The sequence below is a fragment of the Amblyomma mixtum genome, chromosome 7 (assembly GCF_055824585.1).
Source record: "Amblyomma mixtum isolate Tamu chromosome 7, ASM5582458v1, whole genome shotgun sequence".
NCBI lineage: Eukaryota > Metazoa > Arthropoda > Arachnida > Ixodida > Ixodidae > Amblyomma > Amblyomma mixtum.
This window is the reverse complement of record NC_143018.1, coordinates 19,447,425-19,735,782: the sequence shown is the minus strand read 5'-3', so window position 1 is coordinate 19,735,782 and position 288,358 is coordinate 19,447,425. Positions and strand designations below refer to the sequence as shown.

Sequence of the window (288,358 nt, the reverse complement as noted above, 5' to 3'; positions counted from 1 at the left end):
GATTATATCTACATTACTCGCGGGATGTAATTAAAAATCCTTTCGGAAGTGATCATTTCCCCATCCTCCAGCAAGCTGCAACTCCAGGCCCAATTCTTCGCGTTAGACCTCCTCTATGGAAACTAGGACAAGTCAAATGCACCCTTTAAAAAATGTGCTATAATAATGCACGAAGATTTGGTAAATTCTATTGTAGATGAAGCATATACTACGGTCCCCAGAGTAATCATCGATGCAGCTTCAATATCCATCCCCCGTTCCAATGGGAATCTTCTCCATAGCAGGAAACGCAACCATGAGTGATACCTGCATGCAAGATGAGAATTCCTTGCCAGTACTATAAACGTAATAGTCTGACGCCTGAGTCACACTGCACAGAATCAAAAGCGCTTTATTGAAAGAATACGACAGCTTAAATAGCTACAGCGGTGGCCAGTTATCAGCACAACCGGTGATAGTAACACAGGCACAAAACTGGTGCATGCTCTCTTGTTGCACACCTACTTCACAGTGCATGACTGCACAATCTATCACATCCCTTCCCCCTTAGTCATCGATGGCGTAACGTCGCACTGGGTTACGTTGGCGAGTGGTACGCTGGAGCGGCTGCGACGTCTCGGGCTCCGGAGGTCCCAGTGCGCGGCTTGACATAGACGGCAGAGCGAACGAGCGGCAGATTTGCTGGTCTGTTGCCGGGGGGATCAGAGCACCATGCTCTGCGAACGTGGTTGCGGTGGCGTCGGTGCACAGCTCCGTCTGTCGTCCGCAGCTCGTACATGACGTAGCCTATACGTCGCGACACGCTAGCAGACATCCACTCGGGCCCTGGCCGGAAGTTCCGCGCGTACACGGCGTCCCCGGACTGGAAACCTCGTGGTGGTGGCTGCCGAAGGCATCTTGCGTCACTCTCGTCCGGGTGAAGGCTTGATAGGGCGGTCCTGAACTTCCGGCCCAGCATGACTTCGGCTGGCGATTTCCCGGTCTCGGCGTGCGGCGTCGAGTGCTGTTTGAACATAAACCGTGCAACCTTGCATAATACGGTGCCCTGTCTCTGTTTCCGTAAGGCACACTTCAGTTCTGGGACCATCCGCTCCGCCCCTTCGTTGCTCGCCGGGTGGTACGGCGCTGCATACATATAGCGTATACCATTTAGTTTGTGGAAAGCCTGGGTTTCTCTGCTTGCAAAAGCGGTGCCATTATCCGACACAACCGAGTCGGGCAAACCATGTGCTGCAAACATTTTGCGCAACTTTTCAATTACTGTTGATGAATGGAGAAATGGCATCACTTAGATTTCCGCCCAGTTCCACAGGGCGTCTACCACCACAAAAAAAAAAAAACACTCCCTAGACAGGTCCTGCGAAATCCACGTGTATTCTACTCCACGGTCGTTCAGGCTTAGTCCAGAAATGCCTTGGCGTCCTTGGTTCACTCTGCCTGTTTTCCTGGCATGGCGTGCAGTGCCTGACAAACTCGACGATCTTTTTGTCCATCTTCGGCCACCACACGTACGACCTAGCGATTGCCTTCATGGCCGTCACTCCCGGATGGTTAGCTTGCATAAAACTTAGAACTTGCTTCTGCAATGCCTCTGGAATTACTACCCGGCTCCCCCAGAGTACACAGTCACAATGTACGGATAACTCGTTTTGTCTTACCAAATATGCAGAATACTTCAGGCCTATCCGTTCTCGCGGCCAGCCCTCAAGGATTCATTGCTTCACCTGGTACAGCTGGGGGTCACCCCCGGTGAATGCTGCCACTTCCGTTGCGCTCACTGGTGGGTACTCCACAGCTTCCAGAAGGAGTATGTCGCCTGGCGCCACGGTCTCTTGGCGGGTTAAGGGCAGTGTTGCCACGACACATAAAGAAATAGTAGTAGATTTTTTCGCGAAAAATCAGTAGAAATCAGTAGATTTTTCATTTCAATTTTTGTACTCAGTTTATGAGCCCACGAATTCAGCGCTTATATTAGTACTCTGTTGTATTGTAGCTTCTAAGAAAGAGTACAAAAATTGGCCACGAGATTCTTGGCGATACTTTTGAAAAACCCGGGGATCCATAGCGCCATTGTCAAGCATGAAGTGAAAAACAGTGAAGCCCTCTGATGGCATATCCAAAGGCGTGAGATGGTAGTTAGTACCTGAGATCTTTAGAGTATAGTATCTTCCAGACAGGGGTGATTGGGAGATCGCTGGGAGAGGCCTAAGTGCTGCAGTGGACATAAATATATCCTCGACGGGTGAATCACTAAATTATTAGTACTAACATATCGAGAACTCAAGACATACAGATATTACTTATCCGGTGAGCTCGTAATGAAGCGCGCACGTTGAACTTAATGCGTGACCTGCCACACGCGGTATGTACTGCGCCATTGGTTCTGGTTCGATAGTTTTGGTTTCATTGTTGTGGACTTGTGGTTTCATAGTTGTTGGGTAAGGTAGTGAACCCACTTTCACAAATTCACCGCCTCACCTTTTCCCCACTTTGCTCAAAGACAGAGGTAGCGCCACGTTTGAGAGTCTGGAAACGCAAGAATGTATGTTAACCATGGAGGAAGGAAATAATGATGTTAACCTCGGAGCCAACCGCATTTTACTGAAAAAGTCATGGAGTTAATATAACCAACTGAAAAAAGTAACAGCTTTTGCTTTCGTTTCAGTAGAAAAGCAAGAAAATCAGTAGATTCAAACGCTTTATCACTGAATCAGCAGAAAATTTTAAAAATCAGTAGATCTACTGATAAATCAGCAGCCGTGGCATCACTGGTTAAGGGGCCCGGTAACCTGCTTAGGCAGTCGGCGTTTCCATGGTCCTTGGTTTACCTGTACTCGAGCACGTAATCATATGCTGACAGCATTAGCGTCCACTGTAACATGCTGTGTGTGAGAGAGAGAAAAAACTTTATTGTGCATGGAATTCGGGGCACGCCCCAGGGTCCCCGCACGAACCCACTGCAGTCACGTGTTTATGTTCCTAAGGTCCATTGCTCGAGGCTGGAAAATTCCTAGCAGGGGTTTGTGATCCGTGAGAATGAGGAAATTCCGCCCACAAAGGTATTGGTGAAAATGTCGAACCAGAAAAACCGCGGCAAAGGCCTCACGGTCAATCTGAGGATAATTGCGCTCCGCCCTAGATAGCGTTCTGGACGCATACACCACAGGCTGCTCATTTCCTTTGCTGTCGCGATGAGCCAAAACTGCTCCCACACCCACAGATGATCCGTCGCATGACAACGCTAACTGGACATCTGTCTTAAAATGCACCAGCAACGAGTTAGATGTTAGCAACTTCTACAGGCTCTCAAACGCTTCCATATGCTCTGCACCCCAGTTCCATGCTACGTGGCTATCCAACAAACGATACAGCTTTTCCGCTGCTTCCGTTGTGCCCTTCAAGAGCGGATTATAGAAATTTATCATACGAAAAAAGGCTTGCAGTTCCTTTTTGTTCTTGGGTACAGGGGCCTGGTGGATGGCCTCGACCTTGACTTTCGAGGGGTAGATGCCCTTTGCGTCAATCCGAGGCCCTAGAAAGTTTACCTAGGCAAAAGCTGCAGGTAAACTTTGTGAACGCGTACGATCATCTGTGAGCCCTGCTGCGGAGGGCGAGACCGTGCCCTCCACGGAATATGCTGTAGTCGCTCCTGGAGTGCGCCTCCTTCCATTCCAGGCGTTCGTTGCAGATTCGGTCATGGGGCTGATTTCTGCCACCGTGGACAGCCTCTCGCTTAGTCAAAATTTCTCTGCAGCGAAACAGCTCAAGAAAAAAATATCTGTTGGGCCAGAATTGTGTTGCATTACAAAGACAAATGACGTCGGATGGCGTTGACGGTTCATCTAGACACAAACCATCTCAAAGCTCATTATCCTCCCAGGCTGACGTTCCCCGAAGGAAATTTCATACAAACACGCAATTCCACAACGCGTATGTCCGGGCCATACAGCCTGTTTGCCTGTGCGTTGCGAGAAAACTAGGACTGCGACTCTTCAGCAAAAATACCATTAGATCATGGTCCCTAATATTTAAATGCCGCTACAATGGTTTGATATGATGTTTTCGTCGGGGCAGTTTGCTGAAGGTTTCCCTTGTCACAGCCAAGAGGCCGCCGTAGCCATGCACGGTGGGAGGGAACTCCCCGCCCGCTTGACTCGTGGCAAGGGCCAGCAGTTAGCTTTATGTTTATGCGGCGTTTATTTTTACATCGAGTTATTAGGGCGCAGTTGTAGTTGGTTACGCCTACACGCCCTAGTTTTCTTGTGGCTTGGCATTGTTGAATATTGGTCCCCTTAGTCACTCATAATGCGCAACATTTTACTTTCCCATTCAATTTGACCAAATGGAACAATATGCATAATCAACGTACCGTGAGGACAAAACCAAACAGCACAAGTATTCGGACCAATATTAGAAATGGACGGTTCATTCAGTGCTGTTCCGTGGGACCGGACTTCGCCAATACAATTCCAATAATTGGCCGACTAGTAGTGCTCCTTGGGAAAGCGCACGTTCCTGTGCAGCAGTGCAGGTGGCGGATTATGTCCCAGTCCCAGATATAATCTCGTGGGCAGCGAGTGTACGTCTTCAGAGGGTAGGAACAACTCCTCGGTACTTGATATTCCGAAGCTCGTCTCTATGCGTGCCGCATTAGAAGGCGTTGGGGTATAGTACACGCGCAATGTCTGCAGATGCTTGACGTTGAAGGACCCTTCCCCCATCGGCTCTCTCGAAGCTCTACGAGGCCGGGAGGTTCCGCGTCGACCGAATTTTTCGTGAGGTCGAGTACTATATGCCTCACATTTGCTCCCGTCAGAGAAGCTCGAGGACACGTAGTGTGCACGCATGCAGTGTCACTTTATTAAAACCGTATTAAAACATCTGGGAGGGGGGGAAAAAAGACTTAAATAAGGCCCCTCATGGCCAGAGAAAGGTCCAGGCGTCGATTAGTCTTGACGACGCCCAGGAAGTAGCCGATTTCCTCCCGGGCCGTTATGAGTCTGTTCCCGGGGCCCGTGGCAGTGGCCGCAGCCCAGGGCGGGGAATCCGCTGGTCTCGAAGCTCTACGAGGCCGGGAGGTTCCGCGTCGACCGAATTTTTCGTGAGGTCGAGTACTATATGCCTCACATTTGCTCCCGTTAGAGAAGCTCGAGGACACGTAGTGTGCACGCATGCAGTGTCACTTTATTAAAACCGTATTAAAACATCTGGGAGGGGGGGAAAAAGACTTAAATAAGGCCCCTCATGGCCAGCAAGAGGTCCAGGCGTCGATTAGTCTTGACGACGCCCAGGAAGTAGCCGATTTCCTCCCGGGCCGTTATGAGTCTGCTTCCCGGGGCCCGTGGCAGTGGCCGCAGACCAGGGCGGGGAATCCGCTGGTCAAGAAGCTCTACGAGGCCGGGAGGTTCCGCGTCGACCGAATTTTTCGTGAGGTCGAGTACTATATGCCTCACATTTGCTCCCGTCAGAGAAGCTCGAGGACACGTAGTGTGCACGCATGCAGTGTCACTTTATTAAAACCGTATTAAAACATCTGGGAGGGGGGGGGGGAAAGACTTAAATAAGGCCCCTCATGGCCAGCAAGAGGTCCAGGCGTCGATTAGTCTTGACGACGCCCAGGAAGTAGCCGATTTCCTCCCGGGCCGTTATGAGTCTGTTCCCGGGGCCCGTGGCAGTGGCCGCAGCCCAGGGCGGGGAATCCGCTGGTCTCGAAGCTCTACGAGGCCGGGAGGTTCCGCGTCGACCGAATTTTTCGTGAGGTCGAGTACTATATGCCTCACATTTGCTCCCGTCAGAGAAGCTCGAGGACACGTAGTGTGCACGCATGCAGTGTCACTTTATTAAAACCGTATTAAAACAGCTGGGAGGGGGGGAAAAAGACTTAAATAAGGCCCCTCATGGCCAGCAAGAGGTCCAGGCGTCTATTGCTACGAACGACGCCCAGGAAGAAGCTGATTTCCTCCCGGGCCGTTATGAGTCTGTTCCCGGGGCCCGTGGCAGTGCCCGCAGCCCAGGGCGGGGAATCCGCTGGTCTCGAAGCTCTACGAGGCCGGGAATTTACGCGTCAACCGAATTTTTCGTGAGATTGAGTGGTATATGCCTCACATTTGCTCCCGTCAGAGAAGTTCGAGGACACGTAGTGTGCACGCATGTAGTGTCACTTTATTAAAACCGTATTAAAACAGCTGGGAGGGGGCAAAAAAGACTTAAATAAGGCCCCTCATGGCCAGCAAGAGGTCCAGGCGTCTATTGCTGCGGACGACGCCCTGAAAGTAGAGGATTTCCTCCCGGGCCGTTATGAGTCTGTTCCCGGGGCCCGTGGCAGTGCCCGCAGCCCAGGGCGGGGAATCCGCTGGTCTCGAAGCTCTACGAGGCCGGGAATTTACGCGTCAACCGAATTTTTCGTGAGATCGAGTACTATATGCCTCACATTTGCTCCCGTCAGAGAAGTTCGAGGACACGTAGTGTGCACGCATGCAGTGTCACTTTATTAAAACCGTATTAAAACAGCTGGGAGGGGGGGGATACTTAAATAAGGCCCCTCATGGCCAGCAAGAGGTCCAGGCGTCTATTGCTACGAACGACGCCCAGGAAGAAGCGGATTTCCTCCCGGGCCGTTATGAGTCTGTTCCCGGGGCCCGTGGCAGTGGCCGCAGCCCAGGGCGGGGAATCCGCTGGTCTCGAAGCTCTACGAGGCCGGGAGGTTCCGCGTCGACCGAATTTTTCGTGAGGTCGAGTACTATATGCCTCACATTTGCTCCCGTCAGAGAAGTTCGAGGACACGTAGTGTGCACGCATGCAGTGTCACTTTATTAAAACCGTATTAAAACAGCTGGGAGGGGGGAAAAAAACTTAAATAAGGCCCCTCATGGCCAGCAAGAGGTCCAGGCGTCGATTAGTCTTGACGACGCCCAGGAAGTAGCGGATTTCCTCCCGGGACGTTAAGAGTCTGTTCCCGGGGCCCGTGGCAGTGGCCGCAGCCCAGGGCGGGGAATCCGCTGGTCTCGAAGCTCTACGAGGCCGGGAGGTTCCACGTCGACCGAATTTTTCGTGAGGTCGAGTACTATATGCCTCACATTTGCTCCCGTCAGAGAAGCTCGAGGACACGTAGTGTGCACGCATGCAGTGTCACTTTATTAAAACCGTATTAAAACAGCTGGGAGGGGGCAAAAAAGACTTATATAAGGACCCTCATGGCCAGCAAGAGGTCCAGGCGTCTATTGCTACGAACGACGCCCAGGAAGAAGCGGATTTCCTCCCGGGCCGTTATGAGTCTGTTCCAGGGGCCCGTGGCAGTGGCCGCAGCCCAGGGCGGGGAATCCGCTGGTCTCGAAGCTCTACGAGGCCGGGAGGTTCCGCGTCGACCGAATTTTTCGTGAGGTCGAGTACTATATGCCTCACATTTGCTCCCGTCAGAGAAGCTCGAGGACACGTAGTGTGCACGCATGCAGTGTCACTTTATTAAAACCGTATTAAAACAGCTGGGAGGGGGCAAAAAAGACTTAAATAAGGCCCCTCATGGCCAGCAAGAGGTCCAGGCGTCTATTGCTACGAACGACGCCCAGGAAGAAGCGGATTTCCTCCCGGGCCGTTATGAGTCTGTTCCCGGGGCCCGTGGCAGTGGGCGCAGCCCAGGGCGGGGAATCCGCTGGTCTCGAAGCTCTACGAGGCCGGGAATTTACGCGTCAACCGAATTTTTCGTGAGATCGAGTACTATATGCCTCACATTTGCTCCCGTCAGAGAAGCTCGAGGACACGTAGTGTGCACGCATGCAGTGTCACTTTATTAAAACCGTATTAAAACAGCTGGGAGGGGGCAAAAAAGACTTAAATAAGGCCCCTCATGGCCAGCTAGAGGTCCAGGCGTCTATTGCTATGAGTGACGCCCAGGAAGAAGCGGATTTCCTCCCGGGCCGTTATGAGTCTGTTCCCGGGGCCCGTGGCAGTGCCCGCAGCCCAGGGCGGGGAATCCGCTGGTCTCGAAGCTCTACGAGGCCGGGATTTTACGCGTCAACCGAATTTTTCGTGAGATCGAGTAGTATATGCCTCACATTTGCTCCCGTCAGAGAAGTTCGAGGACACGTAGTGTGCACGCATGCAGTGTCACTTTATTAAAACCGCATTAGAACAGATGGGTGGGGGGGAAAAAGACTTAAATAAGGCCCCTCATGGCCAGCAAGAGGTCCAGGCGTGGATTGGTTCGGACGACACCCAGGAAGTAGCGGATTTCCTCCCGGGCCGTTTTGAGTCTGTTCCCCGGGGCCCGTGGCTGTGTCCGAAGCCCAGGGCGGGGAATCCGCTGGTCTCGAAGCTCTACGAGGCCGGGAGGTTACGCGTCGACCGAATTTTTCGTGAGGTCGAGTGGTATATGCCTCACATTTGCTCCCGTCGGAGAAGCTCGAGGACACGTAGTGTGCACGCATGCAGTGTCACTTTATTAAAACCGCATTAAAACAGATGGGTGGGGGGAAAAAGACTTAAATAAGGCCCCTCATGGCCAGCAAGAGGTCCAGGCGTCGATTGGTGCTGACGACGCCCAGGAAGTAGCGGATTTCCTCCCGGGCCGTTATGAGTCTGTTCCCCGGGGCCCGTGGCTGTGCCCGCAGCCCAGGGCGGGGAATCGGCTGGTCTCGAAGCTCTACGAGGCCGGGAGGTTACGCGTCGACCGAATTTTTCGTGAGGTCTAGTGGTATATGCTTCACATTTGCTCCCGTCAGAGAAGCTCGAGGACACGTAGTGTGCACGCATGCAGTGTCACTTTATTAAAACCGTATTAAAACAGCTGGGAGGGGGGGGGAATACTTAAATAAGGCCCCTCATGGCCAGCAAGAGGTCCAGGCGTCTATTGCTACGAACGACGCCCAGGAAGAAGCGGATTTCCTCCCTTGCCGTTATGAGTCTGTTCCCGGGGCCCGTGGCAGTGGCCGCAGCCCAGGGCGGGGAATCTGCTGGTCTCGAATCTACGAGGCCGGGAGGTTCCGCGTCGACCGAATTTTTCGTGAGGTCGAGTACTATATGCCTCACACTTGCTCCCGTCAGAGAAGCTCGAGGACACGTAGTGTGCACGCATGCAGTGTCACTTTATTAAAACCGTATTAAAACAGCTGGGAGGGGGGGGGAATACTTAAATAAGGCCCCTCATGGCCAGCAAGAGGTCCAGGCGTCTATTGCTACGAGCGACGCCCAGGAAGAAGCGGATTTCCTCCCGGGCCGTTATGAGTCTGTTCCCGGGGCCCGTGGCAGTGGCCGCAGCCCAGGGCGGGGAATCCGCTGGTCTCGAAGCTCTACGAGGCCGGGCGGTTCCGCGTCGACCGAATTTTTCGTGAGGTCGAGTACTATATGCCTCACATTTGCTCCCGTCAGAGAAGCTCGAGGACACGTAGTGTGCACGCATGCAGTGTCACTTTATTAAAACCGTATTAAAACAGCTGGGAGGGGGCAAAAAAGACTTATATAAGGACCTTCATGGCCAGCAAGAGGTCCAGGCGTCTATTGCTACGAACGACGCCCAGGAAGAAGCGGATTTCCTCCCGGGCCGTTATGAGTCTGTTCCCGGGGCCCGTGGCAGTGGCCGCAGCCCAGGGCGGGGAATCCGCTGGTCTCGAAGCTCTACGAGGCCAGGAGGTTCCGCGTCGACCGAATTTTTCGTGAGGTCGAGTACTATATGCCTCACATTTGCTCCCGTCAGAGAAGCTCGAGGACACGTATTGTGCACGCATGCAGTGTCACTTTATTAAAACCGTATTAAAACAGCTGGGAGGGGGCAAAAAAGACTTAAATAAGGCCCCTCATGGCCAGCTAGAGGTCCAGGCGTCTATTGCTACGAACGACGCCCAGGAAGAAGCGGATTTCCTCCCGGGCCGTTATGAGTCTGTTCCCGGGGCCCGTGGCAGTGCCCGCAGCCCAGGGCGGGGAATCCGCTGGTCTCGAAGCTCTACGAGGCCGGGATTTTACGCGTCAACCGAATTTTTCGTGAGATCGAGTGGTATATGCCTCACATTTGCTCCCGTCAGAGAAGTTCGAGGACATGTAGTGTGCACGCATGCAGTGTCACTTTATTAAAACCGCATTAGAACAGATGGGTGGGGGGGAAAAAGACTTAAATAAGGCCCCTCATGGCCAGCAAGAGGTCCAGGCGTGGATTGGTTCGGACGACACCCAGGAAGTAGCGGATTTCCTCCCGGGCCGTTTTGAGTCTGTTCCGCGGGGCCCGTGGCTGTGTCCGAAGCCCAGGGCGGGGAATCCGCTGGTCTCGAAGCTCTACGAGGCCGGGAGGTTACGCGTCGGCCGAATTTTTCGTGAGATCGAGTGGTATATGCCTCACATTTGCTCCCGTCGGAGAAGCTCGAGGACACGTAGTGTGCACGCATGCAGTGTCACTTTATTAAAACCGCATTAAAACAGATGGGTGGGGGGAAAAAGACTTAAATAAGGCCCCTCATGGCCAGCAAGAGGTCCAGGCGTCGATTGGTTCGGACGACACCCAGGAAGTAGCGGATTTCCTCCCGGGCCGTTATGAGTCTGTTCCCCGGGGCCCGTGGCTCTGTCCGCAGCCCAGGGCGGGGAATCCGCTGGACTCGAAGCTCTACGAGGCCGGGAGGTTCCGCGTCGACCGAATTTTTCGTGAGGTCGAGTACTATATGCCTCACATTTGGTCCCGTCAGAGAAGCTCGAGGACACGTAGTGTGCACGCATGCAGTGTCACTTTATTAAAACCGTATTAAAACATATGGGTGGGGGGAAAAACCTAAAATAAGGCCCCTCATGGCCAGCAAGAGGTCCAGGCGTCTATTGCTACGAACGACGCCCAGGAAGAAGCGGATTTCCTCCCGGGCCGTTATGAGTCTGTTCCCGGGGCCCGTGGCAGTGGCCGCAGCCCAGGGCGGGGAATCCGCTGGTCTCGAAGCTCTACGAGGCCGGGAGGTTCCGCGTCGACCGAATTTTTCGTGAGGTCGAGTACTATATGCCTCACATTTGCTCCCGTCAGAGAAGCTCGAGGACACGTAGTGTGCACGCATGCAGTGTCACTTTATTAAAACCGTATTAAAACAGCTGGGAGGGGGCAAAAAAGACTTAAATAAGGCCCCTCATGGCCAGCAAGAGGTCCAGGCGTCTATTGCTACGAACGACGCCCAGGAAGAAGCGGATTTCCTCCCGGGCCGTTATGAGTCTGTTCCCGGGGCCCGTGGCAGTGGGCGCAGCCCAGGGCGGGGAATCCGCTGGTCTCGAAGCTCTACGAGGCCGGGAATTTACGCGTCAACCGAATTTTTCGTGAGATCGAGTACTATATGCCTCACATTTGCTCCCGTCAGAGAAGCTCGAGGACACGTAGTGTGCACGCATGCAGTGTCACTTTATTAAAACCGTATTAAAACAGCTGGGAGGGGGCAAAAAATATTTAAATAAGGCCCCTCATGGCCAGCAAGAGGTCCAGGCGTCTATTGCTACGAACGACGCCCAGGAAGAAGCGGATTTCCTCCCGGGCCGTTATGAGTCTGTTCCCGGGGCCCGTGGCAGTGGCCGCAGCCCAGGGCGGGGAATCCGCTGGTCTCGAAGCTCTACGAGGCCGGGAGGTTCCGCGTCGACCGAATTTTTCGTGAGGTCGAGTACTATATGCCTCACATTTGCTCCCGTCAGAGAAGCTCGAGGACACGTAGTGTGCACGCATGCAGTCACTTTATTAAAACCGTATTAAAACAGCTGGGAGGGGGCAAAAAATATTTAAATAAGGCCCCTCAGTGCCAGCAAGAGGTCCAGGCGTCTATTGCTACGAACGACGCCCAGGAAGAAGCAGATTTCCTCCCGGGCCGTTATGAGTCTGTTCCCGGGGCCCGTGGCATGGGCCGCAGCCCAGGGCGGGGAATCCGCTGGTCTCGAAGCTCTACGAGGCCGGGAGGTTCCGCGTCGACCGAATTTTTCGTGAGGTCGAGTACTATATGCCTCACATTTGCTCCCGTCAGAGAAGCTCGAGGACACGTAGTGTGCACGCATGCAGTGTCACTTTATTAAAACCGTATTAAAACAGCTGGGAGGGGGCAAAAAAGACTTATATAAGGCCCCTCATGGCCAGCAAGAGGTCCAGGCGTCTATTGCTACGAACGACGCCCAGGAAGAAGCGGATTTCCTACCGGGCCGTTATGAGTCTGTTCCCGGGGCCCGTGGCAGTGGCCGCAGCCCAGGGCGGGGAATCCGCTGGTCTCGAAGCTCTACGAGGCCGGGAGGTTCCGCGTCGACCGAATTTTTCGTGAGGTCGAGTACTATATGCCTCACATTTGCTCCCGTCAGAGAAGCTAGAGGACACGTATTGTGCACGCATGCAGTGTCACTTTATTAAAACCGTATTAAAACAGCTGGGAGGGGGCAAAAAAGACTTAAATAAGGCCCCTCATGGCCAGCTAGAGGTCCAGGCGTCTATTGCTATGAGTGACGCCCAGGAAGAAGCGGATTTCCTCCCGGGCCGTTATGAGTCTGTTCCCGGGGCCCGTGGCAGTGCCCGCAGCCCAGGGCGGGGAATCCGCTGGTCTCGAAGCTCTACGAGGCCGGGATTTTACGCGTCAACCGAATTTTTCGTGAGATCGAGTAGTATATGCCTCACATTTGCTCCCGTCAGAGAAGTTCGAGGACACGTAGTGTGCACGCATGCAGTGTCACTTTATTAAAACCGCATTAGAACAGATGGGTGGGGGGGAAAAAGACTTAAATAAGGCCCCTCATGGCCAGCAAGAGGTCCAGGCGTGGATTGGTTCGGACGACACCCAGGAAGTAGCGGATTTCCTCCCGGGCCGTTTTGAGTCTGTTCCCCGGGGCCCGTGGCTGTGTCCGAAGCCCAGGGCGGGGAATCCGCTGGTCTCGAAGCTCTACGAGGCCGGGAGGTTACGCGTCGACCGAATTTTTCGTGAGGTCGAGTGGTATATGCCTCACATTTGCTCCCGTCGGAGAAGCTCGAGGACACGTAGTGTGCACGCATGCAGTGTCACTTTATTAAAACCGCATTAAAACAGATGGGTGGGGGGAAAAAGACTTAAATAAGGCCCCTCATGGCCAGCAAGAGGTCCAGGCGTCGATTGGTGCTGACGACGCCCAGGAAGTAGCGGATTTCCTCCCGGGCCGTTATGAGTCTGTTCCCCGGGGCCCGTGGCTGTGCCCGCAGCCCAGGGCGGGGAATCGGCTGGTCTCGAAGCTCTACGAGGCCGGGAGGTTACGCGTCGACCGAATTTTTCGTGAGGTCTAGTGGTATATGCTTCACATTTGCTCCCGTCAGAGAAGCTCGAGGACACGTAGTGTGCACGCATGCAGTGTCACTTTATTAAAACCGTATTAAAACAGCTGGGAGGGGGGGGGGGGGGGATACTTAAATAAGGCCCCTCATGGCCAGCAAGAGGTCCAGGCGTCTATTGCTACGAACGACGCCCAGGAAGAAGCGGATTTCCTCCCTTGCCGTTATGAGTCTGTTCCCGGGGCCCGTGGCAGTGGCCGCAGCCCAGGGCGGGGAATCTGCTGGTCTCGAATCTACGAGGCCGGGAGGTTCCGCGTCGACCGAATTTTTCGTGAGGTCGAGTACTATATGCCTCACACTTGCTCCCGTCAGAGAAGCTCGAGGACACGTAGTGTGCACGCATGCAGTGTCACTTTATTAAAACCGTATTAAAACAGATGGGTGGGGGGGGGGGGAAAGACTTAAATAAGGCCCCTCATGGCCAGCAAGAGGTCCAGGCGTCGATTGGTTCGGACGACACCCAGGAAGTAGCGGATTTCCTCCCGGGCCGTTATGAGTCTGTTCCCCGGGGCCCGTGGCTGTGCCCGACGCCCAGCGCGTTGAATCCGCTGGTCTCGAAGCTCTACGAGGCCGGGAGGTTCCGCGTCGACCGAATTTTTCGTGAGGTCGAGTACTATATGCCTCACATTTGCTCCCGTCAGAGAAGCTCGAGGACACGTAGTGTGCACGCATGCAGTGTCACTTTATTAAAACCGTATTAAAACAGCTGGGAGGGGGCAGAAAATACTTAAATAAGGCCCCTCATGGCCAGCAAGAGGTCCAGGCGTCTATTGCTACGAACGACGCCCAGGAAGAAGCGGATTTCCTCCCTTGCCGTTATGAGTCTGTTCCCGGGGCCCGTGGCAGTGGCCGCAGCCCAGGGCGGGGAATCTGCTGGTCTCGAATCTACGAGGCCGGGAGGTTCCGCGTCGACCGAATTTTTCGTGAGGTCGAGTACTATATGCCTCACACTTGCTCCCGTCAGAGAAGCTCGAGGACACGTAGTGTGCACGCATGCAGTGTCACTTTATTAAAACCGTATTAAAACAGCTGGGAGGGGGGGGGGAATACTTAAATAAGGCCCCTCATGGCCAGCAAGAGGTCCAGGCGTCTATTGCTACGAGCGACGCCCAGGAAGAAGCGGATTTCCTCCCGGGCCGTTATGAGTCTGTTCCCGGGGCCCGTGGCAGTGGCCGCAGCCCAGGGCGGGGAATCCGCTGGTCTCGAAGCTCTACGAGGCCGGGCGGTTCCGCGTCGACCGAATTTTTCGTGAGGTCGAGTACTATATGCCTCACATTTGCTCCCGTCAGAGAAGCTCGAGGACACGTAGTGTGCACGCATGCAGTGTCACTTTATTAAAACCGTATTAAAACAGCTGGGAGGGGGCAAAAAAGACTTATATAAGGACCTTCATGGCCAGCAAGAGGTCCAGGCGTCTATTGCTACGAACGACGCCCAGGAAGAAGCGGATTTCCTCCCGGGCCGTTATGAGTCTGTTCCCGGGGCCCGTGGCAGTGGCCGCAGCCCAGGGCGGGGAATCCGCTGGTCTCGAAGCTCTACGAGGCCGGGATTTTACGCGTCAACCGAATTTTTCGTGAGATCGAGTGGTATATGCCTCACATTTGCTCCCGTCAGAGAAGTTCGAGGACATGTAGTGTGCACGCATGCAGTGTCACTTTATTAAAACCGCATTAGAACAGATGGGTGGGGGGGAAAAAGACTTAAATAAGGCCCCTCATGGCCAGCAAGAGGTCCAGGCGTGGATTGGTTCGGACGACACCCAGGAAGTAGCGGATTTCCTCCCGGGCCGTTTTGAGTCTGTTCCGCGGGGCCCGTGGCTGTGTCCGAAGCCCAGGGCGGGGAATCCGCTGGTCTCGAAGCTCTACGAGGCCGGGAGGTTACGCGTCGGCCGAATTTTTCGTGAGATCGAGTGGTATATGCCTCACATTTGCTCCCGTCGGAGAAGCTCGAGGACACGTAGTGTGCACGCATGCAGTGTCACTTTATTAAAACCGCATTAAAACAGATGGGTGGGGGGAAAAAGACTTAAATAAGGCCCCTCATGGCCAGCAAGAGGTCCAGGCGTCGATTGGTTCGGACGACACCCAGGAAGTAGCGGATTTCCTCCCGGGCCGTTATGAGTCTGTTCCCCGGGGCCCGTGGCTCTGTCCGCAGCCCAGGGCGGGGAATCCGCTGGACTCGAAGCTCTACGAGGCCGGGAGGTTCCGCGTCGACCGAATTTTTCGTGAGGTCGAGTACTATATGCCTCACATTTGGTCCCGTCAGAGAAGCTCGAGGACACGTAGTGTGCACGCATGCAGTGTCACTTTATTAAAACCGTATTAAAACATATGGGTGGGGGGAAAAACCTAAAATAAGGCCCCTCATGGCCAGCAAGAGGTCCAGGCGTCTATTGCTACGAACGACGCCCAGGAAGAAGCGGATTTCCTCCCGGGCCGTTATGAGTCTGTTCCCGGGGCCCGTGGCAGTGGCCGCAGCCCAGGGCGGGGAATCCGCTGGTCTCGAAGCTCTACGAGGCCGGGAGGTTCCGCGTCGACCGAATTTTTCGTGAGGTCGAGTACTATATGCCTCACATTTGCTCCCGTCAGAGAAGTTCGAGGACACGTAGTGTGCACGAATGCAGTGTCACTTTATTAAAACCGTATTAAAACAGCTGGGAGGGGGCAAAAAAGACTTAAATAAGGCCCCTCATGGCCAGCAAGAGGTCCAGGCGTCTATTTCTGCGGACGACGCCCTGAAAGTAGTGGATTTTCTCCCGGGCCGTTGTGAGTCTGTTCCCGGGGCCCGTGGCAGTGCACGCAGCCCAGGGCGGGGATTCCGCTGGTCTCAAAGCTCTACGATGCCGGGAGGTTCCGCGTCAACCGAATTTTTCGCGAGATCGAGTGGTATATGCCTCACATTTGCTCCCGTCAGAGAAGTTCGAGGACACGTAGTGTGCACGCATGCAGTGTCACTTTATTAAAACCGTATTAAAACAGCTGGGAGGGGGCAAAAAAGACTTAAATAAGGCCCCTTATGGCCAGCAAGAGGTCCAGGCGTCTATTGCTGCGGACGACGCCCTGAAAGTAGTGGATTTCCTCCCGGGCCGTTATGAGTCTGTTCCCGGGGCCCGTGGCAGTGCCCGCAGCCCAGGGCGGGGAATCCACTGGTCTCGAAGCTCTACGAGGCCGGGAATTTACGTGTCAACCGAATTTTTCGTGAGATCGAGTGGTATATGCCTCACATTTGCTCCCGTCAGAGAAGCTCGAGGACACGTAGTGTGCACGCATGCAGTGTCACTTTATTAAAACCGTATTAAAACAGCTGGGAGGGGGCAAAAAAGACTTAAATAAGGCCCCTCATGGCCAGCAAGAGGTCCAGGCGTCTATTGCTGCGGACGACGCCCTGAAAGTAGCGGATTTCCTCCCGGGCCGTTATGAGTCTGTTCCCGGGGCCCGTGGCAGTGCCCGCAGCCCAGGGCGGGGAATCCGCTGGTCTCGAAGCTCTACGAGGCCGGGAATTTACGCGTCAACCGAATTTTTCGTGAGATCGAGTGGTATATGCTTCACATTTGCTCCCGTCAGAGAAGTTCGAGGACACGTAGTGTGCACGCATGCAGTGTCACTTTATTAAAACCGTATTAAAACAGCTGGGAGGGGGGGGGAAAAGACTTAAATAAGGCCCCTCATGGCCAGCAAGAGGTCCAGGCGTCTATTGCTGCGGACGACGCCCAGGAAGTAGCGGATTTACTCCCGGGCCGTTATGAGTCTGTTCCCCGGGGCCCGTGGCAGTGCCCGCAGCCCAGGGCGGGGAATCCGCTGGTCTCGAAGCTCTACGAGGCCGGGAATTTACGCGTCGACCGAATTTTTCGTGAGATCGAGTACTATATGCCTCACATTTGCTCCCGTCAGAGAAGCTCGAGGACACGTAATGTGCACGCATGCAGTGTCACTTTATTAAAACCGTATTAAAACAGCTGGGAGTGGGGGAAAAAGACTTAAAAAAGGCCCCTCATGGCCAGCAAGAGGTCCAGGCGTCGATTAGTCGACGACGCCCAGGAAGTAGCGGATTTCCTCCCGGGCCGTTATGAGTCTGTTCCCGGGGCCCGTGGCAGCGGCCGCAGCCCAGGGCGGGGAATCCGCTGGTCTCGAAGCTCTACGAGGCCGGGAGGTGACGCGTCGACCGAATTTTTCGTGAGGTCGAGTACTATATGACTCACATTTGCTCCCGTCAGAGAAGTTCGAGGACACGTAGTGTGCACGCATGCAGTGTCACTTTATTAAAACCGTATTAAAACAGCCGGGAGGGGGGGGGAAAGACTTAAATAAGGCCGCTCATGGCCAGCAAGAGGTCCAGGCGTCGATTAGTCTTGACGACGCCCAGGAAGTAGCGGATTTCCTCCCGGGCCGTTATGAGTCTGTTCCCGGGGCCCGTGGCAGTGGCCGCAGCCCAGGGCGGGGAATCCGCTGGTCTCGAAGCTCTACGAGGCCGGGAGGTGACGCGTCGACCGAATTTTTCGTGAGGTCGAGTACTATATGCCTCACATTTGCTCCCGTCAGAGAAGTTCGAGGACACGTAGTGTGCACGCATGCAGTGTCGCTTTATTAAACCGTATTAAAACAGCAGGGAAGGGGCAAAAAAGACTTAAATAAGGCCCCTCATGGCCAGCAAGAGGTCCAGGCGTCTATTGCTACGAACGACGCCCAGGAAGTAGCGGATTTCCTCCCGGACCGTTATGAGTCTGTTCCCGGGGCCCGTGGCAGTGGCCGCAGCCCAGGGCGGGGAATCCGCTGGTCTCGAAGCTCTACGAGGCCGGGATGTGACGCGTCGACCGAATTTTTCGTGAGGTCGAGTACTATATGCCTCACATTTGCTCCCGTCAGAGAAGTTCGAGGACACGTAGTGTGCACGCATGCAGTGTCACTTTATTAAAACCGTATTAAAACAGCTGGGAGGGGGGGAAAAAGACTTAAATAAGGCCCCTCATGGCCAGCAAGAGGTCCAGGCGTCTATTGCTACGAACGACGCCCAGGAAGTAGCGGATTTCCTCCCGGGCCGTTATGAGTCTGTTCCCGGAGCCCGTGGCAGTGCCCGCAGCCCAGGGCGGGGAATCCGCTGGTCTCGAAGCTCTACGAGGCCGGGATTTTACGCGTCAACCGAATTTTTCGTGAGATCGAGTGGTATATGCCTCACATTTGCTCCCGTCAGAGAAGTTCGAGGACACGTGTAGTGTGCACGCATGCAGTGTCACTTTATTAAAACCGCATTAGAACAGATGGGTGGGGGGGAAAAAGACTTAAATATGGCCCCTCATGGCCAGCAAGAGGTCCAGGCGTGGATTGGTTCGGACGACACCCAGGAAGTAGCGGATTTCCTCCCGGGCCGTTTTGAGTCTGTTCCCCGGGGCCCGTGGCTGTGTCCGAAGCCCAGGGCGGGGAATCCGCTGGTCTCGAAGCTCTACGAGGCCGGGAGGTTACGCGTCGACCGAATTTTTCGTGAGATCGAGTGGTATATGCCTCACATTTGCTCCCGTCGGAGAAACTCGAGGACACGTAGTGTGCACGCATGCAGTGTCACTTTATTAAAACCGCATTAAAACAGATGGGTGGGGGGAAAAAGACTTAAATAAGGCCCCTCATGGCCAGCAAGAGGTCCAGGCGTCGATTGGTGCTGACGACGCCCAGGAAGTAGCGGATTTCCTCCCGGGCCGTTATGAGTCTGTTCCCCGGGGCCCGTGGCTGTGCCCGCAGCCCAGGGCGGGGAATCGGCTGGTCTCGAAGCTCTACGAGGCCGGGAGGTTACGCGTCGACCGAATTTTTCGTGAGGTCTAGTGGTATATGCTTCACATTTGCTTCCGTCAGTGAAGTTCGAGGACACGTAGTGTGCACGCATGCAGTGTCACTTTATTAAAACCGTATTAAAACAGATGGGTGGGGAGGAAAAAGACTTAAATAAGGCCCCTCATGGCCAGCAAGAGGTCCAGGCGTCGATTGGTTCGGACGACACCCAGGAAGTAGCGGATTTCGTCCCGGGCCGTTATGAGTCTGTTCCCCGGGGCCTGTGGCTGTGCCCGACGCCCAGGGCGGGGAATCCGCTGGTCTCGAAGCTCTACGAGGCCGGGAGATTACGCGTCGACCGAATTTTTCGTGAGGTCTAGTGGTATATGCTTCAAATTTGCTTCCATCAGTGAAGTTCGAGGACACGTAGTGTGCACGCATGCAGTGTCACTTTATTAAAACCGTATTAAAACATATGGGTGGGGGGAAAAACCTAAAATAAGGCCCCTCATGGCCAGCAAGAGGTCCAGGCGTCGATTGGTTCGGACGACACCCAGGAAGTAGCGGATTTCCTCCCGGGCCGTTATGAGTCTGTTCCCCGGGGCCCGTGGCTTTGTCCGGAGCCCAGGGCGGGGAATCTGCTGGTCTCAAAGCTCTACGAGGCCGGGAGATTACGCGTCGACCGAATTTTTCGTGAGATCGAGTGGTATATGCCTCACATTTGCTCCCGTCAGAGAAGCTCGAGGACACGTTGTGTGCACGCATGCAGTGTCACTTTATTAAAACCGTATTAAATATATGGGTGCGGGGGGGGGGAGACTTAAATAAGGCCCCTCATGGCCAGCAAGAGGTCCAGGCGTCGATTAGTCCTGGCGACGCCTAGGAAGTAGCGGATTTCCTCCCGGGCCGTTATGAGTCTGTTCCCCGGGGCCCGTGGCTCTGTCCGCAGCCCAGGGCGGGGAATCCGCTGGTGTCGAAGCTCTACGAGGCCGGGAGGTTACGCGTCGACCGAATTTTTCGTGAGATCGAGTGGTATATGCCTCACATTTGCTCCCGTGAGAGAAGCTCGAGGACACGTAGTGTGCACGCATGCAGTGTCACCTTATTAAAACCGTATTAAATATATGGGTGCGGGGGGGGGGAAGACTTAAATAAGGCCCCTCATGGCCAGCAAGAGGTCCAGGCGTCGATTAGTCCTGGCGACGCCCAGGAAGTAGCGGATTTCCTCCCGGGCCGTTATGAGTCTGTTCCCGGGGCCCGTGGCAGTGGCCGCAGCCCAGGGCGGGGAATCCGCTGGCGCGAGCCAGGGTCTGAAAAATATGAGGAGTAAAGGAGTTTGTAAAAGTACGACGTGTACGGCGCAGTATCGGTCTCTGAGCTAGCGCGGTACAGGCTGAACAACAGTATGGGTCTACTGGGCCGGGGGATACGCGACGGCGGATGTCCTGAAAAAGCCAGAAGGTGACACCAAGGGGATATCCCTACGCTGTCCCGCGAGTGGCCATGCGCTGACTGCGGGCAGAATTAGTCAGCGGTGCAATATCGCTTTCGCTTTATAGACTTCTGCACCGTTACGGTAAAAACAGGGAATGAAAATACGAACCCCGTAGGCGGTTGGCCGTCATCTCGCTATCGGAACCACTGCACTGAAAGGGGCGCATTTAAATCATCCATGAAAGCTTCGTCATGAGATAAAAAAGCTACCCCGCGCCAATTTTCGTGGCCAATTGAATGGGCGGTCAAGGCAATACGAAGAATTTACTACAACCACACTATTTGCTTGGTCCCGCAAGGGCACCTTGTGTAACGAGGTGTTGGTGCTTGGCGCCACCACGGACCCTTAGCCCCCATACCGAAGCTGTCATCCGTACCGTGGCGATAGGTTGAAAGGTGGAGGGAAGAAACCTTGAACGGTGGCGGTCGAGGAAGTGGTCAATCCTCGGCCGATGGGCTCCTCGTCTGTCTACCAGGCGGGGAGTCCCGGGGACCTTCCTCTGTGTATAAGGGTGAATCAGAGGCGACGAATTATCAGGAACCCTTAGTTTATACATGCCGTATGGAAAAATCTGCAAACAAATCTGATCGGCCCCCGAAAAGGGGTCGCACCGATGTGAAGAAACTAAGTCCACAGAAGCCAGAAGCGTTTGCGAAGTTTTTTATGCTTCACTCAAACACTGATGTACCGGTAGCCAACCTATCTGCATTTGTCATCGCCAACACCCTAAAAAGTTGTGTAGGCAAAGACTACAAAGCAAAAAAGCAACGAACGGGAGACCTCCTTGTAGAAGTAAACACAAAAGAACAGAGCACCAAACTAATGTCACTACAGAATCTTGGAGAAATGAGCGTACAGGTAACCCCGCACCGCACCCTAAACCACTCGAAGGGAGTCATATCTGAATATGAGCTCCTACAGAGTACCGATGCGGAAATGGAAGAACTAGCTCAACAAGGAGTAATAGCAGCCCGAAGAATAACCATCCGGAGAAACAATGCAGAAATCAAGACAAAACACATTGTCTTAACCTTCAATACCACAACCCTGCCTGACTCAATCCACGCCGCATACCTCCATTGCAAAGTCCGCCCATACATACCAAATCCGAGACGATGTTTTAAGTGCCAGCGCTTTGGACACAGCATGTTGGCTTGCCGCGGTAAACCCACTTGTGTCACATGCGCAGAAGACGCACATACAGAAGAAAGATGCGAACGCACAGCAAAATGCGTCAACTGCAATGGCGCACATGTCGCGTACTCCAGGTCGTGCCCAGTCTGGAAAACAGAAAAACAAATTAACTTTGAAGACCACAGAAAACCTGTCCTACCTTGAAGCAAAAAAACGCGTCTCTTTCCAACAGAAAGGGACATACTCTGAAGCGGTGACGCGGGGACGGCCGCCGCCTTCAGTTTGTCGGCACACAGGTCTATCCGGTGGACCTGGTGTCGACACCCAAGTCCCCACCACAGAAGTCGGTGGTACAGTCCACAGGGCTGAAAGTTTCGCGAGAAGACCACGCGATCCTCGCTGGAGGCCCTCAGGCCCCACTTTCAGCAGCCACATCCTCGGCGACAGACACCCAGAATAGCTCTGCTGAACTGGACCTGTCGCCCCACCCCTCTAAGAAGGCACCTGCTGGCCCAAAAGACTGTGCCGCTGGAGCAGGGCGTGGTTCAGCGGTGCCAACAAAAAAGACGAATGCGAAGGCCACGGGCCACCGCAACCAAGAAGCATCCCCCACGTCCACCGTGGAGGATATGGATGTCGGCGAAAGTCCGCCGACATCTAAAACACACACATCCGCGGCGTCTCCGCGGAAATCCGGCGCCACGAAAGTGGCGATGGATACAACTCCTGGTTAGCCACCGCTGCAGCGGCGGCGAGACTCCCTAGAGAAGAAAGGGAAACCACGAATCACTGCTCCTGAGAATAAGTAACTTTCCCCAATCCCCAACTTATCACAATGGCGTATCTAATACAATGGAACTGTAGAGGTCTACAGAGAAACTACACAGACATAACCGATATGCTCAAAACAATGGCACCAACAGCTGTGTGCCTGCAAGAAACGAACCTTGGGCCACAGCACACAAACATCTTTAAAAAATATAATATTTTCCGGAAAGACCGAGTACAAGCTAGCCGACTCTCAGGAGGCGTCGCTATCATTACGCAAATCGATGTCCCTGCAAGATAGGTATTATTAAAGACGAACTTAGAAGCGGTCGCAGTAAACATCATTAGCCATAAAACAATAACAATATGTTCTGTGTACATACCACCACACAACACAATTACCATGCATGACCTAGAAGAACTTCTGGGACAGTTGCCTGAGCCGTATGTCATAATTGGATTTTAACGCACACTCCTCATTCTGGGGAAGTGAGCATACTGATTCCAGGGGTCAGCTCATCGAGGATTTTATTCTTTCACATAGCATATGTTTAATGAACACAGGAAAAGCAACGTACTGCTGCCCCAGCTCTGGAAAAATGACCTGCCTAGATTTAGCGTTTGCATCACCATCGGTTTTTAATGATTTTATTTGGGATGTTTTAGACGACCCTCGGGGAAGTGATCACTTACCTACGGTTTTAAAGCTAACATCAGCTACCTCCATCCTCCCTACTAAGCCGCGGCGATGGAAAATTCACCTCGCCGATTGGGCACTTTTCAGAACGAAGGCCACACTAGAAAAAGAATATGCCGAAACCCTTACCATAGAAGAAATAAATGAAAAATTTTTGACATGCTTAACATCTGCAGCAATAGAAGCAATCCCACAAACATCTGAAATTGCACGAAAAACACATAAAGTTTGGTGGTCAAATGAATGCACATTAGCTAAAAAGCAGCAAAACAAGGCTTGGGGCAACCTTCGCAGATATCCCACTGCAGGGAACTTGCTCACCTTCAAAAGGGCTAGAGCCAAAGCACGATACATTAGACGCAACGCAGAAAGGGTATCATGGCAACAGTACATATCCTCGATAAACAGCTCAATAACATCCAAAAAAATGTGGGAGCAGGTGCGGAAATTCACTGGAAATTTTACTCCTTTCACATTTCCAATGCTAACAACACCCGGTAGTCAAACAACATTAGAAGAGCAGGCCAACATATTAGGTAAACATTTTTCTACAGTTTCAAGCTCATCCAACTACACACACTCCTTTCAAAAGCACAAAACAATAGTAGAAAAACAAGAACTTCCCTTCAGAACATGCATACATGAAGACTACAATCACCTTATTACCATGCAGGAACTAAACGCAGTACTAACATCCGGTAAACAGACAGCACCAGGCCCAGACAATATACATTATGCCATGCTTGCTCACCTCTCGGAGACTGCCACAGAGGCTCTCTTAAAATTTTTCAATAAAATATGGATGAGTGGAGAAATTCCCAATGCATGGAAAGAAGCAATCATAGTACCCTTCCTAAAACCTGGCAAACCACCAACTAGTCCCACCAGTTACAGGCCAATAACACTCACTAGCTGCGTAGCAAAATCATTCGAAAGCATTCTAAACATCAGACTAACCTTCATACTTCAGTCCCAGCAACTTTTAGATATACACCAGTGCGGTTTTAAAAAGACATGTTCCACAACCGATCACCTTGTACGCTTTGAGAACACAGTGCGGGAAGCGTTCATCCACAACCAACACTGTATCGGGGTCTTCTTCGACCTGGAGAAGGCTTACGATACCACGTGGAGGTTCGGTATCCTCCGTGACCTAGCGGACCTAGGTATCCGCGGCAGGATGCTGAGCTGTTTGAGCGACTTCCTGACCAATCGAACGTTCAGAGTACGCCTAGGCGCAACCTTCTCCAAGACTTTTATCCAAGAAACTGGTGTGCCCCAAGGGTGCATCCTCAGCACGACCTTATTTGTCATCAAAATGAACTCCATAGGAATAGTAATCCCAAAATCCATAATGTACTCAGTTTACGTAGACGACCTCCAAATAGCATGCACGTCTTCCAGCATACCTACCTGTGAGCGGCAAATACAAATAACAATAAATAAACTGGCTACCTGGGCAGATAGAAACGGATTTAGATTTTCCCCTCAGAAAACAGTAGCGGTTCTGTTCTCTTTGAGACGAGGCCTACAGGCCGACCCCACACTAAATTTAAACCAAACCCCATTACCGTTCAAACAAGAGCACAAATTTCTAGGGATAACTTTCGATAAAAAACTCACTTTCTTGCCACATATAAACAGCTTAAAGAAAAAAGCTTCCCAAGCCCTCAATGTGCTGAAAATACTATCAAGAAAACGCTGAGGGTCTGATAGAGCTTCCCTGTTACACATATATCGTTCTCTGGTTCGCTCTAAGTTAGAATATTTGTCCATAGTATATGGCTCAGCAAGACCGTCCTACATAAAACGACTCGATCCTGTCCACAATCTTGGTTTAAGGCTGTCTTCCGGTGCTTACAGAACTTCCCCAATAGCAAGTCTGTATGTGGAAACTAATGAACCTTCCTTAGAAGATCGAAGAACTGCACTAACTTGTACATACATCCTAAAAATCATTTCACAGCCCAAACATCTCTGTTACCCAATTGTCACGAAATGCCCATCCCGAATGCTCTTCAACAAGCCCCATGCGATTAAGCCGTTGCTCTTGCGCTTCGAAGAAAAATGTCAAACTCTGAACTTACTAAATGAAATAAAAAATATTGCCCCAAGCCACGAAGCACTTCCACCGTGGTACACTCTCCCCACAGTGTGTAACGTCACACTAACACGCCTCAGTAAAACCTGTACACCACACGACCATATAATACAAGAATATCTAGCACTACAAGAAAAATACAGAAATTACACTGCATTTTATACTGCAGGGTCAAAAACCCATGCTCATGTAGGAAGCGCAGTAATACAAGGAAAAAATGAAAATGCAGTACGACTGCCCTCATGTGCTACAGTTTTCACCGCGGAGTGTTAGGCCATTTGTGTTGCGGTACAGAAAATAGCAAATGAAAACATCAAAAAGAGTATCATTTATACAGATTCACTGAGCGTCCTTACAGCATTAAACTCCAAAAATGCCACGGAGCCACTGATTGGAAGCATCATACACAATATAGTAAAGGTCACAGCACAAAAACATGTTATAAAATTCTGCTGGGTTCCCAGTCACGTTGGCATTAGGGATAATGAGAGAGCCGACACGTGTGCTGCACAAGCCAGAGCCATGGAGGTGAAACATGTGGGCCTGCCTCCGAGGGATTACATGAAGTTAGTGCATAGCGAACTAAGAGCCAAATGGCAAGCTTCTTGGGAAAATGAAAGAAACAACAAGCTGCATACTGTAAAGCCGATTTTGAAAGAATGGAAATCATGCCGTCATAAAGAACGTTTTATCGAAGTAATTTTATGTCGTTTACGCATAGGCCACACACACATCACCCATAACTTCTTATTAACAAAAAAAGACAAACCTATGTGTGAAATGTGTGGTGAGGAGCTCACAGTGAATCACATTTTAATCTCTTGTTCGCATCTCGAAGAACTTCGAAAAAAATGTTTTACGGTATTTTACAATGAACACATACCATTTCATCACGCATTGCTTTTAGGCGAGCAAACACTCGTCGAGTTTTCACTTGTTTGTAAGTTTCTAAAGAAAGCCAATGTTTTAAATTTAATATAATGTAACTTCTATACACTTAACATAACATCATCTAACCTTGTGTTTGGCGCATCATAGCCATAGTTGCTTATGCGCCATAAAACCCCATATAACTAACTAACTATTTGCTTGGTAGATTTGAAGTTTAGAAATTAAATGTCATAAAATTTACTCCACTTGGTCGCGCTAGGAAGAACCAAACACTCGCCAAAGCGTAATTGCAGCGACGTAAAATCAAGTGGCGCGAATGAAAGAACACCAAATATGAGCTGTCGTCAAGAATATTCTACAGTATAAAGAATAAAAGTATTGTGATGCCCATTATTAACGAGATTGATTTTTTGTAGCTTATCAAAAAGGATGGGCCATCCTTATTTGCAGTAATAATATAACAACTTTATTTTAGCGCGCTCTATCGGTCTTGTTAACGCAGTATCTGCAGTTTCAGCGATGCCACAAAATTGTCCGAAAAGTCCGCGAATTCAAGCAGATACAGATACCTACCTGTAAAATGGACTACCGATGTGAATTCTTGGAACATGTATTCGCGTATTGGTAAAGGTGATGAGATTCAGCCTTTTTAAAAACTTAATCCAGCGTCTAGCTGAAGTGGTGCACTGTATGTGTGTCGTAAAAAATTCGTATATTAATTTTAGTGGTTTATTGTAAAATACAGGAAAGTAGGAAAATTTTTGGTGGCTACGGCATCTTCCACTGTATCCAGAAGCACCTGAGCTGTGGCCACCATTGATAAAAGGGGCGAGAAGAGAGAAAGACAGTAAGAGAAAGGGTGAAGCGAAAGGAAGGACAAGGGGAGGGTGCTACTGTACACAATATATAAAAAAGATGGATTGGTGGAAGTTTGGAAGCTTGGATAGATTGGTGGATGCGCCATCGCATAATCAGCCCCATCAGACTAAACAATTTGTAACAAATAGAAGACGTACACGGTCCGGTTTGTACTCCAAAGAGTCACAAAATAATCAGACGGTAAGAGGGCAGATACATCCCTTGACGAAATAACAAGTGGTATTGTGATCACTTGCTAGGACTGACCACAAACTTTTGGAAGCGATCATGGACGTCCGAATTAGGGGCCGAGATTTCTTCGAGCGTAGTCATTGGTCGTACTCGCGCCCTTGCGAGTCAAGTTTGTTCTTGACTTTTGAGATGTAGAAAGGCTTCCGGCGGAACCCATGTCAAGACTCTGCAGATATGTCTTCTCTCAATTGCGTCTGTATTCCAGGGGCGAATTTTAAGAAGTCCAGACAAGACTTTCTTTGCTTGTTTCTATATAACAGTGCATAGTGCATTAGTATAAGTGGGCCAAGTAAATATTTTACAACTGCATTCTTTCTTTCACCCTGTGTCTATTTCGACAGGCGAGTTTTGGCCGCGACGTCAAAGTTCAGTATAGCTTACCCGTGGCATAAAAAAAAATCTGGTATCATCACTTCTTCATTCGCTGTCAGTCACGTTCTTGAGAAAGACTGTCTTAAGCATTGCAGTAAATTAAAACAGCGAGGAAGGGATGGGATATGGGATGTAGACATGTAGACATGTAGTTGTTAGAATTATGTAGAAAGAGGGACATCGGAGTTTGTTCTGTATTTCTGATCTTTTTTCAGCTCCTTTCCAGGCCTCCAATAGGGCGAGCAGTCAAATTTCAACCGTTAGTCCAGCTCTGGGCTTCCAACCGTACTTCTATGCCACAGAGAACGCTGCCAAGGTCTCTGACCCTCCAAGACGCGGTAACCTAACAGGGGCTCGGGTTGCATCCCCTCCCCCAAACCACGTTCTTCCACCCCGTCCTTCCAAGTGTACTAAGATGTCAGTTTTCCCTCGCCCGTTCGGTGCTTCGGCTCCAAGGTAATCAATCGCTCGCAGTGGGAAGTCTTTTACGGTTTTCGAATGGCGCTGCACTGCATTCGCCCTATGACATAATCATTGAAACTCCTACCTCCCTCCAAGCTTCAACGGCTTGGAGTCTCATTTTATATCCGCGGCTCACACCTCACGTTACCGCAAGGTCTTTCTGCGTATGCCTTATCAAGGCTCGGTATCGTTCTGCGATTTAGTTCGGTCAACTAACCGTTACACGGTATTGACCACCGGGCTCCCCGAATTTCGGGGCTTACTGGCCTCCCCAGTGGGCTACTAACTCTGTCACTTTTTATTGCGAAAGCAATACTGCTGGCACTATTCTGCCGTCGGTGGAGGTCGTTCCTTCGCTCCGGTGCAGCTGCGGCGCACGATCACGTGACAGCGTGACGTCACGACCAGAGGAGAGCAGGGGCCCCAACTCGTCTCTTCGGCCGTAGTCGTTCTTTCGCTCGGCGCTGCGGCTACCACGTGACGGCTTCCTCGGCCCGCCGCGTGAGGGCGCTCGCTAGGAGAGGATAAACGGGGCGCCGCAGGCACGCTCCGCTTAGTCATGTCTGAGGAGTTGTACAAGGCGTCGCTGGAGCGACTTGCTGCGCGCAAACGCCGGCGCCGTGCCGAGGATGAAGAAAGGCAAGAGCGGTTGGCTAAGCAACGCGCCTATGCCGCAGAATGGCGAGCCGGCGGCGTTCTACAAGTTCAGTGAGCGAGAGTAGTTTCATGGACTCTGTGAATGCCGAAGAATCGTCGATGAGTAGTGCAGAGCGATATAATTACCACAGAAGAAAGGCCGTGTAGTAAATCCTTTAGTTGCACAAAAGGCGAAGCCATGCCAAACCACCAGCAGAGCCAAGCGCAGCCAGGGAGCTATTACTTTCGCAATCACTCAGGCTTAACCAGAGCTAAGCCACAGCTAATTTTCCTATCTCGAAGCTCTACGAGGCTGGGAGGTTACGCTGCGACCGGATTTTTCGTGAGGTCGAGTGGTGTGCCTCAAATTTCCTCCCGTACACCAGTGAAGTTCAAGAACATGTGGTGTGCGCGAATGCAATGTCAATTTATTGAAATCGTTAAAAGTGGGTGGGAGGGAGGGGACTCAGATTTGGCCCCTCATGGCCAGCAAGAGGTCCAGGCGTTGATTCGTTCTCACGACAACCAGGAAGTACCTGATTTCCTCCCGGGCCGTAATGCGTCTGTTCGCCGGGGCCCGTGGCAGTGGCCGCAGCCCAGGGCGGGGAATCCGCTGGTCGCCTGAAAAATATGAAGGGTAAAGGAGTTCGTAAAAGTAGGACGTGTACGGCGCAGTATCGGTCTCCGAGCTATCGCAGCACAGGCTGGACAACACTGTAGAGTCCACAGCGCTGGAGGTACGCGACCACTGACGCCGTGATGCAGTGACAGCACCTTAGCAGGCCCAGCCGCACAGGGAAGAGCACGGAGAGGACCAACTGTTTAGGGAGAACTAGCAGCTGCTTGGAGTGCCGCAGGCGACGGAAGAATTTGTAGACCTCGCATTGTGAACAAGCTAGCAGGGGAAATAGGGGTTCAGAAATATTCACCCCGGCAACACTGCACGCAAAAAGCTCAGCCTGCGCCAGGGAAGAGTGCGGGCTGAACGAAGGCTTTCAGAGGAACCAGCGCAAAAAAGTACAAGGAAGGACCACACGCACAGAGGCGCTGAATTTCTACCTTTATTAGGGAAAACTATTGAAATGTATGTATACAGATTTAGGTCAGCGACAATAACACACAACAAGAGCAAGCCTAATTTTTTTTTAAAAACATTGACTGGAGATCTAAATGTGTGACAAAAAGAAAAGAAACCTACCGACGTCTTTTTTACAACATATCAAGGAAATAGGAAAGAAATGTGATGAACAACGGCCAACAAAGGACGCGCCATAAACCAACGAAGATAAAAGCCTGATCTTGAAGGCTAAAAACGATAAAGAGTTGAAGGGCCAAAAAGTAACACGGGATAAATTTAAAGGTTAAAACAACTACTCAAAAATGAGGCGAAGTTATGCCTAGAGATCCACAAAAGGGAAGCACAAAAGTGATGAAAGTGCTAAAGAAACAGTAGACATGGTGGCAGGGCTGCACAGCTGACGCCTCGAATTTCTGGTCAGATAGGCAAGTTCTTTTTCTGATAGCGAAATTGAAGGCTTGCTTATGCGACCTTGCTTTAACGATAGTATGTTGACTGCTTAAAAGATTTCACGGGGCATCTTTCTCTTACCCGCAAATACTAAAGTTTTTTTTTCCAATTGGGGCAAGCAGCCTGTTTCCACAGTTTCATAATCCCGACAATGGATACCAATGCTGGTTCCTCTGAAAGCATGGCTTACCAATCAGCCCAACATGTTTTGCTAAAAGAAGGCGGCTGACTTCCTAACCGCAGTGTATATTTGCCGGACACTGCTGTATAGGCCGGAAGCAGATGGCATTCCTCGACACAAGCCAAAAAACGCGATTTGCATAACGGCACTAGGTGCACGAACATTAGTGTTCCCCCCGCATTTCCGGGGCTAAGAAATACTAGGACGTATTAGTGGACGATCGCAGGGTGGCAAATGTGATCGGCCCAAGGCGATACATCTCTGCCCCTCCGCCACATGTTTACTCGCACGGCTAAGGCATGTGCGTACAGCAAAGCACGACACCAAATCAATCAAGAAACAATAAGAAGCTGACCGGCGCTAGTTATCGGCCGCATTACCTGGTGGCCCTCTCCTGCATCGTCGGGGCGGCCGCCTGCTGAGCCGGGGCATACGCAACGGCGGCAATCCTGAAAAAGCCAGAAGGGGTCACCAAGGTGATATCACTACGCTGTCCCGCGAGTGGCCATGCACTCACTGCGGGAGAATTACAGTCGGGGGTGCAATATGGCTTTTTCCGGACGGAAGTGCGAACATTGTACGCGGGAACATGTGCCTCGCAGACTTCTGTACCGCTATGGTAAATGCACCGTTACGGTAAAAAGAGGGAATGGAAATACGAACCCTGCAGGCTGTTGGGAGTCATCTCGCTATCTTGCCCACTGCAATTAAAGGGGGCATTTAAATCATCCATGTAAGCTTCGTCATGTGATAAAAAAGCTGCCCTGCACCAATTTCTATGGACAATTGAATGAGCGGTTAAGACAATATGATGAATTTGCCACAACCACAATATTTGCTTGGTAGATTTGAAGTTTCGAAATTTAATGCCATTATATTTACTCCACTTGGCCTCGCTAGGAAAAACCAAAGACTCGCGAAAACGTAATTTCAGCGACCTAAAATCAACAGGCGCGAATGAATGGACGCCAAATAGGAGCTGTTGTCAAAAAAATATTCTACAGTATAAAGAAGAAAAATATTATGATGATGGCCATAAATTAAGGAGATTGAGTGTTTTGTAGCTTAACAAAAACGACGGGCCAACTTTACTTGCAGTAATTTTATAGCAACTTTATTTTAACGCACTCTATCGGTCTCTTTGACGCGTGTGAATCAAGGGTCATGCTGCAACCTTTCTGCATTTGTGCAGAGAGCGGCGGTGGTTTAGCTTTGCTGCTTATCGTCGTGTTACTTTTTTGCACGTGTCTGCGTAGTACGCGGGTTATCTGTCTCCTCCATTTTCGTGTTTCGTAGAGTTGATCTTTGTGAAGTGGGTTCTGGCAGCAAGGCGAAAACTGTCAGCGCGCTTTGGGAACTGCTGCTAAGTGCGTGCCTTCTCGGTCGGGTCGAGGATTCTGCGTGAGCGCTTTGCCTCTCGCAGATTTCGTGCTAAGTGGTGGCGTGTTCTGTGGATGCATTGTCACGCTGCGCTGCTTTAGTATTTAACCCCGACGTTTTATTGCTCCCAAGACGCGAGTCTGGGAGTTTTAAAGCGATAGCTCTACTCCTACCCCCTTCGGCGAGCTTCAGGGTGTGACCTCCGCAATCTGACCTCTAAAGATCCACGTGTGTTTATAGTCACGTACGCTGCTGTGCAAAGCTGTGGAGAGGGTAGTCACGCACGTCGCGCGCGCCGCAAAGAGGAGGAGGGTAGCGGCATTCCAGCAGGTGAGCGCGCCTCTGTGAAAAGCAGGAGGGTGGTTGCCGCACTACGCATGCGCGTGCCACTGCGGAGAGCTCCGGCAGAGGTGCGCTCCGCCGCCGCGTTGCGAAGGGGAGGAAAGGAGGCATCAAAACTCCCTCCGTGACGTCACATACCTAGATTTAGTGGAGCGGGGAAGGTTCGTTTGGTTTATTGGTATTTAACGTCCCAAAGCTACTCAGGCTATGAGGCAGCCCATAGCGAAGGGCTCCGGAAATTTCGACCAACTGGGGTTCCTTAACGTGCACCGACATAGCACAGTACACGGGCCTCTAGTATTACGCCTCCATCAAAATTTGATCGCCACGGCAGGGATCGGACCCGCGTCTCTGCGGTGAAAGCGTCTGCCGGTATGGCATAGGGTCCCAGAATTTTGTCCTCTTCCCCCCCCCGCTAGGCGTTAGCCGTAACCCCTTGGGACTCGGCGGCGGCCAAAGCTTGATTGACGATCTTTCTTTGACCTTATGGGTCTGGGTTGTTCATCAGAGCCTCCCATCGGTCTGGTGTGCGTGTGTTGGTTCTTTATAACGTGGGCATGTCCGCATCATGCGTACCATGGTCGCACATCCGTCACAGGTGTTATACTAGCATTGAATTGCTCTGCATATACAGAGTGTCCACGCTAACTTTAGCCAAGGGTTAAGAAATAAAATATTTGAGGTACGCCAGGGAAACCACTTACATTCATCTACCAACCGGCTTGCGCATCACAGGCAATTTTTTGTTTTACAATCAATTAGAAATTAAGAATTTTTCTAAATTCATAAATATTGACTTTAGGCAGAAAAATTCAGGGGGCACTTTGACTGTCTAAAGTGGGTAGAGGCGGAAGCGTTTGTAGAGCACCTTGAGAAACCCCCATTCCATTTGTTTGCGGTAAAGAAAACCTCACGTGTATCTTTTTCCGAGCTCCAAAGAAAGCCCGCGAAATACAAAAAAAGTCACGTGACTAGCGCATTCGCGCGCCACGATTGTGCTGCTCTCAACCGAGGCTTGAGTGAACGAAATCAGCTGCTGGCAAGGCGCGACGACCTCAGCGCACCGGCAGGCCGATATGTCAACGGTGGTTACCACGCCCGCGCGAGCCAGTCTGCAAGCGTGACTGTGCAAGTTGCAGCGAATGCGCCGGGCATTTGTGAGCTATGACATGGATGGCCGAAGGTGACGCGAATAAAACTCGTCGCATTTGTGTTTGTCACCTTTGAACATTCCATAGCTCACAACTTGCACCGTCACGCTTGTAGACTGGCTCGCGCGGGCGCCGCAACCACCGTTGACATATCGTTCTGCCGGCGCATTGAGGTCGTCGCGCCTTGTCAGCAGCTGATTTCGTTCACTCAAGCCACGGTTGACAGCAGCACAATCGTGGCGCGCGAACGCGCTATTCACGTGACTTTTTTTGTATTTCGCGGGCTTTCTTTGGAGCTCGGAAAAAAGATACACGTGAAGTCTTCTTTAGCGCAAATAACTGGAATGGGGATTTCTGAAGGTGCTCTCTAACTTTGCTATTCACATTTTCTGCCTAAAGTAAATATTTACGAATTTAGAAAAATGATCTCAATTGCTAATTAATTAATTGCAAAAAAAAATTGTCTATGATGCGCAAGCCGGGTGGTAGATGTATGTAACTGGTTTCCCTTTCCTACCTCAAATATTTTATTTTTTAACCCTTGGCTAAAGTTAGTGTGGACACCCTGTATATTGCTATACCTTTATGGGGTTTGGAAACACCTCGACCTCGAGTTTCCTCCACGCTGTCTCTTCCGCTTCACTAAGTTTGCTATCCGCTTTTCCGTTCTAGTTAATCTGTAGTACTATAGCACTTAAGCCACCTTACTTGTAGCAAAGTGATAGCATTTCTGCTATCCGCTCTGCGTGGTTGGCTTTCCTTGTGTTGGTTGTCTGGCTTTCGTGGTTGACGCCCAGACGCTTCTTTATCTCGGAGTCTCTTCTGACGCATCCATTCCGCGTTCTTAGCTTTGTTGGCTTGGTAGGTGAATCTTTCGGTGAACTTGAAGTTACGACATACTACACCTTCCATATACCCGATTTCGAGTTACGACATAAAGTTTCGTTACACCCGGTGTGTTCGTTATAACCGATCTCGAATTAGGACATACACCACTGCACAGCTAAATATTGATTTAATAATTGGTTGTGCAATTGACTATCCTCAAATCACTATCGGTTGAATACTGCTTAAGAGGTATTCAATAGTGACCTTGGTTGACCTCTGAGTTGATTGACAGGTGGAGCGGGCACTTCCTGTCCGCCTATCTTGCACACAGTCATGACGCAGGTAAAAGGCTTTCGACTTAAAATGAAACCATGCGGAAAACTTGCTGGTCAACACTTGACTGTCCGAAAGCCCTATGTCAGCGTTGAGCAACCGAGTCCTCACTTGGTGCCGGCAGAGGCGAAAGCGGGTGCTTGACTCGTCCATTGCGTACATGAACACTCAACACACTTAATGCACCGCGCTTTTCTCATACACGTCACTCGGGGCTGGTTCGGACTCACCCATCTTGTACTTGCTTCCAAACGACTAGATGTTCCCGTCGATGGTGACCGCATTGGAAAGGAATGGGTCTGGCACGCATCTTCCTCACCATCTACATCTTGCAGCGACAGCGAATTCCCCCCTGGACGTGTTTCGGGGCTTCTGTCCTGCCCTGAACTGCTGCGGCACGCGCTGAGAATGGACAGCTTGACAATTTATAGAATGTCGAGCCACGCCAGCTCCACAATTTTGAAACCCTCGTTCGGAGGCGGCAATCTCGAATTCTTGTTCCAAAACGGAGGGGGGAGATGGCTTTTTATCTGCATGAGAGGAAAGTTGTTGAAAGGACTCAATAGAGCAGGGGTGATAAGGTACTCCTCAAGGGAATGCATCATTGTAACTTTCGAACTTCCCTTTACGCTTTATCTTGAAAGCTGGTGGCGACCGTCCAGGCTCCAGGTTCGCGCAGATTAGGGGGTAGCTCCGTCATCTTTTGATGAATTGGAGTTTACTGGTGAAAACGAAAACAACAAAAGGTCCTCTGCATGCCATAATTAATTATAATGCTGACGTATCAAGCTTGTATGAGGAAGTGTGTGTCGTGCTTTTTTTTCAATTCTGTATTGAAAGGATTCAGGTTCCTTATAAACATTTAAAAATGTCTTCGAAGCTGCACAAATCACGGCCACCAGATTCGTTCACTCCTCATAATCATGTGCTGTTATCATATTATCTCGAAATATTCTAGCCTTTCTCTTCGTCGTCGCACTGCCAGTCTAAACTCGTTTCAAAAGTTATTTTAATCGCCGATAAGACAGGAACCATACATTTGCGTACCCTCATCACGCAGACCCCATCGCATCGGTCACCCTCTTCAAATTCCGCGTTGGTGTGCTCGTAATGCTTGCTTCTACCAACTCTTTTTTTTTTTGGCGAGCAGCAGCTGACTGGAATGGCATTCTCCTCCATATCGCTGCCATGACCTCGCCTTAAAATTTCCTGAAAGTGGTAATATCCTGCATTCATAAAACGCATCCCTCGTTTAACACCGCAGAAGTGCTCTAAGGAAAACAAGGTGGTGCGACGTGATGATGAAGCAGTAAGAAGAAAAAAAAAAACACTGAGAGCACGGAACGGTCATATGTAGAATCAGACGAAAAGCAAGCAGTTCCTACCCGCAGATATCTTTTTAAAAAGTCTGAGAGTTTTCTTTTTGTTTTGTTTTTGCAGGTACTCGTATACTAGTAATATTGCTTCTAACCAACTTCGGAATCGCTCCCTTCAAACGGAGGGCGGTGAACGGAGTGATGAATTACGTAATGTCGAGTGCTTCAAGGACAAAAAGAATGCCCTTCCGCGAGACAGGCGAAGGGGAAGTGAATTGCTCGCGCTTGTAGGTGGTTTGTCCCCTGCCTTCCGTGTTGAGTCGGAGAGAGATAGGCAGAGGAGTAAGTGGGGGCGGAAAAGACATGACCTTCCTTAGCCACGATCAACTTCCGTCTGGACCCCCCCACTAAACGACAATCGAGGAAAGGGCAAAACTCGGTGCTCACGGTAGCGCTGACAGATCCAGATAATTTTTTTTTGAATTATGCATATTTGAGCTTATGAGTGAATAACGCATATTTGTTAGAATTTTCACCACAGAAAGTAGCTAAAACGTCGCTTTATGCAACACGTACAAACCCGCCAACCAGCGGATATACGCTGAGGGAAGCCCACTTGACAACATGCAAACTTGCCCTTCGATCAGACAGCCTAATCTAATGAGAAGCCAAAGGCAAATATGGAAACAGATTATCAGGCCGGCAACCGTGTGATTCGAGAAAAAAAAGGCAGTGGCATACCTGTATAGGTCAACAAAATACATATATCGACCATAATTCACAGCAATACTGGTCCATTCTCAGCTGATATACTAACGCAAAATGCTAGTGCTGCCCAAGCCGATCAAACTGGAATAATTTTAACAATCAAACGCTGTTGTAAGAGTCGTTTCGCCTCTTTTGGATATACAAATTCCGGTGTACGGCCGTCCCACCATATCACGGGAAAGTAATGGATTAATGCATATACGCAGAAGTGGTCTTTTTCCACTTACCACGCATAAATCCTTGAGAGTGCTCATACGGCTCTTGGCGCAGTGGTGCAGGTTAAGCGGTGTGTCACTGCCCTAGGATGGCAGGTGCCACCACTTGTGGGACTTGTGCGATCAACCTCGTGCAACCAACATCTAACTGAACCGCCACCTGCCAGGTTGCATGAGGACGCCATCTTTTATGGGTAAAGTCGAATGTTGCCACACACACGCTCACAGACGGAAATAAGGCTTACGCCTTAAAATCTGTCCCTTAGGTGTTGGTACAGCATCACTGCAAACTCAGATCAGTCAAGGCCACACAATTGCCGCACAAAGAAATGCTGCCTTTGCGAAGAAACTCAGTACAGAAAGGGCGCTAGTACAGTAAGTAGCATTTATTGATGGCTTCCAAAGCTGTGATGTCATGTACACTGAATCGTCGTCCTCTGTGGCTACACCGAACGCGTTCTTAGCTTTGCTTAGCGCTGTGCTTGCACTCATCGTCATCATCATCAGATTGGTCCGAATCAAGGTAGTCCGAAGTCACGGCACTAATCGCGTTCCTCATTCCAGGTGGTAAGAGTTCGGTGTCTATGCGTGTATCTAAAACAGCAAGCAGGGACATGGTGGACAAAGACGGTGAGAAGTCCAACACGTGCAACTCGTTCACTCGTCTGTATCGCGGATCCCCGAACACAAACAGCTTTTCGTCCGTCACACAGCACACCGCCCCATCCCATCCGTCGGACGCGCGTGCTCGATCTGCTTGAACAATGCTCCAGGACGACGTCATCGGGTTATGCTTGTACAGCTCTGCTACGGATCTCCTCAGGCGTTTGTGGTAACCTCCGAATATGTAGAACTCCTTGTTGTACACGAAGGAAGAGTAGGAGTGCCTTAACCGAAATGGGTCAAGGCCTTCCTCATGCGGCTCCAGCCAGGTCGAGGTTACAGTGTCGAAAACGAACAAAGCGTTTGGATTCCACTGAGATTCCGAAGGATCTGAACCCGGGGCGCCATACACGTATATTTGGCTACCCATGGCTGAAGCCGTGTGGTACTCTATCATTCCCGGATTTTCACCTCTGGTGGGCACACGATCTCACTGAAGGGTCTCCAGGTCGAGGATATCTATGATGTCCTGCGGGCGCGTGTGCTCGCCATCCCAGCTCGATCCACCGAAGAAGTACACTCGATGGCCGACCACACATGCCGTTTGGGACTGGCGTGCTTCTGGCACTTGTCCAGACTAATCCAGGCGGCTCCATGTCATGGCCCTGGTGTCAAACCGGGAAATGGCGTTGCGGGCTTGAGGGCTGCTCTCGGCGCCCCAGAGATAGGCACAGTGGCCATAGGCTACGACCGTGAGCTTCACGTATGATTCCTCCAATGCTCCAACGTCGGGTAGAGTCTGCGTATCCAGTAGATGCCACCTGTAGGATCGAGGGTTAAGGACGTACACGTCGATCGGGGCTGGTTTGGAGTCACCCATCCTGTACTTGCTTCCAAACGAGTAGATGTTCCCCTCGATGGTGACCGCATTGGACAGGAATGGGTCTGGCACGCCTCTCTTCCTCACAGTCCACATCTTGCAGCGACAGCGAATTTCCCTCCGGACGTGTTGCACTGCTGCTTTGCTGTCCTAAACTGTTGCGGCACGCGGTGAGAATGGACAGCTTGCTTGACAGCTTCAGAATTTATAGAATGTCGAGCCACGTCACCTCCACGATGTTGAAACCGGAAAGCGTCGTTCGGAGACGGCAATCTCGAAATCTTGTTCCAAAAGATTCCAAAAGAGAGTGGAGAGATGTCTTTTTATCTTCATGAGAGGGAAGTTGTTGAAAGGACACAATAGATCATGAATCATTGTAACTTTGGCACAGCTTCTTTTTGTGCTCTATCTTGAAATCTGGTGTTGACTGACGGGGCTACAACAGAAAGGGAAGGGAAGATGTTTTTTCTATCTGCATGATGGGGAAGTTGTTGAAAGGACTCAATATTCGCTATCTCGATAACTGGTGGTGACCGCCCGGGGTCCAGATTCGCGCAGATTAGGGGTAGCCCCCCCCCCCCCCCTCCTATCTTTTCGAAGAAGGCTACAGTGGAGAGCTACTGACTCATCTCCTCTCGCGTTAACCCCTTCACTCAGCAGAGCAGGAAGGAAAAACGTGGTCTGTGAACGAAGGTTTTTGTCCTCTCCCGGCCTACGTCATGAGCGCACGTGTTCCTGGTCCGATATGCAAAACATGCTGCGTTCCGAGAAGGCTCTCACCGGGAGAAGACAATCTGCGAGGCGTCTCGAATCTGAGAACAAAGGCTGCAGGGGGAGTGCTACACGACAGAAAAACCGATTCACAACCGGAAGTGGACGATTTTGCCCATTGGGTGACGTCACACTGTTTATGAAAGGGAGAAGTCTAATCTGCAAGTTGTCCATTCCAGAAAAGCTGACTTATACCGCTGCCACACGGGAAATTTAATGTCATTCCCATGGAATGACGTTCGTTCAAAATGACATTATTTTGCTGCCACACGAGAAAATATGTCATTGGATGAAAACGACATTAGGCATCCAATGAGTTTACAGAACTCATTATCCAGCGATCTCCGAGCGTATGTGTTATCTCTGCACCAGAGACTTGGTGAGAATGTACACCGAAAAACACGATTTCAAAAGCGTCACAAGAACTGTAATACTTCCGCGTCCGTATTATTGTGGGGTCGTTCATTTGTGTATATAAAAATGCCAAATAGAATAGGAAAAATATAAAACTCAACCACGCAAGGCTGGTAGCGAGAGTAACATTCACAACATGGCGACGCCCAGCCCGCCCGCTTCGGACCGAGTACTGCGCCGCCACTGCATTTTTCGACGCGAGAGCTTGCTCTGAACGGTTGTATTCGCTTTTATTTGGTGCATTCTCATCCCTCAATAACAATATAGGTGTGAAATATTAATCGTTTTTGAGATAAATTTAAGAATTTCTTGATGCTAGGCTGAATTATGCACGGCGTACACTGTCGTCATAGCAACGACCCCCGGCGAAGTATTTCTCCAACTTTGAACTCGAAACTACATCTTCGCTTCATCCAATTGATTTACATAAAAAAACAAAGCCTTTGAATTCATTCATTACTGCCGTTAATAAAAGAGAAAAACGTCCCTTCGGCACACAGTTCAGGAATGTTTGACTTGCTGTCGTCTAGATCCATATGTATCAGCAGCGCGAACACAACACAGGAAGAATGAGAAGAAGGTAAACAGCGCTCTTTACTTTCTTCTTATTCTTCTTCTTCTTCTTCCTGTGTTGTGTTCGCGCTGCTGATACATATGTATCGCAACCAACTAGCCCGGCAGATGGTGTTATTGTCGTCTAGATGCCGCCACAGTATGTTATGCTTCTCGCGTGCTACGCTAGTCACTCCCAACCACCGTGCTCCCAACTAAAACTTGTGAGGACTGGCGGCAGTACGCGCAAGGTGCGCGCGTAGCATGCGCAAAGCTTTTGCGGACGCACACCTAATACTGTCTAATTTCACCATAGAGAGCATTTCACAAAATGACGTCCGCCATTTGCCTGCCGCCGCTGGCTGAACTTTGGCTTGACTTGGACTCGTGGTGTAGCAGTGATCAACACGTTATTGAAATGAGGATTATGACTTGAAAGTCGGTTTCCATTAGCAAAGCAATACTTCTTGCAACGTATTGAAGCATACATCAAAATTTTTGTATGCTGTACTCTCTTTACATCGCAATCGCCATCATTTGCAAATGACATTAGTTCTTGGCGTGTAGCAGCCCACAGAAAAAAATGACAGTAAGTCGAACAAATATCATTCGCTGAGAATGACATTAAATTTGCCGTGTGGCAGCGGTATTACGAAGGTTCCTTTCAACCAAAAGCCTTGATCCACACCTACGTTTTCACTTCGTGATCTGCTGACTAAAAGAGGTTAGCGCCAGGTGAGATGAGTCAGTAGCCCTTCACTGTTGTAGCCTTCTTCGAAAAGGTGAGGAGGGCTATCCGCAATCTGTCCGAACCTGCGTTTAGCCCCGCAGGTCACCAGCCGCTTTCGAGATTGAAAGCAAAATTCTCGAAAGGTTGGAATGATACATTCCCTTGAACAGTACACTTTCAAACTTCCTTTTCATACAGACAAAGGGGCATCTCCCGTCTCCCTTTTCGATCAAGAATGCGATATTGCCTTCTGCGAACGAGGATTTTCGGTTGCAAAATCCTCGTTCCTATAAGGCTTGTTTCCCCACGAAAAGGTCTACCAAAATAAGGTGGTGCGATGTGACGAACACAGAGCACAGAACGCTCATATCTGGAATCAGCCAAAAAGCAAGCAGTGTCTACCTGCAGATGTCTCCTAGAAAAGTCTTATTTCTGTTCTGTTTTTGCAGGTGTACTCGTAATTGTGTTTTAACGAACTTCTGAATCCCTCTCTTCCAATGCAGTTAGGTGAACGGAGCGAAGAATTTCATAATTTCGAGTGCTCCAGGGACAAAAAGACGGGGGAGAAGGAGGTCGAGACGGGGGAGAATGAGGTCAATTTATTGCACTTGCAATTAAAGGCCGGTTCGCACGACGGTCCGTTCGTCCGCGGCCTGCGCTTTACGTGCTCATGCGTCACCGCACTAAGAGGCGCGCTGTCGGCCCGCGGTCTGGTCAAAGAAGGAAGCATAGGTACCTCTCCCCTCCCGGGAATTAGCGGCGGCCCCCGAAGATGCGTGCACGAGCTCCGGCAACTGGGCTAGCAAGACGGCCCAGGCCATTGAGGAATTGGACAAAGGGCCCTACCCGCACAGCAAGACTTCCTCTACTGTTCAATAAAGTTGTTCTTTCATTCAATCTCACATTCATGGTCGGGTGGAAGAAGCGGTTCGACCAGCCTTGCCAAACAGTTTAAAATAATCTGCGTTAACACGTTTTTGGCGGGCGGGTTGGTTAAGCCTCTTGAATAAACAGCGCGAACGCCGACAAGCACATCAGACGAGGAAGAGAAAATCAGCGCTGTGTCGTCCGCTTCCTTGTCTCTTGTGCTTGTCGTCCTTTGTGCTGTTTATTCAAGATAAAATAATCTGGCAACTATGGTACACCCAGCGCGTCGTCTGCTCTTTTGGCCCATCGCATCTGCTTGACGTCTTGGGATCGCAGGCATGTTTTTAGTGGCGTATGAACACGTGATGCGCGGGCTACGGCCGAACGCATCGTCTTATAAATCGGCCTTAAAGGAAAACTTACGCGGTTTTCGAATCAACTCATCTTCTAAGGCTTTGAAGTAGTGTCGTTGATGATCATGTCTGTAAAGTTTTTTTGAGGCAAAATCGAAAAATTGGGGCGCAATAACCGATTGAAAGCGCGATGTTCAAATCTTCCGCGTCCCGCGTGAGCGCAGGAGAGAGCAGCGGAGGAAACCACGTCCATGTTGGCCAACGTGACGTTACGTTGCTTGAGCGAGCTTTCAGCGAGCGTCGTTTCTCGTACTGCTTGCGTTGTGAAATACAAAGCGTGTCAGGCGAGCTTGAGCATCAGGTTCAACACGAGGTACTACTCTGCGTTCGTGTCCACGAACAACTACGGCAGCGACTGTATCGTCTTCCACTGTTGTCCACAAGATCATAGGCTCGCAGCCCAAGCGCTTGCTCCTATGACGAGGAAGAATTCAAGCCGACCAAAGAAGCGTACTCTGCTCGAAGCATTTTCGTCAGAGCGGCTGTATGCAGAGCTTGTCCCTAATGTGATCTCTAGAGATTTGTGTCAAAAAGGCACGGCCGGACCATTACACAGTTCCTTCGATTTTCTCGCGCATGAGAGGCGTGTCACCATTCCCAAGAAGTGCCTCTTCTAAAAATAGAAACATGCTCAGTTTGCCCCTGAACAACCTTCATTAGGGCTCAAGCATGTGTCTTTCTAATCAGCTTTACCGCGGCTAGACCACCAGAGGCGTGCTTAGCAAGACTCGGTACGACGCGCCCAAGCAAGCAAGCATGGAAGCTATTCATATGCGGCATCTCGTTTTTCCCACCCGTTGCTGTCTTGTCACTATAATCATAGTTCAGCGATTAAAATGAAAGCGTTCGGCAGAAGTCTGTCTCATTTCGGCTGCAAAATTTAGATAGAAATGAACTCCAACCAAGTTTGTGCAAAAAAAACACGACATTTCGAAACCTTACTTGGTTTCGTCGTCAAGTTGTGGCAGCGGGCGAGTTGCAGCTTGGCATTTAAACACACATATAATTTGCCACCAGGTCAGTGAACCTAAACGGCAGATCTAGGAAGGGCGAACTTTTTCGAGGAAGCGATTAATATTACCCGGCGTCTGCTGAACGCTGCATGACTGAAGCAGCAGCCTTCTGTGCTAATTTGTTTCCAGCGCACAATATTTATTTTTATTTATTTATTTAAATACCCTAAAGGCCCAAGTGGGGATTACATAGGGGGGGGGGGGGGGGGACGGCATGAAAACAACACAATACAGATTATTGGCACACAGTAGTTAACAAATACAAAGAATAACTATATATACAAATTTCAAGTACACAGCACTGCAGTCGCTGAAAGATACATACGTTGAGCGTATAAGACTTAAAGGTGGGCTGAAGAGGAATCTGAACTCGTCGTTATGCCGCGGGAACTCGATCTACACGTTCCGAGCATCCTTAGAAGCTGCGATTTATAGCCCTATGCGGCCGATTTCCCTAATTAAATCGAATTAACGCACGGCTCCCGCCGTTTTTTTTTTTTTTTTAATTCTGCCCCGTACGGTGGGCGGAGTCGACCAACGCGGGGAGTGCCTTTCACCCTCCTTGCTTTCACCCAGTCCCGTGGCGGCTTGCCGCTCTGCCATCGGCGGATTAATACGTAGTAGTCCGTAGAAGCAAATAGTCCGCGCGTATTTTTATTTCTGCGGGCTTATTTTGAGGTTATGTTATCTGCAAATGAAACTATTTATTCGCGGAAACCTAAAAAACAAAATGAAGCGAAAGCAAAGCCTCCACGGAGCTGGCTGAAAGGCACTCCCCGCGTTGGTCGACTCCGCCCACCGTAGGAGGGAGAATTAAAAAAAAAAGGCGGGGGCCAGGCATTAATTCGATTCAATTAGGGAAATCGGCCACACAGGGCAATAAGTCGCAGTTGCTAAGAATGCTAGGATCGTGTAGATCGAGTTCCCGCGGCAAAAAGACGCGTTCAGATTCCTCTTCAGTGCACCTTTAATGCTTCGACGATACTGAAAATATCACGGTGAGTTCTGTAGGCCAAGGGGCGCTAAAAGTTTTGCTTGGAAATGTGAGAACTCAGTTTCAGCTACTATGTCAACCGGTAACGAGTTCCACTCTGCCATAGTAAGGGTGATGTTTGATATTTCAGTGTTCGTGCGAAGATGGGTTGCACTTTGTGAGAATGATCAGACCGGGATGAAACATGATGGGCAGGGGCGATGCGATCAGATGTGAACGGAGAGTCATCGTTGTACAAAGAATGAAAGAACGATAAACCAGAGAACTTGCGTCGAGTGATAAGGTCGGGAATATTGATAGTTTGCTTCAATAATGACACACTTTCATACGGTATGAAGAAAGGGTGAACCTCAAAGCTTTATTTTGCAGAGATTCAAGACGGTTATTTAATGAAACGCTGCTTGGACTCCATATTAAAGACCCGTATTCTAAAGCTGACCTTATGAGTGTAGTATACGCGCGAAGCTTTGTCTCGGGGTTGGCAAGATATAGACGACGTTTGATGAGTCCCAGTTTCTCGAATGCTTTGTTTGTGATGTGATTTATGTGGGCGTTCCAGCTTAAATCAGCACTGATATAAACACCTAGCTACTTAAAACAATCCGTTCTTTCGACTATATTCTCATTAATTGTGTAGACATTAGAAGGTGTATAGTGCGCGTGGAAAAGGTCATCAACTTTGTTTTTTTTTTAATATTAATTTCCATCTGCCATAGCTGGCACCATTCTTTTAGGCGCACTAAGTCGGTCTGTAGAATAACTGCATCAGGGGGGGGGGGGGGGGGCGACTATCCTTCTATAGATTACGTAGTCGTGAGCGAACAGTCGAACGTTAGATGATATGTCCCATTTTTTATGACCTGACTTTAATATTGTGATCGTTTTGGTGCTCTTTCTTCATTTAATTAATTCCCTGTTGACCATGTTCACTGATGACTTGATAGTAGTGTATTTATATGCCCCAAACCTTATTGTACTTTTTTGCTGTGTTACGTCATTGAGCCTTTCATTTTTGCTGTTGTGATTTTGTTGCTTATTATTAATTTGTGGCCTTTGTACTTTTTTTTCTTAATATTTGTACTTACCTATTTTCTGTATGCTCACCCTGCGAAAATCCCTTCCTGGGATTGCAGTATTAATAAATAAATAAATAAATAAATAAATAAATAAATAAATAAATAAATAAATAAATAAATAAATAAATAAATAAATAAATAAATAAATAAATAAATAAATAAATAAATAAATAAATAAATAAATAAATAAATAAATGTTAGATGCTATGTCATAAATGTATATTAAAGATAGTAATGGCCCTAAAACGCATCCCTGTGGGACTCCCGATATGACTCGTGAACTGCTCGATGAGTACTCTTTAATTTTGACGCTTTCGAAACGATTGCTTAGGAATTCTTCGATCCAACGGGTGATGTCGTGGTGCAGTTGTATGTTGTTAACTTTCTGCATTCGTCTTATATGGGGAACCCGATCGAAAGCTTTTGAAAAATCTATAAATATGGCATTAGTATATATAATTTCGTGTACCGATTCATGAAGATCTGTTAAGAGCTCAGATAGCTGTGTTTGACAGGACGTTTCTTCCCTAAGGCCATGCTGGTTAGCAATAAGCAAGTTATTAGCGTTTGGGTGGGTCATTATGTTTTAATCGAGGATGCGTTCAAGCAACTTGCAACAAATCGATGTTAGTGATATGGGGCGATAATTTTCCGGTGACGTGCTATCACCCGATTTAAAAACTGGGCTTTAAAAACTGTTGCAACAATAGTTGCGTCACTATCCTGTGGTCATGTCTCGCAGTGCTTGGCTACTGCGCTTCGCTCATTTCGACGTCAGCTTTGTGCTGCTTCGACGTTTCCTTGAAATACTTTCTTGCGCCAGCCTACAACGCCAGCAACTGAGAGCTTGGTTTGTGCACGCCTTGGGACTTTTCTTTAGTATGACTGTCTTTGGGGCGAGCCATTAGGCGTCTGGTGCTGGTATCTTGGGGAAAACACAGCGCACTCCCAAGACAAGGACGAAGAAAGACAAGACGATACAGCGCTGACTTCAGCTGATTATTTTGTGGTGGAGCGACATATAGAGGGTGGGAAGACATGGGTAACAGCTGCTGAGTTTGCACTCGACCTAAAGATAACATACTAAATATGAAAAAAAACACATAATGGCAAGGGTGACCCTTGGAGGCAAAAGAAAATGAAAACTAAACCTGATAAAAAGACAAGTGGATGGGTGATTAAACGGATGACGCGACAGGCAGTACAAAAGAGACAAAAAACACTACGAGATGACAACAAGAGAACAAAATGCACTAAAAGGCCAAAAAGACCATTAAAAATAGGAAGGAATTTAAAAGCGGTAAAAGAACCAAAAGGGACATTAAAAGCCGAAGACAGAAAACAATTTTGTACAAAAGGTCAGAAAGGCTAACGGACGTGTTTCGGGATCCTACACATTAAAGTTACTCCGTGCTCGGCTCAAACAGTCTAACTCACGTTTCGTTAGCGCTGTCGAGAGTGTGCTCACACTATCTTCACCTAGCTTTAGAATGTGGGCGGCTTCAATGATTTCGCGTGTGGTTTGATGCGCATTTCTCGCGATGACAAAGCATTCATGAAAGAAAGGCTCACAGGAACCGGAGGAGCACTTTAAGCAGCGAACACCCGGGTTTTTCTTGATGGTGTTGAAAACATTGTTTGATGCCTGAAAGATTTCATGTCAGACCGGTCTTTTCAGGTGCGCCTCGGGTCAACCCTTTCGAAGAGCTTTGTCCAAGAGAATGGGGTAACGCAGGGCTGTATCCTAAGTACCACTCTTTTTGTCGTGAAAATGAATTCCATAGCGAAAATAATTCCCAACTCCATTATGTATTCCGTGTATGTCGACGACCTTCAGACTGCTTGCACGTCCTCCAGCCTGACAACGTGTGAGAGGCAGGTACAACTCACATTAAACAAGTTAGCAATCTGGGCAGACATTATGAACGTGGGTGGCGCTGATGAACATGTTAGGTTACTTGTATACATAAATACCCCCGAAAGCAGAAGGTTTGACAGCCGTCGCCGTAGCTCAGAGGTAGAGCACCGGACGCGTAATTCGGAGGTCGTGGGTTCGGATCCCACCGGCGGCATGTGGTTGTTTTTTCTTCTGCTTTTCTAATCAATTAGCATTAAGCGAAGACATATTCAGTAATATTCTAAATTGATCAACACCACAAAATAAATAAATTAATAAAAAAAAATCCTCTGTGCCCCTTGGTTTCTGTGGCTGTTGGCTTCTGTCATATTTACAACGAGCCCCTCATTCCCCTTCCTTGTTTGCTTATTTGATAAAAAACTTACATTTCTGCCGCACATAAACAACTTGAAAGTAAAGGCCTCCCGTGCAATGAATATCTTTAAAGTACTCTCAAGGAAACGCTGGGGATCTGACAGAGCATGCCTCCTTCATATCTACCGTTCTCTAGTGCGCTCATGTCTAGATTATGGGAGTATAGTGTACGGCTCGGCAAGGCCTTCATATCTAAAAAGATTAGATCCAGTTCATAATCTAGGTGTCCGCCTTTCTTGTGGAGCATACGGAACGTCTCCGGTAATGAGCCTTCATGTTGAAGCAAATGAGCCATCTCTTGAAGATAGAAGAAAAGCACTTACATGCTGATACATTCTTAGAATTAGGTCGCGAACAAAACACGTGTGTTATTCAATCGTCACAACATGTCCTTCTCGAATAATATTTACAAATAAGCCTCAAGCAACCAGGCCTTTGCTAATGCGGTTTGAGGAGATCTGCCGAGAACTTGACTTATCAGAAACATTACCAAATGTTGCAGAACGTTGCGACGCATTTCCCCCTTGGTACAGTTTTCCATCGGTCTGTGATATGTCTTACACAGTTCAACAAGAGACAAACTACAGCAGAACACATCATAAAAGAGTTCCTTACACTAAAGGAAAAATATGATAGCTACACCGAGTTCTACACAGACGGATCGAAAACTACAGGTTATGTTGGAAGTGTAGTAGTGGAAGGGAAGTGGGAAAAAATAGTAAGGCTTTCTCATTGGGCATCAGTTTTTACAGCCGAGTGTTATGCTGTGTTTCTTGCTACGGAGAAAATAATAAGCAAGAACATCGAAAACAGTATTATCTACACAGACTCCCTCAGTGTACTGAAAGCACTACAGTCCAGAAATGCAGTCATGCCATCACTAGGTACTGTCATATATAACATAACAAGGATCGTAACACAAGGGCATAACATAAAATTATGTTGGGTTCCAAGCCATGTTGGAACTGATGGTAACGAGAGAGCGGACGCATGCGCTGCTCATGCCAGCAACAAGGAAATACAGAAAATAAGCATGCCACATAATGATTGTGTGAAGCTAGTTCAGAGCAGACTGAGAAAAAAAATGGCGGAGCATATGGAATAGTCAGATAAATAACAAGCTACACTTAATAAAAACAATATTAGGAGAATGTAAATCATGCACTCATCAGGAACGCTTTTTTGAAGTTATTTTATGTCGTTTACGTATTGGACACACGCACCTTACCCACAACTTCCTACTAACAAAACAAGACAAACCTACCTGTGAAAAATGCGGAGATGAACTCACAGTAACTCACATCTTAATCTCGTGCAGTGAACTTGAAACACTGAGAAACAAGTTTTTTACCCCGTTTTACAACCAACACATCCCTTTTCATCTGTCATTGATTTTAGGTGAAGAAGCTCTTGTTGATAAGTCAAGCGTGAAGGAGCTAAACACCGCAGCGGACACGGGACAGAGAACGAAGACGACACAGGGCGGTACTTGCAACAAAAATTTTATTTGAAACTTCATGGCTTTTTAAAGACAGAGGCACGTGTAATCTTACAATCAGGTAAAAAAGAATGAATGAAAAGCAACAGATAACAAGACCTAACTGACAACTATGCACGGGGAAGTTATGCAATGCTCATCATGCGAGTCACAATCTAGATGTCAGAAGTGTTAAAACCGTCGACCGCATGTGGAAGCATGAAAACCACAAGTCAAAAGAAGGAAAAGAACGTCAAAAGGAAGCAACACAACCTGCTACCTGTCAAGGAAACCCAGTTCTTTTTGTAGGATGGAAACCGAAGGCGAACTAACGCATTCATCCGGTTGCGAGCGCAAGATGGCAATGGCCTCTACAATCTCTCTCTCAAGCTGCCCCTTCCTTCTTCCAACAATCTGGGTCTGGCTGAACTGAGGGCAACAACCCCGACACCAGCGGCAATGAACAGGCAGATTCGAACCCCCCGCCTCCCCCAAGGAACGCGCGTGTTCTCTCAAGCGATCATTTAAGCACCTACCGGTTCGTCCAATATAAAAACGCCCACAACTGAGCGAGATTTTGTAGATTACCCCGGTTGCACATGCGACACGCTTATTTTCTTCGAAGTGTTTCTTGCCGCATGTTCCTCGAATCGAGTCCCCTTTTCCCACTAGATTGCATAATCTAGAGAGCTTACAGGGTGCCGAAAATACAATGTCGATACCATATTTGCCTGAAATCGTTTCAAGATTATGTGAAACCCTGTGCAGGTAGGGAATGACTTCCACTTTTTTCTGGCCGGCTGGTTCTTGGGAAGCAACCTTTTTTTTTTTTTTCGGAGCTTATTGGCCACTGTTTCAGCAACCGCAGTTAACAAAAACATCAGGTACCCTGCCTTTTCCAGCCGCTCTACTTGAAGGGAAAAACTGGACTTCAACATATGAGTGCATGATTTTAAAACTGCGGATCTAAAACAGGAGGAGGCAATACCCCGCTTTGCCACCTTGGAGTGGGAGGAATAAAAAGGCAGCAATGCTTTCTTTGACCTAGGCTGGAAGGCCCAGCACACATGATCACTTTGGTTAAAAGATAACTTTAAATCCAGGAACTGAATGGATCCGTTTTGTGCAAGTTCTAGAGTGAATTAAAGAAATTGTGAACAGTTTGAGAATACACTTAAGATCTTGCCAGCTACTTCTGTCAAAGAGTCATGAGAAGAAAGTTTCAAAATAATTAAAAAGTCGTCTACATATCTGATGATTTTTGCTATGAAAGGTTGGGTTAGCTTGAGCTCGAGCACTCGGCCTAGTCGCGCAAGAAAGATTTCACATAGCACTGGCGCGACACTGGTACCTATACAAATTCCTTTTTTCTGCACATACAATTTCTCGCCAACGGAAACAAAAGTAGAATCAAAATAAAAACCGAGCAGCTCCATAAAAGAATCAGGCGACACACCACAGGTATTCTGGAAACCAACCACGCCGGCAACGTCAATCAGTTATCTTACTGTACTGATGAGTTCATCGTGCGGAATCGAGTAAAACAACTCCTCCACATCGACGGACAACGCACAGTTGGCACTTGGAACACCAGAAATCAATGCTGCAACCAAGGTGTCAGATACAGCTATCTTGAAAGGATCCTCAGGCTTTAGTTGTCCCAAATGTGTTTTAAGGAACTTGCTGACTTGGGCCTGCCAGCTTCCTCTTTCTGTAACAATAGCCCTGAATGGGCACAGATCTTTATGCGTCTTTGCCGTGAAGATGATCAGAACGTTCAAATCACATCCCAGCACCTGTTTTGATAGCTTCTGTAGGTTGAGTTTATCTAAAAGAGCCAGAGCCCTGCTCTTAACTTTGGAAGGTTTTTGAGATACAAGTTCTTACTCACGGCACTGATGGCTTTTTCTTGAAATAGGCTCTGCGGAAGTACGGTGAAGCCACCTTCCTTGTCAGCCTGGACAAGAGCGAGGTCATTCTCCCGGAAGTATCAGGCAACTTCACGTAGAACTTTTGAGCTACCAGACTTCTTGGTGAAATTCTTTCGCAAGCTTTCTACGCTTTCTACTTCTTTCTACGCTCTCCTCTGGCCTACACATCTACCCTCCTAAGATAAGTCAAGCGTTTTAAACATTTTAAAAGAAGCCAATGTACTTGAAAAACTCTGAATTCCTACCCCGTGCTTTACAATTTATTGACACACCTCATCCACCTTCTCCGTCGTGAGAAGACGGCTGAGGTCCCTATTCCATCGGGTGGGAACCTCGAGATCCTTGCCCAGCCAAGGATGGCTGCCGAGGTTGCCGAGCCTCTTTAAAGATTTTACCATAAGTCGCTTCTAAAATTTTCTCACATTTTTATTAGGTTGCATGAATTAACTTTTTAGGCCCTTTACACCGCAGTTCATTTAGACTTTTGTATAGCATCTATATAAAACAATTTTCATACCCCGAGCTTGGCGCATGATAGCCTTAGTCGCTTATGCGCCATTAAACTCAACTCAACGCGAAAACATTGTTTGAGTGCTCCAAAGCACGCTCATATAGGCAACGTCCTGTTTGCCCCGCATAGGATTGCCACAGCTCAAGGCAAAATTATAAACTGCACCAACCTCGCAAGTAACGAAGGGTGCATGGTGCCTAACAGGGCAGGCTGGCTCTCTCACAGCCGGGGCATTCACTCTGCGACAAAGCTTGGATAGCTTGTCGGGCTGTCGGGATGTTTCTAACACCGTCAAGAAAAACCCGGGAGTTCAGTGCTTAAAGTGCTCCTCCGGTTCCCGTGAGCCTTTCCTTCTTGAATGCTTTGTCATCGCGAGAAATGCGCATCAAACCACACGCGAAATCATAGAACCCGCCCACATTCTAAAGCTAGGTGAAGATAGTGTTAGCACACCCTCGATAGCGCTAACGAAACGTGAGTTAGACTATCTGAGCCTGGCACAGAGTAACTTCAATGTGTAGTATTCCGAAATACGTCCGTTAGCCTTTTTGACCTTTTGGGCAAGGTTGTTTTCTGTCTTCTGGTTTTAATGCCACTTTTGGTTCTTTTATCGCTTTTAAATTCCTTCCTTTTTTTTAATGGCCTTTTTGGCCGTTTAGTGCATTTTGTTCCTTTGTTGTCATCTCGTAGTGTTTTTTTTTCTCTTGTACTGCCTGTTCGCGTCATCCTTTAAATCGCCCCTCCACTTGTCTTTTTTATCCTGTTTCGTTTTCATTTTTTGTTGCCTCCAAGGGTCACCCTTGCCATTATGTGTCTCTTCAATTTTAGTATGTTATCTCTCGATCGCGTACAATCTCAGCATCTGTTACCCATGTCTTCCCGCCCACTTTTCGAATATATGTATACGTCGCTCCACAATAAAATAATCAGTTGAAGTCAGCTCTGTATCGTCTTGTCTTTCTTCGTCCTTGTCTTGGGAGTGCGCTCTGTTTTTCCCCAAGATGAACTACCAACTAGCCCGCTCTTCCACCCTTGCATGGTGGTGGTAGTCGGATTGAGTATTGTTCGCACCCCGTCCTTTCTTAAGAGCCGAGGTTGTGCTGAGGCCCTTTGCGCGTGGTCTGCATACGCGTCTTTCACGCTGGCGTATGCCTGTGATAGGCGTAGAATTTTTCTATTGCGTCTTTTTGGTTTCAGCTGATGCTTGGAATGAGCAAACTGTAGTATGCTTTTCTTTGGAGATAAGCGAAAAAATAGTCGCCGTATTCGCTTTTGCAACACCAGGGAAAGCTGCGATCTGCACTCAACTCAGCGCCTGATCCATATCGGCAGCTTCTTCGGTCCTCAGTGTGTCGTCACTACCTCTCTTGACCAATCACGGGCGGCGGCCCGCCGCACGGTGTGCACCTCGGCGCAGGCCGAATATTTCTGCTAGAAAAAGCAATGCGCGCATGTTTTTGACATATTTGGGTTCGATATTCGAGCGTACAGCATGGAAAACTAGGACGCCGCAGCCAGCCCGTTTTTCACTAAAAGTGCTTCAGTGTACATTTAACACGCAGGGGTCTTCATCTTCTCTCCGCCCCTGCCTTCCATGCTGACTCGGAGGAATATAGGGAGAGGAAGTATGAGGGGAAGGAAAAGCCATGACTTTGGTTAGCCACGGTCAATTTCCGTCATGACCTTCATCCCCCCCCCCCCCCCCCCCCTCTACACCACGAGTATTAGTGGGCGTGAGGCCAATTTCGTATCGCGGTTATGTGCGAGGGCATACATTATAGTTTTTCCAGAACGCTGACCCTGCGCTCCTACGTATGCTTCCCGGTTGCTGCTTTACTCAGTTGCAACGATCGGCCCCACTGAAAGCTTTCCTTGGACGCATTTCTTTTGCTTCTCGTGTATTCGCTGCGCACGGTGCAGAAGGGTTACACGGGGGATTGATTCTGGCCACACTGCTCTAAACCGTGTGCGGAGCGCGTTACCAATGAACGTCCATAAAGCGGCAGCAACAGCGAGTGATTAAGCTACCGTGAATACTAATCAACGGGGCAGTCAATGTTGTAGCGAATACCGAATGAGCAGCACGCACACACAATCATGCAAGTACGCACCAAATTGCATGTATGCATACAGGAGCGGGACGAATGGAGCCAATCTTAAACGCGACAGGGCTCTCTCGGGCAGCGATACGGACATGTCGTGTGGCGAAACATATAGACGAGTGTCATTTGATGCACCCTTGCTGTACACTTGCACTAATTGCAGAAGCCTTAGGAAAGCGAGTAATTTATTCTTTATATTATTCCGCTGGAAGACGCTGGCTGACCTCCATAATGCCTTGGAGGAGAGTATGACCGTGCGAGGATTGGGCAGGACAGCCGCTTACTAAGGTCAGAGCACTTGCAGACGCAACGGGCGCATCCCAACCGGTCACGAATGATGTTCTCTAACATGCGGAAGAAACAAAAACAAAACTGAATACAGTCGATTTCGGAGGCACAGAAACAGCGTCAAGACTGTAAAGACGAAGCGGTGGCTAGTTTTTATTTGCCGTGTGTTTCTGTGCTGTTCCTCCTATTGTCATATACTCATCCAACATCAATATGTTGAGCTAATTTCATTTAAACGAGTTCAAAAATCCTTTTCCAAACTATGAATAGTAGTACCTTCATATGTTTTCTTCACTGATGTATCGTTTCTCTTACATTTACGTTGTCTTGGATTCAGTTATGATTGTATAAATCTAGTTTTATGCCAATATGTATGCATAATGTATCCCTGTCTTATTTCTGATAGCGTTGCAAACTAAGCTTGTTCGTGTTTGGAAACTATGCATTTATTATTGTACAGTCTGCTCTTCTCCCTCTCTCCAGTGTTCTGTTAATTATTGTTGTTATCAATTATGTAAGCAATGGGCCATGTCAAGCTGTATTTTACAGCTTTTAGCCCAGGTATCCTTCCAAACTGCTGGTAAAATAAAATTGAATTGAATATCGCGTATGGCATTCGGCTCGCTTCAGCATATAACGTACTCGGAACTGTACGGTATTCGCGTGGCGTGTGCCTGGCGTGGCTGCCGAATGGGCAGTATTTGTCAGTCGGGCCTCTAAAGTGTGTAAAGGTTTAACCGACGAAAACATAAGCACAAGGTGTTGATGTTCAGGGTAATAGAAAAGAACTAACGTATAATTAGGAGTGCACGATTGGTTGGGATCCTCGATATCCTTGCCCAGCCAAGGATGGACGCTGAGGCTACCTGACCTTTTAATGTTTTTACCTTTAGCCATTCCTAAATCTCTTTTTCTCTGTTATTAGTAGGTAGGTAAACTTTTAGGCGCTTTACACCACTGATCACTTTTCACAATTTTATTATATCACGCTGAAATTATTTCCTATACCTTGTTCTTGGCGCATGATGGCTTTAGTTGCCTATGTGCCATTAAACCAAACACAACACACAACACAAATTAGGAGTGCACATTTTATTTCCACTGTTAAATCCAGGTTACGCGGCCCCTTCGCAACAATCGTAGCTCGAAACGGAGTAGAAACAGGCGAGGCTGAGCAAAATTTATCGCTTAGTGCGTTAAGCTTTGCTGTAGAGTTAAAAAAAACAACTAAAAGCGGTGTGCTAAAGCTCAACCAAATTATGTTCGGACAACAGTTGATGAAATATTAAAACGTTGGCAGAGACGCCAAAGACTTTTCGTCAAACTCCGCGACAACTGCGTTGTTGCCAAAATAAACCGAACTTAAATTTCCAGACTGCTTACGTGTGAGAAGGCGTTAGACCCCCGCTAACAATCTGAACGTAGTCACCGCGTGCTGCGCCGTGATGTAACCCGATTCCATGCATCTGGGAATTCTACCTCTGCATGGCTCTACGTAGCCGCCGCGACACCGCCGCATCATTTCTGCTCTGCGCGCTGACTTCTTGAAGGCAGCCTTAGCGTGGCCCGCGATCCTCCTTGAGGGTATGACGCGATAGCTAATGGCTGAATGCAGAATGATTACGCTATACTCCCCGACTAAGCCGGTGCCAGTGAGAAAGCAGCAGAACGCTGTTCGACTCTCCCGATGATCGATTTGGTACCTCGGAAGACGGATCACAAAAATTACCGAAGACACTTTGGAAATTCTAAAGAGTGCTTGCCGAAAGCCTTGTGGTCAACCCACTGCCGCTTCCCCGAACCGCTTTGAGCGGAATCACCGGGACGCTTCGGAGCCACGAGTCTCACTCAATCGATTGCAACGAGACGTCTGGCGAAGGAGCGGCGGTGTAGCTGCCACCGTCGACGCACGCGCTCGTTCTACCGCAACTGTGTGACGTCACGGTTGCTATGCACAGCTGCGCCCCCCACCGGCGCGCTGTTTCCTAAGGAGGGGAGGAGGTTGCGCCGCTGCGCGGAGGAGAGGCCACAGTTGGCACGATTCCAGCGCACGGACGGACACCGCGAGCATGAGCCATTAAAGGCTTTCGCCTTAAAAGAAGAAATTGAGAAAGGAACAAAAAAGCCACACTGGCTTCTGATAGAACCACACAATCCAAGCATCGACATCGGAGGCTTTGAGAAGAGCAATCTTAAGGTGAAGGTGGATAGCGGTAGATACAAAACTGAACACCGCGGGAGCCGTAACAGACATAGGCCTTGGGCTGGGAGAGCGACGGTTAAGTTAATGGCGAAGCGTGACCGCTTGGGTACGCGTGCATGCGTGTGCTGTATATGGTGTACTCCTTAAACGGTGCGAAGTGGGAGACGTCTCGCACGGCCGCTTGATGCAAAACGCTTGCGCTTTGCATCAAGCAGCTGTGCGTCTGAAACCGCTCCGATATCTCGAAGAATTTAAAAGCGTTATGGAGACAAAATTCAAGGGGAGCCCTGAAATCACCTTACATGCAGCAGGGCGAAAGCCTTTGTACCACCCGCTCTGCATTCTTGGCTCTCCTTTTGTCGGGTGAGTCGCTTTCGTGGTTGACTCCCAGACGCTACTTGATCTCGGAGTCTCTTCTGACGCATCCACTACGCGTTCTTGGCTTTGTTGGCTCGGTTGGTGAATATTTCGGTGAATGTGTAGTTACGACATACTACACCTTCGTTATATCCGGTGTGTTCTTTATAACCGATCTCGAATTAGGACATACTACACCACTGCACAGTTAAATATTCATTTAATAATTGGTTGTGCAATTGACTATCATCAAATCACTATTGATTGATTATTGCTTAAATGGTATTGGTTGACTTCTGAGTTGATTGACAGGTGGAGCGGACACTTCCTGTCCGCCTATCTCGCGTACAGTCATGCCGCAGGTAAAAGGCTTTCGCCTTAAAACGAAACCACGCGCAAAACTGACTGGTTAACAGTTGACTATCCGAAAGCCCTATGTCAGCGTTGAGCAACCGAGTCCTCACTTGGTGCCGGCAGAGGCGAAAGCGGGGGCTTCACTCGTACATTATGTGCATGAACACTCAACACACTAAATGCACCCGCGCCTTTCTCATACACGTCACTCGGGGCTGTTTCGGAGTCGCCCATCTTGTACTTGCTTCCAAACGAGTAGATGTTCCCGTCGTTGGTGACCGCATTGGACAGGAATGGGTCTGGCACGCCTCTCTTCCTCACCGTCCACATCTTGCAGCGACAGCGAATTTCCCTCCGGACGTGTTGCACGGCTTCTGTGCTGCCCTAAACTGTTGCGGCACGCGGTGAGAATGGACAGCTTGCTTGACAGCTTGACAATTTATAGAATGTCGACCCACGCCACCTCCACAATTTTTAAACCGGAAACTCTCGTACGGAGACGGCAATCTCGAATTCTTGTTCCAAAAAGGAGGGGGGAGATGCCTTTTTATCTGTATGAGAGAAAGTTGTTGAAAAGACACGACAGAGCAGGGGTGCTAAGCTACTCCTCAAGGGAATGTATCATTGTTACTTAGTGCGATTGGAGCGACTGGAGCTTAATTAAGCGAGTGGAGCTTAGCGCGATCAGATTCGTCCGAGTCAAAGTCGTCCGAAATGACAGTTATCGCGTTCCTCATTCCTAGTGGCAAGAGATCGGTGTCTATGCGTTGATCTACGACAGTAAGCAGGGACATGATTGTCAAAGACGGTGAAAAGTCCAGTGCATGCAAATCCGGTAATTTTCCGAGTCTCGCAGTTCCGATGACAAACAGCTTTTCGTCCGTCACACAGTACACCGCACGCCATCCGGCGGACGGGCGTGGTCGCCTTGCAGTCACCTCCCACCAGGACGCCGTCATCGGGTTGTACTTGTACAGGTCTGCTACGTATTTCTTCCGGCGGCTGTGGTAATCTCGAAATATGTACAACTCCTTGCTGTCCACGAAGGATGAGTAAAAGTCCCTTAACCAATACGGTCCAGTGTCGTCGATATGCGGCTCCACCCAGGCCGAGGTGACAGTGTTGAAAACGAACAAAGTGTTTGGATTGCATTGAGATTCCCAAGAATCTGAACCCGGGGCGCCATACACGTATATTTGGCTACCCATGGCAGACGCCGTGTGGTACTCAGCCATTCCCGGATTTTCGCCTCTGGTGGGCACACGATGCCACTGAAGGGTCTCCAGGTCGAGGAAATTTATGATGTCCTGCAAGGCCGTGTCCTGCAAGAGCGTGACATCTTAGTCCCATCCACCGAAGATGTAAAGTCGATGGCCGACCACACACGCCGTTTGGCAGTCACGTGCTTCAGGCACTTGTCCTGACTTATCCAGGCGGCTCCATTTCATGGTCATGGTGTCGAAACGGTAAATGACGTTGCGGGCTTGAGGGCTGCTCTCGGCGCCCCAGAGATAGGCACTGTGGTCCTAGGCTACGACCGTCAGCTTCAGGTATGACTCCTCCAATGCTCCCCCGTCGGGTAGAGCCTGCGTATCCAGTGTATGCCACGCCGATCGGGGCTGGTTCGGGGTCACCCATCTTGTACTTGCTTCCAAACGAGTAGATGTTGCCGTCTATGGTGACCGCATTGGACAGGAATGGGTCTGGCACGCATCTTCCTCACCGTCTACACCTTGCAGCGACAGCGAATTCCCCCCTGGACGTGTTTCGGGGCTTCCGTACTGCACTGAACTGCTGCGGCACGCGCTGAGAATGCACAGCTTGCTTGACAGTTTGACAATTTATAGAATGTTGAGCCACGCCAGCTCCACAATTTTGAAACCCTCGTTCGGAGGCGGCAATCTCGAATTCTTGTTCCAAAACGGAGGGGGGAGATGCCTTTTTATCTGCATGAGAGGAAAACTGTTGAAAGGACTCAATAGAGCAGGGGTGATAAGGTACTCCTGAAGGGAATGCATCATTGTAACTTTCGGACTTCCCTTTACGCTTTATCTTGAAAGCTGGTGGCGACCGTCCGCGCTCCAGGTTCGCGCAGATTAGGGGGTAACTCTGTCATCTTTTGATGAATTGGAGTTTATTGATGAAAACGAAAACAGCATAAAAGGTCATCTGCATGCCATAATTAATTATAATGCTGACGTATCACGCTTGTATGAGGAAGTGTGTGTCATGCTTTTTTTTTAAATTCTGTATTGAAAGGATTTAGGTTCCTTATAAACATTTAAAAATTCCTTCGAAGCTGCACAAAACACGGCCACCAGATTCGTTCACTCCTCATAATCATGTGATGTTATCATATTATCTCGAAATATTCTAGCCTTTCTCTTCGTCGTCGCACTGCCAGTCTAAACTTGTTTCAAAAGTTATTTTAATCGCCGATAAGACAGGAACCGTACATTTGCGTACCCTCATCACGCAGACCCAATCGCATCGGTCACCCTCTTCAAATTCCGCGTTGGTGTGCTCGTAATGCTTGCTTCTACCAACTCATTTTTTTTTTTTCCGAGCAGCAGCTAACTAGAACGGCATTCTCCTCCATATCGCTGCCATTTTCTCGCATTAAACTTTCCTGAAAGTGGTAATCTCCTGCATTCATGAAACGCATCCCTCCTTTAACACCGCAAAAGTGGTCCAAGGAAAACAAGGTGGTGCGATGTGATGATGAAGCAGTAAGAAGAAAAAAAAAAACACTGAGAGCACGGAACGGTCATATGTAGAATCAGACGAAAAGCAAGCAGTTCCTACCCGCAGATATCTCTTTAAAAAGTCTGAGAGTTTTCTTTCTGTTTTGTTTTTGCAGGTATACTGTTAATATTGCTTCTAACCAACTTCTGAGCTGAGTCGGAGAGAAATAGGCAGAGGAGTAAGAGGGGACGGAAAAGCCATGACTTTCCTTAGCCTCGATCAACTTCCGTCTTGACCCCCCCACTAAACGACAATCGAGGAAAGGGCAGAACTGGGTGCTCAAGGTAGCTCTGACAGATCCAGAGAAGTAATTTTGAATTATGCATATTTGAGCTTATGCATAATGCGTGGTGTGGGATCCTTATACTAATACCAATATTAAGAAAATTGAAATAACCCAAAGAAAAGCCATAAGATTTATTTATTCTAAATTTTCACCTTTTGATTCTTTGTCTGAGCTAATGAAATCTAACCGTATCCAACCTGTTGAGGTAAGAAGAAAAAATATTCGACGAGAATTTCTTTCCTTGCTCATAAATAACAAACTGGCGCTTGATCCTGCACCCTATTTATCGTGTTTAGCTATACGCATCACCCGTCACCATCATCCCGATTCACTTACCCCATACTTTGCTAGAACTGACACTTTAAATTTTCCTTTTTCCCGCGTACCATCAGTGAGTGGAATTCTCTTGCACGATAAAATGTAAGCGGATAGTCATCCTGCATGCCTTTTTATTTTTTTATTTTTATTTTACTTGTCGCCCGTGTATCTGTTATCTAATATGTCATTTGTTCTGCTTGGATCTGTAAAATAATCTCCAGTATGAAATAAATAAAATAAATAAATAAATGACGCATATTTGCTTGAATTTTCCGCACAGAACGTAGCTAAAACGCCGCTTTATGCAACTAACTCGAACAAACCCGCCAACCATCGGATATACGCCGAGGGAAGGCCACTTGACAACATGCAAACTTGCCCTTCGATCAGACAGCCTAATCTAATGAGAAGCCAAAGGCAAATATGGGAACAGATTATCAGGCCGGCAACCGCGTGATTCGAGAAAAAAAAGGCAGTCGCATACCTGGATAGGTCAACAAAATACTTAAATCTACATTAATTCAAAGCGATATACTAGTCCATTGTCAGGTGATATACTAACGCACAATGCTAGTGCTTCCGAAGCCGATCAAACTGGAATAATTTTAACAATTAAACGCTGTTGTAAGAGTTGTTTCGCCTCTTTTGGATATACAAATTCCGGTGTACGGCCGTTCCACCATATGACGCGATAGTTAATGGATTAATGCATATACGCAGAATTGGTCTTTTTCCACTTACCACGCATAAATCCTTGAGTCCTCGTACGGCTCTTGGCGCAGTGGTGCAGGTTAAGCAGTTTGTCACTGCCCTGGCATGGCAGGTGCCGCCGCTTGTGGGACTTGTGCGATCAACCTCGTGCAACCAACATTTAACTGAACCGCCACCTGCCAGGTTGCATGATGACGCCATCTTTTATGGGTAAAATCGAATGTTACCACACACACGCTCACAGACAGGATTAAGGCTTACGCCTTAAAATCTGTCCCTTAGGTGTTGGTACAGCATCACTGCAAACTCAGATCAGTCAAGACCACACAATTGCCGCACTAAGAAATGCCGCCTTTGCGAAGAAACTCAGTACAGAAAGGGCGCTAGTTGGCTACAGTAAGTAGCATTTATTGATGGCTTCAAGAGCGCTGATGTCATGTACACTGATTTGTCGTCCTCTGTGGCTACACCGAACGCGGTCTTAGCTTAGCTTAGCGCGGTGCTGACATTCATCATCATCACATTGGTCCGAATCAAGGTCGTCCGAAGTCATGGCACTGATCGCGTTCCTAATTCCAGGTGGTAAGAGTTCGGTGTCTATGCGTGTATCTAAAACAGCAAGCAGGGACATGGTGGACAAAGACGGTGAAAAGTCCAACACGTGCAACTCGTTCACTTGTCTGTATCGCGGATCCCCGAACACAAACAGCTTTTCGTCCGTCACACAACACACCGCCTTATCCCATCCGTCGGACGGGCGTGCTCGATCATCTTGAACAATGCTCCAGGACGACGTCATCGGGTTGTACTTGTACAGCTCTGCTACGGATGTCCTAAAGAGTTTGTGGTAACCTCCGAATATGTAGAACTCCTTGTTGTACACGAAGGAAGAGTAGGAGTGCCTTAACCAAAATGGGTCAAGGCCTTCCTCATGCGGCTCCAGCCAGGTCGAGGTTACAGTGTCGAAAAGGAACAAAGCGTTTGGATTCCACTGAGATTCCGAAGGATCTGAACCCGGGGCGCCATACACGTATATTTGGCTACCCATGGCTGAAGCCGTGTGGTACTCTATCATTCCCGGATTTTCGCCTCTGGTGGGCACACGATGCCACTGAAGGGTCTCCAGGTCGAGGAAATCTATGATGTCCTGCGGGCGCGTGTGCTCGCCATCCCAGCTCGATCCACCGAAGAAGTACACTCGATGGCCTACCACACATGCCGTTTGGTACAGGCGTGCTTCTGGCACTTGTCCAGACTGATCCAGGCGGCTCCATGTCATGGCCCTGGTGTCAAACCGGGAAATGGCGTTGCGGGCTTGAGGGCTGCTCTCGGCGCCCCAGAGATAGGCACAGTGGCCATAGGCTACGACCGTGAGCTTCACGTATGATACCTCCAATGCTCCAACGTCGGGTAGAGTCTGCGTATCCAGTAGATGCCACCTGTAGGATCGAGGGTTGAGGACGTACACGTCGACCGGGGCTGGTTTGGAGTCACCCATCCTGTACTTGCTCCCAAACGAGTAGATGTTCCCCTCGATGGTGACCGCATTGGACAGGAATGGGTCTGGCACGCCTCTCTTCCTCACAGTCCACATCTTGCAGCGACAGCGAATTTCCCTCCGGACGTGATGCACTGCTGCTTTGCTGTCCTAAACTGTTGCGGCACGCGGTGAGAATGGACGGCTTGCTTGAGAGCTTCAGAATTTATAAGAATCTCGAACCACGCCACGTCCACAATTTTGAAACCGGAAACCCTCGTTCGGAGACGGCAATCTCAAAATCTTGTTCCAAAAGAGGGTGGGGAGATGTCTTTTTATCTTCATGAGAGGGAAGTTGTTGAAAGGAGACAATAGATCACGAATCATTGTAACTTTGGCACAGCTTCTTTTTGTGCTCTATCTTGAAATCTGGTGTTGACTGACGGGGCTACAACAGAAAGGGACGGGAAGATGTTTTTTTTATCTGCATGATGGGGAAGTTGTTGAAGGACTCAATATTCGCTATCTTGATAGCTGGTGGTGACCGCCCGGGCTCCAGTTTCGCGCAGATTAGGTGTAGCGCCCCCCCCCCCCCCCCCTTCTATCTTTTCGAAGAAGGCTACAGTGGAGAGCTACTGACTCCTCTCCTCTCGCGTTAACCCCTTTATTGATCAGAGGAGGAAGGAAAAACGTGGTCTCTGAATTAAGGTTTTTGGCCTCTCCCGGCCTACGTCATCAGCGCACGTGTTCCGGGTCCTATGTGCAAAACATGCTGCGTTCCGAGAAGGCTCTCACCGGGAGAAGACAATCTGCGAGGCGTCTCGAATCTGAGAACAAAGGCTGCAGGGAGTGCTTCAGGACAGAAAAACCGGTTCACAACCGGAAGTGGACGATTTTGCCCATTGGGTGACGTCACACTGTTTATGCCAGGGAGAAGTCTAATCTGCAAGTTGTCCATTCCAGAAAAGCTGACTTATACCCCTGCCACACGGCAAATTTAATGTCATTCCCATGGATTGACGTTCGTTCAAAATGACATTATTTTGCTGCCACACGAGAAAATATGTCATTCGATGAAAACGACATTAGGCATCCAATGAGTTTACAGAACTCATTATCGTCCCCGCAGGGAGGCGTCTGCAGCATGCAGACGTTGGTGAGTGGCGACACCACGGGGTTAACCCGAGCATCCGCAGGGACATCCCCGCAGGGGGATGATGGTGAACAATGCGTCACCAGGGACCCGAGCATCCGCGCTTAGCCGTGCGTGGCATCGCCGTGTCCGGGGAAAAGGGGATCCTGGTGGTTGAGCCGATGCCGAGCGTTTGGACCCTTAAGGCCCCTCGGCGGAGGCAACACACCACTTTGGCCCCAGCTTCCTGTAGACGGCACAACCGGCCTGACCCGACCGGGGGAAATCGGCAGTCGCCTTTTCCTATCCTCCCCTCTACCTTTCACTTTCCTATCCCTTTCTTACAACTCTCCTGTCTCCTCCTTTTTTCTTTGTTTTTTCCTCTTTTTCCTGGCGGCGAGGGTTAACCGTGTGTGACCAACTACCCTGAGTTGAGTCATATTAGGTTATAGTTAAGGTGTACAGCTGGCGTGGGCAGGACTTGCTCGCAAGTTCCTGTCCCGTCCCCTTGTTGGGCTCCATGGTGGGTGGCTGGCACCATGACCTAAAAACTAGAATTTTTATGGCTCCCCCTTTTTCCAAACTAGATCGCTCTCTCAAGAGAGGGCGGAACGAAGCAGAAGAGTTTTTTCAAAAAAGAAAAGTCAGTTTTCCTAAGTACCATGTGATCCATAGTGAAGTACAAGATAAACAAGCTAGAATCCGGTCCCCCTTCCTAGTGTCAAATTGTTTGACAGAAGCCTTGGGCATTGGCTACAAGGTATCTAAAATGGCTAGCGGTGACTTACTGCTCGAACTGCGTGACAACGTCCAACACTCAAAACTCGTAAACATTGTATCTGTTGGGGATATTCCTGTCTCCGTGACGTCACACCGATCTCTGAACACCGTCCGAGGCGTTATATCCGAAAATGACTTTGTCCACATCACTGAAAAAGAGATGCTCGAAGGTCTGAGTGACCAAGACGTGACAGATGTTCACAGAATCAAGATCCGGAAGGATAATAAGGAAATAGACACAAAACACATGATCCTGACGTTCAACACCAGCGCACTGCCCGACACAGTCGAAGTAGGTTATCTGAAAGTTAACGTAAGACCATACATTCCCAACCCTCGCCGATGTTTAAACTGCCAAAGGTTCGGTCACGGCTCACAAAGTTGCCGCGGCCGGAAAACGCGCGCGAAATGCGCCTCGAAGGATCATTCTGATCAATGTGACGCAGCCCCGCACTGCGCAAACTGTGACGGAGACCATGCAGCATACTCCAGGGCGTGTCCGTCCTGGAAAAAAGAAAAGGAGATAATCACCATGAAGACAAAGGAAAACATTTCATTTAAAGAAGCGAGAAGGCGTTTTGCACTCACTAACTCATTCTCCTTCACAACAAAACAAAACTTCGCCGATGTGCCGCCGCGGTGGCTCAGTGGCTATGGTGCTCGGCTGCTGACCCAAAAGACGCGGGTTCGATCCCGGCCGCGGCGGCTGGAATTTCTTTGGAGGAGAAATTCTAGAGGCCCGTGTACTGTGCGATGTCAGTGCACGTTAAAGAACCCCAGGTGGTCGAAATTTCCGGAGCCCTCCACTACGGCGTCTCTCATAGCCTTAGTCGCTTTGGGACGTTAAACCCCATAAACCAAACCAAACCAACCAAAACTTCGCCGATGTGGTGCATGGGCGCGGCGCACCACACCAGGCTTCGGCACCTCTCCCGGTCACACGTAGTGAGCCTGGGGCGGGGCCATCCGCGCCGTCTGGTGGAGCAGCTCACGCTACTCTGCCAACTCCAAGTCAGGCTGCGCAGACCCCCGGGTCGGCGGGCCTCAAGACCTCTTCCCACAGGTCGAGGTCAAACTCGAACGTGAACGTGCCTTCTGCACGGTCATCCAGCGCCTCTGCAGAGGCGATGGTCACGACCCCGGGCAGCCCCGCGCCGTCCACGTCGGACGGTCGGCGGAGCTCTCTGGATCGATCAAAAAAAGACAGGCCCCGAGTCACGGGGCCATCAAAAACTTGATCTAGTTTTTCACCCGATACAAACACAAAAATAAGATGGCTTTCATAATACAATGGAATTGTAGAGGACTTTTGCACAATTACAGTGACATAAAAGACATACTAGGAGCACACGCTCCTGTCACCTTATGTCTACAAGAAACAAATTTAGGTCCCCAAAAAAATAACTTCCTTAAGAATTACACTGTTTTCCGCCGCGATCGGGAACAGGCGAGCCGACTATCGGGAGGCGTAGCCATCATAGTGAAAAGCGGCGTCCCTGCTCAAGAGATCAGACTGAAAACAAAACTTGAGGCAGTTGCAGTCAGCATTGGCAGCTACAAAACAATTACAATCTGCTCTGTATATATTCCTCCACATCTCACACTAACAGTCCACGATCTACAAGGCCTCATTGATGAACTTCCAGAACCATATCTAGTAGTCGGGGATTTTAACGCTCACTCCCCTTTTTGGGGAAGCGAGCACTGTGACTCTAGAGGTCAAATAATATAAGATTTTATCCTCACAAATAATGTATGCCTTTTAAATACAGAAAAAGCCACATACTGCTCCCCTACCTCAGGAAAATTGACCTTTTTAGATTTGTCGTTTAGTTCACCTTCTGTTTTTAACGATTTTAACTGGGACGTCATTGACAATCCATATGGCAGCGATCACCTCCCTGTACTAATCACTTTAACATCACCACCGGAAATAATCCCCACAAGGCCACGGCGCTGGAAGCTTCACCTCGCCGACTGGTCACTTTTTAGAGCAAAGGCAACTTTAGAAGATATAGTTTTAGGAAATCTTACCGTTGACCAGATAAACGAAAAGTTCACTAATTGTATCATAACTGCCGCACTCATAGCTATTCCTCAGTCGTCAGGAGTGGCGCGACAAAACAATAAAGTATGGTGGACCAAAGGCTGTAAAGAAGCGAAAAAACAACAAAACAGAGCTTGGGGTAAATTCCGTAGGTATCCGACGCATGAAAATTTCCTAAATTTTAAAAAGGCAAAAGCTAAAGCTCGGTATGTCCGTCGCAGTGCCGAAAAAGCTTCATGGCAGAATTATGTTTCAACTATCAACAGTCAGATCCCATCTAAAAAAATGTGGGAGCAGGTTCGAAAAATAAACGGTAACTTTTCACCATTCACAATTCCTTTTTTAACAACACCCGGAACACAAACAAGTATAGACGAACAGGCAGACATATTAGGGGAACATTTCACTGCAGTTTCAAGTTCATCTCACTACACGCAGTTCTTTTTAAAATACAAAAATACAGCTGAAAAACAGAGGCTCCCAACAACTGGAGGTGCAAATGAAAAATACAATAGTCTAATTACCCGCCAAGAAATCAACAGAGTACTGTCTGCCGGAAAAAAAACTGCTCCAGGACCCGACCATATACATTATGAAATGCTCGCACATCTTTCTGAGCCTGCCATAGAAGCACTTTTAAGATTCTTCAACACAGTTTGGATGTCAGGGAAAATACCTGAAGCCTGGAAGAAAGCTATTATTGTACCGTTGCCTCGCCAAATCCTTCGAAAGTGTCCTAAATATCAGACTAACCTTTGTTCTTCAATCCTGTGAACTGCTTGATATCCATCCGTGTGGATTTAAGAAAGGATGCTCCACTACAGATCACCTAGTCCGTCTCGAAAATACAGTCAGAGAAGCTTTTATACACAAACAGCACTGTCTTAGCGTCTTTTTTTATTTAGAAAAAGCATATGATACAACCTGGAGGTTCGGGATTCTCCAGGACTTAACTGAGCTCGGCATCCGTGGCAGAATACTGAACTCCATTAAAGACTTTTTGTCTAACCGCTCATTTAATGTCCGCCTAGGCTCGACCCTTTCGAGGGACTTCATTCAGGAAAATGGAGTTCCTCAAGGGTGCATTTTAAGCACAACTCTCTTCGTTGTAAAAATGAATTCTATTAGAAAAATAATCCCAAGGTCCATTATGTATTCAATGTATGTTGATGATCTTCAGATAGCGTGCACATCTTCCAATATATCCACATGCGAACGACAAGTACAGCTTACAATCAACAAAATGGCAACATGGGCAGACAAGAATGGTTTCCAGTTCTCAACACAGAAAACAGTGGCCTTACTTTTTTCACTCAAACGAGGCTTGCACACAAATCCAACATTACACCTCAACCAATCCGAGCTGCCTTTCAAAAACGAACACAAATTTCTAGGCATCACCTTCGACAAAAAACTTACTTTCCTGCCTCACATAAACGCACTGAAAAAGAAGGCTTCGCTAGCACTGAACATACTGAAAGTCCTTTCACGCAAACACTGGGGTTCTGATCGGGTATGCCTTCTACGGATTTATCGCTCTGTAGTACGTTCCGTTTTAGATTATGGCTGCATAGTGTATGGATCAGCAAGGCCATCGTACTTGAAGCGACTGGATCCTGTGCACAATTCGGGATTGCGCCTTTCAACTGGTGCATAGAAGACGTCACCAATAAAAAGCCTGTACGTAGAAACCAATGAACCACCACTTGGAGACAGACGAACAATGCTTACATGCTCATACATCTTAAAGATCCGTTCCCAGCCTAAACACATCTGTTACCCACTCGTTACAAAGTGTCCATCTCGAACACTATTTACCAATAAACCTCTAGCAATCAGACCACTTCTTCTCCGCTTTGAAGAGAAATGCCAAGAACTAGACATAATGAACATATTACCTAATATTGCCCGCAAACCTGATCCACTCCCGCCTTGGTACTGCCTACCATCTGTGTGCAACTTTACATTAACACAATTTCGGAAAAAACACACACGGCATGAGCAGATATTACAAGAATATTTAGCACTAAATGAAAAATACGGAAAATATGAAGCATTTTATACTGATGGATCAAAATCAGCACACTACGTCTGAAGTGCTGTAGTTCAGAATAATTGGGAAAAAATAGTACGGCTACCTGAGTGTGCATCCATTTTCACTGCCGAGTGTTACGCAGTCTCGGTGGCTGTAGAAAAAATAATAAATGAGAACATTCAGAACAGCATCATTTACACTGATTCTCTGAGCGTACTAACCTCACTTCACCATAGCAATGCAGTGACACCACTAATTGGTGATATCATATACAACATAACAAGCGCCACAATACAGGGACAAGACATAAAATTTTGCTGGGTTCCCAGCCACATTGGAATCGCTGGCAATGAGAAAGCAGATGAATGTGCTGGAAAAGCTCGGAACAAAGAAATAAAGAAAGTGAACATCCCCTACAATGATTGTATGAAGTTGGTGCAGTGCAAGCTAAGAAATAAATGGCAGTCGCAATGGAATATTGAAAGAAAAAATAAGCTACATTTAGTAAAACCGATCCTAGGCGAATGGAAATCATGCTCACACCAAAAACGATTCATCGAAGTTATTTTATGCCGTCTCCGTATTGGACACACACATCTCACACACAACTTCCTACTTACAAAAGAAGACAAACCTGTTTGTGAAAAGTGCGGAGATGAACTAACAGTAACCCACATATTATTCTCGTGTACAGAACTTGAATCACTAAGGAAAAAAACATTTCACTACCTTTTACAAAGAACACATTCCTTTTCATCCAGCATTGATTTTAGGCGAAGATGCACTTGTCAGTATACCCTGTGTTTTTAGCTTTTTAAGGGAAGCCAGTATTCATCAACTCTAATTTACTCACCCTGTGCTTCACTGCATACAGTTATACACCTCAGCCACTTTCTCAATCATGAGAAGGAGGCTGAGGTCTTTATCTGAGTTGTTGGGAGCCTCGAAATCCTTGCCGAGCCAAGGATGTCTGCGGAGGTAACCCAACCTTTAAAAGTTTCTCTATCAGACATTTTTAAAATTCTTGTCTTTTATCAGCTAGTTAGTAAAAATAAACTTTAGGCCCTTTACACCAACGTTTTTATCCACTTTATTTTCAAACTCTGCTCAAGCATATTTTTTCCATACCTTGTTCTTGGCGCATGATAGCCTTAGCTGCTTATGTGCCAATAAACCGAACACAACACGAAGAACTCATTATCCAGCGATCTCCGAGCGTATGTGTTATCTCTACACCAGAGACTTGGTGAGAATGTACACCGAAAAACACGATTTCAAAAGCGTCACAAGAACTGTAATATTTCCGCGTCCGTATTATTGTGCGGTCGTTCATTTGTGTATATAAAAATGCCAAATAGAATAGGAAAAATATAAAACTCAACCACGCAAGGCTGGTAGCGAGAGTAACATTCACAACATGGCGACGCCCAGCCCGCCCGCTTCGGACCGAATACTGCGCCGCCACTGCATTTTTCGACGCGATAGCTTGCTCTAAACGGTTGTATTCGCTTTTATTTGGTGCATTCTCATCCCTCAATAACAATATAGGTGTGAAATATTAATCGTTTTTGAGGTAAATTTAAGAATTTCTTGATGCTAGGCTGAATTATGCACGGCGTACACTGTCGTCATAGCAACGACCCCGGGCGAAGTATTTCTCCAACTTTGCACTCGAATCTACATATTCATTTCATCTAATTGATTTACATAAAAAACAATGCCTGCGAATGCATTCATTACGGCTGTTAATAAAAGAGAAAAACGTTCCTTCGGCACACAATTCAGGAATGTTTGACGTGCGGTCGTCTAGATCCATATGTATCAGCAGCGCGAACACAACACAGGAAGAATGAGAAGAAGGTAAACAGCGCTCGTTACTTTCTTCTTATTCTTCCTGTGTTGTGTTCGCGCTGCTGATACATGTGGATCGCAACCAACTAGCCCGGCAGATGGTGTTATTGTCGTCTAGATGCCGCCACAGTATGTTATGCTTCTCGCGTGCTACGCTAGTCACTCCCAACCACCATGCTCCCAACTAAAACTGTTGTGAGGACTGGCGGCAGTACGCGCAAGGTGCGCGCGTAGCATGCGCAAAGCTTTTGCGGACGCACAGCTAATACTGTCTAATTTCACCATAGAGAGCATTTCACAAAATGACGTCCGCCATTTGCCTGCCGCCGCTGGCTGAACTTTGGCTTGACTTGGACTCGTGGTGTAGCAGTGATCAACACGTTATTGAAATGAGGATTAGGATTTGAAAGTCGGTTTCCATTAGCAAAGCAATACTTCTTGCAACGTATTGAAGCATACATCAAAATTTTTGTATGCTGTACTCTCTTTCCATCGCAATCGCCATCACTTGCAAATGACATTAGTTCTTGGCGTGTAGCAGCCCACAGAAAAAAATGACATTAAGTCGAACAAATATCATTCGCTGAGAATGACATTAAATTTGCCGTGTGGAAGGGGTATTACGAAGGTTCCTTTCAACCAAAAGCCTTGATCCACACCTAAGTTTTCACTTCGTGCTCTGCTGACTAAAAGGGGTTAGCGCCAGGGGAGATGAGTCAGTAGCCCTTCACTGTTGTAGCCTTCTTCGAAAAGGTGAGGAGGGCTACCCCCAATCTGCGCGAACCTGCGTTTAGCCCCGCAGGTCACCAGCCGCTTTCGAGATTGAAACCAAAATTCTCGAAAGGTTGGAATGATACATTCCCTTGAAAAGTACCCTTTCAAACTTCCTTTTCATAGAGACAAAGGGGCATCTCCCGTCTCCCTTTTCGATCAAGAATGCGATATTGCCTTCTGCGAACGAGGATTTCCTGTTGGAAAATCCTAGTTCCTGTAAGGCTTGTTTCCCTACGAAAAGGTCTACTAAAATAAGGGGGTGCGATGTGACGAACACAGAGCACAGAACGCTCATATCTGGAATCAGCCAAAAAGCAAGCAGTGTCTACCTGCAGATGTCTCCTGGAAAATTCGTACTTCTGTTCTGTTTTAGCAGGTCTACTCGTCATTGTGTTTTAACAAACTTCGGAATCCCTCTCTTCCAATGGAGGTAGGTGAACGGAGCGATGAATTTCATAATTTCGAGTGCTCCAGGGAGAAAAAGAAAGCCCTTCCTCGAGACGGGGTAGAAGGAGGTCGATTTATCGCACTTGCAATTAAAGGTTGGTTCGCACGACAGTCCGTTCGTCCGCGGCCTGCGCGTTACGTGCTCATGCGTCACCGCACTGAGAGGCGCGCTGTCGGCCCGCGGTCTTGTCAAACAAGGAAGCACAGGTACCTCTCCCCTCCCGGGAATTAGCGGTGGCCCCCGAAGATGCGTGCACGAGCTCTGGCAACTCGGCTAGCAAGACGGCCCAGGCCATTGAGGAATTGGACAAAGGGCCCTACCCGCACCGCAAGACTTCCTCTCCTGTTCAATAAAGTTGTTCTTTCATTGAATCTCACATTCATGGTCGGGAGGAAGAACCGGTTCGACCAGCCCTGCCAAACAGTTTACAATAATCTGCGTTAACACGTTTTTGTCGGGCGGGTTGGTTAAGCATCTTGAATAAACAGCGCGAACGCCGACAAGCACAAGAGACGAGGAAGAGAAAATCAGCGCTGTGTCGTCCGCTTCCTTGTCTCTTGTGCTTGTCGTCCTTCGTGCTGTTTATTCAAGATAAAATAATCTGGCAACTATGGTACACCCAGCGCGTCGTCTGCTCTTTTGGCCCATCGCGTCTGCTTGACGTCTTGGGATCGCAGGCATGTTTTTAGTGGCGTATGAACACGTGATGCGCGGGCCGCGGCCGAACGCACCGTCTTATAAATCGGCCTTAAAGGCATAGTTAGGCGGTTTTCGAATCAACTCATCTTCTAAGGCTTTGAAGTAGTGTCGTTGATGATCATGTCTGCAAAGTTAATTTTTCGATTTTGCCTAAAACAGTGGCGCAATAACCAATTGAAAGCGCGATGTTTAAATCTTCCGCGTCCCGCGTGAGCGCAGGAGAGGAGAACCGCGGAGAAGGAAACCTCGCCAATGTTGGCCAACGTGATGTTACGTTGAAAAGCCGGGGATACCTCGACGCACCTGAGCAAGCTTTCAGCGAGCGTTGTTTCTCGTGCTGCATGGGTTGTTCCTCGTACTGCGTGCGTTCTTACGTACAAAGCGTGTCAGCTGACCTTGAGCATCAGGTTCAACTCGAGGTACCACTCTGCGTTCGTGTCCACGAAGAACTACGGCCGCGACTGTATCGTCTTCCACTGTTTTCCGCAAGATTATAAGCTCGCAGCCCAAGCGCTCGCTCCTATGACGAGGAAGAATTCAAGCCGACAAAACGAGCGTACTCTGCTCGAAGCACTTTCGTCAGAGCGGCTGCATGCAGAGCTTGTCCCTAATGTGATCTCTAGAGATTTCTGTCAAAAAGGCACGGCCGAATCATTACACAGTTCCTTCGATTTTCTTGCGCATGAGGGGCGTGTCACCATTCCCAAGAAGCGTCTCTTCTAAAAATAGAAACATGCTCACTTTGCCCCTGAATTTATTAAGGCGGAAACTTGGGCTAGTTGGAAAGCGTTTGGATTCATATTTGCTAGCGCTTAGTGAACACACGGGATAAGAACACAAATACACGGGACAGTCGCAAGTCTTCAACTGCCGTTTATTCGAAAAACAATCAATATATGACATCTCGAAATAGCTGAACTCACACATGCGCAGTAGCAACGCCACGCCTCAGGAACATCATTTCTTTTTTTGACAGATTAACAGACGGGGTGCTGACGCATTTGGAACCTTCACTATCAATGCACACAGCTTAAAAAATTTCACGTTCTGCTTGGGTTTTCATTGTACCTAGAATGATTGTTTCTGGAAAGATTGGTGTGCAAGGTACAGGGTCAGGGTCGCCAGGGTACCGTTCCATAAAACAGCGTTTGCAGTGCGCAGCGAGATTTCCCCCCGGCGATATGGATTCCGTTGCCAAGCGGTGCTCTCTCAGTCGTTCATTTATGTATCTTCCTGATTGCCCAATATACGCCTTGCCACAATGAGCGGGATTTTGTAGACAACACCGACTTTGCATGGAACGAACTTCTTTTGGTGGTTCGTAGAGCACACTGGCTTTCTGACCTCGCCGTTCACGAGCGGGCACAAGCGCATAAGTTTCCTCGGGGCAGTCAATACAAGATCGACGCCACTCTTCTTCGCCACCTTTTTTAGACGGTGCGACATTTTTTGCACATACGGCATAGCCACAAGTTTAGTGCGTCGTTGGTCGTGCGTCGTGCGGCGCGCGTCATAGCTCAGCCCCTGAAGAACCTTTATAAGGGCTCAAGCATGTGTCGCTCTCCTCAGCTTGGGAGCGGTCAGACTACCTAAGGCGTGCTTAGCAAGACTCGGTTCGACGCGCCCAAGCAAGAAAGCATGGAAGCTTTTCATGTGCGGCATCTCGTTTTTCCCACCCGTTGCTGTCTTGTCACTATAATCATAGCTCAGCGATTAATACGAAAGCGTTCGACAGACGTCTGTCTGATTTCGGCAAAATTTAGATAGAAATGAATTCCAACTAAGTTTGTGCAAAATAATCACGACATTTCGAAACCTTACTCGGTTTCTTCAAGTTGCGGCAGCGTTCGAGTTGCAGCTTGGCTTTCAAACAAAGATGTGATTTACTACCAGGTCACTGAACCTAAACGGCAGATCTAGGAAGGGCGAACTTTTTTCGAGGAAGCGATTAATATTTCCGGGCGTCTGCTGAACGCTGCATGACTGAAGCAGCAGCCTTCTGCGCGGATTTGTCGGTTTCTGGATTGTGCACAACGCCTTGGGCCTTTTCTTTAGGATGACTCTCTTTGGGGCGAGCCAGGAGGCGTCTGGTGGTGGTATCTTTGGGAAAACACAGCGCACTCCTAAGACAAGGACGAAGAAAGAGAAGACGATACAACGCTGACTTCAACTGATTATTTTATTGTGGAGCGATGTATATATATGTTCGAAAAGTGGGCGGGAAGACATGGGTAACAGCTGCTGAGTTTGCACGCGACCGAAAGATAACATACTAAAGTTGAAAAGACAAATGATGGCAAGGATGACCCTTGGAGGCAACAAAAACTGAAAACTAAACTTGATAAAAAAGACAAGTGGATGGGTGATCAAAGGATGACGCGACAGGCAGTACAAGAGAAACAAAAAACCCTACGAGATGACAACAACATAACAAAATGCACTAAAAAGTCTAAAAGACCATTAAAGATAGGAAGAAATAAGACAGAAAACAACCTTGTCCAAAAGGTCAAAAAGGCTAACGGACGTATTTCGGAATCCTACGCATTGAAGTTACTCTGTGCCTGGCTCAGACAGTCTAACTCACGTTTCGTTAGCGCTATCGAGGGTGTGGTAACACTATCTTCCCCTTTCTTTAGAATGTGGGTGGCTCCAGAAAGGCGGTTGTTGTCCCGCACTTCATGCGGAAAAAAATCTTCTTGTTCATCAATTAGTGCGGCAAGGAATGATTTTGTGTTTGGAGTAATCAACGCACGCAAAACAACAGGATAGCTTAGTTACTACGAAATATGCATAGTTCATCATCATAAAATGATGCGTGGCCTATACTGCAGTGCTCCGGATTAAGTTAGGCTTTCTGGGGCATTTTAACGCGCGCTGAAATCGCAGAGCTCACGGGTGTTTTCATAGTTGTCCTTTTTCAAAAACACCGCCACCGCGGCCCGGATTGAATCCGCGACTTTGAGATCTGGAGCCGAACGCCAAGTCTCTCAGCCACCGCTGCGAGATAAAGTTCCTAGGAGGAGGAGGGGGAGAAAAGGCATGGAGGTTAACCAGTAGCTGGAACTAGTTTGCTACCCTGCACGGGGGGAAAGGGATGAGGGGATATAAAGGTAAGGGAGGAAAGGGAGACATGAGAAAAAGTACAAGGCGAAAAGGCTTCGGCAAAGTCAGAGCTTGTCGTGCAGGCCCGACACTCTTAAGAACCGCAGGAGGGCGTGGCAGGCCCTCAACGTCGATGATCTTCGCGACCAGTGTCCCAGAAACTGGAACTCCGTTAGCGGGCGTGAATCGATGTGTTCCAACGCAAGGCGGAGAGAATGTCTTGCAGAACTGTACGCTGGGCAATAAAGCACCTAATTAGTTCAGTAAACAAGGGTGGTGTGTGTTTGTGTTGAAGGGAGGGGTGGAGGGGGAGCACAGTCCCCAACAGCAGTATACAGCCCAAGAAGTTCGCCTGTGAGGCCTGCAGCGTGCCTCGTTTTGCATTCTGCGGGGGCCGAATTTCGATGGAGGCGAAATTCTGGAGGCCCGTGTACTGCGCGGTGTCAGTGCACATTAAAGAACCCCAGGTGGTGGAAATTTCCGGAGGCCTTCACTACAGCGTCCCTCATAGCCTGAGTTGCTTTGGGACGTTAAGCCCCTATAGACCAATACACCGATCGTTATGCATCCTCAGCGACCGTAAGCTCTATTAAGAGGAATGGCTTCGAGTCATCAGTCCTCCCAAGCTTTGGGCTGCTAGATGTGCTAGAGGGCCCCGCTAAACAACCTAGAAGCAAACCCCTTAGGCTGTATACTTTATCAATATTCCTCAAAAGAAAAGTATACAACAGCTGTACCTTACCGGTACAGCTGGAGGCTAACACAGAGGGTTCAGCTTAACTTAAGGACAACGCAGTGAGCTATGGAAAGAAAAATGATGGACGTAACGTTGAGAGATCGGAAGCAGGCGGAGGAGTGGGTGAGGGAACAAACGCTGGTTAATGACATCCTAGTTGAAATCAAGAGGAAGAAATGCGTTTGAGTAGGGTATGTAATGCGAAGGCAAGACAACCGCTGGTCCTTGAGGGTAACGGAGTGGATTCCAAGAGAAGGCAAGCATAGCAGGGGGCGGCAGAAAGTTAGGTGGGCGGATGAAATTAACAAGATTGCGGGATACAGTGGCCGCAGCCAATACCTCCTAGAAAGCCGATGAGAAAGCAATGTCAGTTAGGGCGTTTAAGTTTCTGACGAGCAAACGGCCTGAAAAGCAAATAACGATCAGTTTACAAAGCAGCACTCATCACTAATGACATTTTCTAGGACCCAGGCTTGAACTTGCCTATTACAGAAATTCTTATTCTCAAGATTAACAAAATACCATTAAGATACCGAAAGTAGCCAAGCAACTAGTCTTTGTTTCTTTGCTGCGTAGCCTAACACTTATGGAATTTCTTGAGCGTTAAATGTGTGTAAGATAACACATGTCCTCACCTTTCCATACTTTTTGGCCTTTAAAGGTGCCCTAAGAGCTTTGATTTACGGCGTAGAAGCAAACGCCGTTTACCGGTTACTTCTGGCAAGGACGGTAGATAGCCCATGACCTGTGGAAAGCTATAGTACTGAAGGTAAGATTAATTGTATAAAAAACCGGTGGCAATTATATTAGCTACAACATCTTGCAAGGTAGTCAGAGCAGTTTTAAAGCGTATAATGACTTACGCTTGATTCTGCTGCGTAAGTCCAATTACGTAATTATGTTTTTAATAAAGGCAATCTTACTATGCAATTGGACGTCACACAAGAATCACGTACCAAGAAAAAATAAGTAAGATCGCAAAAGAAATGATGTCGTATCCTTTTATAATCAACAATCGCACTGGGCGACCTTTGCGTCCGCGTGTCTGCTGAATCCGCTGACCCTGAGCGACCTAGTCGGCCGGTTCAAGTTCATCCATTGTGAAGCCAGAAGCGAACAAATAAAAAAAAACACGGCCCCCACATCACCCCGCATACACACAATCAGGTTCACAACACGGGTCAGCCGGCCATGGTTGGTCAAAATCATATCTCGCTAATCAAATTTGCGGGCACGCGCGCGCGCGTGTCCACGATTGCTGTGATTCGGGACCTCTTAATGCCCGCCCTACAGTTTTCCGTTTCAATGTCTCGCGGAAGTAATCAACGTGGAAAGGGCCGGCGGTGTGGTTTTCGATGACGGATAAGGATGACCGCAGGCGCTAGCAGACGAAAAAAACAACCGTCCGCTGCAGACGCCAGCGGACCGCCTCCAAAGTTATCGTCTGCTAATCCAAAACTGCGTCGGCTGCTTTTCTGCTTGGCTTCGGTCGTCCCCTCAAGTTGGAAGGAGGCACAGTACGTGTGTTGGGAGGGCGGAAAACTGAACGACAAAGATGAAATGCCCCTAGGCGGAGGCCGAAAGGGCAGAAGGCTTGGCGGGTACAGGACTTTCGGGCCGTGGCGCGAAGCGCCGAAAAAAACTGGTTTCGGGGGCGGCATCGCCGGCGCTACCGCCGCGAAGGCCGGACTGAACCGGCGGACCGACCGACAGGGCAGACGCGTTGTTGTCCATTGAAAGCGAAGCGCCACCGCTCTTTCCCTTTTGGCAGAGTTCGGTGCGAGTATTTCTGACCTTGGCCGTGTAGTACATCATCGCTTACCAGAACAGACGGACTACACTAAAATGCACCTTACGCACAACTCCCTACTAACCAAACAAGACAAACCTGTTTGCGTAGAATGTGGAGACGAACTTACGGTTAACCATATTTTAATCTCTTGTGTTAAACTTGAAAAACTAAGAAAAAAGTACTTCAGTCAATTTTATAAGGAATGCATTCCTTTCCATCCAACACTGCTCTTACATGATAATGCCATTGTTGACATACCTTCTATTTTTAACTTTTTAAAAAGCAGGCTTACTCGAAAAACTGTAAACATTGAACAACTGGCTCGCTTTATTGCATGATACACCTCAGCCACTCTCATTCCTGAGAAGAAGGCTGAGGCTTTTATTTGATTGGTTGGGATCCTCGACATCCTTGGCCAGCCAAGGATGGCCGCTGAGGCTTCCTGACCTTTTTTTTTTTTAAAGCTTTTACCATTAGCCATTCTCAAACCTCGTTTTGTCTGTTATTACTAGGTAGTTAGTTGAACCTTTTAGGCTCTTTGCACCACATTTTTATTAAATCACACAGAAAACATTCCCTATTACCTTGTGTTTGGCGCATGATGGCCTTAGATACCTATGTGCCAGTAAACCTAACACAACACAACACGACTACACTAAAATGGATTATGCCAGGCGACGCCGACATGATGCTGGTCTCCATAGAGTTGGAAGAGTTTCGGGATATGTACGAGGTTAGAGGTCAGGAGAGGTTAGAGCGGTGTTCGAGTTGAAAACATGTTCAGAGTCAGAAAGGTCTAAGCTGCGTTGTAGTTGAATAGACGTTCAGTGCCTGCAGTGAGTAAGGGGCAGTTGGGGCCGTTGAGGTTGTTGGTGACAGCGAGCAAGTGAGGCCCCCCTGCATCAGTAACGTGGTCACACGAGTGCCGGAAGAAATGAGTCGCTCCTTTAGTTTACCCGCGAAATAAACCAGGCACATTCGATTACCATGTCAAATCGGAGAAACGACTCTCCTTGCGATATTCTTAATAAAGGTAGTCTTCGGACCATCAATTGCCGAGCCCGTTTTTTACGCCTTAATTTCCTATTTTGCATTTTGAGCGGAACACGAAAAGTTGACGTAAATCAGTACTTGTCATCCTTGTCGACAAGAAACAAGCGCTATGTAGATTGTAAAGATTGAAGAGAATATAGATTTCAGTCGGACACATTTCGATTTTCCTACTTTCCACAAGCATGGAACGCACTAAGAAATGATATCAGCTGGCAGTCACTCAACAAATTTCTCTCGAGGCCAAGTTCTGGTCTCCCTTAACTGTCGCGAAGCGTCGTTTTTATTTGTTTTCATTATTGTTATCCTTTCCTGTTTGAAAACAGTCGAGCCTCGCTATAGCGAAAAAATTTATTGGAAAGTACTGAATATAACTGAAAAATAGCAGTATCCTCTTCGAAGCGCACATCCTGTCTCGTTCGCTGTCCTCGAGTGTTATCGCTATTCTTTTTGTGACGCAAGGATACCAACTAGCCCAGCTTTTCGCTCATACTACCGAAGACAACCGTTTATCTCATTTTTAAAAAATCAAAATTTCCCTGTGACAGATTATAACAAACCACGTGTGAACGACTGTTCAATTCGGGCTGAGTGTATATGAACGTGGTGTTTGCAAACAAAGGTGGCGCTGCGGTCGGCTGCGATTCGGGGTGTAGGCAGGAAAAGAGCATTCCTAAACCATACACCACGCCTTGGTTTGGTTTATGGGGTTTAACGTCCCAAAGCGGCTAAGGCTGTGAGAGACGGCGTATTGGAGGGCTCCGGAAATTTCGACCACCTGGGGTTCTTTAACGTGCACTGACATCGCACAGTACACGGGCCTCTAGAATTTCTCCTCCAAAGAAATTCAACCGCCGCGGCCGGGATCGTACCCGCGTCTTTCAGGTCAGCAGCCGAGTGCCGTAACCACTGAGCCACGAGCGCCGTAACCACTGAGCCACACTTCCGTTTGCCAAGTGGTTTCGCGTGTGTCTTTCTTCGTGGCACAAAATACAAAGGAAATGTAGAAAGCGACGGGCGGTGAAAAAAAGGAAAGCCGGGGGACTTAACTTGACGTCATCAAAAACCAATACGAGCTCTCCACCGACCTCGGACTTGTAGAAGGAGACCAGATTGTTTTTTTTTTCTTACCCGAAGGGGTCGCACCGGTGGGCCTGCTCTCTTTCTATATCATCTTCCTTCTTTCATTTTTTAGCCTTTCTTTCCTTCTTTCTTTCTTTCTTTCTTTCTTTCTTTCTTTCTTTCTTTCTTTCTTTCTTTCTTTCTTTCTCTTCTTTCTTTCCTTCTTTCTCTTCTTTCTTTCTCTTCTTTCTTTCCTTCTTTCTCTTCTTTCTTTCCTTCTTTCTCTTCTTTCTTTCTCTTCTTCCTTTTTTCTTTCTCTTCTTTCTTTCTCTTCTTCCTTTTTTGTCTTCTTCCTTTTTTCTTCTTTTTTTCTTTCTTTCCTTCTTTCTTCCTTTTTTCTTTCTCTTCTTTCTTTCTCTTCTTCCTTTCTCTTCTTCCTTTTTTCTTTCTCCCTTTTTTCTTTCTTCCTTTCTTCTTTTTCTTTTTCTCTTTTTCTTTTTTCTTTCTTTGTTTGTTTGTTTCTATCTTTGTTTCTATCTTTCTGTCCATTCTTTTTTTCTGTCCATTCATACTGGTGAACAACGCAAAAAGGTGGGACAACGACAAGACAAGCGCTGACTATCAACTGGGTTTATTGAAGGACGGAAGGGGCTGTTTACCAGTATGAATGCGTACCAACTCGCCCAGATCTCAGCTTTATTTCTGTCCATTCTTTTTTTTCTGTCCATTCTTTTTTCCTGTCCATTCTTTTTTTCCTTCCGCCTGTGTTTCGTAAATATCTTTCCGCACTCACGTGGTGCGGGGGACTGCTGCTGCTGCATGCTTATAGTATAGCGGCCCGCAACGGAAGGGCACCGGAGACGACCGTTACAAATCGCGCGGCCGAATTGCCCTCGGAACTAGTTCCCCCTCCGCGGGTGGAGTGCCGGGCGACCTGCGGAGGAGCAACAGCTCCAGGAATCTATTACTCTCCGCGCACTCGCAACGCGAAGTGCTGGTTTTCTGTAGATGCCCCGCGAGCATTTGGCATTAAACAAAAGGAAATAAACAAAAAAAACAAGAAAAAGCCCGAATCAGATAGTTTGCCTCACCGTTGCACTGGCGAATCGTTTCCTCATCGATAACATCACTTTCTGTCCTATAAGGAACATGCAGTCGTGTTTGATTATAGGTATCTTTCGGAGAGGCCTACTAAATCGGTTGCTTGTTCCGATAATTGTACCCTGGTATCACTGAAGCATTGGCTGTCGCTATGTTTCATGGGTGGCGATGAGGCGCTGGCGTGCCTAAGTTATTGACGATGACGATATTCTTGATAACGGACGTGAAAAATCGCGAGAAGGGACAGTATTAGCGCCTAGCCGCGATTTTATTGGGGAAAAAAGGACGTGCACAAGGACCGGAGTAGGTTCTATTGATGACTTATACAAAAGCCCCCATGGCTCTTGCCGGAGTTGGTTCGTCTCGTTTGTAGGTGTGGTATGACCCAAGGCAAACTGTGTTGAGGTGTGTAAGTACAGATTTAGATTGAGTTGAAAATAAAATATACTTTAAGTACTTTCTACGAGTCAGATGTGTTATGGCGCACGCTGCCGAGGGTAACGTTCTGGCGGTCTATGAACAGATTACTTTTCAGTTTCACTGATATCTGTAGCTGTGAACCGCTTTCAGTGCGTTCACTTCGTTCACTGCCTGCGGTTTGTTGATTTAGATACGCTGTCATTCTAACTAACCTCATCCCCCCCTCTTTGCCATTTGCAGGGCCTCTGAGAGAGTTCAGTGGCCTGATACATGCATAATCTGTCCTCGGCGACAAAGTACAGCGCACTGTTCTGTGTCTGAAGCCTGAAAGAGGCGAAAATAGGCTTGTGTTTTCGGACCTATTTGAAAAAGCACATTTGTTAGCAGCTGTATTAAACTAATGTCCACACGGGAGAAACCATAAAATAAACTGGCTGAGCATACGTCGATTAGTTTCAAGTAGTTGCTGGCATTAATCTCCCTTTTAAGGGACTACAAAAATACTAAAGAACCCTATCAACAGACAAGGAATTTCAGGATAGCCATTCTATTCGCCTCCACAAGCGGCTTTTTATTTGATTTTCTCAGGGCCCGTAATAAACAAAACACTTGCGTTATCTAGCATGTTTAAAAATGCTAACGAAGGGTATTTTTATTCGTCGAAAAAAAAAATGACGCAAAAGGGCCATTGGGAGGCAAGAATGAACCGAAAAAGTCTTGTCAGGAGCAACTTAATGCGCAATCGTGTCTCCGTCCACTCCTGGCATAGACACATTTCGTATCCGTCGCTCCCAGATCACGTAATGAATTAAATCAACGCTGACCCCAACATCTCGGCGGCTAACTCAAAAGCTGTTCGTGCACTTTCTGGGTGTGACGCTGAGGCCGTGTCTTGAGCTGCTGTTGCTGCTGCTGCAGCCGCTACGCCCCATCCGAATCCCGCGAACTTCTGCGGGCGCTTGTAATGGGATTTCTTTTCCACTCGGACTGGGAGGACCAGTGCAGGAGCAGCCACAGTTTCACTTCCTGGTGCCCTCCAAGCCAGCGGCAGGCTTTCGCCGGATGACGTCACGTAGTACGCGGAGTGGCCGATGGGGGTACCATCCGCAATGGCGGACAGTTACGGATTGCCGCGGAAGTGTCGGACGCTGACGCGCGCGGCCGCGGTCAATTCGCGATGCCGAGCGTCGTCGTACGCCTCATTCAAGGTCAGGCGTCTATGGTCGCTTCCTGTGCCTCCAGCAACGGGCCCTTCCCTGAACCGTATTTTTCCTTTTTTGTTGTTTGATATCTCGTTCTTATACTTATAGAACGCCTTCTTCCCGAACTCTTTTGTATTGTTTTGTCCGAAGGTACAGCGATTCTGGCCGTCATGTAATTCTGCGGGCCGAGATGCTGCGTCAGAGGTGTGGGCCATTTCGAGTTAAATCGATTTTGGTTCCTTCTCTGTGTCCTTTCGCTGCGCATATTCTGCCTGCGGTGGAGTACAGACGCAGAGATTGCTGCTGGTTCCGCGGAGAAGGGCCTGCGCACCAGCCATTTTAGTGCCTGAGCATTTATTCAAGTTGAATTACGGCCTTCGAGCCGACTGTGCCCATGGCAGGCGTCGGCACATAAGCGAGTACCAGAGACATTATGAATTTCTCTATTCGCCTTGGTGCCAATACCGTCAAGATTTAATAAGACCCCTTTGTACGGAGATAACAAAACGCCATGTTTTAAGCAGGAACACTTGGATGTATATAAAAAAGATGCGGTGTGTAGACGACAAAGTTAAGCGAAGCAACGGAAGATGGCCTTAGATTGGTCGTACTTCCAAAAAAGCTCGTGTTTGACTTTCTATGCTTGAATGCCTGACCGCCTCTACTCACAAGCGTCCCTACTCCAGGATTAAGCACTATACAGTCTGCTTTACTCATAGATCATCACACACCGTTCTTTTACTTTTTTCCATACGTGCGTCGTACCACAACGGCAAGCACTATCCGACTTTATCTTGCAGAATTGCACTATAGTCTGCAAATTGCACTTCAGATTACATGGCCTCTCTGCCACCTTGTGGGTACGACACAGCGTACCGTTATTTTGTGACCGCATCCCACGAACGCAGTTTCTACTCTGCCTCCTGAGCTGTGTGCGCCAGAAGCGGGGCCCTGACTCCGCATCCAAAGTTGACAGCGCCGCGAGAACTGCGGCAATTTGGGAAACGAGCACAGGTTGCCTGCGCACGCTCGTGTATCGCCACGGGTGGCTTATCATACGTACTCTTCTGATCACAACTATATCGTCCGAGCTTGATGCATCGATACACAGCCTTTATGAAACGATTTCTCCCACCGTTCACTTCCAATTCACACCACAAATGCTTATCTACTTCACGTCGCCATGCACACCATTCGGTGCGCGGCTAGGAGGTAAATAAACCAGCGGTAAAAAGAGTCAGCAGTAGGAAAAGAGGGACAAACACCGTCTCTCTTTTTGCTTCGCGTTGCATGGTTTTATTGCCAGTACATTTGTGTGTCACCCATCTATAAATTGCGCCAGCTAGTAGCCTACTCCCTAATAAAGTGGTCTGTAGACAGTCATAGACTTCTTATAGGCTCTATCGCCTTCCTATAGATATTTATTTTTCTCTATTCATTGTGTATAGACTGTCTATAGAAAAAGTCTACTAAAAGTACATGGCAATAAATCTATAGGCTGTCTATAGACTGTATTTGTATTGACCATATACGGTTCTCTAGGATTTGTCTATAGAGAGTGTATAAACTTTATGACAGAAGTCTACAGACTGTGTAAAAAAATGTTTGTAAAGGCTGGGTTCTATTTTCCCACAAGGATGAATTATAGTTCAGCCACGTACACCTTATCCACCGCGTCAGACAGCTTTCGCGCTCACACGGCGTCGGCAGTGAAGGCCTTTCGCAAACACTTTCGCTCTGGAGAAACCATCCTTCTTCGTCGGCCGTCCACCTGCGTTGACGGAGCCACGCACGACAGGAACGGAAGTCGTCCCGGCAGGTCAACAACGCTCCATTACGACTCCGTCAGCATCCGCTGAGGCTCGCGGTGTCATGACGTCCGCGTCCCAACACGCGCCACCGGCGTGCAGCCTCCTGTTGCCGCAGCCAGACTAGAACAGCCACAGCGCCTTCCGGCCTCCGAAAAAAAAAAAACAGCGTCTTTCCGCGTAACACCGTTTCCACCAGCTCCTTTAAGTGTACCTTCCTACGCCACTGCTCTCCTCTGCCCGTTTCTGCTTGGCTGGTGCCCGCATCCCCTTCCGTCCTCATTTGTGGCGGGTCACTGGAGTAAGGCGGTAGGCAAATTCTATTTCCTCCGAGCCACCCGCGGGGGACAAGTTTGTGGCCGCGTGCTCTGCGGAGTTGGGGGTGTTCAGGCAGGACGGCGATTGCAGGTAATGGGCTCGTTCCTCGGAAATAACGTATACAAACTGCATTCCTGCTAACCCATTTCCGGTTAAGGCTTTGCGCGCAGGCTTTCGTGCACAGAAAAAACTGCAAGCGCGTGCCTTTCAGCGACACCGAGGACGACGGAAGTAATTCGTCGAGTTGCAAATGTTTCTTTTATTATGGCATTCTCTAAGGGCGAGGAAAACGCCACTAGGAGGTGAAGCATTATTCTTTACTTTGTCCTGGACGTAAATGCGCAAGTTAACGGTGTCCTGTGCTTGGTTGAGCCGCCGAAGCCGCTGAAAAAGGAAGTTTCATAGACATGGAGCGTACTTGAAAATTTTGCTTTGCTTTTACCCGTGTGTTGCGACAGCCTCAATTTTCTGTTGTGAAGCACACGGTTGGTAAACTGAATGCTTTTACAAAATTTGCTTAATCTAGGTAATAATTAAAAATAAAACGGTAATAACTTGAGGTCATTTACATCATACCTTAGAGCCCTGTAACGTGGTAATTTGGCCGCTCTTCGTCGGCGGGCGCCTTCTGGTCGGAACATGCTCCCGCCAGCCTGTCCGTCCGGCCCTTGCCCTAGCGTGGGCGAACATTCGCTCGTCACCATGCTGGTGAGTCGGACGTCCTCGATTCCTCAGCGTATTTTGTTGCTAGCTGGCGTTTTTGTTGTTGTAACAATAAATGCCTCGTTTGTGTCAGCCAGTGTATCGTTCCTTTGTTCCTGCAGAGCAAGGCCCGCCGGGGTCAGCGTGCGCTCGGTAGCGTACGCGACCACGGGGTGGGGTCCGGCGGTTCTGAACTGGGTCAGCCGCGGTTAAACGGAAGATACGTATTTATCTCGCCAATTAAAACCCCACATCTGGCAGCCCAACGTGGGGCCTGCTCTTGGAACATTGGTCGACTGTCTGTTCGGTTCGAGGAACGCACTTTGTCCGGACTTGACAAGTGCTAGGCCTAGCGTGAATCATGATCGCTGGGACCTGCGGCATGCTTTCTTGAGTGCGAAGTGTATAGCGCTGCAGCATGTTTGAACTTTTCGACATGCTCAGCAGATTTTTATTCGAGTTTTCTTGCCTGGAGTTTTTTCAGAAGAGTACGAGAGCTACGTGGTCCGCATCGAGGGAGCGCGAGGTCTAGCGCCCGCGGAGTTGCCGAGCCCGAAGCGAGTGAGTATGGAAGCCGCGTGGGTGGTCAGAGTTTTCTGTATATATTTTCTCGCTGTCTCTTTTTTCGACTCTGGGAGTCGCGGATCCGGAGCCGTGTGGCCTGGGGCCACGGGTGCCGCTACGAGCTCGCTGGCATTGCAGCTCGGCACCGGGCGCTCCGACACCGCCCGATACGGTGAGCGCTGACCGCTCACAAGCTGCTTCGTGCAGTGAGCGGGGTAGGACCACCCCATAAAGCTGATGTCTCCTCGCGGCTGCGCGCACGAAACCCGTTCCGGATCTTTCTTTTGTTGAGGGTCGGTGTCACAATGGTAGTGAGCCATAAGGCTTCTCAGAGCTGCCTCAACCTTGTTGGAAGAGACACGACCACCAGACCGTGGTGTTGAGAGGGGGCGCACTTTGCTGCCCACCCGTTTCTAACCTCGCATGAACTGAGGATTCTCGTTCAACTAAAGAAAGGGCTTTGTTCACTCGAACTTTCCGTTGCACAGCCGCCCGACACGTTTTGCTAGCGAGTTGAGCATTGAGCCACGAGGCCCTTGTGGACGCCGTTTCCCATCGGAAATCTTGCAGATCCAGTGGAGCCACTGCGGCTTGCTGTCCTGTGCACATCGCGCTGCCGCCTGCAGCGACGGAGCGGCCAGTATCCTGTTCGCCGCATCCATCCGGTCCCCGCAGGGAGGCGTCTGCAGCATGCAGATGTTGGTGAGTGGCGACACCACGGGGTTAACCCGAGCATCCGCAGGGACATCCCCGCAGGGGGATTATGGTGAACAATGCGTCACCACGGACCCGAGCATCCGCGCTTAGCCGTGCGTGGCATCGCCGTGTCCGGGGAAAAGGGGATCCTGGTGGTTGAGCCGATGCCGAGCGTTTGGACCCTTAAGGCCCCTCGGCGGAGGCAACACACCACTTTGGCCCCAGCTTCCTGTAGACGGCACCTCCGGCCTGACCCGACCGGAGGAAATCGGCAGTCGCCTTTTCCTGTCCTCCCCTTTATCTTTCACTTTCCTATTTCCTTTCTTACAACTTTCCTGTATCCTCCTCCCTTCTTGGTTTTTTCCTCTATTTCCTGGCGGCGAGGGTTAACCGTGTCTGACCAACTACCCTGAGTTGAGTCATATTAGGTTATAGTTAAGGTGTACAGCTGGCGTAGGCAGGACTTTCTTTCAAGTTCCTGTCGCGTCCCCTTGTTGGACTCCATGGTGGGTGGCTGGCATCATGACTGAAAAACATCAATTTTTTATGGCTCCCCCCCTTTCCAAACTTGATCGCTCTCTCAAAAGAGTGCGGAACGAAGCAGCAGACTTTTTTACGAAAAAGAAACCGACATTCACTAAGTTTCATGTGATACACAGCAACAGTGACGAAAAGCAAGCCCGAATAATATCCCCATTTCTTGTTACCAAATGCCTAACAGATACCTTAGGGCCTGGCTACAAGGTATCCAAAATGTCCAGCGGCGACCTACTCCTTGAACTACGCGAGAGCATCCAGTGCTCGAAACTTGCAAACATTGTTTCTATAGGGGACATCTCTGTCTCTGTAACTCCCCACCGATCCCTCAACACAGTCAAAGGCGTGATCTCAGAGTCTGACTTTATCCACCTTACAGAAACCGAAATGCTTCAAGGACTCTCCGACCAGAATGTAATTGACGTCCATAGGATCAAAATCCGCAAGGATAACAAGGAAATAGACACTAAACACATGGTCCTTACATTTAACACCAGCAGCTTACCCGAAACAATCGAAGTAGGGTACCTGAAAGTCAACGTAAGACACTACATACCCAACCCCCGTCGCTGTTTCAATTGCCAGAAGTTTGGCGATGGCTCGCAGAGCTGCCGCAGCCGCAAAACCTGCGCGAAATGCGCATCAAAGGACCACCAGTCTGAGGAATGTGACGCAGCACTACGCTGCGCAAATTGCGAAGGAGACCATGCTGCGTACTCCAGGGCGTGTCCGTCCTGGAAAAAAGAGAAAGAAATCATTACCATAAAGACAAAAGAAAACATTTCATTGAAAGAAGCCAGAAGGCGTTTTGCAGTTACAAATACATTCTCCTTCTCAGCAAAACCAAACTTCGCTGATGTGGTGCGCAGGGGCGTAGCACCACACAGCACTCCGGCACCTGCCGAGGCCAGTGTCACTGTGCCTGTAGCAGGGCCACCCACGCCCCAGGCAGGGACAGCGAAAGCTGCTCTGCCAACTCCAAGCCAGGGAGTGCCGGCCCATGGGTCGACATCCCGCAGGACCTCCCCCCGTCGGGGGAGACCTGACACTCACACACGCGCGGCTTCCCCGCGGTCGTCCAGCACCTGTCGCGAGGTGATGGACGTATCCCACAGTCCGCCTGCTTTAGAGCGGCGGAACAGCTCTCTTGAGCGGAAAAAAGGCAGGGCCACTATAACGGCCCCAGAAAATAAGTAAACTCCCAATCGTTCCTATCCCAAACATAAATATGGTTTTTCTAGTTCAGTGGAACTGTAGAGGAATGTTGAGGAACTACAATGACATAAAAGATATCCTAGGGTCAATCTCGCCCGTAGTCTTATGTCTTCAAGAAACAAATCTAGGTCCACAACATACAAATATCCTGAAACATTATAAAACTTTTAGACATGATCGTGAGCACGCAAATAGACTATCTGGAGGCGTTGCGATTGTCGTGCAAAGCGGCGATTGTCGTGCAAAGAAATCACACTCAAAACAAAACTTGAAGCCGTTGCGGTCAGTGTCGTCAGCCATAAAACAATTTCTATCTGTTCTGTATATATTCCTCCACATTTTACATTAACAGTCCACGATTTACAAGAACTGATCAATCAACTTCCAGAACCGTATCTAGTAGTTGGGGACTTCAACGCTCACTCCCCTTTTTGGGGAAGCGAGCGCTGTGACTCTAAGGGTCAAATAATCGAAGATTTTATCATCACAAACAATGTATGTCTTTTAAATACAGGAAAAGCCACCTACTGCTCCCCTACCTCGGGGAAAATGTCCTTTTTAGACTTGTCATTTAGCTCACCTTCTGTTTTTAATGATTTTAAATGGGATATCATTGACAACCCATATGGCAGTGACCACCTCCCTATACTAATCACTTTAGCATCCCCACCGGAAATAATCCCCACAAGGCCACGGCGCTGGAAGCTTCACCTCGCCGACTGGTCACTTTTTAAAGAAAAGACAAATTTAGAAAATATACTTTTAGATAATCTCTCCATCGACCAGATAAATGAAAAGTTCACTAATTGTATCATAACTGCCGCACTCACAGCTATTCCACAGTCATCAGGAGTGGTGCAACAAAATCATAAAATATGGTGGACAAAAGACTGCAAGGAAGCAAAAAAATTACAAAACAGAGCTTGGGGTAAATTTCGCAGGTATCCGACTCATGAGAATCTCATAAATTTTAAAAAAGCAAGAGCTAAAGCTCGGTACGTCCGTCGTAGTGCCGAGAAAAAATCATGGCAAACTTACGTCTCTTCTATAAACAGTCACACCACATCTAAAAAAATGTGGGAACATGTGCGAAAATTAAATGGAAACTTTTCACCGTTCACAATTCCTTTATTGACAACACCTGGCACACAAACAAGCATAGGGGAACAGGCAGACATATTGGGGGAACATTTCGCAGCAGTTTCAAGTTCATCACACTATGCGCAGTCTTTTTTAAAATACAAAAACACAGCCGAAAAACAAAGACTTCCAACTAGTGGAGGGGCAAACCAAAAATATAACAGTGTGATTACCCTCCAAGAAATAAACACAGTACTGTCTGCTGGTAAAAAAACCGCACCAGGACCCGACCAAATCCACTACGAAATGCTGGCCCATCTCTCTCAACCTGCCGTAGAAGCACTTTTAAAGTTCTTTAACAAAGTTTGGATATCGGGAAAAATACCTGAGGCCTGGAAAAAAGCTATTATTGTGCCGCTTCTTAAACCTAGTAAACCCCCAACCTCTCCTAGCAGTTATAGACCCATAGCCCTGACTAGTTGCCTCGCCAAATCCTTCGAAAGTGTCCTAAATATACGACTAACCTTTGTTCTTCAATCCTGTGAACTTCTTGATATCCACCAGTGTGGTTTTAAAAAGGGATGCTCAACTACAGATCACCTAGTCCGTCTCGAAAATACAGTCAGACAAGCTTTTATACACAAACAACACTGTCTTGCAGTCTTTTTTGATTTAGAAAAAGCATATGATACTACCTGGAGGTTCGGAATTCTTCAGGACTTAGCTGAACTTGGCATCCATGGCAGAATGCTGAACTCCATTAAAGACTTTTTATCTAACCGCTCATTTAATGTGCGTCTAGGCTCAACCCTTTCGAGGGATTTTATTCAGGAAAATGGAGTGCCTCAAGGATGTATTTTAAGCACAACTCTTTTTATTGTAAAAATGAATTCTCTTAACAAAATAATACCAAGGTCTGTCATGTATTCACTTTATGTAGATGACCTCCAGATAGCTTACACATCCTCCAACATATCAACATGTGAAAGACAAATACAGCTAACAATCAATAAACTGACAACATGGGCAGACAGAAATGGTTTCCGATTTTCCCCACAGAAAACAGTGGCCATTCTGTTTTCACTCAAACGAGGCTTGCAGGCAGACCCCACCCTACACCTTAATGAAATAGATTTACCAGTAGAAAATGAACATAAATTTCTAGGCATAACATTTGACAGAAAACTCACTTTCCTGCCTCATATTAACACGTTAAAAAAGAAAACTTCCCGATCACTGAACATACTCAAAGTCCTTTCACATAAACACTGGGGTTCTGACAGGGCAGGCCTTCTAAAAATTTATCGCTCTGTGGTACGATCCTCATAAGACTATGGCAGTATAGTATATGGTTCAGCAAGGCCATCGTACCTGAAACGACTGGACCCAGTGCACAATTTAGGTTTACGTCTTGCAACTGGCGCTTACAGGACATCACCCATAAATAGTCTTTACGTTGAAACAAATGAACCCTCTCTTACAGATAGAAGAAGCATACTCACATGCTCATACGTTCTAAAAATCCGTTCCCTACCAAAACATATCTGTTACCCTATTGTTACAAATTTCCCATCGAGAACACTGTTTAATAACAAACCACTAGCTATCAGACCACTCCTGCTGCGTTTTGAAGAGATGTGCCAAAACCTCGGCCTACAAGATGCATTACCCGACATTGCTCGAAGACAAGACCCACTGCCTCCATGGTACAATTTTCCTAAAATCTGTGATTTCACCCTTACTCAATTTCATAAAAAACAAACTCCACGACAACATATACTACAAGAATTTCTTGCACTCGAGCAAAAATACAGTAAGTTCACAGATTTTTATACAGATGGCTCAAAAACAGATGTTTACGTAGGAAGTGCAGTGGTGCGAGGTAATTCGGAGAAAACAGTAAGACTTCCAAATTGCGCATCCATCTTCACTGCAGAATGTTACGCAGTCTGGCTGGCCATAGACAAAATATTAAAGGAGCACCTCACAAACAGTATAATCTACACAGATTCCTTAAGTGTGCTTACAGCTCTCCACGCTAGAAACGCTACCACTCCTATTCTTGGTGACATTATACACAGCATAGTAACAGCCGCAGCTAAAAGACAAAATATAAAACTCTGCTGGGTCCCGAGTCATATCGGAATAAAAGGGAACGAGAAAGCAGACTTGTGCGCTGCTCAAGCTCGTAGGATGGAAACGAAAAAAGTAAACATACCTTTTAACGATTGCATAAAATTAGTACAACGGAAATTAAGGAAGAAATGGCAGTCGGCTTGGAACAATGAAGTCAATAATAAGCTACACTTAGTAAAGCCGGTTTTAGGGGAATGGAGGTCGTGTGACCACCAGGAACGCTTCAAGGAAGGGATTCTCTGCCGTTTCCGAATAGGCCACACTCACCTTACACATAACTTCCTGCTAACAAAACAAAAGAAACCTGTTTGCGAAGAATGCGGAGATGAACTTACCGTTAACCACATTTTATTCTCTTGTGCGAAACTGGAAAAACTAAGAAAAAAATACTTCACCGAATTTTATAACGAATGCATTCCTTTTCACCCAGCACTGCTTTTAGATGATAATGCCATTGTTAACATACCTTCTCTTTTTAGCTTTTTAAAAGAAGCAGACGTGCTTGAAAAACTGTAAATTTCGATCCGCTAGTTCACTTTATTAGGTGATACACCTCAGCTACTTTCTCATTCATGAGAAGAAGGCTGAGGTTTTTATTTGTCTGGTTGGGAGCCTCGGGATCCTTGCCCAGGCAAGGATAGGCGCTGAGACTACCTGACCTTCTTAATACTTTTAACATTAGCCATGTCTAAATTTCGTTTCTTCCCTTATTACTAGGTAATACAGTATTATTAGGCCATCTACACCAGCGATGATTTTTAACATTTTTGAAAATTCTACAGAAAACTCATTATATACCCTGAGCTTGGCGCATGATGGCCTTAGCTGCCTATGTGCCAAAAAAACCAACACAACACAACACAACGCATCCATCCGGGGCAGCCGTGGCGAGACTAGACAGCAGCCACCTCCGGCTGCTGTTACCCTGGCGTCTAGTGCAGGATCCTGGCCTGCAGTTTCCAACCGGCCTTCCTCATCACGGGCCTGTAGACACATAGTCCGCGGGCCATGCGAGTCGTCCCAACGGAGACCTTCACGCCGCCTTCGGAATACTGCGGAAGACTGCGTGCACGCTGTCGGCGTGACCTCCGCTGCAAGACCTGCTTCAAGTTCATGAAGACCAGGAGACTCCTCCATAGCATGTAACTTGCAGGCGCGTGGGTCTATTTAAGGTTGGGGGGATGTGGGGACGCACTCGTCTCCTGTGGTTCGCTTTCCTGCAATGCACCCTCATCTGTGGTTAGCCCTCCCTCAACGAGCTTTCCGTAGTTGTGTTACTTTAACTAACAGGGAAGGGCGCTCGCGTCGCAGCGACACTAGCGCCACGGATGGCGTGTTTTGCTGCTCGCGCGCGCGGGAGAGACGGTTCTCTTATGCTCGGCATCGGGAAAGCACACGGACGTGTAGCGCGCGGCTCCGCTCTTCGTCGGCGGGCGCCTTCTGGTCGGAACCTGCTCCCGTCTGCCTGTCCCGTCCGGCCTCGGAGTTTTCCCTTGTCCTATAGCGTGGGCGAACATTCGCTCGTAACCATGCTGGTGAGTCGGACGTCCTCGATTCCTCAGCGTATTTTGTTGCTAGCTGGCGTTATCGTTGTTATAGCAATAAATGCCTTGCTTGTGTCAGCCAGTGTGTCGTTCCTTTGTTCCCGTAGAGCAAGGCCCGCCGGGGTCGGCGTGCGCTCGGTAGCGTACGCGACCACGGGGTGGGGTCCGGCGATTCTGAACTAGGTCAGCCGTGGTTAAACGGGGGATACGTATTTATCTCTCCAATTAAAACCTCTCAAGGGGTGGCTTATGTACAATGGTGACGTCCTTAGGCTTAATGGCACATAACAACGGCGGGGGATTGGCCAAGGTGCATAGCATTCAAATTATAGCATTCAAATTATAGCATTCAAATTATAGTATTTGGATAATTTTCTGTCTTTGACTAGAATTTGTACAAAAAATGAAACGCAAACAAAAGAAAGAACAGTGAATGCTCATTTTAGCAGACGAATCTACCTTGTGTAATTTTTATAGTCGCGAATATAATCGCGCACTGGTTTCAGGGCATATCCCTTGGCGCTTGGCCCGAATGACAGGAGAATCTGAATAGATAGAGGAAGCCCGAGTCGAGCGAGGGTGATCTCCAAGTAAATTCTACTGAGGGCAGTGAACCGCCGGCAGGAGAGGAAAGAGTGATCTACAGTCTCAATTTCGGCCCTACACTCCCGAAGGATGGCCATAGTTAACCCGATTGATGTAAATAAAAATTTAGCTGCATATTGACATGATGCGTTTATCGTCTTCATTCTATAGTGGGACCTCGATCGCGCCTGGTTCGTGAGGCGAGAAAGCTGAACTGAATATCCAGCTGATGCTATTGCGTTTTTTGCCTTGCCGCCGTCAATGCCGAGCGGTTCTCCCTATTTGACATTTTGCACCACGCGTCACAATACTAAACAGCGTCACATTATTAAACAGGGTCATCTGCTGATGTGCTTTGGCGGCTGCCGTACGCGGTTGGCGGAAGCGCTAAGGTGTCCATGCAGGGAGAAAAGCCTCAATTGAAATTTCTGTAAAGCGTATAAATGTCTCACATGGAAGGCAATCAGTGCCATACGCGTAGCAGTGCAGCGTCAAAAAGCTGACTATAGGAAAAACAAGTAGAAGCTACTGACATCCCATAATACGTGGTGAATGATCAGGGCGCGATAACGAACACCGCAACGCACCGCAACGAAGTAATAAGCTGTCCTAAAATGGTGTCGCGTGTGTAAAGCAGCGCAAATTCCACAATCGAGTGCGCTTTCGTAAGGGAAAGTGGCGCCGCAGTGCCCACAGCAGTCTGTGAACAAACGGAGCCGAGTATGAGTGGTGTTAGACAACAATGAACGCATGTTAACTCTATGCGCGCTGTCAGACAAAGCGAGCCTTGGTTCAGGGGCCTCCGGCAAGGGGCGGTCGGTCAATCTTCGCACATACGCGGGAACAGAAAGCGCGCCCAAGACAATAGCCGCGTCACCGACACTTCCTCCATCAGCAACGGTACCTTTCCTTCTTTCCCGCGGATACGCCCCGTCACAGCCGGTCTTTGTTGAGGCCTTGCTCTCGCTAAATCCGTGCACCTGTGTGGAAGGTTGGCCTATGGCTTGCAGCTTAGGTGTTTGGGGTCTGCATCCACAGTGCACTGAATGAGTGAAAATTGTTCGGGGTTCTCCTAAGACCCTCACTGGTTCCGCATGATACCGTTCACTACAAGATACTACCAGTTACTCCACTTGTAACACTCCCGACACACAGAGAAAAAGAAATGAGGCGAAGCTTTATTAATGCGATAGCATTACAATCCCCGTCAGGCCAGAATGCGTTGTCGGTCATAAAATTCGCTCATTGGCTGGACGCTAGTGACGTCACCAGACGGGAACATTCCTATTGGCTGGAGAGAGGTGACATCACCAGACCGGAACATTCCTATTCTTAGTGACGTCGCCGTGCCGGAAGTGACGTCACTTTCGATAAAGGAATCTGCAACTATTAATGCTGCTGCATTGCCAACGCATAATATTAGGTGCCCCTGTGAATTTTTTTCACTGCCACTCTAGGCGTCGAGAAGATATACCCACTGTCATCAGTGCCAGCTGGTCACTTGTACATTTTTTTTTTCGGGATATTAAAAAATATATAAAGCCGTTCCATGGTCACAAACTCAGCATACCCCCAATCAGATGGCTTCACCGGCCGGCGTCGCCCGCAGTAGGTTAGAAACCTTGATAGGGCATGACAACTGTACATAGAAGGGGCCGGGCTCTGTCAAGCCGCAGTTATGCGGCTTTTACCCGTCACCCCCTTTTCTCCTTGAGAGAGAAAATAAAGACGATTTGATTTGAACAGCTGGGTTAATTTTCGCTCCTGGCAGAAAGGGGATGATGGAGATCATTTGCGGATTACTTTGTCCTGGAGTAGGCCGATTATCATGGATTATAATGGCAAGGATAATATATTGTGCACATTATTTGGTTTTCTTAACAGCGCGCCCATTACCGAGGCACGCATTTGATGCTTACAGCGGTCTTCCGCCGACTTTTACAGTGCATAACGGACAAATATTCGGAGCATCTGTTTTCTTTTTTTCATTTGTTTCGCCGACTTTCTGTATCTACAGCTTGCACCAGCTCTGCAGCTCCGAAGCTTATTAAGACTCGTGAAAAAACGCGAGAGGAAGACAACCGCGCAGCGCAGAAAGATGCCAGGCGCTGCCATCAGGCACTGTGAACTTTCGCGCTGTTTTACAAGCCCATAGCTTGTATGTACGGCGAACTAGATCTCACTCCAGAGCACGTGCGTCTGCACACCAACCGGACACCAAAGACCGCGACACCAAAGCGGGACCCTGCAGTGCCGCCCAGCCGCCGGAGCTTCGGGCGATGGCCCCCCGCAAGCTGCCTCACTACCGGAAAACGACAGTGCCGGAAACACTCCGCCGCCGCCTCGCTGGGGCCACGCGGATAGCGTCGCGCGCAGTGTGTACTACAAGACGGGAATGGCTCGGTGCTGGATTCATGTTCTTATTCCGGCTGCGAAGCACGCACCCCTTGCAAAGCTGGCTTTCCCTCCTCTCTCTGTGTCTGCCTGTCTCGAGCACGACTGGACGCGGCCAGTGCGGAGGTGCACCGCTGTATAGTTTTGCCCGAGCATCCGCACTTGCCTCGAATCTTGCGGTTGAATGGCGGAAGCAGAGGAAAGGACAAGGACTTGAACAGCAACTGCAAAAATTAGCTAGAATGGTAAGCGTAGAATGCTTCATCATTCAGGAATGAGGTACGACAGCCACAAACACGATATAGGGGACCCACAGAAACAGACGTACGAAACGGTGAAGGAACGGGTGGGCCGGACAGATGGACGGAGGTGGACATGTCCGGGAAAGGATGTGTTTGCAAAGATAGCCGGCGGCGTATAAGAGGGAGAAAGAAAGTGAGAAGAAAGGTGGGGCATTAACTAGAAGAGGGATCCGGTTGGCTACCTTGCACCGAGGGAAAGGGAGGAGGGAACGTAAAGAGGGGTCGATGTAAGGACCAAGGAGAGTGGAGCATCTAATGGACGTATGCTTAAGGTTTAGAACTGAAAGGCAAGCGCTCTGCTGTGCTCTGGAATGCCTAGACTATATCCCGCTTCTAGAGGACGAAGTCTTCTGGTGGAGGTCATCAGCCCCGACGCCATGCCCGGCGCTGTTCCGGTTCCGGAGGGTGTCGTGTTTGCACGGCAAGTTGTGACTCTGCGCTCTCAGGTCCTTAAGCGTGTGGTCAGAAGCACCTTTGTTGCGTATAAGGCTTAAGCAGCACTCCTGCAGTCGCCTAGACTATCCCAAGAGCAGATACTACCTCATATGCTTGAATGATGTGGTTAGCTTGAAAAAAAAAAGAAAAGCGAAGCAGTAAGCGAGATCGTAGAATAAGTACAGCGTGCTTCAGGCGTTGGTTCTCCGTTTAGCCGTGGTCTCAGGGTATCAAATTTTTTACCACAAGCCATAGTTCCTTGACCCACTGTGGCAACACCCTTTTCCGTAGCCTGAGTTATCAACGTCTGAGGTCCGCAGAACGGCATCTGCACTTGCCGGAGGTGTCAGCAGCCGGCTTGTACCTCACGGGCCGGACACGAAGAACCTTAGGACGTCTACTTTGCTTAGACCGCCAGACGTCTCCGCTGGATATATGGTTCAGGTGTTGTTGTGGTTAATCCTTCCAAATACCTCAGAACTGTCATGATGTTACGCTCGAAGTTTGTTACTTTTTACGCATGACTGGACTTCATGCTTTTTGCAACGTTTCATAAAATTCTTTACCACAACAAGTTTGATGCCGTCCGGCAAGTTTAGCGTCACAAATAAACAATGTTCCAGGTGAGATGCTGAGTGAAAGGAGCTGGGCCCTGAAATATGGCATGACAATGGTACACCCCAGCCAGAATCACAGCTCCAAGGACAGGGTCTGCTTGCTAAGACAAATCCGAGAAACCAAAATGCCTTCTGTGCTCCCGCATATGCCCAGATTTCCCAGAAAGTTGGTTTTCAGGTTAGACCTGCAGTTCACCAAAGGACCACATGCCACTTGAGAGTCAACATATAGCGTCTCTCAAAACAACGTAGATATTGTTGTGTTCCGCCGTCTGCTGACAAAAGAGATTAAGTCCGAGTCAGAACATAGGCTCTAACTGAAGGCCATCAAGTTTCTTTGAATTTTTCAAGCTGTAGCGTAGAAATCTCCGCGCCATCGACAGTAGCCTCACGCTGTTTGAGCAGTTTTGTTCAGTTTTAACACTGTGGACAATGAGATTAATGCTTCTCCAGTTTCTTCGGATAAATTTTGAATGACTGGGTTTCTTCGAAGCGCCATGAAAGGCGTTCATGTGGGTGTTTTCCCACTAAGTCACACTGCCGCATTTATGACGTCACTGGACAGGTTATTTATTTACGTCGATGGGCTGGTAACGGGGTAAAAAAACTCATCTAGTGTGCTTTAAAAATGCACACAAGCCAATCCCGAAAAACGCTGCGGTTTTTTTGCACAGCTCCAGTTGCACTGCATGTTCTTGCTACCCCATTACATGTGTTCCGTCCGTGAAATACCTTGGCATTTACTTTGACAGTGATTTATCCTGGAACACGCACATGGCACACCTCAGTAAGAAGCTTAGAGGCGTCGCATGCTTGCTCTATGCTCTAAGGGCCTACCTGCCATTTGCCATAAGACGTTTAATTGCACAGTCTTTGGGGTATTCTCTGCTGAGATATGGCATGTGCTGTTTCTTCAACTGTTCTGCAACATGGAAAAATAGGATAAACCGTATTCTCAAGAATATGGCTAAGAGTGTCATCTATTCAATACCCCATAAACAGCAAAGTGTATTCCTTTCTTCAGGTCTGCCTTCCTTTGACATTGTGTTCAAACAAGTCACTGTACTCAGATATTTCTGGAACTCTGAATTTCGGTTCCACAACGTTAAACCAATCCCATTAAGAAAAGTTTCTCGATATATTGTCCCTGCAGTGCGAACTCATTTTGGTATGTCTATGAGGTCATATTATATCCCATGTATATTCAATGAGATGCCTGATAATGTTTTCAACTTGAACACTCGCAGACAGTTACGTGATGCTATTGCCGAGCTTGAACAGCTCTAGTGCATATGTTTTAATGTACACAAAACAATGAATTGATTTGGTAACACAGGTTGTTGCTGCTGCCGGACGGCGCCCTACAAGCCCAATTGAGGCTTTGGCGCCTCCGCGTCTTGTATTGTTTCTTTGGTGTGAATAAAGTATTTATTTATTTATTATTTTTATCGAGTAGGAGTATTTAGCTCGGCAGTGCTTCTTGAAGCCAGTGTTCTTGAAACAAAGAAGAATAACGCAATGACCTTACTGCTGTCATTATTTCCCAGCAGTTCTTGTCCTATCGTCAAGGCATTCTAATAAATCATGTGTGCAATATACTGAATACTAGACACTGGAGTGCTCTGAAACTTCTTTTGCAAGCTGTTGCTATGATAAAATAGGATGGCCATTCTAGCCTTCCTCTCAAAACACGCTGAAGTTCGCACTGTCGGTCACTGGTGGGTGGCTTGTTCTCAAAATAGTCCTCAAAAGTGCTTCACGGTCGTGTTTGGGTTATTTAGAAAAGCTCACTTCGAAATTCGATATCTCACGAAGCAAACACTGAGCGCTGCCCAGTGTCCAACATAGAAAGGGTTTCGGTAATGGCGCATCCAAAATAATGCTGCTTTGAGTTCTATTCAGGACCAGTTTGCACACTGCTCGCAGCTAGGTACAAAATAGGCAAATCCCTCGAGGAGTGAACTGGAAAACATGACAACCCAAAATGACCGTCTTTAAAGACTTACGTCCTAATTTAAGCAGTAGTTTCCCTGTGAACCTTCACGTGAACAGCTGTTTTTTCATTGTCTAGTAATGCGCCCTAGCAACTGATTCTTTTACTGCTTTAGAACTCGCGCTCCTCTAATTCTGCCCGCGACATCCCGATATCCACGAAACGAACTCAGGACGTCAATATTGGTCATCGAACAGTACAGGTGGCGGCAACGCTTTTGTGAGGCCAAACCCCTTTCACAATAAAACCTTGCTGTGAAGCAACATAGTGGGCATGTAACTAAACACCGTTTACTCTGAACCAACTCTCACACTCAGAGGAGCTGTTTGCAGCTACGGATCTGTAGTTGACGCCGAGGTTATGCCTGGTCACCGCTAGCTTCGTACTGCTACCATAACTATAGCCAGGCTAGAGGATGAGACTAGGCCAATTTTTTTGAATAGGGTTTCCAATGCCATAGAGCTGCGCAGGGCTATTGGGGATTTGTGGAATGGGCATTTGTCCTGCTCTGATGATGATTTCCACCCCCATGCCACCCCCATGCTGCTGCTACTGCTACTACTGCTACTGCTACTGCTACTGCTACTGCTACTGCTGCTGCTACTGCTACTACTGCTACTGCTACTGCTACTGGTACTGCTGCTACTGCTGCTACTGCTGCTACTGGTACTGGTACTGCTACTGCTACTGCTACTGCTACTGCTACTGCTACTGCTACTGCTACTGCTACTGCTGCTACTGCTGCTACTGCTGCTACTGCTGCTACTGCTGCTACTGCTGCTACTGCTACTACTGCTGCTACTGCTGCTGCTGCTGCTGCTGCTGCTGCTGCTGCTGCTGCTGCTGCTGCTGCTGCTGCTGCTGCTGCTGCTGCTGCTGCTGCTGCTGCTGCTGCTGCTGCTGCTGCTGCTGCTGCTGCTGCTGCTGCTGCTGCTGCTGATACTGCTGCTACTGCTGCTACTGCTACTACTACTGCCGCCGCCACCACCACTATTACTATACTACTATTGCTGCTACCCTATTACTGCTTCTACTGTTAGTACCTATACTACTGTCGAAGCACCGAAGAGCTCTGCTACTACTAATACAAGTATACTCCCGCTACAAACTGCTACATGTACTTACATCCCGCTAGTATTAATACTTCTGATACTTGAAAAACACTATAAAATGTAGACTTTTCCCTAAAACTTGACAAGTTCTCCTAGTCTGCGTGAAAAAGAGATGCTCCCTTTCGCACTGCTGGACGTGTACGATTGGGAAGCTCAGTGCACGGAGCCAGGCGCACACGTATCGGGGCAGCGGCGTCTGGGGGCGACATCCGCTTTTCTGCTCACGTCGCTTTCACCGTTTATGAGATACGAGCGCCAGGCGAAACCTGTACAGGCAGCTGCTCTTAAAAGAAGGAAAAAAAAAATAGGAGCGATTCGAGCCGGTGTGCGCAAGGAGGCAGTCTCTACTGCAGTCCAGCGAGCACGTGCGGAGCAGCCGTTATCGCAAATGTGCTGCGCTACAACCGGACGGAATCCCAAGCGCAGGCAAATTGGCGCATTATCTGAGCGGGAACCAAAGACCGTGGCTGGGCTGGAATGTAGAGTCCGGAGCAAAAATGACAAACGCGATCAGGAAGCGGAGACAGGCAGGACATAAAGCAGCCGAGAAAGCGAATTTGTAACTTGAGACGCCGGAATGGCATTTGCGGTCAACGATAAGAAGACTCCGATCGGCATTGACTTGGGAAGCATCTTTGCATTCCTATGCAGACAGAAAGCGGGAGAGAGGGGGGCGGATGTTCGTTAGAAGTAACGGAAAGGCGGATCTCAGGCATTGAACTTGCTGCTCCGTATAGTCCTTGTGCTAATAACACAAACAAAGGCTTTGTCGGTTTTGTAAAAGAAATGTGGTGAAAAAAATTAAACGCAATATTTAAGCCATTCAGATCTTGTGGTACGCTGTGCACATCAAGCGAGCCAGTAGAAACGCATGAGATCTGCTCAAGCGCATTACCACAGCCTGTAGTGCATTTGACAATTACTATATTATAAATATTTGTGGCAAAGAAGACTTCTTTACGTTTACAGCTTTTTCCAGTGACACCTAATGTTCACTTGGAGCCTGCGAGTAGCAGTAGTCGACCATCCATTGTCTTTGCGTACAGACAAAGCCGCTTATGTCCACCTTTGCGCTCCCTGATGCCCCATTGGGACCTTTAAGGGAAAATAAATGATGATGATGATGATGATGATGATGATGATGATGATGATGATGGAAAGGCTAGTTTAGTGACGCGTACCTGCATTTCATTGGCAGACGTGAATACGCGAGATCTGATTAAGCTTCAAATACTGCTTAGAAATCAGCGTACCGGTCGGCACCGAAATAATAAAATCTGCAAGAATTTGACAACCCCATTACGAGAATAGAGTCACTGTGAGAAGCCTTTTAGGGTCTACCAGGGATACATAGCAGAGCAACGATGCAATAGCATGTCTGATGCATATTGAGGCGGCTTTAGTATCTCAGTGAACTTAGCGACCGAACACAATGTCTTTACGCTCTCTCAGCCCTGCTGCTATGCACTAGTTGCTCGTTGGAAGAATCCTCCTTTTCCTTCGTAGAGCCTGCCAGCACCCAGTTGGTAGAAGGTCTTCGACATCGGTGCAGAAGAGGGTTCGCTGCCTAAATTCACACTGATGTGGTGCCTCTTCTATCCTGTGTTCGGTGCACTGCGGCAGAAAGCACGAACTTCCTCACAACGGCATCCTCTCCCTCTCATCCTTCGTGATTGTGTCTTCTGCAATAGAAAAGGGAGAGGAAGGGCATCGCCTCGGGCAGAGATGAGATATCCGGCGCGCAGCGCACCGCTGCTGTTTGCCTGGCGCTCGGTCGTGAACCGGCGGCGCCGGCGTCGTAGCAGCGCCGTTACCTGCGCTCGCTTCTACTTCTTTTCACTCTCGGAGGTGCGGAAGCGCACACGGCTTACCTCAAAGTCGTTCGCCTAACGACGACTCCTCCTCCCCCTGCTCTTCCCCCTCCTCCTCCCCTTCATTCATCCCCAGTGCGGACTGAGTGTGGTGTGGTCCCTTGCCTCTCGAAGGTGAACTTGCAATGCGATGTGGCAGCGGAGGACTATTTACCACCGGGCTGTACAATTTTCCTGCCGTCCCAAACTGCGTGAGAACTCGTAAATCCCCCTTCTCTATTTCCTCCCTAAGGGTGCTTGGAGTAATTATTTTTAATTAGGTAATTTCGGGCTTCATAAAAGCACCGGCTGTGCCGCTGTCCGTAAATCAACGAGCAGGAGAGACAGAAGGAAGCAGAAAAGTTAAGCATGCGTAAGGCACAGATGTCTGCTCTGCACATGAGGAGAGTATAAGAGGAGTGTGAGGTGAAGGAGATAAAAGGAATGTTTAGCCCGAGGTGTACATGGGACGTGACCGCAGTCATATGTTACTTGTGTCCAACAGTAAGTGGTAAGGTTTTAAAGTACAGTCTTTGTCAAAAGTAACCAGGCTGCATGGTTTGCTTCTAGCTTGTACAGTGGAGCCCTTGAGGCTTTTCTAGAGTTCAAAAGGTGTTGGAACGTAAGAAGACCCCCAGTCCTTACCTTTAACGACCATTTCAGCTTCAGGGATGCTGTAAGGGCTCCACTGTACGAGCTAGAAGCAAACCATGCAGCCTGGTTACTTTTGACAAAGACTGTGCGTAGTTAAACCGAGTAGACGTGCGAAAGCATGTGTTCCGCCTGGTTTGGCTCATGGTTTTGCTTTGCTGGGTCGTCGGCCCGTCTGGCGAAGGTATTAGACCGAGGTTAAGCTCTGATCGAGGTTAAGCTGATCTGATCTTTTCGCACTGCTGATAGAAGCTGATGAAGACGAAGATGTGCAGTGCACAGCGTGAGAGTGTGTCGCAATTTAACACTGAACGTGATAGCGGTAATAGCAAAGTGTTCTCATGCAATGACCAGCGAAGATGATCTGTTCGTGGCGCATGGGTTCGAAACCGAGTCGCAGCAATATTTATTTTATTTCGGCATGGCTGTTGCTACGTTAGGTTTGGCTAAGGTCACCCTCAAGGTCGCCCTCCCATTGACTGCAGCTTGCGCGACGCTCCTGCAAACTAACCGAAGCTTACTCGAATTACTCGAAGCTTCACACAAGACTGTTAGTTGGGAGCAAGAAGCAAGAACTCAATTGTGACCTGTCTATGGCCAAAGACAATGGAGATATGCATTTTGCGGTTGCTGTCTCGTAAACCCGATTACACGCTCTTACAGATGCCACTGTTATATTAAACTGCATCGAATGTGACTGATAAGAAAGATTATGTCACGTTAATCTTTAATGCTGCTATCATACACAATTAAGGAGTTTGGAACAGCGAACGACCTTCGGCTTAAAGTCAACTTGAACCACGGAATCCACAACCAAATGTGCTAGCAAGGTGAGCAACATGTCAACTTCCCCGGCACGCTGACAATCTGCCCAGGCCCCTAACGCTTAACTGGAATACGGCGTAGCAGGCGTCGTATCTGTCATTATGAGAACAGCGTGGTCCAGTGATTTTTTCTGTATTGCGGTAAACCAGTAGTATGTGGTTTCGTGAAGTATGTGACACCGATGCTGCGAGACCGCCGGAACCCGTCGAAGATGTCCAGAGGAAAATCCCACTTTGGGTGATGGTAAGGGGCAGGCAGGATTAGTCCTACAGTGAATACGGTTTGGTTTCGTTTATGGGGTTTAACGTCCCAAAGCGACTCAGGCTATGAGAGACGCCGTAGTGGAGGGCTCCGGAAATTTCCACCACCTGGGGTTCTTTAACATGCCCTAACATCCCACAGTAAACGGGCCTCTAGACTTTCTCCTCCATCGAAATTCAACCGCCGCGGCCGGGATCGAACCCGCGTCTTTCGGGTCAGCAGCCGAGCACCATAACCACTGAGCCGCCGCGGCGGGGTACAGTGAATATGTCTGCAATTGGTCAGCATGAGTCACATAGCATAACAAAATATAACTCGTACAGTGCTCCGTACGGCCAGTATCTTTTTAAGAATTTCGAAAGCAGTCTTGCTACCACGCGTCATTAGTTCGTGGACTTTCGGGAGCACCACGTCAGGGGCGTTGTGCACAGACGCACCCCACCATCTCTGGTTGTGCAGCAACACTTCGCTCTTGGGACAAAAATGTAGGCGCACTAGAAAGAAATTAACGTCACCCACAACAGCACAGCCAATGGACAGAAGCGACGGAGCACTTGGAACCTATAGCAACCACACCGGTATAGAGGCCGAGTCGATCAACCGTGTTGGCCATGATGTGGCACTTCTATATTTTTCTCATTTGCCCTCACTACCTCATCGCTGCATGTTTTCTTGTATTTTGGCGGCTGAGTTCGCTGCCGTTACGCTGGGGATCTCACGTGAGCCCAATAATGGCTATGCCTAGTTCCCTTTCCACTACGTATGGAAAGCTCTTCAACGGCTGCAACTTTGGCCCCACAGCAAGGAATTTCCATTTTGGTGGAACATAGGCAGGTGCCTTGACATCTCTGAAAGTTTAATAAATTTCTCTTACTTTGCGAAAGATTCTTTTCTTTTCACACAGGGAGTATTAAAAAATATAGACAATGAGGAGTTATTCCGTAAAGGTACAGCTCTCGTTCCTCTTAGCGCAGACCCGCCGTGGCTCTGAGATGCAAATGTACCGAACCAGCACAGGCCCAGTTGAGCAGGAAACTAATGATCGAACATATAGGAGTTCTTCCTGCTCAGACAGTACACATCGTTGCTTCCATGAATATTGTCGCTGTCTTTATCTGCATGGATTTACGTGTTCTAAGACGTCTCATTTGTCCACTTTGTCTAGACGAATGCGGCCTTTAATTCCTTAAGGCATGAGGCAGTGTTCGAGGTGAACGCAAAACAAACACGATAGCTAAGCAGATATGCGGAGCCTGGCTATGTTGAGAAAGACCGCTATCAACAGACGTCTTGTCCACACAAAAGCAGGTGCTTAGTATGCGATTCGCTGCAGCTGTTTAGAGGGTTATATCTTGGCTCGTTATCTGTGCCGTTAGTCGGCTTGCTTTTCGACGCTGTAATCGCCGCTCCTTGTCTCTAGAAATGATTTCCTGCACTAGCCGTAGACCGTTGCGAGCATGTTATCAAATGCACCCGCTTTTCTTCATGCGTTCGAATCTGTTATTGTTAAGTGCAGCACTGTGGAGGCAGTAGGCACAGCGTTCGTATCAGCTTGGCTTTCTTTGGTTTGCCATAGCACAGACACCAATCAATGATGTTCAGCTCTTTCGTTCAAACATCTTAGTTAAATTAACCCTTGATTGGCTCCCTTAGCTCCATCTTCCACGACGCTGCACATTTTTGGGATAGATGAACTGTGGCTGCCAAGCTCCGAAGCTTGTTAGTTAACGTTGTGTTTCATTCATGGACGAACTGGTCGCGGCAGGTTGCAGACGAATACTACAGGCACGGATCGCCGCTGAAACTGTTTTTTCACTAGCAGTTAGGCTCATGCGTCTCTTAAAATGTAAAGAGTGAGGGAAAAGCGTAGATACAGGAACTAAGGGTTGTCCATCTTTCGAAAGCACAGCGTACCACGATAAGACGAAGAGTAAGCGTCTTGCTCAGCGATAGTCGAAGCGAAGGTGTTTAAGTGGCTATTGACCTGTCCGCCTAACGTCTTAGTTGAATTTACAGTGCTAGTTTCTCTTGTCCCTGAGCGGCCTTGCGTCAGCGCGGTGATACCACTGAGTTCGAGCTACTGAATTCTTAGCACTCGATTAGCGGCTCTTTGCGACTTGGTTGTCGTGCATGCGACGTGTGTAGACTCACATTATGCGCGGAGGACTTTTTGTTTAGAATACACATTGTGAGATTGAGAATTATCGAAATTTTTGCTTAATGAGTATGGCAAGATAAGCGTTCGAGCACTTCTGGAACATAACGGCGTTTTCGAAGCCCTACCTGTCACTTTTTTCTTCACTGTTTCCCTATACGTCTTCATTGTTTCTTCCTTTTTTTTATATCTCCCTGTCTATTTCTATTTCCCCCAGTTCAGGGCAGCAAACCAATGCCGGCTTTTAGTTAATCTTTCCCCCTTTCATTCTAGCTTTTTTTTTCCCTATCTCTGTCGGTCATAGTTGACGGCACATTGTGTCCACCAACTTTCGGAGCAAGTGGCACCCGGTTAATACGACCCTTGTTAGAGTGGACTACTTGAATTAAGGGCGTTTTTTTTTAGGACCAATCTTCCTAAATATACTGACACCTCCTTAATTCCGGAGCCCTTCACTACAGCGTCTCTCACAGCCTAAGTTGCTTTGGGACGTTAAACCACTACAAACCATAAACCAATACGGAAACTCGCTGTCCGGCCAACAGACAAGCCCGCCGCCCCCTTACTCCCCCCCCCCGAAATCACCATACATTTTCTACTTATATTTTTTTATGCCAAGTTCTTTTTTAACAGAGATCATCGGAACGTAATAATAAATGCACAGAAATAATTGTAGTTTCTCTAGGAATTCACCACTTTCGAGCGTATACGGTTACTACGAAAGATTTTTTGTAACGAATACGCTTCCCATTGTTTTCCTCGTTTGCGTTTCACCGCTACGGTGATACAGCCATGTGCCTTACCAATGGCAGCAGCTGTGCGTGTGACCCCCCCCCCCCCCCCCCCATTCTTCCTGCCTCAAATAAAACGAAACAAAAAGAGCCACTCGTCGAACTCAGCATGACGCCGTTCCTCCTGTTATGGTATCCGCCTGCTCCACGCGCGTCTAAAAAAAAATAAATTGTGGGCGCAGCTATGTCAACGCACGCAGAAACAACAGCGATGCGGAAGGGCTCCCCGCTTCCTAGTGGGCAGCGCGTCACGCGAAGCCGGCAGCCGGCGAAATGGCCAGAAAGGAAAACACGACGCCAGAAGCTGCTGCCTCGCTCCTCTTCGGGTGGTCCTCGAACCGAGCGAAACCGGCCCGTTTGTTCTTGGCCGAAGAAGTATGGTGCGCCGACAGACGTGCCCGCTGTGGCGGTGGTCTGGGAGACGACGACGACGGTCGTCTTCGTGAGAAGTCGCGATGAGCGCATGTGTGCGCCTCGGACTCGTTGGGCGCACGGGCAATCAGTCGCGTGTCGCTGAGCACGGACGAGTTGGTAGGTATGGGAGCGACGGGAGGCGGATCTGCGCTCGGGAGTGACGAGTAGCATGGAGCAGAAGAGGTTGAAAAAGCATCTGCGGGGACGGCATTCAAAGCTGATCGATTTCGTTAGCGGACTTAGCTTTTTCTTGCATTCAAGCCGAGGTCTTTTAGTGGCCCTGGCTGTCTGTCGCAGTCACATAAAGTAGCGTTTTCGATTCCCTGCCACTGGCCGTCACAATTACAAAAACTGGTGCAAGAAAATTAAATAAGAAAACCACGGTCATACTAGGACTGTACTGCATAGGAGAAGGCTTAGGATAGCCGGAATTAGTAACCCTCCATCTACGTTGCGCCTAATTTAGCTGAGTGGCAGGTTCGGAGCGTAAAAACGCAGTATCTTTTTCTGTTTTTCTTTTGTATTTTATAAAAGGATTTATGGTCATTAAACGAGTGGATCACGGCATGTACATGACAATAACTCAGTTCCAGCAGAATCATACGACTACTTGTGAAAATTGCGTAGCTGCGTCAAATTTCAACAGCTGGAGAGAAGTGGAAGTCGAATCTGCCGGCAACGAATATGAAGTCAGTGCAGAGTACTGCCCCGCCATAACAAACTGCGATAGATACCACAGTGATATAGAATGCTGATTTTACCAAAAATTATGCAATCCGAACAACTAAGTGCGTGTTGCGGTCACTGTAGCACATAGTCCTTACGGCGAGCAGTTGTGTCGCAGTTCCTGTGTAGTTAATCTCTCAGGGAGTAAGAGTTGTTTTAGGGGACTAAGGTTGCGGCAGCGCAGTTACTCCCTAGTCGCAAAGGACTAACCCCTGCGGTGGTTTTGCCCCTTTCTGCCTTAAAGCGAAGCAATAGTCAGACTAGGTCATGCTCATACATGTTCCTCATAGAAGATTCTGTTGCGTTGTTTCTTCACGTCAAGTCTTTAAGAGTCGCGAAGAGGGACTTAGTATTCATGTCCTTCGAAAACGTCTCTTCGATATTGTGCCTTTATTGCGTAACGAATGACGCAAAACAATTGCAGTGACGAGAAGAAAACATGGAACAGGGAGGGAGTGAAGTAGAGCGATAGGACAAAAAAATTTTGCGAGAGCAACCAGATAACCTTTCTCCAAAAATAACGACCAACTCTCACGGATCCTTCGAAGACCAAGGGCTTCCTTGTAAGAGCGCTTTGAATAAGAAGCCAGCAGGAAATGCACAGAGCCCAGTTTAACAGCCATGTGTCATACTGCCGCTTTTGTTGCCATGAGAGAAAGGCATGGTTGGAAAAACGTTCTTCTTTCTAGTTCATTATTTTTTTTACACTTTTTGAAATTGCTTCTTTCTGATCTTTTGCAGCACCGGTTTCCTTTACGGTGTTTTCCTCGTGGACAATTCTGGGACCTGCAACAACCAAGGCGCCTGAGCGAGCAAAAACGTGTCGACGTGACCCCTACCTTTTTCACTGTCTTTTTTTTTTCCCATCTGTGCATGGTGTGAAAGGAAGACAAGAAGGCGTTCTCCTTTTCTTCCTTTTTGAACGTCCGGACCGGTATTAAAGCATTTTGAAACAGCAGGGATGTACTATTGTAAATGTATGCCGGATAATTAGATTCATCATGCGCAACCTTAGTGGGATGCCTCCTGCGCATGCGTAGTGGAAGGTGGGTGTCCCACCTGGGTGTGGAACTGGCACTATGCATGCGCAGGAGGGATCCGGTTATCCGGCATAAGTCTACGATAGTACGTCTCTGCTGCTTAAAGGTTCTGTAATACCGGCCCAGACATTTAAAAAGGAAAGAAAACAGGACCATTACTCATCAGGCGAACGAAAATTAACAAGGCTCATTTTTTACCATTGTCAGAAATGAAAGGAAAAAATATTCGGCAGGGAACATACGTATAGTAGCTTGACGAGAGCAACCCCTGTCTCGGCATGGGCGACAAACAGACATGGCACACTGGTCCCAATTTACTCTTGAGGAAACAAAAGGACAAACAAGCAATGAAGTGGCACTCGTACACCCCATTCAGTTTTCGAAAAAAAAATATATCGAATGAAAAGATAGGTTCTTGACTCAATATTTATGTCTGTGGCCATGTACACACACATGCACATTTCTTACTCTTCCGCATGATGTTTGTTAGAAATAAAGATGCAAAATTAGTAGCGTTTAAGCTGTTTTCAATGCTTCCATGCCTCTTGATTTTGCCACCTCGTAGTCTATAGACGCTCCTTCCGCTGCGTGGAAGAAAGTCCGTCGACAAGCACCTCTGAATGAGCAAGGACAGCCTAAACTACCGGCACCATTTCACAATTGTGGAAGGGGGGGGGGGGGGGGGGTGTAATTCCGTGACGGTAGCAGCAGCAGCAGAGGCGGCGGGAGGAGGCCGGACGCCGAGACGGACATTGAGTCCGAGGACACCGCGTCGCCACCGGGTAACGCGCGAAAACGGCATAGGACGACCATTGTCTTTCGTCGCCGACAAATGGCGTAATTTGGGGCTTGGAGGCGCCTTCTTCTTCGCCGTCAGCGGCTGGGCTGCCAAGCAGGTGTGCAGCGAACATATAAGTATGTAGGGTCTGACTGAATACTAGAACGCAAACACGGTTTACGCGCTGTTATCAACTGTGAAGCCGTGATCTGGTTTGTTTGAAGAAGAAAAGTTCGTTACATATTTGGTGGGGTGAGAGCAACATTGTTTTACGAAAAGAACGAAAGATTCTCAAAGAGGCTCCTACTTGTCCAAGAGTCCACCGCCCTGGGCCTAACGGAGAGCTCTGTCCACGAGCCATGTTTGGACAGCTGGTTGAGTAACTCAAACAGCGGCCTCCAATGAGGTTGGTGGGATGGCTGGGTTGGACCTTCCCACTGTGCTCAACATGTGATGCTGGCATGAGGAATATGACGGAGGAATTGTGTCAGTTATAGGCATCGAAAGAAAGCGGAGACGATACGGGAGATGGAGAGAACGGTTGGAAATATATCTTAGACGTAAAAGGATATACGTGGGTGCAACTCAGTAGGAAATGAAGAGGTGGGCAAAGATTAGTAACGGTGCCCCTACAATGACAAGCGGGATAAGGTGAAGGACGAAGAAGAGAGGGAGGAGAAGAAGAAGACAGGAGAACAAATTCTATGCGGTTATATCGGGCTTTGAATTCTGCTTTGTGTGGCCAATCACCCTCGTGGGAACGTGCCATTGATCAACAGACCAACAAACAAGTTTTGAAAGAGACAGAGAAAGAGAAATGGGTGGAAAGGCGGGGAGATAGAGATACGCTATATGTCCAAGGCTGTTGGCCCTGGGATCTGTTGTCCTGCTGTATTTGACATGATTGATTTAGAAGATACTAGAATCCGACAATTTTTTCTTGAAGCATCGTTGAAGTTGCAGCAGCAGTAGTCCGCGCTTTGAATTTAGCAGATACACAACGGGTCGATGACATTTCAACAAAGAATTAGAAAACTGACTGATTCCCTCAGACATTGCTCTCCTATGTAATTCAGAGGATGAACCATAGCACTTGCTAGACGACCTTAACACGCACTATGCCAATGTAGATTAAAAAATTAAGCTGGAACATATTATTGATGTTCAACAGTCTAGCAAGGGGACAACACTGCGAAGGTAGCCAGGAATTCGAACCAAAAATGAAGTTGAACTAGTGATCGCAGATTCAGATCATTGGAAAGAAATTGGCTTGAAAATAAGAATGGTTCGGAGATAACTTTGCAGATACTCTATCGCTGTAAACTGCAGCCCAGATTTCTCTCCTAAAGAAAAGCACAGAGCAGTTGTACCTTGTCGGTACCCTCTTGTGGCACCAAAACTGGAAGGCTAACGAAAAGAGCTCAAATGGGATTGAGATCAGCCAACGGGATATGGAAAATAAAAAGATAATGCTAAGCTTGACAGACACAAAAAGAAGAACGTCTAAGAGAGAAAAAAACTCCATTTAGACATTACCTTCTAAGCAACATAAAGACTCCATTAGATAAAAAAAAAAAACTCTTCGCGTGCTCACGTTTTAAACAGCGGAACCGAAACAGGAAACAAGTCCATATCAAAAGGAGAAGGAAACAGAAAAAAGCATCTGACAAGAAGCAGGAAGCTCTCTCCGTTACTATCTCGCTCGGCCGGAATGTCAGACACACCGCGTGGTCAGAGATCAAACAAGCAAGATTTCTCGCGGGGCCAAACGGCGCAGATAGGCCCTCCCCTTCCTCTCCCACTCGCGAAGTAGCCTTGAACTTCGTGTCGGCGGCGAGCGCGCGGCACTACATCCCTTCACTCTTCCCTTTGGCTGCAAGCTCTTAGACCGGCAAGTGGAAGGGGGCATCTCTTCTCGTGCTGTCTGCAGTGCGCTGCCATGCTCTTTATCCACTTGCTGTTGCGCAAACATCCATTCGCCTCTCCCCATCTCCGGCATCCACGAGAGCCCTCCAGTCTACATTATAGTCGGATACAACTAAAAAATGAAGCGGCTTATCCCCGTCAAAGGTCCCCTTCCAGCCATTGGCATCGGCCGATTCTCAAGAGCCTGCTAGAGTGACCATGCAGGGAGCGGCAGATGAAAGGGGATAGTCCCCTCCCTCGGGGATACCCCTCCCTGCGTTGTCGGAGAGTTCTTGAGTTGTATCTGACAATAGAGTATAAGCCTCGTACTTTCGCCGCCGACTGACTGAAGCAAGGTTTAAATGTCTCTGTGCAAGTGCGCACCTCAGACAGGTGACATACGTTAGTTCACGTTCGTTTGTTCACTTCTTGCTTTCGCGCATGTGTGTTTGTGTGCATCGTGGTCTTTCTGAGAGGTTCGCTTATGGGGTAAGACCAGGTCTAGGAAACTTCCGAGGAAAGCTTTGTGAGAGAAGAAGTGCTAACCGAAAGACTTCCTGCTCTAGCTGTCTTCTCCTGCTGGTGTGGCGCATATCCGGTCGTCTGCAGTTACGGCGTCGTCTGCCGAAACGGCCTGGTCTACTGTACCGGCTCCGTATCCCGGAGGGCTGCTTTAAATGCACACCCGATCGTCATCGTCTGCTTCCTCATTAGGCCTTGGTGCGTGCCAGCGTCTCTGCGTTTCACCCAGTCGTTTGTCAAGCCAAGGGTTTCAAGACTTAAGTAGACTTGCCCTAAACAAAAGAGGCGCGATTTCTAAGCGACTGTGAACGCAGTCAGTAGAAAACCAGTAGGTAATTGCCGCAGCGCGCGATGCCAGCCTTGTTACGACTGAAAAGGATTAACCCAGCGGTTGGCCACCCTTCCTTCGAGGCCACGCTGTGAGAATATATAGTCACTTTTATTTACTCGCCTCAAATTAAGTTGACATGTTCGTACTATCAAGAGCAAGCAGCTAGCTTTTCCTAGGTTAATTATTATCATCATCATCAGCGGCAGCCTAACTACGGTCCACTTCAGGACAAACGCCTCTCCCATATCCTTCCCATTACTGCGGCCACCAGCTGCGGCCACCATAGCCCCGCAAAATTCCCAAACTTATCTAGACGTTTTCGCTGACTCCCGGTCAGGTGTCATCGAAAGGGACACAAGTTGGAATACGGGTACAGTTTCAGTTTATTTTCACCGCACATGTACACAATATCGACCACGACATGTGGTGCCGAGAGCGGGATAAACGCTGCGTGTGATGCAGCATGACTAGCCCCGCCCACTTCTTAAAGTCGGCAAGCAGAAGAGCAAAGCAGCCCGCATAACATCAACATACCATAACATCTCCAAGGCATGTCATCACACACGAGCAGTAAAGAAAGAAGAAAACGAGTAAAGTAAGTCAGTCTTTTACCTTAAACATGTAATGGTACACATCCTTTGATAATAAGGCCAGATCGGATAATGCACGTTTAAACTGATGTGCAGGCTGAAGACTAGACTACAGCATCTGTCGAACATAAGTGGTACGTTGAAAAGGTGTGTACATGAGTTTTCTATACCTAAAGCGGGATAAAGTGCACAATGTCGTTTTTTCTATGGACTCATGAAAAATAGCTATTCATCGGAGATAAGAGGACTTTATGTGAGTATCAAATGCTACTCGACTGAAAGGACGGAAGAACGACAACATATGAAAGGCAACACAACACCTGTGTTGTCTTTCCTGTGTTCTCTTGCACGCGCACCCTTTGAATCGAAAACATCCAGCAATTCTCCCAACAGTCTGCCGTTATCAAATGCTGCATAGCTTCGAAAAATATGTACACACTATAAGCTCGCAGTTTCCGGTGATATTACTTTAGGGTGGTTGGGTTGCGAGTGAACGACCTGCAATGATAAAGCAGATATAATTACTGCCTTCTGCACTGGCTACTTGTGACATGTCAAGCACCTGATTTTTATAAATCGGTTGCGACGTAAAGGGGCAGTGAACAAAAATTGGTGACCTGTATCGTTAGGATGCCGCGTTCTAATCACGAAGAGACCACTGTCAAGAAAAAGAGAGCTTTTATAAACTGTAAAAAAAAAAAACTGAATAAAATACGAATACAATGTCGCCATCGGCGGCCGATTCCGCAAGCAAATATGCGTGCGTCGAAACCAGCATTAGATCGCGGATCCTGGACGCAACGGTTCACCTGCATTCACTTAAAAATAGTGACAACCCGTACTTTTCCCTAAAGACATCACAAGATTCAATCTAATGGCGGGAACATTTTGGAATACAATTTTTTTGTCAGTAAATGCTTCCTTTGCTGCCGGACAGGCGTCAACATATAGCCAGAAAGAGCAATATAATGAATTTCGACTGAGAACGATAATTGAATGAAGGTGTGCTCAGTGCGCCTTAAAATAAACAGATGATGGTCTGCAATCCAAGTCCCCGGTTCAAATGCTTCACAGCCATTCTGCACCTGTTACGCAATATTGCATCATCCATGTCTCTGCATCATGTTGGTATGTTTATCTAGACTGCTGGAAAAAATTGTTAGAATGGCAGACTTTAAAAAAGCGCGGCACATCGTACAGTAGATGTTGTTCGGCTTGAATGCTTAGTTGTAGAAGGAATTGTATTGTTGTTTCTAGTGACGTATTGTAACCTTTCGGGCTACACTGGACGTCACTGGGGAATATTCACCCTACTTATCTGGTAACATGATTGCAAAAAAAAATTAACAAAAAACTCTTTGCTACAGTATAACTCTGTGTCGTTGTTAGAAACATCTGGTCCCAAATGTTGCAGTACATCTCTCAGAAATATGCACAACCGTTATGTGAAATGCGCTAAAGGAGTGTAGTAGACGGAAGAAAGCAATTAGCTAAACTTCCTCCCAGCTTTGCGACCTTCGCCCCGCTATGTCGCATTCCAAACGAGAATTCCTTGTGCACTTGCCTATGCAGTGCACAAGGAATTCAGCTTGTGCAGTGTTTAGCTTGATTTGCACTTGGTTATGGCAAGCCCAAGAAAACTGGACGAAGGCTCTTGTTAGCGCGGCTTCCACCACGTGTCGCGTGGAGCTGAACACTCAAAATCCCGGCGCCAAATTTGAATGTTCGGTATATCCCATTAATTTTCTACGGCCTTCGGAAATAGTTGGTATGATCGCAGGCATCATTTTATTAATGAGCTTGAGAATTTATTTATTTATTATCATTTTATTAACGAGAATCTCCCGAGACCCTCTAGCTTTCTCAAATTTACAAGTTTCAAATATCTCCACTAAGTTACACGGTGTTTGCTGCGGACTGCAAACAGATGGCGTTAGTCGCTGAATGTCCAGGACAGCTGGTCATGGTGATTTGCCGTGCGGCACGCTCTAACCTGGTAGTAGCTGGTTTCGCCTCGTGCTTTGTTGTTTTAGTAGGAGATACTTTTGCTGTCTTAAATTGCCGAACGCGTGCTGCCGGAAAAAATATTTCGGACAACTAGGGCTGCAGTTTGCACCATACCAGACTGACTCACACCAGGAAGCGTAGCTAACGCCAAAACTCAACATGACAAGTACATATCAACTTCTGATACACATCAGAAACGGTGTTAGTCGGGGCGATCACGTGATATCAGCCCACATTCCGGGGAATCGCTCCTGGTTCATATAACACTGTTCACAAAGGCTCGCATCGGAGCAGTTGCACAAGATGTGTGGGATCACTCGGACCAAGTGCCACGTGAGTTTGTCCAACGAAGCGCGCACCAGGGAAGGAACAGAGGCGGGCTACGAGATCGAGTCGTACACGGAGTCACTGTCCATGTGCGACGTGCCGTAGCCGTCATCTCCCACCAGCTCGAAGGCTCCGCCCTTGATGGGATTAAGCACGTCCCGGGACAGCAGATAGCGAAGAGTCCGCGTGGGGCGGGGCCTGGGTATCGACTCGTAGATGTGGTCCGTCGTGGACGCGAACAACCTCGTCGACGCGTTCGGCCCGCCGGTCCGGAATACGCCTAGCTTCTCGAATTCGTCGGCCGTCTCTGAACCGTCTCCCCCGGAGCCCAGTTTTGCCGCCGCCTTCTTCGAGGATGATCTGTGGAGGGACCATAGCCTCTTGAACGGGTTGCTCGAGGTCGAAGACCCGGAGGACTTTTTGGACAACGTGGACATCTGGGACTTGAGCGTGGGCACCCCGGAGGAAGTCAGGTCGACGAACGAGCACGCTGACTTCTTGCTGGCTGAAGAGAGGGACTTCTTGAGGCTGACTCCGGCGCGACCCGTTCCTCCGCTGAGCTGGATCTGGTGCTTCGGTACCACGTGGTGCGCCACCTTGATCTCGCTGCGCCACCGGTCCGCTTCCTCGAGGCAGTGCCGCAGCATGCGGTTGTACAGCTGGCTCGACTTGCCCATCTTGCGGGAGTCGCGCTCCGGCACGAAGGAGAAGGTGGAGCCCATGTCGATCTCGAGCAGCGTGGGACGGCCCTCCTGTAGGCTGCAGGCCAGCACCACTTCTTGCTCCTGCGCGAATGACGTTGACGGATGAAAATACGGTTAAGTATCTGCGGTGAAGTTTAAGGCAGGCCAAGATTCCTGTGCTGTGGCTGTTCTTTTGGTATAACCACCGAATTCTGCGACCAAGTATGTCATATGCCAGAGAAGCTGTAATCAAAGAGCTAGGATGGCCACGGGAGCTCATGTTCATCCTTCCTGACGGTCCTGTTTGTTGGGGCTGTTCATCTACCTGACATACGATACGCGAATGAGCCTAAGCATAAACTATCTGCCTTTTTTCCTTGGGACCTTTCTCAAAAGAAATCACGTTCAACTCTCTGTACTCTTGGTTACATTCTAGACAGTCTAGTGATAACGATGTGTGAGTGTACATCATTAGTATTGAAGCGTGAGCTCTTAGTTTCGGAACGATTGAAGGTTCATGTTAACTGGGTCCCCATGTGTATACGTGAACTTGGTCTAAAGCAATCGGTGGAAAGTGCTTTCACTGCACCCATTATGAAGTATACGCGAAGTGCACTTTTAAGCAGGCTAAGAACAGCTTTGTCAGGTGCAACCTTCTGGATGCTCTAAAGTTCGTTTATATTTGAAACATGCTCGCGGAATAGCATACAGCGCCGGCGAAAAAGTGAATTTATGTACTCTTTATAAAATACATTAAAACAGTTATTTAGCACAATCAGTAGCATATCCGATGTGAGAGGGAATGTCATGCACTTCCTTAACCTGATTCCCGAATTGAGCACAACCTTCTTTGGTATCCTTGACATTCAGGATAAAGAAAAGAAGTGAAAAGAAGACAAAGAAAGATCAGAGCCGTGTCGCAGCCGTTGTGCGCACTGAAGCAACAACGACGACTGTGTGAAAAACACCGTTCCCCGTATTCCGATATCGTAGCCTTGAAGAACGCTTTGGTGGCGCTCTTAAAGACGCGCATTTCATAACATGTTCCGAACGAGTTCACGTCAAGAAATTATCGCAATAAAAAAGCGTATTTTTTCAGAGTACCTGATAAAAGTAGTAATGTTTTAACGTAGTTGAACCGAGTAGACGTGCGAAAGCAAGAAACCTTGAGGGTGTAGAGGTCACCCTCAAGGTCACCCTCCGATTAGCTACAGCTTGAGCGAGGCTCCTCCGAATTTACCCGAGCTTAGCCGACTTACTCCGAGGCTTCACACAAGATTCTTGGTTGGAACCAAGAAGCCCAGTGTTCTGGATTACGTTCTACCAGTTTGGACTCTTTAAAGCGCACCGACATCATACAGCACACGGACTCACTCGCATATGGGCCCCCGTCGGTTAATGCGAACACACACTGGTGGATCATTTACGCCGAAGCATCTATCACTCTAGTCGCTCACTGCAGCAGAACGTTAAAACAATACTCCTCCCACCTACGCCTTGCTCGCCATTTTTTCTGAACTATCGCCCCGTTTAGAATTTCCGCGCCATACAGAAAAGCTCTAAAGGAGCCATGCATACAACAAGCTGTGTTAAATTTATAGCGAAGTTTCAGTTAAGAATCTACTGAATTGTTTCAGTTTTTCCGTCCCAGTTCATCTGAAAGTTGTGTGATCACACATCAAATACTAATCTAAATTAAATGTGTCAGTAACATATACAGCCACTTTTAATCCCGACTAGACCTCAGTAAGATGTTTATTGAGCCGTTAGAGCTGTCGTAACGTGCAAATCCTCTGCTGAGATCGTTCTGCACTAGTTATGTCTGTCTGTTCGTTCCTGGCAAGAGCCTAGACACTTTTCTGGTGACCCTTTCGTCAATAACGTCACTGAAATTTATAAAACAAGCGCGATGAACTGGATGAGGAGTACGGGTGCCCATGCCTGCACGTGTTCGAGCCTGAGTATGCCGGTGAATCCGCACGGGGTCCTGAGCAGCGGTCCGCACACCAGGCGCACGGTGAGGGGAACCCGGGCGAAGCGAAGCAGCTGTGACAGCGGGAACACGTGGTTTGGCGAACGCGAGGACCGGCGCGCCACGGAGTAGAACTTTCCGCGGGACGAGATGGGCACGAAAACCACGTCGCCCGTGGTCACGTGGCAGCACTTGGCGTAGCGGCACTCGGACACCGAGACGCCGCGCAGGACGCCGACGCAGCCCGCCGCGCGGATGTTCACGTCCTCGTAGACGCCTAGGAAGCCTAGCACCTGGCCCGGGATGACCTGCGTCGCAGCAGGGCACACAGAGTACGTAATCACCAAGATCATCGCCATATCCGTACGCCATACTGAAGTGTGTTTTTGTTCATACCACCACAAGTGGCTGCGAGTGGACACAAACATGACAAGTGTAATTCATTCATTCAATCAATCATTCAATCATTCAATCAATCAATCAATCAATCAATCAATCAATCAATCAATCAATCAAGCAAGCAAGCAAGCAATCAAACCATTACTTCAGAAGAAGAGTTTTTGCCCGCTTATCCCCCTGGGTCTGTGTTCTAGTTTGCGGCAGAATATTTCCGAAAATGTTGCAGATGGGAGAGCGGTCTGCAGTGTATACACCTTAGATAGCTGATACCTAACAGATTCGAGGTGAGAACCGCCCTCCAGCGGAGTGTTTTGTTAACATGCTAGGCATTTGCCACCACAGATGAAAAAAAAAGTGGATATGAAAGACTATGCGAGAGAAGACGCAGGCATGATTCTGTCTCGTTTACATCCTTCTAAACTACATTGTCGTCAACCATACACACAGCTGTTTTTTTCCTTGCAGGACTAGCACGTACGCAGGGAGAGAAAGCATGCTTGGACGTTTGGGCATAAAGTCATAAATTTAGCATTTTCATGCCACTGACACAAGAATTTCGCAGCACCAAGTTTAGAAAGCCAATCGAGAATGCACAAAAAATTATTATCCTGTTATTACACAGGTGCGCCAGAGTGTGGAAGGGAAAAGTCGGTGCTGGTGGTGCTGCTCTGGTGGTGCTGCTCTGGTGGTGCTGCTCTTGTGCGAAGAATATGCGCAACCAAGTAGCAGTACACCACGTGATAACTTTCTTCTGTTCATTCAATTTATCGTGATCACGGCCGCGATGACGGCAGTGCAAGCCCTTCAAGACAGGTGTTCGTGCAGTAGTGTTGGAGGGACGGGACCACGCACCACGGTGCGGCTGTACTCTGCCCTTCCGGTCTCGTGGCTGTGCCCCAGCAGTCGGTACCCCTGCAGAGGCTCCTTGGCCAGGAAGTGCGACACGTGCGCCAGCGCCACCTGCTCCAGGCTGCTGAAGTAGCCCGCCGTGTGGCCGTCCTCCGAGATGATGGCGAACCAGCCTGCGCATGGCAACAACAACAGCCGCGGATCAGGCATATGATGAGTCCACAGAATACAGCGTTCCTCTAGCTTTCTGTCTAGCAGCAAGGGACGCGTTCTTATAAAATAACGGTGCAACGCTAGCGCGCGAGCATCGTGTCGCCTTGAATCCATCCGTAACCCATTCATAGATCCGTTTTTTCCACAGTGAAAAAAAAATTGAAAACAAAAAGTGAAGCTTGTTATTTCTGTGGACGTGAGATTGCTTACAATGCTCCTTGCCTATTCACATTATGAACAGCGTTGATAACTTCCACATTCAAACTGATTGTCTGGATATAACATCGAATTGTTAGTTCCCAACAGTTCGGCCGTGCGTTCCATAAATATGCTCCTCGCAACATACGCGATCATGTCAAAAACTGAAGCGGTGTGCAGTCTCTTTATTTTGAGCAAGGCTTTCACTTCGTGAATGTCGAGTTTATGTATACCCAGTGGTACAAAAAGCAAGCACCATCTTGCGCTTTACATTGAGAGCGCTGTCTACACGCCTCTCACAAGAGCTTGGAATGCGGGTTGTCAATTGAGATTTTGAAAGAAAAAAAAGAGAGGAAAACAGAAAAAGGACCCAACGGCACAAGCGGAAACAAACTCAGCACCGTAGATTAGTATAATTCAATTTACTTTGGCGCTTGACTCTGTCACTTCTGGTGCGTCTTCAGCCCTACGACGTTTGGTACACAGCGACACAATGGCAGCGAGCGTATACGCGTGCGGGATCAACACGTTCCAGAATGTTCCTGAAGAAAAAAAAAAGACATTGAAAAAAAAAAGAGAGTGGTAGTGAATTTCTTAACTATGTTGACATAATTGTGATATCACCGCGCGCTGGTTATAGAGCTGAGTCCCTGATGTTTGCACAAGAAGATAAAAAGATCAAGACAAAAAACTAAGCATCAACGTTTTGAGGGCTATAACCTTCAACCTGACCTTTGCGCGAAAGGCTCAGGGATTGAGTTATATATTTCAAATGCTGGAACAAAGCCATTAGACAGAACGCGGGCATACCAGTTACGTACCGCTCCTCATTATCACTGCCGTCAAGCAGCGTGACGGGTGTTTCACAGACCCTGCGCTGAAATACACAAACTGCGTCTTTGGACCTTGATGGGAGAGCATCATCACACTGTCCCGAAGTTGAAGGAGCCGCGGAGGTTCGGCCAGACGCGTCGTTCGCGGCCAGTCAGACGGGCCCGTCCGAAAACGAACATGACGGCTCGTGCCGCACGAAAACAAAAGAGAAAAAACAAGAAGAGCAGCTGGTGTGAGGAGCGAACGACGGTGTGAGCAGGGAGGAGGGACTTGTAATACCGCACTTTACCACACATAGGGTGCAGGGCTCTTGTCACTTTCGTCAGTAGTAAAATTCAAAAGCAATAAAAGAATGTTTTACAAGGAAAGGAAAGGAAGACCAATCATTGCACTCTCGGTGGACACTCGAACCACGCCATTAGGGTAGGGCGAAGGAGGAGGCGAAAGAAGGGAGGGATAAGAACGAAACTAAAAGGAGCGGGCCGGGTTAATTTCCGCCGCTTGAAAGTTCATCGACGTGGGTCGACATTGCACAGTGCACCGGCGTTCTTGTTTCGCCTCCATCCAATTACGGTCGCTACGGCCGGGATTCAAACCTGCGACCTCGTTCTCCGCAGCCGAATGTAATGATCAGCTGAAACACCGTGGTGGGTGCATTTGTGAGCGTGTTGTTTTACAGAATGCACCTCGTTTAAAACAGCTGCCCCGCAACGCATCATAAGGTTTTTGCAATAAACTTAAGCATTTTTCAATATGGTGTAGACCTGCTGCCAAGATCTCGAACTCGCATAACGGTTTCTGTATCAACTCCTGCCAGTCACGTCCCTCGTACTTTAAGCGTGACGTGTTTACAGACAGCCTAACGCAGGCTCCAGCCTAAAACGTTTCAAGACGTCGTTGAGAGTTCCGCAGGTAGCCCATTGCGCGATTTGAAAAGCAAGGAAGTAACACGCAATTAACAACTGGTCCAAGCCTGCGCGCCATGCCGCTGCAAGGTTCCCAGTGTAAAGTAGCACCAACGGTGCCGTAGGATTTTGGGCCAAAATAACACAAAGGCACAAATCACAATGAGTGCATTACAGCGCTTCCGCCGTTTTCTTCCTTCTTTCATAATATGTTTGAGCAGCTTTTGTTCAGAAAGGTACCGAATGTACTTCGCGCCTTGGACTACATCTGACTACTCGACTGGAATTTTGTTCCGCAGCGTGTGTTACACAATGACGGCATCATGTCTCCGTTATGACGAGCTGTTGGCTGCGACCCGTGCGGGTTGCAGAACGAGAGATGCGGTATCTCGCCTGCCGCGATATGCGGAAGTCAGGCCGAAGGCGTCGCTCTAAGCGCGCGTGCACGCATTGCGTGAAGACACCAACGCCTCGCCCACCGCTATTCTTCGCCCATTGTCCCCCCTACTGGGAGAGAAGCGGCAAGCAGAGGAGGAGGAAAAGAAGAGGGCCGTGCAACGCCCCTCCCGATCTTCCCACACAACAGAGGAAACCGGTGTGTTCGTCGTACACAGTACGAGAAACACATTGCTCCTCCCGCCTCCTCCCCTCTGAAATGGCCCGCATATAAATATATCAATAACTGCATTTGTTTCCTGAATAGTTTTTGTATGTTTTCCCTATGACCGATGCCAAATACGTGTAGTCTACGATCCCAAACTGTACAGATCCCAAAAACGATGTCCGCTGTTTTTTCGCCACCGCCGATGAGTGCGGCCACCTACCTACACGTGCTGGGACACGTGTCCTGCACGTCAGCCGAGGCGGCGGGGAGTACAGCGGAGCGCGCAGCGTAAGATGTTATATCCGGAATAAGAGAAGAGGTCCGGGCTGTGCAAAGTGTAATACACGCACAACCTCCGGGTCAACCCCGCCTGTCACGCTATGGATGCAAATGGGGATGCGCGTGTCTTCGAAGAGACGGTTGTCTATAGTGTACAGGCGGCAAACGCGAAACAAAGTAACACCGACAAAATCTGGGAGACCAGCTTATACAGCAATTATGAGGCGTGAGTAAAAAATGCAACAAGGTAGGAGATGGATACGCATGCTCTTATCTCATCACGTGAATAGATCAATGAAACGGGTACGTCTAGAAGCACTCTAATACAAGGAGATTCGCTAACTCTGACAAGCGGGCTCAAAGAAGACAGGGAGAGGCGCCTCTGCGCCATTTGTTACCGTTTTGCGCTTGAATTAAAAAAAAAAAAAAAGAAACTGGTACCTTCGTTACTGTCCCGTTCAATACTCGTACGCATTTTTTGCAAGCTTAGACTCCTCATGGACAGGATCGAACTATAAGGGAGTTTAAGCATTTCGTACGGATCGAGAATCTCTTTTGACGGGTGCAAGAAATAGAAGGCTTAACTCTGATCCCCATCTTTGACGGCGTCCCCCATAGCCTGACTCACTTTGGGACGTCAAACCCCAATAAACCAACAAACCAACCATCTGGTGACATGCATATAAATTCCGTAGAAATGAACAGGAAAATGGGCAAAAAAACATGTGACAAGGAAAACCATATGCTGAGTAGAGATAGTATACCGTACACACACTGAGATAATATACCGCTATACACTAGACGAGTCCAAGTCGAACGTAAATCAATGTGTTTCACGTAATCTTTCCCCTGATTGCCACTACCTTCACCTTATAATAATCGCCTAGTACCTTCATTGAAACGACAGCAGCCATAAAGGTAGCCTGTATATTCAACAGGAAGCGGTATGCCTTCGTTCATCACTAGCCCCGATTTTAAGTGATATGTTGCTCGTGTAATTTGACGGAAGTTTTCATTACTGCAGTTGATGTGAACAACAACGTCAGATTGGCTCGCTATGTTAATGGTTGCTTAATATTGTACAAACACTGCGGAGACGGCAGGAACGACACGCCAGCCACTTATTCGACTAGCCTTCACATACCATAAATAAAGCTTTTTAGGGGGCTAGTTAGTCGTACATACTGAGACTGGGGAGCGCTAGGTTCTATAGACAAGGGAACAACACACACAAAGGAACAACACAAAACACTCGAGCGCTCGTGTCTCGTGTTGTTCCTTTGTAGGTGTGTTCCCTTGTCTATAGAACCTAGCGCTCCCCAGTCTCTGTAAGCTTCACTTACCTCTCGGCAAGTGTAGTCTGGAAGCATGGCGGCTTGCGCCGGCATAGGGATTAGCTACAGCCTAAGCAGGGCTACAGGAACGTACAGGATTGGTCAAAAGTTCGTAGGCTACAGGGTATGCTTTTCTTCTGCATATCCTGGCACTGAAGATGCCGATGAATCTAGCAATAGAACTTGGTGCTGGGCTAGTTGGTCATTCGTTATTTAAAGATTGAATGTAGCGCTATTAGGCAGAACACAGAGAGATGGCGACACCACAGAAAAGCGTTCTTCTTTGTTGTGTAGCCCTCTCTCTGTGGCCTCCTTAATAGCCCTACATCTAATCTTTCTATGAAGCTATCTAGGTAGTCAGAAGTTAGACCGATACTTCTTGTACCCTGCACAGATATTTCAAGCTCCGCGGGTGTCGTAACTGTCTGTCTATACTGCTCAAAAGCAGATCCTGTGGACTGGGAACTTTTGGCACACCCTGTCAAGCATAACGTAAAGATATTTCTCATCGTCGCTTAACTCTACAAGGCGCCGCTTAGTCAACTTTAGCGCTCTGGCGAGCACTGGGAGTGCGTTTCCGGCAGCGCTAAGCACGCAAAAAAAACAAAAAAACTGTTGGAGTGCGATGACATCATCACGCGTGCAGCCAGGCATCATCGAACAAAGAAAACGGGAAAGCGCTGCTGAAAGCGGAAACAGAAGATGGAGGGAACGTGCGCGTACGCGAGGTGAACGTCGGCCACAACGGCGGAGAGACCGTGACACGCATATCGCTCCGCTTTCCCTCATGCCGCATCTTTTTCTCTCCGTTTCTCGCTTCTTCTTTCTCTTCTGCCATAGTGTGCGCCATCACTGAGGGTCAAGGGGTTCACTAGACACGAGAGAAGCGTCGTACGTATATCTAATGACTCTGGCCGAAAAAGAGACTCGCACCGCCGAAGAAGAGAGCCATTTAATTTCTATTACTTCTCAACTCCTCTCACGCAAAACGGGACTGGAAATTGAAAAGAGAGAGCTTTCTGATAAACAGCTCGTGCGTTGTAGAAACCTTAATACGACGAAGGACCCTCTGTCCTTGGCATAGATGAGCTGTTGCGCTGAGCGATGTTGTATGTTTGGTGCTGTGCGGAGGGACCTGAGCAGGATATATATATATATATATATATATATATATATATATATATATATATATATATATATGTGAATGACGCCAACAGCCACAGAAACCAAGGGGCACAGGGGATTTTTTAAAATTTATTTATTTATTTTGTGGTGTTGATCAATTTAGAATATTACTGAACATGTTATCGCTTAAAGCTAATTCATTAGAAAAGCAGAAGAAAAAACAACCACTGCCGCCGGCGGCAGTGGTTGTTTTTTCTTCTGCTTTTCTAATGAATTAGCTTTAAGCGATAACATGTTCAGTAATATTCTAAATTGATCAACACCACAAAATAAATAAATTAATTAAAAAATCCCCTGTGCCCCTTGGTTTCTGTGGCTGTTGGCTTCATTCATATTTATAACGAGCCCCTCATTCCACTTCCCTTGTTTGCTGTATATATATATATTGTCACGTGCTTCCACAGAATCTCGACGGAAGAAGCAGAAGATGAAGGACTGACCGTGACCGGCAGGGAGAAAGGAAGAAAAAGAGCTGAGGAACGCTGGTAGGCTGCCTGCTTCCATCCTGCTCCGACCGATCCCCTCTGTGAATAAACCCCCGTGCGTGCTAAGCACGTAACAGTTTGGTGGAGGTGCGGGGTATCGACCACGGAGCATTCCATCTACCGAAGGAGCCGTAGACTCGCAGGCTTCCCACCACTGCCATCGGACATGCCTGGAGACGACAATGCCGAGCAACCGGGGATATCCACAGCGAACAACTGGCCACATTATCGAGAGCCCCGCACATTTTTTGGTAAACCTGAAGAGGACGTTGACGAGTGGCTGAAACACTACGAGCGGGTGAGCAAATACAATCGCTGGAACGCTGCTACTAAACTGGCTAACGTAGTGTTTTTCCTTGCCGCCACGGCCCTTGACTGGTTCGACAATCATGAGGATACACTGAGTTCATGGGCTACATTTACGACCGAGGTCAAGAAAAATTTTGGGGATGAATCGGCTAAGAAGAAGCGTGCGGAACAGACATTGCTTCACCGCGCGCAAGTACCCGGAGAAACTTGCACGGCATACATCGAAGCCATCTTAAAGTTATGCAAGCTAGTTAACTCCAGTATGCTTGAAGAAGATAAAGTCGGCCACCTTCTAAAAGGAATTGCGGAAGATGTTTACAATTTCCTGATTAGTAAAGAGAGCCTGAGCACCACCGCTGACGTTATCAAACATTGCAGAACATTTGAAGCTCTTAAGCTGCGTCGAATCACCCCTAAATTCGGAAGATTGGCCAATGTCACCTCTATAGCCAGTGTTGAAGCCTGTCCTCCAAATTCTATGGCTGATATGATTCGAGAGATTGTGCGCGAGGAATTGTCAAGATCCCGGGACACCTTCTGCCGCACAGAATATCCGCGGCACAGTTCTGCACCGGAGGACGATGTTGCCGCCCTGTCGACTCCGTGGGCTCAACCTAACGGCACTTTGCCCATGGAAGATCGGAACATTGCCCAACGTTATGGCCACCAGCCGACGGAAAGGAGGCCCACTTACCCAGAAGACGTGGTTCGTCAGCAGCGAGATCCTGGCTCCAGCCAACGTCGCGACTTTGTTCGCCAGGACTTTTATGGCGGTCGCTGGCGCTCTCAACCTTTGTGCTACCGGTGTGGTATTGCAGGGCATATCGCTAGATATTGCCGCCGTCGTTTCCCGACTTCTCAAGACTGCCAACCCCCGGCGCCTACTTACGGACAACGGCACACCGCGCAGCAGCGACCCCCAACGTCCGCTTGGGACCCGTACCGTCCGAGCACTTTGCGGAGTTCATCACCTGCATCTGACCGCAGTGTGACGCCGCCACCTCAGCGCCAACGGCGGTCACCTTCTCCTCGACGTCGTGCATCCCCTCCGCCTCCGGGAAACTAGGAGGCGCGGCCGATGGAGGTGAGGCCGCCGGCGAGTCGATGACGTCCAATATACCTCTGCCCGTGTTTATGTTGAAGAACAAACTGGAAGTGTTTATTGATGGTGTGAAAACAATGGCTCTTGTGGACACTGGTGCTACCGTATCCGTTATGAGTTTGAGGTTTAAGAACCGTTTAGGTAGGAAAGTGATGTTTAGTGGTGACCGTGCAGCGTTATTCCGTGGTGTCGGTGGTGAACCTTTGGTTCCACTTGGTGTGTGTGCTTCGGATGTTGTTATTGGTGGTCTAACGTTTAGAACAGAATTCGCAGTGCTACCACGGTCAACGCATGATGTGATTCTTGGGATTGATTTTCTGCAAGAGTGTGGTGCAACTTTAGACTGTCGTACGGGAGAAATTTCTTTGAATTCTTCACTACTTTCAGCTCTTGTGGATAACTCGACACCGGATTTTGGAGCATTTGCGGTGGAAGAAGACACTATTGTACCAGCTTTCTCCGCAGCATTCGTGCGGGTTTCCTCTGTTCACAATCAGTGCGAATCTTTTGAAGCTGTGGCAGAGCCTACGACACTCGCCTGCTCTAAGAAGAGTATCGTCGTGCCTCGTTGCGTCGTTCCCGTGGTGGGAGGCCGTACCGAGCTGTGGACAGTGAACCACTCTGAAGAGCCAGCTGTGTTGCCCCGGGGCCTCAAACTCGCCCGTTTCGAGGAAGGTGTGTCAGGTTCCGTCGCGACGTTAACCAACTCTGTCAGTGAGCAGCACGTGAAAAGAGATATGGAGACCCAAGTTAAGACTATGATTAATCAGGCTCTTCCCACAACCGAGCGTCGCACTCTAGTGGAACTCCTTCTGAAGCACGTGTTCGTGTTCGACTTTGCCAAAGACGATTCTACACCACCGCCTACCAGTCGTATTCATCACACGATCAACACCGGCTCCGCACCTCCTATACGCCAGAAACCCTATCGAGTCTCAGCCACTGAACGTAAGTTAATAGATGACCAAGTTCAAGAGATGCTAAAGCGAGGCATAATTCGAGAGTCTTCCAGTCCTTGGGCAGCTCCAGTTATCCTTGTTAAGAAAAAAGATGGCACATGGAGGTTCTGTGTTGACTACCGTCGCTTAAATACGGCCACGAAGAAGGACGTCTACCCGCTTCCACGTATAGATGACGCAATTGATTGTCTGCACTCCGCTTCGTACTTTTCTTCTATTGATTTGAGATCCGGCTACTGGCAAATCCCCATGCACGCTGCAGATAGGGAAAAAACGGCATTCATAACACCAGACGGACTTTACGAGTTTAACGTCATGCCTTTCGGATTATGTAATGCACCTGCAACATTCGAGCGGTTCATGGATACAATCCTGCGTGGCCTCAAGTGGCAAATTTGTTTATGTTATTTGGACGACGTTGTAATTTTTGGCAAAACGTTTAGTGAGCACAACAGCCGCCTGGATATTGTGCTTGATTGCATGGAACGAGCTGGCCTTATCCTCAATTCCAAGAAATGTCATTTTGGGAACCGTGAAACAATTGTTCTTGGTCATTTAGTTGATAAAGAAGGTGTTCGACCAGATCCAAAGAAAATTGAAGCTGTCAAAAGTTTTACGGTGCCCCAATCAGTGAAAGAGCTGCAGAGTTTTTTAGGGCTCTGCTCGTACTTTCGACGCTTTATAGCTAGGTTTGCGGACATTGCTTACCCACTCACGTGTTTGCTGCATAAAGATGCACCGTTCCATTGGACCAGCGAATGTGACGCAGCTTTCCGACATCTGAAATTTCTTTTGACCTCGGGCCCCATCCTACGCCACTTCTGCCCATCTGCACCAATTGAAGTGCACACTGATGCAAGTGGTATCGGTATCGGCGCTGTACTTATACAACGCCATGGTCACGATCAGCACGTGGTAGCATATGCCAGCCGTTCATTGAGTAAGAGCGAAAGAAATTACACGGTTACTGAGCAAGAATGTCTCGCCGTTGTTTTCGCTGTCCAGCGCTTCCGCTCCTATCTGTACGGGAATGCTTTCACCGTCGTGACCGACCACCACTCGCTTTGCTGGCTAGTGAGTCTTCGTGACCCCTGTGGCCGGCTTGCTCGATGGGCTTTGCGCCTACAAGAATTTAATTTCACTGTGGTGCATAAAAGCGGCCGTAAACACTCAGATGCCGATTGTCTTTCCCGCTTGCCGCTTCAAACGACTGATGACGACGCAGACAACTTTGATGAATACTTGGCGTCACTTTCACAAGCCTTCCCCGATCTTGAAGTTTTCCGAACTGAGCAACGCAAAGACCAAACATTAACCTCTTTGTTTGATGCCGCTCAAGATTCTGTAAAGAATACTTTTTGCATTCGCGACGGTTTGCTTTATAAGAAGAATTTCGCTTCTGGAGGAGCACGCATGCTTCTTGTCGTACCCGAAAACCTACGCATCACAGTTCTTGAAATGATGCACGACGACGCCACGTCTGGGCACTTGGGAGTGACACGCACACTCCACCGCACACAACAACGATTTTACTGGCCTAACATGCGTTCAACCATCCAGCACTATGTAGCCAGCTGTGTGCAATGCCAGCGCTTTAAGCTGCCGACTTCAAGTCCACCGGGCAAACTGCGGCCAATCACACCTCCAACAGCCCCGTTTGAGCAAGTTGGCATTGACCTCCTTGGACCTTTCCCACGGTCCTCGAAAGGAAATCGATGGATTCTTGTGTGCGTAGACCACTTAACCCGTTATTGTGAGACAGCCGCGATACCAGCTGCTACTGCGTCTGAAGTATCTAACTTCTTACTTCGATTCGTCATTCTTCGGCACGGCCCTCCTGCAGTTCTCATTAGCGACCGTGGACGCCAATTTACAGCGGACGTTGTTGAAGAACTTCTCCGCCTCAGCAGCTGCAGTTTTCGCCACTCCACGCCATATCATCCCCAAACGAACGGGGTGGTAGAACGCACTAATCGGACGCTCACCACCATGCTCGCTATGTACGTCGCTGCAGATCATAAGGACTGGGATGGCGTCCTCCCGTTCATTACTCATGCATACAACACAGCGCAACATGAGACAACAGGCTACAGCCCCTTTTACCTGCTCTATGCTCGCTCACCTCGCTGCGGCCTTGACACCATTCTACCATTTTTCATCCACGACGAACCTTCTCTTGCGACCACACTCTGCAGAGCTGAAGAAGCTCGCCAGCTTGCCCGCGTTCGAATTTTATCTTCTCAAGAGCGTTCCAAGAACCGCTACGACGTCCAACACCAAGAAGTTTCTTATGTTCCTGGTGACATTGTGTGGTTGTGGACCCCTCTACGCAAGCGTGGTCTGTGTCAGAAACTGCTGTCCCACTACACTGGACCGTTTGTTGTGTTGGAGTGCATAAGTGACGTTAATTACGTTATATCACGACTAACTGCTAGTGGTCGACGGTCACGCCAGTCTCAGGTGGTGCATGTAGCCCGTCTCAAGCGATTCCATCCCAGACGGTCTACGTAACTCGCCCGACGGGCTCCGTCTGCGAGGAGGGAAATGTCACGTGCTTCCACAGAATCTCGACGGAAGAAGCAGAAGATGAAGGACTGACCGGCAGGGAGAAAGGAAGAAAAAGAGCTGAGGAACGCTGGTAGGCTGCCTGCTTCCATCCTGCTCCGACCGATCCCCTCTGTGAATAAACCCCCGTGCGTGCTAAGCACGTAACAATATATATATAGCGAAGTATACGCTTCGTTAAAGGAAACATATTTATTCAACTCGACGTTTCGATCGGAAGACCGATCTTCTTCAGGAGTCATATATATATATATATATTGATACATGCATTCGAAGAAGAGACAGAAGTAGTGCCTGCGCTAGAAGAGGAAGAAGTTAGTTGGCTCTCTCGCGCGCGCTCGAACCACTGGGTGACCGCCGCAGGTTTTTCGTCTCTGCGCGGGTGTTCTTTTTGGCGTTGCACGCTACAGTTTGGTGGAGGTGCTGGGTACGCTTCCCGACCTGCAAACTCCGTACAGCGTCACTACGGACCTCACACCGGTTCACCAGCGACCCAGCCGCCGTCTCCGCGGAGAGTCGCCTGAATTTGGGCCCCTTCCCCCGCCAACAAGGACGACGCAGCCTCGACCGCCGAGTCCAACTGACATGGCCACTGACACCAGGACCCAGCCGCCGATCCAGCCTCTACCGTCGAGTCCAACTGCCATGGCCGCTGACACCAGGCCCCTGGCGGTGATCCTTTGCCACCCACCGCGAACACCGCCATCTTTTCACAGTGACGTGTTCGAAGACGCTGAGGACTGGCTGGAGACGTTCGAGCGGGTCGCACGCTACAACGGCTGGTGCGACGAGCGCAAGCTGAATAACGTCTACTTTGCCCTGGAAGAGTCTGCTCGGACGTGGTTTGAAAACCACGAGGCTACACTTCCCACCTGGGAGACGTTTTGCCGGAGTCTCCTGGCTACGTTCCCCAACGCTGACCGCCGGGAGAAGGCTGAAGCTGCGCTGCACTCCCGAAATCAGCGCACGAACGAAAGCGTGCGCATGTACACCGAAGACATGGCCCGTCTTTTCAAGCGCGCCGACCCCAACATGACAGAGGAGAAGAAGCTGCGCCATCTCATGCGTGGGGTTAAGCAGGAGCTGTTCGCGGGCCTCGTGCGCAGCCCACCCCGCACGGTGGCGGAATTTCTAACCGAGGCGACCACGATGGAGACGACGCTGCAACAACGGGCCCGCCAGTACAACCGGGACATCAACTGCATGGTGCCCGAAGGCTTTTCGTCGTGTCTCGGCGGCAGTGCAGACACCTTGCGTGAACTAATTCGCTCCGTTGTCCGGGAAGAACTGCAACGGATCCATCTGCCTCAGGTTGCACCTGCGCCGCTGGCAGCGCTGTCCGAAGTTGTCAGGGACGAGGTGCGACAGGCTGCGCAGGCACCTCCTGTCCCCGAAGCGCCATCCCGGTTCGATGACCGACCCACGTACGCATCTGTTGTACGTCGCACGACAGGCTACGGTCCCATTACCCCAACGCCTGGCGTGAGCAACATCGGCACATGTCACGCAAGCGTGCCTGGCTACGGTGTGACCCCGTCGACCTCCGTGAGTAACATCGCCACGTATTCTGCAACCGCATCTGCTACAGCTGGGCCACGCCCTCGCAAGTCGGATTTGTGGCGTACACCGGACCGCAGGCCTCTCTGCTACCACTGTGGGGAGCCTGGTCACCTCTACCGCGCCTGTCCGTACCGCCAAGTGGGCCTTCGCGGTTTCCATCCCGACGCACCCTGCCCTCAGAACGGCGAACGACCGCATGAGATTGCACAGCATCTCTGGGCACGCCAGAACCCTGCCTACTCTGGAAGGCGCGAGTCCCGTTCCCCTTCGCCTCTCCGTTATCGCTCTTCCAGCCCTGGCCGCCAGAGTAGCTCTGCTGGCCGTCGCTCGCCGAGTCCGCGTCGGGAAAACTAACACCAGCGACCTCTGGAGGCAAGGCCGCTGACGTCGGGACGTGTCAAGATCCTCCATCGCGGAACCCTCGAGCCGACGATACCCGGACAGAGATAGGCAGCGACAGTATCAGATACGCTGCATCCGATTTGTGTGTGACAATTGATGGCACTGACATTACCGCGCTGCTCGATACCGGTGCTGATTACTCTGTTATGAGCCGTGCCTTCGCTGGAGAACTTAAGAAGGTTCTGACACCGTGGACGGGGACCCCCATTCGCACCGCTGGTGGCCACCTAATTTCCCCTGTGGGCAAGTGCACGGCTAGAGTTGGGATTAGTGGTTTTACGTACGTTGGTGAATTTGTCGTACTCCCCGAGTGTTCCAGAGACTTGATTCTGGGGATCGACTTCCTGCAGTCGAACGGCGCTGTGATTGACTTTCAGGAGGCACGTGTCACGTTCTCGACCAAACAGGCCGTGGCGCGCTTTGACTCCCGCGATCCCTGCAGCAACGCTCTGCGCATTGTCGAGAACGACGTCGCGGTGCCGCCGCGGTGCAGTGTTCTGGTGCTCGTGCGGAACGACCTCTTTCATGACTACAAGGGCCTAGCGGACAGCCATAGTCCACTGCTGCTTAAGCGGGGACTTGCCGTTGCAAGAGGTCTCGTCCAACTACGTGACGGCCGCACCCACGTCCTCCTGACTAACTTTGCCAACGAATATCAGCACCTGGCCAAAGGCATGGCTATTGCCTTCCTCCACGACGTTGCTGAGGTTCCAGGTTTGTGCACCGTAGGAGGACCCTCTCCGGAGTATGCTGGCCCACATCACGTTCTTCAGTCAGTCAGAATAAATCCTGCCTTGCCGTCGGTTCAGAGGGATCTTCTGTCGGCCCTCTTGGCAGAATTTGCGGACTGTTTCGCTACGTGCTCGAAGGTCGGCCGAACTCCACTTGCCAAGCATCGTATCATTACTGACGAGACTACGCGACCCGTCTGCCAGCGCCCATATCGTGTTTCCCCGGTGGAGAGAGAAGCCATTCAGAATCAGGTTGCCGAGATGCTTGCAGACGATGTCATTCAGCCGTCCACCAGTCCGTGGGCATCGCCTGTGGTTCTTGTCAAAAAGAAGGACAATACTTTGCGTTTCTGCGTGGACTACAGGAAACTTAACAGCGTGACCAAAAAGGACGTTTACCCGCTGCCCAGAATAGATGACGCGCTCGACCGATTGCGGAACGCCAGATACTTCTCGTCATTGGATCTTAAAAGCGGGTACTGGCAAATCGAAGTGGACGAGAGAGACCGGGAGAAGACGGCTTTCGTGACGCCTGACGGCCTCTATGAGTTTAAAGTGCTCCCATTTGGTCTGTGCTCAGCACCGGCCACTTTCCAACGCATGATGGACACTGTCCTCTCCGGCTTGAAATGGCAGTCCTGCCTGGTGTACCTGGACGATGTCGTTATATTTTCGCCCACCTTTGACCAACACTTGGAGCGGTTGCGCATTGTGCTACAAGCGCTCAAATCCGCGCAACTCACCATCAAAGCCGAGAAATGCCATTTTGGCTTTGAGGAACTTCGCTTTCTTGGTCACGTTGTCAGCGCACAAGGTGTTCGCCCGGACCCTGACAAGACTGCTGCCGTCTCAGGTTTTCCACGCCCAACTGACAAGAAGGCCGTTCGCCGGTTTTTAGGCCTGTGCTCCTATTATAGGCGCTTTATTCAAGATTTCTCGAAAATCGCGGAACCGCTGAACGCACTGACCCGTGACGACACGCCCTTCCTGTGGGGGACCGACGAAGAGGTTGCATTTGTCGAGCTTCGCAGCCGTCTGCAAAGCACTCCGATACTCGGCCATTTCGACGAGCATGCTGCCACGGACATCCACACTGACGCCAGCAATGTTGGCCTTGGTGCAGTACTGATCCAGTGGCAAGACGGTGCAGAACGGGTCATCAGTTATGCTAGTCGGACACTTACGCGCTCCTGAGACCAATTATTCTACGAAGGAGAAAGAATGTCTTGCAGTGATATGGGCCATCTGCAAGTTCCGACCGTACCTCTACGGACGACCCTTCCGTGTGGTAAGCGACCACCACTCCTTATGCTGGCTGGCGAGCCTCAAAGACCCCTCAGGACGCTTGGCTAGATGGAGCTTACGCTTGCAAGAATACGACTTAACAGTAGTTTACAAGTCTGGCCGCAAGCATCAGGATGCGGATTGTCTGTCGCACGCGCCTATCCCAATCAATACCGAAGAAACCACCGATGATTTTCCTTTCCTGGGCTCTGTTAGTACCACCCAAATGGCGCAGCTTCAGCGGGCGGACACGGAGTTGGCGCCGCTCATCGATTACCTCGAAGGCAGTGAAGCTCCCATTCCGCGTGTTTTTCTTCGAGGGCTTCACACCTTCACTTTACGGTCTGGTGTTCTCTACAAGCGCAACTTTGCCAACAGCGAAGAAGTGTTCCTACTTGTCGTACCATCACAGCTGCGGTCTGAGATCTTGAGTGCCTGTCATGATGCACCATCCGCCGGCCACCTTGGAGTCAGCCGTACACTCGCGCGGATTAGACAAAAGTATTATTGGCCCAGGTTACTCCCATCGGTGCGGGCCTACGTCAAAACATGCCGTGAATGCCAACGTCGGAAGACTCCTCCATTGAAACCGGCCGGATTTCTTCACCCCGTCGATCCACCGAAGACCCCTTTCCATCAAGTGGGCATGGACCTCCTTGGCCCATTTCCGAAGTCTTCGTCTGGAAAGCGTTGGATAGTCGTTGCGACTGACTACCTCACACGGTACGCTGAGACCACGTCTCTTGCAAAAGGCACTGCTGCTGAAGTGGCGCAGTTCTTCGTCCACAACATTGTCTTGCGTCATGGAGCACCCGCCGTTGTTGTTACTGACCGGGGAACTGCTTTCACGGCCCGCTTAACCCAGTCCGTGATGACTCTGACGCACACTAGCCACCGACGTGCTACGGCGTATCACCCGCAGACAAACGGGTTGGTAGAGCGACTCAACCGCACACTAGCCGACATGCTATCAATGTACGTTGACGTCGAGCATCGAACTTGGGACGCCATTCTGCCGTACGTAACGTTTGCGTACAACACCGCCCTGCAGGAAACAACCCGACTGACCCCCTTTCAGCTTGTCTTCGGTCGCCAGGTGACCACTCCGTTGGATGCTATGTTGCCCGTCGACCCTTACTGCGACTCTGACGCTGACATCGACGTAGATACCTTCGTTCAGCGTGCTGAGGAAGCGCGTCAACTGGCCCGCCTGCGCATCCACCGTGAACAGGAGGCTGACGCCACTAAGTACAACTGTGGACGCCGTTTCGTCAGTTATGCTCCCGGCGACCTTGTGTGGATTTGGATACCTGTTCGTCGCCGCGGGCTCTCTGAAAAGCTGCTGCGCCGATACTTCGGCCCTTACGAAGTAGTGCGCCGCATCAGTGATGTGACTTATGCAGTTGCTCCCGCCCCGACAGCTTGTTCATCGCGCCGGTCGCACCGAACTGACGTCGTACACGTTGTTCGCATGAAGCCTTACCACGACCGGCTACCTGACTGAACTGCGGTCCACTGCAGCTGTGTTCTACCCTTTCGCTGACTTTTCTCTCCTAGCCGCATCGTGTCGATGCTGCAGAAGAGGGGGGCAGTGATACATGCATTCGAAGAAGAGACAGAAGTAGTGCCTGCGCTAGAAGAGGAAGAAGTTAGTTGGCTCTCTCGCGCGCGCTCAAACCACTGGGTGACCGCCGCAGGTTTTTCGTCTCTGCGCGGGTGTTCTTTTTGGCGTTGCACGCTACAATATATATATGTCGTGTCCGGTCGCTGTGTTGAATGCAGCGAAAGACGCACACGGTACTTTTAGACTTCGTTTATTTAAAGCCGATGAGGGTGCGACCAGCGTCGACCGAGGCAGGAGCCGAACTGGCCGCCCGAAGAAAGGAGGGAGCGGAGAAGCGTCCACGGGAGGGAGTGGCTTCCCAGAACAGGAGGAGGGTGCGGGGGCGCACCGTGGGGGGGCATCTGGCGACAGCGTGCGACGAGGGGCGAGTGGTCGTTAGGAAGTGGTCGTTAGGAGGAGGACGCGGGGGCGCACACACACAAAAGCAATAAGGGGACACAACAATATATATATATATTTATTTATTTATTTATTTATTTATTTATTTATTTTTTCTTCTGCTTTTCTATTCAATTAGCTTTAAGCGATAACATATTCAGTAATATTATAAATTGATCAACACCACAAAATGAATAAATAAATTAAAGATCCCCTGTGCCCCTTGGTTTCTGTGGCTGTTGGCTTCTCTCAAATATATATATATATATATATATATATATATATATATATATATCCGCACAGGCTGCGGTGGTGTGACGCCGGTGACAGCTTGAGCGGTTGTTACATGCGCCCGAAAATACGCGAATCCACGTCATGACTTTACATCGTAGTAGAGGCGGATGCGGAGGTAAAGCAGTAAATCTATGCGTAAATATTATCGGTCGCGTCTTTCGGGTAGACGTCTGAATGTGACGTAAGCTGATGTATTCAGGAAATGAGCTGCACACATCTGCTTTTGTGGTGTACGCAAGTAGTGATCATTCATCATGGTAAATTTGTTTCATGAGGTTTGCCTTTCATGAGTGTTTTTTTTTTTGTCACAGAGAGATAAATTTTATTATCAGGAAGGTTGGATGGGTGACTCTACCTTCCCCCTCGACATCTCTAATTTATTTTCTATTTCTTGCCGATGAAACGACAACCATCTTTGGCTTATATTGTGCGAGTGGCGCCGCAGCGATGGGACATTAATACCAGTCGATGATAAAAGGGGCACGTGTTCCTGACGAGAGAAATCACTAACGGCCTGCATGACATCCTGGTGAGTCACAGTTTTTGTTGTGAAACCAACAGCGAGCGTCGGGCGAGCGTCTCTTCGATGTGAAAGTCCCTTCAATACGAAAGGAAACAATTTTTTCCATTCTCCATAATTATGTGCGACAAGCATGTTTTCTTCTGTTTCCTAACTAGTTTTTCTCTTCGCTTACAACATCCAAAACTCATTTCCAACTTCATCGGACATATAACCGAAATATTCGTCCTTTTGTGCAAACTGGTTGCTCCAATTCATATGTAAGGGACCTGTACCGAGTGCCTAGGAACCGGAACCCCTCGGTTAGCTCCATACTGCCTCTATGTTTTACGCACATCTACTTCCGGTCTGCACACAGTCTTGAGCTGCTCAGGGCCTATTCTGAGTAGTTCTGAGCTTGGTAAGTCGAAGAGATCAGAGCGTGGTGCGTTGTCATGATATCAAGCGTTACGTCGCCTGTTGTGTTGCAACGCCAACAACGCCTGGAAATCGGGAACCTTGGCTTTAAAAGCCACCGCTGCAATAAAAGGATCGTCACCAAATTACGACCCTTGTCACCAGCTAACCAGTCACGTAACTCACAACGTTGCTCGCGCACGCAAGAACAGTTGATGATTCGTCGTTTATTAACGCAATAGATCAAGAGCCCCTTCTAATGTGCAGACATCCGTGTTGGTTAAATCAGTGATTTCTTGACGAAAGTTATTTAAAGTCCGCAGAAATTATATACGTTTGTTTTTGAGAAGTGAAATGCAGGTTTCTCGTTCAGCATGTGAGGGCCGCATGCTTAAGGGGTCAATAAGGGTGTATAGGTAGAGAGAGAAAGCAATCGGAAGGTTCTATCATTATTCATTCTCCACATTTTTAATACGCTGAGTGATGGTCGGTAGAATCACACTAATGTAAATCAGCGGAAGAGTGAGCCCCAGGGACGGTTATTGGAGGTTGATGGATTTGTAAACTGACGAAAACGATGCGATGATTGATAACAGGTGGTTCGCAAAAGACAGACCGCGCTGCAGTACTTTTAGGACGGGTATTTATTAGAAGAAGGACGTGTTGGTTGGGCAGAAAGACCTATACGACGCGTTCAGTATAGTGAGGGAGATAACGAATCATAAAGAAGATACCGGTGAAGTAGGCCGTTATAACACGACCCACCATCTTGAAGTAGGCCGTTATAACACGACCCACCATCTTTTTTATGTATACTATCCCTTTCCTCTCGTATACACCGCTGCGGCAGGCAGGCTCTAACAATATCGGGGCGTGGTTCGGCTCGAGTCAATAATAACGGGCAAAAAGAACCAGAATGTAATAGAATATGACTAGAGCCTGCTACATTACGTCCGTCCCGATGAACACTATCGGTTCCGGCTGGTACACTTGTTTCGCAAGAAGGCGCTTGAGCGCGACGGAGTGTGAGCACGACCGCGACCGACACGCAAACCGTGAATCGAAGTCTGATCAAACATTGCGCCGCGAGGAAGTAATTCAGCCGTTCGCGTGAGTCACGGGAAGAGCGCTTTGAGAGCAATCCAGCACGCGAAACACCATGCGCAGTGCGGTGTGGGTTTCCATGCACTTGGAAACAACCGCACTGCGCCACAATACGCACAGAGCAAACATACGCTCGCACGATCCGATGACGACCAAATGAGGTGGAAACGAGAACGAGGATAGTGATGAAAAGCGGAGTACAGTGAAGGCGCGCGAAGAAAGAAAGAAAGAAAGAAAGAAAGAAAGAAAGAAAGAAAGAAAGAAAGAAAGAAAGAAAGAAAGAAAGAAGTAAAGAAGGAAAGAAAAAAAGAAAGGAAGAATGAAAGAAAGAAGGAAAGAAGGAGAGAAGGAATGAAAGAAGGGAAGAAGGAATGAAAGAAGGAAAGAAGGAAGGAAAGAAGGAAGGAAGGAAAGAAAGACAGAAAGAAAGAGAGAGAGAGAGAGAGAGAGAAAGAAAGAAAGAAAGAAAGAAAGAAAGAAAGAAAGAAAGAAAGAAAGAAAGAAAGAAAGAAAGGAAGAAAGAAAGAAAGAAAGAAAGAAAGAAGCATAGAAATAAACTAAACGAAAAAGATAGCAATCCAAGAAAAAGGCGACGAAAAGAAAGGCATAAAGAAAAAGAACTTGAAATAGTGCACTTGATATTGATAACATGTATCAGTTTCTTGGAACTTCCACGTGCAACACTGTAGCGGTGCGCACGTACACCCATAGTGTTATCATTTTTTTTTTCCTTCTACTTGCGCGAGTACTGTGTGATCAGGTGGTTGGAGCTTGTAGCGCAATTCATGTCCCTGTCATTTTCTCTTTGTTTTTGCTCCCTAACCTTTCCGCTTTCCACGGACACCGGACAGAGCTGCAGATCTGTCTAGTCGTTGGTTGGAACGTGAGGCGATATCGTTCGAAGCGGTGCGATTTTATGACATCTGCAGGTGGCGCGTGAGTGCTGCATCAGCCACTCGCTCGCTACTGTTGTAGAGCAAATTTATCACCCAATGGAATCAGAAGCCGGAGGGAGTATTTCACGGGAGTCACCCACCGCGAGCGCGATCCTAAATCGACGACGGCTATGCGAACATCTTATAGTTTGCGCGTCCATGATGCGGGGAGCGCAGTCGCCAATGATGAGGGGATCCTAATATGCGACCTCACGATGACGAGAAGATTGGACAACAGTGCCACACTCTAAACACAAATAAGAGTGTATGGGAGTAAACAGGGGGTGAGCTATCCTCTAGCGCACACCCATTTTGGGGACAGGGTATGTGGCCCAGTTCCGGAGTAGATTTCTGTCACTAAACGTACGGAACGCTTACTCTTGGCAATGGAGGTATATATTCCCAGAGCAAAGCATAGTAATTTGTTGCAGTTAGCAACCGGAGGAGGCTTTTAAAACGCGGCACCGGTGTTTAATTCTGAGGTTATAAAAAAAAGCAGATCGAAACATCTGTTCAAATCTATGTGAAAGCTAGAACTTCGCATGTTTTGAAGAGGGTATTTGTGTCCTTTTCCAACCGCAAGTATTCCGTATATTTAGCGACGGAAGTGATGGAAGTGATGGGAGCGTTCAATCAGAAAATAATACTCCGCAGCGATGGCCTAGTGGTTTGAGCGCACGCATTGTATGTGGGAGGTGCGGCGCTGGATCCCCAGTGCCTCCGAGTGCACGCCGGTTTTCCAGTGGGTACAATGTTTCTCCTGGACTGGTGCTCAGTTTGCCTGGGATGAAAAAGGGCAGCTGGCTTCGTACGGGTCGACTAAGTAAGCCATGGCGCTCTTTGCTTAAGCTGTCACTGTGTGAATAAAGTCAAATCATCATCATAATCTGTGACAGACTCTCAGAGATGTTGCGAATTTCTGTGGCTATACGCACCGATCAGGAACATCATGGAGCAGCAAGATTAACAAGATTAGCGTTACTCGTGATAAAACCACTAAACTACTACTAAATCAAAGCAAGAACTAAATGCCTCAGCGGAAGAGGGAAACAATTATCGGTGAGTATACCATGTGACATACTGTTCGCCGTGTCTGGGGGACGCTCCACAGATGAAAGTGACGCCATTAGAGAACACGATCATCAGCAGTCAGTTTTAAAAAGAAATAAATCCAGGCGAGCTTGCAATGGAAGCTAAAAGACACAGCCGAAAATCTGGAAAGGAAAAGTAGCAAGCCATTACTGCTGAGGCCTCTCGAGTGCCCAACGAAATTATGCTGGCAAGAGACAATTATCAGCCCTTTGTGCGCGGCTCCATCATTGACGTCATTGTATAGGTATACAGTGTTGGACGCAGTGACCCGAAAGCGTGCAGAATCTCTGCAGCGAAAGTATTTCGACATTCCTCGGTTGTCGCCGCGCACAGTCGATGATGATGCGGCGTCGGTCGCGGTGCGACCTCTGCGGTCACCCGCATCGCCTTAATTCTCTCGCATTTGCTGCGCGCACGCTGCCTATATTGCCGTTTGTTCTTGTGTTTCTTATTTTTGTATGTACAGTGTATTGCGTCTGTCCCTGCGGCGTACGGCGACGTCAAGACCAATGCTGTCGCAATGACAAAAGGACCGCGTGAACGGCGCGCGCCACCGTGCTGTCACGTGACTTCGATCGTTCTCACGAGTGCCGTGCAGTGTAGTGGAAGCATGCGTACGGTTAGGCGTCAGCCAGACAGAGGTTGCATTGGCGAACTTTTTCGCCCGTACCCGTAAAGAACCATTATGCAAACAACATGAGAGAAAACACGGCGTTCACACATGGTTAACGAAGACTTATGTTGCCACTTTTGCCCTGAAATTGAAAGTGCCTAGTGGGTAAAAGCTGTGCAGACCACAATGAAAAAAGAAAGAAAGCAGGGCGGAGGGCATGGACACGAGTGAGAAAGAAGAAAAAGTGCTATTCGTGCAGACGACAAATATTTAGCGAATAAGAGGAAAAGGTGTTGTTCTCACATTAGCCTTGCCACTTGTCGAATGCGGTAATTGAATATTATATTGCTAGTACACTCTAAATGCGAGTATGCGTCTATATGGGAGCAAAAAATGGATGAGCCTATCCTCTAGCCCAAACCCTGTTATAAAAGTATTCGCTGGAGGACAACTTATTTCCTTTTTACCCCTTTCTGATTAGACGACACCTTTATGCGTAAAAAATATTTCTTATATACAGGGTCTGTTCTGAAAGTAGTAGGACTGTTTTTTTTCCTGGGCGAACGGGCGGACGAGAGGCGATCTGCGCGTGCAGGATCGTGGCAGGGGGATATTGGGAATGCTGGGGAAAATCGGCAGTAGGCTCTCGGCCACTGAAGAGAGGAGGTCGCTTGTACTGTGAACCCCTGTCGAAACGTCTCGTCACACAGAATCGTCGAGCGCTTACTGGATCAGCGATACGCGATCAAATTTTGAGTAAATCTTGGCACAACGGCAAAGAGACTCGCAGCATGATTAAGGAGACCTACGGTGACGCTTCCATGGGCAGATCAGGTGTTTTTTGAGTGGCACAAGGTGTTCCGAGAAGGTAAGGAAAGAGTGGAGGAAGACGACCGTTCTACACGCCCTTCGACCAGCAAGACCAACGAAAATGTGTAGCGAGTGAGACATTTACTTAACAGAGATCGTAGAATAAGTATCAGAATGATTGCTGATGACTTGAGCATTCCTCAAACCCAAGTTTTTGAGATCGTGACAGAAAACTTATCCATGAGGAAAGCGTGCGCGAAGTTGATGCTGGGAGTGTTGTCAGAGGAGGAAAAGGCCAACCGGTAGGATCTTCTTCATCATGTGAATGAGGACCCCGATATTTTGCCCGGCACATGGCGGCAACGCTGCCTCAGCCCCCCTACAGCCTCGACTTGGCCCCGCCAGACTTTTTTCTATTCCCGAGAAAAAAATCGACCCTCGAGGGGAAGCATCACGGATCGGTAGAGGTGGTTCAACAGGCCGTGACGAGGGAGCTAAACAGCATTCCGGTCCAGGCGTTCCTGGAGGCGAACGAAAACTGTAAAACGCATTGGCAGCAGCGTGTAAATTGTAAATTGTAATCGTTTGTACTATTCTCTTGAATAAATTTTGTCAAAAAAAATGAGTCCTACTACTTTCAGAACAGACCATGTATATATTGATCCAGGTATCGATAATGGTACAAGACAACCCAATAATAAATTCATCGCTGAATGGCAAGTCTCGCCATCGTGTGTGAGCGGCCCATTGAAAGCGGCTCCTACGGTTATGGGCTGACGCCGGCTGCAGGCTCCTACAGCGTTGCACCGTTTTAGCGAAACAGGGCGTCGGTGTGTTGCGAACGCAGAGGTGAATTTGCGTGACCCCAGAGCGCCGAGAGTTCAGACGAAGCACTTTGAGTAAACTCTGCCCGAACGATTATCGGCTGTCGCCGAAGCGCGCGCGTGCGAGGAACTGAAGGCTGGAAAATACGACTACCCCGTGCCGCACAAAGCGAGACAATAAAGAAGAAAGACATTATGTGGCGGCCATGGTGACTAGGCAAACCTCTGCGCTTTGCCGCGATTTTCACAATACAATTGACATAGTTTCTAGCGCTTTTCTTATTTTCTTTAATCAAAGGCTGCCAGGTTTCATCGCTGCCTTGACGGTGCTGAAACATGGGGAGATTTATGAAGCTAGCGTTTTCCGGGAGAAAAAGCTTTGAGTGGTCACCTGAGCTCCGCACTATAAGGGTGCGACGCGATGGCGTCATTGGTTTAATGCCCATACATGAGAAATTTGACATTCTCGACATTGCATTCATAGGCACCTGGCAGTCCTCGAAACTCTCCTGGCGCAGTGGTGCAGCGGTGGGTTTTACGAAATCCAGGTTACTCCTTCCGAGCACCCTGTCGCCACGAGTCATTAAATCCCACCTGCCACCTTTCCCGAGCAAATTGTCACGGCCAGTCATTAATTTACCTGCCCCTGCTACGGTGGTCATATTTGCACACGATCCGGTGGGTAAGTTGTGATGACGCAACAAAGTCACGCGACCTAGGTAGTTCACCTAGGTTGCTTCTCCGGCCGCGAGGCTTCCAACGGTCGCCAACACCGACGCCGGACAATTGTTGCCGACATGACGGTACTAACGTTCTCGCGTTAAAAAGCGCTCGAAAATGATGCCTTCGCAGCATTGTAATATATTTTAAGACAATTACAAAGCTAAGCGGGAACAGCCCCATCAGCACAGCTAATCGTCCCAGTATTGGAAATGTATCGGCAAAGGCTGGCCTTACAAAGGACCAGAGTGAAACTACGAATTGCCTGTGCTGCTTGGGAGCTCGAAGAAATAAATAGAGATTGTCCCAACTCTACGGCAAGCAGTTTCAAATGCCGTTGTCAGAAGCCAAGATGCTCTGACATACTCTTAATTATGCTGAAAGTAACAGTTTGATGAAAACTATCGGTTGCTGAATCCGCGGTACCTTCTTCAAGCTCTATGCAACGCCGTCGTAGTGCCTGGACACCTCACACTGATGTTACGCAGAGGTGCGGGCTACAGGCAGGAAGATACGGTATTCACTCGCCTGTCTTCCCAATGCCTACCGCCTGCTTCATTTTCTGCCCTCTGTAGGTCGCGTGGCGTTCGCAGCAGGAGCGAAAACGCAGAGTGCGAGCACCACTGACACGCGTTTTGTGATGAGAATACGTCACCGCATTAAAAAAAAAAAAGTGCCAGAAAAAAGTCGCCCCCAGTTAGGGCCGCTCCCTACACACCGATGAGCGGTATGTTATTCCGGACAGTTTCCTGTTTGAACCTATTTGAAACGTGTTCTCTACCATAGTCCTTTTTTTTTTTTTTTTGCTAAACCTACTTAAACGAGTTCGAATTTCGCGAAAGGGTCTGCATGAAGGGGATCATAAAAACGAGCCACCCATAGATGCTTTTTCAATCTCCACCGCGCGATGAAGGTATACAGCGGCTCGCAAACAACCCAATTTGTCGTGTTCACTTTGATGTGCATTGATGTGTTGAAGTGTCATAAAATAAGAAAGAGTATGCTTTTTGGAGGTGCTGGGTATGTTCGTTTTCTATTGTATAAATCATAATTTGATGTTTTCCGTTGGGTTGAGAAAAGGGACCTAAGAAAATGGCAGTTCTGAGTGGTATCAATTATCTTTCTTGGTTAATGCGCAAATGCGCTTTGTTTATTACTTGGCTCAAGTTATGTACAGTCTTTGTCAAAAGTTTAGAGCCCAGGTGGTTTGCTTCTAAGCCTTGTAGTGGGACTCCTGAAGCATTCTGAGAAGTTCTACCCATTGGAGGAGGCAGGACCAGAAATCATCTTACCTTCAGGAAATTTGGAGCGCTGGAGATGCATTACGAACCACACAGTGTGGCTCAGAAGCAAACCCCCTGGGCTTCAAACTTTTGACAAAGGCTGTACGTGTGTATTTATTCACGTAGAATCCGGCGGATGGATGAGACCGAGAAGTTTTCGGGCATAAGGTGGGCCGCTATTGGCACAGGACAGGGTTAGGCGCAGTTATATATAGACTGATGATGGTTATGATGTTTATGATGCATGTATACATCTATTTCTATCCCTGACTAACATTTCTTGTATCAGCCCTGACTCACATTCAAGACTGAACGCTGTAAGCATTAAATAATTAGTTGTGAGATTTCACGCACTCTCAAAGACTGAAAACAGAGAAGTGGAAAAGACAGATGAAAAAAAAAAAAAAAGAGACAACATTGCTCCCAGACACACCTTTAATGATGCTTGACCTCTGACCTCTGAAAGCGGATAGCTCGCGTTCTGCTTTCGCGAGCTCTTAAGCTGCGACCTGATGGCTGCGATCAAGGCATGAGTCCTCTGATCGCCGCTGCAGCTGTCACGTGCCAGTGAGGTTTTGCATTCTCTCCTCTTTCACCTGACAGCTATGGCCCCACTAGAGCGATCGTGACGCTGTTGTAGCGTATGAGGGCGTCGCGCTGCTAATGTACTCGGCACTATGTGCTTTCAGCACTCAGTATTCAGCATTCGTTATTGAATTCAGTATTTCAGCATTCCGTATTACGCTGTCCGTTGTCGTAGTGACACAACTACAGAAATACTACAGTACTACAGAAAAATGTCTACAATAAAACGTATTTTGAGCTCAATTCTGTCGTTTTTTCTACTTGGTATTCGGTTATTATGCAGGAAAACAGCCCTATTGACAGCTTGTTTGCGCAGAGAGGAACGGCGTCCGCTGATACACCGCATGCGATGTTAGGAAGTGTGTCGAAACCGGTCGGCCGCAACCAAATGCGAACATTTTAGAGCGCCATATCTTACTGCCGAAGGACACATCAAACTTGACGCACCTCGAAGTAACAAAGGCAAGCAGCGCTGCTTGAGGAGTACTTTCCACACAATCATATGGCCATCCTTCTTTAACAAAGCCATAAGCAGCATCTCTCAAATTAAGTATTCCGGAGCGGATTGTTCAGTGGCTGCTTTTTGCATTATTGGTCTTTTATTTTTTCAAAATAACACACTTGTGTGCTTTTCTACTGTAATAGCTGCATAAAACGGCGGATCAGTTCAAGCTTACCGCCTTTTTCATTTCAATAAACTCTGTTTCAAAGCAGGCAGCCTTCTCGACTCCCTGACCACCAGCTTATCTAGAACAACTGCAGTACAGCGCATATCTTCCGAGCGGACTCTCATGAGCGGTGACAGGGCATGTTTAGCGGATTCTTATCGATAAAAGCCCGTGTCAGTGCGTCCCACACCCGAGAAACTCTGAGCACGCTTCCGCGCCAGAAAGGCCCAAAGAAAAGGAAAAACGAAGCCCTGGGAATTCGCTACCCTAAAGAACCAACAACGCCTCAGGAGGTGTGCAGCCGGTCGACCCGATGATACAACTGACGCAAGAGGAGAAAAATGGGACGTTTCGCAATCAGAGTCGATCGGAACCCCATGTCAGGTCATTTCACGCATCAGGGGAACCGAGGCCCCTCGGAGAGTAGGCGGCAGATTGCGGGGTAGTGGAAGGGTGGAGCGTTGATATTGTAACATCACCCGCCGAGAAAAAAGTGTATGCTGGGACGCACAGCGCACCTAGAAGCGCGGCGAATTCTGTGGCCGGCGTGAATTCGCTCGACACGAAGATTCGAGCAGGGTGAAAGGGTCGGCGAATTCTGTGCGCATGCACTTATTCACTTTAGGGTGGGCGAAACTTCATAGAAAGGTGTTGGTTCGTGGTTACAGGCAATTCACATGAGATTCCATAGCGCAGAAAGCATGCAAGATTGCCGTTGACAGTAGCGATTCGCTGTGAAATTATCGAATGGCTTTGTAAATCTAGAGCAAATAGCGAGACTCGGGAGACTTTCTAAACTAAGGGCGGTTTGTGAGTATACTCAGCTGCTTTCTTGTTTGACACTCTGATTAGCTGCCGCTTGGTCATCGACCATTCATGCAACGCTATTGGTTAAGAGAACTTTTTGTCCAGTCATGGCCCGACGGTCTTCACAGCTGTTCTCCCGTAAGGTGTCGTTGATGATTGATCGGTCCCCTCAGCACATGTAGTGTGTGGTTCCGCTAGCTGGTGCCAGCTTTTCAATATGATGTAAGAGCAGCACGTTGACAAGGTATGTGCTGTGTCGCCTCTTCTTATGTCCAGTGCCTGTGCTGTGCTTTCTCATGGCGTTCGTCAGTCACGTTGGCCGAATGCAGAGCAGTCAAGTTTACGGTCATTCATGAAGTATTGTTGAGCGTTAAAGAGCTTCGAACGACTGTTTTTTAGCACTGCTCAACACCAATTATCCCTGTTGACAGTTCTCCTAAACCTCACTGCAGTTTTGTCACGTTGTACGCAGTCTTCTGTTGTAGCTGATGAAGTAGCCCGCAGAGGTGGTCAAAACCGGAAGTATAGGGTGATTTACTTCACGAGGTCTGAGGCGTCCCAACTATCTAGAAAAAAAAAGAGCTCACTAAGAAAAAAACCGGCTGTGGAGCTCGCCGACACATCATCGCCAATCGAGACTGCCACCCAGACTTCCTCGCCATCTGGAAGTTCTTTATTATCGACTTCGTCTAAACGCTGCGTTTACAAACGGCTTAGAGTTCCGCTTAAGTCAAGGGAACAGTCCGCATGACGACAACTGCGGGTTCGTAGAAACAGTGGAGCATATTTTGTAAGAGAACGCCGGGCGTATGTCGAGGAGCGTGGACGTTATGAACATCTTATGGAATCACTCACTCGCCTAACACTTGACTTTGTATTGAGACCCTTAGCCTGCCATAGACAGCAGAGACTCCCTATGAACTTTTCATTTGATTTTTTAGATGATATTTGTCTTCTATACAAACTGTAATCCCTCCTTTAAGCACTCTCACTGCGCATTCTCTACTCACTGAACGTTGTCATCCCATTCCCTGCACCTGTCTCTCTCATTCGATCTTTCTCTCCCCGAATCTCTTCCCCACGCAGAGTAGCAAGTCAGCAGATTTAAACGCCGGCTAAGATCTTTGCTTTTCAATTTAAGAGCTTCTCTCTCTGTCTGTCTCTGCACGGTTCGAGTGGAAAAGATACGGCGCTGTAGGAGGAGAGAAATGCAGAGATAAAACGCAGACCGGAGGGGGGAAGGCTTGCGAAAAACATTAAGCCGTGAGAGAACTGTAAATGCGCCGCTGATACGAAGACTCGACGTTCCGCAAAGAAATGCTATAGCAGCGCATCTCTGTAAGACGACCGACCACAGCAGTGGAAAGTTCCCCGTCGGTGAAGACGTCTCTCGACTTTGGGTTCTTGGATTCCTCGTTGGCTGGGACCAACAGAAGGTGAATTGAAAATAAAAAAGAACAAAGAACAAAGAAAAACGGGAGCTTTACGTTGAAAACAAGCAAGTAAGTATATAGGCACTCCGTACCGAGCAACAACGGGGCCTCTCGATGGGCGAATCGCATATAGTGAAAGATAACGCGGCGAGGAATGGCGAACAGTGACGTCGGGTATTGGGTGCTCCCACACGGATTCCCCACTTATCAAAACAAGGACATCGAGTCAACGCCGACGCTGCTAGACTCGGACGTGAGAGCATCCGCTGGCCGTAGGTAGTCGCCAGGTAGGTTAGAGGGTTGGGGGGGGGGGGGGGGGGGGAGGGGGGGGCACGGGTACGCAGCTCGGTCGGGGCTATCTTCTCCTCGGGACAAGCGACTCATTTCGGCGGAATGCGGGCAGAAAGTGAATCGTCCACGGTCGTTGACCTTGATATGAATGCGCAGGGGCTTATTTATTTTATTTTTTTCCGCTAATGAACTTGGCTCGCCAGTTTTACTAGTGATGAGTGGTAAGACATCATTCGGGTAGAGAAAGTATAGACGCTTGTTGAACGAAAGTCCGAAGCGGTTGTTCCGTCGTTCTTGCGTGCGGGCTAGAGCCATGCAGTAGAAAATAAGTGTAGGAAACGGCAGCGGCTAAGAGACCTAATACAGTTACCCGTTTCACGCAAGGAATAGCGGTAACTTCTAGACTGCACTTCAGTCTTACGAAGAAACCACCGCGCGTCGCATCCAATTACGACAGGTAAACATACCATAACCTGCATAATATTGTGCATGCAGGCGGTGCATGCACTGATATGCGCATAAGGAAGGAAGAAGAAGAAGATCGTGGGTTTTTGAAGAAGACGACGGTCGAGCAGGGTCCTCTCCCTGCCCTTCTTGTGGTCGACTCCCCCGGTGTTCCTCTCCCGTGTGCTTTTCTTTTGCCTTTACTATGTACAGGTGAATACAAACCTTTCTCTTCCGATTCTTGGCCGATCCCCCAGTGTGGGTATGTGCCATTCTGTCAAAGGCTACAACAACAACAGAAAACGCCTGTTGTCTGAAAGGCCTGTCTTCCGTGTCCGCTCTCTGCAATCACAAGCGGAACTACCCCGTAACAATATAACGATTAATTTCATTATATTATAATTTTATTAATCGCAGAGATAACTAGCCAACCACAGACAAAATCGGGGGTGACAAGTCACGAATAGTTAAAAAGACAAGGATTTTTCTAGAATCATTTTATTATCGCAGCACGTATATCTCAGTCGCTAATTTTCATTACGAAACGTTCTTACACGCCAGCGGCTTAGACATTTCGTCTGGCTGCCAGCTGACGTCACCTGTATAGCTTGGACAGTACCGCTGTGTTCTTAGTGAGACAGGGCACGGCGCACAAGTGAAGCGCTCTAAGTCGACACTGGATGTACTGCAGCCAATAAATGTACGGAGTTCGAAGGGACACTTTCTCTCGAGAGAGGGCGCCTCGACAAGCAAACGAGCGCTACTGACCGGCCCAGCGCGGCGTTATCTCGAAACTTATACACAGAGGTGAAAAACTGTTATTGCACAAGCCGTTCTCAAAAACGGCCGGGGACGCTAATGGGAGCACGAAACTGCGTTTTAAGGGTGACGGCGTAGTTCCCTCCCGGCGATTGTGCGCATACAGCGTTCACCAAGGCGGCCATCGCCTCCACGAGTGAACGCTCTTCACCCGGCGACTGCGGGGACGTAGCGAATCGCTTGTGCGCCGTTCTTCTTCGCCTTCGCACACAATGCGTCTTCTCTCGGCTGCGACGCGGCGCGTTGGATAAGAAAATAAATACACGAAAAAAAAACGGGACCGCTAGCTTCGCCGTTGGAAATGCGCGCGAAATAAAACGGCGCGGGTGTGCGCTGTGACGTCTAAATTCGCGGCGCCTCTCCGTATCGAGGTGAATCGGCCTCGAGGAGTGCAGCCGCTGTTTCGCACCGCACAATGTGCTCAGGTCAATCCGTTCTCTCGGCGTGAGCCTAACCGTAGCTGCCAGATGCCTCGCCCTTCTTGCTCAAGCGAGGGCTGTGGTTGAGGCTACCTGGCTTCGTCTTTTATATGCAACAATTCTTAACACAATTTCTAGGCGCTATACAACACTTTCCATAGCGAGCTATGGAAAGAAAAATGATAGGCGTAATATTAAGAGACCGGAAGGGGCGGAGCTGGTGAGGGAACAAACGCGGGTTAATGACATCCTAGTCGTAATCAAGAGGAAGAAATGTGCTTGGGCAGGGCATGTAATGCGAAGGCAAGGTAACCGCTGGTCCTTAAGGGTGACGGAGTGGATTCCAAGAGAAGCCATGCTTAGCAGGGGGCGGCAGAAGGTTAGGTGGGCGGATGAGATTAAGAAATTTGCGGGGATACAGTGGCCGCAACTGGCAAAAGACAGGGTTAATTGAAGAGACACGAGAGAGGCCTTTGCCTTGCAGTGGTCGTAGTCAGGCTGAAGATGATGATGATCACTCCACTTTAAGCCATTCCACCTAATGTATACACCCTCCTGGCACACTATAACCATGCACATACTCACTAGTCTCACGCCCTATACAGCCGGCGTTGATTTTAACATGCGTGCATATTTTATCCAGAGCTAACCAAAAACCTTGTTTTTGGCGCTCTTTGGCCTTAGACGCCTTTGCGCCATAAAAACCCATCATCATCTTCGTCATCATTATCTCAGCCTTTGCTTTAAAGGTACTGGCGAAGTCAGCCCTTAAGTTTGCGACCGTTGTCAGCAACATTGATTGGGAAAATACATTTTTAAAGCGTGTCATCAGAAATGTGCGCAAAATAAGCACGAATTTTTTTTTTAAATTGAAGCTGTTAATTTTGAAACAATGCACAAGGTGGTACAATTACTAGTGTCGGAGAGCCAAAAGAATTAAAATCAACGTCCCCGCCTGTTTGATTATAATATAACAAGTTCAACACGACTTGAGAGTAGACAGCTAGACAACATATGCACTGGCTATCCCTGATGTGTGTCTGTTTTGTCCAGAAGCACGTTATACAGGCTTGGATGAGCAGCCTATAATTTTAACAATTCAGTGGCTGTCTCTTCCGCATAAACTGTATTTACCTTTACTTTTTAAGCCTTCTTACAACGTTTGCATTGCTTCTTTAAAAAATTTTTCCAAATTTTTTACAAAAAAAGGGGCGAGGAGAGGTGGAATTGTCTGAGCAAAGACACGGAAGAGTTGAAAATGAAATTTTGGCTTGTGCGGTTACCGTGCTTCTACATGGAGTCAACCAATCAATCAATCAATCAATCAATCAATCAATCAATCAATCAATCAGTCAGTCAGTCAACCAATCAATAGTTATTTGTTAATTACATAATCGGTCCTATCATCTCTTACTCAGTTTTAATAAATGTAGTAGGATATGCTCCATATACGGCATAAGATGTAAGCCGTGCTTGATATATCTTAGGAAGTTCACGAAAAATAGTGGACATGCGAATGTGACACTATTACCGGAAAAACCAACACACACGTTTGAACGGTTACTACTTGGCAGCGCTCCCTTATGCTGAAACAGAATTAAGGCCGGCGCCCAGGGGACGGCTTGCTTTCTGCAGTATCCAGCATGCCCGACCACTACCGCCACCACGCATTACCACATGTCTCCGAAACCCATCCCACGCCGATAAAGGGGTGCAAAACGAGGCGTCTCTCGATGCACGCCGGCCGCAGGAAGTTATTCACTTCAATTTGGCACACTATAGTACGGCAGCCTACAGCGAACGCTATATTCGTGCGTGTCCCTGCTAGAGCTGCCGCGAAGACCCGCCTCCTGTGCGCTGGCACTGTGAGTCAAGGTTGCCGAGTTTGCGTAATAACAGCTGCGGGCGCCGCGCTCTTATGTAAGAAGCCGAACCATTTGCGAGAAGGCGCCAACGCTTAGCACCTTGACGTTCTTGGCGTTCGCGACGCGTGTTATGACGCTACGTCGTAAATTTCGGTCGGACAAGAAGCTCGTTGTAGGCAAGCGAAAGTGTGAGCAAATGAATTCGCGTATACGACCTTTCTGTGTCCAAAAGGGATTATGTCATTTCTGAGTTGCTGAGTGCTTGTGCTTGGAAAGAATGTATCCTTCGCAAGTAAATGAGTGGAATAAAGAATTCCTTTCTCTAAACATCTGAGGCGATCACATCCACAGTGAGGGTACGCAGTTACCCGACTCACCCCCCCTCCCTTCCATCTTTTCTACAAATAAAAGGGGGAAAAAGCTGTAAACCATTTCCTCAATGACAAGTTGCAGGCTCAGCTATCATGCAAACATTGCTTTCTCCTTGGCTTCCATGTTTCACCCGGCTCATGACGGACAAGATACGAGATAGCACCCAAAAGTCTTTTCATTTATTAATTTACGTACAAACTCCATAACTGGTTTCCAGCATTCGTTAAGAAGACTTCCTGGCTTGAGTTACGCAGCAGCGGAGGCGGATATTCAAATCAGTTCGTCTGTCACATAAAGTAGCTGAGCTCATGTACGAATGCCGGCATAACTTGCTCATTTCGGTTATACTGAACGCCAAAATGGCGCCTCACTCCTCTTATAAAGGGGCTTCTATATCAGAAGAGGGCAAATACGGGCTGGTTGGTACATGTTTTACGAATTGGAAAAACAGCGCAATCAAAGACGAGACACAAGAGAAGGACAAAACACCAGCGCTGACTAACAACCAAATGGTTTATTGCTACAGGCAAGGCAGCATATATATGAAATGGCACGAGTAAAAACACAAAATAAGCATGATAGAAAGATACCGCACAACCACACAACTTGACTAAAAAAAGGCACGTCACTGATTAAGATACGCAAGTTCCTTTGAGAGTAGATTTATGGATGGGCTGCTGATACAGATGTTACCGAGCTTTCTGATATGGCAAGCCTCCGAAATGAGCCTTGTGGTCTCATCTTTATAACGGGCGATGATAGTGGTCCGATTGAGGTGCGCTTCGCAATCTTCACACTCAGCACAGTGCACAGCAAGGTGGTTTCTGCGAGACTTATTCTCTATATCTTTTGCATGTTCACGCAGTCTATCGTTGATGCATCGTCCCGTCTCACCGATGTAGAAACTGCCGCAAGAGGTCGGGATCTTGTAAACGACACCAACACGACACTGAACGAACTTCCGCTTATGCTTCTTCTGGCAGCCTTTTTTGCTTCCATCCTCATTAACACGCTTGCACAATCCGCTAAGTTTATTCCTGGCTGAAAAAACCAGTCTAATGCCTCCTTTGCTCACTATCTTTTTTAGATTGTGCGAAACTTTGTGCACATACGGGATGCACACTGTTCTTTTTCTTTCTGCCAGACCCGCATCGGTGTCCTTGATCTTTCGCAGACTACATTCTGCAAGCAGGGACTCAGCAACATTTGACACCATCTTCGTGGGGTATCCTGCTGCAGATAGCCTGATAGAATGAGGATGGAAGCAAAAAAGGCTGCCAGAAGAAGCATAAGCGGAAGTTCGTTCAGTGTCGTGTTGGTGTCGTTTACAAGATCCCGACCTCTTGCGGCAGTTTCTACATCGGTGAGACGGGACGATGCATCAACGATAGACTGCGTGAACATGCAAAAGATATAGAGAATAAGTCTCGCAGAAACCACCTTGCTGTGCACTGTGTTGAGTGTGAAGATTGCGAAGCGCACCTCAATCGGACAACTATCATCGCCCGTTATAAAGATGAGACCACAAGGCTCATTTCGGAGGCTTGCCATATCAGAAAGCTCGGTAACACCTGTATCAGCAGCCCATCCATAAATCTACTCTCAAAGGAACTTGCGTATCTTAATCAGTGACGTGCCTTTCTTTAGTCAAGTTGTGTGGTTGTGCGGTATCTTTCTCTCATGCTTATTTTGTGTTTTTACTCGTGCCATTTCATATATATGCTGCCTTGCCTGTAGCAATAAACCATTTGGTTGTTAGTCAGCGCTGGTGTTTTGTCCTTCTCTTGTGTCTCGTCTTTGATTGCGCTGTTTTTCCAATTCGTAAAGCTTCTATATGCACTACATGTTTTAGAGGGTAGTCGTCATGCTTGGCTGGCGCTGTTTCCACAATGACCAAGGCGTGAAGCTGCGCTTACACGTGACCTTTGTAAACTATATGGTCGATATGGTTGTAAACTACAGACTGGTCTATAGACAGTCTGCAGACTTCTTATAGACTTCATTGCCTTCCTATAGATATTTCCCTTTGTATATTCACAGTCTGCAGACTGTCTATAGCAAAAGTCCACTAAAAGTGTATCTATACATTGTCTACAGACTGCCTATTGGATTTGTATTGTTTCTGTACTGTTCTCTAAGATTTGCCTATATACTGTCTAGACCTCGAAAAAAGTCTATGGACAGTCTATAGACTGTTCAAGGAAATTTTTGTAAGGGTAGGCGGCGTACGCGGAGCAGACGATGAACTTGCCTGCGTTTCAAGTATGGGCTGTCTAGTAAATGACCGGGTAAGATACGCGGCTGTCTTGAGTGCCTTGTTTCTCGCCGAACAATGCTGCAAACGGCGATAGTTTCACATACGTTCCTGTTTTCGGCACGCATGTCCTTTGTTTATTTGATTTTCGTTGCCAACGAAAGCTGCCAACGCGTGTGCTCAGCGTGTACGCAACAAAAATCTTGGATTACGCAACCATCATAAGCGCTTTACCGTGTGGCAGAAACGTCGGGTACTCACAAAAAGGAAAGGGTTCCACTTTTCTGGTTGTTAGCATGAAACATAATTTAACCTCACGTTGGTTTAAACCGGCAGTAAACATCTTCTATTTACTGTCCAGCAACATGTGACCCATCTTTCTAGAACGAAAATCTGCAAAATTCTAGAAGTTTAAGACTCGAAGAGAGCTTGACTGAAGCCTGGCTGACTACGCCAGTAAAAACTCGCCTTTTGGAAACGGCAGTGACTTGGCCAGTGACTCTATGCTGCCGTCGCTCATGTGGAGGCTTGTCTCTGCGCATGGTATAACTTCCACACTTTTTCCGTGGTTCATCTGTAGCTGTCTGGGACCTGGGAGACTCAGGTTAGACTAGGCAGAATAACATCTACCGTGTCGGTACACTAATGACGCTCAAACTAGGGCGACTAAACGAAAACTAATGGGTTCAGAACATGGCGTTGGACGGCTCGCTCGCCCCGTGAATTGTTCTGGGCTTTTGCGTTCGCACATGGTCCCCGCGGCCGCCATTTCGAGAGCACGAATCCGGGTCGACGTAGGCAAACGCCATCTACCGAGCAACACAACAGCAGCTTAAACGCACTTTCGACAAGAGCAACGCGGTGCCATTGCTCACACGCTGTTACGAGGAGTGGCGCTGACCGCACAGCTTGATGCGGGACCCTTCTCTCTGCACGCATTGCACCCCTTAACTGACTGCCTTTGCGGTGTCTTGCAGCGCGCTCCAACCAAATGAGTTCCGGAATCGGTGTGCGAGTGTGTGCGTGTGTGTGGGAGAGGAACTCGTTATGCCACCCACTCTCCCTGTGTACCTAACCACGAGAACGCCCGGCTCGAAACGCGCCGGTGACAGGATTGCCATTTCTCACGACGGAGGTGGTGGCCAAACACTACGGAAGCGTCGCGGCCGCGGTCGTATATAAGGGCCGTCTCCATACATCAGGCCGGAGTCTAACTGGAGCGCAGATCCGACTGGCCCTGTGATGCCGAGGCACCTCGAAAAGACCTGTATCATATCTTTGCATCTTTTTCACTCATGCATGAGAGAGAGAGAGAAAAAACTTCCACATACTTGCACAACCTTCCGACATACTCGGCTTGAATAATTTGTTTGCATTGCGGCTTCAGTGACTGATAGACGGCGCGCCTTTGCTGGACACTTCACGGAGCTCTGCTTTTCAATGCAGGGTTTTTTAATGCTTTCTTTTAGTTTCTCTGTCTCTCCCGGCGCTGGTTCACTGAGAAGGGGATAGCTACCGCGCCTTTCCTTTACTCCCTACCAATTTTAAGTTTCGGTTACTCATTAGCTCAGCGTGAATTTCGCACTGGTTGTTAACCGACTAAGGAGTCACGTCCAACACACTAAGCACAAGCAAGCAAATTTGATGATTTCAAAACAAAACTATTTGAGTTTTAAACTCTACGACGCCGACGTCAATAAGAAAAGAAAAAGTCTCCTGTACAGCTGTTAAAGTGAAAAGAAAACGCGGCATATTTTAGAAGGCGAATGAAAAACAAAACCGGAAAAAGCCCAAGGGCAGAAGCCAAGGACTTTTGAACAAAATGTCAACCGTTGGACCTTCAACTGCCGCGTGTAGTATTTGCATTGACAAAGCGCTCAAACGACACAACCTTGTCTCGAGTGTTTGCCACAGTCAAACCAACGGGTGGTCTCTCTTAGTTCCGCGATTAACCTTGGTTGAAGTGTTCCATTTCAAGAGGCCCTCCGTATAAGCGTTCCTCATAAGCAAGCATAAAGGTTACTCTTTTGAGGGCACTTTCGATTGAAAAGCTAAAGAACCTGCTGCAGGCTTTTGACCCTGGGGTAGCGGGCAAACATGGGTGCTGTGGGTTGCTGCCTTGTCACCACGACGACGCGCAGCGCTCCTGACGCGCCCGAATTGCGCCCCCGCTGAGCGCTTGACGGGGGCTACGTGTACTTGAACAGGCCCACGCATGCGCTCCCTGCCTGCACCTCTTCTCCGCCTATCGCCCCGAAAACACCGCCGTGGCGTATTTTCTTACTTTGTTGCTGTTAAGGCCTCGCTATAGTGTCAAACAGGAACGTTTACAGAAACTGGGTTAGGCCGAGAAAACGGCTGCAAGTGACATCCAATAAAAGTGGAGCCAGCAGCAAACAAAACAAAGATGAAAAAACTACACAATCGCTTCGCCCACGGCAGACTGGTGATGTGAGCAAGAAACGTTATTCAGCGCTACTTTTTCATACGAGTGCACATACACAGCCATGGCGCGACTGGCGCTGATTTCGTAATGTCACTCTTGGAAACACTGCACCAACTCTGGAGGACAACTTCGACTAGGTATTCGCTGTCTTGGAAGCCGAGTGCACGGCCCTGGTTAGGGATGTTGGCTTACAGCTTACCGGATCGGTAAATGATTAGACAAACATTATCAAGTCAACCTGGCCAAAATAACACGCCATTTTTACTACGTCTGGCGCAGCAGTTTTGGACGAGCGCCGATGGAGCAGTAGAGGGTGATCATAGATACATATAAGTATGTTTTGCAGGTGGATGAAAATTTTGGAGCACGCATCAGCAAGGGCGTCCGCAGAATTTTTTGCAGGGGGGGGCCCCATTGGTTGTTGGCGCCGGAGGGGGGGGGGGGGGGGGTATGTTCGTAGCAAAAAGGCACTATTTGCGGAGTAAATTTATTTATTTATATACAAATAAAATAAATAAGTAAAATACACACATGAAAGAAAAATTACAAACAGCAAATTAAAGCGAGGCTAGGAGAGATACATTGGAGTTTATCAACGAAGAAACAATTAAAATTAATAAAAATGCAAAAAGATACTATCACTTCGTGGAGAAGAGTGCTCAGTCTTGCTGCATACGGGTTCTCGACACACCCGGATTGATGACCAGCACACAGCACAATATGTTCACAAACACGCAACGACAGTCACTCAGTCAGTCTTCCTTGAACAGAAACTGTAGACGCCTCGGATTTTTCTGGGCGAATTGCGTGATGACACTGGTGATAAATTCATTTCTGTGCTTCATTACACGCTCTCGGTGCACACTCATCATACAAAGGCCGTCCAGTCTGTCGTTTGTCATCGTTGAGCGTAGCCACGTTTTCACTCTCCTCATTGTACTGAAGGAGCGTTCGACCGTACAGGTAGTAACTGGCAAAGCCAGAGCCACCTCAATGGCTTTTGCAACACCAGGGAAGAATGTCTTGGCCTGATGTAGAAGCTCGCAGTAAGTTATTTCTGATGGGTCCCCAGTTTTGTTGCACCACATCTCGTACCAAGAGATGGCCTCTTCCTTGAAGATGTCGATGCCGTAAAAGCACTGGAGTTCTTCGGCGAGAACAGCGAACTCAACACGGCTCAAGTGCTTCATTTTTGATGGATGCAGCTGGAGAAGTTTGAAGCTCCTCTCATTGCTTTCAGAAAAGCGCCGAGCTAAAGAAGCAGTGAGGGAGTCTAAGTACGGCACATATATTGCCACACGGTAGTATTCCTCTGGCGACTGAATCCCGTAGTTGTCTCGGTGGGCCTGACGAGAGACTTGTCTTGGTACAGATATCACCACATTTAAGTGATTGGCTGCCTCCCTTGCTGCATTCATGATGTTAGAGAACTCCTCTACAGCGTTTGTCCGGTGGCCGCGAAAAATACGTTGTAGCTCAGTGATGTGGCCATGCACAGAATGGAAGTCCATGGATACACCTTGCAGAATGTTCGTAGCTGGTTCGAGCCGAGCGCTGTACTTCGCTACAATATGCAAGCAGACGATGAAAGATGAGCTTGTTGTTGCGCAGTAGAGGATGTGAGCTCGTTGTCTAGTTGCAGCGTTCGAGCATGATTCCGTGGACGCGAGCTGCTCGAGTGCTTCGACTATGGCCACGTAATGCTGAGAGAAGATCCTAATAGACTTGTACTTTGCAGACCATCTTGTCTCACACAGCATCGGAATGTTGGGCACCAATTTTCTCCGGAGCACGCTCTCGCGGAAGAAGTTTATGGTTTGTTTGATTATCCCAATTGTGTTTCGAATTTCAGAGACGTCGTTCAAATCGTTGATGACGAGATTTAGTTTGTGACTTGCACAGTGGAAAAATAGTGCCTTCGGGAACTGTTTTTGTATAATTTTGTTCACTCCAGCTTCTTTTCCAGCCATTGTAGAGCATCCATCGTACCCCTGTCCAACGAGGTTCGAAAGAATCAGTCCGACATTCGTCAAAAGCTTCAAGATTGCCGCGGCGATGCAAGCGGAGTTTAATTGCTCCAGCTCTACAAATCCCAAAAACTGCTCTCGAACGCACACTTCGACTTCCGCCTTGTCAATAAAGCGAACGCCTATAGACATCTGCTCTTTTCCTGAAATATCTGCAGTTTCGTCAGCAAGAACGGAAAAAGCAAACGCTTTGTTAGTTTCGGTAACTATCTGCTCTCTCAGGATGTCGCCACAGATTGTGATGATCTCGTTCTGGACGCGGACAGAAGTGTACTTGGCATTGCCAGCAGAAGAAGCGAAGTGCTCCTGAAGTAGAGTATCTCCAGCTTCTACACGAAAGTCAAGCAGATCATTGAAGACTCCACTATCGGACTGCTTGCCGCGAATCGGCAAGTCATGCGTCGCGCAAAAGACAATGGTGGAAACTATTGGAAATAGTTTCCCACGGTTCCTTTCAACTTGCGCGTGCAGTGCTCTGTTCAGCTACTGTACAACGGGTAGCTGCTTGCCTTTCATCACATCCATAAAGTTCTGTGAGGCCGTCATTGCCTCCTGGTGCCATTGGGATTTTACGTGATCCCTGCACGCCTCGTGCATTTTTCTGTAGTTACTGAAAGCGCGCACGATAAAACTACCTTGAGTACCCCGGTGAACACGCGGAGGAAAAATGACGCAAAAACGACAAAAGGCGCCTTTCGCTGTCGCTGAGTACGCAAGCCAGGGGGCGTAATCTCCCAGCCACTGATGTCGAAAAGGCCTCTTTCCAGGTGTTACATCCTTCTTAAAATCATATGTGACATTTGGCGACCATGGCTTAGTAAGAAGACGTAACTTCAAAAAGTCCGGTATGCCAGTGAGTTTAGCTTTGCCTAGAAACTCTCCTAAGTTATACTCTTGAGGCAAGTTATTTGTTTTCTTGATGTTGTCTCCGGACTTCGATCCCAAGCAAGGAGAAAGGGAATCGTTTCGGCTTACTGCGTGACCGGAGCTCGCTGGTGGAGTTCCTTCCATGGAGACGACGACGCCGGCTACTGTCCGGTGATGAAAGGTTGCATCGCTCTGGTCAAATCCGGACTTGAATCCCAAGAAAGGAGAAATGGAATCATCTCGGCCTGCTGCATCACCTGAACTCACTGTTGACAGAGTCCCTTCCATGGAGTCGACGACATCAGCTACTGTCCGGTGATAAAAGCTTGCATCACTCTGTTCAAATGCTACACCGTTGTCACATGTCACACCAGAATCTGCAGGGGCGCATTTGGATAATGCTTCGTCAGACAACCGCTGACGCTTGAAGAAGCGTCGAATATCCATCATTCGGGACCGCGCGAGACAAAGCTGGCTATGGAGTTCCTCGGGGTTGGTAGTGTTAAAAATATATACACATTGATTGGAAAAACGGTTGAATGCGTACGTTGAAAACAAAAAATGACTATGTATGCAGCGAAAACTTATTTACAAGATAAATGCACGCTCGCAGCTTCATACACCTCGCTCCATCTTGCTCGCGCAACCGCACAGTCGAGTATTTGCACACACACTACTCGCCGCTCGTCGTTTTCTCGTCCGCTGTCTTGGTTGTTCTCAGCTTCGTTGACAACCGGCCACTAAAAACACCGAAGCACAAACAAAGAGGCGCGCACACGCAAGGAACGCCGCGCGACTTCCGAGGGGAAGGGACACTCGCCACTCCGGTCGGAAAATTTGTTTTGTGTGTTTTTATGAGGTTCAGAGCCCCAAAACGACTCAGGCTATGAGGGACGGACGGTCTCTTTACCATGCACTGACATCGCACAGTACATGGGCGCTGTTGGTATTTGAGGCCCAGCCAGAGGTGACAGGTGTACCCCGGTGAACACGCGGAGGAAAAATGACGCAAAAACGACAAAAGGCGCCTTTCGCTGTCGCTGAGTACGCAAGCCAGGGGGCGTAATCTCCCAGCCACTGATGTCGAAAAGGCCTCTTTCCAGGTGTTACATCCTTCTTAAAATCATATGTGACATTTGGCGACCATGGCTTAGTAAGAAGACGTAACTTCAAAAAGTCCGGTATGCCAGTGAGTTTAGCTTTGCCTAGAAACTCTCCTAAGTTATACTCTTGAGGCAAGTTATTTGTTTTCTTGATGTTGTCTCCGGACTTCGATCCCAAGCAAGGAGAAAGGGAATCGTTTCGGCTTACTGCGTGACCGGAGCTCGCTGGTGGAGTTCCTTCCATGGAGACGACGACGCCGGCTACTGTCCGGTGATGAAAGGTTGCATCGCTCTGGTCAAATCCGGACTTGAATCCCAAGAAAGGAGAAATGGAATCATCTCGGCCTGCTGCATCACCTGAACTCACTGTTGACAGAGTCCCTTCCATGGAGTCGACGACATCAGCTACTGTCCGGTGATAAAAGCTTGCATCACTCTGTTCAAATGCTACACCGTTGTCACATGTCACACCAGAATCTGCAGGGGCGCATTTGGATAATGCTTCGTCAGACAACCGCTGACGCTTGAAGAAGCGTCGAATATCCATCATTCGGGACCGCGCGAGACAAAGCTGGCTATGGAGTTCCTCGGGGTTGGTAGTGTTAAAAATATATACACATTGATTGGAAAAACGGTTGAATGCGTACGTTGAAAACAAAAAATGACTATGTATGCAGCGAAAACTTATTTACAAGATAAATGCACGCTCGCAGCTTCATACACCTCGCTCCATCTTGCTCGCGCAACCGCACAGTCGAGTATTTGCACACACACTACTCGCCGCTCGTCGTTTTCTCGTCCGCTGTCTTGGTTGTTCTCAGCTTCGTTGACAACCGGCCACTAAAAACACCGAAGCACAAACAAAGAGGCGCGCACACGCAAGGAACGCCGCGCGACTTCCGAGGGGAAGGGACACTCGCCACTCCGGTCGGAAAATTTGTTTTGTGTGTTTTTATGAGGTTCAGAGCCCCAAAACGACTCAGGCTATGAGGGACGGACGGTCTCTTTACCATGCACTGACATCGCACAGTACATGGGCGCTGTTGGGATTTGAGGCCCAGCCAGAGGTGACAGGCGAGCCAGGCAGGCGCCATCGGGCTGCCTTGACCAAAGGCGCTGGTTTCCGGAGAAGACGCAAGGAACGCTGGTGTGGGGGCGCCTCTGGAGACTGCGTCGCCGTGAACAAAAGCAGCTAATCCCCTTTGCCGAAAATTCTGAAAGCGGCGCTTGTACCGAACTGCGCTCTCCCGTGGATCGGAGGAGACAGCAAGCGGCGGCGGCGCCAACTCATCGCCCGCTTGCCCCTGAGCAGTCCGACAAAGCGGGGATGGACACGGCTGATTTGTCCCTCCCTCCTGAAGAATTCATCGGTGGCCGGGGTGTGCACTGTCTGCCTCCGTGTCGCTATCTCTCTAGAGATCAAAGAAACAGGCACACATCTCAAGACGGCTCGAAACACATGCTCGCCGGTGCCGCTGTATGTCTGCAACGACGCGTCCCCGGACGCGGCACTTTGCAGATGTGAACCAAAGCGTGGAAGCAGGGCCGCTTTTACTCTTTTGGCTGAGCGCACCGCCGCCCCTGACGTGCGGCCATCACTCACGGTTCGAGTGAGTGATTTTCCAGGGGGGTGCAGCCGCCCCCCCCTTGCCCCCCCCCCTCCGGACGCCCATGCGCATCAGATATATATTTAGATTTCAGTTTATTCCAAGTGTGCAGGGTGGTGCATGTTCATGTCGCTTTAAGCGCACTTTTGAAACGCATGCCACAAACAAACGCAGGGACATATTTTGTATTATGGACAGTTCTGCAGTGACAAGTACATTGCTGTAAAAAAAAAGCGATAAAGAGGGCAGTATGGTTTCGAGAACAAGCTCAAGATAGTGACATTACGGCGTAAATGAACAGGAGGAAATAGAACTTGGGCAGCACACGTGGTGCGGAGAGAGAACAGTTAAGCGATGGTGCTTTAGGGTAACCGAATTGATTACAAGGTGAAGCAAGCGTAACCGGTGGTGTCAGAGACCCGCGTGAGTGAATGAGACTATGAGATTTGTTGGAATAGGCCGGGGGCAGCTTGCGAAGGTCACGGCTAATTGGAGGCTAATTGGGGAGCCTTTGCTCTGCAGTGGACGCGGTTGGAAGTAGTAATGAGAGCGACATTTCTAAAGCGCCTGCAGACGGGTTGATTTGAGGTTCTGGCAATATCTATTGTTACAAAAGTTCACCTCGTGCCCTACGACGTCATCCATCGGTCGCCCACGTATCCCTGGATGGCGCCAGCCTGCACTCTAGGTCGCAGATTCATAGCGCACACTCCGAAAAAAAAAAAACGGGGGGGGTGGGGGCTGGAGAGAACAAGCAGGCATGCGTTGCGAAACGAGGCCAGATCGGGCCGCACCTCTGCGAAGCGAACCAGACGGAAGGTTTCGAGGAGTGGGCGCCCCCTCGCCACGGGTCTCAGTGGACAGGCGAGCCGGGATAAATGACGGCCTGCGCGCCGCAGACGACGGAAGGAAGGCGAAAGAAGCGAAGGCCAGGAAACGACGGATGGCCAGGCTGAGCGAAACGGGACACAAGGCCTCTTCTCTGTACGTGTATGATGCCGGCGGAACACGGCTGGCCCCTGAGGAAGCGAGAAAGGGTGGATAACGGTGAATTAGAGAAGAAAGAGAAAAAGGGGGCGGCTTTCGACGACCCGGAGAAGGTGCCGATGGCCATCGTGTCTGCAGAGTGGAGTTCGCAGCTCCGTCGTCCGAGGTCCCCTAGCTGGGCCATTGTGAATACGCCCCGAGCAGCCAGATGAAGAGGATGGAGGGGCTTCCGTGTTGTCTGCAATGGGGCGCATATCTGAGACGTCATTCCCTTGTGCTGCACTCTACGGTCAACATTCGTCGTATAAGCAATGGGACGATGAAAGGGTTTGGTGTGAGTGGTGTTTGGAGAAAAAGAGCGATTGCCACAAAAATGCACGAATGGCAGCATCCGGGATACCCCCGAAAAAGCACGGATGGTGCGGTGTTCACAGGAGAAAACGATTTCGTTGTGAACTTTACTTCTCACCGCGACTGCTATTACCGCGCCAAGCTCCTGGATTGACTATGGTTCAAGCTTTAGAGGACGCTGGCCATAATAATTACTGGTCTTAGTCGCTTTGGGACGTTAAACCCCATAAACCAACCTCAACCAACTAATTACTGGTTTAAATGACTGTGGGGCTGTATCGACTCAACAGTGTCACAGAGCCATATTTTCTACTGACTATTCAACAGTGTCACAGAGCCATATTTTCTACTGACTATTCAGGAGTTGTGTGACAGTTCCGTGATCGAGGTTTGAGAGCTCCGCGTCGCACTACTCTTCCTTGGAGTTCTGCTCCTTCGTGACTTTTGAGTGTACAGGGCTGATTGGTCAAGGAACTTAACAGTCTATTAGTGCTAAGCACGCCGGGTTCGACAATTCCTCCGGTTCAGTACGTGTTTAGCGTTGAGCGGGATGAGAGAAGGAAGTACTTGAAGGTACACTTAAAGTTCACGTCAAAGATATGACGCGCTAGTCTTAATAGGTTGATGCCCATATACGCGTAATTGGTCGGTCTCTGATTTACATTCATAGATCCCTGGGAGTCCCCATACCTCTCCTGGCGCAGTGGTGCAGCGGTTAAGCGATGGGCCACTGCCCTGTGATGACAGGTGCTGCCACCGGTGGGGCTTGTGAGAGGCCCAAGTTTTCTCTTCCCAGGCAACCCTCGGCGCCGAAGAGACAGAGGCAAAATCGATGAGAAGAAATCTTAGTTTCAGCGCACTGAAAAAGAGCGAGCGCACTGATGCGACACGGGTGTTTTCTTAGTTTTTTTTCCTTCTGTCATGCGGGCCTGCTTTCGTTTTCACAGTGTCCCCGTCCGAGAAAGCCAGATGCTACGAGCCGTGCTTTGCCTTTCAGCGCCGCGGTCGATAGGATGGTCGGCCGAGGAGGACATTTGATGCCAGTGCACACACAGTGGAGATAGATGAAGCAGCCAAGTTAGGGGGGGGCACGTGGCCTTTCGAGGACAGGGGGGGGGGGGGGGGGGGGGGGGTCAGTGTGACAGTGGCGACGGGGAACGAGAAGTCGCTTCCGCGTTTTAAGCGACTGCATCTCGCCGGCCATCGCCGCTCAACCTTAAACGCTTTCCTAGAGAAAGGGGCGCCTCATTTTCTGCCCTGCCGACCTTTATATGCGGAGGAGACTGGAAGGTTATCAACGGCAGAAGTGAGAACGACCCTTGCGACATGCTTCGTGGTCTCTGGCACAGATAAGCAGCGGGCGCCGTTGCCACCGAAGAATTCAAGACTTGAGATCTCGACAGAGACGCCTGCGCTGACTCAGGCTCGAACCAAATAAGTTTAATATTAATTATTATTATTATTCTGTCTCTTTCAGTGTGCAAGCCGCCATGGTGGCTCAGTGGTTATGGCACTCGGCTGCTGAGCCAAAAGACGCGGGTTCGATCCCAGCCGTGGCGGTGGAATTTCGATGGAGGCGAAATTCTAGAGGCCTCCGTACTTTGCGATATCAGTGCACGTAAAGAACCCTAGCTGGTCGAAATATCCGGAGCCCTTCCCTACGGCGACACACATAGCCTGGGTCGCTTTGGGACGTTAATCCCCCATAAACCGAACCATCTTTCCTTGTGCGTCGCGGTCTAGCTTTACAAGCTATAATAATTTTTTTTCTAGTTCTCTGTGTTTTGCCTCCACTGAAAATCGCTGTTGCTTGAATGATGTTTGTTTGTTTGTTTGTTTGTTTGTTTGTTTGTTTGTTTGTTTGTTTGTTTGTTTGTTTGTTTGTTTGTTTGTTTGTTTGGCTTGGTTTCTTCTGCTTATGATCACGGCCGCAAGGGCTTTTGCAGTGAAATGGTACATAAAACATTTGATTCAAAAGCAACAAAAAACAAGCTCGCACAGCTACTAAACATATTACAATGAACATGTCACCAAGTGGAAAGGGAGGTTGTTGAAATTGACCACATGGGAGCAGCTATCTGGGGAAGGACAACTTTGTCAGCGACCCATACGAAATTTTGTTTCTTCTGGATGTGAGCAAGGGTGGTTAAGGCAGCTTATTCCGGACCCAAATTCTAATCGCGTTAAAGCATAAAGATGCTCGCAAAAAGTCATTGAAGACAAAGAATGGAGCTTAACACGGCACCGAGATTAATATCAGCCCCCATCCATCTTTTGTGAGCACAAGCGTGGAGGAACGTTCGGCTTGTATGAGATTTGCACACCGTGAAACACATGTAAATTTATACGAGTGCAGAGACCTGGGCAAACCAACGCTTGATGCAAAAAATGACGTTTGTGGAGGCATTACTGGCATTATTAATTACTCCATACGCCATCTTTTTTCCAAAGGTGACGTCGAAGCGTATTTGCAGCACGAAATAACTGTCTGCCTCAAATTCTTTCCTTCTTCCTTTCTTTCCTTCTTTCTTTCTTTCTTTCTTTCTTTCTTTCTTGCTTGCTTGCTTGCTTGCTTGCTTTCTTGCTTGCTTGCTTGCTTTCTTTCCTTCTTTCTTTCTTTCCTTCTTTCTTTCCTTCTTTCTTTCTTCCTTTCTTTCTTTCATTGTTTCTTGCTTTCCTTTCTAACGCACCGTAGCCGCAATTCTTCATCATCAAATGGCTTCTGTGCTGTCAAGGAAGTGAAAAAAGACCATGTCCTTTGATGCTTTCCAGCCGGCTTAACACCGATCAGTTCTTTGTGCACGCACAATAAATACTCGCAAGGCTGTGTGAGGATCAAAAGAAGAAAGCACATTCTTCATTAGGCTTGGCAGGAGACAGGGCAAATGCTGCCGGCGACCGGCATGCGGTGGCTATTCGACGGGCAAACGACCTTTTAACACCGCCAAAACACCGCCATTCATAGCTACCACCGTTTTTCTGCGATCATGCCAACTCTCTTCGAGTGTCGGCTAGACTTCCGTCATTCCAAACTCGCGTAATTTTGTTATCCTTCCTTTTAACTTTTTTCCCCCTTTTCCTAGACCCTTCGCAATCGGCGTGGACGTGTGTTCATTTGGCATAGACGCCTTATGCGCCAAGCTCGATGCAGCTTCGAGCGCCCTCGAACCTCCTCGCCCTCTTTTCCGGGAACGCGGCTTGGCGCGCCAAGGTTGTCACGCCCCACTCGCTTCGCTTCCGAGCTGCACCTCCATTGCACACGCTGTGTGTGTCTCACTTTATGTTAGAACCGTGCAGCACTGAGTAATCAGTAGAGGTAGATTCAACTTGTGAAAGATCAGACGAACGACGCTGCAAATGAAAATGCGAGACGAAAGTCAAAAGCAACTGGCCAGAGTATATGAAAGCCAGCCAGTGTTGCCATGCCTCCCGGTACACAATCTCGGAGTCGCTAGACGATCGTGGAGTCTTCTTATTATGTGCGAAGAGTTTCGTGAATTTACAGTCTGACTAGGCAAGAAGCAAGATGTATACCTTTCACAGTGTTGCACAGTTTTATACTAATGCAGCGCACTCAGCGGCTCGGTGGCGGAAGCGGTAGAGAATAACTGTCGAGCAATTTTGCAATTCGGGTCACCGCAACAACCAAACGAGAAAAAAAAAAAGGCTTTTCACAAGCGCGTGCAATATGTGCCTGGAACGAATGCGACTTTAGGGAGGGGGGCAGGCGTGGCGTAGGCATGAAATAAAGAAAAACAGCAACGTTAACAAGAAATAAGAGGAATAAAAAAGAAGCTGACAAGTAGGCGCGCGTAGGACGTGATTCACGATTCCAGATCGAACAGCAAGGAGACAGTAAGAGAGAGTGCGGCTTCGAAGGAGGGTGAAAGGCTGTTTCAACCGCTCTGAAACGCCCTACCGGCGAAAACGAAAGCGTTCGGCTCTTCACGCTTCGCGTGGCAGTTGAATTCTCGTGCGATTTTCTGCGAAATCCTCCACCCCTGCCAATCCTTTCTATGGTAGGTTCATGGAAAAGAAGTGACGCCGTCGCAGATGTCGTTACGCATGGAAGAACAGGGATGCGGTAAACAGTCAAACATTCGGAGGAGCGCGTGATTAACGACAGGCGAACATGGTCGCGGCAACCGCCGCCTTTGCTTCGAGGATGTTTGCGCTTTGCACATTACCAGTGTGTGTCACGCGACATTCCAATAAGAGGGGAAAGCACAGTGGGGGTCAAAAGTCTCTGTATCCCCCCCCCTCTCTCCTCCTCCAAGTTCTGAACCATGCCGCGCTTCATGCGAGCGCCACCTGATTATGAACACCTGGTATCGACACTCGTGCAGTGCGCTGGTCTCGACACCAGGAGTGCATCGTCTGGTGCCGCCCGCATGCAGCGCGGCACGTTTCAAAACTGGGAAGGGGTTGGAGGTGGAAAGGGCCTGAGACTTTTGACCTCGACTGCACATGGAGGAGAGGCGTAAGATTAAGCTTTTGGAACATATCAACACTTCTAGTGCATTGGCGGAAGCGCTTGCCGCAGGAATTGAGAAGACGACGGGGTTAAATGTCACGCGACAGTAGGAAATAGTTTGCAAACGCGCCAGGAATGGCGGCTGATAATCGAGTTGTGGATGTGCCGTGGGTATTGTACCTTATCTTATAGCAAAGCTAAGAGACTGGAACATTTGTTTAGTTTCCTTTTTCCAGTTATCTCGACAGCATGAAAAAGAGAGGAAAGTGTCACTTAGTTCGCTCAAAATCGCTTCATCACAAGCTCATGAACGAGCATATTTAATAGTACCGGAGTAGATGAGAACCAGAATATCAGCCAGTCCGAGCGAACGTCAACTTCTGTGATCTCCGCAGTAGGATGTTTAAAACGAACAGGGCGCAGTTACCGCTTTTTCCAGTCAGACATTTCTTTATGTGCAATATAGTGGGAGCGGATAAAGCAGCAAACAATAGCGCAATACAGAACATTAGAAATCTCCGACAGGAGAGAACGCGGACTCACCGGCGTAGCTCTCGGGTATGACGAGCGGCGGGCCCGTGGTGCTGAGTCCCGCGTTTCGGGCGTCGGGCGCCAGGGAGCGCGCGTGCACCTTTCGGCACCGGTAGGCGCCGTACAGGACCAGGGGCTGGCCCAGGTCCAGGCTGGAGGGCGAGTGGACCCTCTCCGCGATGCGCACCACCTGCGGAAGGGGCACCCGGCGGACGAACTCGCGCGGTGGGAGCCCCGGCTGCCAGCTGCCACTCCGGGGAGAACCGTCCGTGTTCTTCGAACTCAGGGACATGGCGGGGACCGAGCAGCGACCGCTTCTTCGCTCTCCGCTGTGGCTATGGCCAGGCGAGAACTGCTACGCAGGACGACGACGAGAGGGTCTGTGGACGACACCACCAGCCTGCAGTGAAGTGGGGAGAAAAGATGGAACGGTTCTAGTCAGGATGTGTGGATTGTTGGAGCATTTCGTGATAGATTATCAAAACAGCTTGGCGCAAGAACGTTTTACTTAACAGGGCGCTCAAAAAAATATCCAGAAGTCAGTGAAACAAAGGAAAGCTTATGAAAATGTGTCTTTTATGCTTGCGTTGATCAGAGGACGAACAAAATGCGGCAATCCTTTTCACGTGTGTTTACCGTTACAGAAAATAGACGAACTCCAGGCGACACTTAAGCTCAACTTTAAGGGCGTTAATGGCTCCCTGCAGCAACCTGCACCCTAAACAAAAAGGTGTAAGAAGGGAGTAAACTGCCCTCTAGCGAACACTCTTTTATAAAAGAATGTGCGCTAGGGGACAGCTTTATTCCCGTTCCACTCCCATATAGGCGGATTCGTGTTTGGAGTGTTGGGTCCTCTTTGCTTATTACTCATTCTCCACTTAACATACATTCATTAGTCATTCATTAACATTCATTAGTGATTGTCTACTTAACATTCATAGATCGCGGGGAGTCCTCATACCCCTCCTGGCGCAGTAGTGCTGCTGTTAAGCGATGCACCACTGCATCGACGTGTTGCTGTTTCCAACACAGCCAGCACCGGTGGTGCTTGTGAGAACCAGGTTGCTCCTCCCGAGCAACCTCTCGCGATCCATCATTAATTTACCTGTCACCTGCTACGGTCGCCAGTTCGCTCACAATCCGGTGTACAGGTTGTGATGACGTCACAAGGGCACATGACCTAGACGGAAGGTAGGCCACCTTGCTTTTCGTTCACAACGCGCACTGTAGGGTGGCTAGAAATGCACATCGAGCCATTGCGAGCCTGGCACGAATGCGCAGGTATTACTCATAGGACAGAATAGCATGCGACTGCGCTCAGCGTGTCAGTAAGTTCAGCGTGCAGTAGCCAAGGACAGGCTTAGAAAACGATGAAATCGAATGTGATTGGGAATTCTCGAAGTATAGTCTTGAAAAATCGTCTCAAAATGGGGAATGGCTCTCGAGCAGTCCATAATGCCGTCTCCCGTGAAACGACGTGATCAACTTTACTTAAACGCCGCATCGAAGAACGGAGAGGCGGTCCCGTACATCGTGGGAATACTAAGCACTCGGCGGTATAAGATTGAATACGCGGGAAAAAGCAGAGCCGCAAGTCTAGTGTATTGATATGCGAACTTATCCCATTTGGATTCTCCGCCTGCGTCACCTACGTTGGCTACCGTCCAGACTCTGCAGAGTAGACTTTAGCGCATTTTTGTTTTCTTTTGGTGGATTAGCAATTCATTGATGCGAGGAATTACTCTGCTATAAAGAATTTATCGCGTAATCGTACTTTATATTGGTAACCACCTTGGTTGAAAAAGTTGAACACTTAAGTTTTTCGAGTGCTCTTCCCAAATGTTTTCAGCGTAATCCAGTCACTGAACGCGAGAACAAGGAGGGGTAACGAAACGAATGCACGACAGGTATGATAAAAAACAAATTTGTTTATTTATTTAAGTAGACACATTTTTTATACAGTTAGGACTGATATTCGCCGGTTAAAGTCAATATCAATAGTTGCACAACCGCAAGAAAAACTAAACAGACAACACACAAACAAACAGAAAAACTTAAACAGACAATAATACTCATCATCATCACCCTGACTGCGCCCACTGCAGGGAAAAGGCCTCTCCCATGTCTCTTCAATTAACCCTGTCTTTGTAATAAACAGACAGTGCTAATATAAAAAGAACAGTTTTGCTTATTTTAGTTTATGGGGTTTAACGTCCCAAAGTGACTCAGGCTATGAGGGACGCCGTAGTGGAGGGCTCCGGAAATTTCGGCCACCTGCGGTTCTTTAACGTGCACTGACATCGCACAGCACACGGGCCTATGGAATTTCGCTTCCATCGAAATTCAACCGCAGCGTACGGAACCGAACCCGCGTCTTTCGGGTCACCAGCCGAACACTTTAACCACGTACTGAGCCACCACGCCGGAAAAAAAAGGAAAAAATAGTTCTTCGTCGTAGACAATAACTAACATTAATAACTGAGCGCAAAATGAGGCCTAAACCTACACCACATAGACATTGCAGGTGCAGGTTAAGAAAACCATCTAGGCACACGAAAGAAAGGGGGTAGTGTACAGACATCAAGTTCCCTGAAACAAACGAAGGAAGTTAGGCTACTTTCCGGCACGCAGTGAGAAGGCTGCGGCATGCGATAACATCTATAGCAGAGTCCCTCCCATCACGAGTATATAAATCACTTTCCACATCCACAGCGCAACAATTGCTCGGTGTAGCGCGCTGTAGTTCGGCGATCACGGCCTTATGCACGGCGGCGCCATTAACCAGTTAACTACCAACACAATGCGGCGACCGCCAGAAGGCATATACAGAAACCCGTCTGCTCGGGCTCTGTCACGATAGAGCGAAACCCAAACGCGAACAAGGGTTGTATTAGGCAAGTTGGTACAACGCAACTGGGCAAAAACAACGTGAAGAAAGCAGTTGAGATAGCACACTACTTATGTGCGGAAGTTGACAGCACGTTTTCGCCTTTCGTCTGCGTTGCTCGTCTCTTGTGCAACGTTGCCCGGAATTAAGAGCTCAAGCGTTTTCACGTCCTGTTTTATAAGTTTAAAGAAGGAAAGGCAAAAAGTTTTTAGGTGTTTCTTTGTTTCCTTTGAAAGAACCCTACGGGCCTAGTAATCCCGAATATGGGCTCGAAACACCAGTGCGCAGCGCGAATAATTAATTACAACCGATTTTATACCGGTAGTATCCGTCTCCGTCGACTACAGCGCTCAAGTGCACTTTGACGTCACGTTGCGAACCTAGACTACCGCAATACTCATGACGTCGGCGTCACCGGCAAGCACTGGTTGTTCCTAAGTACAACCACTGGGTTGGGTGACGTTGCAATAATTGGGGCCCGCGTACCTTGACGTCATTACTCGATACAGGTAGAAATGCAGAGCAGCTCGTCGGACAACATTGTCATATTAAATTAGGTTCCACAGAATGCGTGCCATTGAAAGTTGCAAGAAGACATCTCCTTACTCCCATGAAACAAATGATATCGTTTTTTTCCCGTTTGAAATTTTCTCTCTGTACCCGTTTAAGAAGACCATCGTGGGTCGATGAGGTTTAAGTTACCAACTCTTTGAGCTCTGGCGATTCATGTCAATTTTCTCAGTGTCGTTCTTGAGAAATTTCATATCAAAAGCTAGTACGTGACTCAGGCAAACAGTAAATGTTCGAAATATTCGTAACCCTTTGCTGTGGAACCCGCTTAAACGCCAACACAGCCTGCACACCTGGCTCGTATGATCGCATGGATGCAGTCGGTGTAACTTCGTATCCTGCGCGATCCGGTTCTGCACGCCAACGAGCATTGCGTGCAACCCCCTCCTCGTCTCCTGACGCTATCGCCGCGGCGATCTTGGTTCGCCACCCTTGAACGCAGCCGCGGCTGACTCAGTCGCCAGACGACGCTGTAACGGAGGGCGGGCGCCCAAGCGAAAACAACTGCGCGAATGAGTCACTTAGGGAGTGCACTGAGCAACGAACGTGGTTTCTTTGAGTCATGTTCCGTTGACAGAGTATGCTTCATCTGTCAGGATTCCTTGCGGCGTAATATAGCAGGAGAAATCAGTTTGTCAAAAGCTGTACAGATTAATGTGAGCACGACCGGCTGTATATGTAAAAACTGTGGAGGACGCTTGAGACTTCGTTAAAAGCGGGTGTTCCTTGTGTGTTGTGTAGATGTAGTGTGTTTGTTTTTTTTTTTCTTGAAACCACTCAGAAAATTATTCCAACAAGCACTTAATACTGTTTATGTGCTGTGAATGCGAAAGCATCGCTTCTTTGTTTGCTCTAAAATTTTAATTTTCCTGTTTATTTTAAAATTTTTCACTCTTCCTTTGTAATGACACACCTACTCAATAGCATGTGGTCCTAAGGCAACACATAAACTGTGTTCACCTTTGTTCGCCGAAAAAAATCAATTTGAAGGTCATGGGTTCACTTCTCCGCACCTTCGGATCGGAAAAAAAAATTGTTTTTCTTTACCACGGTGTCGTACTCTGAGATTTTTGGGACCACTCCTGCTGTTCAACGCCGATGCCGGATTTCCTTGCCGATGAGCAGTATAATGCTTCCACATTGAAAGGACAAAATTAAACTGCCTCATAGGTTTTAAAGCCGCGACAGTTATTCTACTTCGCCCATTGCAGGACTAAAATCTGATGTCCTTCAATGCTACTTCAAAGTTTTCAACTCATTCCAGTTCCCGCCTAAAGTAGCTTTTGTGAGTACCCGCAGGTCCAAGGAGTTTAGTTCTATTCTGAGTTTAAACCGGAGCTTCATGAAACGAGGCACTTGTACCACTCCTTTTAAGCTTGACTTGCTTACGAGCCGAGCATTCTCTGTTTTGGTTTAACAGCAGTGTCTTCCGGTGCAAAGAACCCATAATCTTTCACTTAAGGGGTAAGCCTATATAGCGTGAAAGTACTTCAAAAAGTGGGCTCTATGCGCATTGCAGTATTGCTGAGAAGCTAGCAGGGGCGTGGGGTTGCTGCGCGGTGGTTAGGAGGAAAACAAACATGCAGTAACTGCCCCAGTGTTGGTGGACACCTCAACGACGCCGTGTGGAAAAAGGATGAAGGAAGGGTTGGAAGAATGAAGGCAGAAAGAGTCGCCGTAGTGGAGGGATCCGGATTAATTTTGATCGCTTAAAATCCTTTGACGTGCACTGACACCGCACAGCAAAGTGGCGCTTTTCTCGTTCACTTCCACCAAAATGCGGCCGCTGCGGCTGGGATCCCATAGTAAGCAGCCCGCATAACCTATTCATTATTAATTATTCGCATTATTCGCACAACCCATGGTAAGCAGTCCAGCACCACATATAACGAATGAACTACCACGGGAGGTACAGATTTGTGCCCTTAATTAAGCAACTAAGGTGTCGCCGAAATGCGAACGACCATGAGTATTTGAGTTTGTCCACATTAAGCAGTCGGGGGAAATTTGCAAGTAATAGCTGTTGTTGTCTCTTGAAATCTGGGGCATAACATGTGCCGTAAAAAGACTGTTTACTGGCACAGTTATTTGGTCTTTGCGTAGAGCGCTGCAGGCACTGAGCTTTCCCGACCTATATAGTTGCACTAGTTGAAAAGGCGTGAATGTGGATGATCGAAGATGCAACAGTCCCAAAAATAAAAGCGGGATTATACGACCATGCGCCGAAAACCGCTTGCTGGATTCGCGCAGACTTTTTCTGTCACTGAATGCGGTGTGGATATAGAGGTAAGCCGGAATTCGTGACAGTTTTCCCACGCAGCGTTCTTGTGACCACGACGATTGCAGGAGCTCCGTAGGATGTTCCTACGAAACTCAGACGAACCATGCCATTACGAGCGCTTCACGTTGAAGGTCACTCGGTATACGGGCGATGCAGTGAGGCAGAAGTTCCACCGCACCCTATACGTGACCCAGTCCCCAGTGCAACATCGTACCGCTCGACCAGAGACGCGTGCTTGAGTTTCCAGAAGAGACACGGTGAGAAGCAGAAGACATGTCAAAGACGCCCTCGAAAGCCGGGTCATCCGATTCAAAAGAACAACCCTCTTCTCACGGAGGCGCGAAGCACGCCATTACGCAGTAGGCACTGCTGACTGAATGTCGGTTCCGCGGTCACTTGTCACCTCGCCCAGCCAATGGCCTACTGACTTTGTCTTCTTCACCGCCTTGCAGGCCGCCGTGCGTAGCTTCTTCTGGGAAGCACCGCACAAGTGAGCTTCTGGACAACGACAACTGCAAGAACCAATCCAGGGCGGCTTCCGTGACGACGAACTAGCGCCCCTCTTCGACGACTGCGTTCCTCCTGCCTTTGCAGATCCCGATGAAAGGCCCTGTCCGTGTCACTGATGATCCAGAACTGATATCTGTTGCGTGCACCGATTGCACAAGGAAGTGCGTCTTGCGGGCAAGCAGCGAAGCCGTCCAGCGAAGGCTACACATGCTGACGTAAGTGGCTTCCTTTTCACAACTCCAGCCACACATTCGAGCCACCATAGACAACATGGCGGACGGGCCCTGTATATGGGACAAGCGTCAATGGCCGGTGCAGTCCTGGTATCGACACATTACAGACTCGCAAACGGCCCGTACAGGACAGCAGTCTGGGAAGCCATTTTTGTTTCTTTCTGGCAGAACAACGACTCGATTTTCAGCGATTAAACAGCTGTGTGAGCATATTTGCAAGGACAGTTTCTCATCGCAACCATGCGTGCTTAGCAATGCTGCATAGAACTGGGCTCTCCGGGCGAAGACCACGCCACGGCGACCACCGCCACCAGCCCAGTGTAGTCCGAACGGCAATCGAACGTTCAGGAGACAAGCCGAGTGACGATTGTGGGGTGTTCGCCTTTTGAGGCGCGGTCCGTTGAGCGCGTTCCGCTTGGCTGGGGCTTGCCGAGCCAGCGCTGGACGCCACCGGTGCCCGTCCGAGAAGGGCGCTTCCCTCTACCCTTTCCTAATTCTCTCTTCGTTTCCACCACTTTGAATTAAGTATCCGTCTCCTATCTGCCTCCTCCCTGCATTGGCGGTTGAGAACGCTTGCTTATCAACTGACACGCAATTGAACACGCTCTCTGGAAGACACCTTGAGGGACAGCGTCTTTGGGGCGTCTACAATTTTCTCGCAGGAGTCTGCTTTCGCTTCGGGTATCCCACGCATGTCCGTAGTTGTTCCCAGGGCTGGCGGCGAAAAAGGGATCTGCGAAATTGTGGTCTTTGCGGCCACTCTCCAAACTTGTGAAATGGCGGTCGTTGTGGTATGTTTTCTGAATCCGGTGGCGCAGTCAAGCGCTTGATTTCACTTGACTGCTGGGCCTAGCTTGCTTCTGACTGCATGCGTTGTGAATGGGGCTTGAAAGTTTTTTTTCTTTTATGCGCTACCTGCCCGGTTGCAATGGGCGTTCTCATATAATAACGATGATTTGGGTATTGGTAATAAGTATAAGGCCCCATTTCCTGTGTTTCTTTCTTTATTGCTGCCCGCTTTGGGCAGGGCAGTATTTTGAGCGGGTGCAGTAGCTTCCCTTTCCATACATTTCCACTCCTAAGCAGCGAGGAATAGAATCTGTAAGGCTCCTTCCTACTTCCTCCTTTTCAATCTTTCCATGTCGTTCGCAACTTTCCCCCTCCCCGCAGTGTTATGGCCGCGTAGGTGAACAAACAACACGTTGCAATGCTGATAACAGCATTGTCTTATCCGGCGTCAACAAATACCACTCGTAATGGTCATGCGGGTGAGGTCTTAGATGCAATATAAGAGATGAGACTTGTTTCTACAAGCTTCGATGGTAGATGGTAATAACGGGTCAAGAAATAATAAAAAAGTGCAGCTTACAAAATAGTACAGAATTGTATTTCCAAACTGAACCTATTTAGTGTGCGATCGTAGTGAAGAAAAAAAAGGCTAATGTATACGTTCAAGAGAGAAATAACGCTGCCTTCTTAGTTCTTTATCTTGAGCCAAGTATGATTGAGGACCGCTTTCTTTTTTATGCGAAAATGCAATCAAGGGCTCGCATGTCAGGTGAAAATTTGGGATTGCATGCCACTTTTGCGTCACCTGCGTCACCACATGGTTTCATAAGTTGAAGTGTGGTTATTCATGTTAACAAGGTGACCTTAAAAGGAGAAAAAGGTGCAGTACAATTAGTAAACGAAGTACAGTTAGTAAGATTCACCACCGTGCCTATGCCAGTCCCTTCACATGGGTATGTGCCATTTTTACTGAGGGAAAAGAAGAACAAGAAGGTGTGGAAGAAGCGGAAAAGCGCTTGTCAGTCGTCTTTTTGACATCCCTGTGTTTTCTGAGTTTTACGTCTACCATGAAGTACCGTCACAATGCCTCCATAGGGTGCAATGATTTCTATAGGGGTTACCGTAAGAAAACGTGCAGAGGTAATACGTAGCAACCCCTCTATTACCGCGCGTGTTACTGTCTACTATTCATTTCCTATTGTTAAAATCGTATCCTGCTTAGAAGTTTTCCTACGTCTCCCGATGCTGAGCTGATGCATCATTGCGGGTACGATCCACTAGTCGCCAGAAGGACGACAAAAACAACAAAGCAATCCGTCAACGTGTCATCGGTGGGAATGCTTTTATGCAGAAATTGAAACTGACGATTCGGGAGTGTATAATTGTTTTCCATTACGGCCACATCGCCTCGGCTCCTACTTCACCGACGCGGAGCGCGTTCGAGTTGAGCAGGTAGAGTATAGCGCACCAGAACCGCGTCGGCGCGGGTTCGCCGCCGGAAATGCCTCGTCACAGTGCGCACTTACATTCCCTCGGGCGGTCGTCTCGGTTCAGGGCCTCCTTGTAAAGTCTTGCAGGGCAACCTCTCGAGATCTCGGGCCTTGATGGACTCGCGGTCACCACGGTCGCTGGCCGCTGGAGCCTGCGGCGAGCTAGAGAACAAGGAATAAGATAAGCACGAGAACATTAATGGCTGTGTCAGCGCGTACACAAGTTGTTCGCTAGCCGGTGGAAACGCAGATTTACTCATGAAGAAGCACTTCTTGTGTCCCGTTTCAGAAACTTACAGCCATGCTCAGCATGACCTGCAACGCACAAGCAAGCACCTAAGTAATTCCCCTTTTTCATAATATGTGGCGCTCACTTTCTAGTAGTAGCTACACGCATAATTTTATGCTTCTCACCGAGCTCCCCCAGCTTCGTGAATGAAGCTTCAGGTACATTGTGCATACTGTGTGTCATACTGTGCGCGACATTAAGTGTGGAGCACACGTCTGTAGTAGAAGTGGTACATGGTTAGCAGCAAGGCACATGATCACTTCTGAGTACCAGGATTGAAAGTAATTGTCGCTGGCTTGGCAGACTGCCAAGGCAGGGACTAGGTTATGCTAATCTGTTCAAGTCGAAGATCTGCACAGAGCTTTGATTATTATGCTAGAGCAGAGAAAAAAACAATGATATAGAAGGAATGAACAGAAGACGACGATGCTGTTTCTTCTTTGCTGCAGTATTATTATAATGCACAAGTCAAACCAACTATCCACACTGATGCCGCCGCGGTGGCTCAGTGGTAATAATGCTTGAGTGCTGACCCGACGGGCGCGGGTTCGAATCCTGGCTCGGCTGTCGCATTTTGCTGGAGGCGAAATGCCGAAGGCCGGTGATCTGGGCGACGCCAGTGCACGTTAAAGAACGCCAGGTGGTCGAAATTATCCAGAGCCCTCCACTACGGCGTCCCTCATAGCCTGAGACTCATTTGAACGTTAAACCCCATAGAAAGAAACCAAGCCTATCCACCCTAATAACATGCACTGTGTTGCCTTAAAGCAAGTACACTTAAAGTTGAACACCTTTTAATAAATGGTCTGGAGGACGCTTGAGACCCGTCGGCCTAGCCAATTAGACAAAGTTTGAAGCTTTGGAGCTATCATTACCTCATCTCGACGGCGTCCGTTAAGTTTCAAAAATTCAAAACGTGCTTGTAGTCTCAGTGAAAAAAAAAAAAAGAATATATTTTGCCGTCACCTTCTTGTTTAAGAACACGCACGCTGGTTAATATATCCGAAAAACAAAGAAAATATTTAGCTATTACTTACAGTAAAACTATTTCAGGATGAGTAGCACAGGGCTGGCAGCCACAGTGACTTTAAACGAAGTTCAAACGGATTTAATCGCACAGACAGAGTATAAAGTGGGGCTATAGAAAATGGATAAGTTATCACCTTCTTGCATCACTACTGTACCGTCGCTTTAATCAGCACATATAGCTACCTTCTCTCTTACCTCGCCTACATCCTTACGCCTGCCTCGACGATTTGCAATGAGTGTGAGCATGTTTTGAAGCAACAGCTGCCAACAAGAACCAAGTGTGTACTTCTCCCGTAAATACGACGTAGCGCTTAGGGAGAGCTGCTTCAAACACACGTGGCAAGCACCTGCGCGCGATGGCTAAGAGGTAGTCTCATTCTCCACTACAGCAGAGCTGAGCTCTCCAAGGGCACCACGCGAACACGTGATTGAGAGAATTGGTGCCTTGCGCGCAAATGGGCTGTTATAAAAAAGAAAGGTGTTACGGTCCTGTGGAGGTCGTGGCGCTGTGAGGGAGCCAGCCTGAATTGTTGCTGCCCAAACACCGACTGTCAGGGCAGAACTCTTTCCAGCTTTGTAATGGTATACCTCAGCACGTCCACGCACATAGAAGAAGCAGGATGTGCTTCTCTAGCTAAACACATGTGTTCGTTTCCTGTCTACACAGAGTCAGTTGTTACAAAAACAAGTTTAGCCATTCTTGTTCTCACTTAACCACCCACGCGTACTCGACCACTCCAATGTACTCTCTGTATTGATGGAATGGCTCCGGCGTAAATTCGCTCGCAAATTTAACTCGTTGCTATGGCAGCTAAGGGAGATAACCTGGAGCCGGTCTGTCCACTTGCAATTGTGCTTCAGACATTTTAGAGCTAACGACAAAAATGCATACGCACGGCAGAAAATAGGCAAGCTCGGTTGTGCCAATAACACGAGAGGGCGCAAGGCTGCAAACACACGTGGGCAAACACACACAAGTGGGCTGAAAAGCTGGTCTCCATTCCTTTCCCTCTCTATGAAAAAACGCAATCGGGCCCTCCCTATGTCAATGACAACCCCCCACCCGGAGAAAAAAAGAATTATGACCATGCTACGTGTGTGTGAAACAAGCGCTACAACTAACGGCACAAGATAAAGTTTAATGCGGTGATCTGTGCAGCCCAGAGCTTCCTGGCCAAATAAGCTCGGCGCGCTGATCAGTTGGATCTGCGTACGGGAATGTCTTGATCAGGAGCCTCTCACAGAGACAGCTCCGACAACGAGCGTACACAAACTCTTCGAGACGAAGGGCAGAGGAGGTTAAGTACAGAATCGCTTTCGCGGAACAAGATGGTTGCGCAACACCGGCAACGCCAACGCGGAATAGCGGCGAGGGAAAGAAGGTTGAGGGAGGGGAGGAGTCGTGATCCTCCGAAGCACTCTTTTAGGAGACTTGTACAAGAGACCGACGCTAGAGGTGAGGAGGCGTCGACGGTCCCCGTGCGCCAGCGTTATTTATGGGAATCCCGCCCCGAGTTGGGAAATCGGGCGCGAACACGACAAAGCCTCGTGCTTCGCGTCTCTGCCGGGGTGAGCGGCCGCGAGATTTTTATTGCTCCCAATATTTCTTCGGGAAATTGGGCGCGCCCTTGTTGCTGTTTTGTTGTTGTTGTTGTTGTTGGCATGCGTTAGCCTGGCATACGTGCGCCATGCAACGAGGCGGAGATGAAATACAAAGAAGCGCTAAGAAGCAGCGCTTCCACGATTGTTCTTCGAGACCTCTTCGTGCCTGAGGCACCTTTTACAGCGTCCAGCGGTCGTTGACACGTTGCCGCCTCGGATATACTTGAGAGGGTACGAAGTGACTGTGTTGAATCTCATATCGTTAACAGATAGGCTGGAGCAGTATGCCGCTTTTATGTGGGAGAATAGGAAGTGATGTTAATTTCACGCTTGTACGGAATCGCCGCATAGTTAGGAATGTGTGCAGCTTTTTCCACAATTAGAGGCAAGGTATTAGCCGCGTAGCCGAGTTCCTGCAGCATCCGAGGAAGTCCTGTGTTCTTCTTACCGTCAAGAAATTCGGAACCCAGGCGGCGCATTACGAGTCACACAGCATTATCTTTGTTTTTACAATGACCGTGTTAGCGTCTGTATATCTGTACTGCCGGCTTAATTGAAACGCGGATGCATCAAGGCTATGAGCGCTGAGCGACATCAATGTCACGTCAGTAGTGCACTTTCTGTATCCCAGTGTTTCCAGTATGTGTCCTGTAAATTTCCATGCATACTTTTTTTTAGTGGCCGACTTTCCGAGTGAGAAGTATATCCAGCTTCAATCAATCAATTGAATCTTTATTCCTTTCCTAGTGCACCGCAGCCGTAGACTTCAGCTCAGTAAGCTCATACTCAGAGTATTGCCTCGCCTAGAGTGCCTTGGTATCTTTGTGCGACGATTAGCATTCTCAATATTCGGAAAGAAAACAGGAGAAGCCGGCGTGTCCTGAATACCCTTCTTGCATCAAATGCAGTACAGGGAATTCAAGACAGCAAGGTATTCGGGAATATCACGGATATCCCGTTGGAAAGGAACACCGAAGAAGATAGACCCCGAGCAAGAAGCGCGAAAGTAATTCGAAGAAATTGGCAAATTTCACCGCATAAAGATGAGGCGCCTCAATTATTACTGCATGGTTTCTCGCTGGTTTTAGAATCTTTCGCTAACCTCGCGCTTTTTTGCCGATGATGGCAACCTCGTGTGAGCCAGCCTCAGCAGACTGGTGTCCACTTTGCATATCACTTCACTGACACGAACACTTCTTTATTTTATTTCACGTTGCTCTTTTGTTGGTTACTCTTTTTCTTTTTACTTTAACATTTTGCTACTTGGTTTTTCATTTTTCCGATATGCCTTTTATATATTTCTCTTATCTTCTTTTATATACCACAAGACCCGCAAGGTGTCCCTTTAACCAAGTCGGGCTAACGTTCCTCAATGTTTGAGGGTTAGCGGTCCAAGCCGCGGCTCAACAATTTTGCTTTTCAGCGCAATCGGTTTTCATTCACAGGCACTATGTATGATGGGAGGACGTCACGACACTGTAGACCAATCAGATACTCTGCTGTGACGTCATCACTATTGTACTGTGTGATCGCTGTGGGGTGTTAGAATTACCCGCGCGAGGTCATGTGGTTGTGACGTCTCGACTCTCGCTACCAATCCCGATTTTCTCGACATGCCAACGCCAACGCCTACGCAAAAACTACGGCGGTTTCTTCGCTGGACGGGACTCTTAACGCTGTAGCATTATAGCATTATAGCATCAGTGGTATAATCGAGAGCGGCACGAGGATACGCAACGAATGCGGGCCTCCGCCGCTTAGGTCGATGCACGAGGCGTGAAACAACATTTCCGCCACCGCGATCACAGCGCGGATAGCGGCGCAACGTGACACCACGTGCGGCCGGCGAGAAGAACTGTTAAAACTGGCCAGTATAAGCTAAGCCTATCGGGGTGGCTGATCTATAAGAACCTCCTCCCCTACTTCCACTGCCTCGGCGCCGATAGCACCGGCTGTCATCTCACGGCGTGACTTGTTGCACGAGCTGGTTAAAAAAAAAATCGAAGCGGTGGCCGAGCCAAGACGGGAGTTCGAGGCTGTGAAAGTGGCCAAGCTAAAGTGTGCACTTAGCCACGGCAGACGGAAGGAGAAGCGACGCAGACAACAAAGAAAGGAAAGCAGACGAAAACCTGCATGCTACGTTATCTACTCACCCTGTCGACGCCAGACGCCAACGTCCCAAAAGCGGACCTTTCAAGGTACGGGCGACGAGAATTTGACAGCGTTGTAATGAAGTGTCTTTGATAACTGAGATGCCAGTTATTTCGTAGTCGCTTGCGAATTCAGACTCAAGTCACGTGTTAACTTCGGGAGAAGGGCATAAAGTATGCACTTAGATATGATTCTTTTCATGCTCGCTGAAAATATACCAGTGCCTGCTTCAGCTAACAGACCTGCCTCAGTGACGAGCTCGGGCTAAGTTCAAACGACTCGAACACTTTATTTCTAGCCTGCGTCGAAAGATTAGTGTTATCTTACATTTTTGATTTAGCTTCCATCACGACAGGGGCTCCTCGCGTCTGGGGATCGATCCCACGACCTTATTTATGCTAAGGACCAAGATGCCTGGTCCGTCGAACCACCTCCGGTAGGCATATTTGGTTGCCATTACTGAAACCAGGCATCCTTAAACGTATGCAACAGAGAAAGCAGCCGGCCGGCTTACTGTAACAAATGTTGCCCGCGAATTTGAGGTTGCGTGAAGCTCTTCATGTTGCCGACGGTAACTAACTGCGTTGCTATTGTACAGTCATCCCCACACCTGTCCCCCAGACTCCCATGGAACGTATTTAACTCCTGTTGTCTTTAAAAGCTGTATCAGGCCCACAACGCAGCAGTGATTGCCGTAAACGTAGAACAGAGCTTGTGGTTCGAGCGCTTCAGACAAGTGTGTGGACAACTGTACCTGATTTCGCTCTTGTATAAGGTGTACTGGGGCGCGATCAGAGCAGGAACAATGAAGAAAGAGGGCTCATGAGAACAAAATATCCGAAGGCGAAACTCCGAAGAAGAAACTCGTAGCCACAAAGGCATGCTGTTCCTCGCTTATAATCCACGTAGCGTGCATCAAGCCGCACGGCGTGAGGTTTTTCCGGTAATGGTGGCGCAATAATCATTAAGGAAGCGTGCACGGTTCACCGTCGTGATAGGGAGTCCACGCGGCGGTAGTAGCAGACGAAGGCTACGCGGTGAAAGCAGGCAGCTAAGCAGACGACGAGAAACAAAACAGACACATGAGAGAAAGAGGCAGGGGTCGGAGCAGACGAGAAATATAAAGCAGACGAAGCTAGCCGCAAAAACAGACGGCAAAGGAAAAAGCAAAACGCAGACGAAGCTGCCCTGTCACGAGCGCAGCGCCATTATTCAGAGGACGCCCCGAAGGATGCAACCCGAGTTGGTGTGTACACACAGCCGAACCGCTCTACAGGCCGCACCTGATCGTGCGTAGCGGCTATGCGCGGCAAGACTAGGCAGGAAGACGAGAAAGATAACGAAAACACTTGTTGAACACAACTTTCGCTTATCGCTTAAGGGGACCGGTAGGATGTTGGTTGTGGTTGAGTATAGAGGCGTCGTGAAGAACACTGCGAGAAGCCGGTAGTCGTTGCGCCCGACTGGCATCTTGTAACCATGTGTCTACTTTCAAGTGCGGTACGCCGTTGTACTCCCTTAAGCTAAGGTAGGAGACGCCCCCCCCCCCCCCCTGCTCCCCCCATTTTCTTCTTTCCCCCCTTGAAATATATCACCACCTTAGCTATCGACGATTTTCTCGTTTTCTGTCTCCTATGCCTCAATTAAAATCATGATTCTTGTTGTGGCTTTATCACTACTGAAACAAACAAAGCCGGTTACTAACTTTTGCTCACGACTGTCGACGTTTTTTCAAAACAGGCAGCCACTATAGCTATTTTTGCGAGCGGTTCCTGTGGAGTGTAGTCCACATAAATGTACAAAGGAACACCTCACTATATCGCGTAACCATATTGCATGATTACGAGGCGTGCACTTTTCTTTTTTTTTAATACATTGCAGCAACCTCATCGACGAATCGTCCTCGTGTTTAATACCCATTGAAGTTCAATTTCAATCACGACGCAAAACTTACCTTGTTAATCAGTGGAATTTTGGTTATTCCATTGCTATTCGCTAAGACTTTTTTCTGCTCCTAAGCCCGGCAGAGAACTGCTGTATTTCTTTAAACATCTTAGTGACAACATCACAGAAGAAAAATATCGTGAACTGACGGTGCAGCAGCAGAAGACAAAGTTGGCACTGAACTAGCAACACTTCTGAAGGGTTCAACAACTGTAAACAGAAAATATTTAGAAGGAAACAGCGTTTACCAAGTGGTATTCGTTAAAGAGCTAACAGCGCCACTCAAGAAATCATTAATCAGCGGTTATCGCCAAAGCGAACCATTTTCATGTTTAAAACGCTCACAATCTGGCCAGTAACAATGGGCGACCACCGGAGGATGTTAAAGCGCAGAGCAATCTCGGGACGACTTCACGTACGAAACAGGCCAAACACGAGCGCAGACCACTCAGGAAACCAGTTTTGCTCCGCACACAAAAGCGCTGCTAGTATTTTGTTAATATTGCGAATTAGTGTTAACGCTTCAATCACTGAAGCCCGTTTCACGGTTAATACTTCTGAACGTTCTCACCGCACCCGTCCTGAAGCATTTCGCAGTGAGCAGGCATTGTCTCATCGGTATACACAAGTGCTAACTACCTTCGCCGTGTCCTGAGGTTTTATTGTTTTCGCGAGCGTTCACCGCGCGAAAGCGTGTCGGCCCCGTTCGTCGGCAGCCCAACAAATGGCGCCGGAAGAGTAGAAGGGAGTGTCCTCTCGAGGCCGGAAAACAATGGAGTCGGCGAAACGGTACCACACCGCCTCTCACCGGCTCTGAGCCTGCATAGCTCCACTTGTTCCCGTTTAGCGCACAGCGGGGGCACGCTGCAGACGGCGAAGAGGGAGGGCGGGCGGTAAGCAGACGCAGGCATCACTGATTCTCCTGCCAGCGATGCGTAAGCTACGTGGGATGCGTACGCAGTGTCCTTCACACTAGTTTATCTGCAAGCGCGATCTCGTCCGTGGCATCAGGTGAGGCGGCAAGCAAAGCGCGCGCGGAGATGATAAGCCGCTTCTAGCGAATTTTAAGGCGAAAGCCTTGAATGGCTCATACAGTCGTCCGTTAACAAAGAGTGTCACACGCGTTTAACTCGGGAACCAAAAACGGTAAAAGAAAACCAACGGTTGCTTCAAATAGAGGAGTAAAAAATGAACCCAGAAGCCAAGTTTGATGATTGTAGGTTAATTGTTTAATTAATTATAGGCGAAAATGCCGAAATTGCGTCGAAATAGCGCGGACGTCGATATAGCCACAACAACAATGTGACGTCACATCCACTGGAAGTCGTCACGGCATAGTAAAAATTGCCACAGAATGATCGGAAAAACTTCGAATTTGTGTCAAAGTAGGTGGAGAAATGTGTAATTAAGCGTAATTAACACAAGATCCCCGAGAGATCTACAATTTGGATATCGATATCGCCATGGGAACGGTGTGACCTCGCATCCACCGGAAATCGTCACGGCAAAGTGTCCTCGGCTTTCGCCTTTCAACACTTTGGTTGGCAAAGTTTCCACGCATTTTATTGCTCCCGCAGCCTGTTCGAGGGATTACGCTGCGACAGTGCTGGTGCGGATAACAGAGGCCTGCCTGCTTGGCTTCCATTGCCTGCGCAGGCAGTTCGCAATCACATAGTATGAGCCCCAAAGAGGCCGGCTGTCCTGCCTTCCAGCGGGGTCGGCACAGCCGCCCTTCCAGCCATCATTTGCAGGGGCCGCCGACTCACTCTCGATGGTCTACCATCTGGGTTAACGGGAGCACCGGTGGGAGCGGCCGCGTCTACTACTAATACGCCTTCGGCGACGGCGGGAAACCACCGAGCATCTCTCGCCGCACACGACGGCGCGGTCTGCGCGAGCCTTCTTGGAGTGCTTACTGAGAGTCTCGTTCTTTATGCCGAAGGATGCTCCCTTCCTGGCGGCCCGGTCGCCTTTATTTGAACGCCGAGGAAGCGTGACAACAAATTGAGGAAGGCTCCAGTCGAGTCATCGCTGTTCGGGTCGCAGCCTCTCAATCAGCTTGCTCTTGTTTCGTTGTAGCTGTGCGATATGTGTATGCGATCTTTGTTCGCGACCGCATCACCACCAGCAGCAACGGGAACACGATGTTAAATGAATCCAAGTGCAGTATTAATTAAATTTCTCTCTCAATGAGCTCCAGATGTTCCTATACTGCACCACCCAAAGCGTGTTAGTCGTGCTACCACATGACGGTGTGTATCAGTGACTATCGTGTAACCGAACATATTTTGTAGCAGGTATAGTACTCTCCCGCCCATTATTTCGGGTACGGCAGATGGTCCGAGCACTCTAAAGGTTTAAAAATTGAATTTCGACTCGCTCAGGACGATTGTTGGACATAATTACTTCTTAATAGCATGGAAATGAAATGAAATGAAGTCAGGGAGGGAGAGGTGGAGGACTGCACAGAAGTGAGGTGACTTTGCCGCTCGCGGAAGTGTCCACCGCGCATACCCGGATTCAAACGTGAGCTTTGAACCGTGAACAGTACTTGCCGTGTAGTACTCAATAAGTCTGGCGACCGTGAAGGCTGCTTCCCTTCTAAGTACGCTTGCTTAACGACTTCGGCTGCTGTATTCGCAATTTGATGGAGGCGAAATGCTAGAGCACCGTGTACTGTGCGATGTCAGTGTGCGTTAAACAACCCTATGTGGTCGAAATTATACGAGGCCCTCCTCTACGGCGTCCCTCAGAGGCTGAGTCACCTTGGGACGTTAAACCTCACAAACTATAAACCATCTTTTCTGTCGCGAACTTTTGGCAAGATTGTCTTCGCCTGCGTCCGTGTTCTTCCCCAGGAAGTGGGGACCAGGAATAGCAAAATGAGCACGTACGAAGAGGGCGCTGACAGCAGCAATGCGTGAGTAGCACACTGCGCACTCCGCCACGGTTCCCACTGTCGCCAGCGGCGGGACGTCCGGGCACGGGGGAGACATCGCGCACGCTCTTTTTCCCACGCACCGTCTCCAGTTCAGGAACGCGACCAGCCCTGCACCGGCGACAACGCGGAAACAGGCACTGCGGTGCGGCGGCAGGGTCAACAAACAGGAGACAAGGACAACGACAGACGCCTCCTGCCTCCCCCTCTTCATGATGACAAGAGACAAATGGAGAAGAATGAACGAAGCGCTGGAGAAGAGAGCAGCTGACTGATGGCACTGCAGACGGAATGAGAGAGGGAGGCCAAACGCAGGTTCCAATGAGGTGAGGGGGAAAAAGAAAAACCAGGAGCGCTGCTTTTTGTTTCCGGACTGGTAATCGTCTTTCTGGTGGGCACAGCGACGATTGTAGGAAGAAGTATGTGAAAATGATGGTGTCGCATTGTGAACAGAGGGCGCTGAGAGCGCCACGGAAGTTCTTACTCCTCCCCCCCCCCCCCCCCCCACTTCTGCCCCCCGCAGAATGTGAAACTAAGTTGCTTTTCTTCAATCGTCACATGATTCTGTGAAACATTCTCTGTTTCTTGGGCGTACGGATGCACGCTTGTGGAAAAAAATGATGCAGCGTTTAGCTTTCGAAGATTTGAAGATGTCGATGGTGTTCACTGTTACTGCATACGAGACAGGGAGAGAGTGCAGCGTATTCTAGTACATATTAAGACTCTCTGACAGCAAACAAATGAGGTGCTCGGAAAGATTGTGGGCTTAAAGGTAGCCAAGTTCCGAGTGATTTGAACAGAGAAGCGTGAAAAGCTATATATGGGTCTGAAGGAATAGAACGAAGGAGTGTAGCTTAGTTAAAAAAAAAGAGAGAATGGAAATAGATTATTTGGATAATTTTATAATAGTTTACGTTCGTTGGAAAAGCGAGAGCCGCCATCACAAAGGGGAACCTCGTAGATGCCACTTATTAAAGCAAATCCACGTAGAGCATTGATTCACAGCTCTGGGCTCCACTCACCACGTGACTGCGGCGCGAAATCGCAGAGCGTTCTGTGCGTGACCTGCAAAATTACCTTTAAGAATGAGCTGGCCAGTCCTGCACCTGCCTACCTTATCAGCTTCTTAGCTTCTCTCCTTTTTTGTAGATCTGGTAGTTCTCTTAACCGTGAATATCTGAGGATCTTGATAAGTGAATTCATGAGGAACTCCTTTTGTAAATACACAAACACAACGACAAGTCTTAGATACCAAGCAATGCATTTGCTTATTGTACAAATTTTGCCGCAAGCCGCCGCGGTGGCTCAGCGGTTATGGTGCTCGGCTGCTGACCCGAAAGACGCGGGTTCGATCCCGGCCGCGGAGGCTGGAATTTCTTTGGAGGAGAAATTCTAGAGGCCCGTGTACTGTGCGATATGTCAGTGCACGTTAAAGAACCCCAGGTGGTCGAAATTTCCGGAGCCCTCCACTACGGCGTCTCTCATAGCCTTAGTCGCTTTGGGACGTTAAACCCCATAAACCAAACCAAACCAAACCAAATTTTGCCGCAACGTTTTTTTTTTTTACGTCCTGACGTATTTTTAGCTGTTACGCAGCTCTTTAGACTGGACCGAATATACTCCCGTCGTTGGCTGAGCATCTCCACGCCACCGCTATCTAGCCAAGCAAAATTATAGGCACAGTGAGCGAGTATAAGTTGAACCTCGTTATCACGAAGTTGAAAAGGCCTGACGATTACTTCTTTATAGCCGTTTGTTCGTTATAGCCCGTGTTGACCGAGCTCGCATGGGGAATCGCAATTCTTTCGTTATGTTCATTCTTTCGTTGTAAACCATTTCGTTACAACTAGGTTCGACTCTATAATGATCGCTTTTGAAAGCAGCGGGTTAATAAAAGTGCGAGTAAATTATCGCGTCTTGAGTAATTAAGGCACCTCGTCCGACGCATCAAGGCGTCATGCGAGCCGTTATCAGGGGCGTTTTAAGACGGCCACAAGCTGAAAGAGAGAGCGCAAGATGACCTGCCCGGGGCGGTGGCCACGGCGGGACGACTCCGCCGAGCCTTGAATCCGGCCGGCGCGGGACGGGTCGCGCACAATCGCTAACCTTGCCTGTCTGCGGCCTCTTTGTGGAGCCGGCGGCGAAGACCACGTCCGCCCCACTTTCTCTAGCTCGAGACAACTCCGAGGAGACGGGGGTCGGACAGGGAGGCGCGACTGTGGCAGTGGAATTAATGCGTAGGTGAATAAGGCGGACAAACAGTCTTGTATACGACGCATTCCTCGCATGGGACACAATCTCATATAGGTAGTTACGTGTAAGTACATACCCATTCTGCAAGAGTACGCTCAACTTAATACATTGAGTGAACTTATCGACCAGCGTGAGGCAAACAGAGCACGCAAGATGTCGCTTCAGCTTCATCGTTTACAGACTCTTCCCCCATGGTCATACTGTCAGCTCACAGACAATCGCCCCTCTGCTTCGACGCCGATATCAGCCGCCCATCTTTCTTCAGGGTGCATAATATACACCGATGCATCACACACAGCAGTGCAGGGAGTTACTGCAGTTTACAGTCCCTCACATCCTCATCTCAACTCCCGCGCTACATATAGCACGGATACTTGCTCCCCCCTGGCCTTGGAGCTTCAGGCGATACACAATGCCATTGCTTCCCTTCCATTCGTACCTACTTTCGATATTGTACACATTTACACCGACTCCCTTGCCGCCCTTAAGCAGCTTAAGGCTGTCCGGCGCACATTCCAAGTTACACAATCCATTCACCAACTTTGCACAAAATACCCCTGTCCTGTGCGTATACACTGGATTCGCGGGCATGCCCAGGATCCGCATAATATTCATGTGGATGCAATGACACACCTTGACACATCCGATATCCCGCCACCTTCCCCTCTTCCCTCAGATCCGTTCCTGTCCCATGTTTCCGAGAAACAGTCTTTGCGTCATCGAACACGCGCTCTAATTCCTCCGTGTTCGTACCCTCTCCCCCGGAGTCTCACTCGGGAGGAGGAGGTATCTGTGCGCCGGATTCGGGCAGGAGCGGCTCTGACTCCTTGTGTGCGTCATCGGTGGCGTGACAAACGTTACGAAGTGACAGACAAGTGTCCCCATTGTGGTGCTGCGCCCGACCAGTGTGATGAGAAACACTTGCTGTGGACTTGCCCGGCTACAGCTTCCGTGAGACGACGTTTACTAAGAAAGGTTGGCCTGCGATGGGACGTTGCAGACGACTATACCAAGTGGACTCTAGATAATCGCTATATCACGAACTTGGGCCGCTTTTTAAGCGAGGCTTGTTTGCACTCCTTTTATAACTTTCTTTCCTTTTTCATTATGCCTGATGGCAAACAGCTCGAATAATAAAAAAAAAAGTACAGGGAGAAGCAATATGGCAGGGAAATTTCACGAACGGTCAAATCGCACGCAAGGGAAAATTTTGTCATTGTATCTGTAATGAAGTAGAAAATGTGCAATGGGCATCATTTGTCGAGAGCTACTATTTAGAGAAAAGAAAAAAAAATGAGCATGCCTGTCGTATTTTTTGATTAATCGTTGGCATAATGCACTTGTACACTAGCATGAACCAGAATTGCACGCAGGGCTTGAATGACAAAGTCAGTCGCTGCACACGCAGCATGACTATACCTAAAAGATCTTGGGAAGTCCTTGAGGCAAGAAACAGTTTGTAGGCTTCGTAAAATGATAAGCTACTAAACAAAATTAACCGAGAAGGTTTCAAGCAGAATTTGGCATTGTAATGCAAGCAAGGACGCATACAGGGTGGTAATTGCCACTCGCTAGCTTTTGGGGAAGGGAATGACGAAGTTCACGACATGACACAGGCACGGAAAACGCGATCACTACTGAGCCTTGTGCTCAAGCTCTCATAATGACCATGCAGTGGAGGGAGTCTGATGTTTTTGGTCACGAGGAGACATATAGGCACTCGGAAACAAAGCATTTTAGATAGCCAGACAATCTCTACGCAAACAGGAGGACTCATGGTAAAAAACAAATATTGGACACTTACTTGCTGCCGGCCCAATAAGCGTACCAGCACTGTTGTGTGTAAAATCACAAGTGCCAGCCAGGCAAGTAGTACATAGAACGTTCTAGCAAGTGTACTACCGCTTATCACCTATGGTTTGTTCCCTACGTGTGCGTGGGGGTCATCATCGTAAAGTGTAGGGTGTCAAGTTGGCTCTGGCAATTTCACAAGTAACCGCGAGTGCCGCCTAAGCCAGGAACGATTCCTTCTGGGAACACACTTCTTCAACAACTGTACCGCGGTCTACGCATGCTTCCTGTGCATGTGGGCATGCTGTTCGCTGGTTACCAACTTTGCTTGCAACAGGCACAGCGTCGAGATTGCGCTTGGTACGACGAGCACGCCTCTGAAGGTCAATGGAATGCAGGAAGTGCCAGGCTATCTGCGCGGGGACGGATAGTGCAAGGAAATCGTATTCGTTAAGGAAGCGAACCCGGCTTTGCGACGAAAAGCGCGTTCATGAGAGAGCGAGAGAAGATGAGAAGGACGCGTTATAGTGCGCACGACATCCCACGCAAGCCCTGAAAGCCAGAAAAGAAGTACAACGAAAGAGAAAAGAAATTAAATCAAGAACAAAATGAAGACAAAAAATTAAGAAAAACCGGACAAGACAAGAAAGAAATGGCCAGAGGAATAATGAAACGAGTTAACAGAATAAGAGAAAAGAAGAAAGATGGAAAGAAATAATAAAAGGAAGAAGGAACGAACGAAAGAAAGAAGGAATGCAGGGAAGGAAGAAAGATGCCCTGCGGATGTCCTCCCGAAAGCGGCGGCAACGCCCGGTAGGCCTCATTTAGTCGAGTTCATTGGTATTCTGCCCCGACTTTGAGACGGGCCTTCGCCGCCGCCACCGACACGTTCGCAGCTATTTCTGCAGAACACCCACGCCCAAGTTTTCAGAAGGACGACCTCCTTCTGGAATTCATTTGGCAGGAAACACGCATTCGCAGAGCCCTTGTCCGAAGCCACGCATCGCGTGCGATGCCATTATAGATGGACGCGTTGCCGTAAGTCAACTTTTCTTTTTCTTCCGACCACAGGACAATAGACCTGTGTGCGTATGGATAAATTTTCCGAACACACATGACAAAGGAGACACACTTCAAAGAAAACGTACATTAAGAATGCAAGTGACGCAACGATGAGCCTATCAACAACTGGACTGTTGTTACGGTGTTCAGCTTTAACAACCAGGCAATCAGTTCAGTTTAGTCACCGTAACTGAGTTACCCTACTAATTAAATTAGTGATGCACGTTTGTATCGAAGCCCAGTGTAGTGAAAGGCTCTGGATAACTTCTATTATCCGGAGTCCCATTACGCGCGCATTTTAATGTTTTGCACTTGGCTTCCATTGAAATGAACCGCCGGAGGTGGGTATCGAACCCACGGAACGGTGTTGGTCTAACCATTATTATTACTACTAGTTGTTATTTATGAATAAAATAACAATGAAAGGAAAACATGTTGACAGCCGCGGCATCTGCCATCAAAACCTGAAGCACCTGAGCGGCGGCTAGCGTGAGTAAAAAGGGAAAGGAGGAGGACATTAGGAGGAGAGGACATTAGAGTGGGCAAGATAAAAGGAAATAAAAATAACAAAGGGCACGAAGAGTTCACCGAGCATGAGTTCTTTGCCTACGTCCGTGGAGTACACTTTACGTCGATACCAAAAGTGATGACTTTCAAGACGGCAGGCCAAAACGAATCATTCTTTTTCTTTTTTTGGGGCGACGATTCTCATTCTCCAAAAAGAGGTGCACGGTGCATCGACGAAGCAGCCCGATATTCTCACCTATTTCTTCAGTTTTCTTGCAAAGGTGAACGGCGACGGAGCAGTTTATCCCAGTAGGGTGGCCCTAATGTTATCAACTTCATATTAATTCCGACTCTACATTTGCTCTGGCGGCTACGATGTGCAGCAACTATCTGCAATTCCGAAAGCAAAACACGTGTGCAGCGCCGATAGCAGGAGCACGTCCATTGTACCTCTACTGTACGTCCATTCGACGTCGCGAAACGTCCACCCTCTTTAAAACCAGACCAGAACTAAACGGTTCAATGCAAGTGGCTGCTGCTTAAAAGTAGACTGCCGGTTATTCAGAGCGCTCTCTTTAACCGCCTTCTTGCGAAAGGGAGAGCTGGAAGCGAAACGGTGGGTAATGACTCGCGCTACGCATTATGGGTTCCTTCGCACAGTCCTCGGTTATGCTCTCGAAAGGAAGCCCTTCGCATCCTATAAACTGGCAAGGTCAGGGCTGTAAACGCCGAAAGTGAGTCGTGACCGAAGGGCGTGTTATAGGAAAAGAAAAAAAATGAAAATGGCTAGAAGAGACCAATCTCAGTGAAGCTTTGTAAGAAGAAGTGGCGGTGACGCTTTTAGCGGCGCGGGCGTGGTTGCATACGCAATGAGGCGGGCGGCCCTAAACGCGACGCTAAGCCTGAAATGTGCCCCGAAGACGACGCCGGTGGCTTGTTCGTGCGCGAAAGAAAACAGCCGAGACGACGGAGCCACGGCAGAGCATAGGAGGAGGCGGCTGCGGCGGGGCTTTAAAGAGAGAGCGTGAGGCCCGCGCACGGCAGGTCAACGCCTATGCGGTTTGCCTCTAAAACCGTGCAGCGAGAGGTAGGTATCGGGCGAGAAGAATTGGTAGTGGTTTGCTCAGTAAGCCGAGGTCTCGGGTTCGATACCCTGCAGTTGTTTCCGATACTCGCGTCCGATCCCCTGTTTATGACGTGCTGAAGTGAAATATGGCGTCGAACTTGGTGGTGTAATAAGTAAAATAGGTGGGAATATGATACTGGTGGAGGCGGAAAAGTACCGAACAGAGAGCATCGCACATAGTGGCACCGAACAGAAGTATCGAAATTGGTGTAGGAGACATGCACTAACGAACATGCGGAAATCGAAAATTAAACTTTTTTTCGCCGCAAAAGTTGTTACACCTTGGGTTTATTCATATTGTCCTGCATCGTGCTGTGGAATCTATAGCGTCAGCCGTATGACCGTAATTAGTGGATTAATTTAATTTCACTAGATTAATATAATCTAGTTTTGTTTATTTAAGTTTAATTAAATGGCCACCACCTTTAACCTACAGCAAGTGGAAAAGTGAACAGAGGAATCCCTCCTTCCACGTTCTAGGGAGAGGAAAAGTGCGAGCGGGAGCTAAGAGAGAGGGTATCGCGGATGGGATTAACTTAAATGGCTAAACCAAAACTCTAACAGCTTTCGCTGATTAATGCGCTAAGCCGGTAAGCTTAACTATGCAACTTATTTTTGATTATTTTAAGCGCTGCGGAGGGCTATATAGAGCCGATGTCAGCAGGCGAGAAACCAAATTCACTTAACTTTCCAAACATGATTGCAATTCGGGATTGGCAGCGGCGTGGGAGCGTTCACTAACCGCTACATCGGTGATACGGTAGAATATAAGATGCGGTCAATCTAGAACGGTTACCTATTTGCAGGAAACAGCTTTCGGAAAAGCTGTACGGTTTTGCGGTGAGACAGAGTGGGGGCCCTTATGCAACATCTTTCGTGTTTCGTGCGAGTAAGCGGTGGATTCGGCTTTCCGCTGTCTTTTCATCCTTTCTTTCTGTACTCGAGAGCCAGATTTACGGCGAGCGTAGCAACAAAGGCTTATGCGCCGCCGGAGGCGTGCACTATACGTTAAATGAACCCCCTCGCCCCTTCTGAGAGGTTGTTGGCTGGGCCGTGTCTGACTGCCGCATCTTTATGACCTATCCAAAAGTAACGCGCCCGCTTTCAACAAATGGTGCTGGAGAAGGCTGTGCGTGTGTGTGTGTCGGAAGGAGGGGGGGCTTTAAGTCACGTGACCTTGATGCTGGGAGGTCTTCTCGGAAGCGTCATGCGAGGACGATGAACCGAAACGTCACGCGCTGGCTAGAACATGGGCTTTCTTAGTTCGTAACTCCAACTCAAAGAGGTATGTGTGTATCAGAATAAGCGGGCATCAATGCTCAGTTGTGCATTCCTGAGAAACTTGGCGTGGTTCTATGCCTTTGTTGATAAAACAAGATGCTGCAGAGAGATGAAAATTCCAGGCTGTGTTTAACAATAGCTGATGCTAAAACTTACCGGATATATTTACTCAGGCGATCAACTCAAACAGTCTTGTATGCTACCCTTTAGGAGGCAGTCACATGTGAAGCCTGTATTACGCGCTGAAGGTGTGTAACTGATATAACGAAGAAAGAAAAATACCTACAGGGACGCTTAGCCCCCCTTATGAGCGGGATGTAACAGCATTAGATTTTGACATATCTCGCAGATTCTGTTGCAACTTCTACGTGTATTTGCGTCAGTTTCTTTGCAATCGTTGGTCCATCAACAACCGCCATATTCTGACTGCTAGCCGCAGTAGCAGGTGTCCGCTATGCTGTGACGGTGCCGACGTTTGCGTATATCACGTTTTTTTTTTTTTTTCACTTTTGACTTCGGTTCTCTATAGAGATTGCTGTATAGAAACTTGGTTGCTCACAACCCTGTAGGAAGAGTGTGATTACGTCACAGTGTAGGCAGGTTGCGCACAATTCGGTGGCCAGGTTGCCAACTACCACGATGGGCAGCCTGTGATGACGTCACAAGGTCACCTGACTTCTCTCGACTTATCAGCGAATTTCGTGACACCGGACATCAGCACGGTTTTTGGTGTGACGGCAACTCTAATGATATCACATTAGAAAAAAAAATGGCTGAGGCTTAACTTGGTTAAGCCTGGAGAATGCGAAACAACATCGTGTCGCGTAATTTGGAGGCGCAGAACCACAGCGACGGCGCGAGGTGGGCCCCCGTTTCTCCACTGTCGTGACGTCATCGTCTCACGTGGTGTGACGTCATGTCTCATGTGATTTGGAGGCGCACAACCACAGCGACGGCGCGAGGTGGGCCCCCGTTTCTCCACTGCCGTGACGTCATCGTGTCACGTGGTGTGGCATCATCGTGTCACGTGATTTGGAGGCGCATAACCACGGTGAAGGGCTCAAGTGGTAGCTAAAGTAGTATGCTTCGCATAAAAAACCTCTGACTTCGTCCTGCCAAACCTAGACTTTCGGTGGTAGTTCGGGCTAGCCCTCTGAAACGCACATTAAAAAGACAGCGAGTTAATAATAGCACGCTGAAGGATGACTGCGCTCTATGCTGTCGTTTCAGACGACCTTCGTATCACACGGTTGAACAAAACGTCAGCGCTAAATTTTTGTGCTCACCACCACCACCATCATCCTCATCCTCATTATAAGCTCAACTACATTCAGTGCAGGAAAAAGGCATCTCCCATTCACTTCCCATTATCGGTCCCTAGTCACGTCGGTATAAAAGGGAATGAAAGAGCAGATGTATGCGCAGCTCAAGCCCGGAACAAACAAATCGAGAAAGTAAATTTACCTTTTAAAGATTACATGAAATTAGTACATTCTAAACTAAGGGATAAATGGCAGGCAACATGGAATAATACAATAAATAATAAACTCCACTTGGTTAAGCCTGTGTTGGGCGAATGGAAAACATGTACTCACCAGGAACGCATTAAGGAAGTCATTTTATGCCGTCTTCGCATAGGACACACACACCTCACACACAACTTCATACTAACAAAACAAGACAAACCTATATGTGACGCATGTGGAGACGACCTCACCGTAAACCATTTGCTATACTCATGTCGAAAGCTCGAAACGCTGAGGAAGAAACATTTCACACGGTTTTACAATGAACAAATCCCTCTTCATCCATCACTGGTTTTGGGAGAGAATGCACTTGTCGACTTGTCCTGCACATTTAACTTTGTACAAGAAGCAAATATTCTAAACAAACTATAGGTTACAACAACTGTAACACATAAATTCTAGAAACATGCATTTAACCCCGTGCTTTACAATTTATTGACACACCTCATCTTGCCTTACTTGTTTTTGAAACACCTCAGCCACTTTCTCATTCCTGAGAAGACAGCTGAGGTCCCTATTCCATCAGGTGGGAACCTCGAGATCCTTGCCCAGCCAAGGATGGCTGCTGAGTTGTCCGACCCTCTTTAAAGCTTTTACCATAAGTCACTTCTAAACTTTTGTCTTACGTTTTTACTAGGTTGCATGAATTAACTTTTTAGGCCCTTTACACCGCCGTTCATTTAGACTTTTGTATAACATCTATATAAAACAATTTTTATACCCTGAGCTTGGCGCATGATAGCCTTAGTTGCTTATGCGCCATTAAACTCAACTCAACTTCCCATTATCTCTACGGTCTGCACCATCTGCAATCTTCTTATTGACTTGTGAGTCAGCGCATGTGGGAGCTGAGTCGTCCATTTCGTGCTGTCTTAGTCTCGTCCCCCCATCTGGCCCTCTACAGTACCGTGCCGCGCTTTCTCTCTCTCTGTCTGAATTCACTATCTTACCCCAAAGAGCTACTGCTTATCCATTGTCCGCGTTACGCGTTCCACTCACGCCCATTTCCATCTCCTTTATTTCAGCTATTAAACCCTGTTGATTCTGAGCAGCAGTGCAACCACCTTCCTCTCTGCTACGTGCAGTGGTGGGTTTCGAGAGCCAGGGAACGCCCACAGCTGCAATCCTTTTATGCGCTTGCGTCCGGGTTTTGCACAAGGATGCGGTAGCGGGGACGAGGTCTTCCGTCCCCACGCAACCTCCCCACCTCTGCGTAACATCTGCACCGCCAGCCTGACTGCTCCGTCCACTTACCACGAGTCCTCGAGGTCTGAACGGGTAATCTCGCGAGGACACTCTCGGTAACAAACGAGCCGAACTGCGAACAACTCGCATAATTGTCTTGCGCCTTCAACGGAGGAGGTTCGACGAGCTAACGAGGACGCTCCTGTGCTCCCACGCGCAGTACAGCCTAGCGAGCTGCGAGCGCGAACGAAAAGCTTTCGGCGACCTGGATGAGGTGTGGTGCCACTTTTCTTTGTCTCTCGATGTTTTGCGGCGTTTTCCATTCCTGCGTGGGCAACCGCAGGCAGGAACACGCCCTTACCGACAAGGACACCTCGTCTGGCATCTTGCTCGCGACACTTCGACTCCGGAATTAGCGTGTGCATGAGTGTTCGCGCGGCGGTGGCTTTGGCACGATGTCAAGGAAGCACGTCTGAACGGATTATTTCCATCCGATCACGAGTCTCAGTTGACGTGCAAAGTGGGGACGTGTTACATCGACGTCTTGATGCGACGTACGTCATAAAGTATGACGTCATAAGGTGTGACGTCATAAAGTGTGACGTCATGCTTACGCATTTCTTCAATGCGGGTGCCGCAGTGATCTCTAACGTTGTTTCACATGTTCAACACCACATGGGGCTTGCGGACTATATGGCTGCACCAGGACGAGCCAACTCAGTGAAGCTTCTATTACATCACAGCAGAACTAGGGCAGAGAGCAAGACACACGTCGTAATCGCGCGCTGAGGTCACGGCCATTGTTAACACGCGTGTCTTGAACAGCCCCTTTGGGCCGCAGCGTGGGGATAACCCTTTGGTGCGATGTGCTGAATACCGGAGCGTATTCCAGCGCTACGCCCAAACTGTGCGTACTTTGCGGTGCGTGCAAAGGGACGAGAGGCGTCCGACAGCGAAAGGAAGCCATTTAAGCTGCGCGCGCACACATATGTATGCACGGCGTGACGCAAAAAGACAAGGTGCCCCTTCCCCCTTTCCCTCTTCTGACCGACTTCGTGAGAGGCGCGAAGCGCCGCGCTGTCACGCCGACAGCGTCTTGGGCGCCCGAGAGACCGAGGATTTTCTAACACCCTAAGGAAGCCGTTTGTGTTCTTCGCCGAGTCAAGTGAGCAGCTTGGATGTACAGTCTTCGCCAAGAGTAACCAGGACGCACGGTTTGCTTGTCAGTCGTATATTAAAGCTATTATGCCAGCCCTCAAGCTCTAAATCTCTGTATGGTAAGGAGAACCCCTGTCTTGTCTTTAAAAGAACTTTTTGATCGTTAGAGAAGCAATAAGGGCTCTACTATACAAATGAGAAGCAAACCATGCAGACTGGTTACATTTGGAAAAGACTATACGTGCATGGTATCCGCGAGCGAACTCTTTAAGCACCCGTTGCATCGTCGGCTTGCTCTGAACATGCGGCTAGCTGCAGTATCGACCGGAATTCGGCCCTGCAATGCCCAGGCACCGAGAATGTTTGAAAAAAGTTTCCAATTCCTAATTTCTAGCATTTCTATGTTACTTGCCCCGCCATTGTAGAAGGGAAAAAAATAAAAATAAAGCCACTAGACCTATACAGAAAAGCTCGTTGTGTTTAAAGAAAAATGACAAATGTTTCTATAGTCAGAACTTCTGAGACCATAAACTTGTGCGCTCAGTCAGAAAAAATTAATACATCGCGTCTTTCATCGCCTGCTAGTGTCACAATACGGGTGCTGAAACTTCAAGTCTCTCTATCGGTAGGTTTAGCTTTTCCAGTCAGGACCTCACGCCATATCTTTACCTGAATGACAGCTGCAACTTTGATTTTGCTTTCAGAAATATACTGGAAACTGCCTTTTTATAATCCTGTGAGGATCTGTTATACTTCGCACAAAGACGAACAATTTATATTCGTGCTATGCGTATTGCACACGACATACAGGGCGTTATAGGGTTCAGGGTCATCCTTAAGAGTTTCTTTTCAGCCACTTCCTCCACCTCTTTCGACAGATCGCCATCCTCCGAAGATATCCCGAACTAAATGAAATCGCCACATCCGACCCTTGCCACTACGGCCGCTGACAGTGTTCCCAAGGAAGGATTAAACCTGGCGTGAAGAGCGGAAGCTTTCGTCTTTTTATTTTTAACGAATCCCGAATTTCCGTCCTGTGAACCATGACTGGCGTGCTTTTCGATCGCTGTGTTCGAACAGATCGACACGGATTTGTGACGAACGTGAAATGAAATAAGTAATGATTAGTTATCTTGCTTTTTGGAATGTATACATAGCCCTACGTAGGAAGATAAGTGCTAAATCTGCAGCCATCATTTATGGTTACGACTGTAAACTCCAAGCTGGAAAGTTTGGGATGTGAACAAAAAACTATGGGGACGCTTTCACATTTCACAAGATTTCACATTTGTCGCAGCTCCTGTTGCGACTTCTGTGTTAACTTGCGTCAGTTTCTTACCGGACTGCTATAGCATTCTTATTCGGACTGCTATAGCTGCAGCATTAGGCATCCGATATGCTTTGAAGGTGCCGACATTTGCACATATCACATTTTTTTTCTAGTTGTTGATTTTGACTCTATACCTAGATTGCCCACAGCCCGATGGGCAGGCTGTAATGACGTCACACGGTCACGTGACCTCTGTATACCAATCATGGTTGCCCAGCGGGGGAGGTTTTGATGACATCATGCGGTTCACCGAACTCCGTGGCACCGGACAACAGCGGGGTTTTGGTGTGACAACACCAGTGATTTCGCATCAAAAGAGGAGTTGCTTACAATCGAATCAACACGGTATATTGCAGGAAACCTTCCACTCCAAGAATTTTGCTGCGGTAATCGTGTCAGTATGATCGAGCGGTTGCTTTCCCTTCCTTTTCTCGTTATCGTCTTGACACGTCCACGCTCTAAAATGCACAAGCAAGCGGATCCCTCAAAACGCGAGGAAGGCGACGCCCAGCGGGCGATTCCGGCGAGGCACGAGTTGTGCTGTATCTCGCTGGTCGCCGACTACCTCGTGTCTGCGGCTGTCAGACAGGCTGACACAAGGCTGCTGCTGCCCAAACCTTTCGAAAGGCTGCGCAATAGCGTTTCACAGAACCCGTCGTTTAGCAAGGAGACACGCAGGAGGTGTTTTTTTTTATTATTGTTTTCCGTTCTACCCCGCGAGGGTGGTAGAAAGCTGCAAACAAGTCGTACGGTTCTCCCAGCGTAATCGATTCTCCGGTTAGCCACATCGGCGATGCTGGGTAAGTCACGAAGCTGCTTGGCGTATACAGGCATCGCGAGTTGAGTGCGTGTTTCGTGTGCGCGCGCGTATGTGCGAGGTAATTTAACTCGTGTTTTTCGCTGCTTCGGTGCGTGCGATTTGAAACACCAGCGAGGTATGCTCCCTGATTTCTTGAGGCGAGCGTTTCTGAAGCCTGTCACCGGCCGCATTGTTCACACGTGTTTAGGCGCTGGAGCGACTGCCTAGCGGTGCCGACGTTAAGAAAGCTACCGGCAAATTGTCCGCTTGATTCCTTGTCCGTTTCCAAGCACGCAAACGCTCACCTCAGGGACGAGGCAAAGGTTGCGGGATGGAATCAAGCCCGCGGCGGCCGCGGCCCAAATGCAGAGACGCCCGTGTGCTGTGCGATGTCAGTGCTCGGTAACAAACACCCAGATGGTATAGAAATTCAACTGTAGCGGTTCATTTCTGCAATTCCTATAGCGCGCGTACAGCTCCTATGCATTAAACCCTCAAGCATACGCATTATGGTCATGCAAGCCCGTCAGTGAAAGGACGGAGAAAAGAATTAAAGGGGAGTTTAAGCACTGAAATCATCTTCAGTATTAGCTGTTACGACGGTTGTGGTTTGTAAAATTGCCATAAAGGCACACACGTGTGGCGGGTTGTGGTCATGTGTAGGGGGGTCACGTGATGATGACGTCATATCGTACAAACGACGCGATATCCTCAAAACAGCCCTTAAAACGCGGACACTGTAAAATGTGTGGATACGGGAAAACCGAACATGCAAGCGCACACTAAACGGAAAGGTAAAAACAGAGTAAATTGTCCTCTGGCGCACACTTTTTATAAAAGGAAGTGCCTTAGAGGGCAGTTTACTCCCATCTTACTCCCATATAGGTGTATTCGTGTTTAGTGTGTAGAATGCATTTCATGAAGTGACGTCACCAGTGACGTCACAAGAACCAAGAAATCTCATTGGCTGGAGAGTCGTGACGTCATCAGAGAGCAGAATGGCGATTAGCTGGAGGGAAGTGACGTCACTAGACCAGGTTAGTCTACGTGAAGCCTCCATTGCCAACCATGGTAGGCGGTGTTGACTAAAGACTCAGCTCGCCTGCGCGCAACAATTAATAGCCTACGTGCGAAAAGGAGGCCTGCGGGACCTTTCCCTATTCCGCCTTGCTCTGGAATAGCAGATTAAGTCTCGCGAGCCCCGCCAGTGACTTCCTGCAAGGGCATCAGCGGCTTCGAATGCTATCGCATTGCCACCACATAGTTTAATTAGTTGTCCCTGTGGTTTTCTTGTTTCAAATGGAATTTATTTTGGCTTTGGACCCGATTCTTTTATGCTACCGTTGGTTTAAGTCAGCTGTACTTACTGGCGTGGGCAGTGATAATTTATTTTAAATACTTTGTGTAGGCTTACCATAGTGTCATATACCAGCCACTGTACAACATGAAAGGCGGTAGAGCCTTCTTTTGTGGCAGTATCTACAGCCTTTCCGAAATGTTCACATCCCAGCCGGATTTGCTTTTGGACCCCGCCGTGCGTCTGGTTATGCATCTAAGAGTCCCGTATCTCTCGGAGGTAAACGAAAATTTGGGTCTCCCCCTACAAATGATAGAACTTCCGCGGATGTTAAGCGAGCGCCGCTACATCGTCTCGAAAACGCCTAGGAAAGACGTTTTCGAGACGATGTAGCAGCCAACGTCTTTAGAATTCCAGTCATCGATGCAATGCATGGTGTTATACTGATAGCTCGTGTAAGCTCGTGTAAGCAAGAGCGGGTGATAACTGCGAAGAGTGCAACGGTCCCTATTAGAGTAGCCATGAAAAGCGCATCCAGAAGTTATACGTAGTGCATAAGGGAATTACCTGCATTGCATACCGCATGGGGTAATCCAGGCTGAGCACGGAATAGTCGAAATTCGTTTCTCCGGAATTTACGGAAATATGAAATCGGCAGCGACTTCTTCACGACTGCTGAATGTCGGAACACACTGCTATGTAAGGACGCTGTGCACTGCTGTACAGCACCAGATACATGGAGAAGTCATTGGAGGACCATGTAAATGGGAGGTGGTTGGATCAGTGTCCCAGCTGCCGGTGGCTAATGCTACCCATGTTGGCCTGCCAAAGCGGGTGCCCTGGATACTCGGCGTGACCGTGTCAACTGACGTCTTCCTACGTACGGAAGAGTGGAGAAGGCGTCAGTTGAGGGTGCCGTGACAGAAAGTATAACGCCTCCCTCACTCTGCGACGTCACAAACATGCGGAGGCGCTGATGTCAGTAGCGAGTTTCGCACGGTTCGCAAATCAGGTTCCGCCTGACCATGCCTACCGCTGCTGTTGCCAAAGACTGGTGGGACAGCGCGGCTGCATCGTGTCCAGCGTGCGGAGGTGAACGTCGCCAGGAGTTCCAGACATAGGAGAAGGCATTACCACCATTTTTTTTTAGAAAACGTCACAGCGTCAGCGTTTTCTTCAACCCCCAAACACCTTCGCCCGTAACCACCATACCTCTGGTGCTAGAATACTAGTAAATGTAGATTTACACGACGGACCATTGGTCCGCGGACCAAGCGTCACGTGACGTCCAAGTACCGCTGCTTTTCGTATCTGTCCCGCAATGATGGTGAACTCGGCATGGTGAAGAACCATGCAGATACCTAATCCACTTATCGCTACCATGGCGTAAAGCAGATTAGACATATGCGCACGGCCTTTTTTCTTTACTCCGGCCAAGCGCGGACCTCATGGAGCGGAAATGAGGCGTCACATGACGCCTGATCTGCATGACGCATGATGCCTGATCTATTAGTCTTAACTACCACGTTCAATGAAAACGAAAGCTCAGGCAAGTTACTGGTGATCCCCACCCCACCTTATCTTAGGCGATCTCTGCCCACTCTCTGCTGTGCTTCGCACTTGAAACGCTGACAAGTGCTTTATACAACGAAAGCTACCCAGGCATGTTTTCCCATTCTGGAGCGTTGCCTTTGGCGTAACCCCGCCGCACTAATTACCCAGCATGGTGTTACATCACGCGTGGCATCACTGAACAACAAAGTAACGTCACCCGCACTTCTTCAAATAACAAAATTAATAATTCACCACTACAAAGAGGTGTCAGCTTTTGATAGGAGTAGAAGTGACTCACCAACTAGCTCGGTCATGGTCGCTGGAGAAGAAGGCGCGCGTACATTTCCACGTACCAGCTGTGGCTCGACCAGTGGAAGAAAAGAGCGGTTAAACTGTGCTACGCCTTTGTTAAAACTTTCGGCGAGAACCGTCATGTCCATTACTCTCTCCACGAAGGCGTCTCTCCATTTTCTCCCCCTTCTCTTCTTTCTCTCGTCTTCTTCTACTCTTGTAGTTCTCTCTCTCTCTTAATCTTGGCTTGGTTTCGCTGTTGATTTGGCCTTCCTTGGCTTGGCGCCCAAGTGCATTGGCGCCAAGCCAGCCCAAGACAAGTAGCAACTACTACAACACTACAACTGCAAAGGGCTTCCCTTACACGACGACTGAAAGTGGGCTCTCATTAACGGCCGTCGCCGTAAAAGTGGTAAGACCACGGGCAAGAGACACATAACGCACTATAAAAGTACACACCCACCCAAACGGACGGACTCTATGAATCTGGATCATATGTAGAAGCCAACTAACCACCATCAACCTGTCGTGAGTAAACATTGAGAAGCACACACCGTGCTTACACGGGCATAACATTATCCGAATGTATACCGACCTTCAGCCGCTAAATGTTTCCTTAACGCACAAGAAAAAGTACGTAAACTATGCCGTGTTACAAACCTAGCTAACTTAGGCGCGTTAAACAGGGCTTAACGTTGTTTCAACCGTACAGCTGCACACCGCACGCTTCGATACACTAGGGTCGCGTCTTGCCACATATTCCGGCTCTGTGCTAAATCCCCGAAGCGCCGTCTTGGAAAACGCAAAGAAAGTGACTCTACGCAAGTATGCCTCCTTGATACCCATAGCGATGCAACTGACTAGGCCTTTCAGATTCGCTGAAACGCGCCTCGTTGCGGTCCCTGAGCCTGTTACGGTTAACTCAATAAGCCTCCTTCTTTTTTTAACTCCTTTAAATTAGGTCAAGATGTGCCCTTGAAAATGTGTACCTTTACTCGCTCCAGGTTTCCCCCTGAGAGCTTAAATGGACGACGACAATTTAGATCACAGTATGCTTCGGTGAACAAACTCGAGCGCGCATCGCATCGCGACTTGCCTCGAAATGAAGCGACCCTGAACGGAGCTGCAGCGTCGGCCCGTACGCGGCGTCGTGTAGTCGCGCGTCTTCCATTAAATGCCTCCAAGTGCGCTGTGTGAACTTCTCGAGTAACTCGCGAATGCGCTCTCTGGTTTCGCGTCACGAACTAGATTCGTGCACCTAAAGAGGTTGCCTCGCTGCTATTCCGATAGGAAAAGAGCAAACTAGAGGGGGCCTTCCAGCGAAGAGCTTTGCAGTAGCCCAGCTGTAATATTGGAATCCTAGAAAGGTACGCGTCGTTGAAATCTGGGCTTTGCCGTTTTTAAATGGAAACCGCCTTTTTCCTCGCGGGCATGTGCATAGAGTGCTCTGAAGCTTTGCTTTTTCCTTTTCTCTTCTTCTTTCTTTGCTTTTTTCTCCTCTACTCCGGGCATACACACGCCAGTGACGCCAACGCTGGTCCTCTCTAAATCATTCTGTGAGCACTCTTTGATACAGTGCATCGCTAAGGACTGGAGTAAATTGTCCTCGCGCATTGCCAGCGGATGGCAGCTCATATGACTTGAGAAACTCTGCCCACGCTACGTTATCACATGCTCATCATCATCATCAGCCTGACTACCCCCACTGCAAGGCAAAGGCCTCTCCCATGTCTCTCCAATTATCCCTCTCCTTTGCTAGCTGCGGCCACTGTATCTTAATCTCAACTGCCCACCTAACTTTCTGCGGCCTCTGCTACGCTTGCCTTCTCTTCGAATCCACTCCGTTACCCTTAAGGACCACCGGTTATTTTTCCTTCGCATTATATGCCGTGCCCAAGCCTATTTCTTCCTCTTGATTTCAACTAGGATGTCATTAACCCGCGTTTGTTCCCTCACCCACTCCGCCCGCTTCCGATCTCTTAACGTTACACCTATCATTTTTCTTTCCATAGCTCGCTGCGTTACCCTTTACTTAAGCTGAACCCACTCTCTAAATAGTTTCCTGAATTTTGCCTCTAAATAGCTGCGTTCTTGCACTATACGTGCCTGTATGTAGTGGTTCTGTATTCGCCGGCTTATGACTTTGAAAGAATTGTACTTCGCCACTGTTTGTTGAAACCTTGTACGATTTGTTTATATTTTCTCGCAGCCACCCCTCCACAACGTGCAAGCAGTCTTCATGCAAAAGTGGGCTGAACCTTGGTACAGGTTGCGAAAGCATTCGCCGCCAATAAAATCGCTGCCGCATACCACGCTTGGTCCGGTAGCCATACATTCAATACGACGCTACATCCTGTGCTAGATAATCGAAAGTTTTGGTTCGAGAAGCAGCACACGCGCAATAGTGGTCTGTGATTGGCCACCTCGCGTCGCGATCATCTTATCTTATATAGGTGTATTTTTATTGGCCAGGTTAGGCCTCTGATGAACTGAGGCCAGCTGTATGAGTGTACAGCTGGCCTCAGTTCATCAGAGGCCTAACCTGGCCAATAAAAATACACCTATATAAGATAAGTTGATCACGACGCGAGGTGGCCAATCACAGACCACTGTTGCGCGTGTGCTGTTCTCGAACCCAAACTTTCGATTATTTAGCATAGGATGTAGCGTCGTATTGAATGCATGGCTCCATTTTCATCGGAGAGGCCATAGCTGTAACGCCTCAAAAGCTGCAGTTCTAAGCGAACAAGAAGAGCCGAAATACAATCGATTCCCATACCTTACCACTCAAATACGTTATAGTCAGACACCACTAAAGTTTGCAGTGAAGCCTTCAGCCTCGGCGCACAGAATTCCTCCGCGACAAAAAAGTAGCCGCTTCTTGAACGTTTCTTGTTACCTAAACAAGAAGCATATCAAAGAAAAAAATTATGAGCTAGAGAATTTCGATAGGTGGATTGTTTGATATAGTCGAACAATAAAAAGGTGATTTTGTTTACTGTTGCAATTGGCCAGCGGAGTAATACAGGACGCCGCGGACCGTGGCCCGGTATCAGCAACTGCAGCATTTTATAGTTTTATTCTACTATAATATGATGTGTATACAACACGTGACAGTATTATTTCTATCCAGGTAAAGGACAGAGGTAATAGTGTACGAAAATAAACGTCTCAAAACTTTACAAAATAAACTCTACAAAAATAGTGATAGCAGCACCACGTGAAAAAGTGCTTCGCGGTACCAGTACACCGCACTAAGGTCCACACGCAACCAGGCCTAACGCGCATAGCGTTACGAATTATGTCAGAAGATAACCACACAGCGTGCGTGCAAAAAAAAATGTGAGGCCACGGCGCCGACTGTGACGGACTCAAAAATTAAATGAAAGGTCTACAAAGAAGTAAAAATACAAAAATGAGACCTCGGAGGAACGAGAAACTCCCGGGAACCCCTCTCATCGTTGTCGCAGCTTCTGAAGCGTGTCTTCTCGTATACGTTGCAAACAGGGGGTCCCGCGTTGTGCACACACGAGCGAGTGTTGATATTGTTTTGTATGTATTTTATCTTCCTCGACTCCGTGGCGGCAAGTCGGTGGCGTTCCGGATAGCTGGTTATGCGGGTAGCCGCCCTAAATGCATGCACGGCGTACATGTAACTTCTGCGTGCTGAGCGCTCGCAGAGAAGCTGGTCGGGGATGTTTTAAGAATGCTGATCCACCCTTCGTTCCCTCGCCCCAAGCATCTTTTCTTTTTCCTTTCAGGGCTAAAATATACTCGACGGCGAAGGTTGCCAGAACACAGAGACGGCAACTGGTGCGATGACAGAAAATGAGAAACGCCGTTTCTTGTGTTTCGCATGCCATGGGTACGTAAGTTTCCCCCTTTGAAGATTGCATGAATCTTCACACTATGTGGAGTTCGTGCGCATCCTTGAAACTAGAGCTTATTTGCGCTGGTTTGTCACAAAATTCCAGCGTGCTCTGTAGCGTGGGTTGAAGTTCGCCCGTTAGTCCCAACATGCACAAGCATGACAATCACCATGTCAATTCACCGCAGTTAAAGCCAAGAGCCGCAAAAAAAGCAGTTTGCACCTCCTGTATAAAGATGGGGAATAGAGCTATATAAACAAAATAAAGAGAAGAGAGGAGAGGACACACGAACACGCTGAATGACAACAAATTGATTTCAGCAAACAGCCAGTGTCTGCCCTCCTCTTCAGTTTGCCCCTATAAGTTCCTGCTGAGTTCACTTGTTAAACTCAAACAAGAGTAGAGCAAGGGGACACCACACGTTGCAATAGCCAATGCTCAGACGAGAGCTCTTCTGGTCCAGACAAAGATCAAAAGTTATCAGAACATTGGTTCATTGGCCTCACCATTTCTCTATCAAGAGTTGATAGCTACGTCCCAATACCCTGACGAATGTCCTGCTCAATCCGTAGCGCTCAGTAGTGAGAAATGTCGAAGGAGACACAATTTTCTCTCTCTATCTTTATTTCTCTCCCCCTCTCTGCAAGTGTGCCCGGCAATCAGTAAGAATGGCCGCACTGCGCCGTCGGCATTCGCTACAGCGACGACATCGGGATATTGCAAAAGCAGCGAACAGCCGGCGTCCGTCAGTCCGCTCCCACGTACCACAATACGAAAGTCATTTATATCACCGCAGGCGATCGTAGCTCCTCTAGTGCCCCGTGTACTCTCTATGCCGTTCCCACATGCTAGGATTGCGGCCACATTCAAAGATGTCGTTTGTAATGCAGGTCGATATGTTCCCATTGAGTGCAGAGTTCACCACCACGCCTAGACGTCTGTTGTCGCCTTTCCTCTCATTGAATAGAGTATTGTTGAACAGAGTCAACTAGCGATAGATTTCAAAAGCGAGTCGTAGGATAAAATTCCGGTTGCAGCGGGCGAACTTCTTTGGAGATGAATTTCAAAAGACCACGTGTGCTGCGCGATGTCAGTGCACGTTGAAGAACCGCAAGTGGTCGAGACTAATCGGGAGCCTTCAAATACGATGTCCCTCATAGCTCATGGGCAGATTCGGAACGCTACACCTCACATACTGTAACTTCTTTTTATATTCTGAATCATAAAACTAACATAAGACTGACAAAGTTCTTGTAATCTATAACACTAAGGGTCAGAGTCATCTAAAAAAGAATAAAGGAAGCACCCAGTCTTGGAACTTCATGTGACAAGCACTTCTAGCTCTAAAATCCTGCTAAAATTGGCTAAAGCAAAGTGAAGCTCCAGCAAGCCTCCAAGCAGAATTTCGAGAAGAATCTATTTGCAATTTAAACAATCCCAAAAGACAACCAGACTTATTCAAACTCTTCTGGCACAAACCTCTGCAAGTCTCTCATTTATTTCAGCTGTAGTAATTCTGCATTACAAGTGGTATCGGTGGTGCCCGAACCACGGCATCTGCTGGAGTGAATAGAATCTGGCTACCGCTCTCTTTTACATCTCTCTAGTTGTGGCCTGTTCAGTGCTCCGCAACTAGGCATTCGTACGCTGTTTCGTGGTAGTGGTGAAACCCTCCTGTGAGCTTCTGGCTCATTGTCGAAGCACTAGAGGAATAAACGCAGGCAGCAAATAGAGGAAGCGAATCAAAGCGGTAACAAAGGGGAACGGGTACGAGCGCGAGCGAGCAAGTGGTGCCGGGGTGGAGAGTCAAAACGCAGCGGCGTTTCGCAAGGTCGCTTCGTAATTCCAGCGGGCATCGGAGCCGAGAGATGCAGGTCGGCATCGAGGAAAAAGCAGCTCGCCATGTGTTTCATCCCGAGCACACATACATAGAAAGAGGGTACACCGCTCGAGATAGCAGGCTGGCTCTAGCGCTTCCACAGCCCCATTGTTTCTTGCTGAGAGTGCTTATGCGCTCACCGCGCCCTGTGTGGTGTCGGCGCCTCTCCGTTCGTTCCCACTTGGCGGAATACGCGGTGATTACAGGCACGCGCATCCATGCTGGGGGGCGCTCGTAATTTCTCCTTACTGGAGGGCGTGACCGAGATGCGGAGTGTACGTGGGTGTGGCAGCGGCCACCTTGCTCAGCATCCCGTACTTGCGCCTTTCTATGGTTGCTGGGCCGATCGCACGTTGAAACTCCGTATCGCTGCAGCTCTCGAGCTTAAAAAGGGTTGCACATTCGATCTTGAGAAACTGGCCGTGGCACCGGGAATTTAGAAATAAATTACGGAAAAACCGAGCGCCGAAATCCGTGGTGTGCAAAGCATAATGGCTTATGCTAAGCGAAGGAACTAGATTTCAAGTATTACAACATGCATCAGGGTGTTCATTACGCAGGTTATGGCTATACTGCGTCCGCCATCTTGCTGGCTCTGCAGTGGAATCAAAGTGGCTGGCTTGCGAGCGCGAGGCAGAAGCGCAGTTGTGAAAAAATTGTTGTGAAAATAGCCCGTAAGCAAAGGAAAGGCGCATTACATGTCTCACTTCTTGGTGGTCTCCTCAACCTTTCCTTGAACGGAAGGGATGAAGTGGAAGGGAAGTGAAGTGAAAACCATATGCCCGCGATTTTTCGCTCACAACACCAACACCGGATTCTCTAGGGAACGGGTCCTTTAATGATACTGCGTTAAAACGAAGTCGCCTGGCCGGGATTAGCTGACACGTCTTCGAGTTTACAAACCAAACGCGCTAACCACTGAGCCACACCGACGGGCCCTGTAGAGCTATGTTTCGTCAAAAATCGAGAGTACGGCACAGTTAGGGCAGCGTTCGTTTGTGCACTCCACTGTGACGATCCCCTTATAAGAAAGGGTCTATAGACAGTCCATAGACTTTTTGTAGACTCGATTGCCTTCTTATGGATACTTCTTTTTGTCGATTCATATTTTATACACTCTACACAAAAGTCTACTAAAAGTGTATGGCCCTAATTCAATAGATTGTCTATGGACTGTCTATAGCATTTTTGTTGCCTATAGACTGTTCTTTAGGATTCACCTGTAGAGAGTCTATAGATTTTATAGACCGAAGTCTATGGACAGTCTATCGACTGCCTAAAAAATTTTGTAAGGGCTATACTGCGTCACCGCTCCGCGCACGCCGTTCGGGAAGACATCGCCGCAATAGGCTTCCGGCGGCCGCGACCAAACGGCAGCCCTTCCCCCAAACAACGGCCATAGCGACGACGAGGACGGAACAATGGAGGTGGGGACAGTGGTGTTTCCCGACGGCGTGGAATCTGGGTGACCAGTGCGCCGGGGGGCTCTCTCTCCTCTGTTTCTGTGCGTGTGTGTGTGTACGCGTGCTGGGTGGTCAGCCAAGCGGAACCGGATCGAATTCCATGTGCCGATCCGCCGAGAAAGAAAAAGAAGAAAAACAAAAGCCGATGAAGTCCACGGGAACGCTGGCGCCGGGGACATCACCTGCACGCCTGCTGCTTCTGGTTGCTGAATGCGCGGTTGTGTGATTCTACATTTTTTAGTTTCTGTTTCAGTGACTCCACGTGGATCGGCACCCTTTGTTCTTCCTTTACCGCCCTCTGGTTCTGTCTGATCAGTAGCCGGTGCAGTGTGCACCGCTGTATGTCCGTGAGTGTAGTGCGTTCTTCAGTGTGTACTTCAAAATTTTCTCCACTATTGCTTCTCCTGTAGGGCTAACAAGAGCAGGAATAGCCAGAGAGTACTGAAGCGGAACGAAAATGGCGTGTGTATGTTTGGGGGGGGGGGGGGGGGGGGGGGGGGGGGGGGGTTTACAATTGTGTATTGAGCTTTGGAGGAAGTAAATCAGTGGAGGGAAGTCAGAACGGCGAGGTTTATTTGAAGTGGATGGCGTCCCATTTTTGTAGTTGTTTTAGCCTCGTTAATCAGCCTATTGCCCACATCCGTAACAGAGTATATCGGGGCCTGGCCTTACAACGACGAAGCCATCCACCCGTGGCCCTGGGCTTCGTTGATTTCTATTTTTACTTCGCGTCCGCAGAGCGGCTTAGAAATCGCTCAAGAGCGATATAGCTTTCGCGTGTGCGGTGCCGCGCATATTCGGTCTGCCTGGGATTCGGATGTTCTTTGAATTCATGACCTGCGTGGGACACGCGTGAAATGTGTATTACACTACACTTTACAAGATTCTTCCTTGGGTTCTTGAAATTCGATAAGAATTGCGTGTGTTGTGGTGTGCGTAATATTTTGTGCTCGGAGGCACTACTCATGCAGACATACGGGGCGGGATCGACTTACAATCACTCGGGAGTAGGAGTGGTGAGCCATTATTCCTTCTTCTCCTTAATGACATAGTTCGGAAAATAGCGGCAAATCTGACCAATAGTGCGATCATCCGTCTAAAGATCGTCTAAATAGATAAGATTAACATCAGAGCAAGTAAGAAAGGCATTCCGCTGTATCCGTGACGAAAGCCGGTGTCATATAACAAGTGAAAATCGTTCGCTGAACCAACCACTACGTTTCTGCTGTATACGGGGTCTATCACCTAAGACTGCTGAGAATTTTAAATATAGTCTTTTTGAGTTAGATGAACGCTCTCTTTGGCATAGCATTCTCAGCGATGGTGCTCATAAGTACACAGCTAAGATGTGTTGACCAGTAGGCTGGCGAACTAACATTAAACTTGTCGTGTATGGTTTCCCATACAGTGTCTACAATATAATTAATACTGAAGCACACGTGGAGAGATGGAAGCTTCAAGTCTGCATCCAATTTACCCGCCATTTCGACAGACTACCATGAGCGCGATTATCGAGGCAGAAAGCTTGTGCTAGTAACTGTACACTGTAAGGGATAGTATCAGCAATGCATATTTTTACTTCGGCTACAGTAATGCCCGTTCGCCAGCAAACGCCAAGGGTCCCGTGCCTCTTGCGGCAAAGTCGTAACGGATCGCTGAGTGGCGTAAGTACAGATGCGGGTCAAAAGGAGGCTGATCTAATGGTCCGTAGAGAGCTCTTAATAGATGCGGGCGAACCGCAACCACGCAAGGGGAGGACGCAGCGAGCGAGAAAAAAAAAGAAAGCAATGAAAAATGAAAGCAGGGTATATCGCGAGAGTACATAGTAAAAGGAAAACAATGCGGATCGGACGAGTGGCACGAAAGTAGAGATGCCGTAACGGGCAGCGAGACAATGTAACACGCAGCCAGCCTCTCGACTGCACTAATGGAACGACAAGAGCGTCACCATGTGGAACCCCTTTGCGGCCAGCAAGAAGGGGAAGCAGCGGTGCGGTCTGTTGTACTGCAGCAATTCTTTGCTCGGAGGAGGCTTCGGTGCATTGTGTGGCGCGATGTGCGCGGTCAACGCTCACCGAACCGTGGCCGATGCGGCCCGTATCGATGAAAATGGTGCCGATCCGAAATCGTCCTCGCGGCCCCCTTTTGGTCCGGAGACCTTTCCTCGGCATCGGCCACCTCGTGCGATGAGGGAAGGACTCCGGTGGTGGCTCAAAGCAGCGCTCATCCTAAGGTTGGACTGAATACTGAACTTGAAGACTAGTCACATGCTCTAGCGATCTGTCCCGTGGTCAACGTGCACTCTGTTGGAAAGCATCTATGGGTAGATAGTATATGCGGAAGAAATTGAGAGTTCGTTATTGAGGGACCAACAATGTTCCATTCGTTCAATGTTCAGAAGCATTTACATGTTGTAAAGGTCTAGGTCTATGGGGTTTAACGTCCCAAAGCGACTAAGGCTATGAGGGACGCGTCCGTAGTGGAGGGCTCCGGAAATTTCGACCTCCTGGGGTTCTTTAACGTGCACTGTAAAGCTTCAGAGTTCAGAAACATTTGCATGGGATTTCTTTCTGCATCACTGTCATCGTCACCAACTAGTGCAGCCACAGCGTATTTACGGCGTCAATATTTATCCGCGTCCACGGGTTCAGGTTCTTCATCAAGTTCAAATATTAACACGCGCTTGACCACAGCGATTGAGTGTGTTGCCTGGAATTCATCCAGATTTGACTCTGTCCAATATCCCGCTACCTTGCAGTGACCAATGTAGAAAGGCAATCCGGAGTCGCTAAGCCGCTGAACAGCGTTCGCTGTTAGTGCAACGCAGTCAGCGAAGGGCGTTTCGTGGTGCCAATGAAAACCACGTCACTGCTTATGGTTGTGAAGGGTGTCTTTTTTTTTTTTTTAATATCGACAGCTGCGTAAAATGGCATGAATTCCGGCATAAACCCTCGTGGCGCAAATGAAAACAACGTGATGTCATCTGCTCAGAAAGGGAGCCTCCGCTCACACTAGCCGTCATCCGTATACAAGCCACACCAAGGATGGACGACCCCCTTCAAGGATCTGACCCAAAACCTTCCTCCGCGTTTCCGCGACGTTACGTCACACAGCGGGCCGCAGACTGTTCCGCTTTGGAATAGTGACGTCACTGGACGAGACGGAAAAGTTACGGCAAACTCTACGCAGTGAACGACAAGTCCGTGTTTCTACAAGCAGCGCTGTCTGCCTCTCACTCACTCACTCACTCTGGGATAGCTTGCAGGTCTGGGTTTTTTCCATTGTATACGGACAGGCCGGCGGACAGGCGTTTATTAACAAACCAAAATATTTTACCTTTGTACTCTCAGCTGCAGTGTACAACTGGTCTGATTCATGTTTTTGGGTACAGGGTCTGCCGAAGTGCATATTCCCAAATTAATTGTAAAGGAATATCTTGCTGCAAAGTAAGCACGGCATATGCCCAATTTCTTTTCATTCTGGTTTGACGGTATAGACTTATCCCTTTGTGTATCATGGGAAGTGCACTATAACAGCAAAAAGAAAAAAAATCAAACGGTGATGGAGAGAACTGGGCTAGAATCCAATCCCGGCCCCACTGGGGGACTTGCTAGACTTTGTTGGGGGCGCAAGCTTGCATCCACTATCTGCATGGGTGACTTCTGTAGGAGAAAAACACTCGAGAAAGGTGGCATCAAATTGGTCTGGCCGAACTGGTTATATTCAGTTCTTGGCAGCCTCTATAGAAAAAATTTCGTAAGGTTTGGGTTCAAGGAAGACTGCATTTTGAGCTTAGAACAGCGCGGCCCGTATATTAGATAAGTGGTCGTACTACGACAGGAACCCTACATCTGCGCACCACCACCACGCATCTCCCTTCGCACCGGCCATCACCAGCAAGTATCACGACCTCGCGCCCGCACTAGTACATTTTCTTCATCATTCTTCCCCCGGACTGCGAACGACTGGAACGGCCTTCAAGAACTTGCTGCTATCACATGCCAATCTTTGTTCCTGGAAAGAATCACGCGTGTGCTTGCTGAGTGAAAATCTTATATTTATATAACTTAAAACTTATCTGTTACTTATTCTGTTTTTCATTTCTGTGTGCCCCACCCCTTATGTAATACCCTCTAACGAGGGTCTTTAAGGTAATAAAGTGAAGTGAAGTACTATGATAATCTCCACTTCTCGTACATTGCACGACCCAACGAAACGGCGTCGCATTGAAGAAAGCAACGAGTCCAGCGAATCCCTGCCTTCGAGCCTTTCGAGTTCTTTGATTTTTGCTAATCTCAACAGAATAAAATGAGACAGTAGCCAAATGAATGCGCTCATGGCGCAAGCTATTTAGATACGCCGCGTGTCATTCAGCGCCTTTATAATGCTTGGCGGGAACTATGTTCGTTGATTACGAGAACTACTACTCTTGCGAAACTTTTTCTTTGTTTGCCGAGCTTTTTTAGTCGACAGAAAAGGTGTAAAAACTGCCCCGAAACCAGCGCAAGAAAAACATACAGAACTCCCAGGCTTTTTACCTTCCCAGCGGCAACAAAGCGACATCCATGTCGTGAATATCTGTAGCCGTCAACTCACACACATGCACATACACATACGCGTACACACACACACGCACACACACACACACGCGCGCGCTCGAACACACACACACACACACGCGCGCGTATACACACACACACGCATGAACACAAACGCGCAAATAGTTCGCATTGTTCAATAATCTGCACCAACTATAGCCGAAGTACAAAAGATCGCCATGTAGGTAGGAGACATTTTCATTAGCCCACAGTGAACGCGGCAATGCTCGATTCTCATTTTACAAAAGAACATCGCGTAATCCCAGTGCAACGAAGTCATTCTGGCGTTAGACTAGTGTTACTCCTCCTAGAAAAACAATGCCCTGAAGTAACAAAAAATTATTGCTTGGTACAGGGATCGCAGCTATTAGAAACAAACGAGAAAAGCAAAAACAACTACATGCTCTGTCTGCGAGCCAATTAGTCCTGGATTTCGATCCGGGAGAAGCGGAAGTAACTGCATATCTTAGATCAGCCTCGATACAGGCAAGACGGCTGTGTACAGCTGCTGCATCTCGAGGGAAAGAACAATCCCGGACAGGAGGTACAGCCGGAAGGCTCGTGCTCATTGAGATCTCCGGCGATCGAACAATTACGACGACAACGACGAAGCACACGAGCACGGAAGCCTCGAACCAGTCTTCGGCACTAATCCTTAATAAACTGCGCGAAGAGGAGTTTAAGAAGGAACTGGGACAAATCAGTCATCAGCCCCTGCTCCAAAGTAAATAAACGCACTCCTTCGGGCCTCGCCGTTAGAATCGCGCCACCCAACGGAAGATCGGGGTGCCTGCGAATCGCCAGTTCCCGCTGTTTCCTGCCAAACATGAAAGCCGGATTCGGGCGGAGAGCCAGTCTTCTTCCTTCTTCTTCGTTTTGCGTTCCATTATTTGCGGGCGGCAATTACGCAGCGCGACTTGGCCATTAGGGCCACTCGAGCGCGCCCCGATTATGGCGGTCCGCCCGCAAAAGGAGCCGCAGGCGACCACTGTGCGTGCGAGCTCCTTCGTATCCTGTGGCCCACTGAACCGCACAGCAGCGGTGAGGGAGCCATGTGTACGGAGTATTCTTCAGCGTCACTGTACCGGCCATTTTGCGCCAGAGGCCTCAGGATTCGGGTAGGGGAGAACCGAGGAGATAGAGCCCGGAGAGAAGGTGTAGCTAAGGTTAAGCTACTCTATCGTAGAACTTCACAGAACTTCACAGTAGAACTGCACAGTAGAACTTCACAGAACCTCACTTCCTACATAACACAATTTTCTTCACCCTGAGCTTGGCGCATGATAGCCTTAGTCGCTTATGCGCTATTAAACTCAACTCAGCTAGCACATAAACACACGCAAAATTAACTACCTGCTTCAACAAACATGCTTCGTCATCAGTATCATCATCATCGTCGCGGACGTCAATACCGTCAACCGACATACGCCCACTGCACAGCAAAGGCCTCTCCTGTAGCTCTCGAATTAATTTTGTGCTGGGCCAGCTTCAGCCACCTTACCCCCACAAACTTCCTAACCGCATTCCACAACCTGACTCTCTGCCGCCCCCCGCTACGCTTAACATCCCTTCGAATATTCTCGTCCGTTACACTAAGGTACGTGTTTAAAGGGAACATTTGAGTACTTCTGAGCGCCGAAGGCATAAAAGAAAACGTTGCAGAAATGATGTACGCAGCGGCTCTTATGCGATCGGTTGGTATCATGTGATCGGAAAGGATTACTGTTGCCAGATAAGTACCCCATCTCTTTGGTCTTTGCGTAACGGGAGGGTAGTAGCAAACTTTACCGTAATGGTTTGCACCTTGTTTAGAAAGAGTGTGGAGAGGCTGTGCATGGATGTGCGGCCACTGCTTTCGATTTACAGTCGGTCTGCTAACTCTCTCATCGGAACAATGGAGAGAGAGAGAGAGAAAGGAATTTTAATGAATGGAGTTCCTCGAAATTAGCTGATGGAGAGAAAGGAGGCCTCCGTCTTTGCAAGTTTCTTATACATGGATAGTGGAACTTTGGAAAACGTTGGATAAGAGAAGAAGCCTGACACGAACAACAGCGATGGTGGAGATACTTTAAACTTGTAATTTCGAAAAGAAAAAAAAAAAGACTGAAGTGATTCTGCACGAACAAGGTGATTACCATAGCCGACTCTTCCTCCTTGGTGCAAAACCTCAACTACGGCCATAGAAAAATTTGGAATGTACGGAACATTAAAAATTTCCTTCCGGTAACTACATGAAACTTCATCCAGTTTGGACCCGAAGGAAAAGCGGTCAAGGGTCTACAGGCCCGGTGGCAGCAAACGTAACGCTGCGGTCACTGAAGATCATCATTGAATGTTTGCGCTCCCTTGAATGAGTTTGCTTAGCCACAAATTTCCTTTTTGTGTGATACAGTTCTTGAACGTTCCTGGTCCAAAACAATTGCAGATTTCGTTTAGAAAATTTATATTCATGATCCTCCCCCACCCACACGCCTCCCTTCCCGCTACCTTCACCTAAAATTCACCTCTGATGCACTTAGTGAATCAGGGTGTACTTCGTTGGACATAAAACAAGGAAAAGAAAGAAACACGGAAGAAAGAGCGAGCGTCAACGAAAAAGGATATGACGCTTCCTTCGAAGCCTCCTTCATTTGGTTCTCGCGGAGAGCGAGGTAGGTGTACTGAACTCGTTTAGAATGGTGTCGTTTATGCCCGTCAATGGAGGATTAAAAAAACAAAAACAGGAAGGGGCAGAAGAGAAAAAATAACTGGTCTACGACGTTACTGGAGCATATGCTCGTACAGCGGGCTTTCTGCTTTGAGGCGGAAAGAAAAAAGGAAAGAGTTCATAAATAGGGGAAGTTCCTGGGTACCACGCGTCAGAATGAGGTATAATTGTACGCTTTGCTGGGAAGCGGTAACATGGGTGTCGGAGGAGGCTGTGTACGGAACGGAGCTGAGTAGCGAGGATGGGGAGGAAAATCGGACTAACCGGCACCGGTAAGGGGAACGAATTGACGACTACGCGCTGTTTGCAGTTAAAACGGACCCAAGGTGAAGCAGTCAGAAGGGTAGTTATTCGTTAAATCTAGGTCGTCGTCAATTGCACCCCGATTTCCCGAGACCATTCTAAAGACGCTATTGCTGCCTCTCCTAATCCTCGCTCCATGGAAGTCACGCGTTCGCCCTTTTTTTTTGTAATATGTTTTTCAGAGTAAAAATATATCGGGACGTTAAAACTTGCGGGACAATTCAGAATATCCTGAAGCAGCAAGCGGATCTAGGCCATGTCAAAAATAGTCGCGTATTAATGCGACGTGCAAGTCTTGCAAGCCCTGGACCCCGCTTCCTAGCGAGCACAAATAAACACTCAGTGACGGATAAGTAACTGCAACACAAAGGCAATCGGTTTTGCACGCAAACCCATGCAAATCGCGCTTGACCTCTCACTGTGGCTTGTCGCGTGATCGTCATATTGTCCCGCCATGCAGGAAGCCTCTGCACACCACTTCCCACACTGTACGAGGTTCGCGCACTCCGCTTGGCGCTTATGTAGCGTTCAGAAATATGCAAGTTCGCGCCTAAAGTATGTAGGACAGAATCTGAGTCTCCAGTGAAGCTCCGCTATTGCTTATGCGCGCTACAAACATTCTGTGACAAGGAAATGACTCGTTATTGATGCTGTTCTTGTTACCTGCACAAGATGTTAATCACAGGATGAAATTAAGGTCCCAAGGCTTTCGATGTATCTTTACTAATTAGTGGAGCGAAACAAAAACGTTTACTGCGGCCACTGGTTAGCGTATTAATTTACAGACCTCTGGGAGGCATAGGCTGTTTTTATCATCTTATGATTACTTTTTAAAGCGAAAGCCTTTAACGGCTCACACTATCGCCCGTCCGTTAACAAAGCGTGTCACACGCGTTTAACTTGGGAACTAAAAAAGTTAGAAGAAAACCAATGGTTGCTTCAGATAGAGGAGAATAAACTGGAGCTATAAGCCAAGTTTGATGACTGTAGAGGGATTAGTTAATTGATTATAGGCAAAAATGTCGAATTGCGTCGAAATAGCGCGGACGTCGATATAGCCACGGGAATGATGTGACGTCACATGCACTGGAAGACGTCACGGCATAGTGAAAATTGACACAGAATGGTCGGTAATATGTCGGATTTGTGTGAAATTAGATGAAAAAATGTGTAATTAAGAGTAATTAACACTTAAGATCTCCGAAAGATGTATAATTTGGGTATCGATATAGCCACGGTAACGGTGTGGCGTCACATCCACTGGAAGTCGTCACGGCATAGTGTCCTCGGCTTTCGCCTCTCAACACTCTAGCTGCCAAAGTGTCCTCGCAGTTTTTAAGCTCTATTGTACCAGAGCCACCTGTTTGAATCAAACACTCAAAACAAAGGCGAATTACACAAGGGATGAGGAAGCGTATTATAAAGTATGACCGTCTCATACGAAACATTCGCAACTCAAGCACATTGAGTACCGTATATCCTGCCATGTTTCGCAGTTCGTTTTATAGTACGTACTGATTCCTGAGCCTTAGCAAGAGGTTTTCAAGATTAAAAAAAGAAGTCGCCATCGGAAGTGCGCAGCCAACCCAATTGTAATGAGAGAAAACTCAACAGGCACGCAGAGTGACCCCCCACGCATGCACTGGATGGCATAACACGAATGTTCTTCCCACCCATCCTTGCCCCCTTTCTGTGCTGTGTAAGAGGAAGAAGAAAAAAGAGGAGGGAGGGGGCGGGGAAGGGGATGACGCCGCGCGGTGCTTCTTAATCGAGGTCAGCTCTCCACGAGTAGTGGGCGTGGGGCCAATTTTAGATCGCGGTTATGCGCAAGGGCGCGCAATATGACGTCTCCATTACACCGTTCCCTTCCACTACTACGACGTTACTGGGACGGGACGACCGGCCCCGCGATTATTGCAGGAAGGTCTACCTTTGGACACCCCTTCTTTTTATTTTATTTTCGCTTTTTCATCGTCTCGTCAGAGTTTTCGGTCTGATGTACTCGCCTTACATTCTGCTAACGTATACGTCGGTGCTAGGGTTACATGCATGATTACTTCAGTAACCTCTGTGCTGAAATTGCGTGCGGAGCAAGTTACCTATTAATGGCCATTAAAGCATCTGCGACTGTGAGGCACAGAAGAGCAAAAGTATTAGCAGCGCACAAGAGATTTACTCCCATGTTGTGTGGCGGAGCATACACATCAGGGTCATTTGATATTCTTTTGCAGTTCATATGTACTCATTGCCCACCGCTTAAGGCAGAACGTGTAACTTAGTTCTCCTTTATTTAATTTTGCTGGTGGATGTTGACTGACCTAACTGCCTGCATAATGCCCTGAATGAGAGGGCGCTCAGTGTAGGTGTGTGTGTGTGTGTGTGGGGGGGGGGGGGGGGGGTGCAGGACGGTGTTAGACAACTCACCTCTACTACCGTCATCGCGCTACGGACGCTACAAACTCCTAACACCGATCCCGACTGAAGTTCTCCTATGTGCGACAAAAAAGCCTCGATATTCTGGATTTGCACGAGTACGACAATGAAACCGCGCAAAAACGATTACGACGAACCTACATTTCGTTTGCCCTGTGTTCCTGTCCTGTTTTTTCTACTCCGCAAGTCGCTTATGGCAGCTGGCTCGCTTCAGTACTGCACTGTACCTGCTACTATGTACGATTATCAGGAGGCTGTGGGAGTCGAACCCACGGGCTCGTGGCTCAGCACAGCAACAGAGTGACTAACAACTGAATAACAATAGTTGTTAATCAGCACTTGTCTTGTCTATGTCCCACCGCTGTTCCCATACAATGAATGATAGGCTGATTGTCGCGAAAAAAAAAATTGAAGGGAACTAAAGCTCCACCCTGAGGGTATGACGTGATATTGTTATTGAGTCCCTTCGGCCGCATGCGGTCATCTTTTGTGTCACTTCGCAGACACAGATACTGTTTTTCTTTCACCGTCACATAACATATAGCGTTAGAGATCTCTCCCTTCCAAGTAGTTTTTCTCTGTCGCCTTGGTTCTGCCTGCATGTCCATATATGAATTGTTCATTCTGTACTTAATATTCGTACGTAGATCGCAGGCAGTCCTCATACCATTCCTGGCGCGGTGGTGCAGGTTGCTGTTCCCTAGCTACCTCTCGTCATTAGTTCAACTGTCGCAAGGCACGGTGGACAGTATGCCCACAGTCCGATGGACAGGTAGACACCTACCACGGTATGGAGGTTGTGATGACGCCACAATGTCATGTGACCTAGGTGGCAAGTGAGTGACTAATTTTCTGAGACGCTGGATTTACCGCTGAACAGGATTCTTAACACTATCGTCTTAAACAACACACACACACACACACACACACACACACACACACACACACACACACACACACACACACACACACACACATAACGTTGACATCTCTTTTCATCGAATGCGCGTTGAAGGCTTCAATGAAACGTGGTTCACAACTTGCCAATGAAGCAAGGTAATACAGAAAGAACACACGCGGTCTGAAGTGAATAATTCATTTACGCCGTTTTAAACTCACTTTCGATGACACTTTCGGAACAATCTTAGTTCGGAAGCAGGCTATATATATATATATACACGGCGTATCTGTGACAGACGCAAGCGGGGGACCCTATAGTACGTGGTTTAGACTGTATGGTGAGATTTAACATATTGCAAAGGTATACAGAAAACACCAAAGTTTACACATAAACGGGTAAACACATCTCCGACCTCTGACGTTACCGCCAGCAATGAACTTCTTACGTAACGCCGTAGTACCAGCCTTGACAAATGTTAAACGCTCTTAGGCAACAAAGGTTGACGTGCCACCAAGAACTGTACGCAAGTCATGCATGTGTGTCAGCAGCCGACGCGTTAAATTTCGAAACGCTTTCAACGTAAGAAGTTAACTGAGGGACTACGGCGTTAACACATCAGCTTAAATTCTGCCACCTAGGAAGGTAACCATTCCGTGTTTTCTTCGCGCAGTTTAATCATGAACGACAAGCACCAACTAGCCCGCCAGAAAACTCTTCTTGAAGGTAATCATATTGATGAGACTTTCGAGAAAAAAAAAAAGCGCTAAGGAAAACGAAAATGCAAGGCGAACATTGCGCAAAACTTGTCCGAGCACAAGGAAATCCTCCATTAGAGAACCGGTTGTCTCAAAAACACTGAAACTACCTAACAAGGAGTGGCATGTCACTTTTTCTTTCATGCTTCTTGAGACCTTGGGTTGTTATAAGCACGCAAAGAGACCAGTACGTACTGATTCCTCTTTTTTTGCGTCTATGCTGACAATGCATCAATCAAAACTGACACTCCAACCACCGCCGCAGTAGCGCGAGGGAGAAGATGCTTTGCCTATGTGAGTAAAAAATAAAGTTCTAACAATCTCAAGGGAGGGCACGACAGCCTGATCGCCGCGAAGCACCACTGTCACGAGGTTAAAGGGTTCAAAACGACGGCGCAATACTCACCGCTTAAGCCGGTGCCTCCGAGAAAGCAGCAAATCGCCGTTCGATGCTCCCGGTGATCGATCAGGTCCCTCGGAAGACGGTTCACAAAAGAGGAAAAAGCCGATCCAGTCGGAAAAGAAAGGCAAACTGGCTTCTGGCGGCACCAAACAATCCAGGAGTCTTCGTGGGGGGCTCCCAAAAAAGGAAGCCCGCGGTGAAGATGGAAAGCGGTGGATACAAAACTGACAACCGCAGCAGACGAAACCGACGTGCGCCGCAGGCGAAAGTGGCAGAGATCGACGGCGAAGTTGACGGCGAAGCGTGACCGCTTGGGTGCGCGCGTCTGGATGCGGTCCTCTGGGGCGCAGCTCTCTGGAGTCGTTGCGATGTCCAGAAAAAAAAAAAATGAGAGAAAAAATGATATTGTGCAGCAAGTTGACTGGCTAACGCTTGACTGTCCGCAAGCGCTACGTCAGCGTTGAACACATAACTCCTCACTCGGTGCCGACACAAGCGAAAGTGGAGATTTTTCTTTTTTTTTTTCTTGTACCCCGCTCTCGTTCACCGCATACGAACGCTCAACTCCGAATGAACCAGTGTCAACTCCTCCTCCCGTAGGATGGCGGTAAAATTTCAATGAGCTGTACGATGAGACGCGCACGATGTGTTATTGCTGAGCCTTCTCCAAGCAAGTAGGCGGAGTCGACCGTGATTGAGACAAGCTTTAACACAAGCACAAGTCGAGTTGAGCAGAGGTGAGCAGTATTGTAGTCGCGGGTTCCGAAGGAGACGGTAATACGCTGTAGTGGTAGGAGTTCACAAGCTAACCAAGAAATCACTACGAACTTTCCGTACCGTGTCAGCTGGCCACAAAATGGTGCAGTCACCGGTCGCACACAGTCTGACACTAGTTAACGTCAAGTCGGCGGTGCTCTGGTCAACCAGATGGGGCGTCTCGAGGCAGCATCCATACACTGAATCCGGCGCTACGTATCCGTTGCCACTTGAGAAAACAAAATATTGTCTTGTTCAATCAACGCGGCCTCCGCAGACAGCGAGATCTGACGCACAACGCTCCGCAGCGGCCGGCGCGGTCGGGTCCGCTGTCGCGATTGACTGGCGCACGAGGAGTCGCGGGCCGCCCGCGCGCCTTCCGGACGAAAGAGGAGGAGGAGGAAAGAGAGCTGGTTGCACCCACCACTCCTCTCACCCCATCGCCGCGGACTCGAACCTGGGAGAGCTGCTGCTCCTCCGCCGCTGAGCGAGCCACCTTAGCGGCTGAGGCAACGGCGGTGAGAGGCGCGAAACCGTCCAAGACGTCTACTCTCTCTCTTCTCTCTTTCTCTTTCTTCACGTGCGGCTTCGTCGACGCGTTGGTTTCGTTTTTCGGAGCTTCTAACCCGCTCTCCCTCGTCCTCTTCTTTTCTGCGTCGCGCTCGGGGTCGTCCGTCCGTCGCAAGAATTGTGCCTTGATGTCTCTCCCCCTCCAACCAGCACCCTTCCAGTTTTCAGCTAGAGAGGCATAGGTGCCTCTCTAGCAGACTGTCGTCTCCTCCTCGTTCTTCATTTGCTTTTGTTGTCGTTGTTTCGGTCGCTTTTGCTGCCTGCGCTCGTGTCGGCGGCGGCTCTCTGGAGGTCATGGAGCCCACCGTCGCTTTCGCGCGGTACTCGGAGGGAGTAGAGCAACGCCTCTGCACGACCGCATCCTGCGCCACGAGGTGCTCCAGAAAGGACGCTTTCTTGCCCTGCACGTCTCTTTTAAGTGCTTGTCATTCGCGGAGCTGACTCGGTACTTTCTCGGTAATATCCAATGCAGCTTCAAGGAAGATTTATATATTGTTTTATCACGTGAAGAAGCAAATAATGTGAAATTCAATAAACAGCATAATATACTATAAGTGTAAATTGCATGTTCAAATTAAATGTAAATGAAATAAAATAAGGTGTATTCGAATGAAGGAACTGGTCACTACCTCTCTCATTCTCTGTGAAGACCTCTACCGCACCCTGAAGAAAGGGATGAAGGTGGGAGTGAAGAAAGGAAGACAGAAGGAGGAAGAAAAAATTCGCTGTGGCTTAGCTTGGTTAAACCCGGTAATTGCGAAAGCAATATCCGTACCTACGCCATGGTACAGCTGGTAGTGTAGCTGGTGGTGGTGCTTGTGGTTAGACTTGTTGTGATGCATCGGTTATACAATCCAATCCAAACCAATTCAATCCATTCCAATCCATTCCAATCCAATCCACATCTATCCAATCCAATCGAATCCAATCCAATGTAATCTACTCTAATCTAATCCAATCCAATCCAGTCCAATCCAATTTAATGTAATACAATCTAATCCAACTAATGCAATCAAGGTCAAATGAAGGTCAATGGTGGTCACCGCCGCGGCACGATGGTGGTCACCCTGCAAAGTGCAAGTAGTATTGCTTTCGCAATAAAACACATTTATTGTTTCTCATCAGATGTGGCTAGTGGTCCCCGTCCGGGAAGAGCGCTTCGGCCAGGGCACCTGCAGGGGATGCCGTCTTGCGGGCGCAGCCCATCAACCATCGCTGATCATCCTGCAGCCGCACTGGACGGCACAGCTTCCCATTGGCAGAAGTTTGTGGGGAGGGGGTATGGCACTTGGGGTGGGGGGGGTTGCTGGCGAATTGTGTTGACAGCCCAAATGGTGTGGCGTAGGAATGGGCATTAACACAAGAAGGAACGAGTGTTAGAATATATGGTGGGGTTTAGTTTGCATAAGAACTCAAGGAGTGCTTATGTGTTCCTAACTGGCGCCATATATGATGGCTTTTTGCACAACAGTGCAATAACAGTGAAGTTTCTTTTTGCACAACAGAGCTGTCCGCATATTTGCTTGCATATACGGAACTAGAAGGTCGTCAGAAATAATTGGTGTAGTATATGAAGTTCAGTGACTTAAGCTAGTTTCTTTTGCGGAAACCGAATGCGAAAAGCAGAATCATGCTGTGCGCACCATTACCATTGGATTTTTCGTTGATGCAAACAAACTCATCTAATTGGTACAGCGGTAGTTTAATCCGTAATTGAGTGCTGCTTCCTTAAATGCGAGCGTACAGTATGCGTCAGCCCTCTGTACAGCGCTCCAGCAGTGTGCGCTTCGAAAAAAAAAAGTATTGTTTTGGTTTGGTTTATGGGGCTTAACGTCCCAAAACGACTCAGGCTATGAGGGACGCCGTAGTGAAGGGCTCCGGAAATTTCGACCACCTGAAATTAGCAAGCAGACCATCGTTTTCAAGCAAAGTGGTTATGGCAATCTCACTTGCAAATCTATTTGGCTTTGACTTTATTTCCGGACAACCACAGTCTGTAAGAGCTAGAAACGGCGCTGAGATGTCGATTTTTGCGCAGGAGAGTACGCCGCTCCAATGCTCCACACAAGGGTGACGCAGACTGTAAAAGGCCCATCTGAGTAGGAGGAAGACAAAAAAGCCGTATTCTAGACCAGAACTAAAGCCTGGTGAAAAGTATTTCATCACACGGCCCTGTCTTTCTGCGCACTTTATGTCGAGGTTGTTTTACCATTACAGAAAAGGAGCTCTTGCTCGCTAAGCCCAAAGTCAACTGCCTGGACCAAGTGAAACCACACACTCCAGGAGGAAGACGAAAGGTAAGGGAAATAAGGCTAGGTAGTGGAAGCGTAACATGAGCATAGAACTTATTCTGTATCTGCCCTAATCAGCGGACAGTTCGGACAGTAAGCTGAGCGGTGGTGGTGGTAAAAACCTGTATTGGCAAACAAAGAGGGTGAGGCCACGAAGGGTCCCTCTACACCGAGTGACATCCTTAGTTCGAGACGTCATTGGCCGAAGCCGCCATCCAGTCCTGCCAGTCTAGAGCTCTCTGGACTGGCCTCCCACTCCTGCTGAAAGGGATCAGAAACGGGTCGTAACGCTGAATTATGTTGACCTGCCCACACCATATGATAAATGTCTGTCACCTTCTCAAAGTGTTTTGCACCATCCACTCAATTTAGGGTCGAAATGCTTTGCTACCGTAATCACCTTGAAGAGAAGTTTATTGGACTCATTATTCATACAAAGGGACCATAGTCCCTCGCAAAGACAAAAACAACAAGGCAGCGACTAGTGTCGCTCGGTACAAACAAGCTATGAAACAAGAACACGACGGCGACTGCTGTCGCCGTTCACACAAAATCATTCACAGCACAGAATGTTCAAAGGGTCCATAATGTCCAGGCATCGCGGGGGAAGCACGCTCACAAGTACGATGAACGCTTCGAAGAGAAGTTTAATGGACTGATTATTCATACAAAGGGACCATAGTCCCTCACAAAGACAAAAACAACAAGGCAGCGACTAGTGTCGCTCGGTACAAACAAGCTATGAAACAAGAACACGACGGCGACTGCTGTCGCCGTTCACACAAAATCATTCACAGCACAGAATGTTCAAAGGGTCCATAATGTCCAGGCATCGCGGGGGGAAGCACGCTCACTAAATACGACGAACGCGCACCGACACCGCGCACCACACACTCAATACGGCAGGAGCCGCACCGTCACGCGGCCCCCGCTGGCAGCGATGAAGCGGGTGCTCCACCGCCGCAGGAACTCATCTTCTGGGAGGGTCACATGATCTAAACACGCCTGTTGAAACAGGCGCGCCCGAACCCTCTGCAGCATGGGGAACATGGCGCGTTGAGGCCGGCCCTGCAAGGAAGCGACGCCTCTCTGGCGCCACAAAACAAAGGCCCCGACACACAGCAAGAGCCGCACAAATGCGTCGCGCGGCCTGGTGTGCGAGTCGAGGCTAACAAAAAACATGCGTGACATCAGCTTCCAAAAAGTGCGCGCTACGACGCACTCAAAAAGCGCGTGTTCGAGGGTCTCTGTCGCACCGCACTGGGGACACCGAGAAGAAGGAGCGATGCCCCACGCGGCGATGCGGACCCCCGTTGGGAGGACTTTCCAGCCTCGCAGCCAGCCGAAGTCGCGGACGACCCACGCTTTGACTGCAAGCCATGAGCGCAAGGTTATGAAAATTCGGCACCGCACATCACGCAACCTTATTTGATTTTTACTGAGCGCTAATGGGAGCTCTAGGTTGCCGCGAAAGCATTCTTTTGCTGATAATTATCATATTGAAAGAGAAGGCAGAATTGCAACGGTGCTACTTCATTTCCAAGGCAGAAAATGGCTGTTAGCCAAGCCTTCCAAAAAATAGACTACTTTACAAAGAAAAGTATCTTGAAATTGCACATTTGTGATAATGCAGATGTGAATGCAAGTAGCTTTTACCGGTGAGCTTTTGGTAAATTAGTAAATTCGTTTTTGAGGAAAGGAAACGGCGCAGTATCTGTCTCACATATCTCGGTGGACACCTGAACCACGCCGAAGGGAAGGAAGGAAGGTAGGAGTGAAAGAAGAAAGAGAGAAAGAGGTGCCGTAGTGGAGGTCTCCGGAATAATTTCGACCACCTGGGGATCTTTAACGTGCACTGACATCGCACAGCACACGGGCGCCTCCATAGATATCTACATAGGGGAAACGAAGTTTCCGGAAGTATCGGAAGTTAGGATCGTCGGCATGTGGATTCAAAGCAACCGTCGTATTGATCACACGATCAGACAGCTAGCAAATACGACAGCACATATCACCAGGATGATTGCAAGGATTTCCAACAGAAGAAGATGGTTTGGTTTGGTTTATTGGGGTTTAACGTCCCAAAGCAACTCAGGCTATGAGGGACGCCGTAGTGAAGGGCTCCGGAAATTTCGACCACCTGGGGTTCTTTAACGTGCACTGACATCGCACAGCACACGGGCCTCTAGAATTTCGCCTTCATCGAAATTCAGCCGCCGCGGCCGGGGAGGTATGAAGGAGGAAGACACATGTAGGCTAGTACAGGCCCTCGTGGTCAGTAGGATCTTATACGGCGTCCCCTACCAAACACCGCTCGAGCAAGAAAAGGAGTAGTTAGAGGCAATTCTTAGAAAAGCATACAAATGCGCTCTCGGACTGCCGGTTAATACTTCGACGGAGAAATTCCTTAAACTGGGCATAAACAACATAGTACAAGAACCTATCGAGGCCCACCTTCTCGCGCAGAAAACAAGACTGATGCTGTCCGAAACAGGCAGAAACACGCTGCGGTTGCTGGGCATGAGGGACTCTTTGAAAGGAATCAACAGCACAGCGAGCGTTCCAAATGAAATCAGGAGGATCATTGAGATCAGTCCGATTCCAAAAAACATGCATCCAGATATACATAAGGCGAGAAGAAAGGCAAGATCCGAATTCCACGAAAGAATCTTCGCCGGGGCAAAAGACGTATTATACGTTGACGCAACCACATAGAGGCACCGATACGGCTCGGTAGCCAGCGTGGTGGATCACCAGCGCAGGGAAATCAACTGCGCTTCGATAAAAACCAACAACATCCTCGAGGCTGAGGAAGGAGCAATTGCACTCGCCATCACCCAGCAGAGTGACGAGCCCCATGCACACATCATTACAGACTCGCAAGAGGCTTGCAGAAGGTACAGCAGTGGACGCATATCCACTGCAGCCATTCACATACTCAAGGCGAGGACAATCACCTTTACGAGATGCTTCATCACGTGGACACCAGGCCATGAGGCTGTCAAAGGGAACCAATGTGCGGACGCCAACGCCCGAGCATACGCCAACCGGGAGGAGCGCACCGAAGGCGAACTAGACGCAGTCACTAGACGGTATGGAGCCATCATAGAACACCAACGAGCCCTCCGGAGGACCTACCCTCCTCCCCACAAAGACCTTAGTAGAGAGCAGTCGGTTGCCTGGAGACAACTGCAGACTAATACATACCCCAATCTGAGTTTACTCAGCGAAATCTATCCTTCCACATATCACAACAAATCCTCGCTATGCGGTGAATACCCAACGCTTTACCACGTTACATGGGCCTGTCAGAAAATGCAGGCAGCGCCGATAAACAACTCACCAACACCGGAGCAGTGGGAGGCTGCGCTGTCCAGCTCGAAGCCTGAAGAGCAGCTCAAGCTGATCGACAGGGCTCGCAAGACTGCAAAGGCCGCTGGGGTCCTGGACTGAGGGCTCCACCTGCGCTGCGAGAAAGAACCCTTGTACAATAAAGTTTTTCATTCATTCATTCCTTCTTGCGTTTCGCCTCCATCGAAACGCGGCTGCCGCGGTCGGGTTCGAACCCGGGTACTCCGGCTCAGTAGACGGGCGCCTTACCACTGAGCCACAGCGGCGGGCTGAGCTTGTGCGAATAATTGTTTTGCGGCTTATACTTTTGGGACTTATGACTTAGCTAGTCTATCTGAGGTGTTTATGATGTATGCACCAGCGCTCAATTTCCCGTAGGAGCGTGAGTGTGAGAGAGAGAGACACACACACAACTTTACTTCCCACATGTATCACGATCAGGGAAGGTGGGTCCTTTGTGGCCCGAAGTGCGTGCAAGTTGTGTGTGATCTTGTCTGGCTGGCTGGGGAGCTGGTCCCAGCTTTCCGCAGAGGGAGCTGGCAGGAGCTCGCATATGGGGACGGGTTACTAAGGCGAAAGCCTTTAATGTCTCATGCTGTCGTTAGTAATCCGTGTCGGCAGCCGTGTCTGCGTCCGTGTCGGCAGCCGCGTCGACAGATGTGTCCGCGTTTTGACGGGTGTCCACCGAGATATGTGAGACAGTTACTGCGTAATTTCCTTTCCTCAAATACAGTTTTCAGTTTCTTCATTACGGAACCTCTTTCTTCTTTCACTGCCACTTCCTCCCTTCCTGTACGGTGCGGTTCAGGTGTCCACCGAGATGACAGAGAATTACAGCGCCATTTCCCTTCCTCAAAAAGCGTTGCGTTCAAAGGGCAAGGCATCGCACCGAACGGATGGTGGCGTTCCGTGGACTCCCTGGCAGCGCTACAACACGCTGTCGCGTTCGACTCCTAAAGGCGAAGCTTAAGCGTCATTAATTAGCAGTCAATTAGTGTTGAGTGATTAGTAAGTAATTAGTCATTAATTAGCAATTTGTCATTACTTCGTCATCAATTATGTGTGACGGCATCCAGTGGGGACGTCACCAGTGTCACATAGGCAAAGTGGTGCGGAAAACGCTTTCGCCTCTACGCATTTTAAGACAGTCAAAGTGCCCCCTTTAATTTCTTTTTTCGCATCCCCAGAGGATGTGGGCCTGAGTGGCGGGTCCTCCGGGGTTGCAATTTGGGCACGTGGGATCATATTCCTCGTTGGTGATTAGTGATAGCTTGGAGTGGCTAAGAATTGAATGCGTCTGCAATCTGCGGAGCACGGTGGCTTGCGGCCTGCCGAACCGCGGAGTGGTCAACGGAAAGTTTGTGACACCTCAGCTTGCGGTGCGCCGGTTACATGAGCTCGGGTCGTGTGGGTTCCTTAACGCCACACACTGTTTCAGCGGCGCAGGGCGCGTCTGAATACAAACACGCAATGAGTGTCTGCGCCCTTGACTCGCCAGCTGAATCGTCCAACGAGCAGCGAAGGGTTCTTACGAAACAGCCCCCTTCACCTTGGGGCCGTCGTCCTGGCTGGCCACCTCAGGAGAGAGGCGCCCGTAAGTACGCTGCCAGCTGCCGTTCGTACAGGGCGACCACTTCCTCGCGTTCGTATGCAGAATGCCCCCCCCCTCCCCCCCGAATCTCCTCACCCTTCACCTGCTACCGCTCTTGTGGGCTACGCGCTATGTCTGGTGCGTGAGTAAGCTATATCACGGTAGCGGCTGACTCGCACATCCGGCTGGCCGCTATTAAGTGCGACCGGGCCGAGCAAAATGTACAGCGATGGTGGCAGCAGCGGTGAGCATTTGCTTTTCGGGGCATGAATTTGTGCCGGGTGGTTTGGTACGGCCCGCAGAGAATAATCAGGGCAAGGGAACTAACTCAGAAGGTCGTTGTAGCTTCTGCAAGGTTTTTGCCTCCAGGATAGGCGTGGGCTAAATATTCAGTGGCCACTTTGACTGTCTAAAGTGCGTAGGCGAAAGCCTTTTCCGCACCACTTTGACTGCTTCTATAGCCTCACGAGATTTATGTTGACGTTCGGCAGCGCGAGCACGTTTGGTGGTCGGAGAAACGGGAGAGCGCTTGGGAGGCATCCGAATGGCGCGATTGGAAGGAGGTGACTGGCGTGCCCGCTTAAATGCAGTGGTGCGTTATGGTGGCACCACCTAGCGGCAAGCGACTCTAACTCAGTGAGGTCATCAGTGGCACTGACGACGTCACCACTGATGACGTCACACCTAATTAATGACTGGTTACTATCACTAATTAATGACGAATGACTATGCAATGTACTTCATGACCAAGGCATGGGTATTCATGGCTACGACATACTACACCACCGATGACGCCATCAGTTTGACTGACAGCTATAGTGAGACATTATTTTGGCCGACAGTATGAGCCATTAAAGGCTTCCGCCTTAAAAAAAACTGTTCGCTTGGCGTGCGCTAATAAATGAATCATCTGGTGCTGGGCCAAAGAAGCGAGGGAGACTTAACACAGCAGGAGTCAGCAGCCGCGGCTCACACAGCGCATGGCTAATTGGAGATTAAGAGGAATCCGGACTGTAGTGGATAGAAGCGTGCCTACTGATGCTGTGGTTGCTGCTGGTATTGATGCTGGCAATGACGATGCGAGTTGCGAGACGAAACCGAAGAAAGCGCTTCTTCATGCCCGAATGTTGGACCATGCTGTATATTTTTACGCGACTGGTGCGCTCAGTGAACCGCGAACTAGTGCATAAATGGCAAAAAAAAAAAAAATCCGCCTCAACACAAAGCTGACGACCAGTGTCACTAGGTGCGCGCATACACCGATCAGCTGTTCCTGAGACAACTACATAGCCGCATAAAGGCCATAAAAAAGGTAAACGTTGGAACGTCCTCGGGGATTCAACAGGTAAACCTGACACGCGCGTGAAAACCCAATGAGCCAATGAGTGAGTTGTCTCCAACCGAGGACTGCGACATATTGTTGTTGTTTACCTCCGTAAACGTGGCACATACCCACGCGAAGGGATTGTCCAATTACAGGCGGCCAAATCTTTAGGTAGCGTGCGTGACGGCCGCTTTTTGCTTGGTCATGCTTTTATTGCCAAAGCAATACTGCTTGCACTTTTCTGCCATCGATGGTCGTGGCGCCTCCTTACAGAGCGGCGCGTCAAGTGACCGTGTGACGTCACGAAAGATCGAGAGACGGGGCCCCAGCTCGCGCCATCGATGGTGGAGGTACAGCATCACACGCAGGCTGAGCCGCTGCCAAGAGAGGGCGCTCGCTAGAGCGGGATAAAACGGGGGGGGGCTGCAGCTGCGCTCCTCTCAGTGCGCTATGTCGGATGTTGTGTACAAGGCGAGGCTGGAACGATCTGCTGCGGCCAAGCGACGGCGCCGCGCCGAAGAAACAGACGAAGAATGGGAAAAACGGCTAGCTAAACGACGTGCGTATGCAGCAGCCTGGCGAGCACGCCGGTCAACATCGCTTGATGCGTGTGTATCCACAAGTGCAGGGCCAAGTTTAATGAGTGGTGTTTATCTTTCCTCATATCTTTCAACTCTCTTCTATCTGCACGTGGCAGCGGTGGTGGCTCGGCTGGAGCCAGTAGGGAAGGGGCCCGTGCACTTTCCTTTTCATCCTTGTCTCAGTCGCAACCAACAAACCATCGGCGCAGAGCGGCGGTAGACACGGCGGATGCGGGCTGAAGAAACGGATGAAGTTGCTTTCGCAATTTCCGGGCTTAACTAAGCTGAGTCTCTGCCATTTTTACGACGAAGCAAACTTGCGGAAAGCTGAATATAAAGCACCAGCTCGGTGAGCCTGTGCTTATATTCCACATTTTCGCCAGTTTGCTCCGTCATAAAATGCAGGAGCGCAGAAAAAGCGGCCGTCACGCCGGCTAAAGGTTTGGCCGGCTGTACGGTGGTCAATACCAAGGAAGTAACTGGGCGGGAAAAAAAGGCATGAGGCGGCGAAGAATAGTGGATTGACTGAAAGAAAAATTGCATGAACTGTTGAAACATTAAAAATCAATGAAACAGATTTCAAGTACCAGGAATAGAACAAAATATATACAGTTAAGGTAACTGATCAGTTGAAATAATGTAGTCATGAAGATAGCCGCAAACACAAGAATCCCTTGGCACTCGATAGTTCTCCCTTCTACTTCTTTTCCTCAGTAAACGCGGCATTCTGCCCTAAGGCCTCCTAATCATCTTCCTTAATGCGCTCCGTTATCGCCACCGCGTATTACGTACAGTGCTTCGTGCTGGCCCGCGCATCGCCTCACGAAGCGACTCGCTCCGCCGCATTTCGTGTCTGGAGAAGTCAGAGCGACAGCGTCGCCACCATTCTTGGATGCCCACGCCTCCAAGTCGAGAGCACCGCGCACCCACCGCCGCCACGCTCACTCTATCTCAACATTTTATTTATTTTTAATACTTTTTCTCGTTCCTCTTTGACGTCGTGTACACTTTCGCCGGGCTTCTTACTACCGCGACGTCTTTTTAATACCTCTCTATTTCTCTTTGGAGCTCACTTCTCAACGGCCCGGGGCCGATAAAAGATGGCGGCGATGGTACTGCGTCTTTCGCCCACGTCGGTAAGAATGCGCCGACACCAGATAGAGAGCAGTGCACGCAACCACATGTGGGCGCCATTTGGCTCGCTGGGGGGGCATTCAGCTCCCCGGTCCTGTCGGAGATTTAACTTCTATTTATCAACTTTTTAAACTTTATTTAACTTCGATGTATCAGCTAGTTAACAGTCAACTAAAAGTTCCCATTACAAAATACATCCGGAATAAACATTTGTTGTCAGTTCAGCGCTGTGTTTGTCCTCTTCTTCCCTTGGCCTTGTGCCGTTGCGCTGCTTCACTAGATTTTTTTTTCGGACTTGGCGAATTCAAGAAGGCGTTTGCGGACTAGCCGGGTTCTAGATGAGTAATCTTCGGATATTGCACAAGAGCAACTAAGTTTCTTGGCACGTGACATGACAGATTCCTTAGTTTTGAAATGAGCAAACGCTGCAATTATGGGTAGATTTTTATTATTTGGTAGCGTCCAAGCGTGTGTGCACGTTCGATGTCGGTAATTTGGATGGTGACTCCAAGTTTTTCTTCGCAGAGCTCAATTACGTGTTTTTCACACTCATCCCATGTTTCCTGTGCTGCATCTTTCAGGTTGAAGAAAAGAAGATTAGAGCGACGGGCCCTGTCCTCAGCATCATCCATCCTGGCCGTCACGATAGTGATTTGTTTAGCGCTGTCTTCAGCAAGCGTCCTCGTGCATGCCACTTCAGCCTTTAAATCGATTAAAGAGGAGCAATCTTCTTCAATTTTAGCGAGCCTTTTGTTTATCTCTTCGATAGCTTTGTCAGTTTGCGCCAGCTTGCTGCGAATAGTTTTCATTTCATTGAGGAGCGTATTTTCCCAAATCTAATTTCGTCTAAGGCGTTTAGCACTTCAGAAGACGCTTGCGTAGACGTGGAGCGTGTGCTGGGTCCGAGGTTAACCTCGATATCACCGGATATGGTAACAAGAATACAAAGAATGTGAGCACATAGGAGAGCAGAAAGTTGGGCAAGTTGGTTGACATTCATACTGAAAAAATTGCGCAGAAAAAACGAGGACGAAGCAAAGACAAGACCAGAACGAGCGCTAACTCACAACTGAAGATTCAGTTGTGAGTTAGCGCTCGTCCTGGTCTTGTCTTTGCTTCGTCCTCGTTTTTTCTGCGCAATTTTCTCAGTATGAATGTGAGCACAGCCGTATGCAACAGTAAGATAGCAATGTGGGCTCGGCAACGCTAATACACCACGATAGCGCGTACACGGGGCAAATAAGGGAAGTTGATTATTTACCTGCAGAAGAAGCAGAGGATGGGAATGAGCGCGTGCCATCGCGCGCGCGTTGCCGAGCCCACTGAAGGAAGGCGCGAGCCAGTTTGTCCTTATATTGCGGTGTGTTGATCTTGCTGCCGATTCGGCTGATGGAAGCCGCGAGAAGGAGGATGCCAAGGAGGATATCGCGGTCAGTGTGACGTGCATCGTGTCCGTAGTGAGCCAAGTGGGGTTGCTGCTTTGTAATAAATCCGTCCAACTTCATACACAGCCCCAGACATGCACAAATATTCAGGGTGCTGCTCCCTCCATCGTTACGGCTAAAGCGCGAAGACGACGAGACGAGTACACAAGCACTGCGTCGCGTCTGTATGTCCGACGTTTGCGCTGTAGCGATAATGACAAACCAAAAAACTAGGGGGGTCCTTTGGCAAACTAAACTGCGCTAGGCGAAAGCCTTTGTCGCGCCACTTCGACGAGCCACTTGGCGCGGAATCGCTGCACCGCTTGGGAGCCATCGTCCTCCACTAGCTACCGCACTCCTACTGACGACGGGAGCAGCGCTTGACGCCACCGCGCCGACAGCTCCACCTGTCGACGAAGATGACGTCACCTTTTGGCAGCTGCGCTCGTCGATGAGTCACCATAGAGAAACATACGTATGTAATATGCCCAAGCTACCACGCTCGCTTTGTCGGCTGCCGAGTGCAGAACTTTAGAGCACCGCTGGTCTCCGGCACTCACCACGTCTTGTGCGTTGTGCTGTATCCCACATTGAACGTGATAGTACACAGGTATCAATGTAAAAAACATGCCCCGTTAAAAAGAACCTTTCAATATTTTTTGGGGGGGGTGGGGGGGGCTGGTGGTAAGGAATTCAGAAATTTTTTTTAGTGACCTATGCATTTTACACGCGCTCACACGTTTGCGTAGCATGCACTCAACAGAAGAAATGCCTCGTAATCAGATGACTCCTTCCTTTTCCAGTACTTCTGCTTAACGTGCATCACGAATGTCATATGGATCGTTCCCGTCATTACCGGCAAGAGCTGACTGCCTGGAACAGATGTCAGTAAACAGGATTGTTGATTTTTACTTCGACATTGACATTTCATTTCACCGGTCCTTTCAAGCCTTGCTCCTAAAGTAGGAGATATTGCAAATACCTCAGAGCGGGCTTGAAACGAGCAACGCGAGCACTGAATGGACGGCGAGGATTGTGCGTAGTTGCGCCTTGAAATTTTCAAATGCGCTTACGAAAAAAAAAAAAAAAACATTGGATGTAGAAACGCCAAACGCTGGGTGCAACCGCAGTAGACATGCATTCCGACTGATTGAGACTGGCAGCGAAAACAATGACAACCAGACAAACTTCAAAATTGCACAGCGCTTAAAAAAAGGTTTATTCAACGGCGCGTACATTTGTTCAGAGTTAAAAGGCTAAAATATTAAAAATCATTAGCGCTCTACGTGTGTGTGAGCTTGCGAGTTTAGTCGTCGTCAGATGTGCTCGTGTCCGAAGGCAATGGGAGTGATTTCGGGTAGGGACTGCCAGTGCGACCAAACCTTAACTGCGAAGCTTTCGAAACTGGTGTGTTGGCCGAGTCCTGCAAAAGACAACAAACAATACATTGAATTCAGTGCTCAGCCTGACTCGGTGCTTGAACCGTATCACCAAAGCTGTCTGTAGGGCTGACTAAACCCACACAAAATATCGAGATGAAGGAAACACTGAGACTGTACATAGGGCAAAACATGTCTAGAACGACCGAACTGTGTTCCGCAGCTTCCAAAGCAGCTGCGAGCAGGAAGACAAAAAATAACGATGAAAGCCGGCGAGTTTAACAGCATGTTCCTTACTTAAATTGAAGTGCTAATGTAGTAGTAAATAAACCCCCTACTCCTCTCCCGGTGGCCTGCGTGCTGTGCCGGAGAGGGTAGGTAGGGGGGTTGGTTGAAACAGGAACTTACATCAAGACCATTTTTAATCAAATGTTATGCGGTAAATGTCGCATGTTCAGCCCGAAACACGCCCAGAACATATTCGAGAAGCACGTTTTTCCTTCTGTACTAGCGAACATCGGTTCAAGCAGCCAGCCGCTTTTGGTGTGAGTCTCTCCCGCCGACATTCCATGCTTGAGCCATGGCCACTGGTACACACGCCTTGCATGGTCACAACGAACTTGACTGTTGCAAACTGCTTTATGGGCCTGCTGGCATGTGTGCGAGACGCGCAGACGAGGCAGTGCCCCAACGAAGTTTTTTTTTAATATAAGATTGCGACTTTAAACCCCGCAGCATGCACTACTAAGCCGGGCACTGATATCGCTAATTTTTTTGTTAACTGTGTGCGAGAATGAAAGCTTAGTAATGCCGCCGAAATGCAAGATCATCTCCCTGCTTCTGGCGGAGGCAAGGAAGCCAGAAAAACAAGACGAAATCTTCCCCGAATACTTGCCCTACGCTCACACGCTCACGAGCCAACCACACACAATTCTGAAAGCCGTTGCCTGCAGTGCTTGCATTATCCGCTGATCATCAGGAAGCAGTGAATACAACTACAACTCGCCTGTTCTCCTTGATGCCAGATGGCCGTAACAAGGCAAGGAAGAAGCATGAGAAAGGAAAAACGCGAGGAACATGTGGAACGACAACAATGATGTTCGAAATGCACTACATAAGGATAGCTGTAGCTAATATGGTGGGATGGCAGTACATAATGAATTAGAATTATGAATTCGATACGGTACACTGCCAAGGGACTAAATACTAGGCAGTAAGGTATGTTTGCAGCCGTCGGAGCACTCACCCCTTGTTGAGACTTCTGCACTGCCCTGTACTTCTTGAGCACACCGGCAGCTCTCCTCAGCATTGGTGGTGTCGGTGGCAGAGATGGCACTCCTGGTTCTTTCCGAGGCGGCGCAGCTTTCTTCGGTGCGTTCGACCGTGCAATGTTCCCCAAATCCGTGAGAGCTGGACGGCGGGCTTCGACCCCTGGTCCTCCTCTCGGGGACCTGCCAGGCCTTGGCAGGGGCTCCTGGTCTTTCAACTGTCTTTCAAACCGTTCCTTCTGGGACCTCGTGCAGGGTCCCAGAATGCCCCGCTGGTTCTCTGTCGCCGCCGCTCCAGTTATCGCCTTCCCAGTCTTTTTAGCCTTCACAGTTGGCTTCCTCTCTTGTGCTTTCGTTGCCCTGTTGGTCTTGTTTTGAGCGCCTCCGGCAATGTTCATGGCTGATCTTGAGCTCAGTGAGCACAGTTTCACAAGCACGCAAAAGAAGAGCTCGCGTACGACTTCTCTGAAAACTGTGACTGCGCGGAGCGTTGAAATGAGCGCTTATATGCGCCGGTATGCGCGCAGGCAGCGCCGTGCGGTGTCGGCTTAACTTTTGTGCCGACGAAGCAATGGTCGAAGGATTCTATTGGACTAGGCAATTCGGCGATTGCGCACTGAACAATGACATTTCGGAACCACACACATTTATTTTCAGCGATAGCAAAATACGAAGGACCCGGAAAATTATAGCCCATGCGCAGATCCGCTTTGTTAACGAAAATAGTTCAGGGTGCTCAGGGCTTGTGCGCGTATCAATTCTTGGGATCGTAAAGCTCGCTGGCGCACGCGCGTGAGCTGGAGCTCTTGCAAGTTCGGCCCTTCCATTTTTTTGCTTGATATTAGTCTCTTCAAGCTGCACCTTCTTTACTGCTGAAGTAACGCCACATTGTTGCCTCCCAGGGCCCTGGGATGTACGCATTGGTGCCAGAGACTATAGCAAGGCTGTCTGGGTGATCAGTGGTGTAGAAAGGAGGGAAAAACGCAGTGCTCCGAGCTCCGAGTGCCTCGTTGCTTAGTAGAACCCGATTTTTTCCAATTTTTGTTCCGAACACAATGCATAACAACCGGGCGGACCTTGGTAACCTTCGATCCGTCCGCTCGCGGCAACGTTTTGCAAGCTGGCAGAGAAAGTGTTAGGCACTCAGGGGGGGGGGGGGGGGGGGGGGGGGGGCAGTCACTCCTTTCTTTTAAAATAATCTGTCCCTGCTCAAAACCCGTATGTGAATGAGTTAGCTTTTCTGTTTTCCTTAGCAATGGTTCCGTGTGCTCGTCCTGAACGGTGCATGTAAAATTGTTTCAGCGAAATGAGTCGCTGTGCGCATGCGCTAAGGGACAACTTCCTGAATACTTCTCTTTCTTTCCCTGCAAAAAAAAGAAAGAAAAAATTGATAGTAAAGTGTGCCCAGCTTGATTTTTTTTTTAATATTGGGACGCACGAGTCTTCAGAAGTCGCCCACGTAGGGTACAAGCCATTTTCCTTCTCACGACAACAATGTCATCTTTAAATTGACAGCCGCCGGAGTACAGTCGTGGCCCGGCTTTGGAGCTTCGGTCGTGAAGTAAGGATTTCGCTCTAAATGCAGTCCCACTGCTAACACCAGCAAGCCCACGACGAACACGACCAAGCCCTCTACAAATGCCATTAAGCCCTGGAAGGCAGCAAAAGAAACGGGCGACAAGCTGGATGGCCTGTATTTGCCGCCGTGTATATACATCGCATAACGATCCATTCGACAAGCGAACCGCGAACATGAAGGCCTCCATGATGGAGGCCAGCAAGCCATCGAGACGACTGTCTGACGTCGACGTGGGCCACGTCGCGTTAAAGGAGCTGCGGAACGCCCCCCGAGCGAACGGAGCTTGCTCGGCAGCACCCAAGAAGGCACCAGCATCTCAGCAAGACCCAGCACAGTCGGACTTGAACTCGAGTGGGCCTGCGACAAACAAGGCTGCCTCTCCATGCAAACGGCCCAAGGGACCGAAAAAGGTGCAGCTGACGGTGAGTGCTTTCGGCGGGTGCAAATTTGTTCAGACGCATTAAGGCACGTTTCCATGCAAACCTGCCTTAACGTTTACAGGTGTGGAGAGGCAGTTGTGTTTGCAGTTACAATATTTAATCTAATATCGCGCCATGTTGTTGCGCTTCTAAGTGTGTGTGGAACTTCACTGCTTGCGTTTGGCATGTTCATGGCGCTCATTTCGTATGCCCTTGCCTTAAATTTGACGCTCACCTCTCGTATGGAGGGCCGAAGAGCTGTGATGCTAACAATCTTTGGGCATCTTCACAGTTTAAGTCGTGATCGATACAGGCGATGGCTGATGTATACGCTTCAGTGAGTGTTGCAGGCTTAAATCGTTTTCTAGCCTGGTTGTTAGAAACAAAAATAAACCAGATTGCGGCTATCGCTTCTGCACGTGACGCAACGCTGCGTGATTCACCGGAATGGAATTAGTTGGATGCGTGAGGCAGTGCAAGAGTTTTCGCGCTGCAGGTCCACGTTACCACGTTCACTGCGCCGGCGATTTTCAGAGCAGCTCTAATCCCTGTCCGGGCCATCCTTAATTTTCTTGGGTTCGTGTCGACAATGCAGAGAGAGCCACGGCGAAGCCAGCTTCTACGGCGTGTGTGCTTTACTCATGCTCATTGAAAAATCGGTGCTGACATCCACGGCTTCATCCCGCGACTTGGCGTTCGTGGCCGCACAACATGAATACACGGCTTCCCGCCAAAACGAAGCCTTTCGACTGGAGCCCAAAAAACAAACCAGCACCCCGCGACACGCCCCTCATGGTAGCATAATGACAAAGCTAAACGATGAAGGGGGCGCTGCAAGCAGCCGCCTCGACCAGACGCACGTTCGCATCGCTCCGTCTGTTTGAAGCTTTTTGGCGCGGACGTTTTTGGGCTAGGCTCCCAAACATGAATGGGCCACCACCATCGTGTTCCTCGCCACCTGCGGACAACGGTTTCAAGGTTTCCGCGTCGAAGACTAGTCCAGGAAACCACCCTGATACATCGGATACGCTTGCCGCCGATGCCGCCAACATGGCTCCCGGGCAGGCACGGCAAGACGCCACAGCAACATCGCCACGCTGCGGCGCTGCTTACAGGTTGCGTAGCATGCGGGCTACTTTTTTTAGAGCGCAGCTCTTTGGCGTCCGTTCCTGGGTTTCGCGTCGTCGTCGGCCTCGTAACCAGCTCCGCCCCCCTTTCATCCCCCCAGCGCTAGCAGCGACCGACTGATACCGCTGGATGCCGCTGACGCCGCTAGAGAGTCAAGATAACGTGACTGCATAGAACACCGTCGCCGCCATGCAGAAAGAGGAGGAAAGGGTCCCCCCCCCCTGTCGGCCTCGTAACCAGCTCCGCCCCCCTTTCATCCCCCCAGCGCTAGCAGCGACCGACTGATACCGCTGGATGCCGCTGACGCCGCTAGAGAGTCAAGATAACGTGACTGCATAGAACACCGTCGCCGCCATGCAGAAAGAGGAGGAAAGGGTCCCCCCCCCCCCCCCCCCCCCCCCCCCCTGTTCTTGTGTGGCGGATAGGGTGCTCTTCAGTTGCCGACGCGCCGGTTGTTTCACGTAGGCCCCGGCACGTCGACGAATACGTGACCACCTTCCCACGGCTAGACCTGGTTCTTAGCGCTGCGGAAGCGAGGGTATCATATTGTTTGTGTCGGCATCGGCGGCGTTGTCCCTGAAACCAACTCCGCAGCTGGGGTTGACTCACTATCGAAAAGGTGAAACAGCTTATTTGCTGCGCTCAAATTTCGCATTAGGAAGTAACGTAATCGTCGGTAACTTTTTTTTCTGGCGCTCTATGATCGGACATTAGAGCCAGTCCTCCCAAGTTGAGGATGGAAAGATGTGCCCACTCGGACGGCGGTGAGGAAGCTGGAGGTGCGGACTTTGACGCTGAGTATGAAAAGTTTGGTTTGGTTTGGTTTGGCTTATGGGGTTTAACGTCCCAAAGCGACTCAGGCTATGAGGGACGCCGTAGTGAAGGGCTCCGGAAGTTTCGACCACCCGGGGTTCTTTAACGTGCACCGACATCGCACAGCACACGGGCCTCTAGAATTTCGCCTCCATCGAAATTCAGCCGCTGCGGCCGTGATCGAACCCGCGTCTTTCGGGTCAGCAGCCGAGCGCCGTAACCACTGAGCCACCGCGGCGGGGTCAGTCTTGTCGTATTACAGAATGCACACCTGATGCCGTCGCCTGTCGGTTTCCTCTTGGGGGATACTGGTGTCCGTGTCCAGTATTCGTATTATTTTAAGTGCACGTTAGAAGAAGTGGTGAGCGGTGAAACATGCTAAGTCCCAGACAAAAACAGGAAGCAAACAGAAAGGAAGAGTACAAGTTGTCAAGATTTTATTTATGCAATGCTTTGTAATTAACGCAATTTCATTGTGCTGGTGGTACTTGCTGATGGCCTCGAGACCAGGGATGTCCTTCCAGTTCCGCGATGCGCGTGGAACAACTTTCGCGACGCAATCAACTCAACATGAAATGATTCCGAGATTGTGGAGTGTTCAGTTCACGCCCAACGACCGGATAAACAGGATTAATTCAATACGCGAGTCTAAATTGCGGAAGAAAATTTTTAAAAATAAGAAAATGAGAAGAAATGCGTCGACATGTAAGTCGGGGTAGATTTAGGATATGTTTCATGGCAGAGATACTGTAGGTGCTACTGTAGATACGATGAGACAGGCGGGATCGCTTTGAGCGAATGTTGTTTTGAAGGAATTGTTTTGAACGTATACGCTTTACGTACCACGAACCGCTCCCAGGTTTCCGGAGTCCCCAGAAGCGGTGCCGTTAACTATGGGCGACTAACTGCAATCTGATGACCAAACAGCGTCGCACCTGGTGCATTCAAATTCCTATTGGAAACATCAGCAAAGGGAACTAACAACTAATTTCTACAGCAGTGCCCATCTCCGCCTGCATCTTTCATTACCATACCATACCATACCATACCATACCAAACCATACCATACCATACCATACCATACCATACCATACCATACCATACCGCACCATACCTGTCACACGATACAATATCGTACGATACGATACGAGACCATACAATCTCCTGTTGTTTTCCAACGTCCAAGATGGAATTTGACTATCTCTAAAATTCTATTTATAAAGATTAAAATAACACATCGTTTGTAGCCTGAAGAAAGTCTGCTGTTGTCGGTCATATTAATTACTCTAGTCTCCGCCCTGCTGGTGCCACTTATATTACCTACAACCGTTCCAAAGATAGCCTCTAGAAGTATAAAAGATTCACCTTCGCCGCCCATCATTAAGCTGCAAAAGTCATTGTTTGGGCTTGTTTTAGCCAACACCATCGCATTAGGTAATTTTCCATCATACAAGCATTATATGTCAAGAAAATAAAGCTGTTAATTGAGATCGGAAAACAAAGATATCGGATACCGTTACATAAAAAGTAATCACAAGCGGTGACCTTTGCGCCCGGGTGCATCCAGAAGCCGCGGATGCAGAGCGAGCGAGTCGTCCGGGTCAAGTTCACCTACTATGAACCGAATGTAAAAAAAGAAAGCAATAATAACCTGCCCATAACGTCGCCCCCCGTACTCAGACAATCGAGTTCACAGCGTGGGTCAGCCGGCCACGGCTGGCCAAAATAAGATTATCTCGCTAATCGAAGCTGCGGGCGCGCGCATGCGCACGATTATAGTGGTTCGGGGTCCCCTAATGCCCGCCCTGCAATTTTCCGTTTCAATGTCTCGCGGAAGTAATCAACGCGGAAAGGGGCGGCGGCGTGGTTTTAGATGACGGATAAGGATGACCGCGGGCGCTAGCAGACGAAAAAAAACAAAAAAACACACCCAGAGCTCAGCAGACGACCGCGGACCGCCCCAAAGTTATCGTCTACAAATCCGAAACTGCGCCTGATGCCTTCTTCGCCTCGGGCGCCCTCTGCAAGATGGAAGGAGGCAGAGTACGCTTGTTGGGCGTGTGAAAACTAGGAAGAGAAAAGAAACGTCCGTATGAGGAGGAGGTCGAAAGGGCGGAAGGCTCGGCGGACACAGAACTTTTGGGCCGAGCCGCGAGGCGCCGAAAAAACTGGTTTCGGGGGCGTCCGTGGCGTGGCTGGGCTGTAGCGTGGCCGACGCGAAGGCCAGACTGCGCTCGGAACCGGACGGACCTACCGACAGGGCCAACGCGTTGTTGTCCATTGAAAGCGAAGCGGCAGCGCTCTTTCCCTCCTTGCACCGTTCGCCGAGAGGTGCTTCTGACCGCGGCCGTTAGATGGCGCGTGCCCGTTCTGCGCTTTTTTTTTGTCATGCATCTGTGTAGTATATCTACTACATCATCAGTTCCGAGAAATGACACAGCTCGTGGAATACGTCGCATGACGTATGAATGGATGGATGGATGGATGGATGGAGAGGTGGAGGTGGGTGGAGGTAGACGGCGGTGGAGGTAGACGGATGTAGATGGAGGTGGAGGTAGATGGACAGAGGTAGAGGTAGGTGGATGTAGATGGAGGTGGAGGTAGGCGGATGTAGATGGAGGTAGAGGTAGATGGACAGAGGTAGAGGTAGGTGGATGTAGATGGACAGAGGTAGAGGTAGGTGGATGTAGATGGAGGTGAAGGTAGACGGAGGTAGAGGTAGGTGGATGTAGATGGAGAGAGGTAAATGTAGGCGGATGTAGATGGAGGTGGAGGTAGACGGATGTAGATGGAGGTGGAGGTATATGGATAGAGGTAGAGGTAGGTGGATGTAGATGGACAGAGGTAGAGGTAGGTGGATGTAGATGGAGGTGAAGGTAGACGGAGGTAGAGGTAGGTGGATGTAGATGGAGAGAGGTAAATGTAGGCGGATGTAGATGGAGGTGGAGGTAGATGGATAGAGGTAGAGGTAGGTGGATGTAGATGGACAGAGGTAGAGGTAGGTGGATATAGATGGAGGTGGAGGTAGACGGAGGTAGAGGTAGGTGGATGTAGATAGAGAGGTTGATTGATTTATTGATTGATTTATTTATTTATTATGTTAACTGAAGATGGCATGTTACCCGAGTATTGAAGTAGCTTCACGGCGCTACGCTGTGATGAGCTCACTGGGTTCACAAATGCCGACACCCAGGCTACCCATGTTAAAATTAAAAAAAAAACTCCCAGGTTGGTAACCGCTGTGTAACGCAGGTACAGCCGCCGCTTTCAATAGCGACGGACATGCTCTTGTTTGTTAATTATGATTTTGCCTTCACTGGTGCCGTGCGCGTGACATCTCAGTGCTCTCATTGGTGGTATCACTCTGTGCAGACCAGTCAGCGTGGCGCGTTGCGATGGTTCGTTGCAGTTACACGCCCACGAGACGTCAACGCATGCTGACCAGTCAATCAGTGTTGCACGGTGTTGAGGCTATAGACATTTTCTCTTGTATATCCATAGTCTATAAACTGTCTATGGAGAGAAGTCTACCAGAAGTGTATGGCCATAAATCTGTAGATTGTCTAATGACTATCTATAGCGTTTTATCGTCTATAGACTAGTCTATACGATTTGTCTATAGAAATTCTATAGACTTAGCAGGCAAAAGTCCATAGATACTCTATAGACTATCTAAAAATATTTCTGTAAGGGTTGAAGCAGGTTGGCTTCAGCGTTGTACTGAATTAATACTAGTATCAGGGATTACATTGCTGTCCTGTTCATGTTCTACGTGACCTAAACACGTCTTACACGTCGCAACCATCGTTCGGTGAATGAAATCGAAACATAAAAATCATCAGGAAGAAATTCAATTATAAATTAAATTATTTAGCGCTCTTAGAGGAATACCAGGCAGGGAAAGCTGCCGCGGTGGCTCAGTGGTTATGGTGCTAGGCTGCTGATCCGAAAGACCCGAAAGACGTCGGGATCGCACCCGCAATCCCGGCCGCGGCGGTTGCATTTCGATGGAGGCGAAATGCTAAAGGCCCGTGTACTGTGCAATGTCAGTTCACGTTAAAGAACCCCAGGTGGTCGAAATTATCTGCAGGCCTCTACTACGGTATCCCTCATTGAATGAGAAGCTTTGGTAGGTTAAATCCCCTAAAACATAACAAAAACAACGGAGTGAAACATGTATACTGTCTAGCCCATTATTGCAAGGAAAAATACACGCGAGAAAAATTTTGATGGCTTTAGTCGTTGAAGGATCTTAGAGCGTTTTAAAGCCTGTTGTAATGCACGCCAGTCAGCTTTCTTTTTGATATGAAACTGTGATTGTGAGCAGCACACAAACGACAGTGCCCTGAAAGAGTCTTTATTCTCCAAGTCCATACGTCATAGTGTAAATAGACTACTCGTATATAGTACCTCTCTTCCCCCTGTCCTTTCTGCCTGTACCCTCACTTCATTCATTTCATTTCTCCAGTCTGCCTTCTATCCCTCTATTTCCGCTGCCCCAACTAAGGTGCTTCCCGTAGAGATGGGAGATGCCGGGGTTGGCAAGAATCTTTTCATTCCTTTTATTAGTGTTTTTACATAAACCCCTACTACTACTACTTCTCCTAGTCCATGTTTCGGGCGGCCAAGAACACTTTACCTTAAAGCCAATTAACGGTTCTCTAGCCTCTCAATTATAGAACGATGGGAGGGCTGAATTGTCCTGCGTGGGCCGTGTGAGGAATATCGCAGCTGTTGAAATCAGGATTTTGAAAAGAATTCGCTGAGGAGGACTCCGAAACGGTAATTCCGGTACTCAGCGCGGTTTCCTCTTATTTAAATCCGCGAAACAAGAAGCATGCGAAGAAGCAAATGCGGCAACAAGCAAACAGACAAACAAACAAGTGATAAAATAAAGGAAGAAGAAGGTGGTCAGACAACAATGCAAACAACCAGACGAAACGGCATACTCCGTAACTGCATTCAGATCACGTACTTCGCTCTGTGAAGCTCCCGCTAGAGGTTAGGCTTCAACCGACGAATTCAGACACAGCCTCTAACACTGCAAGGAACCAAACCTTGCATACATGCGCACCGTTAGGTATAACTGGTGGAGAGAGTGGGTGTAGAGGGGAAGGGGAGAGCATGGCTTCGCACACTTCCGCCTACCCAGTTGTTTCGCGTGTATTTCTGCGGTGCAAAAATAGAAAGGAAACAGTGGAAAGTGAGGAGACGTAAAAAAAAAACAACTAAAGGTGTTCCTTTCGACTTAAGTTGTCGTCATCAAAGGCAAGGCGTGCTCTGCACCGGTCTCGGTCTTGTAGACTCTGACCAGATTGCTTTTTCTCTTTTTGCCCGAAGGGGTCGCACTGGCAGACCTGCTACGTTTGTGTATCATTTCGCTTCTCTTACTTTTTATTTTCTTGTGTCTCTTTCTTTGCTCCTACGTGTTTCCTAAATATTCTTCCGAGCTCACGTGGTGCGGGGGACTGCTGCTGCTTATAGTATAGCGGCTCGTAACGGAAGGGCACCGGAGACGACCGTTACAAATCGCGCGGCCGAATCGCTCCCCGAACTAGTTCCCCCTCCACGGGTGGAGTGCCGGGCGACCTGCGGAGGAGCAACAGCTCCAGGAATCTATTACTCTCCGCGCACGTCGGGTCCCTGCAGGCGACCTCTGAGCACTTGGAACTGAAAATAAATGTAGGAACAAAAGCAAGCAAAAGGCCGAATCCCGCCGTTGGCTTCCTCGTTGCATTCCCGAATCGTTTTCGCGTAGATTGCATCACCTTGGTGTCGGTAGAAGGAAGAGGCGGTGTTGTTTGATTTTCGGTATCTTTAGAAGAGGCGAATCGGTCTTTCGTATCTGTATAAGTGCTTCGTATCAGTGAAACATTCGCTCTTGCCATGTTCCAAGGGGTGGCAATGGAGGCGTTGACGTGCATGTGTTACAGACGTCGACGATATTCGTGATAAATGACATGAAAAGCTCGCAGGGTCGTATCCACTGTTCAAAGAAACATTCAGTGACCGTCAAGTCAATGCGTTGTCATCCGTTACGTAACTATCTTCTGACCACTGAGCGTGGGACATTGCATTGTCGTCATGCGGGACGTCATACCTACCTGCCAATCAGAGCTGTGTGGTGTTACGCCGGCGCTGGAGAACAAGGGACGTGACTTTAACACTTGCCGCTTTAAAATCTACAGAACAGGCAAATTCCGCCCGCACACACGAGGAAATCAGGAAAATGAATGCGTACAGCGACCGGAGCACGTCGTGATGATTACATACACAAACCTCCGATTTTCCTAGCTCGGACTGCTTCGTTTCATGAGGGGTGAGGTATGCATTCCAATGCAAAGTGACGGGCGCCGCTGTAGAAATTAATTAGACTCAGCTGAAAACACGATGTGCCGATCGTTCTGAACAACATCGTGCTAGACAGATTTGTCTTGCGGAAGTTGCCGGGGGCAAACAGTTTGTCGTCAGTAAACTCCTGTTTAATGTCGCTGGTATCCGTCATTTCGCCACTTACAATTCATTCGTGCATTGAAATGAGCTCCCGCGGTTTGTTCATTTAGTCACGGGACGCTTCACATCCTCCCGCTGCATACATGGCGTTTTTCCGACTATGAAAGCATCTTACAGTGATGTGTGTCTGAAGCCTATATGAACTCAGGGTAGGCATATAATTGTCTACCCACTAGAATAAGCACATGCTTCAGCAACTATCCTCGACAAGAGCGTTGCTAACCTGAAAGAGTCTGGCTGAGCATATATTTATTAGTTTCAAGGAGTGATTGACACGAGTTTAGGATTTCAGGGGCTACAAGAAAACATTCGTCACGTTGGCGCTAATCAGGAAGACTGTAAACAAATTAGCTTCAGCCTACAGCTGCAAGAAGACGGCTGGAACTTTATATACAAGCTCCGCTACGCATGCCAAGTGTCAGCGCTGTTGTTCCACTTATCCACTTATCGCCAGAAACGGCTTTCATATTCGCTAGTCACACCGCAAGCAATATACAAAGCACTTACTTTTGCTGCGTTAAAAGACGCTGACCTGTGATGTTTTTATTCGACGAAACTGTGAGCTAGCGGCACAAAGAGGCCATCTGGGGCAATACCAGAAAACAGATTAGAGTTTGTATTTTTGATGTGTACAAATAGTTTCCTTTTGCGCTTTCTATGATGTACTTTTGTGTGCTTCCTGTAAATTGCACTTTAATGATGCCTTGCGCTGCTGGCCACTCCCCTTCAAGCTCGCCCTTGGCTTCGATAGGCCCGCATGTGCGTATAGAATGTGTGACTAATAAAAGCTCTAATACAAGAACCAACACATAGAAAGGTCTTGTGAGGAGAAATTTAATTAGCAATCGCGTCTCCATCCAGCCATGGTACAGAAGGATTTGGTATTCGTTACACCCAAGTCACGTTATTAATTAATGCTGGGCTGACAGCGACATCCCCGTGGCGAATCCAGAAGCTGTTCGTGCACTTTTCGGGTGTGACGCTGAACCGAGTCTTCAGTTGCTGCTGCCACTGGAGCCGCTACGCCCGTCCAAATGCGCGAACTGCTGCGGGCGCTTGTAATGGGGTTTCTTTTCATCTCGGACTGGGAGGACCAGTGGAGGAGCGGACGCTAGCTTCTCTACCTGCCGGATGATGTCACGTAGTACGCGTAGTGGTCGGCGGGGCTACCATCCGAAGCGGCGGACAGTTACGGATTGCCGCGGAAGTGTCGGACGCCGATGCGAGAGGCCAAGATCAATTCGCGGTGCCCAACGTCGTACGCCTCATCCAAGGTCAGGCTTCTCTGGGAGCTTCCTGTGCCTCCAGCCGCGGCCTCTCGCCCTTCCCGCCTTTTTTCTTTTTTCTCTCTCTCTCTCGTTCGTGTACTTATTGAACGGCCTTGCTGAACTTTATTTAGTAGCTGTCGGCTGATTCTGGACATTGCCTTCTCCTGTGACCCGCCGAGGTGGCATAGTGTGGTTAGGGTGCCTGGCTAATGAGCCGGAGGACGGGCGGTCAATCCCGGAAGAGGCGGCCGCGTTTAGATGGAGGCGAAATGCAAAAGGTGCCTGTCTGCTGTGCGACGTCAGTGCTCTTTAAAGAACCACAGGTGCTCGAAATTATTCCAGAGACTTCCACTACGGCGACTCTTTCTATCTTTCTTCTTTCACGTTCTCTTTCACTCAGGTCCGTCACGGCGTGGTTGCGATGTGCAGGGTGGAGGGCCTTCTTCGACCAGCAACCAATCTTTGCTTCGCCCCCGCCGTCCACGCAGCATCTGCGCAGCAAAAGGGAACAGAGAACTAACTGTCCTCGATCAAACTAGCAACGCCCGTACCACTGAGGGAGATTTCGCTCCACAGGATTTTGAAATGGAAATTGGTTTTGCGGAAAGGAAATGCTCAGCAACTTCCTACTTTCTGGGTGTACAGTTCAACGAAGTAAGTTCCTCGGTCATTTGAAATGTACCAGTCTGACACAACCAGCGGTAATAAAGATGCAAAACGAAGACAAGGGACGCACTAGATCTCTTGTTCTCTTCATCGTCCAGTGTCGTGCTACCGCCAGTTCTTATGCGTTAGCCGCGTTCTGACAGCGAGTCCATCCCTCTACTCAGCTGCCCTTCACGTCAATTGCATCATACAGTTTATTTTGGTTTATTGTGGTTTAACGCATTAAAGTGACTAAGACTATGAGAGACGCCGTAGTGAAGGACTCCTGAAATTTCGACCACCTGGGATTCTTTAACGTGCACTGACACAGTTTGGCCGCATGCAACGCATCCACCACGTCCGGAAGCTTGAACTCTGCCACGCGTACACGGAATCCCAAGCGAAGGCATTTCTCCACTTTCACACTGGAGAAAGCATCCTTCCTCGTCGGGGACCCGCACGGTGGGGGAATAGCAGCCGTGACAGGTCAACAACGCTCCATTTACGACTACGCCAGCATCCGCTGAGGTTCGCGGTGTCATGACGTCCGCGTCCCAACACGCGCCACCGGCGTGCGGCCTCCTGTTGCCGCAGCCAGATTGGAACGGCCACCAGGTGTTCCGGCCCCCGAAAAAAACAAGCGTCTTTTCCGCGTAACACCGTTTCCGCCAGCTACCTTAAGTGTGCCTTCCTACGCCCCTGCTCTCCTCTGCCCGTTTCTGCTCGGCTGGTGCCCGGGTACCTCTCTGTCCTCATTTGGGGGGGGGGGGGGGGGGGGGGGGGGGGTTCACTAGAGTCGGCAGTAGGCAAATTGCATTTCCGCCAAACCACCCGGGGGACAAGTTTGTGACCACCTGGACTAGGAAGTTCAAGTCGGACGGCGATTTTCGGTGATTGGTTCGTTCCTGGGCATGGTCGTAATACTGCGTTCTTGCAAAAACATTTCCTTGCAGACCTTCGCAAAGAAACGCTCGGAAAGTACGCGCCTTTAAGCGACACCGAGGACGACGGAAGTAATTCACGGACATGCAAATGTTTCCTTTATTGTGAAACTGCGAGGAAAATGCCTTTAGGAAACGAAGTTTTAGTTTTTATTTTCTCCTAGACAAAATTTCGCAAGTTGACGGTGTTCTCTGCGTGGCTGCGGGCCAAACCGTCACACAAAGTATGTTTCATGTAGAGTGAGTGAACACTTAAAACTTCGCGCTGATGGTTCGCGCTCATCACGACTGTTGGCACTACTGGCAGACTCGATTCATTTTTAGGGTGAACTTCCCGAAGTTATAGAAGAAAAATAATAGAGGAATATTAAGGAAACATAAGACAGAGTTATTACATATTACAGGCATTATTAATAGTAATAATTAAACAATGTCTTTTGATGTAATCAATGCTCCTAATGTACTTTTGAGATTATAAGAAATGCGATACAACGGAGAGACAGACGGATGGACGGAAGAAAGAAAGTGGGCGTGCATCCTTTGTCCAACCACGCACCCAGCATTCCAATTGCGCAGAATGAGCTCTTCCTTTATCGCTTTTTAAGTTCGCTACGTTCCTACATCGAAAATCGCACTAGAAAGAGTTTCGGATCCTTTTTTCCCTGTCCACGAAGTCGCACGGAGAGAACTGGAAGCAGGTCCGGTCCATGAGCGCCAGCCCTGAGTGTTGCGAACGCAATAATAAAAAAAAAATATATAAATTATCGCCCCAGGTTTTCCCTCCCTTTTCCGTCTGCACTCTGCCGCATCAAATTTGCGTCCATACTGCAGAACTTCCTTGGATAACAATTCAGGTCTAACCTCACCTATAACAGTACAGACCGCCCATGTCTTTACAAGGGTACATCGCACATATGACCAAGCTATACGTGCTGTACAGAGTCAGTCACACTTAGAGGGAACACGGCTGCGCGTGGCCACGTACCTGCAGAGTGCCATTGCATCTAACCCGTTCATAAAGCAATGCAGAGTGGCGCACGAGAAGAGGGAACCCGACGTGGTGCTTTGTGTCGTCTGCCCCTTTGTACGGGTCTGCCATCTACTTGGTCGCACTAATGATCCGCGTATATGCGCAGCCACGGGGAGCCGTGTTCCCTCTAAGTGTGATTGATCCTGTACATGGATGTCAGTGCCTATATGGGTGTCACTTTTTTGAACGTAAGAAAATAGCAGCGCTGAAAGCATGCAACCACAGAAGAAGAACAGGACAAAGCGCTTGTGTCCTGTTCTTCTTCTGTGGTTGTACGCTTTCAGCGCTGCTATTTTCTTTTGTTCAAAATGCACCAACTAGCCCAAAAAGAAATTTTGATGAAATATCTTTCTTGTTCAGTGGGCCCGTCCTTTTGTGTTCGTCCCTCGTCAAGCAGCACTGACCTTTACAGCGCTTGTGCCTTGTTCTTCTTCTGTGGTTGCATGCCTTAGCTCTTTTTTCTTAGGTTCAAAATGCACCAAGTAGCCCAAAAAGAAGTATTTGTGGGTGTCACTGTCTACATGGGTATCACTGCATACATGGGTGTTACTGCGAACATGGGTGCCACTGTATACGCGGCAGTGTAGGTAAGAGAACCGATTATGTAAGCTACTTACGTGGGGGAGCCCGTAAGAGTAGGAAGATGATGCAGAGGAAGTCGTAGTAGACGAAGAAGACGATAGCCTCGAGAAAATATGCGGGCTTCCATGAGCGGTCGATCGGAATGGCGTTTCCGAAGCATTTACACCCAGTGTTTCAGCTGTGGGCCTGATAATTTAAAATCTTTTTGATAGACGCCGAGATCACCCTGCCCCAAAGAGCATTTCAGTAGTGTCCGCAGTCCCTCACGATAGAATCATATACGAACTGGACTGCTGATTTGGGTAAAGTGCAAATGCAGTCATTACGACTCTCTACGAAAAGCGTAAACCACCCTCGTTAGAAGAGCAATAGTCACATAAACGCACCAGTATAACTCATGGAAAGCTAACTATAGAAGAAAGAAGCGGATATAACAGACACGCCGAGTTACTGGCCATACGCAATCAGTGGGAGATAACGAATCAGCACGCTCACCTACGAAAGCCGCAACGCAGTAATGAGCTTTCCCGAAATAGCATCGCATCTACCGAGCGGGCGTAATACTCCAGATCTGTCGCGCTTTCTGTAGAGAGGGCCGCCGCAGTGGTGATAGGAGCCGGCTGCAGACATATCCAAGTATGAGCGGTACTCTACAGCAACAAGCGCACGTTAACTGCTGCGCGTTGTCAGACAAAGAGAACCTTGGTTCTGGGACCTCCCTTACCGACCAGTCTCGGCTCACGCCCGCAGAAAGAAAGCACGAGCCCAAGACAATGAGCGCGCCGCCGGTACTTCCTCCATTAGCAACGGTACCCTTCTTTTCTTCACCGCTGATACACCCCCGACAAGGGTGGTTTTGTTCGAGGCCCAGCTTCCGCTAGAACCATGCAAATGTGTGGAAGGTAGGCCTATTGGCTGTCCCTTGGCTACTTAGGGTCCAGATCCACAATGCACCGAGTAAGTGAAAATGGTCTTGGATTGTCCAACCTCCGCTGTTCGCACGTGTTACCGTTCCTAGAAAGGCAGGGCATATTGGTTGCACCTTTTGCGAAACTCGCTACAGAGAGAGAGGGTTAAGCTTTATTTCAGCGCAGAACCAGGAGTAGAACAGATTTGTGCAGAGTCACCAAAGCCAGCTAGTATACGCCAGATCTGACGAGACTGGCAAGGAAGACGCCAGAATGTTCGTATTGGGGTGGCAGTGAGAAATGAGCTGAAGGCGGAGGAAGGGGTGGGGGTGGGGGGGGGGGGGGGGTAGACTTGGGGCATGGCTTATGTGCCATGCCCAAATCTCAGGACAGAGGTCGACAGCCCTGAAGGTGTACCATGCCCTCTTCCTGTTCCGAAGGGCGTCATGCTTGGAGGGCAGGTTGTGAATCTGCGCTCGCGCATCCTTAAGATGATGGTCAGCAGTTCATTTGTTACGAGGACGCTGCAAACAGTGTTCTTGCCTGTGCCAAGATTACCAGGATGGGAGAAAAGTAGTGGCAAGCAAGGTTGGCCGCATTATATGCTTGCAACATCTCAAAAAAAAAAAAGAGAAAAGGAAAGTAAATGACGCTCCCTTCGTTACAACGGCTGTCACTGACGCACGAGTTATACTAGAAATAGTACTCGGAAGTGTTGCACGGTTGTATTTGTGCTATTTAGGGAAGGTCGATTTCAAACTGAACGGCTCACGAAGCAAACCTTGAACGCGTCCCTGTGTGCTGCGCACAATGGGTTTCGGTAACAGCGCATTCACAATAGCGGCGCTGTAAGTTCTATTTGAGTCCGGCTTACGCAGCGGTCGCTGTTAAGCACAAAAAAGGGGCAAAGCCCCTCGATGCGTGGTCAGGAAATCGTGACAGCACAAAACAACTGCCTTCAAAAACTGAGCGCCTGCAAGTGAGCATCAGCATGAGCATTCAGTGACGCAGTGAGGTGCTCTGCACCCCCTGACGCTGGTGTTTTCGCTGCTCTAAAGCTCACGTACAGCCGGCCAAATCTCTAACTCGGGTGTTGCATTGATAAATGCACCTTGTAAAAGGTTGCTTTGGCTAAACTGCTAGCATGTTAATGCTGTAATTTGACGCGTGAAATGGCGTTTGGAGACCCCCCCTTTTTTTTTCACGTGATATTCGAGTGGAGTGCTTCGCTGACTGGACAAATTTATTAGAAATCCGCATCGTCCTCATCTACGAAGAGCCGAAACAAGCGGGATGCGCAGCAATAGTTCTGGTTCATATGGCCTATTCCTCTGGGTAAACTACCACTCCTTTCATGGCAGACAAGTCGTTTACCCAGACTAAGCGCAAATGCGCCACCAGAACCATTGCTGCGTATTCGGCTCGTTTCGGATCTTCATAGTTGCAGACGATGAATATTTCTGATAACTTTAATCTAAACACGCAAGTACTCCACTCAAGCATTATATGAACTAAAAGGAACCACGAAATTCCATCTCACCCGTCAAATTACAGCATGAATATGCCAGCACTGTAGCAGACAAGAACCTTTTACGAGGTGCATTTAGCGGTACAACACCCGAGCCAGTTAGAGATTTGGTCGGGTGTACAGTGTACCCCTCGCCTGCAGTGGTGTCTACGGGTGACATCCGCGTTTCTGCTCACGTTGCTTTCACCGTTTATGAGATACGGCAGTGGCTCCTACAGAGAAAACAAGGAACGATCGGAGCCGGTGTGAGAGGGAATGGGGGAGGGGGTGGGCAGTCTGTGTTGCGGCATTGCGAGCACGTGCGGAGCAACCGTTATCGCGAGCGCGCTATAGCTGGAAACGGACGGAATCCCACGCAGAGGCAAATTGGCCCTTAAGAATCCGCTCAGGAATTGAACGACGTGCTTGGGCTGGAATGTGGAATCAGCAGTAAAAATGACAAATGCGATAAGGGACCCAAGGGCGAGAGCGTGAAAAGCAGCCGAGAAAGGGAATTTGTAACTTGAGACGCCGCAGTGGCATTTATGGTGAGCGATAAAAAGAACCCGATCGACATTCACTTGATGGGGGGGGGGGGGGGGGAGCATCTTTGAATTCCGATTGAGGTGGAAAGTAGAGAGAGTGCGAAGCATTTATGAAAAAGAAGAGCAAATGTGAAGACCAGGCACTGAACGGTCTGGTGCGGAACCGGGGCGTTAATAAGGGAGATAAACACGTTGCAGAAAATTAAAGAAAATAAAAAAACAATATTTTTGTATGAGACTGCTTACACAGAGTACTGCGTATGCAGTGAAGGAAGGAAGTGCCCTGCTCATGCGTTATGTGTGCAATGCATATTGTACCGAAAAAATTATCTTCCAATCAGTAACTAGTACAAAAGTTAGAGGCACATAGGAAGTATTTACGCGCAAACCTGTTTTCTATGATGCCTAAGGATGACCTGGGAGCCTCCGATTAGTAGTGATCGATTACCTGTTTTCTTCATCGCGTACACAAGAAACCGCGGAGTCCATTTTCCTACTCCCTAATAAAAACAACATTATGACGACGCGCGCCTGTTTGAGCATGTAGGCAGATATGACTGCACGGGCTCTGATTGGGCTGTAGCGCTGATTATAAGAGCAGTATTTATCGGTAGCACTGAATGAACAGACTCGCTAAAAATTGATCAGAGCTGCCAAAAGAGTGGATTAGCCGTGAGTAGCTAATGTGAGAATCACTTTAAGACCGCTCAGGAATACTTGGAAGAAAAAGAATGGCACAGTTTGTCCGAGCTCTACGAGGTGTCTTGAAGACTATCTTAGCAAAAAGTAAAGACAGCATAGAACTGCCTGCAGCTTCTAACTGTTGGGAGCCTTTATCTGATACAAGAAATTTATTTAATTGTAGCTGAAACAATTACGCGATGACATTACGGAACCTCCAAACGAAAGCACGGAACGTGACGAAAAGTATTGGCCAGGCTGGTCTACGTAGTTTTGCTTATGGCCATTAATTTCAACTGTTCCTTTTCTCTGGTGATTGCTCGGTGTTATAACGCGTGTACACTTTTCGGCGGCTGCTTCCGCAGATAATTGGGCACACGAGATAGTTCTCTAAACGCATGCGCAATAACTTCGTGTGAAGTTATGTCAAACTTCCTTAACGCATTGAAAGCTGAAGCAGAGTGTATGTTGTTACGTCATTATTGCAACCTCCGATAGGCTTATGGTGATGTGAAAGCTTAATTTCTTGGTATGACCTGTGCGACAGCAAGAAAAGCAGTGACGCAAGTTCCAGTAAAAAAAAAAAAGGGAAAAGATGAAATGCGTCCTCCGTTTTCTCTTATTCAGTTTCTTTCTCTGCGCGTGCGGAATAAGAGGAGAATGGTCGCAGCAAACGGAACTACTCTCGGGCAGCTGATGGGTCAACCGGTTGTTGCTCGACGAAACGCCGGGTTCACTGCGCCCTCTGTGTTTTCCTTTTCTCCATCAGAACACATACGCACACACAGCTGAGACGCCGCTGCTAATGTCTGCCACCGGCTTAACCACTTCCCTTCTTCTTCTTCTTCCGACGGGGCACAACTTTCCTTGGCGCGCAGACGACCGCACGCGCTCGCAACGGTATTGACCCACAGGTGGCGGGACAGACCACGCATACCGTGTTGAGGCACATTTAAGATGTAGCGAGAATATGAGCAGCCGTAGTCTTCCGACGACCTTGAATACGTGTGTGGAATGGACAGGGATAGAAGCTAAGAACGACTGTAGTCAGATCTGCAAGGACAGTAGACGTAGTAGAAATTGAAGCCAACGCATAGCCGCGCAGTTCAGTAAAAAGCTCTTGGCAGTGACGGGCACGCAAAGTTATAATTCCGCAATGTCACGCAGGTGTCTTATACGTGCAGGCAAAAATATTTACAAGAGCTTCGTGTCTCTCCTTCTCGCCCTGCAGACCTCAGTCCATGATACTGCAGGCTCTTTTACTGATGCTTTCGGATAAGGAAGATAGTTATTTCTGGTGCTTACTTATTTGAGAAACAGTGTATTATTATCGCACAAACACAGTGTGAAAGAGGCGATGCTTTCAACGACGTTTGGAAGAGGACCTTACCAAAGCACAACGGTGGCCAGGTGGTTTTAACATCTGGCTCAAATGCGGAAGACGCGGGATTCGATCCTCGTGTCACCAGGAGCAATATGGTTGAGCAGAGGGTACAAGATTGCACCTGCCCTGGAATTACAGCCTCTCTGGACGTGAGGTGCTTGCAAAAATCGCTATTTGACCCAACCTCGTGTATAGACAAATACATCTGAGCCATAGCGCTGTTTGGCAAAGCTGCCTTTGCACCCTTAAAATCAAACCATCAGCATGATCAGTGTCATTGAGAAGAATTTGCCTGCTAATGCCAGAACTCTTTGATTGTCCGAGCACCGCAACTCTGTTCTCCCTCCGCACCCTGCCTGCAGAGGGTCTGCGGCTTAAATTCAAGGTAATGCGGTTCCTCTTCTATACGGTGGTTGGCGGAGAGCACGAAGTTCCGCACAGCGGGGCCATCTCTCTCCCCCCTCCCCGTAGCAGCGTCTGTGCGTGGTCGTGTCTTCTTCAGTACAAAAGGAGGAGGAAGGGCAGAACGAGGAAGAGCAGCGCCTCGGCCAAAGATGAGATATCCGGCGCGCAGCGCACCGCTGCTGTTGTGGCTGACGCTCGGTCGTGAGCTGGCGTCGGCGGCGTCGCGGCAGCATCGCCGTTATCTGCGCTTGCTTTCTCTTCATCTTTTCACTCTCGGAGAAGCGGACGCGCGCGCCGCGCACCCCAGAGTCGATGGCCGAACGACGCCTCCCCCCTCCCCCGTCAGAGTGGAGTCCTCGTGGGGGGGGGGCTCACACTCGACTTTGCCCTTGCACTACGAGGTGCTAGCGGAGGGTGCTTCTTCTTCCCACTAGACTGTTTTTCCCGGGAATGCGTGGGAACGCATAAATCCTTTTCCCTCTCTCCCCTCATTAAGGTGCTTGCGCTAATTATTTTATAATACGGTGATTTTAATGTTAATAAGGGCCCCGGCTGCTCCGCTTTTAATAAATCAGGGAGGACGAGAGAGATAAGATGCTAAGGTGTGTGTGGTTTAACGTATCAAGGATATGGGGGTTGTGCCGTGGCTCCAATATGGCGTCCATAATGGGATGACCTGTGAGGGGCGCCCATGCAAGTGGAGGGCTCTGGATTGACTTAGGCCACCTGGAGTTCCTTGACGCCCACTGTAATCGCATCCGCGCTTCCCATTTTGTTTTAAGTAACTATAATAGGAATCTATAAGCATTACTCGGGTTAAGCAAAGCTTGGAATGGTGAAAGCTGAGCGATACAAGAAAACGTCTCCGTCTTATAGGTTACTGCCCAATATATTTCATGATTGCACTGGAACCCCAAAAGTGAACTACCTTCAACCACTAAGCTATGTATTGCAAAGAAGAGACCACCCAATTAAGGTCAAACCATTTCAACGTAAAACTAATCGTTTTAAAATTCTTTCTTCCCGAAAGTCCCCTTTCTTTCATTATTTCTTTTAAAGCAGTGCGTACGGTCAATGGCTGTCCTGTGTCCGCCTAGTTTTGAGTTGAAACATTGTGTACTGCAGTCGTGCAGTCGTGTATTGCCAAGAGGCATTGTGATACGTACTATAGTCGACTGGAATAATCTACCATCACACATCGCTTCTGAACGGGATCTTAACAAGTTTCAGGACTTTATTACCCAAATATCTGTTTAGCTTTACTAATTGATTTTACCACATGCTGCATTCAGCTTTTTTGTTATTTTGTTTTGTTCCTGCGGTTGTTACGCCTCTAAAACGCTATCTGTTCTTTTTTCGTGTAAATTACAATGTATACTACAGGTTTTTGTTTATTTCTTTTGTTTTCTACATGTGCTTTCTGTTCTTATGTATTGCACCTTGGCGCTTGCTCAATCTTATTTTGCGTTGTGTGTCATTGCTCCCCCTATGTAACACCCTCGATTGAGGGCCTTTAGGGGTTTATTGAATAAATAAATAAATAAATAAATAAATAAATAAATAAATGAATAAATAAATAAATAAATAAATAAATAAATAAATAAATAAATAAATAAATAAATAAATAAATAAATAAATAAATAAATATTGGCACATTTATGATTGCATCTTGCTACTATACCTCCCATACTGTTGTGCCTAACGGCGCTGTAGGATCATGCATAAATAAATAAATATGTAAATAAACAAATAAATAGTCACTTCCATCTGAATGCGACCCCCGCGGCCGCGATTCGATGCAGCTACCTCGGCCTCAGACTATGAACGCTGAAGCCAATAAGCCATCGCGACGGGTAGGACCCAGAGGAGATAGCAGTGACATTCATGACAAGCAGGCGTACTGCCCAGATAACTATTGGTGGTGGTGGGGATGATGGTACTGCTAAAATGGAGGTTAGATTGTTCTTACACTAGTTACGTCAGTATTTGCATCATCTCCGCCTAATAGGGAAAAAAACAAACGCACCTTCTACCCTTGGCCAACAAGCCAGTGTTGTCTAAAAACCGGAGAAGGAGCTTCACTAGCTAGCGCCTCTCAGCTCGTGTTTCATCGGGGGAAGCTGTTCGGAGGCACAACCAATTTTTTCCAACTTCAGCATCCGCCTCGGCCGCCGTTACAATGGTGGGGCCACACGCCCGCATTGATGTCTCGAGCGAAGTGTATATGAAAGGGTTTATGTGATGGGCATGTTATAAGGAACGTATTCCATGCGCAGTAAATATTTCACGATTCTCGCGAAAGGAGAGACGTTTGAAGGAAATGAACTTGGTTAATTCGTCCTGTTATGGGCTTCTACTGCAGTTAAATTCCTGTCGTATGCACGGTACATGCCACATAAAATGACACCTTGAAAGTGTTTTTCAGGCGTGAAATTATTTTTGTGTGTTTTCACGTTATTTATGCTATGCGTGCATTTCAGTCTCGGTTTCTAGTTTTCTGATGTGTTACATCCTTCGCAAAGCGTATCTCCACTGATGTATGCATGCCGTACGGTCATTTCTTATTTTTTTTTTTAAATCTTCTTATCAGCATTTTAAATAATATAAAGTATGCAGAATGATCCCAACTCTCCTTGCCTATACGAAAGTCACTTATATTCACACTTGTCTAAGTCTTCTTTGTATTGATGCAATCCTTTGAAGCGTCCACAGGTGCTTTCGGTGCATATATTTTTAAAAGTCACAGAGGTTTAAACACGTTTTTTTTTCATTTTGTTTTGTTACTGTGTTCTGTTACTGTTTGCAGGGTTATGTTTCTCTGTACACGCGATCCGAAGAACAGGGTCTAGTCAAGCTAATTTTTTTTTTCACCCGAACACTCTAACTGCGCCAGCGGGTCATAAAGCTGCATAAAAATATTATATTACATCACCCACGACAGCGCAATTAATGCACAGATGTGACGGGACACTTTTGAGCCTGTGAAAAAAAAAACGCTGCTGTAGAGGCACTGTCTACCGACTGCGGTCTTTTTAATGTGGCATTTACGCTTCAAAATTTTTAGAATTTGCCTTCGCTGCGTCCTGGCTGCTTAACTGCTCGTTTTTTTGGTGGCGGCGTTGTTAATTCTTTCACCGCGAGTTTCGCATGAGCCCATTCACACTGCTCCCTAAATAACCTTCAATTACGCTGGGAAAGCTCTTCAAAGGCTCAAAATGTGCCCTGCCGCAGGATTCTTCTATTTATGCTAAATATAGCAGGTACCATAGCCTCGTTTAAACTTCACTCCAGTTCTCTTACTTTTGAAAAACGTTTCCTTCGTTTCACTGCAAGAAAAATTAAAACAAAGGCAACACAAGTCGACGTCAATCTGTAAACGTATACAGCACTTGTTCCTCGGAAATCTGTCGTGGCTCTTTGAGATGAGATGCACCGAAGAAATACGGGCTTGACTGAGCAGGAAAATAACGACAAAACAGGAGCGCTTCCTGCTGGAAACATATGCACCATTGCATACGTTGCAGTCGCTCTCTTCATCAGGACGGCGTTACCTGTTCTATGATATTTTCTCTATCTCTGTTCAGACGAACGCGGCAGTTAATTCCTTGAAACATGAGACAAGAGTGTACGACGTGACTGCGACACAAACACGATGGCTAAAATAGTGAATGCGATGCAGAGCTCTGCCTGTGCAAAGAGACCGCTGGCAACAGAGGTCTTTTGGTCAAGAACAGCTGCTTAGTATGTGATCGGCAGCGGCTGTCTGGAAGATTAGATCTCGCCGCATTGTCGGTACCATTTATCGACCTGTTCTTCGGCAGTCTAGTCGCCTGTGCTTGTTTCTACAAATGACTTCCTGAACACGCCATTCACCGACGCAAGCACCATATCAGATGCATCTGGTTTCCTTCATGCGCTGGACTAACTTATTTTAGTTAAGTGCAGCGTTGTAGAGGTTGCAGGAGGCACCGCGCAGTAGGGCGCAGAATTCATTTCGGAATGGCTGTAGTTGGTTCTCCACTGCACGCAAGCCAATCAATGATGAATAGTGCTTGCGTTCAAACGGTTCGGTCAAGTGATCCTTTGGGTAGCTCATATAGCTGTATCTTTCACACCACTTGGCTTTTACGTACAGACAGAGTAAGCCTGCCTTAACTCTGGGCTTCTTAGTCACGTTGCGTTTGAAGTCTTAACTGAACGGGTTGCAGCAGATTGCGGACCGATGCGACGGGCCAGGATCACAGTTGCAACGGTTTACCGTAACCGCTGATCTGGCGTCGTTCTTAAAGCATGGTAGGAAAGAGCAAAGAGATAGAGAACAAGCGTCATCCTTCTTTTCAAGAGACAACACAGAAATAAAGCCGGAGAATGCCGCTTCACTTTCACCGCATGCAGATAAGAGGCGGAGTAAGACGTCTTCAGCTCAGCGATAGCGGAAGCGGTGGTGCTTTAAAGGCTATTAAAGCGTCTACCTAACCTCTTTGTTTAATTTACGGTACCGGTTTCTCTTGCCCCCAAGCGGCCTTGCATAAGAGTGGCGATGCGGATGTGAATGAGCTAAGGAATTCTTAGTACCGTATTATCGACTTGTCGGGGTTTCTCTACAGCACGCATGTGGCGTGTCCGGAATTGCGTTATGCGGAAAAGTTTTTTTTTTTTTTTGAAGGCGCATCGCGAAATTTAAGATTCTTTTTTCTTAATTTGTCCAACTTCGGCACGGCTAGGCTCACTGCTTGAGCACTTTGGAATGTAACTTTGTTTTTGAACTTTTTCGTGTCCCTTTTTTCTGCATTCTTTCCCTACACTCTAAACATGAGCCCCGCCGCGGTGGCTCAGTGGTTATGGTGTTCGGCTGCTGACCCGAAAGACGCGGATTCGATCACGGCCGCGGCGGTTGAATTTCTTTGGAGGAGAAATTCTAGAGGCCCGTGTAGTGTGCGATGTCAGTGGACGTTAAAGAACCCCAGGTAGTCGAAATTTCCGGAGCCCTCCACTACGGCGTCTCTCATAGCCTGAATTGCTTTGGGACGTTAAAACCCCATAAAACCAAAATCAAACTCTAAACATGAATATGGGAGTGAAAAGGGACTAATCTGTCCTCTGCCGCACTCCCTTTTACAAAAGGGTGTTTATAAAAGGGTTTTATAAAAGAGCAGTAATAGGTGTATAAAACATATTTAAGCAGAAGAAGAAAGGAACCTAAGAAATCATGACGTGAAGAGGGAATAGAAAGTATTATTAGACGCACCAAGGTTGAAAGATGTAAACAGAAAAACCGCAACGTAGTAGGAGATTTGCGAACTGCAAAGCAACGCAACGGGGTGCAAATAAAAATGAAGATGTCCACGAAAATTATGGATATCTAATTAAAAAACAAATTCTCGCTCATCTATATCTTCTCCCCTTCAAATTTGCCAATGCCGCGTACACAGCAGAAAGTGATGCTACAGTGAACACGACGAGACAGTCACAAAATGTCCGCGAAGTCATGCGGCTTGGATCTTACGTGGTTATAACGAAAAAGCGTTTATAACGAAGCCGCTTCCAGCCGCTACCCTGCTCCTCCACCGCACAGGAGTCCAGCTGCGCAAAACAAAACAACGCAGCGGGGTGGAAATAAAGATGAAAATGTCCGCGAAAGTTATGGGTATTTAATTAAATAGAGTTCTCGCTCATCCATTCTCCTCTCCCCTCTAAATTTACCAATGTCGCGTACACAGCAGAAAGTGATGTAACAATGAATACGGCGAGACAGTTATAAAATCTCCGCGAAGTCATGCGGCTTGGATCTTAAGTGGTTATAACGAAAAAGCGCTTATAACGAAGCCGCTTCCCGTCGCTACCCTTCTCCTCCACTGCACAGGAGTCCAGCTGCGTGCCTTACTCCACAGGCAGCAGCAACAGCATGTGTGATGCCACAGAAAAAAACAGAGAGAGAGAGAGCGAGAAAGAGTCGCACGCGGAACTCAGCACGATGCCGTTGCTCCTGTTATGGCATCCGCCTTCTCCGCGCACGTGGAAAAAAAAATAAATTCCGGGCGCAGCTAAGTCAACGCACGCAGAGACGGCGGTGAGGCGGAAGGGCTCCCCGCTTCCTAGTGGGCAGCGCGTCACGCGAAGCCAGCAGCCGGCGAAATCTCCAGAAAGGAAAACACGACGCCGGCGCCCAGAAGCTGCTGCCTCGCTCCTCTTCGGGTGGTCCTCGAACCGACCGAAACCGGCCCGTTTGTTCTTGGCCGGAGAAGTATGGTGCGCCGACAGACGTGCCCGCTGTGGCGGTGGTCTGGGAGACGACGACGACGGTCGTCTTCGTGAGAAATCGCGATGAGCGCATGTGTGCGCCTTGGACTCGTTGGGCGCGCGGGCAATCAGTCGCGTCTCGCTGAGCACGGACGGGTGAATGTATGCGCGGCAGCGACGAGAGGCGGCGCTGCGCTCGAAAGCGACGGAAAAACGCGGAGCAGAAGATAGAGGTCGCGAAGGAAACTCGCGGAACGAAATTCGCGGCCATTCACTTTCATTAGCCGGATTTTGCTTTTTGTTCCACTCAAGTCGAGCTGGTCGAGTGGGTCTGGAAGGAAGCCGCCAGCAAAAAGAGAGGCCGAGTAAACAGACACGCGTCATCCTGCTACTTTTGTTTCCCTAGGAGACAGGCACGGCTGCAAAAATGTTCTGCTTGCTAAGTCATTGTTTTTGCCTTTTTTTTTTGTACTGACTTCTTGCTGAGCACTTGCAGCACCGGCTTCCGGTATACGGTGTTTTCCTCGAGGACAATTCTGGGAACTGCGACTAAGTTGCCCAAGCGCGCACACACAGGTCGACGTGACTTATTTTTTTAGTTCTCCGTGTCCCCCCCCCCCCCCCATTCCTCTCCTCGTGCTCTGTAGGGTGTGAAAAGGGAGGTACGAAGGTGTACAAACGTTGTATCTGAGGCGGAGGTGGCCGTCTGAAACACCCAAGTATACTGCGATGTGAAAGCATTGATTGTTTACTTACTTGGCTATAGACCATTGCGAGACGTATAAAAATAAGCAGTTCGATCTGACTTGATGTAAGCAGCAATCACGAAACTAACTCTGCGAATCGATGGCTCTCCGGGGAAGAGTTCTGTGGACGTTTCAGCAGGACTTAATTTATAAGGAGGAGGGAGAAAGACCTCATCCTGTTGACCTGAGAGATGAGTGCCTCTAAAGGCAGCTGTAGGTTTTGTCTGAATCCACAAAAATTGTAAACTGCAGGGTTTAATTGTTTCGAAGCGACACATTGGCTGTCTGGGGCACCGTATTAGAGCGCTCTGGATTAATTTAGACCACGTGGAGTTCTTTAACATTCGCGAATAGAAGCATCATGAAATCATATCAGCGCTAATTTTGTCGTAGTGAAACTGCGAATAAATTTTCTGCAATAGAAAAAGCATTCACTGTTGGCTTCACTCGCTTCGTTCGTAATAAGGCTGAAAAAGGAAAAAAACATACCAGACGCAGGCTCAAAGGCCGTTATATAACGCATGCCACGTAGAAAGTTAAGACCTTGGAGGTTAGGAAGCGGCTGGCACCACTTATGACTGTCCACCAATGACAGATTAGAGGCCATGTCTGCGTGGTGAGCTGACGAAGAAGAATGAAGCGCCAGTAATATAAGGATCCAAATGTAAATCGCACACAGTGATCCCAGTCAAATTCAATTCCGTCACTGGCTGAGGGAACGCAATCCGTCCGCTATCGCTGGGGTTATCCACTTATCATGACAAGCGTGGAACCGAATAGGATGCGCCGTTTGACCCCTGTTTTGCACCTAAAAAATAATGAGCAAAAGCTCCACCTGTTCGCCTAAGCTGAACTCTAAGATAGTAAAATTTTACGATGTCAGTGAGCAGTAAAGAACCTCAGGTGGTCGAAATTTCCGGCGCCCTTCACTATGGCGTCTCTCATAGCCCGAGTCGCGTTGGGACGTTGAACATAAAGAGAAATTTATTGAGTACAAACCAAACAAATAATTCAGTACGGGAGCCTGCTCCGAACAAAAGATCATACAGTGAGACAAATTACCCGTTTGGGGTTAAACATAGTCCAATTCACAAAGTATCATAAAGGCACAGTGTGGTGCCTACACAAAAAGGGGGGGAGAACCTCCTCTCAACGAACACGTACAAGGTGGAGGCCGCGGCCTACAGACAGTTGCAGCGCAAAACAGCAAACACAGCTACAAAAAAAATCGAAGACACCCAAACCAAACATTTCCACTAATATCAACGTTCAAGACTAAACCAATTCTGAGCGCGAACAAAGGCGCAACACAACACACACACATGCTCTAAGCGCTGCCAGTAGTGAAGGAGATGGACCTGGCGCCACGGTCGAGAATTTAATATTAAGGCGAAAGCATTTAATGCCTCATCGTTGTCGGCAGAAGGTTGTTAGCAGAAGGTTGTCAGCAGGAGGTTGTCAGCACAGGTGTCACGCTTTTCGGTTGTTTGAGACAGATACTGCGTAGTTTCCTTTCCTCAAATACAATCTTCATTTTCTTCATTACGGCCCCTCTTTCTTCTTTCACTCCCACTTCCTCCCTTCCTGTACGGTGCGGTTCGGGTGTCCACCTTGGGAGTTATCTACCTGAACCTCCTCAGTTAGATAACTCCCAAGGTGAACACCCGAACCGCACCGTACAGAAAGGGAGGAAGTAGGGAGGAAAGAAGGAAGGGAGGAAGGGAGGGAGGTAGATAACTCCCAAGATAGAATGGACAGCAGGCTCTTCAGCATGTACAAAAGAAAGGAACAGCTAAATAACCAGCTGAAACGCCAAAGGTGGAACAAAAACCTGAGGGAAATAGCTAGACACAATGTAGAATTAGAAAGGTATGCTCGACAGTTGGAATCTCAGCGATGGGATAATAGATGCGAGGAAACGGAGAAAAGCATGGGAAAATCCAGTCCATGGCAGTTGCTCAAATTTCTTATAGACCCAAATAAATCTAAGACGGTTATAAAAACTGAGCAAATAAAAGCTAGGTATAAGTTTAATGGCACAGATGAGCAACTTATTGACACGCTCAAGTCACTGTATATTGCTCCCCATGGGGCCGCTCAATATGACGATTATAAGGGACAACGAAATGAGGAGTTGGATGCCCCCATATTAAAAGCCGAGGTCAGGATGGAACTGCTGAAGCTAAAACGAAGGTCAGCCCCGGGGCTCGACAGAGCAGATAACAGAATGTTGAGAAATCTGGATGAGGAATCAATAAATAGCCTCACTAGGTATTTCAACCAAGTGTGGAAAGCAGGCGCTGTCCCCGAAGAGTGGAAGAAGGCCAAGATCACGCTTATACACAAGCAGGGCAAACCTCCGAGCTTGGAGAACCTCAGGCCGATCTCACTAACATCATGTGTAGGGAAACTGCTTGAGAAGGTCATCCTGACCAGACTGTCTAAATACATGGAGGATAACGGCCTCTGGCCAGATGAAATGGTCGAATTTAGGCCTGGGCTCACCACCCAAGATACAATGCTCAGACTCTATGGAGATATAGTAGATCAGCTGGACCTCGGCAACCTGAAGGCGATCTTAGGTATAGATCTTAAGAAAGCCTTTGATAATGTCAGCCATGACGCCATCCTTGATGGGCTAAATGAGATAGCTGTAGGAAAAAACACCTACAACTACATCCGATCGTTCCTAAGGGACAGGACTGCTATCATTACCTTTCAGGGCATCACATCCGATGAGTTCCCCATGGGATGTAGAGGAACCCCACAGGGGGCTGTCCTCTCCCCATTTCTCTTTAATCTGGTAATGAGGGACCTTCCCCGCAAGCTTAGAGAGATAGAAGGCTTAAACATCAGCCTCTATGCAGATGATGTAAATGTCTGGCTAAACAAAGGAGGCGAATCAGAAATGAAAGAAAAGCTACAGAAGGCAGCGGATATCATTAACGAGCATGCGAAATCCGTGGGTCTCAGTTGCTCTCCGCAAAAGTCGGAGCTATTTGTAGCAATGAGCAAACGCAGTCAAAGGATACCGGCAATCGAGGTTACACTTGAAAATAGAACGATATCAATTGTCGAGGAAATAAGAATCCTAGGCATGTATATTAACAGAAAAGGGAAAAACAAAAGTACACTGGACAAGCTCAAAGCGCAAGCTGAACTTGTCGTCAGCGCCTTCAGAAAGGTATCTAGAAGGGGAGAAGGCCTCTCGGTGGTGGTGGTGAAGAGCATTTATTTAGTAATTTACAGAGAGGTGCTCGGGGAGAGGCCCCTAATGGGTCTCCCCCTTCCTCCTTGTTCATCTTAGTCGGAAGGGGTCGAACGTAGAGGGCGCTTCTCCACAGTTCTGGCACTCGAACCCGTTCCATGGTATGGTGATCATGTCTGATATGTAACCGGTCCAAGAGGCGGCGACCGTACGCGGTCTGGGCGAGACACGTGTATTGGTTAACGAGATGCGCCTCGCGGAGTTCTCGATAGGTGTTCACCACCCCCAACGCGAGGAGTCGCGCGTTGGAAGTGGATATCGGGAGGTCGAGGGCTCTCTTGAAAATTTTGCGGAGTACAACCTCCAAGTGATCTTCGTCATGTTTCCGTAAGCGGAGGTAAGGAGTCGAGTACAATACTCGACTAGTTACGAAGGCATGCGCGAGCCGCATCGCATCCTTACTTCGCAACCCTCCTCGCTTGTTGGAAACGCGGCGAACCATTCGGCCCACCTGGTCGCCGACTTTGCGGAGTTTGGCAAGAGTTGGGTCTGCCTTACGATGTTGATTAATGAAGAGACCGAGCATTCGTAGCTCCTTCGCTTCACGGATGGGGCCGCTTGCGAGAGAAAGCTGAACGGAGATTTTGCATTTCGGAGAAGATCGAATATGCACAAATTCAGACTTGGACGGGGAGCACTGGAGGCCGCAGTACGTGGCATAGTGGTCAACTATGCTCGCCGCTGCTTGCAGGCATTCCTCCATCTCTCCTATGTTTCCCGTAGTGGCCCAGATGGTGATGTCATCGGCGTACAGCGCTCTCGGAGTCCAGCAAAATAAGGCTCACGCAGGCCTTCATCGTTAGCAGGATATGCTACGCAACCCCATTCCTGAAAATAAACAAAACCGACGAAAAGGCATTAGACACAATCATCAGAAAATGTGTCAAACGAGCGTTAGGGCTGCCCATTTCCACGTCCAATGATATGCTGTAGAAAATGGGCCTGCATAACAATTGGAGAGAACTGGCTGAAGCGGATCTGGGAAGAGAAATAAGAGAGCATCTTATTATCGCTCCCATACCCAGAAACATGCATCCCATCCACGACAAAGGCAGAAGGAAAAGCAGGGTCGCACAGCTGGCTGCTAAGCTAGGCAAGATGCCACTGGGAACAGTGGCCTACACTGATGCCGCGGTAGGCACGCTAGGAGACACCGTCTCCGTAGCCGTCGGGGACACAGGCAGAACGTTAGGCGTTGTAAGACACCTTGAGTTAAAACCCCTTGTGGCGGAGGAGGTTGCAATAGCGATCGCTCTAACTCAGCCAGGTACCAAATACGTAGTAAGCGACTGCAAAGCCGCAATAAGAAATTACAGCAAGGGACGCATCCATGAAATGGCGGCTAAATATCTAAAAGACTTTATCCCAGCCCACAATATTCTAATCATCTGGACCCCAGCCCACTCGGGTCTGGTTGGAAACGAGGCCGCCCACAGGCTCGCCCGCTCCTCTTTACCCCGGGGAGCCGTGGACAGCTCATACAAATTCAGCACTAAAGAGGAAACCAGTACCTTTAATAGCATCACAGACAATCAGAAAAAGAGCAAAAGGATCTATCCTCCTCCGGATAGATCGCTTAGCTCGGCTGAGGCCTATGACTGGAGAAGACTCCAAGCTAGAAACTTCGCATCCCCGCTCTGGAGGAGCTGGACAGGAGGTGACACGAGGGAGGATGCGGAGGTGTGCGAGTTCTGCGGGCATACCGCTACACTCGAACACATATTATGGGGATGCCCCAGTGCCCCAGGATATGGCAGAATTAATAATGCAGAGGAATGGGAGACCATACTCAGAAGTGTCGACCTTAGCATACAACGATACGCTACCCGCCTGGCAGCAGAAGCTGCCCGACTATATCGTTGCTAGTCTTCCAGCTGCGACGCTGCCCCTCCCTGGACGCCTGCGTGCGGACCCGGAGGGGCACGGGTCTTCTTCTGGCGGAAATAAAGTTTCATCATCATCATCACCATCATCATCGGGTGTCTACCGAGATGACAGAGAATTACTGCGGCATTTCCTTTCCTCAAAAAGCGTTGTGTGCAAACAAGGCATCGCGCAGAACGGGTGGTGGCGTTCCGTGGTAGCGCTACAACACGCTGTCGCGTTCTCCTCCTTAAGGCGAAGAAGCGTCATTAATTAGCATTTAGTCATTGATCAGTAATTAGTGCTTAGTTATGTGTGGCGTCATCCAGTGGTGACGTCACCAGTGCCACAGAGGCAGTCAAAGTGGTGCGGAAAACGCTTTCGCCTCTACGCATTTTAGACAAAGTGGCCCCTGAATATTTTCCGCACATTCTTTTGAAATGTCCTTATGAAGGTTTCACAGAGCCGAAGAGAGCACTTACTTCGCCAGGAATGAGCCACTTCCGGATAAAAAAGGCATGCCATCTTGCCTGGCATGTTGTGTCCACGATGTGGCACAATACGAGGTCAGTGATGGAAGAAAGAAGAGAAACACAAACGGAAGGGCCCACTGTATAAGAAGTGAACTTCAACAAAGCTTCTTAATAAGGGAGTAATTACTCATTGGCATCCACCCGAGCGCAGCCATACGGCTACGAAGGAAAGCTATGCAGCTTTCTCAGAAACTGCGTAGTTAAAGAAAAATTCGTCCTGGTCCGTCAATGAGTAATTACTCCCTTATTACAAATCTACTCCACCTTGGGGGATTCCTCTAAACATTTGGTCAACACTGTTCGCACTTCGAGTTATTGATCAATTCGTTCTCGCCCTACCATAAGCTTGCCGTCCCGGTTAGCTCAGTTGGTAGAGCGACTGCTCCGATGAAGCGGTGGTCCCGGGTTCGAACCCCGGACCAGGACGAATTTTTCTTTAACTACGAAGTTTCTGAGAAAGCTGTATAGCTTTCCTTTGTAGCCGTATGGCTGCGCTCGGGTGGACGCCAATGGGTAATCACTCCCTTATTACAAATCTTCTCCACCTTGGGGAATTCTCCTAAACATTTGGTCAGCAAAGCTTCTTTTTGTCCGAGATAGTATATCGCGATCTTATAATAGTAAGAATAAACGCAGACCCAAGAAAGGCGCACAAACCGTTACGCTTAGCTACTCGTAAAAATTGGACGGGACACTTAAGCTCCGCCTTAAGGGTATGACACGAGAGCGTAATGGGTTAATTATGTGATTATGTACTTTACACTCATAATTATTTGATTATGTACTTTACACTCATAGACTCCTGGGAGTCCTCGTACCCCTCTTGGCCCAGTGGTGCAGCGGTTAAGCGATGCGCCACAACCCTGCGAAGGCAGGTGCTCCCAGCCGTGGGCCTTGTGGTGCCCAAGTTGCTCTTCTCGATCGACAAATCATTAATTTTAACTGCCACCTGCTGTGGTGGGCAGTTTGCCCACTATCCGGTGGGCAGGTTGTGATGACGCCACAAGGTCACGTGACCTATGTGGCCCACCTGCCTCCCAGCTTGCTCCCTGGTGACCACCTGCCAGATCCATGCTCGTAATTTTTCGCTCACAACGCCGGCAATGCCGACACCGGATTTTCTGGACAACGCGGCTTTTAACAATATCGCCACTTCTACACTATCGATATTCTACACTATCGATACTCTACACTATCGATATTCTACACTATCGATATTCTATACTATCAATATTCTACACTATCTTTTAACGTGTCCGCATATTTATGCGCTCATTTGGCTGCTTAGACGACAGCCCCTCGAGGAGCCGCTCGGATCTTGCAAGGACAGTCCAGATTTTCGGTACCATTCTGCAATCGCGCGAGAAGAGTAATTCCGTGCCGGTAGCAGCAGCAGCAGGGACGACGGATGGAGGCCGGACGCCGAGACGGACATTGAGTCCGAGGACACTGCGTCGCCACCGGGTAATGCGCGGAGGCGGCAGAGGACGCCCATTGTCTTCCGTCGCCCACAAATGGCGTAATGGGGGACGCGGAGGCGCCTTCCTGTGGTGGGCAGCGAGCGTGCAGATGTATGCAAGGCCTGAATAACATGCAGGGGTACCGAATACTAGAACGCGAACGCGCTTTAAGAATCGTGGGGGTAGTGATGCGGCTAGTTTGAAGAAGCAAACTTCATTCCTTTTTTATAGTTTTCTATTCATGAGCAGCTGTGTTTCTGCTGGTGTATTTCTGTTATTGATGTATCAGATGCGTTCCACTGTATGCCTTGTAGGGGGCATGGACCTCGTCAAGCCCATTTAGGGCTTTTTGTCCGTGCCCCTAAGCATTGTAGGATGTTTAAATAAACTGATTTGATTTGATTTGATTACATAGGAAAGGCTAGTTTAACATTCTTGGACAAAAATTTTTGAATATTAGAACTGTGTATGATACTGTTATTGAAATATTGAAGGTAATGGTCGATGTGTAGAAAAATCTTTCTTTTAGGGTGTTTCCATCACTCGCATCGAACAGTTAAGACTACCGCAGAAAACCAATTGGGAGCGCTACTGACGATCGCAAAAAGGTTAATAGACAAAAAAAAAATGCAAGTTTCTCGACGGGAGATCTGCGGATATCTTGATTGTTAGAGTGAAACCCTACAGTATATCAAGAAATTGCATTCGGAATTTCTTTTCCATTCAAAAATAATTGTTTCCGGCATTGTTGGGCATGCGTTGTGGGGAGTAATCGAAGCATTAATAATACGAGGGGAGAAAGGCGTACGAAGAAAAAAAAGGACAATGAAGCAGATATAGTGAACTGGTCGAGGTAGACCTTCGGGAGAAGAGCTTACTCGTGGTTGCAGGTGAGAACAGGAAGAATTGGAAGACAATACTTAGAAAAATTGCTGGGGCTTAGCTTTGGTTAAGCCTAGGTAATTGTGAAAGCAATATGGTGTAACTTGTAACATCTTCGATATCAATAGCCTCCATCAGGTTAAACGGTAACACAACACAAGAATCTTGACTCGCGTCCGAAGTCTTCCATAGCTATACCGAAGAACCGGCGAGCAGGCGCTACTTTTCTCTACACCCGATAGCGCCTGGTTGTCTGTGGATGACGTCATACAACACGCTGCAACACACATCCATCACCGCAGCAAGGCCTGCAAACTATTGCAATATTGCAACTTGTGTGACGTCAATCGCTTGCCGCCGTTCGCAGGTGGTCGACCGGCGGCGAAGTTCTAGCTGCGGCGCGCTGAAGAGCCGACTTGGTGCCCCATCTCTCGCTCTGGGGTGACGTCAGTAATCACATGACCGACCCCCAACTGTCGTTCGGCCGCGAAGTCTAGCTGCGGCGCGCTGAAGAGCATGACGTCAGTAGTCACATGACCGACCACCGACCGTGAAGGGTAGGCTGCGGTACCGCGAAGAGGCGACACCTGGCGTAGTATTGCTTTCGCAATAAAAACGACCTTACAATAGGCAAGTGGGATAAGTTGTAGGAGGAAGAGGAAAAAGCGTAACAGAAAAAAAAAGATGAAGAAAATGATTATAAACGGAGGGTGTATGCCTGATATAGTGTTTAGTCCTGGTGCAGTTACAACGGTTGTCTGATATGGGTGATTAAGAAGAAAGTGGTCTCAAGCGGTGTTTTCCTCAAGCAGCATACAAGTTAGCGGAGGCTAAGGCATATAGTTGGCGCTTGTAAGAAAGCACACACAGAGACTGCTCAAGGCATTTGTACAAAACCACAATAGAAACCAGAAGAAGTATTTCAGTGCTTGCTTGAGGTCCTGACACGGAGAGTACAGCAGTAGGTTTACAAATTAAATTAATACAAAGAAACCTGAAATGATAGTCAACAATCTGGCAGTGGCGATCAGCAGCTTACGAAAGGTAGTCAAGTACTGGTTATGGCCGTTTCAGATCATGGGAAAGAAATTGCTTAAAGAATAAGAATGGTTCCTAGTGAATTTGGCAGCCACTCTTACGCTACGAGCGGCAACTTTTATGCGGTCAGTCATGCGGGCAGGTCTTGGGAGAATAGCGTTCAGAAGTGAATAGACAAGGACGTAAAGAAGCGAGGACATCAAAGTTTCTAACTTTGGATTTTTGCGTAATGTAAAAGGTGTATGGGTACACGGCCGCTGTTTTACATTTGTCGCGCAGAAGTCACCCCTGCCGGAGTGCATTGGATGAGTCATTTCTGTCCGTGACCGACATGCGTGCAAGCCTGGCGTGCGCGTGTCAGCCATCAGAAAAGACAGTGAGGGGGTCGCTTAAGAAGGCGTTTTTAAAGCGCAGGGAGGGGGGGGGGGGGGGTTAAGTGCCTGAGGTATTGTTTCTTGCAACTCGATAACATTCGCATTCAGGTCACGTCGTCCACTGAAGAATTGGAAAGCGAAGTTGCAAACCGCTAAATTCAGTGGAACGCTAGAGGTGTGAGACGGGCAACCACTCGTCTCAACGAAAAAGCAATAAAAATACCGAGAACGCCGTTTTACTGAGGTCACAAGTCGTTTGCGAAATGCATTGGGTGTGAGGGTCATTCAGGATGACACACGTGGCTTAAAGATGTGTGAGTAGTCAATGCCGAAGCGCAAACAACTGCGAATCATGTGGTGACAGTAGAGAATTTGATATGATATGATATGATATGATATGATATGATATGATATGATATGATATGATATAATATGATATGATATGATATAATATGATATGATTGATATAATATGAAGAGTCTTCCAGTAAAAGACAATCTCTTGTTTTCTTCCAACATTTGGTGTCATCTTGGAATGTCAGTACACAGCCGTCCATTGCAGAGGATGAAGATCATTGCATCTGCAATATAAATTTCTAGATCTTAAAAAATAATAAAGCAAAGCAGTTAAATTCTTGAATGCGCGGTCCTGATTCTGGGGGATGCATATATATAGTCAGTTATGTGTAACTGGAACTCGATGGGGCTCAAAAATGTTTTCAATCAGAAATTTGACGAATTCGAATTAACGGTGCCCTTTTAATATACCACGTAGCGGGGCAACAGCGTCAACTGGGAAAAAAATTACAGGGACGCCTAATTACATATATGTATTGGCATTTCGATAGTACTCACAGCTGTTGATGCCTTTGGACGGGACTGGTGGGGCTTGTGGGACTTACACCATCTGCGACCTGAAAATTATGTGACACCATTTTTTAGTGAGAAAATACTACTTCATCATGTCGAACCGGCTCATCGGCTTGTGTGATGCTTGTCCTTGAGGGTGGCTTCAGACAAACTATAAATAAATAAAATAAACACTGCCACGAGTGGTATTCAAACCCGCGGCGGCGCCAACAGTCCAGCTTCGCTGGCCACTGCACGAGAGCTCAAGGCTATCGTCGCATTTATTCCACATGGTTGCGTAAAGAAAGGATATATATATATATATATATATATATATATGCGTGTGTATGCACACAGAAAAATACAGAGCACCTGGGTAGGCGCTACGTGGCACAGACATGATAGCAAATATCACAGAAGTAAAAGGCCGGCAAGGATATACAGCGCTTCAGGAGAGGAAACCAATCCGGTAAAAAGTCCAATTGTTCACCCCTGTCCTTCTGCGGGCCTTCATGGTGGGGTTCGATACGGGAGCCCTTCCTCAGACTTTTAAAGAAAGCTACACAGTGCTAATTCCGAAAACTACTGATGAAGGAAAACTGCGCTCCGTAGAAGGCCATCGTCGCAGCCGATGTCGCCTTGCGTTAAACTGCAACACACTCAAGCGTACATTGTGCATTACGCAGCATCTTCTTCAACAACTAATACTGCTATCAAACTAATACACGTACTTTGAGCTACGTGGCGGTAGTGACAGAGAGATGTGCGCTGCATGTGTTGGTGTGGACAACGCTGTGACATAAGCATGGCACTAGAGTAATACACGTTGTCGTTGACAGCATTGCTGCTGAAACGCGTCAGTGGAGCATAAGCCACCGGCCTTCACTGGGTAAATTGGCACCGACGATGAAAAAGTTGAATACGCGCATAACTGGCTCCCTGGGTCAGTGGACACCTCAATCGCGCTTTCAAGTACGTGGCGATGGTGTTGACCTGTAAAAAACTGCTGTCGCACAATATTTCATGCTTAGCAATGCTAAACCGCCAGCCATTTTTTTTACCGATGAAGCTTCTAATGCTATTGTATTAAAAGCGGCAGTTCAACTTATCCGGATTCGAATAAAATAGAGTCCACTGTACAAACTTATTACCCTGAGATTCTGTCAGCAGTAAACAGCGCCTCAAGTAAGGAGACGAATAAAGAGATGAGCAAAATTATGAAGCAGGGATTTTGTACCCGAGGTGTCAATCAAATTTCGGAATAGGAGAAACGCAAATCGCGTACATATAATAAAATCAATAATATTTCATGCAGAATTGGGAAGACTGTCGTGAAGTTTTACTGTGCTGAATAAAAAAAGCAGCCCCAACTGATGTTCTCAATTATTCATAGTGACAATAGTTTCAAGAATCCGTTTCCTGATAAAGAAATTCTGCCTCATGTCAAACAACCCGATATTGGGCTGGACCAACTTTAATTTGTTTTTTTTTAAAGCATGGTATATGGTGTTACTGAGGTAAACATTCTCGTGGCTTGTTTTTGGCGAGAAAAAATTTTTCATGTCATGGGTGTTGTCTTGATATCGCAGATAATAGCAAAATACAGACAATGAAGAATTCTCAAAGAAAATTTTTCAAGCATGGCTATTTTTTTTTTTTCACGTGAATGAAAGATGGTGTGGTTTTATATATAATTGTGTTTTTATAATAATTTAGTTTGGTGCGATAGCACTCATAGTGCCCGTTCCCAGGATTTAGCCGTTTCGTGTTCGCTTGGCTGTTCGTATGCTTGTTTGTGTGTTTGTCTGAGGTGTACTTTCTGCAGGCTGCGCAACTCCCCGTCAGGTTGTGGGCAACGTGTCTCACAACATGTTGTGGGACATACGTGTGAACGGAGCTAGCAGCCACCAAAACCAAGGAGCGCAAGGCAGTGTTTCTACATTGTTTGAACTTGGGGTGTTGATCAATAAGAGATTAATGGTGTAATTATTTTATCCCTTAAAGATAACTGATTAGAAAGCAGAAGAAAAACTACCTCATGCAGCCAATGGGATAATAACCCACAATGCGGGTTCGCTCACAAGTCTCCATCGCAAAAAGTTTCCTAAAAGCCAAAAGAAAGACCGCGACAGATGGAAACTCAGCTGCCGAAAAAAAGAAGGACACTCTTACTACTCCTGCGTTGTGAAACGGAGGAATTGAAACAGGAAACATGTTGATGCGAAACGAAACAAGCGAAAAATAAGACCGATCTGACAAGAAGCAGGAAGCTCTCTCCGTTACTATCTCACACGACCGGAATGGCAGACACATCTCGAGGATCAGAGAGCAAGCAAGCTAGCAAGACCTGCTTGCTCGCGGGGCCAAACGACGCAAATAGGCCCTCATCCTCTCTCCCCCACTCGTGAAGTAGCCTTGAACTTCATTTCGTCGGCGAGTGCATGGCATTGCATTCCTTCACTCTTTCCTCTAGCCCGAAAGCACTTCGACCAGCGAGCACAACGGACCATCGCGTCTCGCACCTTACGCGAGGCGGCGCTCCTTTCTTTCTCCACTTGCTTGTGTGCACGACCATCCTTTCACCGCCCCCCCCCCCCCCCCCCCCTAACTCCACCACCGTAGACAGCTCTCCAGTAGTGTATATGCCTCGTAGTTTCGCCGCCGACAGAGTGAAGCAAGGGTTAGCAGACTCTCCGCAAGCGCGCACCGCCGACAGGCGAGATAGATCACTCCACGCCTGCTCGGCCACTTCTTGCTTTTGCGTGCGTGTTTGTTTGTGAGCATCGGAGTCCCTTTCTGAGGTTCGGTCGAGGAGAGGAGACCGGGTGTTGAAAACTTCCGGGGTAAGCTTTGTGCACGGAGAAGCGCGAAGCGAAATACTTCCTGCTGCAGCTGTCGTCGTCTGCTGCTGTTGCTTCCCTGGCGTCGTCTGCTGTTACGGCGCCGTCTACCATAACGGTTTCGTCTGCTCTGCCATACCGGCTTCGCCTGCTGTGCCGTCTGCTAGAGGGCTCGTTTAAATGCACCGCCGATCGCCGTTGTCTGCTTCCTCATTAGGCCTTGGTGCGTGCCCAAGTCTCTGCGTTCGGTCGAGCCGTTTGTCAGGCCAAATGCCTTTAGACTAAAGCAGACATGCCTAAACAAAAGCGCCGTGGTTTCTGGGCTGCTTATAAGCGGCAGAATGGAAAACCGGCTAAATAATTAGCCCAGCGCCCCAAGCGAGTCTCACTTCGACTGAAGAGTATTAACTCAGCTGTCTTACAGGAGCGAAGAACTGTCTTGCCGAGTAGTTCCCCGTCTTCCTTTGTGGCTAAGCTGTGGAAAGGAGTTTTAGTATCCGCATTTAATTACTTTTTAACGAAAGTTTCCGTGTTCGTAGAGGAGTAAGCGAACAGCTGTTCCTAGGTCATGAGTTTAAAAGTTACGCTTAATCACCGCCGTAAGGCTATGAGACCTTCGCTTTGTTGGATTAACGCCCATATGTGCGGAATTGGCCATTCTTGATTTTAACAGATTCATGGGAGTCCTCATGCCATTCACGACGCAGTGGTGCAGTGGTTCAGCGATGGCCCTGCGATGGCAGGTGCTGCTATCGGTGGCGCTTGTGCGAACTAGGTTGCTCTTCCCGGGAAACTTCTCGCGACCAATCATTAATGGCCAGTTCCATGGCGGTCTAGGTTGTGATGACGCCACAAGATCACGTGACCTAGGTTGGTTCTCTGCGGATTTTTCGCTCACGGCGCCGACGACGACATCGGATTTTCTGCACAACGGGAGACTTGACGCTGTCGCGTTGAAATTAACAGCCCCTGGCCTTCGTGCAGATAAAGCCTAGAACATGCGAAAAGATTTACCAGCGCCCCACCTACCAACCCGTCGACTGGGGCCAGGACATGTGACCGAAGACACGTGCAGGCAGATGCGTGCTGCTGAATAAGTGGGCAAAAGCGGGTCATTAGAGAGTAGGCTGAGAAGATTTCTGCTGATGGCATTATCTTTTTTACTTTTATGGGTTCAAGAAGATGCTACCCAGGTAGCACCGAACATTAGAATAGTGTTATAAAAATGTTATGTAAGTTGGAGTAATGTTAGATGTTGCATTGTAAATTTACATTAACATTGAAAATTAACATATAACGTCAGAAGTTATATAGGAAACGTTACTTTCGTGTTCTAAACAAACGGTGTTTTAATATAACCTTCTAAATTTTATTATATTGTTAGAGTCGCAACTATAAAACAACACTGCAAATATATTTCGAGCACGGATTTCCAGACCTTTTCTCACTGTTCTTAGAGTAAAGATGTTTTTCAACTAACAGTACCTTGTAACCACATCTCTTGGATAGTACTCGCCAGAGATTACATGAAGAGCCCTATTATTTTGTCACAAAACTTTAGTTATTACCCACGCCCCACTATCACTCATGGGACATCCCGCAGTAGCGAGTATATAAGCTCGACGGCATGATATCCGTTTGGAGGTGAGCGAATACGAGTTGCATGTTGTGCTGTAGTGCAGTGGAGAAGGTGTCGCTCTTGTTGTTCGTTCTTGCAAAGTGTTGTAAGTTGTGTGCCGTCACCACTGGCAGGCCTGCATGCTTGTGCGGGGCTGCTTCACCATTTTCGAGAATGTTGCATTTATGTTGTTTACATGTTTCATGAATGTTCGTGAAAGATTATTCGAACACTTATATGTAACATTACAAAAACATTAGAAAAAAGGACATTAGGTACACTGAAATAACATTTGAGCATAACAAAAATGTAACATTATCGCAATGTTTCGGTGCTACCTGGGTAGTTATTGAGCGAAGATCTCAGTTTTTTCTTTCTTCATTCTCAAATAAGGCTCCGAGGGGGGAAAAAATATCCCTAGCGCATCCCTAAGATATGCGATTTGGGTTGTGTGATTTGGGTGGTGGACCTCTGGGAACTGCAGAAATTATACCGGGGATGTCCCAAGCATAACCATGTGGGCGCTGCGTGTGTGGCCCAAAAAGTGAGTAAATGAGTGAAAAGCATTTATTCATCGGCCAAAAGGGGGATTCAGTTGCACCAGATGGCACATGATGGCTGTCGGCGACCTCTTCGGCTCGCTCGGTAGCCTTCACTTGCGTGGTCGGTTCCGAGGTGAGCAGCACATCTTCTCATGCTATGAGTGAGGGATAAGCCACAATATTTGAAGGAGGAGGCTCCTTCTGGTAGTGATCCTTCAGGTGGTGACCCAAAGAGATCCCTTCCAAGCCCACGCGGGAGTTCACAGGGACTTGTAACGGACATATCGCGTGTTGTGACTTTAGTACTTAATGTTATCATGCGGATCCCAAAATGATCTATACTCCGTTTCATACATCAGGTGCAACGCTGTCAAAGCTAGCGCTCTTGTTTGCGCTGCCTACATCCGCTACTAAAAAGTAGTGCATTCCTAGTGACGAGCGACAAACAGTAAATGTTTTGCCTGCAGGCTTATTAGATGACACATTCGCCCTGAGCTTGAATAAATGCGCTCTTACTGCTGAAGGCACGCTGTCGCTTTATCGTGCCTTAGACCACTTGGCCACATAACAAGCGCGTAGTAACACGCCTCCCTTTATTTTGTCAACGGAGTACTTCACTAAGTCAGAGCGTTGCACATGTACGAAACAAAGTATACAGCCCTGATACTGAGACCACATGGCAGCTCGACTTACTGCTGGCAATAGACATTCCACTGAATTCCACTATGTACAGCATCTGTCGTACTTAAAGGCAATACGAGAAATGATTGAACCTGCTAAAAGTAAGTTTAGTTCTAGCGCTATCTCGCTCCTCGCGCATGCGCAGTTGGAGCTCTCCGGGGCTCCGCGAAATCGCTCACACCTAGCGTAGTGTCGCTTCTGCAACAATAGTCTCTCTTGAGTGTTGGAAAGTATATAAGCCCATTGGTTCTCGATTTCTCTTGACACACATAGCGTACATGAATATAAAATACATTAAATCTAAACCATTATACTGAAAACAATATTTTCACCAGGTCACAACGCCCAGTTGTAACTAACCAGTTAACTGACAATTACATTAAGGCAGCAGAGCTTTCCCTGCGCAATGATGAAGCGACATTGAGAGCAGTTCCACCGTGATAATTCCGTCTAATTACTTTTCTTAATAAAACTTGATTTCCTGGCTCTTCCTCGCTATATTACTGTCTGTCTGGCAGCGAAAGACGCTTTTATGAGCGAGGAAGGTTAGGTTTAAAAAATTCACTGACTATCTCATCGTCGAGAATAGATGTACAGTACGGTCCACTGTTAAATGGAACATGCGATCGCTTGGTCTCCGCGCTTCGCGGAGCGCTACCGCCGAGAACTTGTGGGAAGTGTCGGCACAAGACGCATGCGCAGTAAGCATGACGGCTGGTCATTCCGCGCATGCGCATGATGCCGCATATTCTCGCCGCATCTAGGCGGCGGGGCTTCGTGAAGCGCGGAGTGCACGCGATCGCATGTTCCCTCTAACATTGGACCGTACTGTACGTAAGCTTAGAGGAAAAAAATACTGAGGAGGGAGCGCAATGCCAAGCGGCCAGCCTTCGTAAGCAAAGTGCTCGTGAAGCCAATCCCTCCCCCGTTTTCCGCTCTCCCAGTCAGTCCTTTATGTTTTGGTGCAAGTATGTTTTAGTCTGCGCGGCCCGTTTTGCGGTCGTCTACAGCAAGGAGGTTCATCTACAGCATAGAGTTTCTTACTATTACCTAGAGGGAAAGCTGGCGGCGCTGCACTTCAGCCACCATGGACGCCCAAAGCATCATGGGGCGGTGAGCTACTTGTTGCGGCACAGTCGTAATTTTTTGGGAACTTGGAGTGGCACTACTAAGATGTTTCATTCCGAAAACTCTGTTCGTGTGTGCGCAGACGACTTTCGCGCGAACGCAGTGGGCAAAACCCATAGTAGTGAAACCGCGACGACACACGACGCCAATAAAAGGTTTCACTTTTCCGAAATGCAATTAAAAAACCTCTTATAGTATTTAAGCAACATCTTTTTTGAAAACATATTTACTTTTAAAAGTGCGCCTGTTAATTACGAAATATTAGTTTCTATAGTGTTCACTACTTGGCCAATAGGAGAGCGAGTCGTCTCTTATTTTGGGCAAACTTTGCACTTAAATGCTTTTCTGCTCGTTTGTTGCAATCATTAGACAAGATATTGAATGTTAGGACGTTTCTAGTTATCAAACAGCTTTATTTTTCTATTATTTTTTGGCCAAAAGTTGCAGTTCCGCAACAAGTAGCTCACCGCCCCATGATGCTTTGAGCGCCCATGGTGGCTGAAGTGGTCTCGAGGGGTCGCCATGCAAACTCCCATATATGGGCTGCCAGCTTTCCCTCTAGGTAATAGTAAGAAACTCTATGATGTACAGTCAGTTTGCAGCGCTGGTCTGCGTATGCGCGCGTGCAGTGGAGCTAGATATTCATTATGAAAAATCTAGATATCGGTGCAGGCTACCATGTGGCGTGGTCACGGGGGGACCGACTCTTTCCTTCTTACTTTTTATGACTAGGCTTCAAGACTATCGCCAGGCGCTACCTCCTCAGGTTTTTGTTTTTTTTTTCCCTCCATGGATGTAAAGCACTGCAAGAAAGGCGTACCGTTTATATTTTCGACATTTTTTCGAAGAAAGCAATATTTGAATTATAAAGCAGTGTTTTTCTTATATGGATATTACTTTTTTGTTTTAGTAGCTATTGTATAATATCTTATTTCGCTTTTCTTTGTATATAATTAATGCAGAACTGCTGTACATGAATTTGGTATATCATTCCGAGTTGTCTCGCTATTATGACTTTTTCATTTCCTGTTTGGGCCTCAATTCTAACCGAGAAATCTAAGGACCCAGATGATTTGCATGTATCTTTTTTAATAGTTGCGTAAATAAAACTGATTTGATTTCAAAACTTATTTGAATGCGAAAGGATTAGATTGCGCATCGACACGAGAACCCGGCTTAATTTAAAAAGGGGACACGTTACAAAACTTCTGATTGGTCGCAACCATGTGACGTTATCAAAGGCGGGAAAACACTAAACGTTAACCAATAACAGTCAGTATTAGTAATTACAACTGCATCAACTACAAAGGAACATAATAGAATTGGAACAGAATTTAAATAGAACTAGAATAAAATTGTAATAGAATTGCGATGCTTTCGCTTTACTTGCATGTAAGTTCCTTAAGTGCTTCCTGTAATTTATCACGCAGCCTTTCTTTATGGTGAAATTTCGCTCCCTTTCCCCTTTTGTCTCCTCTAGGCGCATTCGCAAAAGAAAGGGCCTTCTCTCATGCAGAAAGGAAGTTCCGAGTCGGTATTGCGCTCTTAGCTCTGGTCCCAGCACCGCGCTTTTAAAGAGAAACTACATAGGTGATAGAATCTTAAGAGGGTCGAATGTGTGAAACTTGCAGGTAAAGCATGCGAAGTCTTTTTGGGCTAGCACTCGAAATAGTGAAGCAATAGCCGATTAAAATCCGGACGCCCTTCAAGCTTCTCCACAGTGCACAATGCCAAGTGGGGGGCGCATGATGACGTCATAGGAGGTATCGGTACATTTCCAACGCACAAACGCCTGCTTTGAAGAAAAAAAACCAACGCCACCGAAGGCGAACCCTGCCGATAGTTGTTTGGCAGCGTCAAACGCGCCAGGGTAGGGTGTGGCTGACGACAGCGGTAATTTGAAATCATACCTTCCGTGACGTCATGCTGAGTTTCCCTGCACTCCTCCGGTGCATTGAGGAGAAGCGCAAATTTCAATCGTCGACTACGTCACTATTTTGAATGCTATTGCAAAAACACTTGACATGCTTCACACACAGATTTGAATCCTTGAATATCGCGAAATTCTCAAAAAAGTACTCCAGTTGCCCTTTAAAGTAAGTCAGTATTCAAGAGAGGTGGTTTTGTTTGAAAGTTTTACGGAGGAGCTCGAGGTTTAGCAAGGTTGACAAAACATTGGCCTCAGCCGGCTTTTGTTCGACTGTTAACGTTTGCTGCTTCATAAAGGCACCCTTGAGAGGCACCGAAACGCGCGCCACCAGGTGGGATTCGAAGAAATTCTACCGAGAAACCGGCTTTATGCTTGGAGCGTCCTGGTGGCGGCACCTACTAGCTGCTCAGAAAACTACCCGCTGAGGCGCGAAAATTTTGAGATCGTGAATGCGAGGCGAGGGCCGGCGGAGCGCGCTCACGTGGCAGCCTAGTTGAGGACCAGTGTGTAACGAATAGTGCACACCAGCAATGGAAAACATGTGGGCCGATGGACGCATGACCGCACCTAACTTCAACCGGTGATACAAAAATTCGCATTCTGTTGCAAACACAGGACACCTACGTTTCCGGTGTGTCGGGAGAGCTCTTATTTTCCCGTTACAAGACTTTGTACAACCGGAAGCGCTGCAGAAGCGGGCTTACTGCATAGCATGGTGCGGGCTCTATACTCACTGGCGGCATCGGCCGGTAGCATTTTTGACAGAAAGCGTAGTTCCTCGATCCGATGAAAAGGACGGGGTGATTTCCGAGCCACATGATATATAGTCTTCATTGATTACCAGAAAGCATTTGACTCAGTGGAAACCTCAGCTGTCATGCAGGCACTGCGGAATCAGGGTGTGGAAGAGTGTTCTGTGAAAATATTGGAAGATATTTATTACGATTGCACAGCTACTATGGTCCTCCATAAAATCAGCAATAAAATTCCAATAAGGAAGGATGTCAGGCAGGGAGACACGATCTCGCCAATGCCACCACCAGCCGCCAGCTTACCCGCCAGCTTACAGGAGGTATTCCGGGGCCTGAAATGGGAAGAGTTGGGGATAAGAGTTAATGGAGAATACCTGAGTAATTTGCGATTCGCTGATGACATTGCCTTGCTAAGCCCCTCAAGACATGAACTGCAAAGCATGATCAATGAGTTAGATAAGCAGAGCAGAACGGTGGGGCTAAAAATTAACATGCTGAAAACCAAAGTAATGTTCAACAGCCTAGCAAGGGAACAGCAGTTCGCAATTGGTAGCGAGGTGATGGAAGTAGTAAGAGAATATGTCTACTTAGGGCAGGCAGGGATCGCTGATCCGAATCATGAGAGGGAAATAACTAGAAGAATAAGAATGGGGTGGAGGCTGGAGCGCATATGGCAGGTTCTCTCAGATCATGAATGGTAGCTTACCAATATCCCTGAAGAGAAAAGTATACAACAGCTGTATCCTACCGGTACTCGCCTATGGGGCAGAAACGTGGAGGCTAACAAAGAGGGTTCAGCTTAAGTTAAGGACAACGCAGCGAGCTACGGAAAGAAAAATGATAGGTGTAACGGTAAGAGATCGGAAGCGGGCGGAGTGGGTGAGGCGGCAAACGCGGGTTAATGGCATTCTAGTTGAAGTCAAGAGGAAGAAGTGGGCTTGGGCAGGGCATGCAATGCGAAGGCAAGATAACCGCTGGTCCTTAAGGGTAACGGAGTGGATTCCAAGAGTAGGCAAACGTAGCAGGTTGCGGCAGAAAGTTAGGTGGGCGGATGAGATTAAGAAGTTTGCAGGGATACGGTGGCCGCAACTG

At 48.5% G+C, this 288,358-nt stretch overlaps 3 protein-coding genes and 1 non-coding gene across 6 annotated transcripts; 1 reads left to right on the top strand and 3 right to left on the bottom strand.

Annotated features, from left to right (window-relative positions):
* Positions 1-61,089: 61,089 nt before the first annotated feature.
* LOC149335153 (kelch domain-containing protein 3-like) lies at positions 61,090-62,202 on the bottom strand. The gene has a single exon (XM_089553890.1). The coding sequence runs from the start codon at positions 62,200-62,202 to the stop codon at positions 61,090-61,092; it is 1,113 nt and encodes a 370-aa protein (XP_089410016.1).
* A 50,777-nt stretch (positions 62,203-112,979) lies between these two features.
* On the bottom strand, positions 112,980-225,586 carry LOC149335152 (uncharacterized). Of its 3 annotated transcripts, none has more exons than XM_089551817.1 (6): positions 224,510-225,586; positions 178,119-178,244; positions 169,335-169,722; positions 119,434-119,603; positions 118,152-118,490; positions 112,980-116,312 (listed from the first exon to the last, which is right to left on the bottom strand). In XM_089551817.1, exons 3-6 carry the CDS (start codon positions 169,612-169,614, stop codon positions 115,581-115,583), a joined length of 1,521 nt encoding a protein of 506 aa, XP_089407943.1. In that variant the 5' UTR covers positions 169,615-169,722; positions 178,119-178,244; positions 224,510-225,586; the 3' UTR covers positions 112,980-115,580. The 3 variants fall into 3 exon arrangements, with proteins under 3 accessions (XP_089407943.1, XP_089407942.1, XP_089407944.1); XM_089551816.1 differs by having other exon boundaries at positions 178,119-178,234; XM_089551818.1 differs by lacking the exon at positions 224,510-225,586 and adding an exon at positions 189,150-189,250 and having other exon boundaries at positions 178,119-178,234.
* A 13,248-nt stretch (positions 225,587-238,834) lies between these two features.
* LOC149335151 (uncharacterized) lies at positions 238,835-240,573 on the bottom strand. The gene is made up of 2 exons (XM_089553757.1): positions 240,154-240,573; positions 238,835-238,915 (listed from the first exon to the last, which is right to left on the bottom strand). The coding sequence occupies exons 1-2, from the start codon at positions 240,571-240,573 to the stop codon at positions 238,835-238,837; spliced, it is 501 nt and encodes a 166-aa protein (XP_089409883.1).
* A 32,952-nt stretch (positions 240,574-273,525) lies between these two features.
* Positions 273,526-273,599, top strand: TRNAI-GAU (transfer RNA isoleucine (anticodon GAU)). Its single transcript has one exon. It is a non-coding gene; the product is annotated as a tRNA-Ile (tRNA).
* Positions 273,600-288,358: the final 14,759 nt, after the last annotated feature.

What these genes read in the sequence shown, in the direction of transcription:
- LOC149335153 (XM_089553890.1), bottom strand. Translation starts at nt 62,202, where the DNA reads ATGTGGACTGTGAGGAAGAGAGGCGTGCCAGACCCATTCCTGTCCAAT.
- LOC149335152 (XM_089551817.1), bottom strand. Translation starts at nt 169,614, where the DNA reads ATGTCCCTGAGTTCGAAGAACACGGACGGTTCTCCCCGGAGTGGCAGC. An exon ending in CAGAGTACAGCCGCACCGTG is followed by an intron (nt 118,491 to 119,433) that starts GTGCGTGGTCCC and finishes GCTGCGACGCAG; the next exon opens with GTCATCCCGGGCCAGGTGCT. An exon ending in TCAGGCTCGAACACGTGCAG is followed by an intron (nt 116,313 to 118,151) that starts GCATGGGCACCC and finishes TCATTCGCGCAG; the next exon opens with GAGCAAGAAGTGGTGCTGGC.
- LOC149335151 (XM_089553757.1), bottom strand. Translation starts at nt 240,573, where the DNA reads ATGAACATTGCCGGAGGCGCTCAAAACAAGACCAACAGGGCAACGAAA. An exon ending in TGCAGAAGTCTCAACAAGGG is followed by an intron (nt 238,916 to 240,153) that starts GTGAGTGCTCCG and finishes AAAGCTTCGCAG; the next exon opens with TTAAGGTTTGGTCGCACTGG.